Source organism: Ciconia boyciana, chromosome 15 (assembly GCF_034638445.1).
Source record: "Ciconia boyciana chromosome 15, ASM3463844v1, whole genome shotgun sequence".
In the NCBI taxonomy this organism is placed as follows: Eukaryota; Metazoa; Chordata; class Aves; order Ciconiiformes; family Ciconiidae; genus Ciconia; species Ciconia boyciana.
Genome location: NC_132948.1, coordinates 8,417,166 through 8,665,974, shown reverse-complemented (window position 1 = coordinate 8,665,974; position 248,809 = coordinate 8,417,166). Strand labels below are relative to the sequence as shown.

At 42.3% G+C, this 248,809-nt stretch overlaps 11 protein-coding genes across 22 annotated transcripts; 6 read left to right on the top strand and 5 right to left on the bottom strand.

The window, feature by feature from the left end:
* The first annotated feature begins 1,433 nt into the window (after nucleotides 1–1,433).
* On the top strand, nucleotides 1,434–11,635 carry ALDH2 (aldehyde dehydrogenase 2 family member). The gene is made up of 13 exons (XM_072880269.1): nucleotides 1,434–1,619; nucleotides 2,801–2,905; nucleotides 4,296–4,436; nucleotides 4,720–4,799; nucleotides 5,357–5,468; nucleotides 6,354–6,482; nucleotides 6,979–7,092; nucleotides 7,472–7,574; nucleotides 8,304–8,488; nucleotides 8,847–9,011; nucleotides 9,322–9,479; nucleotides 10,246–10,360; nucleotides 11,370–11,635. The coding sequence occupies exons 1-13, from the start codon at nucleotides 1,491–1,493 to the stop codon at nucleotides 11,400–11,402; spliced, it is 1,569 nt and encodes a 522-aa protein (XP_072736370.1). The 5' UTR covers nucleotides 1,434–1,490; the 3' UTR covers nucleotides 11,403–11,635.
* Nucleotides 11,636–12,557: 922 nt separating this feature from the next.
* MAPKAPK5 (MAPK activated protein kinase 5) lies at nucleotides 12,558–36,616 on the top strand. 4 transcript variants are annotated; one of them, XM_072880245.1, is made up of 14 exons: nucleotides 12,558–13,209; nucleotides 17,915–17,988; nucleotides 19,266–19,341; nucleotides 20,553–20,650; nucleotides 22,124–22,232; nucleotides 24,932–25,021; nucleotides 25,644–25,739; nucleotides 26,981–27,061; nucleotides 31,003–31,190; nucleotides 33,507–33,627; nucleotides 34,308–34,438; nucleotides 35,069–35,190; nucleotides 35,550–35,654; nucleotides 36,417–36,616. In XM_072880245.1, the coding sequence occupies exons 1-14, from the start codon at nucleotides 13,174–13,176 to the stop codon at nucleotides 36,509–36,511; spliced, it is 1,422 nt and encodes a 473-aa protein (XP_072736346.1). In that variant the 5' UTR covers nucleotides 12,558–13,173; the 3' UTR covers nucleotides 36,512–36,616. The 4 variants fall into 4 exon arrangements, with proteins under 4 accessions (XP_072736346.1, XP_072736347.1, XP_072736348.1 ...); XM_072880246.1 differs by having other exon boundaries at nucleotides 12,559–13,209; nucleotides 35,069–35,184; XM_072880247.1 differs by lacking the exons at nucleotides 12,558–13,209; nucleotides 19,266–19,341 and having other exon boundaries at nucleotides 17,928–17,988.
* Nucleotides 36,617–41,828: 5,212 nt separating this feature from the next.
* On the top strand, nucleotides 41,829–44,120 carry LOC140660041 (disintegrin and metalloproteinase domain-containing protein 9-like). Its single transcript, XM_072880424.1, has one exon. It carries the CDS (start codon nucleotides 41,829–41,831, stop codon nucleotides 44,118–44,120), a length of 2,292 nt encoding a protein of 763 aa, XP_072736525.1.
* A 1,589-nt stretch (nucleotides 44,121–45,709) lies between these two features.
* LOC140660040 (disintegrin and metalloproteinase domain-containing protein 20-like) lies at nucleotides 45,710–48,466 on the top strand. Its single transcript, XM_072880423.1, has one exon. The coding sequence runs from the start codon at nucleotides 45,710–45,712 to the stop codon at nucleotides 48,464–48,466; it is 2,757 nt and encodes a 918-aa protein (XP_072736524.1).
* Nucleotides 48,467–48,727: 261 nt separating this feature from the next.
* Nucleotides 48,728–62,453, bottom strand: TMEM116 (transmembrane protein 116). Of its 2 annotated transcripts, none has more exons than XM_072880087.1 (11): nucleotides 62,008–62,441; nucleotides 61,648–61,694; nucleotides 61,439–61,502; nucleotides 57,482–57,613; nucleotides 53,381–53,485; nucleotides 51,794–51,843; nucleotides 51,287–51,370; nucleotides 51,065–51,203; nucleotides 50,416–50,560; nucleotides 50,228–50,301; nucleotides 48,728–49,693 (listed from the first exon to the last, which is right to left on the bottom strand). In XM_072880087.1, the coding sequence occupies exons 1-11, from the start codon at nucleotides 62,416–62,418 to the stop codon at nucleotides 49,493–49,495; spliced, it is 1,452 nt and encodes a 483-aa protein (XP_072736188.1). In that variant the 5' UTR covers nucleotides 62,419–62,441; the 3' UTR covers nucleotides 48,728–49,492. The 2 variants fall into 2 exon arrangements, with proteins under 2 accessions (XP_072736188.1, XP_072736189.1); XM_072880088.1 differs by having other exon boundaries at nucleotides 48,729–49,693; nucleotides 62,322–62,453.
* Nucleotides 62,454–63,933: 1,480 nt separating this feature from the next.
* Nucleotides 63,934–68,119, bottom strand: ERP29 (endoplasmic reticulum protein 29). Its single transcript, XM_072880331.1, has 3 exons — nucleotides 67,948–68,119; nucleotides 65,879–66,017; nucleotides 63,934–64,703 (listed from the first exon to the last, which is right to left on the bottom strand). Exons 1-3 carry the CDS (start codon nucleotides 68,065–68,067, stop codon nucleotides 64,201–64,203), a joined length of 762 nt encoding a protein of 253 aa, XP_072736432.1. The 5' UTR covers nucleotides 68,068–68,119; the 3' UTR covers nucleotides 63,934–64,200.
* Nucleotides 68,120–68,969: 850 nt separating this feature from the next.
* On the bottom strand, nucleotides 68,970–101,970 carry NAA25 (N-alpha-acetyltransferase 25, NatB auxiliary subunit). The gene is made up of 24 exons (XM_072880084.1): nucleotides 101,846–101,970; nucleotides 98,331–98,416; nucleotides 97,243–97,381; nucleotides 95,468–95,586; nucleotides 93,436–93,510; nucleotides 92,443–92,550; nucleotides 91,913–91,991; nucleotides 91,269–91,380; nucleotides 90,033–90,122; nucleotides 89,504–89,673; nucleotides 88,614–88,726; nucleotides 85,687–85,894; nucleotides 84,996–85,082; nucleotides 83,768–83,948; nucleotides 83,019–83,118; nucleotides 78,332–78,483; nucleotides 77,901–78,026; nucleotides 77,346–77,589; nucleotides 77,000–77,123; nucleotides 76,575–76,640; nucleotides 75,991–76,088; nucleotides 75,666–75,776; nucleotides 75,091–75,237; nucleotides 68,970–72,296 (listed from the first exon to the last, which is right to left on the bottom strand). The coding sequence occupies exons 1-24, from the start codon at nucleotides 101,901–101,903 to the stop codon at nucleotides 72,174–72,176; spliced, it is 2,916 nt and encodes a 971-aa protein (XP_072736185.1). The 5' UTR covers nucleotides 101,904–101,970; the 3' UTR covers nucleotides 68,970–72,173.
* A 1-nt stretch (nucleotide 101,971) lies between these two features.
* On the top strand, nucleotides 101,972–113,861 carry TRAFD1 (TRAF-type zinc finger domain containing 1). Of its 2 annotated transcripts, XM_072880085.1 has the most exons (11): nucleotides 101,973–102,384; nucleotides 103,792–103,927; nucleotides 104,001–104,054; nucleotides 105,237–105,510; nucleotides 107,136–107,405; nucleotides 108,145–108,218; nucleotides 108,409–108,621; nucleotides 110,508–110,634; nucleotides 110,947–111,253; nucleotides 112,041–112,113; nucleotides 112,381–113,861. In XM_072880085.1, exons 1-11 carry the CDS (start codon nucleotides 102,335–102,337, stop codon nucleotides 112,420–112,422), a joined length of 1,620 nt encoding a protein of 539 aa, XP_072736186.1. In that variant the 5' UTR covers nucleotides 101,973–102,334; the 3' UTR covers nucleotides 112,423–113,861. The 2 variants fall into 2 exon arrangements, with proteins under 2 accessions (XP_072736187.1, XP_072736186.1); XM_072880086.1 differs by lacking the exon at nucleotides 107,136–107,405 and having other exon boundaries at nucleotides 101,972–102,384.
* Nucleotides 113,735–194,085, bottom strand: HECTD4 (HECT domain E3 ubiquitin protein ligase 4). Of its 7 annotated transcripts, XR_012045259.1 has the most exons (78): nucleotides 193,646–194,085; nucleotides 180,618–181,135; nucleotides 177,970–178,059; nucleotides 177,485–177,615; nucleotides 175,097–175,205; nucleotides 174,309–174,447; nucleotides 173,177–173,347; nucleotides 171,677–171,869; nucleotides 170,124–170,285; nucleotides 169,915–170,028; nucleotides 167,833–167,973; nucleotides 167,217–167,449; nucleotides 166,674–166,819; nucleotides 164,497–164,567; nucleotides 163,709–163,814; nucleotides 162,950–163,070; nucleotides 161,907–162,035; nucleotides 160,584–160,708; nucleotides 159,363–159,516; nucleotides 158,962–159,062; nucleotides 157,703–157,901; nucleotides 156,129–156,275; nucleotides 154,823–154,927; nucleotides 153,842–154,005; nucleotides 153,245–153,478; nucleotides 152,804–152,996; nucleotides 152,529–152,633; nucleotides 152,357–152,445; nucleotides 151,599–151,774; nucleotides 150,993–151,128; nucleotides 150,707–150,848; nucleotides 150,430–150,596; nucleotides 149,676–149,822; nucleotides 149,207–149,391; nucleotides 148,477–148,630; nucleotides 147,871–148,151; nucleotides 147,366–147,555; nucleotides 146,147–146,228; nucleotides 145,316–145,518; nucleotides 144,985–145,120; nucleotides 144,108–144,290; nucleotides 143,669–143,839; nucleotides 143,094–143,263; nucleotides 142,544–142,659; nucleotides 141,538–141,641; nucleotides 141,093–141,254; nucleotides 140,809–140,957; nucleotides 140,458–140,537; nucleotides 140,171–140,334; nucleotides 139,395–139,632; nucleotides 138,812–138,948; nucleotides 138,513–138,639; nucleotides 137,762–137,899; nucleotides 137,493–137,629; nucleotides 137,164–137,324; nucleotides 136,414–136,595; nucleotides 134,771–134,976; nucleotides 134,329–134,459; nucleotides 133,892–134,097; nucleotides 132,772–132,951; nucleotides 131,151–132,454; nucleotides 129,229–129,436; nucleotides 128,151–128,374; nucleotides 127,918–128,069; nucleotides 127,604–127,710; nucleotides 126,573–126,696; nucleotides 125,571–125,761; nucleotides 124,807–124,953; nucleotides 123,513–123,632; nucleotides 123,221–123,376; nucleotides 121,168–121,271; nucleotides 120,023–120,244; nucleotides 119,410–119,576; nucleotides 118,733–118,928; nucleotides 117,669–117,891; nucleotides 116,946–117,186; nucleotides 115,722–115,811; nucleotides 113,735–115,243 (listed from the first exon to the last, which is right to left on the bottom strand). XR_012045259.1 is itself a non-coding variant. In XM_072880078.1 (76 exons), exons 1-76 carry the CDS (start codon nucleotides 193,817–193,819, stop codon nucleotides 117,050–117,052), a joined length of 13,287 nt encoding a protein of 4,428 aa, XP_072736179.1. In that variant the 5' UTR covers nucleotides 193,820–194,085; the 3' UTR covers nucleotides 116,866–117,049. The 7 variants fall into 7 exon arrangements, 5 of the variants coding, with proteins under 5 accessions (XP_072736179.1, XP_072736181.1, XP_072736180.1 ...); XR_012045258.1 differs by having other exon boundaries at nucleotides 113,735–115,811; XM_072880078.1 differs by lacking the exons at nucleotides 113,735–115,243; nucleotides 115,722–115,811 and having other exon boundaries at nucleotides 116,866–117,186.
* Nucleotides 194,086–212,183: 18,098 nt separating this feature from the next.
* Nucleotides 212,184–216,835, bottom strand: RPL6 (ribosomal protein L6). The gene is made up of 7 exons (XM_072879651.1): nucleotides 216,396–216,835; nucleotides 215,398–215,649; nucleotides 215,207–215,305; nucleotides 214,589–214,732; nucleotides 213,511–213,559; nucleotides 212,883–213,067; nucleotides 212,184–212,382 (listed from the first exon to the last, which is right to left on the bottom strand). Exons 2-7 carry the CDS (start codon nucleotides 215,647–215,649, stop codon nucleotides 212,230–212,232), a joined length of 882 nt encoding a protein of 293 aa, XP_072735752.1. The 5' UTR covers nucleotides 216,396–216,835; the 3' UTR covers nucleotides 212,184–212,229.
* A 39-nt stretch (nucleotides 216,836–216,874) lies between these two features.
* PTPN11 (protein tyrosine phosphatase non-receptor type 11) lies at nucleotides 216,875–247,812 on the top strand. The gene is made up of 16 exons (XM_072879650.1): nucleotides 216,875–217,080; nucleotides 221,732–221,854; nucleotides 223,015–223,209; nucleotides 224,363–224,555; nucleotides 225,812–225,928; nucleotides 226,453–226,566; nucleotides 231,459–231,555; nucleotides 232,172–232,251; nucleotides 232,378–232,536; nucleotides 235,748–235,879; nucleotides 236,771–236,925; nucleotides 237,586–237,653; nucleotides 238,314–238,465; nucleotides 242,699–242,811; nucleotides 243,038–243,139; nucleotides 244,189–247,812. The coding sequence occupies exons 1-15, from the start codon at nucleotides 217,067–217,069 to the stop codon at nucleotides 243,105–243,107; spliced, it is 1,782 nt and encodes a 593-aa protein (XP_072735751.1). The 5' UTR covers nucleotides 216,875–217,066; the 3' UTR covers nucleotides 243,108–243,139; nucleotides 244,189–247,812.
* The last annotated feature ends 997 nt before the right edge of the window (nucleotides 247,813–248,809 follow it).

Sequence of the window (248,809 nt, the reverse complement as noted above, 5' to 3'; positions counted from 1 at the left end):
CTATGGGTAAAACAGGTCTGTGGCACCTCCCAAAAGTGGTTTAACGCATGCAGGTCTGCAATAGGAGGGAGAACGTGTTGGAACAAGCGGTCCTTATGAGTGCCACCTCCTAAAGGGCTGCCCAGGATCCACAGCCTGGGGCACAAGAGGGGAATCAGTCACCCTTCAGGGGATATGGGCGGCCAAGGACAAGAGAGGCTGAGATCCAGCGCAAGAGGATTTCTTTTCCGCTGATCTAGGAAACACGCAGCCTAATCCAAGTCCTGCTGGATAACCTTGGGCTGTCGCTTTGCCTCTCTGGGCTTCGTGGTTTCTCCCTGCAGAACAGGGCTGATACTCCCCTCCTGAGGGAAATGCCTGGAGACCTGCAGATGCAGGAACTACCACTGTGCTACCACCAAGACTTTCAGCGACTGGGGTCTTCCAGGACAGTGGGTTAAACTGTTTTTGAATTGACATAGTCTACAATTTTTCTGGCTCCTTTAATAAACCAGAGCCATCCACCCCCAGTTACCCTTCACAGACCCCTCGCTAAAGGAGCCAAAGAGGTGCTGTCAGATACAGGGTAATCACCACAGGTTTATTTGGGAGGCTAAAAACTCTTTATATTTTTGTTCTGTGGCTTCCTTAGTGATGGCAATGATAACTTGAGAACATCTCTGTCCCCTGCATGTGAATCTGCACTTAGGCACGCTGAAGTTGCACAAGGCATCTTAAACAAACAAGCGGAAAAGGCCTTTAGCCATTGTTGGGAGCAATTTTATAAAGCCTCTCACTTGCATGCACCAAGTAATGTTTCTGTTGTGAGAGTGCGTTGCTGGCTTTGTTCCACTTCCCCTATAGACAGTAGTTTCTTTTTTTGATTCCTGTGCACATGCTGACGGCAGCAGGCCCAGGCAACCAGGGGTCCACAACTGTTTGCCCCATCACACCACCTTTCCAGCAAAACTAACCAGTGCAACAGAGATGTTTCTGGTTCTCTGCCTTTCTCCTTCTTGTTGCCTGCGCAAAGTTACCTGGGCACGGACAGGGACAGAGACAGGGACGAGGACAGTCAGTGCCGGTGCCGGACGCTGATGCGGCATCCCCGGTGCACCAAACCAAGCCGCGCCAATGTGATCTGAACTGAGCTGGGCTGAACCGACCCGAATGGGGCTGAACTGAGCTATGCCCAGCTGAGCCACGCCAAGCTGATCCAAATGCGACCTAGCTGAGCCGAGCTGCATTGTCCGAACCGAGCTGAACCGAGCCAATTCGATCCGAACCGAGCCGTGCCAAGCCGGTTCGACTCGGGCCGTGCTGCTGCGGCCAGAACCGAGCCGGGCCGCGCCGGACCCAGCCTAGCCGGGCCCACCCGAGCCGCGCCGCGCCGCGCCGAGGCGGGCGGTGCGGAGCGGGGGCGGAGCGGGGGCGGTGCGGGGCCGCCCCGGGGCCGCCCCGGAGGAGCGGGGGCCGCTCCCGCCGCCCGGCCCGGCGCAGAGCAGCGCAGCATGTTGCGGGCGGCGGTGCGCGGCGCCCGGCTCTGCCGCGGCCCGGCCCGGCTCGGTGCGCCGTTCTCGGCCGCCGCCGCCTCCCCCATCCCGGCGCCCAACCCGCGCCCCGACATCGCCTACAACAAGGTAGGGCCGCGTCCCCGCGGCGGGTGGGCGCGTCCCGGCCGCTGCGTGCGGGCAGCCCCGGCTGGCGGCAGCGGCGGCTTCCCCGGGAGCGAGCTGGGCTGGGACGGGGCGGCCTGGGGGGGCCCGGCTCGGCCGCGGCCCGGAGGGGTTGTGCGGTCTGCTGGGGCCGGTGGGGTGCGAGCTCGGTGCGCGGCTGGGAACACCCCGATTTAACGCTGAGCCTTTGGGCCCAGAGCCTCGCGTTGCAGGAAATCTTATTGGAAAAAAGCAACTCTGGGTGCAGCAGCTGGTGTGAGGCACAAGGCGTGTGTCCTGCTAGGATCGGGCTTTACCCCGATCCCCGCAGTTGTTTCAGCTGGCTGCTGCCATCGGTGCAAACAGCGTAAGGAGAAAACCACGCGAGAGGGCATGCGAAGGGAGGGGAAGGTGCCTGGCTTGATGCTGCTGGTTGTCTGCATCGGTTAGACCCTGTGCTCCTTGCTCAGCAGCCCTGAGGAAAACACCGTCCGATCATCCCTGCGAGGTGCTGGTGGAGGGCTAGCGTTCCTCTCCCAGGCCGCCGAGCCACTCCTTCCCAGCGGCCGTGACAAGGCCGTTGGCGGTTGGCTGAGCGATCGGCAAGTTCTCGGCAAGCACCGTGATCTTTGCACTGACATTCTCTTGCCATGGACCTGAAAAAACAAATTTACCCTTACTGAGAAAGAGTTGGTGAAAAGCTGCTGTTGGCAGCTGGTTCGGTTTCAGAACGGTGCCTGAGGAGCCTAAAATCAGCTAATCAGGGAAATGCTGCCAAAAGCTCTAGTACTGTGTACAAAATCAACTGTGTTGTCCGTGCCGGAAGCATTTTCCCACTGTTCAGTCTCCTGAGGCTCTGGGTGTCCCTGCGCAGCTCCAGCCAGGCTTCCAGGTCTTGCAGGGACCTACTGAGACAGGAACCGCTTCCAATTCACGTGCTGTTTACTGAGGTGCGAATTCTTTTTATTAACTTGAGGCTGTGTCTCTAGTTGTGTACTTTTAGGCTAAAATATCTCCTTCATATTGGTGCCGTTTTGGAACCTGCACAAGCTGAGTCCCTTTTAATTAAACAGCCTGCTACCATGCCATCAAACTACTAAAACTCTTACTGATTTCACCTAGGTCTGGCTCTAAGGCTTAACACTGCTTTGCTTTTTTCATTGCAGATTTTCATAAATAATGAATGGCATGATGCAGTCAGTAAGAAAACCTTCCCTACTATCAATCCAGCAACAGGAGAAGTTATCTGCCAGGTTGCTGAGGGTGATAAGGTAAGCATTCTCTTGACGAGATCGGTTTGTTTTCCATGTGAGCAGGTACACAGGGATTGCAGGGGAAGACACTAACTCGTCTCTCCTCTGGGCAGCTCTGCCCAGTGCCGTGTTTGCAGTACTTAGTGTCTGACCTATACAAACACCACGTCGAGTGCTGCTTGTGTTCTTCCTTGACTACTGCTTTCAACAAAACCCCTCTGGCTTTGCCTCTTACCAGTGGCAAGCCGGGACTGGAAAGGGCGGAGAGGAATAGATGAGTTCAGCAGAGCCTGAGTTAGAAGGCTGGGGAGCAGTCATGGGTGGAGGTTGCTGGGGCAGGCAGGGATGAAGGCAGACACCTTTGTGGTCCTGTGGGTGCTGTGCTGCTGGTGTGACCCAGCGTCACGGTGGCAGAGGAGACAAAAGGTGAGGATTCACCTGAACAGCCCCTTTCTGCTGTACACATGCAGTGGGAGACTGTCCCCAGCCCTAGGAAATTAAAAAAAGAAAAAGAGAGGGCGATGGAGGGGAATAGAGTCCTGTAATCGTCCCATGCCTTATGCAGGCCCTCCTAGGAGTCTGTGGCAGAGCTGAGGTGGTGTTTCCCAGCAATTTTGGGTTCTTCCTGCAGTCTGGAAACTTGTCTGTATTCCCCAAGGGAGCAGTGAGTGAGGGAAACCCTTTGTTGTTTGCTTGTCCGTGGTAGACTGGCTTGTCCTGGCGAGAACGTTACAGCAAGCCAGAACAGAGAACCAACTAGAAACAAGTCAATGCCCTGACAGGACAAAATGATGGATTAGAGATATTTGATCAAGGAAAAAACTCCTTTAGACTGTGCTTGCAAAACCAAATCCTGAAAGAGTGTCAAAAGCACACTTCTGGGGCTTTTTCCATGCCTTGTTCTAGGATGCAAATATTAACCCAGCAGGTGACCCTGCGGAAATAACTTGACAATATTTGCACTCCGCATAGCTGCAATAACAGAGTGTAAGCACAGGTGGAGGTGGTGGCTGCGCAGCTGTTGCACCCATCTGTTTTACTGCCACTTCTGCTCCCTCTTCCCCACGGATGCAGATGGGGTGAGAAGGCTGCGGCCGGTCCAGCAGCAGCGCTTGTGCTGAGGCTGTGCTGCTGTGCAGCGCTGCCCAGGTTGATGCTCGTGGGGCAAGTGTCCCAGGGGCTGCAGCCCGTGCGCTCCCCTGCCTGGGACCGATGAGTGTCTTGCAGTGAGGCAGCTGTCAAGGCTGCAAGTTCTTGCCCCCAAAAAGGCTGGTGCTAGCAGCCACTTGTGCCGTCTGGCTGGAGGCTGTTTTCTCCTGGAGACCAGGGAGGCCTTCAGATGTATTTTGAGAGAGTGAGTGGGGGCTGGTTACTCCTTTCTCACCCTCTTGCCTGGACTCCTCTGCAGGCAGATGTGGACAAGGCCGTTAAGGCAGCCAAGGCAGCTTTCCAGCTGGGCTCGCCCTGGAGGAGGATGGATGCTTCTCATCGGGGGAAGTTGCTGAATCGTCTTGCTGACCTGATCGAGAGGGACCGGGCTTACCTGGCGGTGCGTATCACGCTCTGTGGCCGAGCTCTCTGCTGCGATCCCTAACTTTGGGGAGAGGGAGGCAGAAACGGGTAGTTTGTGCCCACTGGGTGTGATGCGGACTTTAGCCACAGCTAAAACTGTGAGAGAGTGCTACAAAGGAGGAGGAAGTAGTTTTGGGAAGCTGAAAGCAAAAAGGCCAACGCGCAGAACTGATCTGAATCGCAAACTGAGAATCGAATCTAAATCTATATGCATGACTTTCCCCACCTTGGTCTTCAGGCAATCTCATTGTCTTTTGTAGGCGCTGGAGACTCTGGATAACGGCAAACCGTACTCCATCTCCTACCTGGTGGATTTGGACATGGTAGTCAAGTGTCTCAGGTACGCATGGAGGCTACAGTGACAGCACAGCAACTCTTCATGCTCCACGCGTGTGCTCAGCTGGCCTCTGGTAGTTGATCCTCTGCTCGTGCAGAGACCAGATGCCTCTGATTCAAGTGTTGTGGGTGTCAGGGCTGGACCTGACCTGTTGGTTTCGTTTGGCCCGTAGCAGGGTGTCAGACACCCTGTTTTCTTCTATTTTTATTTTTTGTTAAGAATGAGGCTGTAATTCCTGTGACTTTCCAAAGGATTTTTGTTGCATATATGTTTCTCTCTTGCTATATGCAGGACTCACAGTAATGGAGGTGATCTGTGTTACAGCACAGGATGACGGACTGTATGTTATGCAAAGTGCTGGCAAAGGCAGGAGAGACAAATGTTTGTATTTACTGTCCATTCTTAAAATCACCTGTTTGGGAAATATTTGTGTTGGTATGTGTTCCATGAAGTGACTGAAGCAGGGAGGAAAGCACATGGCTGGAGGAAGTCTCTCTTATTTTCTGTTGACAGGAGACTTGTTATTTTAACTTCAGTGACGAAAACTTTATTGTTGCTAGATACTTTGCAGGCTGGTCGGATAAATTCCACGGCAAAACCATCCCATTAGACGGAGACTTCTTCTGTTACACAAGACATGAGCCAGTGGGAGTTTGTGGACAGATAATCCCTGTGAGTAAAATGTATCAGAAGTTCCTGCAGTATTTCAATAATTCAGTGTTACCGTGAAGAGTTGTCTTAAAATGCAAGTTATTATCTGTTGCTAACCTCTCTTTCCTCCAGTGGTGAAGTTATGCTTGCACCAGCCAGGAGGGCTGTTACTTTGCTCTGGCAGTACAGAACTACTTGTTGATTTCATGGGCTCTGAGTAAGATTTACTTTGTATCTGCTGAAAAAAACCAAGAGAATTTAAACCCCTTTGTAGTAGTTACCTGGCTCAGAACCACAGCTAAGTTTAAGCTACTACCTAGCATTAAAAACAAAATTCTGTGTGATGAGAAAGTAGAGAACTAGCGTGCAAAATTCAGCTTTATGTACGTGATCTTACTTTTGTAACTGGCAGCAAGTGTAGCAAGGTGGTTTGTGAACAACAAAGCCATATTTATACAATGATCCATGGATAGTTTTACTTCTTTATAGGAGCAGCCAGATTCTGATTGTTGCATACTGTATTTGCATGATTTTCACATTTGCATTTAGCAAGAACTGAATGTAAACGCCTCACCGGTCTGTGCACACTGCTCTGTCATTACAAACAGGCTTGCTTTGAAAATACCTCAAAAGAATGTTTAGTGGCTAAACTGACAGTAAAGATTAATTCCAAAAAAAGTCGGGTTTTTGCAATGGTACTGAGAGACCTCACACTTCAGAGTACAGTTTTCCTGGACAAGCAGAAGGCAGTGCTTGAAAAGGAGCCAAACATTGAAGAGCAGCTAGGGAAGGATCAAAGACTGCTTCCATAGGTGCTGCAGCTGATTTGAATGAAGCTCACTGGTTACTTACTGATTAATTAGAAACTTTCAAGTTCAGACCAGCAGACACCTCCTTGTTTTTCAGTGGAACTTCCCGCTGTTGATGCAAGCATGGAAACTTGGGCCTGCCCTGGCTACTGGGAATGTGGTTGTGATGAAGGTGGCGGAGCAAACCCCCCTGAGTGCTCTCTACGTGGCTAATCTGATCAAAGAGGTGAGCGAACAGGCTGGGTTTCCATCCGCTGCCTCACTATCGCCGCTGAGTGCAGCGTGATACAGCCAGACTGGCGAGCTGCGGTGGGCTTGTGACGGGAATAGAGAAGGGCTGTCTGATCCGAATAAAGGCTGGCTTGTCTTGGATATCTTAGTGTTTGATTTAGCAAAACAACCCCTTGTCCTTATAAATGCGTATGCAGAGGATGTAAATCTTGATTAGGGAAGAACTCTTTAAGGTTCAGTTAAACAACAAACTTCAGGGCGATTAGAAAGCTAACATATAGCTCCAAACTATGCTTAGGATGTGGGGTGGGGAGTTGTCCTGGTTCTTGCGAACCGAACACTAAAACTGAAGACCTGGGAAATTAAAGTGAAGTAGAAGAGTCTCTGTTCTTCGTGGGAGGTCTACTGAAGCATTACTAACAGATGAGGGTAGGTGAAATCCTTGATTTGTAAAAGGAATAATGTTGCTCTCTCCTGCTGTGAACCGGCAGGCTGGATTCCCACCAGGCGTGGTGAACATCATCCCTGGGTACGGGCCCACTGCAGGGGCTGCTATCTCTTCCCACATGGACGTAGATAAAGTGGCCTTCACCGGCTCCACGGAGGTAAGGGAGTACCATAACCTTTAAGCCCTTGGGACAGAGAGAATCTCTCATTGCTGTAATACCTTTCCTGGATAAAATACTGGAGGTGCCTTGCCTTCTACACTTCTTTTTAAAAAACACAGCTGACTTCAGGGTGTGACATTTATTTTTACTTTACATAAGACACTTTTTAGGTCCCTTCTTTAGAATGCTTTCTATTGTTTCCCCTGAGCTGCTTCTTACTAGAGGTGAAACTCTGGGCAGACTTCAGTTGTTCCCTTAAAGCCCTGACAATGAAGGGATTATTATTAAACTGCTGACTGGGATCTAAAACCAGCTGCCCTGCCAGGTGTTGCTGTATATAGGAGTTAATGCCTAAATACCTGTTCTCACTATGCAGGTTGGGCATCTGATCCAGAAGGCTGCAGCAGAGAGTAACCTAAAGAGGGTGACACTGGAGCTTGGAGGAAAGAGTCCAAATATAATCATGTCTGATGCAGACAGTAAGCACTTGCTAGCATAATATTTGATCTGTATCTTTTACATTGGCTTTCTGCAAGCAGAGCTGGAGGGGAAAGGAAACCTCTCCTGTGTTGTCTGAGTCTCCAGCTCTGACACCACCTGGCTGTTCTCACCCAGTGAAATCTCCGTGCCTCCTGCTGTAGTTGCCGTATTTGTGTATCAGCACTTCTTCACTCCCACGTCTTTCTCAGTGCTGTGAAGAAACTCAGTTGTCAACAAATGAGAATTTTTTCAGTATCTTCCTTCAGTCTTCTCAGTCACATTTTTGTTTTCATTTTCTTCCTGTCCTTCTCTTAGTGCGTACCACTCTTTTCTAGTCTTGTGAAGTTCTGGTTCCCTCATCTCTTGCATAGAGACTCATTTTTGGTCTTGATGAGCCAACACACATGCTTTTATATGGCAGCAAGGAAGGAAATGCTTCTAGATCTAAAATAACTTGTCCTCAATACCTGATAATTTCAAATGAGAACTGTAATCTGCCTCAGATTAGATTTTTTTCTCTGGTATGGGGTGCTTTAGTAGACCTTCATACTAATTAAATCTGTACATGACTTCTGCCCTACCAAAGCACAGAAAACGCCTGTCAACTGAGAGGACTTTTTATCACTGACAGTCCAGCAGTCTGCATGATAGTCGTTCCAAAGAAGTCACTTACTGACTCCGGCTGGTTTTGTTTGCTTACTTGTTTTCTCTCCTCTCCCCAATCTTAGTGGACTGGGCTGTGGATCAAGCCCATTTTGCCCTCTTCTTCAACCAAGGGCAGTGCTGCTGTGCTGGATCCCGAACATATGTCCAGGAAGATATATATCATGAGTTTGTGGAGAGGAGTGTTGAGAAGGCCAAGTCCAGGGTGGTTGGAAACCCATTTGACTTTAAAACTGAACAGGGGCCTCAGGTAAGAGTGGGAAATGTCCTGAACTGTTATCTCATTAAATAGTCCCAATCTCGAGTCACTGCGCATCAGTAGATTAGAATGAAAGGCATCCTTTGGTCTCTTGATTAATCTCCTTTGATCTGTGCCCTTTACCTCCTTGCTTGTGCAGGAGGGAGAAGTTAATTAGCCATTCTGATTATTCCAAAACCTCCACTTGACGCTGGCATTTAAAAATTATCATCTCCCTTTGAAGCTGGCTTGGCAGTCTGTTGAAATGAGGAATTGCTAGAGCACAGTCACGTGCACAGCACGTTGTAGTTGAAAGCATTTTTGCCCTCAGTAAAGGTGAAGCTGATCTGTCTGTCCTCATGGCTCTTAGGTAGATGAAGAGCAGTTTAAGAAGATCCTTGGTTACATTAGTACTGGGAAGCGTGAAGGAGCCAAACTGCTGTGTGGTGGCAACGCCGCTGCGGACAGAGGCTATTTCATCCAGCCAACTGTCTTTGGTGATGTGCAGGACAACATGACGATTGCCAGAGAGGAGGTGAGACCTGCAGCACCTTTCTTTCTGTCGGCTTCTCACTTCTTTGTCATTTTGCCCTCTCTGATGCAAGAAAACATGGGTCTACAAGCAGTGGACATTCATGAACTGCAAAACTCAATGCTTCTTAGAAAGTTACCACATTAAACTTCCCTCCAGATTACATCCTGGGCACTTCGTAAATCGGGAAGTGATACATTGAATTTGATGTCCTGTGTGACCTCTAGCATACATACATAACTCCAGCATCAACCACAGCCTTCCCCATGATCAGTTTACACAGATTTTCACGTGCTCGGTTTGGATTTTGCAGATATTTGGGCCGGTCATGCAGATTCTGAAATTCAAAACAATTGAGGAAGTAATTGAGAGAGCAAATGATTCCAAGTATGGCCTAGCAGCAGCAGTCTTTACAAAGGATCTTGACAAAGCAAACTATGTGTCACAGGGCCTGCGAGCTGGAACAGTTTGGTAAGCCTTGACATTTCCTTCTCCCTAAACTGCTGGAAGCTTCCTTGTGTGCTGCCATTTCTCATTAAGCTTGCTCTTTGATAGCCTGTCTCTACTTTGGATCCAATTTTACGTGTACTTCACTGAATGTAGCGTCAGACCTTCAACTGTTGGTAAAATTTAGGTATATTAAGCTTCCATGCTCCTACTGTGAATTAATGAATGGGATGGGGGAAAAGAAAACCCAGTACTGCAGCTGGCAATGACAGCAACGGCTGCAGGGCTCTGAGTGCTGGTAGTGATTAGATCACCAGGCACGTCTGTGCGGTCTTGGCTGCTGCAGTGGATGTTCCTCTGCGTTCTGAGGCTGTGCTGAAGACTATGCCAAAGTCAGTACTTCAACACCAATTTACTGTTCTAGCACAAGAGATTTTGGAGATCCAGTATCTCACTCTGTATTTTTTTTCTTTACTGGTACTGAGTGAACAAGTAGGTGCTTTTGGTATCTGTCGTCTGAAGGAGGTGTGGGTGGCAACCTGGATGCTTGGTCCTGTGATAATGAGAGACGTGAATCGATTTCATGATGTTCCGTTTCCTGATTGATGAGGATAAGGTTCCAGTATTGATTAATTCTGTTGGCTGAGAGAACTGACAAATAGGGAAATCCTGCCTAGAAATTCAGCTGTCCCTCTGTTATAAACAGCTGAGATGCCCATTTACTGCGAAAGGGCTCTTCCATTAAGCAGTTCTGAAACTGCAGGTGCTTAACTCTTAGTTTCTATTTCAGGATAAACTGCTATGATGTGTTTGGTGCACAAGCCCCATTTGGCGGCTACAAAGCTTCTGGGAATGGGCGAGAGCTGGGAGAATATGGTCTGGAAGCATATGTAGAGGTGAAAAATGTGAGTATCCCTGTATCCACAGACTTCCCAACCCTCTGCTGTAGCTCCAAATGGTATTTGTGCCTGTTGGTATAGGCTGGCCTGAGAGTTGCAATTCTTCCGTCTAATGCACGAAACAAAATTGGAGCTGCGCTTCTGAAGTAACTGCAAACACAACCCCACGTAACTGTATTTAAAACATAAAGCTAGCCTTGCTTTATACTGCTGAGGAAAACAAAGATATGTGACCTAAGAGATTACCAATTGCCTGCATCACTTGGCACTGTTGAGCTGTTTCTCACTGTAAAGAATGCAAGTGTCTGGACTTCCCCGTGAGTTATTTTGTGGAGAACAGAAGGAGCATGTGCTGGGGGTGCGTGCCTGTTGGGTAGAAGCTTCTGCAGGTACGAACTGGCAGATGAACACTGGGCACTCATCGCTCAAGAGGGGGAACCTGAGTAGTGACCACCAGTACTTAATGCCACTCATCTTGAGTCGATACGCCCTTGGGTCCACGTGCGAGACCAAAGTTTCTGGTGTTAGGCAATCCCGTCGCCGCAGGCTGAGTAATTTCCTGTAAGACAAGGCAGAAGGGGTGTCACACTGCTTGCAGCTGCAATGTCTAAAGGGTGATGGAGCTCTTGGGCAGAGGTAGTTAGCCCATGGCCCCGGAGTTACAATGCAGCAAAGCGCATACTGATTGAGGGCCTCCAGCTTGCGACTGGCAGGGGGCTGATTTGGTACAGGAGCTCCAGGTGAGAACAAACACGTGTGCCTGCTCCCACCTCTCGAAGAGCAGTGGCATCTCTGGAGAGATGCTGTGACCCAGCCTTCGAGCTTCCCCTTCTCTTCGAGCCTTCCAGATAGGACTCCAGACCAAGGTGATCCCAGTCACTGCCCGCTGACTGGGATACACTGTCCTCTGGTTCTGGTTCTCTTCTGCAGGATGCTGCTGCCTCTTGGCCTTCAGGTGAATATAACTGAACACTGTCTCCAGGAGAATAACTTGTGACTGTTCTTTTTTGTCTAGGTGACAATCAAAATTCCACAGAAAAACTCCTAAAGGACAGCAGCCTCTCCGTGCGTTTGGAAATACCTATGCAGCTTCATGAGATACAAAGCAAGGAAACTTCTTAACACACACAAAACTTAGGTGGAAAATATGTAATATTTAATATGTAATAAGAAACGTTTCTTTAGAAGGTGTGTGAAGGAGCTTTTTTTAATGTTAAAAAACGTTACTGGGCTTTATCTTTTTAAAATACCAAATACAGTCGATTGAGTACTAATGCATTACATGGATGTACTCTTGTTGCATTTGTATCTGATGAATATGCTTTTTTTCAAGAAACCATTTAAATGCGTGTCAAGTCTGCAGTAGGTTTTATAATAATTTTTTGTTGGCTTACGCCACTAGCTCTATACTCCTTGTCCTATACACCTAACGCATACGTCCCTCTTCTGTAAGCAAAGTGAACTGGGACTCGGTTGTGTAACTGAGCCGGAGAGCAATATCTCAGCGTGAATTGCTGAGGTAAAAGTTTGTTCTTGGCCGCTCCCACCTGCTCTCATTGTATCTACTCACAATAAACATGCTTGTCTTAATGAAGTTAACCCTGCCTTTGTTGGAGCAGTTTGTGTCAGTGAGCTAAGCAGGAGCTCACGCGCACGCACAAGTTTGTGTTTTCTTCCACCCGTCAATTACCTCTTGCCTCAAGCAATTTTTAAGGTTTTTGCTGACTTTCTGCACTGCCCGCTTTCCTCATACTGCTTTAACGTTAAAGGAAGCCCTATGTCTGGAAGAGCTGAGCGTACCAGAACAGCAAAGTATCGGGGGGGACACACAGACGGACGAGGGTGATGTGCGCCTCAGTGAGCGCGTTGGAGCTGCGGTGGGAGACGCCTTTATCGTGCGGTTATCAGAGCACGACCGGCGCCGGAGGGCAGGTGTGCTATGAGGGGCAGACGTCCCCTTCACGAGTGGAGGGTACAAGGCGAGGGCTAAGAGGGCTCCCGCTCGCCCGTCCCCTCAGCCGGCAAGAGGCGCCCGTTCCCCCTCAGGGCGGCGAGCGGCCGCTCGCGCTCCGAGATCTCGCGAGGCTTCGCGCCGCCCCGCCCCCTCCCGCGGCTCTCCCGGCGGGGGGCGGGGCCGGAGCGCAGCGCTTCGCCCCGCCCCTGCGGGGTCATTGCCGCCCCCCGTCGGCTGCGTCATTAGGAGGCACCCGGCGACTCGAAGGCCCCGCGGGGGCCTTGATGGCGACGTCGCGCATTTAGGGGTGGCGGTGGCCGCCTGTAAACCGCGCCACCGCCGTGGCGGAGGCTCCGAAAATTCCCCGGTGGGAGCGGGGGGGAGGCGGGCGACGCGGGCCGGCCTCCCGCGCGGGGCACGGCGGGGGCGGGAGCGCCGCGGCGGGGCGCGCCGCCCGGCGGGTGTGCCCGGCTCAGGGTGCCGGCAATGCCTGGCTCCCGGGCGGCGCGGGCGGCGGCGGCGCCTCGGCGGCGGCGTCTCCCGGGCTGAGCGGCGGCTCTGGGCCCGCCCGCGCCCTCCCCGCGGCGCTCCCCCGCCTCCGCGCGGGGTCCCGGCCCCCCTCCCCCCCCCCCCCGGCCGGGGATGAGGCGGTGCGGCGGCGGCACAAAGGCTCCTCCGGGGCTGCCCGTTGCCTAGCGCGGCCCAGCGCCCCCGGGCCGGCCCCGCCGCCGCCCCCGGCCCCCCTCGCTGCCTCCCTCCCTCCCTTCTGCCTCGCCGGCCCTCGGCCCCCGCAGCCCCGCTGTCCCTCGCTGGGGGCGGGCCGGCGGCTCCCGCCCGCCCCAGCCGCCCGTAGCCCCGCGGGAGGATGTCGGAGGATCACGAGATGGACAAGATGATCAAGGTAGGCAGGAGGCAGCGGCGCTCGGGGTCTCCCCGCCACCGGCCCCCGCTCGTCGCCTGCCCTGCGAGGGGAGGTGGGCAGCCCGGGCAGGGCCCTGGGGCCCGGCGGGTCCCAGTCCCCCCTTCTCTTACGGCTGCGGCTCTGCTCCTCCCTGTCCCTCCACCGGGGCCCTGCTGCCCTCGGGCTCGTCACCCGCAGTGCTCCGGTGGGGAGCACCAGACACCGGGTAGGGAAATTGGAGCTGCAGGCAGACGGCTTCCACGGGATCCGGCCTTGGGGGATCGGTGCTGAGACCGCGGGGAGCAGACCCGGGGCTACTCGGGGCGTCCGGGAGCTGGGGTCTCTGCCTCACAGCAGTCCCCGCTGCGGAGGCAATGCTGTCGCCTCAGTCCCTCTCCGAGTTCCTGTTCGGATGCTGTCATGAAAACAAATCTGGCGTGTGGGATGTTTGTGTTTCGAGTGGTGGTAGAGGAGCTGAACAGATTCAGGATTTCTTTTTTTACAGCGAGAATCAGTGTGTGAGCATAGCGCTTGCCGGTGAATCCTTCTGTGACCTGGCTGAGCGGATTTCCTGAAGAAGCTAGGGAAACCCTGTTGAGATAAAGTGACAATAAAACAATGTTTTAAAGACCCTCTGCAGGCTCTTTACCTTGTGCGACGCATTCACTGTCACAGATTCTGGATGCCTTCATAAATGCTTATTAAAAGAGGATGCATGAATTCCTTCAGGATGTAGGTAAAAAGACCCTGTGTATTGGCATTTGCCACCTTTCCTTAGCCCTGCTGTCTGCCATGGTGGGATTTGTCTTTACAAAGCTCGTTGGGGGCAAATATCAATGCAAGAGAAGGAGCAACACAGTCTTGTGTTGTTGAAATCTGGATTGATTTAAAATATGTTGGTCTTGTCTTTTGAGCTAAAAAAAGCCCAGAGTAGAAGGAAGTCTAAGCACTGTGTTCGGACAACCCAGATCGTAATTAAACTACAAGATCAAGTATCAGAATTGTATACTGTCTCTTCCTGCCTCACTGTAAGTCTTGGCACGGTGCAGGTGAAGTAGCTGTCCAGAATGAAAAACCTTCTTTTTGAAAGCAAGTTTTTCTGTGGTATTTCATGTCAAGATAAAGAATCTACATCAGAGCTCTTGGGGGTTCAAAAAAACTGAAGCATTTGTGTAAGTGTAGGGACCATCCTGTATCTGCCTCCTGCCCCTCGCAGTTTGGAGGGGTTCTGACCGAGAACAGGTTCTGGGCAAATCTTGGGTTATAGGCATTGTCTGAATCTAAAATGTAATTTGTACTTTTCTATATTATGCTGACTTCTCTGCTTCTCAAATACTTGGTTATTGTTCAAGTTTGATTGGTTTTCACCTGCGTCTGCAGGTTTAAGGTCTGTGATTCAAGATAGTGATCGCTGTTTAAGGCAAACTAGCCAAAGTTGAAAGGCTGCGCTTTGGAGCAGTGGAGATGGAGTTACGCTGGTTGTTGGCATTTCACCTGTTGAATATGTGGAGTTTGTCCAAGCAGCAGTCTGTGTGCTTTTAATTGACTGTAGTGAGCACGCGTTATTCTTAAATTACCTTATTTCAAACCTTTTCCCATTGGTATTCAGTGGAAACTGAGAAGCGCCTGAGCTTTCCCCTGAGCAGTCCCGGTGCATGCCTAACCCTGTCTGAAAGCAGCTTGCTGGAGATCAAGGTAGGAGAAGTCTCAGCCCTGCCTTTCCAGGCTGTTAGCATCCCAGGCTGCTGACTCTGCATGGGAGGATGCTCGAACCGTTGTTTTAGGTACCCTGTGTTTGCTGAAAGGCAATTGTGCTATTGAGGAGAACTCAACTCTTAAAGTTTGTGTGAAACTTTTTTGTAATTGGACACATTTCAAATTAGTTTGTTCCCTTTGCCCACTGGAAATTAATGTAAGGAGTGATCAGAAATTTAAAGTTCCTTTAACAGTAGGAGCAAAAAGGTTTACTGTGAGAAACTGCACCACTGCAGATTTTTTTTGAAAGTGCTCTCGCCGGCACTCTTCTGCCTCCTCTGTTCCCAGCCGCAGCAGATTAGTTCCAGCTGACCCGTCAGCGTCTACAAGTTCAGTGCTGTGCAGCAGTGCTACTGTAAGGCATTTTATTCTCCACATGTGGAGCTAAGTACAGGATACCCGTACTCTCTGCTGCCTGCATCCACAGTACATTAATCTAAATGAAGAGGCAAGGCATTTAGGCTTACCAGTTGAAATAGATTTTGATGTTTTCAGAGGGCAGTTTTATATCTGTACATTTTAAATATTTCATGCTGTTTGAATGTTATGAACTCGTGTTGATTTGCAGCAACGTAGTCTTGGTGCTAGATTTGGAGTTACTGCTTCTGAACTAGGAGATGTAAGCAATTCTGTACATTGATGGACATCAAAGTCCTCAAATACTGTATTTCATACCATTAGGAAATGGTGAATAGTGTTTCTTGATCGCTAGATTATTCATTTTTACTTCTAAGTTGTAAAGCTACTTTTGAATGAACATTGGAATCCAAATAAAAATGCAGAAAACAAAAATGTTGGCTTTTTAATTAAAACAATGACAAATATGCAGAATATGAAAGAGGAAATTAATTTCTATTTAAAATGGACTTATTGGTAGTTGTGGAACTTGTCCTTCAGGAGTTGAGAACTATCAGATTTTAATCTTGCTTCATTTGATTCATAAATCACAGACTTTTCAATTCCTAATCATCTCCTCTGTTCCACTTATTCAGCTGGAATGAAGTGAGTAGTCTCTGTGCCATCGCCGAAGTGGCACGAGGCAGCAGAAACTCTTTAGTCAAGACTGGGCTTGTACATGGAGACAGTATCTCTTTTTAGCTCACCCTGTGCAGTTGAAAGGGTTAGGTAAGTTTTGGGGCAGGCAGGCCCTTCTTCGGTTTTGGAACAGGAGGAGCAGACTTCAAAGCTCTGTAAAAAATAACGAAGAATTGTTATCCCTTCATCACAATGTTGCTCCAGAGTACTTTGGCATTTGCTTCTCCAGTTCAGTGCTTTGACTTTCTTCAAAACTTAAACACTAAGTGTGATCTTGAAAGCATGTGCTGAGGAGGTACTCCCCAGTTCAGAGAAACCCTTAATGCTCTTCTAAAATTGTGTTTTCATTCCACCTATAATGCCTTCAATTCTCTATGTCTGAATATCAGGAAAATCAAATTAGCTTTTCCCTAATACACTTCTCACAAGTGAGACGTATGTTAGTTGAATTGATAAGAAAGTTTCTTTGTGCTTCTACTTGAAAACAACAAACCGTGTGTGATCTGCTATGCTTTTTTTCCCCTTTCTTTCAAAACCCTTCATAAAACCTCCAGTTAACTTTAACTTTTTCCTCTACACCTTTCATGCTGGTCACTTATGATTTATGTAATACCCACTCCATACTGCATTAAAAGGCAATTTTTCCTTTCATATCTGTCTTTTGCACTCTCTAATCCCTTCAAATCTTGCCTTAAATATCAGCTTTCCTTTCTTGCTTTGTTTTCAATCCATGTGGCTTGAGGCCTGGCTCCAGCCTGGCCATAGTGTTAATCCACGACTGTTGCAGCAGAGGCCAACGATCCCAGGTTAGGGTCTGCCATTTGCAATACCTTAGTTGAGAGCACGAGCGTTCTCAATTTTCTTGTCGTTTGTAGCACGAGTGATTCCTGAAATGCTGCGTGTTTTGAATTGAAGTTAACAGAAGGGGAAAATCTGATCAGAATAAAGTTCCTATGCAAGCGGTGGACTCTTCTATTTGTTTTCCGTGTATTTGGGAAGTATTTTACCGTCTTGCTTAAGCCTCTCTGTCGCTAGCTTTTGTTACCACCTCCTTTTCTTGCAATTTATCAGAAGGCGTGGCTTTTTGAAAGATGATCCTGAACATAGGTAGCAATGTTCATAAAAGAACAAAGGAGGAATTTTATGGCGTGTATGACTTTGACTTGTGTTTGCACGCAATGTTTTCTACCGTTCAGCCCTGCTCTGTTGTTAGATCACCATCTGCGTAGCAGCACATGGCATTAATCAAAATGCTGCGCGCTGAAGCTAGGTTTACATCCCGCCTTGTGACATGTTTAAGCATGATAGCACCCAAGCTGTGTCATAACAAAACCAAACCCTGTTTATATGGATTTGGACAAAAGGATTATAAACATGAGGCTGGTTCATTATCAGACAAGCTAAAACTAGTCATGCAGGGTTTAATTTACAGTATAATGATTCCAAAGGTTTGAAAACCCTAAGAAAGCAGCAAAATCATTTTCCACTGTACCGTATGACCAAAAAGTACATAATGATGCTGTAACTCAGTTGCGACTGTAATTAAGTTGTGATTGATCGTTTATAGGTAGAAAGCTGGATTTAAGAGGTGGGGGGGGAAAGTGCCCTTGATATGCTTTCTGTATTAAAGGCGCAAGATCCCATCTCCTGTTCTCAATAATCCTGTTTCAGAATGCCAGGGTGAGCAGTCTCAGCTGCACAGAAATAATTTTAAACTGTGGTATATTATTATGTGAGTATTTGTATTTATGTTCAATTTTCCGAGGTGAAGCAAAACTTCAAAGTAGGGTCTTTCTCTGCTCAGGTATCTTGCAAATCAGGTCTGCTGAGCTGTTTTTTTTTGAAGGGATGTAGTAATTTATTATTATTATTTTTTTTTACTCTCTTTCCCCTCCCCCTGCTCCTTCTTGCGTAGGAAACCTCCATTTTAGAGGAGTACAACATTAACTGGACTCAGAAGCTGGGAGCTGGGATCAGTGGTCCTGTTAGGTAAGACAATACACCTGCGGATGTGTATGTAATCTCAGCCTGTTTCATTAGCTGCGGAGAAGTGAGTATGTATTTTAATTGTGATGTGATATGTGGAAGACTCTATAAACAAATAAATGTATCTGTACTCCATGCGGGTTGTAGCTGATGTGCGAGCGAGGTGTTGTCTTTTATGGGATAAGTTTCAAGTAAAAATTCTCCTCGGCTCTCTGCCTTGTCCTGTCTCACTGCCATATTCCTGAAGCAAAGCAGGAACAGGAGTCGGTTGTGAAACGGTGGCAGCAGAAAATTCTGCTCAAACACCTTTGTCCTTTTGATACTAGTGTCAGTTTGGTGCAAAGGTCGCTGCTCCCGTCTACGGTATCATCACTTGGGGCATCAGCACTCTGCAGCCGTTAGCTATTTTTACCTGCTATTTTTTCACATCATCATGTGAGGCCAAAGCAGACAGTGCCACGAGGTCTGCATCTCATACCAGACTTGCCCATCGTGAATTTCTAACCCCTGCAGGAACTGAAGGCTTTCTGTAAAGCAAAACATATGTTCCCTTTTCAACAAGAACTCTCCCTTTTGGGAGCGGGAATTTGCACAAGTGCTGGAAAACAAATGTCTGCGCCTCTCTGTTTCTGGGCACTTGACAGGGCGATTGTCTTTGCCACCATTTATCTTCCTGTCCAGGCAATTGGTTTCTCCTCATTCATTTTCTGTTGCTGTGTTGCCTCTGATCTTTATTAAAATATCCCTTTGTTTTTTATTCTTTTAGCTGCCTGTTAATATGTGGGCCCTTCCTTCTGACGCAGTTTAATTGTTAATGTTAAATGGGGGAAAGAGAGAAAAAAACGTGTGCGGCACACTTGGTGGCCTTGCTAAAACAAGGATTTCCATTCAGAAACACTTTATTTATTGCAGACTACACACACCCTCCATTGGAGATATTCAGGCTGCCACTGTGTGGTTTGGGTTTTTTCATCACAAGTATCTCTTCAGGCTGAATGTCTGGAGTGCATTCTGTTTGTCTGCAGTTACCCATTGCTCTGAAGCACTTTTTCTGCACTGCTTTGTGTTAGGTGTTTCTGCATAACGTATTAGGTTGTTGTGGAAGGCTGAAAACTGAGGTTTTCGAGCTGGGACATGGTGGCAGGTGCCCTGTATATTCCAGATTGCGGGCATTCCTGTTAATTCCCATGTGGAGAGCAAACTCATAACTACAGATCAATTGCTTGAAGTGTCTCTTTAACATTCTTGCTGACTGAATAATTTTATTGCTGTAATACCAGAGTCTGCGTGAAAAAATCCTCTCAAGAACGCTTTGCACTGAAAATTCTTCTTGATCGTCCAAAAGCTAGAAATGAGGTATAGTTCCTGTTTATAATGTCTGCCTTCTGACACACTGCAAAGTCTCGCCCTTTTGGTGAATTGTTGCAATGGTTTAAAAAAAAAAAACAACCAAAACAACCAAAACCAACCACGTGTTCTGCAGATCTTGCTATGCAAGATTCCTTGGGTTTGATCCTCTAGCCTTGCTGTGCTCAGTTCCTATAGGGTGAGGTGGTGGGTGAAACAGCGGGTCTTTCTAACTCTGAGTTTGCTGTAGGTGTTAGCTGTATATGTGCAAGTGTAATTTATAGAGCTGCATTTTAAAGCTAGTGTTCTCCCTATGTCCCATGTAATGTAACATGAATAGTTTAGAACTGATTTTGTTTTCATACATCTCGCTCTTGGATGTCACTACTCTAAGAATTGCCAAGAATGCTTCAAGTTGCACTCTAAATGGTATGGGTTTATCTGTGTACGAGAAACTAAATAAGCTCACTGATACTGTTTGTGACTTACTGTGGCTGGCAAGAGCGTGCCAAGGTACCAAGCTGTCAGTCTATTGAAAATGATGGGCAGTTGTTCAAGCTGTCATGAAAGTGAAAGAAGCGTTAATTGTCCTCAAGGTTTAGGCAACTTCCATTTCTTGTTACTGAGCAAATTCTCATTTAAAATTCCCAGGGAAAAATAATCTGTTTACAAAGAACATCAAGCCTTGATTTGATTTAGCAGTCCAGGTAGCTTTAAACTGGGGAAAATTCCTTAGGTTCCTGTTTCAGAAAGTCGGAACAGGAGATGAGGTTTCACGTGTTGTGAGTGCTAGACCTTGAGGCCACAAAAGGAGCCGGATGATGGAATTTCAAGTTTTATTCATGAATTTTCGGTTTCGATTGTGTATCTATTGCTACTTTAAAGCTAGTTCTAGCTTTAAATTTATTTTTAAAAAGCAAAGAAATCAAAGATTGGGCTTTTTATGGAACTTTGCTGGATTTGATTCCATGGTCTGTAACAAATAGGTTGGCAATGTATGTCCTACTCGGTCCAAGTAGTGTAATGGCTGTTGGTCACTCATATAAACGCTTGTAGGCACTTTATTTTTTTGAGTAACTTGAAATTGGGTGTGACTGGTGCTGAGCACAGCTGGCAGCGCATGGGCTCGTGTGTGCCATAGTCTTGGGGGCAGAGGGAGGAGCAGAACTGCTCAAGAACGTGTCACCATGTACAGTAACGTTTCTTCCCTTCTCTTCAAGGTACGTCTGCACATGATGTGTGCAACACATCCAAATATTGTTCAAATTATTGAAGTTTATGCTAACAGTGTGCAGTTCCCACATGAATCCAGCCCAAGGTAAGATTACATAGGGTGATTCATTCCCACAGCTTGCTTTCCATGTTTAGGCCAAGGTATAGTGGAGTTTGCTTTTTCTTAATCACAGCGTGACCAAAAATGAATATTTATAGGGTGTTCCAGATATGATATTTATACTTCAGAATAAGCAACGCTTGCCTTTTTCCCTGTCAACGCCCAGACCTTTGCATATTTAAATGAATTCGTGTCCTTCACTACTGGTTTTGAGTACATCTTCATTTCTTAGGTTTTTCATTGATTCAGTCTGCGATACTTGCATTGTCTGAGAGAGTGTATTAGCTTCTAGCTTCTGTCCTGCTTTGATACTGCTTTAGTAAGTTGAATTGAATTGTAACCTTTGATCCTCCTTCTGCTTTCAAAGCACTGTTAAAGCAGGATTGGAGCTGTGACTTTTGTTGCTACCTAGAATCCTAAGTGAGATCCTTTTACATGATGGTAATGTCTGTGAGCCACTGGGAAACTCAGAGTGCCAGTCTTCATTTAAAAAAAAAAAAAGAGAGAGTTCTTTCTAAAAATACTAGGTTCTGCCCTGTAAACTCTCAATACATTGTCCTGCTTAAAAGGAACACAGCAAAACATGAAGCAGACTTCTATTTTTCATAAATTAATATCACTTGGGATAAAAACATTGTCTTCTAATTGGATATTAGTTGAGAAAAAAATCAGAGCTGGGAGAATTAAAGAGCTGAGACCTGTCTTAGTCTCTGATGTGTCTGATTTTGCTGTGTGGTGAGAAGAACTATAAGTTAGTTTCTTGAGGATCTAGCAGTCCTGATCTCCACACTTCCTATTCGTTGCCCTTCATAATTATGGCAATAAAACTGAATTAAAATAATAAGGTACAATAGAGTGTCCAGACTCAAAAGCATTAAAGATAATTCCTCAACCTTCTGCTTCTAAGTTGCCGTGAACATCTTTAGTGCCTAGGCGGATCGGCATGTCTGCAAGGATGGGTGCAGACAGGTGTATGCTGTGCTCGAAGCCAGCTCCAGCCTGGAAGCTGTTTAGCCTGTTTAATGCAAGACTCTACCTGCTGTGTTATTCTTTGAGGGCAGAGTTATACAGTGATGCGTCTAAATGGCTTCCAGGTCCAAAGTGGCTTGCTGGTGGAAAGCATGGGTGGAGCTTGCATGTATCTGTCTGAATGCATCCATGTAGACATGTCCATGGTGTTTGTTCCAGCTGGATGTGGGAGCCCAACGTGAAGAGCAAACTGTAGATTCGTGGCTGACAATCAGTGAGTCAGATTGTGCTGGGAGCCAGAAAATCCTGCAGCTTATACGCTTAAAGGCAAAATTACAGAACCAAAATAGCTCTAACAACTGTAGGAGAAGCAAGTATATGTCTCTCTTTTGGCCTGCGTCAGTAGATATGAAGTATGCATTATTAGCTTAGCAATTCTGTTATTTTTTGATTATTTTTAATATAACAAAATGAAATGCTTTTGAACAGGGCTCGGCTCCTTATTGTAATGGAGATGATGGAAGGGGGAGAGCTATTTCACAGAATCAGCCAGCACCGGCACTTTACTGAGAAGCAAGCAAGCCAAGTAACAAAGCAGGCAAGTTAACACCCATGTATAAGCAAATCCATGAATGATAATGGCTAAAGTATTTAACAATTTCTTGGGGTGGGGGGGGTGGGAAAAAAGGACGCTAAAATAATCCTCAGTTCTGATCTGATGATCATTGCCTGCTTTGTTATAACCTGACAATGCCAAAGTTTTAATAGAAGCAAAGAATTTGAAGGTGTGGGCTAGTTCTTCTGGGTTGGGACCCTGGTGTCTCTGCTGTCCCTAGCAATGGTTTTCCTAACCTGGTCTACAGAACACTTCACCAGAGAGAGCTCTTTTCTTGCACAATCTTCCTGCTGTATCCCTCGCTGTTGTTCTAAAAGTGTTACCTCCAACAGTCCACAGGCTCTCACCAGACCCTGCGTGGCTCCTGAGCTCCAGTTTGAGAATCTTGGCCATGACACAGACTTGGCGTTTCTCTCACCTCTTGGGCAGGGTAGCAGACAATAATGTACACGTGTCCCGGGCCAGTGGTTTTCAAGCTGGGTTCCGTATTTGGTTTTATGGAAGTCCTGCCTGTCGTGGAAGATAACAACAGGAATGTACCACTATAGTGCATGTTTTCTGTGCTGTTGGTTCTGATGTCATTTTTCCCCTCTCCATTTCTCTACGCAACTCACTCTTGAATGTTGTGTTTTATAGCCTCCACAGTATTTATTACTAGAGGTTTTGGTGTCCATCAGGCTCTTTGTTGCTTAGCAGTGCATCTGGTGTGACTAGCTTATATCCTGCTAGAGTGGACAGGATGATGAAGCAGAAGGGCCTCCATGAGATTCAGCGCAGGGATCCCCAGTGTCAGTTCCTCTCAGTTCCTCTCAGTTCTGGGGTGAACTTGTTCCCTTTCACTTCCAAGCTGTTGGATGACTTGTGGTGCCCAGTCGGAAAGCTTGGACTAATGGGAGGGTTGCAGGAAGGAAGGTATGGCTGTATGTTGTGATAGCCTTTCTAGGGAGCCACAGCAGAGGACCAGCAGCTTGCTGTAAGGAACCACAAGGCAGAAGGATTTTGCTGTCAAAATGGCTGAGCTCTTCTGCATGGGAATTGACACCACAGCATGAAGCAGAGGGCTGGAGTTGCCATCGTTTGCTTCTTGCAGAGGTTATATTGGCATTCCAAACAAAAGATATACGAACTGTAGGTGAGAGGCTATACTGGAGATACTCATCAGTAAATGTCCTGCTCCCGCACCAGTGATCTCTGCAGTGAATAAAGGAAAGAAAACATGAGACAAGATACTACAGCATTTGTTGTAAATTGACATGGCTGTTTATGATTATATCCATATCCTGATCACTTGCTTCCCGCTGAGCTGGGGAGATAATGTTTGGTACTGAGGCAAAAAAGAGGGCCAAATCATTTCATCTTACTTTTCTGTCTTGTGCTTTGACTTGTTTCTAATGAAATGCTAATTGTGCTGTTACCTTTTTGGTTTCATCCAACAAAGAAATTAGGTGGAAGTACAGAATTATTCTTGACAGTTTGTTTTCATGTCCTTTGGGCTGTTTGATTTTGACAGTGCAAGGCAATCTCCAGGATTAACATGTTGGGAAAATCTTTTAAAACTATGCCAAAAGACAAGACTTTGAATTGAATTCTGACTGTGTGTACACTTGGGTTATTCATGTCCCAAGTAACTCTTTGCTTTAATGTTTATACTAATGAGGTTTGAAAGCAATGTTAAAATCTTACTCTTTCATCTAGTGGTTCTTCATCATTGTCTGGAACTTTGGGTCTTAGTTCCTTGTACCCAGTAATAGTTAAAAATTTGTCACAAAGCTACCTCATTTTCTCTGGGAATGTGTTTGTATCTGTTTCTGAGCTAAGTTAACACTGAAGTTCTCTTGTCACAGTAATTTGCAGTCTTCTAAGGACTCGGCACTTCACCCCGGGGTACTGTGTTTGGGTAGGATCCTACAGAAGCCAGTAGGAATACTTGCAAATAAGGGTTGTGTGGCTTTCCCTTACTTTTGTTTCAGTAATGCTGTTTAAGTATTTATGCTTTGGTTTTCTTTAAATTAATTGTGCTTTCAAATGTACAGTCTATAGAGTTTTCGTGACTGGGTTACAGGTTTATAAACCACAGCAGTATAAGAAGCTGTCTTTGAAGGAATCAAGTAATGCATTTCTGTGTAATATCCCATGAAATTAGTAAATTGCAGGCAGTACCGTCAAGAATTAAAGAATAAAACTGCCTGAATGTTGACTCTTAAGTCAGTAACAAATGCAATAAAATACTCACTGAAATATTGAAGCAGGAACTCGCTGTTGACTGTTAAACAGAATGTAATTGCTGGAGAGCGTGCAAGCAAGTGTAGTGACCTTGTAGGCCTAGCACAGCATATAAAAGGACACTGTCATGATCTGTTTCACTTCTGGGAGACTAATAATGCCCCAAGTTAGTCAAACTAAGATAGTTGGGAAGCCCAGTGCAAATTATCTTTTATTTTCTGTTTGCTTTGAGTGAAATGCAAACTGAATAGCTTGGTGGGTTTCATTTCCCGATCGTCGCTTTACCGCACTATTGTGCGGTATGGCCAGGTTTGTCTTAACTCGGAAGTGTACCCAAGTGGAGTGAAGATGTTTGGGTTCTAAGCTATGTTGGCAATGTCCTTTTTAAAGCTAAAATAACTGTCCAGGCTAAAGGAGGAGTTCTGTAATTGTAGTTGATTTATTGTGCCCTTTTTCAGATAGCTTTGGCTTTGCAGCATTGCCACTCACTAAACATTGCACATAGAGACCTCAAGCCTGAGAATCTCCTCTTCAAGGATAACTCTCTGGTAAGATGAAGACTTGGTATTCTTTGTTTACTGCTGAATTCTGTAAAATGGCTCAATGGTGATTTTCATAATAGTTGTAAAATGACATTAATGCAATGTTTTGGTGAAAAAAATTAATGACCTTTTTGGCTGTGTGCTTTTCCATACTCTGATCTGCTTGGAGTACAGGCTGTCCATGCTTCTGCTGTTAAATATGGGTCAGGTTCTCTACCTCAACATAGAATCTTGCTTTGCTGAGGAGATCTGCTCTGCCATGTTTCCTCCCTAGGTGTCATCAGGATGTTCTAACTTGCGTTATAGGTGCTTTGATGTATCCAAGCACTTGCCTGTTTCTTTCTTCTCCTGCTCATAACCACCCTGCATATGCAGTGACCCCCCTACAATATGCTTAGCGCTTTCCAAATCTGAGGGGGGCACTGCTTTTGACCCAGAGCACCCAGGAAAACAAAAATGATTGTTTCAAAGATCAGCTTACGACCTTTTAGCTGCTTTGTGGAATGGTAAGGGTATAAATGCAAAAGAGGAGTACATGTGGCAAAGGTAAGATGACTACAAGGCAAGAAGTATGTGTTAGAAAAGCTGATACAATGAGATTTTGTAATGAAGCCTCTTCTTGTTTTAGGATGCACCTGTTAAATTGTGTGACTTTGGATTTGCCAAAGTAGACCAAGGTGACTTGATGACACCGCAGTTCACTCCATATTACGTAGCACCTCAGGTAACAAATGATTACAGTTCTAGGCTAAAGGGGAATCATGATCTTTATTGCCTGTGCCTCCATAACCACGTCATTTTAAAAGCCTTTGCTGCCCTATTAAGGGCTTCTGGGCACAGGAATCTTGAGTAATTGTATAGTAGCCACCTTTAAAGAAGGAGTGCCACAGTGATCTATTGATTACAGCAGGAGATTGTGAGGCAAATTTCCCAGACTGTGTTCTTAGCACTGACTTATTGCCGATGCCTCCTGACTCTCCCAGGCCTGACTCCCACCAGTGAGACTACTCAAGATTTTGACAATTGGCCGTTAACTGCATTAAAGCAGCTTTTTTGGAAAAGTCCCTGCTTCGCAATCCTTATTCCAGCTCAGGCTCATTCAAGATTACATTAAAAAGGCCTGTGCTGAAACAAAAAGGTTCTGTAAAGGCAATCGCTCAAAAGGAGGGCAGTGCCAGAGGGCACCTGTTCACCTTGGCTTGGCCCCCTTGTCAGTATGCATTAAGACATAATCTATAATTATGGACAGGCTGTTTTTTGTAGTGCTGCTTTCTCCACTCTCTTTTGTGCTTTGTGTTGGAGTTCTGAAGAAAATTAAAAGAAAACTGCAGATAGATATTTAATGGCAGTACTGGGCATGTCGGCAGCCTTCAATGACTAGGAAGAGCAATTGCAGAGATCAGACCATGCAGCCACAGTCAAGTGCCCTGAAAATGCCTCCTCAGCTGGAGCCTGCTGGTGAAGGGTCATGTGCACTACAGACAGGGTTTATAAAACAAGTGAACTACCAAACCCGCAGAAAGCTTTTCCTGAGCATGTTTAAACTGAGATTTTTGTAGAAATGCAGATTTGATCAGCGAGGGACAAATTTGATGTGATTTGTTCATGGGAGAGGCAAAAAGGGACATCTCTGGAGCTAGGGTTACCCTCCAAACACACTTTAGGTTTTAGTTCCAAAGCATGGAGGTGTTAGAGGTTTTGAACAAAAGAGGTGGAACAATTGCTTTAATTCCAGCAAAACTGAAGTTTTCATCCAAAGCAGCAAAATATTTTAGCTGAAATTTTCCCCATGTAGAAAGTTCTGGTCTTTCTTAGGAAGAACAGCTGGAGTTTGGCAGAGTCTTCAGTAGCTGGAATAAGTCCACCGAATGGAAAAGCATCAAACATATTTGGTATAGGCATTGCTGTTTGTGATGCCTGTAGGTGAGATGTATCTTGCATTTTTTTTTCCTCTCATGGCAACAGGTACTGGAGGCACAAAGACGGCATCAGAAAGAAAAATCTGGTATTATCCCCACCTCTCCAACACCTTACACTTATAACAAGGTAAGCTATGAAAGTCCCCAAGTCAATATCTTTAAAGCACAGTGTCTTCCCCACCCCCCTGGTGTATCTGCTGTAGAAGTAGTCTATTGACACATTTTATCACCTAAGGCAATAAACTTTATTGCCCTGAAATTACACACTTATGGCCAGGAGCAATAAAATTGTTCTAATCTCTGTGACAGGAATACATCTAACTAACCAGATACCTCACACTGAGTAAAAAGCAGGATCTACAGGAAACAGTAGGGAAATGTCGTGTTGCTTGCTGCTTTGTGTACATGTGTATTTTCAACTGTAAGGAAGTGTGGTTCCTTTGGCTTTTCTAAAAGGAGTGACCGGGTATACAGTGGTATTTCTCCCCTTAAATGTATTATGTTCAGGCCAGGTTTCATTCAGTTGAACTGGCAAATCAGAAGATAATGATCTGTGCAGGTAGCCGTCTTTCTCAGTTTAGAAGTGATATGCTAAAAGGCACTGCTGGCTCTGCATTCTTTCTGACAGAGCGAATAATGAAATGCACACTTCGTCCAAGCCTAATTAAGGATCCTCTAATTAAAGGAAAAATATACCAATGCTATTAAAGGAGCATGAAACATTAACAAGATTTTGGAGGGAGTAGAATGATTCTGATGGAGTCTGAACAACAAGGGAAGTTCTTTCACCTCCACAAGAGGCTGGTTCAAGGAAAACCTCGTTTCTGCTGTCAGCCAGAGTTTCTGGATGTGCAAAGCACTATTTAGGCTATCTTGTTAAGGCAGCTGTGGGGGTACCTTGCCTGTATTGGGGATCTTGTGCAAAATGGCCAATAGTGTATTGTGTCATCTGTAGCAGTAGCCACGGGCAATAACAACTGCTGCTAGAATCTTGTAAAGTGTTGACAGAAAGTGTCCTGAAAGGTTGTACTCCTTTTTGGTCATTCCAAAACATCTTCCTCCATATTATCACTGTCTCCTGCTGGCTTCAAACACAGCAGTGTTTGAACCACTGAGTGTTTTTCTTTCAGATTGTCAATTTTGATTAAAGTTAGCTGGTTTCTGATTGCAGTGCTAAATATCTACACTGATTCCAGTTTTAAGGATGGTTGTTTAACCCACCACATGCTAGAGGGGGTAGTTTGGTATATATTAGTAAATTTGGTTATATTTTAGTAACCTTCTGTAGAGAGCTAAAGCAAAGACGGGCAGAGATAACTTTCACTGAATTAGTCCACGTGGGCTTCCTAATAATGAATCTGCCTTCTTAGGGTTATGATTATCTGTTCTCCATCCTGGAGAAACAGCTTGATGATAGAAGCCAGACACTTCTTACAAAACGAGTTCTCAGACAAGTGCCAATAGTCTTTTCAATACAGAGTTTCTTCTGCCCTATCTCATGTGAACCCCAGTCACAGGGAAAGTTGTTTTTTATAAATTTTGAAAGTCTCACAAGGCTCAAGAACTCCACTTCTGTGGATTGAACCAGATTTACTCTCCAGTAACAGCCCTCTCCAAGGGATTTCCCTCTCTCTCATTGTAAAAGGGTAGATGCAGTTCCAGAGACACCTAGAAGTGGTTGCTCACTGTTCATGTAGGTAACAGTTTGACAGCTGTTTTGTTCTTTTAATGAACCAAAGAGCCCTGGCCATGGCACCTGAAGCAAAATATGGGCCGTATTCTTGTACAGAATGGAAGAAAGAACCTTGAAAACAGATACCAACTGGAGTTAGCTCACATACTGACAAGGTTCAGCTGGTGTGATCTTCTGGGATTTACAATGTGATACAGTGATTTTGTTTTCATGTTTCATTTAAAGAATTGATTGGTCATGCTGAACTGCTTTCAGCCATGGTGGCACTGACTGGAAAGGCTGCTGAAAGAAGTGGCCTCATCCTTACCTTGCCAAGTGTGACTCACTGCAAAAGCAGCATTTGGCATATGCCTAGTTCCCCAAAATAGGCTGTGATAAACTCCCAGGTACACTGTCCTTCCACAGCAATTCAGAGCCTGAGTGGAAATGCCTGTGATCCACCCTCATGATCAGATCTACCCCACAGATTTAAATTGGAGGAAAAAACACATCTTTGATTCCCTGAGTATTTTTATTAAGCTGTGTGTGTATTGGATCAAATATAAGTGTGTATGTCATGGCTGGAGGGGGTTGACTCTTGAGAAACAGAATCTGAGAACCATATCCACGAAGAATTTAGACACCTGTTTCCTACTTACATGCCTAAAGTCCCATTGATTTCATTAGGAATTATCTCTGGTCAATGGAAAAATGATGACAATTTAGGTACCTATTTAGAAATTTAGACTTCTAGAGCCATCTGAGATTGGCTTAAACAACTTGCTTAAAAGCATACATATGTGGGGTAACTCCTTGAAGTTTCTTTCTTTATCAGCATCCACATGTTTTGTAGAAGACAAAAGCCAAGGGTAGGATTTAATGCTCAGTATGAGCTGATCTAGGTGTATTCCCTCCAGAAGGAAACAGTCTCACCTTTGAGGGCCCCTTCCTGGGTTGGTGTTGATCCAGTCAAAAAACAGTTATTGGAGTCACAGATTCTGTGTTTTCTGAGTTCATCTGTGCAGCTTCATGAATGCTGGTGCTGCCCCGGAGTAGATGGTGGAATATACAGCCTGGGGCAGACAAGGTGGAGCTGAGGTTGCTTCAGTTGGCAGCTGTGCGGACTTCTGTCCGTAAATTGATTGCAGAACCTCCCGGTTCCCCAAATCTGCCCTTGCGTGTCTTTCCACAGTCACCTGAACCTGGCTGGAGTTCAGGCTTCTGCTTATGCTTGGCTGTGTGTTCCTGTCCATCCTTGTGCTGGCATAAACCTTTGGGAGTCCCTTGGAGGACCGATAGGGCTGGAAACCAAGCCAGTAAAAATAAATGATTAGCTGCACAAATGCTAGTGTTGGCACAAAAGAAATACTGGGAATGGATGGCCAGGGTCAGAGCAGATCCTACCAGCCCCAGCCCGCGCCATGCCATAACCAAGTGATAACAGAGCTGTATCCTTAAGTATATGGTCCAACAGAAGCTTGAATTGAAGTCTAGGCTGTTACGGTACTCTCCCTTCTTCCTGAGTAGTGTCTATGTTGCGTGAATGCACAAAGATCTAGATGAGGAGTAGATCTGGCTTTCAGCATCTTTACTGAGCTGGTTTTTGGCTGGATCCACCTCCTGGGATGAACTTCTGTATCACATCAGCAGTAACATGAGTACAAGGGCAGGGGAGGGAGCTCCAGGCTGGGGTGGGAGGACAGGAGGGAGCACAGCCCCATCCCTGGAAGTGTTGAAGGTCAGGTTGGCTGGGGCTTTGAGCAACCTGATCTAGTGAAAGATGTCCCTGTCCATGGCAGGGGGGTTGGACTAGATGATCTTTAAAGGTCCCTTCCAACCCAAGCCGTTCTATGAGTCTATAAGCAGCCGTGAAATACCACTCCTGCCTTTCTGAAGCTGCTTCATCTCTGTGGCTTTCAGGACGTGGTTTTACCATTGCAGACCTCTCTGATTAAGTATCTCTGTTAGCTCATTTGTTTGATGGTGTTTCTTTTTTTAGTCTCACATTCTAAAAAATGACTGTGTTCTGTTTTATGCCCTGATATTGAGAGACTAGGATTCAAGTATCCTGAGAGATGTAATAAATGCGCAGCTTGCTCACGCCTCTGATGCACTGGCTGTTTCCATACAATTGACCATTGCATAGTACAGAGTTACAGGAGTGCTTTCCGTAAACAAGCTACTTTTGGGTACTGGAAGTAGTTTAGCTTGGCAGCATGGAGTTATCTTGTGCTTACAAATTTGCCATATTTATCCATGAAGGGCCTCAGATGGACCTTTAGGAGGAGGCTGGGCTGTGTTTCTGTTTTCTTAGGGAATCACATAGAACTTTTAACATAGCTACACCACTGCTTGCTGCAAATTGCGCCCCAAAGTGATCATTTCCTTGCTTTCAGAGCTGTGACTTGTGGTCCCTGGGTGTCATTATTTACGTGATGCTGTGTGGATACCCTCCGTTTTACTCCAAACACCATAGTCGGACAATTCCAAAGGACATGCGGAAAAAGATCATGACAGGAAGTTTTGAATTTCCAGAGGAAGAGTGGAGCCAGATCTCAGAAATGGCGAAAGACATTGTGCGAAAGTGAGTCAGTTGAGGAAAATGTTGTATTGCTCTGTGCTTATATGAAGAAATTGGAAAATCACTTCAGAGTGCATTATCACAAAGGGCTCATTTTTCCAAAGGCGGGGGGAGTTGTCTGCAGCACATACAGCTGAAACATTTTCTATCATATTCAGCACGAATGAAGTCTGGTAAATATTTTTCTTTCCCTCTCTTTTTTTCCTCCCCAACTGTTGTGTTCAATTTTTGATGTCTCCTGTCTCTGAAGTTGCTAGACTACATTGTGTGTTTAGTCTTTAAGGGGAGCGGGTACACTGCCTTGCTTCAGAACAACATAGACAACCAGCTGCCACATCTGCAAGTGCTCTGTAGGCACGTATCTCCTGTAGTAATGTCTAAACTCCTGTTAAAATCAGGGGGCATCTAGGTGGCGTAATACGAACTGGTAGATCTGTCCCTTAAAACCCTGTGCACATAGTATACAGTCTAAAAGGAGTCGAGAGAGGCATGGAAAGGGAGGTTAAGACCTGTCACAAGGTATCAGACTGAGAGATAAGGTTTTGCATGGATATTTTATTCTAAATGCTGATGCAAACTGTTTTTCATGCAATGCATATCTCAACTGCAAATGTTTCAAAGACTGTGATCCCATGGTCTTGTTTGAAAGCAAGAATGTGGCACTGATAAGGTCTTGACCTCACTTATTTTTTAAAATGTGAGAGAGACTTACTGCCTTTGCTTGTATCACCAGAGGAACTGGAAGGATAAAAGCACCATAAATAGAAAAAAAATCAATCTGTTAAACAATTTTAAACTGTCACTGTCTCCTCTGACATACTGTAAAATCTCCAGGGACTTAACATCGTTTGGAAAGGGTGCCAGGACCTGTTTATAGCAGTGCAGGAGAGCCCACAACCTTTCACCAAATAAACTGCAGATTATGTTGCAGTGAAACTTCTGCTTATACCAAGGTCAACTCTTTATTCTCACTCAGAAGCTCCACAGTCAATAGGCTTCATTGTCTTTTAAAATGGCCGTGAAACTCAGCTCACAGAATGTTGTTACTTAGATTCAGTTCACTTCACTTAATTCTCTCACTAATGTTATCAGGACTCCCTTTCCTGCTTGTCTTTTCCAGCCAGTGGGTCTGAATCTGTGTTTATGGTGCAGGAATACATTTAGACTTTATACAATTCTGGATAAGTTTACATTTTCTTTATGGAGACTGCTATTCATATGGAGTCTTGCTTCTGGAGGTCATATTTTGCATTCAAGCAGCTGCTTCCTTTCAAGCATGTCGAGCTTTATTTCTGACCTTAAGCTTTATGAGCTGGAGTGCTTGATAATAGGTTAGGACTTTGAAAACCTACATAAAAGGAATGCATGTGTCTTGGGTCTTGTATTAAAACTGAACTTACGACCTGTTCAGCAGCATGGCCTTGCAAGTGAAATTTATGAGCTAGCCTGTGGTCCTGCTGACATTTTGTAAAAGTTATTTCCACTTTCTTGGTATATTAAACAATTCTGCTTTGCAGCCAGGAAGCTGATTTAGAGTATTGTCTAAGAAAGTGTGACAAAGTCATTCTGTTTCTAATTTAGACTGTTGGGATAACTTGTCAGCACTCCGTGTGAAATTTTACTTTTTTTTATTAAACAGTTGTGATTATCATGAGAACATGAGTTTATCTGCAAAATCTCTTTCCAGGGTTTTATTCTAGTAAAATTTAATTCCATGGAGTTTTCAGTGATCTCAGAATAAAGTTCCTTCTTACTTTGAGGTGGTATAGCCTGCCAGAGTGTCCATTACTTGAGGCTTTTGCAGGGGGAGAAAAGCTAAGGTTGCACGGTGAAAGCAGTTAATTCAGCAAACAGGTTTCCAACTTTGAAGCTTTGCCTTACTTCACCATGCCCAGGGTCCTTGCTATGAGTATAGACTGTTACGTGGATGAGCTCTAGATGTGCATTTCCAGAGGCTGTTGGTCTGGATCGTTTCCAGTTCATCTGGAAGATAATTTCCCATCTGGGAGGATGTGAATGTAGAGTTCGGTGGTACACAAGTATTACTAAAATGGCTTTCAGCGCCTTTCTTTTACACTGAGTTGCTGAATGTAACTGCATGAGCTGTGATAGCCTTAAAATATCACCGCAGCAAGGGTCAGTGAAGCTGGTAGAAAGTCAGACTGCTTTTGAGTCAGATTAGTGGTTCAGTTGTTAGGAGGAGTTTCTTTTTTTGGCCTCTCTAATGCTTAGAGATTGCTAAGTGCTCTAATCCCAGACAGAGCAGCACATCGTAAATCAACAACGACCTCTTTATGGACTGATTGATTCCTCTCCCAGGCTGCTGAAGGTCAAACCTGAGGAACGGCTGACCATTGAAGGTGTGCTGGACCATCCCTGGCTCAACTCCACCGAGGCACTTGATAACATCCTACCCTCTGCCCAGCTGATGATGGACAAGGTCTAAAAATTCATTTTATTTTGTGAAGAATGTTGCATAGAGGAGCTGGGTAGCTCTTGGGTGGTTTGAGTGTTTTCTTTCACATGGTGTTATGCAGACAAAGAGCTCCCCTTCTGCCTTAATGAGAGCCTGAGATCTTTGTAAGAAAATGGAAATGGTTCCATTTGAAATTTGGGCAAGGAGAAGATGCTCCAAAATTGGCAGTAAAGAGCAGCCATGTGCTAACAAGTAGAGAACAGAGTATGGCAGTAAACATGCCTGAGGACTCTTCTCTAGGTCTTTTCTCTTGCACACACAACCCCCCCCCGCCATGTTTTATACCTGACTACAGCTATGACCTCATTAATTAGCAGCAAATGAATAGCCCTTCTTGCTTCCTTTAAACTCTGCTCAAAGAGGAGTTCAGTCAGCACTCTTAAGCTTGTGACCATGAGAAGCAGAGATGATCCTTTGGTCCTGTTCAGCCCCTGTGAGGTCGGGATATATTGTCCCACAGTCAATGACTGTAGTTCTAATCATGTCTTGCATAATGCAAACCCGACTTCTGTTACACTTCTCTGAAATAAATAGGATTTTGGAGCATCTTTTTTTTTTGGTCCATGGCTAACATTGTCCTTATATTGTTCTTTAATTCACAAAGAACCTAATTAAAACATCAAGTGCAACTCTTTTCATTCCAGGCAATGGTTGCAGGGATACAACAGGCTCATGCAGAACAGCTTGCGAACATGAGAATCCAAGACCTCAAAGTCAGTCTCAAACCCCTTCACTCCGTCAACAACCCAATCCTGCGCAAAAGGAAATTACTGGGGTAACTCTCTCAAGCTGTTTTTGAAAGATCAAAATGTAGGCAGCTGTGATGCCAGGAGAATGACTTTAAGCATGTTACAGGTTCATTCAATTGTAACCATGCTCTTGAATTTCTGATTTGGCTGACACACTCTTCATGCTGAAGTGGGTAGTTGAAGTCAAGTAATACTTGCACAATATGGTGTGTCTTCCAGGATATGCCGGTGAGGGCAGGAAGGAGATTGGATAGTGCTATTATATTGTACAGGTAGCAGAACAGATCTGTTATGAGAAGATGGGTGACATGTTGAGTAAGGTAGGACAAACTGGGAGAAAGAATTCCAATATTTTTTTCTAATCTTGACATTTATTTATTGAAAAAGTCAGGTAATCTCTCTCTTCGAGTTACCTATCTGAAAAATAGGATAATGCATTTTAGGATTGCCCTTACTTGAATTAATTTGAAGGAATATTTATTTTTCTTCATATTTAAAGTGGTCTTATAATGCAGGACATTGTTACAGTTAATGCTAAATCTAGCTCCCAGCTTTCCAGAGAGTGAAAGAGAGCATTATACTGGTGCAGTTATGCAATGAGTAACAGACTCGAGTTGCATTCAAATTTTAATTGTTTCCTCCTTGTTCTTTTGCAGCACTAAGCCAAAGGATGGTGTTTATATCCATGACCCTGAGAATGGAAGTAACGATTCCAACGTGGCTCTGGAAAAGCTCAGAGATGTGATTGCTCAGTGCATTCTACCACAGGCTGGTAAAGGTTGCCACTTTTAAGAAAGTTCCATTCCTAAACATGCAAGACACTGACTTTTTACTGTGCCTCAAGATCAGTCTGTGTCAGTAGTGAGGAAGGATAAACAAAACTCCTGTTGTCCTAGTCGGTCTCAAGAGGAAAGCACTGTCTGTGGACTGTAATTTTGGTGCATGCCTAATATTAGTGTCAATAGTGACATGCAGAGCTGTTAAAATAACTTTCAAACAGGAGTGTCTGCTTTCAAACCGATTTCCTAGTTTGCGTGAGGCGAGGAGGAATAACTGCACGTACTGTTTACTGAAGCTCTGAATGTTGCTGTGAGGCAAAATGACAAGCCTCCTGTTTATCTTTGTTCTCCTAAATAGGAGAGAATGAAGATGAGAAGCTGAATGAAGTGATGCAGGAGGCGTGGAAGTATAACAGAGAGTGTAAGTTGCTGCGAGACACTCTTCAGAGCTTCAGCTGGAATGGTGAGGAACTCTTTTGCTCTTCCATGGAGAAGGGGTGAAAGAGGGGAAGCAGTGACCTTCTTATATGGAAATAAAACAAATTTCTGGAATTTGTGTCAGGCTGATTTAGGTTTTGACACTGGTTCAGCCCATCTGCCAGCATGGGTGCTCTAGAAGTGAGGTTGAAAGTTCTGCTTTAAAATTTCTATTTGAGGTTCAGGTAGAGTTTTCAAAGGTACCAAGTCATGCAGGAACATAACAGCACAGATGGATCATCACTTTAGAAACCGCTTTAGCTGTTTTGAGCTGGTTTCCTTCCAGCTGTTTATTACCCTCTTTCTGCTGGAGGCTGCTGCCCTCATCTGTGTCAGCACAATGTCTCTTCTGCTCAGTTTGTGTAGGAAGCAGAATTAAACTAGGCCAGCTGCCTTGGGAGTGTTCAGATGGCTCCTTGACAAAACAGGGTGTCAGAGGTGTCAGCCCCCAGGAGCAGATGCTGATGAATATAAGGGGACCAGGGGCGTCAGCCAGGTTCACGAGGGCTTGGCCGTGCCTCTTCCCTCATTCTGTTTTTTTGCTTGGTTGGTTTTAATTTAGGTTTTTAGGTGCTCAATGTTTTTTTTCAATTGAACTAGAGATCATAACTCATTTTGGTTCCCTTGCAAATGTTGTCCTACGTTTGTGTGAAGCATTGCTTTGTGTTCAGTCAGTGTATGACTCCAGCTGTGATTCCTTTCCTCCTTGTGCCCAGCACCAGCTGACTACCTGTTCTTCTCTTTTCAGGCAGAGGATTCACAGATAAAGTGGATCGACTAAAATTGGCAGAAATAGTAAAACAAGTTATCGAAGAGCAGACAAACTCCCATGACTCTCAATAGCTGGAGCTTCTTAATCTTATTTTTTTTACCATTTAAGATTTATTCTTTAACTGTAAAAAGTATTTTTATGTAAATTAATAAATCATAATTATTTCATTAAATTTCCATACTGCTTGAAAATGCTGTATAGTTGTAGATACAAAAAAATCATTGGTACTGTAATATTTTTTTAAAACTCAGTTCCTTGAGGTATATATGATCACTTATGTACTGTTAATCATGAGTCCCCCAGATGGGGCAAATTATATTGTTAAAGACCATTCTTTTTCTTAATAACCAGTTGCAGAAGCTGCCTTCCATCTGCTATACATACAGCCAGCTGCAATGACTATGTATGTGAACGAGACAGCCACAGTTTCTCAACACCCTGCTCAGTAAGTACTTGAAGCAAGTGCTGTGAAACACAAACTTCATAGCTACCCTTTGCGCCTAAATTCTGAGTCTTTATGTAGAGGCAACTAAATAGCCTTCTGTTTTGCTAGATGACCCAAGAGCCGCGCTTGGCCTTGCCAAGGGCACCTGAGTCCATATGCTTGCTGTATTTTTCAGTTCTGATCAGTAGCCCTCTTTTTTTCTTCTTCCCCATCTTCCTCAGACCTTCTTTAAGGCTTAGCCCTCTTTCTTTCTTCTTCCCCATCTTCCTCAGACCTTTTAAGGCTGAATTGGCCATTCAGCATAAGACTCCTCTTTTTATCATATTGTTCAACAGCAGAATAGAAGAATGTTCTAGTTACTTACGTACAAGTTATTTTTATTTTCATGGCAGGATCTTCTACAGACAACAGTAAGTGTGGGGTTCCTTTGCTTCGGCCGCAGATCAGCCGTTGTGTGTGTTCCACCCATGTACTCCATTCTTTCCTTTCTAGAAGATCCAAGGTTTCAGACTTGTCCTCTTGTTTGAAAGAGATCATCCTGGCAAGGGTCATAGTGCTGCTGTGTGAATCCACCGGCGATCCCTTCTCTTGTGTCACCCTCTGGAGTCCAAGCTCCCCATCTTTTTGATGCCTTTGAGCTCCTCCTGAGGGAGCAACAGATGCAGGGCTGCTCCTTGACGCACGTCCTTATGCTGCCTGGACCATGAGGCTGCCCAGGGCAGATTCTTACACTAGTCTGGAACATTGGCTCCAAAAGCTGCTTTTTTAATCTTAAACAAACAAACAAATGAATCTGTACATATTTCTAGTTTTCTACCTTCTGACGCTTTTCTTTCTTTTGAGACTGGTCGAAGGCTTTTTATAGAGATATTTTGGTACTAAACCTGTGCAGACATTGAATAAGTTTGGTCTGCAGACTGAAGTGCCAATTCAGGGCTATTAGTAATGACTCTTGAACATTATTGTTATATTTCATAGCTCATTAATTTTGGGTTTACATTTACAAACCTGAGCCATGAATCTCCCAATTTACTCTTACGGCAGTCCAGCCTTGTTCTTTTTTGTCTTTTTTCTATACCAGACTTTCTTGCAACCTTTAGCTTGGATGGCAAACCAGTGTCTGACTCTTTCTATAAAATTTTGTAAACGTTGACTTAGTTTTTCTACATGAAGGAGATACTTCATTTCACATTCTTTGTCAGCACCTTGTCAGCTTTCTTTTAATCTTGTTGACAATTTTCCAATGCCTGATTTATTGCAGAGTAAGAACCACAGTCCCTACTTAACCATCACTTTCTCTGATGGAAACAGGGAGTTTTTGTGTAAGCCAGAATTGTACCTCTGACACTACATGGAATATTTGTGCACTGACATCTATCGATGACAACCGTAGGGAATTAGCAAGAGACAAGAGTATTTGTCATTTCTTGGTAGTATCAGCAAGTTTGCAGGCCCTGTATGCATTTCTGTCCTTGCCCTAAATTCTAGGTCATGTCAACATCCACGCAATCTCTAAATGTAATAGATCATTTCCTTTTTAACTTGAAATACATGTTTTTTTCCTGAGAAATCTCATTGTATTGGAACTTTTAAGTATGGCAAATAGAGAAATAAACAAGGAAATCACCTTTATTTGAATGGGAGCGCAAAAAATTCCCCACAAAAGCACTGCCCTCCGAGGAGGAAAATACTTGGGCAGTTTCTTGGGAGCCAGAACTTGTTAGCAGAAAACCAGATCAGATTGTAGCTACTCTCATGGTCAACACACAGCGCAGTCAGCAGAGGCTACTGCCACGCCACAGCCTGATACGATCCGAGCACCTTGTGCGCGTCTTGGAGGTGTAACACACTGGGACCTGTTTTTTTCTGGCGGGTTTTTTAGTGTTAAAGACAACAGTAGTAAAGCTCGCATGCTGTTGTGTAACGGTCTGTAGGAAATGGCTTCAGCCTGTTTGTGCAGTACCAGTGTGCATTTGGTATAGCGGGGAGCACCTTGGGGGGTGAGAGCAACTGCTGCTCGCCGGCATCGAAGGCAGCTCAGAAATAAGCAGAGAAGGTGGGATCTGACTGTGCGTTAGAGGGTCCCTCTTCTCTTCCTGGTCCCTTAACTTACACAACAGAATAATTTCAAGCTGATAGTGAGGTGGGTACATCTGTGACTGACCGTGAAACCTTTTGGTGTCTGGAGGGAAGTCAAATTTCTAAGGGCTTTTGTGAATAAGGAACTGCTTTTTATGGATTTACTCTAGATTTTATTGTCTGTGATAAGTAAGAATGGCCTGATCTAAAATGGAGGTAGGGAGGGACAGATTAAGAAAATGCAATTTGAAGATTCAAGGTCAAATGGTTTTATTTCTATGAGAAAGTTGATTATTTTACTCTTTAAAAAGTTGTGTTAGATTTCAAAATTAAATACACTTTAATGGATTCATTTATTTTAATATTTTAAAGTAGTATTTTACTTTCTCCTTCCTATGTTTTTTATTTTTCAGTTGACATAAATGCAAGATACCTTGTCTTGATTACGTAAGGTTTTACTTGGTAATAAATCTACTGATCCTTTATAGCAGACTGTGAATATTGTAAATATCTTGAGATGGAAGGGTCATGTGGGATCAAAGACGACATTCTTTGTACAAACACTAAAAGGATATGAGAAAGCTCTGTAGGGTTTTTTTAGAATTTTATTTAAGAGAAAAATCTCTGAAATCATTTGACCTTTCCAAAATTTTATGTATATCTGACTTCTCCTGTGACTTGATTATTTTAAGCTATATATATATTAAAAAGTTAGAAGAACTTGACTAGGCAAAAGAGTTTTTGATTGGAAATAGCAACATGTCAAAGTTTTGCTGTCATTACTTCAGGTTTTTCTTTTGGAAATCTGAGTCTGTCCTCATATGCCATGTTTAACTTCTGTGTATTAAAATGTTTTCATTTCTCCTTTTCAGTGTTATCTGTAATATGTTAGTTTATTTTGGATCAGTATTATATTGTAAATATTACCCATCGGTGTATATAAATGATTTTACTAAACTTAAAAATTACTGGCTGCTTTTGTTTGGTTCCCAAGTCCTCGTAGTGCAGAAGGGAGGAAGGACAGCTGTGGCCTGGAGGGCACAGCAGTGCGCTTCTGCCACCGCGCTTCTCCTGCCACCCCCAGCCCTCTCCCACCATGCTCACTCCTCCGTCCCTCCTGCCTTGCAAATGTGAATAAGCACTTTGCTTTGTATTTTGCAGGAGTGCTGCGAGGCTTTGAGATGAAAGAATGACTGACGGGATAGGCCGGATAAAGCCCTAGAAAATCGTGTGTTCTGCCTGGCAACATAACCTGAAATTGCCTCTTTAAAGCACTGCTTTCCATTAGATGGCAGCAGTTATATGTCCAGAGCTACTGGTTAACCCCCCCAAGGTCTATAGGATTTTTCTTGCAGCTATGACTTTGGGCAACCAGGGAAGGGAGGGATGAGTTGTTCTGTGTTCAGTGACATTTCCCGTGTCAAGTATAACGGCTCCTCCATTCTGCCAAGCGTGTTCTTTGGGGCAGGAACTAGGAACCGGTTTCTTTAGGACAACGATCCTTGCAGGGTGCTGGGCTTTGCTGAAGGTGGCTGAAGTGGGAGCACTGCAGGGGCTTGTTGCTGGATTGGCAACTTGGGAGACGCTGGTAGATGAGAAACGGGTTGGCTTTCCTTCAGGCTGGCAGTGCACTTTGCCAGGGAGCACTGGAGTGCTTCTCCTCGCCTCTTAGGCAGTCAGCCCTTCTGAACACAGACTAGCACCATCAAGTATGGCACTTGTACGCTTCCTGGCTCTAGAAATATTTTTACTATCCTCAAGCATGGTTTGTCTGGCTTGTTGACAGCAACCAGATGCTGTCGACCAGACCCTGGTCACACGAGCATTTCAGAACAAAAGTGGCACAAAAAGAGGTGGTGGGACAGCTGTGAGTGCCCATGTGTACCAGGCCACCTTCTCTGTAAGAGTTAACATCCATCTGCTTGGTACCTTTGGGGAGTTAGCAGTGTGTTGGATAGTGAGCGACTGTCAGAGCGTCTGTAGCATTGGGAAGGGGAGGGAGAGAACAATTTCCAAGTATCCTGGGAGTATTTAAGGCAAACCAGCTGCAAGCGCTCTATAGAAGTGGCACAAGAAAAGACTCACCCCTACTCATAGAAGGATGCTTCTCCTTTTCCAGCAACCAAACTCCCCTCAAATAGTTAAAACAGTCAGTGACGTGCTCAGCTGAGCGCGGAGCCCTGCAGGGATATCTGCCAACAGACACTGAAGGCTCTCACTGCTGCAGCTGAAGGTCCCATTAGCAACCAAATCATTGTTTCGCTGGTAATTTATTGCTTTCCACTTATCAACGCTTAATCCCCTTTTAAACAAATTGCTGTAGCAGTGCTGGCTCCTCATGCTCTCAGCAAACGGGGTCAGCCCAAGTAGGGTGCAGCAGGCTCTCAGTGATGAGATAGGGCATGGTTAAGGCCACGCTGCTCCTGCCTGTGCTGGTGTCGGGGGAGCTGCACCGGTGCCCAGGGTGCGGATCCCATCCTCCCTGTGGAATGTTTGCGTTCAAAGCGGGGCTGGAGAAACGGTCGCTCCTTGGGCCCTTCTGTTCCAGCCCCAAGAGCAGCTCTCCAACAGCTTCCCACCCCGTGCCAGGTCTTTTCTGGCGCTACTTTGCTCCGTGCAGTTGGATGGCAGGCTGGCTGTCCTACCTCCCTGGTGGACAGGTAGCTGAGGAAGAGCTAAGAAAAGGATGAAGGGAGCAGGAGGCTTGAGCCTGGCTGCAGGCTGAGCAGGGAGAAGAGGACAGGCCCCGAGGGACGGTGTCCTGGTGGTGAGAAGGGATCTTTGCTGCTGAGTTAAAGGCAGCTTTTCTGATGTCTCATTGTGTACATTTTCCTCTCTTTCCTCCAGCCTGGGAGGCAGTGATCATGGCTCCAAGCCAGACACAGCCAAGGTGCACCCCGATGGGCAGAGGGGTTCTCCTCCTCAGACTGAGCCTCTCCTTCCTGCTCTGGGGGCTCCTGCTGCCCTGCGCAGGCTGCAGCCCCCAGCTCTCCTGGGGCTACGCAGCCTACGAAATAGTCATTCCAAGGAAACTTGGCCCCAGGGCAGGGAAAGCCAGCCAGGATGAAGTGTCCTATATCATCAGCATTCAGGGGGTAAATTACACTATTCACCTCAGGCAGAAAGACTTCATAATAAAAAAATTCCCCGTATTCACTCGTGACTCCCAAGGGGAAATCATGGTCAAACAGCCCCACATGCCAGCAGATTGCTATTACCACGGCTACGTGGAAGGCATCTCGGACTCCGCGGTGACTCTGACTACCTGCTCTGGGCTCAGAGGACTGCTGCAGATTGGAAACTCAAGCTACAGCATTGAGCCCCTGGCAGCTTCCTCCATAGCTGAGCATCTTCTGTTGCAGAGGGAGGAGGCGGTTCCTGGAACAGTGATGTACAAAATGCCCAACGAAGGTGGACAATTTCCAGGTCCTGGTAAAGCAACAGGGCAGTTCCAGCCCCGGGGGCACACGCGGTATTTGGAGCTCCTTGTTGTGGTAGACAAAGAAGGTTTTGATGCCTTTGGCAGAAATATAACTGATGTGACACTGGAAGTCATTGAAATAATCAATCTGGTGGACGGGCTGTTTTATTCTTTCCACCTTCGTGTTTTGCTAACTGCACTAGAGGTTTGGGTGGAGAAGAACCCTATCAGTGTTACCAAAAACCTAACCGAGGTCCTTCATGATTTTAACCTTTGGCGGAAGCAGCAAAGCCTTACATACGCCGTGTATGACGTGGGGTGTCTATTTGCCTCGATGGACTTCGATCAGGGTACGAGGGCATTGCACAGGGTTGGCAAATCCAACTTCGCCAGTGCATGTGATAGAAAACACGCCTCTGCTGTTGTATCGTTTGCAAAATGGCCTTACATGGACACTGTTGTCCATGTTGCTCGTGTGTTAGGGTATGTCCTTGGCATGGAGCACGATGACAGATACTGCAGATGTGGAAACACCTCTAAATGCATCATGAGCACACATGGCACAGTGAACCATCAATTCAGCAACTGCAGCAAAAAGCACTATTTTGATTTTATAGCATCAGGGCAAGGATTCTGCCTTAATAACGCCCCAGAACCAGTAATGACATTTGCACTGCAGCGCTGCGGGAATGGTGTCCTGGAGGTTGGGGAGGAGTGTGACTGTGGCTCAGAAGCACAGTGTAAATTGGACCTTTGTTGTGACAATACCTGTCAAAAAAAAGAAGGAGCCATTTGCACTTCTGGAGGCTGCTGTAAGAATTGCAAACCTCTTCCAGAAGGAGAAGTGTGTAGGGAGAGTGCCGGTCCGTGTGACCTGCCCGAGTATTGCAACGGGACATCTGAGCATTGCCCAGCAGATGTGGCTAAGCAAGATGGGACTGCGTGCGCTGAGGATGGGTACTGTTATTCAGGCAAATGCCAGTCTCGCACATTACAGTGTATGAACATCTTTGGCAAGGAAGCAAAGCCTGCTCCACTCCCATGTTTCCAGGAGGTGAACATGAAAGGAGATCGGTTTGGCAATTGCTGGGGAGATGGAGCAGATGTCAACTTTCAGAAATGTAAGCTAGAAAATGTCCTCTGCGGGAGGGTGCAGTGTACAAACGTTAGACGTCTACCTCAGCTGGAAGATCACACAAGCATCATTCAAACCCCAGTGGGCGATACCTGGTGTTGGGGCACAGACTACCACTTGGGCGTGGACGTTCTGGATGCTGGAGTCACTAAGGATGGCATGCAGTGCGGTGAGAAGAAGATCTGCGTTAATCGGACCTGTGTCCCTGAGGAGAAGTACTTGACATCCCGCTGTTCTGCCAAGAGAACGTGCAGAGGAAAAGGCGTCTGCAACACTAGAGGAAACTGCCACTGTGACAACGGCTGGGCACCTCCCTACTGCCAATTTATTGGCTTTGGAGGAAGCGTTGACAGTGGGCCTGCACCGGTCACTAAAAAGGGGCTTTTTAGGTTCATCTTCGGGATTACCGTGATAACTGTTGCTGTTCTGGCGCTCGCAGCACTTGTCATTGTGCACGTGAGAAAGCTCAGAGTAACTGAAGCATTAAACAGACTCGTCAGATGCTTTTGGGCTAGAGAACGGGCTCCCGAGGAGGATGTGAAGGACCAGGAGGAAGAAGACGGCTCAAAACCAGCTGAGAGTCAAAACTCCTGTGGGTAGGACTTCACCTGGCAGCAGTGGAAAGCTGGACTCAGTCAGTCACTAGATTCAGACTCCAGCTGTGGTGGACTCATTTAAAATTGATCTAGATGCAAGCATAGAGTTAGAGGACCTAGCTTTTATTCTGTAGAATAGTAAAATGAAATTGTTTCACTTGACCTCACTCTGTAGCAGAAAAAAAGGCATTGACAAAAATTACAGGGGTGCTCCGGTTAATTTAAAATCCGCCTGCTGGTTTACACTGACAGACGCAAGCTGAGCAAGGAGGATCCCGGGGTGGCTGAGGCAGAGTCTTTTTGCAATGCAAAAGCAACAGTCATCTCTCAGCCGGGAGCATGGGGGTCTGCAGCAGCGAGTCCCCCTCTCCACTAATCCCGCAGTCCCCAAAGGACTCCTGCTCTTCCCTCTGAGCAAAGAAACTTCTGGGTCACGGACCCTCCACTACAGCTCAGAGGAAGGGGTGCAAACTGTCCACGCCACTGTATAGGACTCTGTCTCCACACCCTATAGCCACCTCCTCTGGAGCAGGGGTCCCACCTTCGAGTCCGGCCTGGGCGTACCCAAGGACGTCCTCAGCAGCGCTGCAGCCCAGGAACAAACGCGAGCTGCTGAAACCATCAGGCAGTGTTAAGCAGGAGACAGGAGGAGGGACGAAAGGGCTCCGAGGCCTGATTACAGAAGGAAAAGATGTGGAATGTATCTGAAAGGAAATAAGGAAAGAAGAGGGGAAAAAAATTCATTACTGCTCACGTCAGCGGCCTCTGTGAAAAGTAGAAAGCTGGCAGGATCATTTGGGCAGGAGCTCGCAGGAAGGCTTTGAGCAGGTAAAGAAACTGTGGGCAGCATCCGATCCCTATCAGGCTGAGCTGACAAAAAAGCCAGGCTGCTGCGGAGCTGTCAGTGCAAGCTGGGAGCAGCGGGCGCAGGAGCAGCACTGAAGCAGAACAGGGATGGTGGGAAAAAAAAAAAAAAAATTTCATTTCAGCACTTCCTGAAGAAGCAGAGGAACTCTGGGGAGCAGGAGCGCTTCGTGCTAGAAAAGGGAATTTATTCCACTGACACAGGCTATTGCTCACCTCCAGGTAGACCTGGTTAATGATAAATTCAGAGCTGCAGACGTTGCTGCCTGCCGGTGCTCGTATGCAGCTGGTGGTTAGCATGTGTTTGTATGAAATGTGTTTTTCTGTGTATAACAAGCTGTGCCCGACATCTGACAGGCACAGGCCAGGCGTGTGGGGTAACCACGGACTGATGCCCTGGGGATGGTGTTTATAGCAGGGGTCCCCAAAGAAAGTATTGGAACGTCAGTAGTACAGGCATATGGTTTATAAATACCTAAATATGCATATATTGGGGGTGCATGCTCAGAATCTTTTTACTGATAGGGGTGTGTGATTAAGAAAAACGTCTGGAGCCCACTGGTTTGCAGACTGGCAAAGGAGGCGAGGTGGTGGCCAAGGGGCATCAACATTTGTGAAGTTAATTTGCTGGGAGAAGTGATTGTGGTTAATTCTTGAATTCACGATCCACAGGCAGTCTTTTGCTGGGATCCCCGCTGGGGGAGGAGGAGGAGGGGGTGGTGAGGATGCATGGCTCCCCAGATCTCGCTGAGCAGCAAGGGAGCGGCTCTGAAGATCAACCGCAGCTCCCTGGCTGCAACGGCCACCCCACGGTGCCCCTGTGAGGGAAGCACAGCAGGGATGGATGCTCTTCATCCCTGTCACCTCACAGGAGCACTTACGGCCCCCGTGCCACAGCCTCACTCCACCCCGACCTCCTGTCGCAGCCGGCTGGCAGCATGGCGGCTGGGAGAGGCGGCAGCGCTTCCAGAACCTTCTCAAGGGGCACTGAGGGGAACGGCCACCCCTCAGGGCAGCAGGGTGCCACGCACCTTCGTCAGGTCCCGTGCCAGCCCTGAGGGGACAGCTCTGGCACGGCCGCTGCCTGAGCGCCTCAAGGAAGAGAGGGTCAAGATGTCCATGCAAGGGTTGGCAGGACCCTCCCTGAGGCGTCTTACTGCCATTTTGAAGGCATTGGCGATGAAATGGCCTCAGGCACATCATGGCGGCCGGGGAAAAGCACTGCTTCTCAGGCTGGGGGTCTGGGCAGTGTTGGTGGCATCTCTCCTCCGTGGGGCAGGCAGTCATCGTCCACTGCCGGGCTATGCTGTCCATGAGATAGTCCGGCCAAGGAAACTGGCCCCCAGGGCGGGAAAAGGCGTGGGGGAAGAAGTGTCCTATGTCCTCAGAGTGGAGGGAGAGAACCGCGTCGTCCACCTCACACAGAAGAGAGGACTTCTGGTGAAAAACCTGCCGGTCATCACGTACAGCCCCAGGGGGACAAGGGTGGTGGAGCAGCCCCACGTCCCTGAGGAGTGCTTCTACCTGGGCTACGTGGAGGGCAGCCCCAGCTCCCTTGCCACACTGAGCACCTGCTCGGGTCTGAGGGGGCAGCTGGAAATTGGGAACCTGAGCTACGGCATTGAACCTGTGCCAGGGTCCCTCACCTTCCAGCACCTTCTCTATCGGCGAGAGAAGACCCAGAACAAGCCCTTGATGTGTGGATTGACGGATGAGGTGCTCCGAAACCAACCGAGTGGGATGAGAGCTAAAACAGCCTTAGGAAAGCATGACTTGTCTCAGAGACTGAAGCACACCATGTACGTTGAGATATTTGTTGTGGTGGACCACTATCTGTTTTCCTTCCAAGGGAGCAATGAGACCTCCGTGATGCTTCTGGTTACAGATACGATCAATTTATCTGAAACGCATTACTATCCTCTGAAGATTCGCATCTGCCTGATCGGGCTGGAGATCTGGACGCACAGCAACTTCATCAAATACAGCCAGGATATAGAAGAAGTTCTTAAAAATTTTAACGACTGGGGAAACAGGGATCTTTCTCAGAGGATGAAATATGACATTGCACATTTATTTACTTACACAGACTTCGGACTAATCGTTGGGCTGGCGTACGTAGGTAGCATCTGCCACCCCGGTTATCAGTCAGGTGTTGTCTCACATATACGGAGAGATTTCATAACCTTTTCAATTATTTTTACTCATGAGCTGGGTCACAACCTGGGGATGGAGCACGACAAGAAGGAGTGCGTGTGCGGAGAAGCCACCAAGTGCTACATGACGGGAGGCTCGCTCGACGGCGCCAAGGCTTTCAGCAACTGCAGCCGGCAGAACTATTTAGACCTGATCGGCAGAGGGGATGGCGACTGCTTGCGCAACATCCCAGAGCCCCACAGACTCTTCTATTTTAAGCATTGTGGCAACAAGGTGATTGATGAGGGAGAGCAGTGTGACTGTGGGGGGCCGCAGGACTGCCGAGGCAATCCCTGCTGTCACCAAAACTGCAGGCTGAAGCCAGGGGCCGTCTGCTCCATTGGGCAATGCTGTCAGAAATGCCACTTTCGTGCTGCAGGACACAAGTGCAGGTCAGAGGCGGAGGAGTGCGACTTGCCTGAATATTGCAATGGGACTTCCGAGTGGTGCCCGGAGGATTTGCACATGCACGATGGGACGCCTTGCAGCAACGACGGCTACTGCTACCATGGGAAATGCGCAACCTATGACAACCTGTGCCGAAAAGTCTTTGGGAAGGAAGCCCGGGGTGCTCCAGAAAGTTGCTTCAAAAAGCAGAACATAAAAGGGGATCGATTTGGCAACTGTGGCGGCGATGGGACCGAAGTTGCTTTTGTAGGATGTAAACCCCAAAACGCTCTGTGTGGAAGGCTGCAGTGTGTCAATGTGAAGAGGATACCTGTTCTGGGGGGGTCTGAAACTGTCATTCAGACCCCAGGGCCTGAGGACTGGTGCTGGGGCACAGCCTACCATGCCAGCATTGATACACCTGATATCGGAGGAGGGCTTGATGGCACCAGATGTGGGCCAAAAAAGATCTGTATTAACAAGACATGCACAGATGCCATGGTCAGGATGAAATGCAATGGGAAGGTTTTGTGTGGGGGGAAAGGGGTTTGCAACAACCTCGAACACTGCCACTGCGAAGCTGGCTGGGCTCCTCCGGACTGCCAGTTCCGCGGCCTGGGAGGGAGTGTGGACAGCGGCCCTCCACCGCCTCTCATGATGTCCATGGTGGAGGCTGTCCAAAATAAAGTGTTTGGGACGGTAATTGGGATCACAGTTCCCATTGCCCTCGTTCTGATTGCTCTCCTCATGGCTGTAACCAAATACAGAGAGGCAATAGCTGTGTTTTTCAGTACCAGTTTAGCCACAGAGAGAAGTGAGACTCCTGCAGATGAGGAGTGGAGTATGGAAGAAGAAGAAGAAGAAGGAGAAGAAGAAGAAGAAGAAGAAGAAGAAGAAGATGTTTAAAAAAACATGAAAGCAGTGGGAAACCCACCAGTTGAGGTTTGGAAAGGACTGCAGGCCCTGTGGGTATGCCCTTGAAGCTGGACTGCTAGTCCCAGGAGATTTTCCACAAAGTGATTTACACAACATAACTATGTAAACTGTATGAAAGTTAATTACACAAAATTTCAGTGTTTCTTCTTCTTATATGACCTACTATGTAAATAATTTTTGGTTGGACCCAAAAAGTGAAGCTGTTAGAAAATAGTGTAAAAGTTAGAGAGTTGTTTTCAATGCAGCTAAAGACCTGTTTTATTTTCTATAGAACAGTGGCACCTTAGTAAATAATTCACTTGAGCATCTAGAAGAGTATAATAGACAGATTCACGCGAAGTCCTGCTCACCTGGTTCAGGAGAGATGCTCCACCGGGTCGCAGAAGCTTATTTTTCTGACTATTGTAGCTGAGCAGGAGTTGGCATGAAGAACAGAAGGGAAATGTGCAAAAATTCGAGGCACAGAAGTGAGCGCTGACTTTTTTATGCTGCTTTGTAATTTTTCATTCCTTGCAGTTGGCTGTTAGTATGGTACATGTTCTTATTTTAATAGTGAATTGGAAGTCAGAGATTGAAAAATACTCACCTTTGCTTTACTGTTAATTTGTAATGGCAAATATTTAGAGAAGTAAAACATCCTTTGACCACCTACCCTCAAAGGAGCTGTACCAGATCTCTGAGCTGTTACATACAATGTCCTGCATTTCTAGAGATATTTCCATAAGGAGGAAGTCTGTACTAAAGATTTACCATGTTTAAAGAATCCATTTACAATCCATACAAACCTGTAAAATAAATAACTATTTTACTGAAAGTGTCTGTCTCCGGCAGCTCAGGCTCAGGCTCCTGGCTCAGGCTCCTCCAGCACTACAGCTAACTTTGCTGCTGGCAAGACAGTTCGCAGCAGACAGCCCGATACCGGGTCTGGCTGACATTGCTAAAACATGACGAGGTCTCGTTAGGACGCTGCCTGTTCGCCTTTGACGCAGGGATTCATCAGAGCAGGGTGGACATGGACCCCTCTGTGTCCGGCGGGCTGGCGGGGAGCGTGCTGGCGTAGAACTTCTTCTGGGAGCGCAAGAGAGGAGTCTGAGTGTCAACGTCCCGGCAGGCGTTGCGTTTGAGGGAGAGGAAGACGTGCTGTGTCCAGCCGTACACGATGCAGTTCAGAAGCCCCTGGGAAGCTGCTGTCAGAGCCTGGGCGAGACCACAGGGGAGATCAGGGCTCTCTTGTCAGCAACACTGCACAGCACCCCACGGCTCCCTACCAGGCTGTCAAACCTGGCATGTTACGCCAAGCCTCCCACTTCCAGCATGACTTTATCTGCATCCCCATGTGATATAGGAATCTCATGGTTATTTTAATAATCTTTGCTAAATGCTGCCTCAGGCACATCAAGCAGCTGGACAATGTCATGGAGGAATTGCATTTGGAGACTTTCATAGAAAGGAAATAAACTAACTGATTTCTGGGGATAGGACCCTTCTAGTCCTATTTTCTACAGTTTCCATGGTGCTGTGATTTTGGTTACTGAGACCTTTTCAAGCCTGTGAAAAACATAAAACAACTAACAAAGATCTTTGCCAACCAAAAGCATAAATCAATCAGACTTACGATCTTTGTGGCTACAACCATGCTTTGTCTAGCAGAGATTAGAAACAGGCAAACACTCATTTTTCTGTTCAAGCAGAGAAGGCAGAACATAGGAGGTTGCAGAGGAAGACGTTTACCTGTAGAATTAGAAGAGCCATGTAGATTTTGCTGTTTGTTGACACTGTCAGCTTCAGTATTCCAAGGAGGACAGCTGTGAAAAGGGACGGATGAGAGGGTATTGCTTTAACCCCACCTCTTTGGAGTTTCATTGCCAGGCACTATGTCTTAGAAGAATGTTGTGAAAATAACTCAGCTCTCTGCTAACCTGGGGCCCAGCAGCAGAAGAATGCGATGGGGTAAAAAACCACTCGTTGTTCTACCATCTTAATCATGGCCCACTGCTGATCCCCCAGGAATCCTGTGGAGTTTACAAACCTTTTGTACAAACCTCGGGCTTGACTGAGTATAACCTAAAAAAGAACAAGCATACATCATTGTTTGTACTTTGTGCACACGCTCTGATCTGGCTTGTTCATCTAGGACAGGGTACCCCATGGTTTTTTTAGCCAAAACCTCATTTCCATCTATAAAACCTTTTCACACGACCATGTGCTCCCTGGGGGAGAGCAGTTGGTTTGTACGCGACCTTTTCTGAACTGAAGACTCTGAATTGATTTGGGCTCTGGCTGACCCATGCAGTAGGTGATCTCTGCTGCCATGCTCTGAACCTTCTCTACCTCCTAAATCCTTTTTGGGATGGGTTGGCAGCACACAGGATTCCAGATGGATTTATATGGTGGCACAATGATATTTTCTCTCCCCTACCACCCTTTCAGAAAGGAAAGCAGCACCACACAGTTCTTCCCCTGACATTGCCTGGCTGCTGGTACCACCCAAGGAAAAGATGAAAAAGGGCAAATCTCACACTGATCATCTGGGTGCAATGGCTAGCGTGCAAGGACTATGTTTCTTACCAGAATGGCTATGAAGCTGATCAGAAAGGAAATGAGGAAGACCCCAATGCCATAGAAATGCATCACACGGCAAACAGAGCCACTCAGGGTTTGCGGCTCGTTGGTGGGCACGGCTATTTCTGTGTGCATCAAGAGACATCTGTGGGGAGAAAGGGAACAGCCTGAGCTCCCGCTGTGACTCACAAGCAGTGGGGCTGCTTCAGAGAGACGCGTGAAGCTTACCCATGCTTCTGGCTGAAGTTTTGGTAGCAATTACTGCTGTTGCCCAGGCAAAACACAGGCACCATGAGAAGGAAAGGGATGAGGCTAAGAGGAGAAAGGACAACGGCACAGTTATTAGTTATTGTACTGCACTGCTCCCATCCCCAACCAAACACTACTTGGTTCTTCTCCTGTCACTATAACGGACTTAAAAATAATTTTTATCAACACTGCTCTGGAAGAGTATTTTACCAGCTTTACTAACTTCTGCACTTTCATTCATGCAAGCAATACATTGGTAAAGGGAGCACTTTCTGAAAAACTACATATAGTTAATATAGTTATAACTAACTTGGTTAGAGAAAGGCCCTTACATTCAAAACCTCTTACTCTGAGTTTGTTAGGTCACTGCTGTTATTGATGAGCTTTACAGGTTTTAGTAAAACTTGCTTCAAAATAAGTCGGAAGCCGACATCAACACAATACAGTTTACCAAAACCACATCATTGTGCCAGAATTAAATCTTACCTAGACGAGATCGTTGCTATTCGGCCAATGCAACTCACATAATCTACAACCTGCAAAATCCAAAGAGCTTAATTAAATGATCATTTCCGTACAGCCACTGTTTCACAGGAACCAGCTCCCGGGGAGCACTTCAAATGCTGATTAATCCCCAGACCGAGCACAAATGTTAGTTTCCACTTTGCACTGAATCAACACCGCCAAGTTCAGTCTGTGCTGATTTGCGACAGAAACAACCAATGCTTCCACCCGCTTACTGCCTTGTTCTCCTTCAAGACTAGAGGATTTGAGAAGGGAACTTGGAACTGGACAAGGAACAGACACTTGATGAGCTCTCTGGTGTAACTTACTCATTTTTTGTATTGTTCATTCACTTAACCTAGCCCTGTTCCTCAGAAACTTCATGTTCTGATGAAGAAATGCAGGCAATTTGGAGTGTCCTGGTCTCTGCTCACCAGGAAATGTACTTTGGCAGGTTGCATCCACACAGCAGCTACAACAATACAATGTGGGCACAGCTGTAGTAGTGGGGAATTATGGTAGCTGGTACGTTTTGAATGCGAGTCCAGCAAGAAGGAAACCAGTCCCACAAGTGGATCCAAACCCTCTGGACAAGAGCCCTTGAAATATAGACTGATCTGCCCCGCCTGCTGCTCCCGAACCGACAGATGGAATATCTGGGATACAAAGTCTGCTGTGCACACCAAATGTCTGGGAAGAAAAAGGCTATACACGGAAATGGGGCTGATGGGTTCAATGGGAAGAACTGCATAAGGAATCCGTCATCTTGCAGCAACACATCAGGAGCAACACACCAGTTACAGTGATGGTGGTGCCTCACCGTTTAGCCAGGTGTGAGGAATGAAACAACTGCAAGGAGAGATTTTGATCATGCGGTATGTGAAGTGTTTGTTTAGCCTGCAACGCAGAGAGTATTTTTCTGAGTACTATGTCCTTGTTCCTCGGTTCCCAGTGATTACACCGGTTCCCCAAAGGGCTTTTGTAAAGGCCAGTGATGATGAAGTGAGGACTGGCCACTGTTCACAGAGCCAACTGGTCCTTTTATCACTAGCTCACTTCCGTCACACCTCCTATCTCAAACTCTTAAAATACTTACTGACGCTCTCGAACGCTGTATGACACCTGGGAAAGACAGAAATTGTCAGTTCTCAGTTCCAGGCTGTCCAGGCACCCCCTGCTTTCCTGTCCCCTCTGCCGTGCACTGGCAGAAGGCAGTGACAGACACAAACCAGTTACTCAGCTGGTGCAAATCGCTGTTTTTCTAACTGCAGAAGAACTTCACCAATACCCAGTCCTGAGCTTCCTCTGCTCTGAGATTTACACTGACATTGGCCTTTGCCTGCTTTGCTCTTGAAAGCCTAATCTTTCACTGAGATCCTACAGCAGACCTAGCTGTAACACTGCTGACCTCAGTGGACAAGATATGTCAATTCACACAGCCGTGGGGCAGAAGGGCCTTCAAAATCCTTGTGTCGAGATATACGGTTATGTACGCACCTCCTAAACCCCACCACAACCCCACAGTTAGACCTTGGTACCCAACAGTTGTTGCATGTCGGTCCTACTCACCTGGGGGGGCATCCTGTGAAGGTTCTGATTGTACTTCATCTTTAGGTCCATGTACAGATGCCAGGTGTAGTTGACAGTGTACAGAAAAGAGGCCACATAGAATATCTGAGAAATACAAACAGACAGTATTTCAGTCCTATAGTAATAGTTTCTGTAGCACTTTTAGTTCATCGCTGATGAACCCGAAGCCCATGGGCCAGAGGCAGGATGCTGAACAGCGTAGTGGACCGCCAAAGGTGAGGGTCCCTGCACAGCCCCTGTGCTCATGTCTACTGGGTTGCAGTGGGACACCAACTGGGAAAAGCCAGGTAGAGGAGGGGTTCCCACCTTAGACCGCACAAAGGCAGCTTCACTTTGGCCTAAACCAGGGACAGGAGAACTAATGGCAGCAGGCTGTCTTGAAAATACAAATCTTTGTGACTTGGCTCATTTTTTGGCCCAAATCCTGGCAACAAAGGGTTCAAAAGCATTTTTACTCTCTCTGTGCTACATCCAGTAGGAAACACAAGACAGGTGCGGCGCTTAGATTTGCTTCGCACATGATGAGCTCACTACACGGTGAATTCATGGAAACAGAAAACAATAGTATATTTAAAGAGGAAAGTGCGGGCAGAGAATATCTGCACTAAGCCTGAGTTAACATCCCAAGAGCCCTTTTCTCTCCATGGGAAAAAGGGGGAAAGAAAAGATACAGAACACTGTTTCCCACAGAGAGTTAGTCACAGCCCTTGATTCCAGCTTGAGGTGAGACCAAATATCTAAAATTTCCTGTAAAAACCCCCAAATCTTTCTTTCATTTGTTTCTGAATCCATGGTTGCTCCAGGCAGTCAAGTATAAACAGCGCTGCCTAATCATACTATATATATGCGTGTGCTGTGTTTGTTACAGGAAACACATGCTTCAGTGGCAAACGCAAAGAGGAAGGGCTGGACAAATGAATTTTTCTGTGGATTTGCTATCATTTGCCAAAGAGGCCAGGAGCACAGGTTTGCTGCCCTGGTATCATCTACGTCCAGGAAAGCAGTCACTAAATAAACTTGGTCTCCTTCACTGGGGTTGCAAACGCTCTTGGCTGACTCAAGAGGCTGAGTCCAAGGGGCTGCTACATTGCGGCAGGAACATTACAGTGACTTTCCAGCTCATTAGACGAGGTTTAATGAGGGTTTGTTGCCCTTCTTCAATTACTTCCAGGGAAGGTCATCAAAACAGTCCACAAAGATCATTCTCTTGCACTTCAAAATGCCTTAGAGAGGCTCACAAAATGTCAGCACTGCCTTCTTTTTTGGAAGAGGGAACCAAAAGCCATTTGTAAAGCTGCCAGCAGAAAGTAAAGGGAGTTCTGCTCTCCTGAGCCCCAGCTTTGGGGCTGTGGACAGCCCTGCAGCGCTCACCATGAGGGGATAAAGCAGGGGCTGGGAGACACGAGAGTCCCTCATTATAACACTTCTGTGGCTCCCCGTTGTGCTCACCAGCGTGAGCAGAGCCTGCCAGGACGTTATTAGGCCACTGGAACCGAACTGGAAGAATGTGGGGGAATTGTGCAATTATAACCACAATCTCTATTCTGGACTGTATTATTGTAACACAAAGGCAAGGCAGGGAGGAGGAGAGAACAAAGTCAAGGGACAGCAGAAGGGAGCAGTATTTACATTTTAATATCAACCAACAGTCCAGGGCTGAAACAGGGCAAGTCCAAGAAACAAAGCAGTCTCCTCCTTTACAACATGGTATGGATGTTAGGGGAGTTCCATCCGCTGCAACGTCAGCCCTTGGTGATAAAGTGATGGTAAACAGGCTGAATAAGGAAAAATATTGTCCTACCCCTAAGGCAATCCCTTGAGACAACCATATCACATGGACTGTGGTGTGAGTCTCTCCAAGGGCTGCCATCTGCAAACACCGCTGCTGAGCAGTCCTGAGCCTGTCCTCACCCTTGTCATTCAGTGCATTTTACATCTTCTAGGTGTTTGTGTGCAAAGAAGCTGTGTGTGTTTATGAGACACCCAGGAATGCAACCCTTGTGAGACTTCTCCGCTCAGCACGGGCAGAATGGGGCCAGGAGACGTTTACTCATTTCATTTGGTTACAGATCACTTATGCTCTGCAAAAGCTGCTGGTTAAACCTGTTACTGGCTCCTACTTACGCACAAGGTGTTCCCACCACGCAAGGGCATTGCTGGGGTGTTTAGTAAGGAGGTGTCCTGCACCGTGTCACATGCACTATGCAGGCAAGGTTGCTATGGCAAGTGCTCCGTTTGTTTTAATTTCTTCCAGAGCAAACAGCAGTGACAGCTCTTGCCAGAGGCAAGCCGGCTCTGCCACCCTGGCAGTCCTCCTGCTGGGGATGGGCTGCTGGTGGCATGCAGGAGAGAAGCCTGGTGACCCTGTGGCTGAGGTTGGGATGCGGCAGGCACCCTGCACACCCCACCACAGCACCCTGACTGTCCCCCACGGGGCTGAGGTAAAGGCGAGTCCTGTAAGGACTTGCCCAAGGCCAGCTCTGCCTACCCACGCTGCCTTTCCCAGTGTGGAAGTAAAGCTTCCGCCTTGCCCCCATCCTTTGCTGGTGTCCCTGAGAAGCATGGCCACAGGCTGGAAAAGCAAGGGCAGAAAAGAGCCAGAAATGCACGGGAGCATAGCATGCTCCCAGTGTCTCTGCTGAGAAATGACGGCATATTGTCTACATCCAACCTACTTCTCCTCTAGCAGTGCAGCCTGTCTTCTCCAGGCCATAAAAGGATCACACCAGCATTAAGAAACATCCCCCAGGCAAAGCTGCAAGGGAAACAGCTCAGAAACACCCTCAGTCCTGCATTCTCCTTCCACTTTCCAGCTCTGAAAAGCTCTTCTCATTTTCCCCTGTACCATCATCTAAAAAACATCTTTGATATTGTTCTGTGTCATTCCCAAGTGGCCAAGTTACACACACCCCACTGTTTCCTCTCTTGACGTGAACATATTGCGGTGCTTCCACAGCAGCGCAGGGGAGCTAGAGAAACCAGAGATAAGGCAGGAGTGGAACAGCTGCTCTCGCCGTCATGAGTATTACGGTTTTACCCACAAGAACAGCTGTTGAAACAACCCTGGGCTGCAGGCATCCATCCCCAGACACACAACAGCGTGAACACTTCCATACCGCACATGCAGCTACTTCCCTGCCCTCTCCAAGGTACACGGAGAGCCTCTCCAGCTTCAGATGCTGCTGCTCAGCGAGGATGTTTCAGTTCCCATCTGTGGGTACCATCACGCTCCCAGGTTGCTGCCCGAGCCCACACAACACACATCAAGGTTCCGACAGCCACTCACTCTTCCCAGCCACGTTTTTGTGGGTCTTTTAAAAGGAAACCGTTAAGTCCAGAGATCACCGCTTGTGAACCACCGCTCTGGCCCAAGCTTGGCTGTATCCTGCAGAGTTTTTCGAGAGCAGTGATTTGCAAAGCCTAATGCTGAAATGGGAACTCAGTGAGACAAAAGCAAACTGTCAGGAAAACAGTATTTCACTCACTCCACTCCAATTAGTCTCCAGCACACAAAATCCGCTGGAAAGCAGCCGAATCGCTGGGGCACGGGACTGAGCTTGCGCTGACAGAGCAGCCCCTGAGCATCCTTGGGATTGTTTGAGAGGACACGGTCAGGTCAGCAAGGGCAGGGCTGTTTATATGAGTAATGTTGTAAGTCCGAGCTCAAGCAAATCGCAGAATATGTCTGTTCCTGCCCAGGATGGAGGAAGGATGAAGAGGAATAGAAAAGCTGCCATGCGAGAGGCGCAGAGATCATCATCGGCACGGGTCCAACAGGAAATAGATTAAGACCCATCTACTCACTTTACACAAGCGACCCAAACATGACAACCACAAAATACCATGCTCTCTTTGCCTTCCTCATTGCCTCTCACAAACCAGATGTACCTAAAACCAAGCATCCTTATCTCTATTTTACACACAAGGCGAAGAGATCTGATAAGTCCAGTTCACACAGGGAGCCTCTGCCAAAGCCTGTCTAGAAACAGTCCGCCACAGCCACGCTCTGATCACCAGCGAGGCTAATTAAGGCAACGAGTGCAAAGTAACAGCATGAATGCTGATGTCAAGGCTACTCACTTGTCCTGTCGCTTGCAGGTTATAGCAGATGAGATCCTGCTTGGAGGTTGGTGTGCTGTAGAGAAGCACCCCAGTGAGCCAGCACATGCCCAGAAATAGGTCGGAGAGGCTCAGGTAGAAAAGTGGACGAACCTGGGAAATGTGAAATTGGTCAGCAGGTCTGGGTGATGGTCACAACACTCCCACGACCACCTACAGCAACGGTTTTACCCCGTCATCTAAATATGCTTTTGTCCCCCAGCTCTTCTGGTACAGCAGCTCTCCTTGCACACAAAACCCATGCTGATTCTTGCTCTCAGGAGCTGTTTTCAATGTGGATACCCCACTCTAGTCGGCCTTTCTGCCATTAGCAACGCCCCAGGATCCAAGAGCAGCATCAACTCTTACAGAAAATATCTCAAAGGTCTAGAATGTTACAATTTTGCAGAATGGGACAGGTTAGCAGGGAGAAGCAATGTTATTTGTTAAATCAACTGACAGAGAAATCGAACTTTTGGTAAACACAAGCCCTTCTTCAGGTCTGAAATAACTCGCAACAGGCATTTTTCCTATGTGTTTCATGTCATTTCAGTTGGTGACTAAGGCTGAACCTATTTTACATGCCAGATTAATTTTCACTGTGAGAGCCACTAGTCTCTCTGCTGCACACTGCATCTTGCTGGAACAGAGTCGCGTCTCCTCTAATCGCAGTTTCCAGCCCATTTCCAGTTTGTATGCACTGGCCAAAAGGACTGTAAACGCTGTAGGAAAACATTTGTGCAAAATTCTGGCCAACATTTTTGTTGTTAGTGGGAGAGCAGACACTCTGGAAAAGCAGCCTAATTATCTAGATTCTTAATTGTAGTCTTTGGTACTTGATTTTGAGCATCCTGGAGAGAAAATGATGGCATTTTTTTTTTCCCTACAGGAAATTATAATGCTAAACACAGCATGGAAACATTTCAGGAGGCCTTGCTTTTAAGATTTTTTTCATGGAACTGAGCTTTTGGTGAGATTTGCCTCAATATTGTCCTTTAAGTAAATGTTTGCCATCCATCGCATTGTGTGATACTTGTCTTGTTCCCGTGAGCAACGAGAAAGAGCTTAGTAAGACTGATAAGCGGTAAGGTAGATCTGATTGAACCAGATCTGTCCTTATGCCATAGTTTGAGGGAGATCTGCCTGGTGTCTTCCTGGCCCCCCCACTGCCATGCAGCAGCGTGGCAGGTCCTCTGCCTTCTGCAGGAGTTGTCTCCTCAAGCATTATTGTCTCTCCAGTTCCATATTTGTACCATCCAACCCAGCAACACAGTAAATCAAACTGCTGTTGCTAACTAAATATCTGGAGCTAGCTTGTATGTCATTGCATTTACAAATGTCTTTCTTAACCAGGCTTTTCCTTGCTGGTACAGAACTGAAGCCCCGGCAGGCAGTCATAGGCATGACAAGCTGGGGACAGCATCTAGTTTCTGAGCATGGCAGGTTAAAACCAAGCAGCTCCAAAATAAGCAAAGAAGCAACTTTTGCAATCAAACAGGTGACCCCTTTCTCTAGCAACAAGTGTCCTTGGAGCGAGGCACCACTGTTTGGTTGAGGAGCTGTTGTGGCACAGACCTAAATAAAGAAGTAGGTGACACAGTGGTAAGTGCAAAGCAGCATGGCTCTTCCTTGCAAAAGGGAAAAGAAAAAAAACAAATGGTATTTATAAAATAGAGGAAGGGAATGTAAAGACGTAATGATTCAGATGAGCTGCCAGGCTGGAGCATACGTGTTGATTGAGCTCTGACTGGCCATTGCCCAGGCACATCTGCCTGCCCGGGATCTGTTGACATGACAGAGGAAATTCTTTGTTCATTGCTTGCCATCATCTCTTCTGAATGATTTAGCTCAGGCTGAAGAGTTTTATTGACCCCCTAGAGACAGAAAACAAGCTTCAAGAATGCAATATTTGATTTCCTAGGCTGGGGGCAGGAGGGGAAGTGTTTATAACATTGTTCTCCTCCCTGCCTCCAGAGCTGTTTATTTTTAAACATTTTACTCTGGAGCCTCATGACTCAGGGAATAAGCTGTTTGTGGCAAGCTTTGATATAGATCTCTTCCAGCCCCTTTGTTTACAGATTTCCACTTAAGACCAGAAACATGGGGACGAGGCGATGGGGAAGTTACTGAAGATTTTGCCACTTTTGAAACACCAGCAACGGATCTCCCCTGGCAGCAGAACAAGAGCCTGGAAGCCTGATGCAAGCAAGTCACTCCAGCTGGTATCCATCCCTCCTATCCGGATTTGCAGAAATAATCTGAGCAGAAACATCTGGAGTCCCTCAAGCAGGAAGGGTCCATCTCTGACCAGGAGCCATGTGTGGCTCACAAACAGCTAGAGTGCAGCTCCCAAGCCACAGCCACATCATATGACTAATAGCACAACGGCCGAGTAATGCAGACTTCTAGCCATGGAAGTACATGGGCTGAGGCTGCTGAGTCACACCGGGACACCTGCCAAACCCAGCTCCATATCATTCCAGAGCGGAGGACCCCAGGAGAGAACCATGTCTGGAGCGGGAGCCTTTGATATCCACCTCATGCAGCTCAAGCTCAGGCAGATTTTCCATCCCAGCACTAAGGTCAAGTCCCAGCCTTCATTCCTCCCCGGGAGTGCACGGAGATCTCCACAGCTCATTCTCGATGTGCTCAATGGGCAGAGCGTTTCCACGAGGCTGGCTGCCTGGGAGCGAGACTGCCCTGCGTGTTGTAAGGGGTGCAAGTTTGCCCTGCAAACCTGGACTCATGTTCTCCTCCCCACCCTGCTTCATCCAGCGATGACTGCATGCCTTCCTTCTCTGAGGATAACTCACTGCATTCTCCTGGAAGTCCTGTTCTCTGGGCTGCAGATCAAACCCACGATGTACAAAGAACATTGAAGACAAGGGAAGTGCAAATACAGCTTTGTTACAACACAGCTGCCAGCTCTACCGTCCTACTGCTCTTAGCAGTAACCTGTTATCTGCGTGGTCCACAGACCGGGCTGCCAGCCATCTGCAAATCCTGGACAACAAACCCCAGCTTCACACAGATCAGCTCTGAGCACTGCCTCCGGTAAGTCCTGGACAGACAGAGGGACTGCGTGTGGACAGCAAAAGCCCGGCAGGCTTGGGCTGGAGGTCTACGGTGACCGCACATGCGCCAGCCACCTGCTCAGCACGTCTGATATATCCCAGACACACGGGGTTCCCTGCACAGGCGACCTGCATGTGTGATGCACTCCGGACGTGCCAGGCACTGCATTCATGTCAGATCCGCAGTGCACGTGTGGACAGTCCCACCCCGAGGGAAGTTTGCACCCGAGTCCCACTGCTTCAGCATTAGAAATGTTCGTGGCTCCTGTGCGTGGCCAGGGTGAACCTTCCAAAGCCCCACTGCGGAGCCCAGCACAGTAAACTGCTTTTCAGCCTGGGCTCTTTTTGTCTGAACTTTGCAGCATCTTTGAGTTGTATGAGTTTTAGTAGTGCACCTGCCTGGAAAAACTACTCAGAAATCCCCAAAGACGGACACCTGTAAATACATTTCCTACAGGGGCATCTCCAATTTGCACTTCAGCAGCTTCGTACACAGCTCCTCAGCCCTCCAGGCGTTTTGCCCCACAGAGGAGGGGACACTAACAATTCCCTGTTCCCAGGATGTGTCTGAACGGCCGGAGGACTTTCCCAGAGCGGCAGAAAGCGCGGGGCTAAGGAACCTGTTTCTCCCTGCACGGGTGCAGTTCAAGGTTAGTCCCTGCAACTCGTATCACAGACAAAAGGCCAAACTCTTGGCGAGCCCTTTGCCACCCAGCTGTTAAACAAGGTTTAACCACATAAGCCTGAGACCTGCAGTTGCTCCTAGCAGAGTGCCTGACCCACGCGGGTCTTCGCTACACGCGTGACCCATTCGCAAGGTACCGACACCTCGACTTAGGGAGGGAAAAGGAGGCGCAGACCTTACCTCGGGGGAGCGCACTGCATTTTGAAAGACGGCGTAGGCAATAATTGAGCTGGAACCTATAACACTGAGAAAACAAAGCACAAAGGTTGGAACAGGAGCACACCTCCCTCGCTGGGATAAGCGATTTCTCTTTTTCCAGAGAAAATCGTCGTTGCAACAGTAACTCCATCCCGGCATCCCGGGGACGCGGGTTTAGCAGCGCGTTGTACCTGAGCATGGCCATGGTGAACTGTATCCACTGGAGAGCCGAGTAGACCTGAGGAGAAGGACGGGTGCGAGCTCATCACGCCGCGGCCCCACGCACGGCGGGGAGCGCCCCGCAGACACGCGAGCCGCTCCGCGGGCAGGCACAGAGCGGGGAGCCGCGGACGGGGGGTGCCGGGGGCAGGTCGCAGCCCGCAGCCCCCGGAGAGGAGCGGGCAGGGCTGCCGGTGCCGCAGGGCACGGAGCCGGGCAGGGCTGGGGAAGGGCTGGCCGGGGAGGGGATGGGGGCGAAGGGGCGCGCACGGCCCCGGGAGAGGGGACAGCCGCTGCCCCCGGGGGTCCCGGTGCCGGCGGGGCTCGCTCACCTCCTGCCAGCCCCCGTCCAGCCGGGCCGCCTCCGCCGGGAGGGCCATGGGTACCCGCCGCCGCCGCCGCACCGCTCCCGGCGCTGCGGGCACCGCCCGCGCTCCGCCCCGGGGCCACCCCGTGCCCGGCCCGCCCCGCGCCCCGGGCCCGGCCCCCGCCGTCGGGGCCGGCTGCGGAGCAGCGCCCGGTCGTAGAGAGGGGCTGAGGGAGGCCGGAACCCCGGGCGAACAGCGTGGCCGGCGACCCCCGCCTCCGCCGCCGTGCATCCCCACCGGGATGCGGAGCCCGACCCAGCCCTGGCGGGAGAGCTCACCGGGGGCGCCTGGCCCAAACACCGCGAGGTGCTGCATCCCCGGCCACCCCTCCAGGGGCCGACCCGAGGCGACCCTGCTTAGCTTCCCCCCGCACATTAAGTTGTCACAGGACTCCCCATCTCTCCTCCATGGCACCGCCTCTCAGCGACGTCACCAGCGGCTGGGGGCGGGGACCTGCTTTAAGGAGCGCGCGGGACGGCGGCGCTGCCGTGAGGGGGCCGCTGTCTCCTCAGGAGTCAGGCAAGAGACGTCCTCACACAGGCCTCGCAGAGATTGCCCCCAACGCCCGCCCTGCTTGGGGTCCTCCCTCCTCCTCTCCGACGGGGGAGAGGGCGCCGGGCCCGAGGGACGCCCTCCCACCGCTTCGTGTGAACCTCTCATCTCCCGGGCACTCCTTTCGCTTCTAGGTGACATCACCTGGCTGATCAGCTTCTGCCTTCCCCTCTAACTGCAGAAATCAGCAGCAATTTCTCTAGAAAGCAGTTTAAGCAGCAGCTATTAATTGGAACCACTTTTTTTAATTATAGCATTATTAATACATTTTGTCTTGCAGCATTATCTGCTCCTTGTACCCACCCCAGGATTCAAAAGGCAGCAAAGCTCCCACAGAAATCAGTTTTGCTTAGCTTAAAGCGCAGTCTTAAGGTAAAACACTCAGGTGTTTCTCTTTTCAACTCTCTATAACCCTGATCAGGAGTACAGCATCTTCCAGTGGCCACCTGCATTCCCCACAGAGTGAACAGCACATGCAGTATCAAGTTTTGAGACTGACCGGATCCCTGGGCCAGGTATCTCCATTAAAATAACACAGAAGGGGCTTCCAAGGGCACGAATAGTTCTGCTTTCTGTTACAAGACCTGATTTTCAAATACCTAAAACTACCAAATGCTCCTGAAGTTTGACAGTGTCAATTGCTTCTGAAGATGAGGCTGGAGAAAATATTTTGTTCATGTTAATTATGGCTTGAGACTTTCAGATGTCCTTATTGGTCTCACCCCCCTTATTTTGAACCTGGGAAATGAAGCTTGGACAGGAAAATGCGCAGGCATTGCATGTGCTCTTCAGCCATAAGAAAACTCCCCCAAATTTACCTCTGAAAAAACACATTTTTGCACAAACTGGCAAGACTAAGTGTAATAGCACCTCAAGGAGACTCTGCCCTTGCTCAGAGCTCAAATCACTCGCTCTCAGGGTACCACAAAGGACTTCAGGAGAACACTTGCTGAAACGGCCGCTCCAGCCAGAAGATGGGAGGCAAGTTCTGATACGTGGAGAACCTGTCTTGACTGCGCCCGCCAGCATTTGGCTGATACTCAAGCCAAACAGAGACAGGAGCCACTGAAAGAGAAGGCAGAAAAAGGAAACTCCGGGTCTCTTATTCAACAACAGGTAAGGAGAACAAGACTCGGAGAAGGAACCCTATTGGGAAAACAAAAGGTAGGAGGAGGGGTAGATAAAACAGCATGAAACCTAAGGACACTAAGAACAGGGAAAAGTGGGGATGTGAGGGGCACCCAATCTGTACCTTTTACAACATGTAAGATGGAATGTGAGACTGAATTTTGTTATTTGTTTGCCAGGGAACAGCTGTAAAAACCACCAGGAATGTGCTTCAGGCCAATCTAGTGCTTTTTTTTTGGTCTACTTTCACACTGTTATTGAATAGTATTACATAATACTGGTGTCTTGCTTTAAGGTGATTTTTCCAATATTTAGAATACTGTGTTTTTAAGGAATGTCTTCCTCTTGATCTTCTAAACTGAGAATACCAGAAGGAAATCTGCTGCTCTCTTGAAGTCAGCGGGAAGTTTGCTTGCATAAGGAGAACTGGTTAGGACTTGACAGTGTTTCACAGCTTGTACAAAGCTCTCCAACATATTAGAGCTCATCTTTTTCATTACTCTTCTTCAGGAAAGAAGCAAGGATATTGAGGCTTTTCTGGAGCTCCTCCTTTTTTCCATCACTCATTTTGTTCTTCTCAATCAGTTTTGTGATTCGGACAACTTCATTAGCAGCAAACTCTTCTCCCTGCTCCAGCATCTTGCTCATAATTTTCAAGTATTGCTCAGCTGACTTCTTCTCGGTTTCTTTTGTTTTTTCTAAACTCTCTTGCCCCTTTTTCAGGAGGGACTGGCGTTCTGATTTCTCACTGGTGCTCACAAACTTGCTGGCCAGCATGTCGTACTCTTTCAGGCAGCCTGGCATCCCCAGATAGATGCCGTTACTCTTCAGCCAGCGCTGAATAGCCCTGGCCTTGATTTGGCCGCTGTAAGGTAAGGGATTGTCAAAGTCACCATCCTGGAACAAGTAAAAAATAGGGAACTTTTCCTTATCCAGCTTGTACTTTTCTCCCAGCTCAGTGTTCAGTTTATCACCATAATCTGTCAAGAGAAAACGAAACACAGAAAAGCACAGTACGTTAATCAAAAGAAAAAAAATAAATTAGGATTCTCTCCAACAAAAACTGATAAATATTTGTCTCCAAAGTTTCAACACTTCCTAATAACCTCTTTGCAAGGAAAGGCCATACACTGAAACAGAAGCACCCCAGAAAATCACTTCTGCAAGGCAAACCATCATTAGGTTTTCCAAAGAAAAATACAAGACTCTAATGGTGCTTTGCTGTGACTGTGATAGCATAGGACATCGGCGGGACCTCTACGTACAAACCCTGTCCTCCTTATGGGAAATTAATAGCCATTTTTTTCCCTTGTTTTGCTCTATCCATTGATTTTATTTGATTTTACAGTTAAATGGATTTTTTTTTCCCGATCTATGTGCAGAGTGTACACTTACACGTTTTAGTTCTGACAGTGTGCCAAGCTACAAGATGTTTTCTCATCTTACATAAATTGCATTTATTCTTGAGGACAGAAAACATAACTTAAAGAGATTTCAACTATGCTACTTAGCTAAATCCATGTGTGTTTAGAGATGTCAGCGTGGGTGAAACTTCCCAGTTAGACAATTCCTGTAAGCTTAAATTCTTAATTCTACCTACAAAGCAAGAGTGAGTAAGGTGACAGTGATCCATTCTTCACTGCTTTTCTCTTAAAGCCAATTACAAGAACATCAAGTTACACCAGCCATAGTGCAACGACCACTTTCTGTGCTTTACCAGCAGTAAACGGTGCGTTTGCTGCAATGAATTAATCATACCACATTTGCTTTGTACAACCAGGCTTGTGGCTAAAGCATGATTCTTGTAAGGCTTGTTTCCTAGAAATGGACGAAAAGGTTTCTCTCAGCAAAGAAAGCAAGCAAAAAGACAAAAAGTGCTACGAATGAGGAGGGTGGCATCCAGTTTAGCAGCGTGGGCTGACTTGCTTCATGAACCAGCCAAAAGGAGGTAAGCAGCACTCCTACGCTCACCGCGGGAGGCACAGCAGCAGAGCTCAGCAACCAGCCGGAGCAGGTGCTTTGGTCTGACAGGGCCGGGCCCATCTCATTTCTCACTATCAGAATTCCCTCAGAGCCTGTTTCCATCAGAAATTGCAGTGAATTTTATTTCCTCCATGCCAACCCATACTGTGCTAATCTGTCCAGGGTTCCTCACCTGATATTCCTACTTCAGCCACCAGAAGATCTTCACTGGAGCCTGAGCTCTCTGCCAGCTTTTTAAACTCATCTTGTTTCTCACCATATGGATATTGTGTATCGAACTTCACAAGGACAAACTTATGCTTTGGAATTACCTAAAACAAGAAGAAGAAGACAAAAACAAAGACAAAAGTTCAGCATTTTAGGCTTGAGTGATCTATAAGTCACCTAAGGTTGCTTTCGCTTGTTCTTCTTTTCCTGTGCAGTGAGTAGATGCAGAGGGAGAATGGAAATTTTATAATTATGGCCTTTCAAAAATGACTTACTGCAGTGTGGAGGAAAGACTGAGCTTTGGGTATACGTATTCCTGTGCCAGATGATAAAGATGGTAGGTGGTAGGTTTGGGGGATCTGATAATGCCTTTAATTATACATGATTTGCTTATTGTAAATCTGATTAGCATCTTGGAAGGAAGTCAGCTAGACAATTTCCAGTGGGACATTAAGAGGATAGAGGCCAAATTGAATGTCATTCCGAAGGGTCCCAGCATGAGAACTGCAGCTCTTAGCTAAGAGAGGAGGCACGAGGTGGGAGCAGAGATGCTGGAGGTGTTGTACCGGTTCAGTACACAGAGAATTCATGTTTTAATTGATTCCTCTCTGCTTGTGCCGTCGCTTTTGAATTTTGCTCTGCTCGGATGATGCCCTTTCAGATGAGCTTGGAAATGGAATCTGTCACCTGGTTTGGGATTTTTTTTTCTCCCTCCAGGAGAAAACCTTGCAAAATCTTTTTTCTAGCAAACAGGGTCAGATTGCAACACAGGTCCCACCTACAAAGTGCACTGCAAGTGCTGTTCAGGCATGACATAACAGCTGGTTGCAACAGTTAACACAAGGCTTCAGTCCTGGGCCTGCTGATCACTTTACTGTCCTGGTAAGAAGCGAGCATGGCAGGTCTTACAGCTGTGATATTTCTGCTGGCCTTTTACAGTCCCTCTTTCAGCACTCTGCCGATTACTTCAAATTCTTCTTGCTGCAGAAGAGCTGGAAGCTCCTAAGGGTTATAGAGTGCCGTAGTGTTAAAACACCAAAAACGGTTTGTCACAGCAGAAAAATCAAGCCGGGGGCTGGTATGTGGCAAGAAGTATTTGCTCATGCCTGAGCAGTTTGTTTAGGGCAGATACTTTTCCAACAGCTCAGCTGATTGTTGTCTCTTCAGCTCATACTGCTACAGCGCACGCTTTAATCCTGCCATCTGACGATCCCCTTTCGATGGGAGTCTCGCCATCTGCCTCAGGCTGGGCCTGCGACACCTGCCACAGCACTAGTTGCTACTGAAATCCAAATCCTGCCACGCTCTAGGAAGATACCTTCATTTTGAAGTGTTTTAGCGGAGAAAAAAAACTGTGCAAGCCCTCCGTCTGGCAGGAGCCTGTTGCTTTCCCTTTCATGAACGAAAAAGAAGTGAAACCGGTCCAGGCAGAGAGCGCACACGGCCCCGACTCGCTCCCCTGAGCGGTCCTGCCCTGGGTCAGCGGCACGGGCAGAGCAGGAGCCAGCCGACAGCGGCTCTTCTGCTCCCTGACCGGAGGTCGGGAGCGCGGGGAGCCGGCCCGGCGCAGGTCCGAAGAGCCGCGGCGGCAGCCGGACCTCGCCCCGCCGGTGCCGCCGGCCGGGCCGGGCCGAGCCGAGCCGAGCCGAGCCCCCGCGCCCCCGTCCGCAGCGCTGCCCTGGCGGCCCCCGGCGGCACGGCTCCACTTGGACCGCGCCGATTGGCTGTCCGCCGCGGCTGCCGCTCTCCTATTGGCTGTGGCGCGGCGGGCCCGCCGCCTCGGCCATTCTGCGAGCCCCGAGCGCTCCCCCGCGCCGGCGCCGGCGGTGGGGGGGCGGCCCCGCGCCCGCAGCCCGCTCCGCACCCCCGGCGCCCCCGCACCGCCTCCCCGGCCCTCCGAGGCCGTCCGCCTGTTGCTACGGCAGCCGCGACGGTGCACATGGCCGCCGCGCTCCCGGAGCGGCCGCTCGCCCCCCGCCCCCCCGCCTCCGAGCGCTCTGTCGGAGCCGGCAGCGCCCGCCGGGTGGGCCGTACCTTGTAGAAGGTGATGGCGTCGAGGGGCACGGAGCCCTTGGTGTGCAGCGCGCTGCCGCCGGGCAGCGCCAGGCCGAGCAGGCAGAGGAGCAGGGAGCCGGCGGCGGCCGCCGCAGCCATGGCGGAGCGCGGAGGGAGCGGGGCTGCCGGGGCCACGTGACCGCACGGAGAGCCGGCCGCCGCCGGGGGCTCGCCTCGCCCCGCCCCGCCCGCCCCGGGGCCAACCGGGGGACCGGGGCAGCGCTGCAGGGGCCGGACCCAGTCCGCGGCGGGGGCGCGGGCGGGATCCTGGGAGCACGGGCGCTGATCTAACGCCGTCCCGCTTCCCCGCCGCGCGTGGAACGGGCCGGGGAGGCTGCAGGCAGGGCGCACGGGCAGCCCCTTCCCTCGGGGGGCAGCACGCGGCGGGACTGCTGCCAGAAAAATAAATACAGGCGGGCAGCTTCCAGCAGCAAACTCGGAGAAGCTGAAGTCAGGCGAAAGGGCAGAATGCAGGATCCGGCCTCGCAGGACAGCCTGCTGCGCTACGGCCACGCAGAGGTTAGCAGGGAGAGGAGAGAGCAGCTGGCGGTGCGGGTATGTACAGCAGCAGGCCAGGCAGGGTGGCCCCTGCCATAGCATTGCCACAGCCCTCTCAGGCACATGTTTTTGTGCTGCTAGAGGAGATACCTCATGCATTGCCAGCCCTTACTTTCCTTATCACTGAAAGCCAGGATGGAGTACAAGCAAGCAATGCCGAAAGCCTGAACAGTAGATTGACAGATGATCATGTCAAAGAACAGACACATGCAAGCTCCCTCCCCGAAAACAGCGCTCTGGACCCAGTCCACCACTGGAAGGCAATGAGCATTTTCCCCCCCTCTCTTTCCATCCTCCCTCCTTGCAGGTAACTTGGATTTTCTGCTTGCCCTGCACCAGGATAATCTGGCTTCACCAAGGGGCTGACAAAGCTAGACAGTGTAGACAAGCACTTCAATCACTTCCAGACCATCCAGACAGAAAAATGAAAGAGGCAGCAATACTGACTTGTAACGAAAGTGACTTTTATATAAATTATAAACCCATCCAGTTTAAAGCAGATCAGTTGCAGTTGTGTCACTTAAGTCCGTAGAAGGCTGAGGCATATGTATCATCTACAGTCATAAATTAACAATGAATAATCAAGGAAGAGAAAGTTCAAATAAGGCTGCAGATACAACAAAAAAAATCTCCTCCAAGATTACTAGCGGTTAAAATAAAGTCATGATTATCAATGATTGCAAAATATAAATGCAATTTCTGAACAGTTAAAAAGTACAAAAATGATGGGCAACACAAACAGGCATTGTACATTTTGTCCTGTATGTAGACAAAGCAGGGTAGGACTTCTGACCTTTATCTACATCAGACACTGATTTTAAGCAAAGAGAAGAGTTGAGGAAATCTGTAAAAGGATCGTGGCTCATGATCCCAGTAGTATAAAAGCAGTATTTTTTCAGTCTGTAAACAGTAGTCTTGGTAGCTTCTTCTAGGTATGTTTTTCAATTCATCACCAAAAAAAAATCCAGAACAAACAAAAATCCCAAGAGTGGAAAAGGGGGAACAGCAGCAATGGGTTATAGCCTGAATTTATCAGGTCCCTGTGGGACATATTCTGGAGGGGAAATGCTCTTTCGTAAGAAATATATAATATATTTAACTGTACACAATTTATAGGGGGAGAGAAATTCTCCCTCTCCCTCAATCAAGCCCCCAAACAGTACATAGTCATTTTTGTACACTGTTTCCTCCTATAGAGAAACTACAGCTTGTGAAGAGATGGCACCTGGTTTTATAAAACACTGAGTAATCAAAAAATTGTACTTGTTTGACAAACTTATCGTTCACCAGTGGCTGGAACTGGAAACAGGACAGCAGCTAACACTGAGAAGCACTCAGTATTCCCTGTGCTGGCATGGGGATGGTTCGAGTGACCAGCCAACGCTGGACCTGTGCCGTGCCAAATGCTGTGACAGGAAGCGAGTCATGGTTCCATCTATTCTCAGACTTTGCTTCAGATGACACATGCCCCCCCCCCCCCCCCCAGCAATTTCAATTCTGCTTTTAAGAGAACTGATGCAGAAAACCTTTTTTTAAAGCAAGTTCTGCTTTCAGGCACATGGGAGGATTTTAAAAGCTTGGTTATATTAACCTGACACTTCACTTGCATTTTCACCATTGCTTATTGATACGACTGGTTGAATCCAACCTGTTGTAGCAGCAGTGGAAGGAAACTCCAGCATAAATCAGCCCCTGGCCTATCCCCTCTGGATGAGGGTGCTGTGTCAACTTTGCATTAAATGCTGGTGTTTGTGCAAAGCCCTCTCTAGTTAGCACTGCCACAGGGGAGGGAGAGGACGGGAACATCAGCAACGGCAATTTGCCTCCTTGAATGAAAAGGGGCAGTGCAGATTTCTGGCTCAGTGCTTCTCTATGAATTGCATCATCTCAGCAATGGGACTGTTTTCACTTACCCTACACATTTCAGTCATCAGTCTTGCTTTAATTTAAGGAGCACACCCTTCTTTCCAAAAACGTATTTCTATACAACATATAAGAATTCAGTTGTGGGTTGTTTTTTTTTTTTTCCCAGGAAAAGTATTACTATAAAACAGACTTAACACATTTTGGTATTCCTCCAGCCCAGAGCACTTACCAGACATTGCAATTAAACCATCAGGACATCCGTTACAATTTAGACAACCTGCAGACATTCTTGTTTCCCTTTCAGGATGGGGCAAAGCAAAACTAAATCCAGCAAGAGCAGCAATGTGATTTTTTTTTTTTTTTTTTTTTTTTTTACACACGGGATTTATTTTAAAAAAATACTCTCATCAACATTCTAGCATTACTAACAAAACATACTCAGAAGAGATGACAAAGGTTGGATTGTCAGCTCTCTTAAAACTTTAAATATAGACTTCAGATACTAGCTGCTTTAAATCAGAAGATGAGGAATCTGTAGTCTGACCTGTCCCTTGTAGTGCAGGTACATGTAACTTTGCCTACCAATTTTAGGCTGCATTACTCCTTTAAAATGGAGAAAAAAAAAAAACCCAGCAGAAATGCAGATTCAGTGGGAGCAGATGATGCGATTGTACTTTCTAACAGAATGCCTAATGAGCTAGTACTTGAATAATCAAAGATCAACTGCAAAAAGCAAGCATACAGTTACAAAAAGTATTCTCAGCCTCATACCACAGCGGAAGCAAAAGTTACCTCTGCCAACTTAAAACCAAAGCCAATAGGACTTAATTTCTATTAAAATATTTAAGTCTTAAAGTTTCAGTAACCTAAATACACTTTTTGAAAGTCATGATGATTGCTGTTTTACATTAAACTGACATGAAATCAGACTGCAGTGTCAGACTTCACTGCAGCTATTATATACAAGGTCTCTGTTTTTGTCTTTTTTTGCTGAAACACCGATTCCCATCTCTCTCTCTAAAGCTTAACGGCCAAGTTTGCTCCTCATCAGGTTTGCGATTTTTCTGAACGTGAAGACGACCTGTGTGTACACTGACACCACCTCTTCTCTCCAGCAGTTCTCTCCTTAGAGAAACCTGCCTCACCACCAGGCATGGCTTACTCCCACCCTGCGACAGAGGGCCGGGCTCTGCTGGAAGGCTGTATGCAGAGGGTGTTCCTCCAGCGCAGCCTCACCTCTCCCTGCTGGACCAACGCACCAAATTAATTCGGTAGGACCAGGTGGCTTGCGGACAAAATAGGTAGCTCCAAAACAGGCTCATTTCATTGGATGCGACTGAATGCAGGCATCTACAATTTCTGCATTTCTAAGGCAAGGACCATACAAAAATTATAAACACTGTATGGTGATGAAAATACAACTCCTTTGAGATATATGCTTTACACTGGATTTCTATTGCTGCTTCTAAAGACCATCTCCAGTTGTTTCTAGAGATCAAAAGGGAAGAAAGTTAATTTTCTCTGTTGCAATATGCTTATGAACATGTATAAAAAGTGGTCAAGCCCCGATAAGGGTCCCTGCTTCTCATTTATGTACAATAATTTAAATCAGCTCAATACATCTGTAATACCTAAAAAAAATTGTTTTTATGATTTTTTTTTTTTTTAAGTCCTTCATGCATTATGAGGAAGTTCTGGATTAAAGTGATGGTATATTGGATGTTGCTTCTGTCTGGGACTCTGGTGTCACTCCCCTGTGGAGTCTGTCAAGGATGCATTTCTCAAATCTTTAGTTTTTTAATGGTATCAAGTCTCTTTTTCAGCAGCTCTCCAATTTCCTGAACTGAGAGATGGTAACTGCTCTGGACCTTCCCTTGCACAGTCTTTGTAAACTTTTTTTCTTCCTGCAAAATGCAAAAGAGAAATCATTCACTCCACAGCAAGTGTTTAAATCCTCCCGTTAAACTTCCCCTACCATCTCAAACACTGGTAAGAATTTAATGAGGACCACAGTATAAGTTTACAAAGGGAATGTCATCAGCACAGAATAAGCAGCATTTGCTCAGCAGCAGTAATTCCTGCAGATACTGGTATTGCCCAGACAGGGCTGGTAACACATTAACATTCCTTCAAAACTTCTGGAAACATCCTTGTGCAAAATATTTGTGGCTGAAATTGAGAGTGCGTGGAGCATTTTATTTTAGTCAGCATTTATTAAAGCAGAGAATTTCTTATACAGAAAAGTGAAGTCAAATGGCAAACGAATGCCAACCAGCTAATAGACTCTTACACCAAATTCCAAAGCATAGTGAGCCACAGTGCCTGGGACAGACTCAGATGTCACTAATTCAGCAACACTGGTGCCTAGCTTTCCCAAAGGGATTAGATTCCCTTTAATGTGCAGTTTTCTAAAATACCCATGCTAAAAGGGTGGGTATTTTAGGAGGACCACCATCATGCAACATTGTTGGCATTGCTCCTGCAGGTACAGTGAGGTTAGCACTGACCTATCACGAACAATGCTGTATTTCTGTATGCAGAAAGAGCAAATCCTGGTACCCAAAGCAGCAGCCATAACTGCCGTTCTGTCAGGAAGTGACTTGCTATCAGGATGCCTTCTGCAGACACTCATACAGATAACAGCAGAAAAGCCTGCGAGGCACAGCCCGAGTAAACCAATCCGATGTGGGAAAATCTCACATCAGTGGCCAGGTTCAGCTGACACATTGCCAGTATCATTCCATTCACACCAGAATTTTCACTAGTACCTGAACACGAGGACTTTTTCAAAGGCACCTCTTAGCTCTAAACACACAGAGCTGCAAACATAGCTCCAGGTCTGAGTAAAGCTATACAGACTGCGTTTGTCAGGATTTACTGCAACAATGTCAAACAACAAACAGAATAGCAAACATCATGAACAAACACAGGAAAAGCTGCAGACTCCCACAGATGCTTCTACTCAAATCCATGTGAATCTAACAGCTGGGTTTTGCAGATCTGCCTTCTGTAGTAATTTGATGCCTTACATCAAAGGGAAGATGGAGGGATTTGCTGACTCAGCAGGGAGGCAGAAAAATTACAAGGATCAACAATTACCTGAAAACATCTTATCCCTTTAAAGTGAAGATTCTTTGATGATATTAAGAAAATGTACTTTTTTGGTTTTATTCAAATTTGCATTAAATACAGTCTAATTGTAGACTGTATTGTTGCCTTGTTTCTATCAGTTTTTGTAGTATTTTTTTTTTAATATGTATTTGAGATACTTCTACATCAGGCTCATACAGCAACAAGAAAAGGGAAATTTTAAGTAACATGCTATGAAATAAAGACGACAATCTAACTGAAAAAAACACAAGCTGGCTAACAGCAGCCTAGGTGGACAGAAGTGCAATTCTGAAATGCATGTGTGCAGCTTTTAAATCCTACCCCCTCTCCTCAGATCTCCCATCTAGACAAACATGAATGCCGATGCCCTGTAGGCCAGATTTCCCTTTTTAGATAAATATATCGGAGACCTGTTTTTGTCTTAAGTGCTGATTCCCAATCGAACTGGGGGGGGCCTGGGTAACACAGCTTCTGCCTGCACTTTCTCAAATCAGTCTCTCCCACCCTGCTAAACCAATATTGGTGAGGAGACAACTCCCCTCTCAAACCTCTCCTGGAATCTGCAATCCTTCTTTGACAAGGAGCATGACTCGACGCTCCCCCAGCGCCTCTCCCTCCCCAGGGTATCAGAAGATGATGCCTATTCCACCACTTTGCTACGTTGCACCTTTTATCTCCACCTACATTTCAAGAGCACCATAAAGGAAATTCTAATTCTATGCTTACAGTCACCTCTAGGCTTTTTAGCTGGACTCTGACACCATTTTCAGGATCTCAACCACTGTTTTAAACAGATACATTAATATTTGAATTGAATTTGTATTGAACTGTTAGAAGATCCCTTATGCCAGTAATATTAACTTCTCTATCACAAAGTTTAACTTTTATCTGATTGCCATGGCTTAAAAAGCCAAGCTTCCTCATTAGGCCCATGCTCCACGTGTCTAAATTTGTCATGAGGTTTGTCATGTGTAATGCCTATTACTCCCGCCTTTGGTTCTTCCTATATAGTGGGGGGGGGAGTTGCCACTTGTTTTTCTTTAAAGATCAAGTAATTGTTTCCAAGAGAGTGACTAATCAGCAGTAGGTGAATCTCAAATGTTTCCTGGAATAAGTATTTTGGGTCCATTATGGCATGCTAAAATACATATATATAGTAAGTCGTATCACAGACAGCAAAATAATGTTAAAACCTTCAGTTTTTCTTCACTAACATACCACACGAAATGAAAGTATTTTCAAATTCCTGTGTTTAGATCTCATTTTTTGATTACTTTGTGCAGTGAGCTAGAGCAGATCAGATGAGGCAAAGTCACTGTCACTACAAAAAAACCTAACTCACCACTCTAAAACTAAGCTTTCTAGCAGTCTAGTCCCTAACCTCTGGTTAAGAGCAATTAAGTTAATCATAACAGGTGGGGGGGTTTTAGTTTGTTTTCCTTTTTTTTCCTTCCAGTAAAACATTTCGGGGAAAAGAAGCTTTCAACAAAGTTATCCCATAGGCACATACATCCCATAACAACATACAGGTTGTTATCAGTCACACACAAATGTAGAGAGCACACCAATAATAACGCAGGTTCTTACCTGTAAAAGCAGAGTGTCCTTGAGGGACAGCTCTTCAAGTTTTAGTGCAGTCAGAATTATTTCAAGCCCTTTGATGTGATCTATTACATTGGAAGTTAATGTCTGTAGTTCAGTAACATAATCCACAAAATGTGTAAATATAGGTGGCTGTAAAAACAAATACATTTATAAACATATTAATGCCTATTCAAATGACTATTTTATATGACACCTCACTCCGTAATGTTTATCATTCTATTCCCCCCAGTGCTAAGCTATAATCTCCCTACCCAGATAAATACTACCGGCTAACTAGTTTATTGTAGCACATTCAAGGCAGAAAGGCCTGTGATACTCTAAACTGTGTTTCCTATTAAAAAGCTGTCACGTGATATCAGAGATGTAGCACATCACTATTTGATTTTAAATAGAAAAGGAGTTTTAAAAATTAGTACTGAGTAATCTCTAACCTACATCAGCCTTTACAAGGCAAAGTTTATGAAAAACAGTTTATTAACATGTCATCTATCCTGATTGTTCTTTCAGTTAAGTATGCTGTTGGATTGGGGGTGGGGGAAGAAAAGAATATTGTCTACCATAGCTACACTGCTTTCTTTTTTTTTCTTCTTCTTTTTTTGCAGGTTGGATTTAAAAGGTCGGAGGACACCATCACAGTAACTTGAAACCCACAGGGCAATAGAGATCGTCTGGAAAAAAGGTACAAGTATGTTACAAGTTGCATTTACAGGAGACTTCTAAACTCATCCTAGTGTTCCTACTGATAAGACTAGAGTAGTTAGAATATGCAACAAAAAACTCTGCTTTCACGAGTGACTGAGATAGAACTTTCACTGTGTTTTAGTCCCAACATTTCTACCCTAAAGTACTCAAAAATTTCTAGTTTCCAAAGAAAAAAAATACCTCAACAAAGAAGACTAGGTTTTCTAACAGGTTTGGATGAGTTTTCAAGGTGCCATCTCTGACTTCAATCAAATCACCTTTACATTTATTGAACAAGTCTGAAAAGAAAAAAGAAAAGCCTTATTCAGGACATGTAGATCAACCTAAATGAGTATTTTCTGTAATCTCAGTGCAGTGTGCAAAGCTGTCAGAGGACCGACCATTAAGCAACTGATGATAAATTTGGCCAAAGCCTCTCAAGAAGATCCAGCTCTGAAGTTTCCTCTGAACAGTATTTTGTTACAAACAGTATCACCACTCCATTTATTAGCACACCTGGGCCAAGCACCAGGGAGACAACAGTTGCTAAGACTAGGCTGCAAGCTAGCGAAATGATAGGACATAACGACATTCTGTGGTATGCAACAGCTTCATGATCAGACAAGCCAAGGGGAATCTCAGCCTTGTTCTCAAGTATCTTTCAAAGGGGTCTACAGATACATTCACACACTTCCTCATAATTGCAGCACACTTAGCAGCACATCCTCAGAGCACCATGAAGCACTACCTTAGCTACCAGTGTTTATTCTTGAGTTACCATTTACCTGTTAGTCGTTCTACTAAAGACTTGAAACTATTCCCTATCCTCTCCTGGATTTCTGCTGAATCTTCTGAAAGAAAAAAAAGTAGTTATAAACTACAAGTTTGTGTATTTTCTGCTTCCAGAAAGCTAAGAGGCATTTAAATGTCATTTAGTGCTAACAGTCAAAAGCAAATACAACTGCTTTCAAAGAGAATCCAGTATTACATCAATGTACTCTGTACAAAAATGAAGACCCACATAAAACATTAAATTAAGGCGCTGTCTCCCATATAACTTAGTGTCATTCAAAAAATTAACACACAAGTAACAGTTTGGGTCCACATCAGCCAACGCCCAGTAGTTTTCAAACTAAATGGAGACGCATCTCACTCCCTCCCACCACACATCATGACAATCTGGTGAAACCCCTGCCCCTCAAACACTTACCTAAGCCATTGGTATCTAGTTCATAAATATCACTAACAAGATAAAACAAGCTAGTCTGGCATTGACAGCTGCCATTACTGAAGAAGCCAGCCATTCGGGTAGGAGGAGGGCCAAGGACAGGATACTAGGCAAGAAGCAAAGAAAAAGATAAAGGTGTTGCAGCTTTTCCTTATCCAGAACACAGTGTTTGTCTCTGGCACATCTCTCAGTCAGATTCATACACTACAAACTCAGGGCCAGTTAAGTGCATTCTGCAGCCTGCTGGACGTTACAAGATGCATTCAGTTTCTCTGCTTGCATTCACGTTCATTTAATATCTGGGGATAGCTTTTTCCTTAATGGGTACCTGAATTTTTTGTTCTAGAAACTTCTTCCCTGAATCCACTGCCGCTTCCAGCTGCTGAAGCAGGGATCGAATTGTATCAATCTTGGATGAGACGCCGTTCTCTGCAGTATTTTCAGAGTTCTTTGGTTGAATAGTGTGACTAAGAGTTGGGAGTCCGCTTACTAGCCTTAAAGTTAAAGACCGGATTCGCAACCACATGGTTTCTTCCTCCAGTGAGAGTTTCCTATGTTCTTCAGAAATGTCCCTAGAGAAAGGCACCAAATATTTTCAGGCAAATGCTTCAATTTTGCAAAGTAGCGAGCTTCACTCAGGTACAAAAGCCTACCCAAAGTTACCGAATACTGTATGAAGGGGAAGGAGCGGTCAGAAATTCAGAAAACTGTATTAATATGTAAAAAGGCAGCACTGCTAGAAGTGATGAATGATGCTTGTTAAGTTTGCAGTTAGCCAGCCTAGAGAACATTTAAATACGGCAGTTGCCCTGAAAGGATTTTCTTCGCCATGTGTGCTGTAAGGAAAAGGTGTGACTCTACAGTTGAGGCTACTTCTACTCACCTGTCTTTTGGATCCCAGTTAAACAAGACTGTCAGGTCTCTGTTGTCACGCAAATCTTTCCACGGAATGTCATCCTCCTCTGGGCTCAGACTCATGGACTTTATACTTTCTTCTAAACTGGTTGATCTGTACGTAAGAATAAGCAACATTAAATCAAATATTTGATCACTGGAAACAGAAAACACTCACTAACAAGCCACGTTCTCTCCACTGTTCAACTCTTCTGACGCCAGAAATGTTATGCATATGTGGTACCAACAAGGATGCTGAAGGGGAGAGCAAAGCAGAAGCAGAGAGAAGCAGCTCACAGGTTTTTGCCAAAGAGCTGCAAGTGCAACTCACTAAAGTCTCACTTGACCAGTGTTCTGCCTATGCACAAATCTCCAATTTTTTCACGTGCAAGGTGCTGCACTTATCACTGCCATACTTACATATTTGCTTCAAGTAAGAGGTCTAACAACATCCGTTCTGTGCGAACTTGCGCAAAGTGAAGGGAAGAGTTCAGCCTATTTCTAAATGCAATGAATTCTGGGATCTTCTCAAATGCACCATACTTGTAGGCTTGAATGATATATTCTGAGGTCTGGAAGAAAACACACACCATCCCTGTATTAGTTACTTCCATAAATTAGAACAACCAGAGTTTAACAAGGTCACTGACAAGAAATTGCATTTCTGCGGTTTTCATTAACCCAGAGGTACAGAATCTGGCAGATACTCAGTCCCTGGCAGAAGCTTGCACTTTTGCTTGTCCAAGTCACCCCAGCAGTTTTGCTACTTTAATTTGAGGATGCCCGGATGCTTCACCAGGCAGCAGTGTGACTTATTAACCAAACCAACACTAAGAAACATCACGTTGCTGTCACCACTGACACTGAAAAATACATAAAGGAGGGGAGAAATTATTTTGGAAGGTTTGTTGTTTGGTTGGTTTTTTTTTTTTTTTTTTTTTTTTTTTGAGATGCATTTTTCAAATCATTGTTTCACTGTGAGAAGTACGTTCAGGCAAAATAAATATATCCCAGATTTTCTGGAACTGACTTGGATGTGCATCACATATTACCTATCTTCATATTACATAGATTAAAATCACATATTACATAGATTAAAAAAATTACTCACACATTTTTTTATTTCTCTTTATTAGATTTTTGAATACAGCATCACAAGATAGTATCACGCAGTATATACACATTACAATACAATCTAAACACCAAAGGAAACTGTCAGGGTCCATGGGATAGTTTGCTTCCCCTCTGATGAAATGCAGCAATACAAGACACAACGCTAATATTTCACATCAGTCCAAGCAATCTCCAGAAGGAGATTTATATGATGAAGGAGCCCCAAACAAGCACTGTATTTTAATGAAAATTTCTAACGGTAGAGACAGAGTGAACAATTTATGCTCCCAGTCAAGACAGATGGCTGTATTTTTTACATCAGAATTACCCCACAAGTGAGAAATTCTGGCAAATCAAGTATTTTCTTCTCAACAAGATTACGAAATGCACTGAAGATGAGAGGCCCCAAAAAGGCCCCTGGGTAACTGAACTTCATATGGTACTAACAGACTCAACCCGTCAGGAAGGCTCTGAGAGACTAGAACCTAGTACGAACAGATGAAAGCTACCTTTTTTTTTTCCCCTTTAAAATAAGAAATGTCCTCTAGGTAGCTCTGTCTTTTTTTCCTAAGAAATTTGGTTATTTGCACTGTATGAAAAAAATATGCCAAATATTCAACAACATACCCTCTGATAAACAGCCTTGCAGAGTTCATTGTCAGGCTGCGGGATTGCGCTATGGGTGCTAATTCAACTGCATCGACGTGGTTTTTAAATCCCCATAGGATACGTTGGTGTTCTGTTTGCCTGCAGTATCTGGAGAAATTAAAGACGGACGGACACAAGAAAATTAGAGAGATTACTTGTGATTCTGCATATTTAAAGGAGGACTATCTTTAGATAAGGGTAAAGTTGCCATTTTAGTTTCCGCCAAATATAGCAACACTGCCTTCTATTCTCCTCCCTGTCCTTGGCATCCTCTCCCAGAGCAGAAATATTACGTCAGGACTGCACAGCATCCTAGATGGCTGTCACTCATGGGACCCACTCTTAAACAGGATTCACTTCAGGCTGCAAGTTCAGCAAGTCAGAAGGAAAACATTTATCCAAAGCAAACAGTTTGAATCAGTAGCTATATTTTTATGCCAGACCACTTCATTTATATCCCACACTTCCTGTTCTAGGCAGAGTCCCACACACAGCATGCTGCAGGACACGTTCTCTATGCTGTAGCAGACATTCCAGCCATCTTAAACATCAACCTAGAGAGGAGCAGGCAGTATCTGAAATCACATAAAAAGGTAACTTTTAAAGGATAGTCCTCCTTTAACATTGCAGTTAGATGCTGTTATAGGACTCAAATGGGAAGCTGATATCAGGACCCTGAGTATGAAGGGGCAACCCCAGCAGAACCACAGCAGCACAGAAACTGGTAGCAGATTCTGACCTTGTGATAATCGGGACACGTCTTATGGTAAGGAATCATCTCCACTCTTGTCATGACATCATCTTAGGTGAACAGTACCCTGAATTGAGCCTTCACCTCCTGCAATTTGCACCTTATGGTTGGTTTAAAGGACACTTGCTATTTGCAAATTAGTACAGCTTTTGAGGCATTTCCCAACTAAAAGGATCTTAAGGTGATAACCACTGGAAGTGTCCAGAGCACGAGAGACTTGGCTGCTGAGATCAACAATGGCTCATGGTCCTTTGGTTGCAATACTCTGTCCCCAAGACGAGACATGATGCAAGTGGGTTTCAGAGTCACATCCTTATCTTGTAACATGAAGGATTATATAATGCTGATTGTATCGCTTTCACCCGTCTTGCAATTTCAACCTTCTAAGGTGTGGTAGTGAGGCAGGTTGAACCACTCAGGCACTGCCTTTTCAGGATTTCTGCAACACGAGCTGAGTAGCATTTTCGTGGAAACAGCACTTGGAACGTGGCTGTCTTCATCTGCGTACAGATGCTGAGCTACTGGAGACAATCAGCTCTTCTCTGCTGCAAGCACCTTTATCATTCATGCCAAAGAGAATAACCTTCTTCCAAGGTAACCACACCTGAAGTTACTTCAGATTTTTTTCCAGGGAAAGATGATTTCTTGATGCTTTAAAATGCAGTGTTCCCAAGCAGACAAGTGACATTCAATAGTGTTTTCGGTTCACTTTTTCACCTGGCACCCAGCAGCCATGCATTTTATTCAGACAGTTGGTTCCAGGTATGCTTTTCATTAACATCCACTGAGTGACTTTTAAACAACACTGAAGATGTTACTCCTCATCCCCTCCCCACCTCCCCCCCCCAAAAAAAAAAAAAAAGAGAGAGAGAGAGGAAAAAAGCCGCCTCTACCAACAACAGACACGTAAGAGAAAGTTGTCTGGATCCAGGGCTTCACTCCAGCACAAAACATTGCACCCAGGAACCCAAAGACTCTTAGCAAGTAGAATCAGTGCTTAAACAATAAGCAAATGAGGGAAGCAGATGAGAGCAAGCTCCCATCATACAATCTACACGCTCCTCTGTGCATCCCACGCCCTACGGTGAAATTCCTGTGTCAGACATAGGTCACAGTAACTCAGCATCTACCTTCCAGGCACAGGTAAATGGCAACTGGTATCTTGTACACAGGAATAACCTGGGCTGCCAACAGAGCAAGGGTACTCTTCTGAGGGATTATTGTGTGAGCATCTTTACTATTCAGTACAGATAAGTCTTGTGTTTTTATCTGTTTCTGGGATGGTGGGAAAGCAAGTTGTATGACTACACAGCCTTTGGAGCCGACTTAGCCAGTGGCTGACTGGAAGAGTTACAACTGGATTGCATCTTTGTTTCTTACGAAGTAAAGTAAAAATAATTTTCTTCACCTACCTCTCAACAGTGATCAAACTGTAAAATACAGGATATATTCCCACTCCTCAGAATGGGACTGCCTTGCGAGTTTTAGGGAGATGGACTGACATGCATATACTTCCCTGCCAAGATTCCAGACTATTTCTGTTCTTATTTGCCCAATATATTTCCACCAAGACTTCAAGAATGTGTTGTTGCACTGTTCTCCTACCTAACCCATTTTTCATGGATTCCATGGGAATTCTGAAATGGGATTGATATTTTCCCTATGAATGTATCAGAATGCACATCAGAGTGTACTTTCCAAGTAAGATTATTGACAAGTACACTTACTAATCAGCAAGCTACAAGCATGCTAGATGCCTAGGGCATGGCATGCATTTTAGGAAGCACCTGATCTCTTTGGAGGATTTCAGCTACGCTCCCCCCTCCATCTCCTCCATTCCAGTCCCAAGATTCTCATTCAAGACAACTTTCTTTTAATTCACACCACTTTTTGGGCTGGACCGAATAAAGCAGGTAGTTCCCATTAGCACAAGACCAGGTTTTTCCAATTTGATCCACTTCAAAATAATGCAGTGAGTCATGGGCTCTGCCCAGTGAGTCATGGGCTCTGCCTTCAGTGAAGCTGAGACTTCAAGACTCAGTTTTTCCCCTCTGAAATCCTCCCACCTTGTTCCTTGCACTTTCCCTACCTTTTAAAGTGATGTGCATTCCCCACCACCCCTGTGTGCTCAGGACAGCCGTCACTAAAACACACTGCTTCAGTGATTGTCATATGAAGGATTCATGAGTACGCCATCATCATCTTGACCCACCATCCCTAGCTGCTGTATGACTTTCCAAAATGCTAGAAGTTATATGACACCAGGACTTATTGGCCACATGACATGTCAATTAAATTTTTGCGTAGAATTAAAATCCATTCATTTAAAAGTAATCATACTTGGTTTTGAGGAGTATTAAAACTGGCTTTTGTAAATAGAAAGCTAAAGCAAAACTCCATATAACAGTAAGCTACAAATTCTTGTAATGAGAAACACAGGTTGAGCAGCCTTTACTATAAACACAAAGTTGCATGTATTACTCCTCTTTGTTATCAACCACTACATTTCTGTAAGCCCTTACATAGGGCACAGACTTCTGCAAGGCATCTTGACATAACTGCTCTGTTACACGACAGAGATTTCTTTCAACTTACATCTTTCTGGTTGGAGTGGAAAAACCTGAGTGCAAAATTGCAGGATTGGGATGCAGCAGTGTAATGGCCCAGTGACTCTGCATAGCGCGTCAGAAGATATCTGCAACACAACACAGCACAAGTCAAATATCAGCACACAACCCTGGGGAAACCTGAATTTCAAACACAGCTCTGAACAGCAAACTGCAGCACAGTCCAGCTTTAATGAAAAGTCTGGGGATTTAACAGACAGCAATCACAACATTCATATTAAAATCTAAGCTTTTAACAGTAATAGAAGGTATTCTTAATTTTTTAAAAAACAGTACGTGGGGACTTGGAGTTCCTCCATCTACCTTGTTAAGTGTGCAAGAGCTTTACTTAATTATATATCCACAAACACACTAACGAAGGCATGGCCATTTGGTATGTTTGTTTTAACTAGTGCTCCCAAGCTTTGCTGAGCAATGACACAAGCCAGAACCCCAAGCTATGACTGGCATCAAGATACACATTTCACAAATTTTTTTCAGATTCCCTTTAGTTAATACTCCAAAAACCAAAACTGATCAAAATCACACAGGAAAAATACTCCATGAGAAGGGACGTATACTTCAGTAGATGTGTCTTGTGATTCCAAAACACTTTTATACAACATCGTATGAAAACCTGATAATCTGCTAACTTTCAGTAGCAAAGGAAACTGAAGACCTCAGGACTGGTTACTGGAGGGTCACCATCACCAATTATTCTCAGTATATACTACCCACCCGATGGTGTCGTGCTGTATGTGTTTTGCATCAAGGCTGGAATAGAGCTCTGCAACAGGTTCAAATGCACCAAGCCTGCAGTAGATTCGAATGAGCAGCAATTTAAACTGAGCATTAGAAGGACTATGAGATAACCCTTCTTCTAAGAGAGTTAGGCACTGCCACACAGCCATATCTTCACCTGGTGACAGAGACAAAACACAGACAGGCATGATCAGAGAGAGGCACCAAACACTGACAGCACAGGTCACTGGCACTGAAGCTTCCTTCCTCAGGTAACACACCTCTGAAGACGGTCCCATGCATTTAAACATGCAGATGGCATTCATCAGCCACATTGCTGCCCTTAAAACACAACACCCACCCCAGCATTATAGCTGCTTTCTGAGGGAGAGGTGGAAGAATAAATCCTCACAGGGAATATCTAGCTCACATCTGTATAGAGCAAAGCACTTGCACACAGGCACACTGCAGAAGAAGTGACCTTCCCTGATGAATCCTGGACTGTTCAGGATGTCTAGCTTATACATACAGAGCACTCCCAAGCATTATGCAAGAGAGCAGCACAGAGCCAGGAATTCAAGAGCCCACGCTCCACCGGTGACCTGCCAGGAACCTGACAATGGATTTACTCAGGTTAAAGACTAAATCTTCCTTGGGAAAGACAAAGGCATAACTGACAGCTACAGTGAAGGGCAGGAATATAAACAGCCACCACTGGAAACTGACTCTGTAGGATTAGGAGACTAACAGATGTGGAGTACAGGAATACTCCAGACAGGGCAACAGGTCTCAGCAGAAGGTCTAGAAGCAGGGGATACGGAAGACAAAGTATGTCAGGGAGGGAAAGAAATACTCTCAAAACACCTCTGGTATCAGGAGGGAATTGTCAGCAGAACTTGTGCAAAGGAGAGAACACATTACCTACATGGGAAACTTGGAACAAGCTTCTGAAGACAGCCAGCACTGAGCTGCAAGAGACATCAGCAAAACTCTGCCAAGACTTACAGGAATTAAACAGAAAAATTAAATCCCTTTAGAGGTCAGTGAGGTTCATATCAAACACCAACTGAATAGAGGGACTCCTGAAATACCTCATATTGAAAAAAAACCCCAGAAATCTATGGGCCTACAAGCCATGCCAGGTATACAGTGGCCACAGGGACACAGCCTCCCTATCACATTCATTCAGGGTGGTATTAAGCAAGACACAATTTTAGGAACATACCTTCTAGCCACAGATCAAGCAGCAGGTGAACTGCAAGCAGGCAGTAATAATCTGAAAACTGCAGTTCAGTTTTCAAACAAGATTTCCCTAAAAAGAAAAAAAAAGGTTACCCTTGAATTACTAACAGTGCTGTCCGCTGCTTCTCACATTATCAGCATTATCAAATGACACAGCCATCTGGCAGAGATAACCACAGCTTAATTTATAAAATCCAGAGCTGTCTTAAAAACTGAAACAACTGTATATATGCTGCATTTGTTCATCATGAGTGGACTTTGGGCCACTTCATATATTGACGTCTGCTGGAAGAAGAAAAGACTCTCCTACAACTGCAAGATTTACAAATTAATATTCTTGCCCATGTATTTGTCCTATGTACACCAGTGATAAAGCCTGGCTTTGCTTAAAGGCACAGGCAATTTTGCAAAGATACAAATGTACCATCTGAACTACCCAGGAATGCCTCATTTATCTTTAAGATACACAACAGAAAAGAAAAAAAACCTAAAAGGAAACAGGTAATTCAGGTATGCCCAAGGATATAATCATAAAGGAGAAAGCAAAGTATTACCTAGCGGCACGATGGGTGCTATCAGCGTTTGTGCTGTTCGGTCCCCCTGAAAAAGCTCTGAACTTTTGCTCATAAAAAGCTGCAAGTGAACTGCAACATTAGTTTCAAGATTTTTCTCACCAAACTCCAGTCCATGGTGGTATCTTAACATCAACTCCCGGACCACAGTCAGCTTTTGCTTCTTATCCATGGTGTGATAGATACCGAGCAATCTTGAGAGCTGCACCACACACAAGTGCTGTTGCAGGGCTTTGATATCGGCTGGCAGCGCAATTTCATTCTCTGGTGTTGCCGACAGAGGGATTACTTCCAGCAATTGACTGATGAACTGAAAGAGAAACACTGTTGTTAAATTCTGCAGGGCATCCGGGACTGCACGAATGAAAAGCATCATTTCCTCCCTCAAATCAAGCAAAAAAAAAAAAAAAAAGGCAAGGTGGAAATGTCAGTATCAACCCCGACATCACACTGAAATCAGTAGTTAAAGAGCTGGCTTCAATTTTTTGGTTTTTTTTTTTTTTTATTTGAAAGGTGATGAGCAGACAGTTCTGGTTGCACTCAATAGCTTTTAGTAAGTTTCGTCAAACAGATGGAGGAAAAAAAAAATCACAGGCAAGTTTCCAATACATTGACACACAAGGGAGTTCAAGCACCTGTTAACACTCACAGTAATAACATATGCAATTAAAATAATTAGTTACTGAAAGGCTTCACAGTACACTTCCAGAAAATAGTGGTTTTGTACTAGCTATTCTATTTTCTCTCAACTCTGAAGTAATGCACTGTACTCAGTGAGGTCATAATCTTTGATTAATGACTTATTTTTTGAATTAAGTTGTAAGAAAAGCAGCCTCTTAGCATTTACAAATTTAATAGGAGACAGCAGACTTCTCACAACATGCAGTCAGGGCTGGACAGTAGTTTTTTGTTGCCCTAAAATCCAACAGTGTTTACAAACTTAAAGCTGAGTTAAAGCCAATTAATTCAGCTTTACTACATTTGGTGTTAAAGCACAAGAACATCATCAAATGCAGGCCTGAGGAAAAAAGCATGACAGCTAGATAGGACGAACACATAGCACCATGCACACAAATTCCAGTTTTCCCACAGACTTCGATGAAGACCACATTGACAAATCTTTTCAGTTTGAGATTTTTGCCAAGCTGGGCAAGGTCAACCGAATCACTAGGCTGCATACTCCAATTTACGCCTCTAGGAAGTCAAGATTGATGTCATGATAATTATTTCTGGAATATCTCCTGTGTCTAGTGGCCCAGCAAGATTGCCACATTCTCAGCTACTGAACTGTAACACTGTTCAGAACTCTCAAGAAAAAAAGAAAAGCCCCCCCCAGCTGTGTATAGCCTCAGTGTGACCCTGCTACTTTACCTAGGGTACAACAACCTTCAGCATCTTTTGCTGTGAAACAAGAATAAATCTAAGACAATCTAAATATTTTCTTTAAGTAACTTAAACTTTCAGATTTCAAAAACGCATCAGTACTTTAGCACCACTAACCGTCTGCAGCTACATGTCTCCTTGACCGAGTTAAACTGCTGCAGATGCATACTTCAGAGACGAGAGCCATACACTGGAAACACCTTCTAACGTTAGTATGACACAATGATATATGTACTAAATCAGCAGCAGTTTTAAGGCCAGTCAGAAAATTTTAGAGAATTTATTCAAAGTCATGGTTTTACAAACACTGTGGCAAAACCATAGCCAAAACTATTATTTTTAAATACCATTCTCCCTGCTCTGGGTTTAGAATTTGTTTCCTGGAAAGTTAGGATTAAATCTGTTCAGTGCTTCAGGACTTCAGAGTTACCTTGCAATGGTATCACCACTTCCAGAACTACGACTTAAATATACTACTGACCAGGTCTCTTGCCAGTGGAGTAAAACCACATCTTTTAACATAAAATGTCAGCAGCAACCCATACACGCCAGGGCCACCATTCTCCTTATTAGTGAGGTTGTGGGAAGAGCTTGCATTAGAAGTAAAAAAATAAAATTACAGTAAACTAAGAAACCACCACCACCATCTACACTTTGTTTACAAACATATTATCAACAGCCTCTGGCTGATCCAGGATTCTGTCTAGCCCTCCCCAGCTCTGATAATTTTACACAATGGCTTAGAAAAACAATGGGGTGACTGACAGGATTCCCAGCTGCTGAAGTCATTACACGAGCTGCTCATGACTCTGCACAAATAGTCTTTTCAGTTAAAGAGAGCTTGTTTCAGAAAGAGATTCTGGAAAAGTTGCCATAGGTCTCTCGGTCACCCCTCAATCAGTATCAATGTGTCTGTTCTTCAGCACTGCAGCAGAGCCAAGCAAAACATCTATGTGACACCCTACCTGCATCGGATGAGGGAGCAGATTTTTCCCATTAGGCATAGAACTTCAATGGGAAAAACAAGTGATGAGTGGGAAGAGAAAGAGGAGGATGTTTTGGTAAAACAAAAGTTACAGTACATAGCAATGAGAACTGCAAATGAACGAACAGGGTGGTGTTTCTCTTTACTGTTTTCACATTACTCCATTTTGTAAGCTGTGATCTATAAACAAAAGTGATGAGAGATTACTCATTTAAAAATGAGCTAATCAGGTAGCTTCCAATTGAACTACAATTCCCAGGGAGCTTTTCATTACAAGAGACAAGCTTGTATCTTGTAATTTTCATCAGCATTATGAGCTTTTCATTTTCAATATGAGAATTCAACCAAGACCATCTCAAAGCACCCTGACACCTTGAAATCGTAATAAAAAAGCCAAATGAATACTACATCTGGGTCTGAGACTCTGCAGGATCAAACTTAGTTTTTAGTCTCCAGCAAAAATCCTCTGAATTAAATTTCTCAGTGTATTCAGATGTTCATTACATTTTCTGCAGTGCAAAGAGTTTTCTGGATTTCAAACAGAAGGTAAAAATTTGATGTTTCCAGTCTTTTAATATGATCCACAGGTATTTTAAGATAAAGGGACCAGAGTGCAAACAAGTGCTGCAGTTCCTGCCACCACTTCTTTATCTTTCCTTACCTTTGTGTACTGGCTGGATGGGAGGAGATCCACAAATACTTTGAGATCAGTAAAACAGCAGGGTTTGTCCCCAAATTTTTTGAAGTACTGGAACATTAGTTCTTCTGGATCACCTAGGAAAAAGGCCAGTTCATCTTTTTAATATGCTCCATTAAAAGCTGAATCTGTAAAATCAGTATGAGAAATCTTTGTTAATGCTTCCCCCCACCCCCTTGAGATTACATAGCGATTTAGAAAACGGATAGCTGCACTACTGCAGATTTTAACAGAGGCTCAATGTCTTTGGTAACCAAGGACACATTAAAAAAAACCCCAAGAGCTTCATTCAAGCTACTTTGGCAGATAAGAGCTCAGCATAACAGGCACGCATACACAGCCTCCGCTTATCTAACAGTAACTTATTTTTGCACGGAAATACAAAAGGAACTAGTAAGTAGCACAGATTTTGCTCTAATCACATTCTCTCCTTCACCAATTCCCTGTATGTGATTTTTAAACGCAAGTTTTTAAAAAGCAAAACCTGGTACTACTGCCAAAAAACTTAAATGAAAAAGCACCCAGAGATTACAGCACAACAGCAGGGCTTTCTACAAAAGCAGTGCATCAGGAATGCACTTTCCATGACCATGTCAGTGACTGTATGCTCCCAGATCCCATAGGCCCTTTTGAAAGTTTCCATGCTTGCTTTTACAAGCCCTGAAGCAGTCTGGAACTACCTGCCTTTCTTCAAGACTCATCTTCTAATGCTTTCAAAATGCTTTACATACAGACAACAGCACATACATTTTCATTACAGACATGGTATTTAACGCAATGATTTAGCAAAGAGCTTGTTCCAAGTTTGTGTTCTCTCTAAAAGATTAATTTATCATCCAGTTAGTGGCTCTTACCTAGTTTATATTCATCATTACAACCTCTGTATCGCAACCGTCTAATCAGCTCCAGTTTAGCTAAATATGGTCCCCGGAGTGGCCGAGAGCTCTTAGATTCTTCTGTTATCCTCTCTTCTATAAATTTCACAGCTTGCTCTATAGAATAGTGTACCTCTCCTTCCAAAGAGCTGTGCAATTAAAGAGACAAAAGGTTCTTTGATTTTTCTGATTGCGAGGGCATTGATAACACATGCTCAGCATACTCCCAGGATACTCTTAAGAAAATCTGCCATGATGGATTCTCTAACTCAATCACCATGAAAAATATGATCTGGAAGAGTTCTATAGTGTACAAACCACTATTTATACAGCTGTTTCCAATAAACTATTGCCAGCCTCCAAAACAAAGTAGGGAGAACACATCATTTGGGGTCTGATGTCAAGAAGTCACCCAAAGACACAGACAGCACTATACTGAATATATGAATGCAAACAATTTGCTGCAGCACAAAGGAAAAACAAACCCACGGCAAAACTGCTAACTTACTGCTCTTCTTCTGGTGGAGGTGTCCAGGATTCATCAATGAGTTGAAACACTGAATCAAAGTAAGTTATATAAAACTGCCAATCATCTGAGCTGAAACAAAAATCAGGCACAGAAGGAAGTTTAGGGAAAACAGTTGCCAAAACAGTAACTCACTTCTAAAACTGCATTCCTTGCAAAAGGTAATTTAAGAAATAACACATATTCACGTTACAGAAAAAAAAACCCTGTAATAATTTATCCTTGAAAAGGCCTCATCTTAAGAACGCTATCATCCTGAACTTCTTGAAATGTATTAAAGGGAACAATTTCAATAAAGAATTGAGGCAAGCTACAAATTCTCCTCTTAACATTTACATTCCAATCAGAGCTCATGAATATCCCCACAAAATCCTAAGGCAGAAGTTACTCCTGCCTATGTTCAGAGCAATTTAAGAGTATAGAACAGGAGATGCCAAATACAAAGAGGTAAAGCTGAAAATGTCCTTGTATTAGTTCTACACATTGTCAGTGCTGCGTTCAAGTGTCCTGCAAAGCTGATGCTTATTTTCTCCAGTTTTTCCCACTGCAAATATATTTTAAAAAAATATTAAATACCAAGAACAACTTCTCTAGAGAAGAAACATTTTGCTGTCCTCATGGACAGCGGATGCAGATATAACCTTCTAATCTTCAAGTCTCTGTATTTAACTTATACTTAAAGATTAGGGCACAGCTAAATACAAAAAGCAAACAACAAATCTCTCTTGACAGTTCCAAGAGGCAGATTTGATCATACTAGTATGCTCTCTCCTGATGCATCTGTTCAAAGCATTACATGCCTTTCCCAGTATGAAGTCTGGCCAAGTGAGAAACGAAATTCCAGAAAATTAAATGTAAATGCAGTTCTCCTCCTCTCCCACCATGAAAGGTAGAGCTGGACAACCAGCACAGTCTTTAGAAGTAAGGAGGTAAACAAAATTTTATCGCATTAACGTGTCACTAAAGTCAGCCTTTGAAAAGAAGCAACTACAGTCCTGACACCGATTCTCACTGTGACCTTCACCATGTCCCTTTAACATTCCATTCTACTGCCCTTTTCCTCAGGCTTTGGAGCGTAAACGTTTGGAAATGCTTTGAGATCCTCTGACGTTCTTCTATTTTAACCACCATTTACAAAAAACACGAAACAAGGCAATTCACTACCAGCCCAGAATTTTTCTTCAGTTTTTTAGTAGGACTGCAGAAATATCATCTCACTTTTTCAGCAGCAGCCTTCTTGACAGCGCATTGCACTCTGGCCACCTACACAGCTTCTTGTACATTGCCATACACTTGTTCTCGCGGCTTTGGAGCTCACTTGTCAGCTTCTCTAAATTAAAAACAGAAGGGCAAGTTTATTTAATCAATGCATTTCCTTCTCTACTTTCTGCACAAAGCTTCTTATTATAGCCCAGGATACAAAACAGCAAGTGTAAGAGAACAGGAGAGAGGCCCTTGAAGGACAGAAAGGACAGATTTCCTATGGAAACCTTCATATCCCAATTCCTTAAAACTGCAAGCACATTTTAACCACCAGAAAGAGTCCACAAAAATGGAGGATATTAGGAACTTCCTTTTTTTTTTTTTTAAGATGGCAGCTACAAGAAACTACATGCTATCAATTTACTACTGCTAATCATACTGCTGCAAAGTTCATCACTGAATAACACTTAAATACTGTAAACAGGTGGGTAAAACCAGCTTGCATGAGAGCACCTCCAGAGTTTGCATCAATGTTTGAAACTGGCACTAAGAGTCAGGCTTTTTACAGCTTTTTTTTTGTAACTGGTGTAACCAAGTCTGAAGCAAAGGAGAACTGCTGTTCCTCCACACAACTGATATTAACTGACAGAATAAGTTACCTCCTAGTTTTCCTCTCACGACATCTAAGGCTTCCTTATACTTCTCCAAACGTTCCAGAATCATGTAGTACAGCTCGACCTTAAAAGAAAGATTAGGCTGCAATGAAATTTGCTAGTAAAACAATATACAGGTGTGCCAAGAAATAATGTGGCTTGTGTTACTGTCATTAGAAACAGGAGATAGGCAGGCCTGCAAAGCTATCTTTAGTATCCCAGAGGGTGGAACATTCAGGAATTTAGGTCTTTTTTCCAGTCTCAGTCCTGAAGTTTCTCTTGGGGCCGCCCAGGGAGCAAAACCAAGTACTTCAACGGTCAAATCAAATGCCAAAAAATTTCCTTGCCCACACAATTCCAAATCCCTCTCAACTCTCTGCTCTTTATTCTCCTTCTGTCCCACTACATTCACATTTACTTCCAGAACACTGCTGATTATTATCTTGGAAAACGGTTAAAATAATCAACTTCCTTTAACAGTGCATTCTTTGTCTCAATAATGTTCAAATCAAGCTGAAAGTATCTGCAAGTCTTACTTCAGCCTCAGCTTCAATCTTATCCTCTTTCACCATTTTTTCCACCATTCTCTCAGCTAGTGGCAAAAACATCGTCTTTGAGAGGTTTTCATCCTGTGCTGAAATGGACTGAGGAAGAGAAGAATTATTGTAACAGCTCATCAACTTTTTGTGTTGTCCCACCCACTGCTTTTTTCTCATTAGAAAAGGGAGGGGAAAAAACCCAACCAAACCACAGGTGCTTCAATTCCCCCAAAACCACACATTCAGAGCTGCCATCTGTCACGTGCAGAGAGCAACTGCTCTGTTAAAAGGCAGCAATAAAACTAGCAATATACTGAAAAGCTCACTCTTGATTACATTTTCCAGAGACTCACGCATCTAAGCGCACAATATCCATGGCAAATAAAATGTGGCAAGAACACGTTTGTGTTTTCCATGGCACAGTATTTTAGAGAATGTGATTAACGCCTCCGTGCTTATTTTTTGCTTTGGCCAACACTGTCAGGTTGTCCAATTAGTGCCCCAATCTGCTATCTCAACTAACAGCAGCACAGCTGATCTGCTGTCTATTCCTGCAGACATTCTGCAGTCTTAAAGACATGCTTAAGTCCAGAGCTCTCATTTATTTCCTCCTAGAGCCTTTATAACCTAGTTACAGAGAGGAACAGTTCTACCTGGAACTGCAGATATTTGAGGATTTACTCATTAGCTCTCTCACTAAACCAAACTAAACAGACAGTAGGGTACTAGTCCAGGTAAGAGAATAATTCAAGTTGTATAAATGTGGCAAGGCAGACCAGTTAAGCTGCATTATAAAAACACTACAGCATTCACGTTGAACCACATCAATAAAGCTGCTTAAGGAGGGCTCAGTCCTTCTCCCAGCATCACAGAGAAACAGTTCAAATAGACATTTTACTTAAAACATCTCTAATATCTTCACTTGGAACATTTCTATGTTTGCACTATACCTGCAGCAAAAATCAAACTCGTTTGCAACACTGTACACACCTGCATAATCAGGCTCATCACAGACCAAAAATAGTAAGGATTTTTGGGTACAATCTTATAAAGTGCCATTCCAGCCTGAAAAATACAAGACAAAGTTTCATTGTTCCTGGAACGTATCTGTTTATGAGCTCTCATGACAGACAATGCAAGCTAAGCAGCAATGATGGCAGCAGACAACACAGAATTAGCAACTAGATGGAAGGATTTTCATCAACCCGTGAGCCATTCCGTCCTAACACACATTCTGATGTAGAAAATAGAGGGTGAAAATGTTTCGAAGATCAAGTACTTTGTGTAGGTCTGACAAGGAACGGCAATGAGCATGTGCATGTATGATTGCCTAAACAGATGACAGCTTTAATTAGAAGTGGTAACTACATCAGGAAGCAGAAGACTTATTCTTTAGGAGCGAGGGAGATATTTCCAGTGCTGATTTTCACTAGTATGCTCAGTCAGTGCTAAAAGGCACACCAATCCACATGCCTCCCTCATGTAAGCAACTACCCTGCAACACATTTCATACATATACACTCAGATATCCGAAACACGAGGTCACCTATATGTGCAACGCAGTGTTTAAGCAAAGGTTAAGCTGAAAGCTTGGCTGTATCAAGGCAGAGGCAAAGTATTCAAGATTCTCTAGTCTAACACGGATAGAGTTATTCACATATTTCTCTCAGATTTCCAGTGTCTGTATATAATGAAGGACAACACTTTTACCCATACAAAATCTGTAATTAATTTTAAGAAGCTACATATACAGTCTACTACCACAGATGCCAATTTCCTGACTGCAGACTCAGTTTGCATTTTCCAGTACTTTCAGCTGAAATAGCCCAGAACACAGGACGCTGAGGTTTATTTTCACTCTCCAGTCAGTTAGCATCCACGCACTCTTTGCACCTCTAAGTCCTTAGGTCAAATGCACAGGCCAATCTGGAACAACCTATTCTCTGACAATGTCTGGATAACTTAACTAGATAAATGTTTGTATGACATTTTAAACATACAAAAGGTCACATAAATGTTAAATGTCATTATCTGTGCAAGACTGGTATTTTTTTCACTCATGGTTGTAGACAGGAGTACAATTAACATACAGTAATGTCTCAGAAGTTTAGGTTGTCATATCAGGCTTGTAATTTCATGTACATTAATAACTTCGCCCCTATCTGCAGCCTGAGCTCAAACAGCATACAAGTTGGGCTACAATGGAGAATAACACTTCTGTTCAATATATTATTTTAGTTATTTAAACCAAACTTGTACAAAAATTCAAGTCACCTTAACACAGTGGGAACGAGAGGGAGTTTAGGACTCATTTACTTGGCTCTCTGTGCCTTTTTTTTTTTTTTTTTTTTTTTTTTACACAGAAGAGTGAGCACGCATGCTTTGAAAAGAATCTTCCATTTATAGGCATTCTCCAGGCACCTAATTTGGAAGGGATGAAAACAAAACTAACCAGCATGACACTGTTCTGCCAGACGAGAAGTAAGATACGCTTAAAGGAAGCGCTTTCTAGTTTTTCTTCACTGAATTACAACCAATACAAGCCTAGTTATATGTTAGATTCCAGAGGTAAGAGCATGGGCAAGATTACTATTCCCAAAGATAAGAGCAAACTAAGGAGTAAATCAAGTCTGAAAACATGGATCAGAAGATCTTGCTAGATCTTCTTGTACCTATTCCAGAATTCCTTTGTAATACGCTGCCTCACATGTAACGACTGTACTGTTCAAGACAGACTGATAAAACCTCCCAAAATAACCAACATATTCTATCAGACCAGACAGGCATACAAAAGGCACAGTTGTCCTATCCCATATAAGGAGAAGAAAGCATTTGTCTTCAGATAACCCACCCCCTAAATAATGGTCTTTTAAGCCTTTCTGTAAAAATTAACAAAGTATAACTTCTGCATTAACCCAGCTTAGCTTTCTGGAAGATTACTTATAGTATGAAAAGGCATTAACAGTAAGATATACAGAAAAAGACACCTTAAAATGACCAGAACACAAACTGTTGATTGTACCTGTTGCATCTTCTTGTATTCTCCAACCCTGGCATAGGCCATGAAGAGATGAGAGTGATACTCTTCACTGTTGGGAACCTTCTTTACAGCTGCCTCATAAAGCTTAGTTACCAGTTCCGCTAAACCAAAACCAGATGCTTGAGTTAAGACAAATTGGGGAATAATTTTAAAGCATGGCTACCTAAAGACAGCATCAGTGATACTCTGAACAGTAATCTAATTACACTCATCAACCACAGAAAAGGTACTCTCTCCCCCAAGACCCCAAGTACTATAAACATTAGGTAAAGGAGGAAAGTGCTTAAAAAACAAACCAACCTCAAAATAGAGTTAACAGCAACAACTGAACTGCTCAGAAGCACATAAGCCTTTTTCTTAAGAAAGTTTATCTATTTTGGAGCATTAAACTGAATGAAGATTTCTACTCCTGGCAGAATGACTGCTCTACGTGAATTATCTATCAAAACACAGAACATTTTCAGAGCCTAATATCAAATTAGTTACTCTTATTGTAGGTTTACTTATGTTACTTATATCCCGTTATTTCCCAATTGCCTAATTGTACTCTTAACAAGTAAAATACTTCACACTATACTTTTTAATAACAGGTCTATCATCACAAAATACTTACGATATTACAGTATGCAAAACTTTCTTACATTTTCATCCTTCCAGATTTTTTTCCTTATACATGCAATCACATCTCAGTGTAGTATTAGAAAACTAAATGTAATTTGTCTTTCACATAGTTTACATATCTTTGACACACATACATAAAACACCTGATTACAATTTTCTTGCAGGACCAAAAGTGGAAGTGCCTAACACCCACTATTTCCCTTCTGAGTTATAAACCTAAGCTTAATGCTTATGCACGTTGTTTAGAATCACAGAAAGGCTTTTGGCATTTTCAGGGGTTTGTTTATATTGAAGTCACACATACACACAAAATTTTTGTATTATTCAAGAAATGATGTTTTAATTCCGTATACACGTACACACGCATATAGAAAGAAATAAACTAGGAGAGCGTAAGCAATTACTATATTGCAGACTGATACCAAATATCCATTTCTACAGAAGTTGTTTCGCCCCCATTGTCATCGCTCCAGCAAATCAACAGTAAATGTTGCTACCATCACCAAGAACCACAAGAAGCTGCCAGAAACAACAACTCTTTAGAGCTGTAGATAAGCAGTATATAAGGTCTGGCTTCTTTCAGAAAAGCACATGCAATTTTACTACGCCACTCAAACATCCATGATTTAGTATTTTTAAAATACCATATCACAACAAGGAACCATACTGAAAAAGCTAATGCAGTCAAATTGAGAGACCAGGATTTCCCTTCTGCTTGTCACACAGCTTCTTGAGGCCCGAAGCCCTCGACTACGGTCTCACAGCATTAAGCACGCTCCAAACCACAGACCACGTGGTTTGTCATCTCTATCACAAACTGACAACAAATTCCAGTAGCTTTCATTAAAAACAAAAGTGAACTTATGAGTTCTGATCGTGATGGATGATTATTAGCATGCCCTTCATTTAGGAATAATGTTAATGAGAGAAGCCTAAACAAGGTTCTTTGCCTTATGGTGATCACTAGAGCCTTAGAAGCATTTATAACAGGCATCATTTAAATCCTGAGTCTCTTAATAGCATGCCTATACACAAACTTTCAACTTTGCACGCTGCCCATGAAACTGTGGGTCACATACACTTCTGGAAGAACATAGTAATCGTGATTTTTAAGAGAGGCAAAGGAAAAAGCTTACGTCTATGCATTTCCCGGTAAAGAATAGTTAGTGCTTGCAAGGAATTATCATCTGTGGGTTCAAGTGCTGCTACTTCTTGTGCCAGAGCATACGCTTCATCTTGCTTGCCAGTTCTCTGCAAGCCAATTGCCTTTAGAACCTATTGACACAACACAGAGGCAGCTGTTAGAAACACAGTTGGCAGTCACCAATGAAAATCTTCTCATTCCTGGTGAGGAGAGGCTTTGCCCAACCACCTCATTGCTTCTACAGAACTTCAGGTTTTATTAAGCTTCTAATCCGTATGGCTGTAGATGAAAACTTCCAAATGCAAGCTGCATCAAATAGCGTGGCTTTGCATTTCTTAACAAACATCCAGGCCACTCCAAGGCATCAGCTGCCACTCAATTTTCCCTACCTGCAGACTGAAAACTGACCAGTCCTGCCAATTTTCATTTTTTTCTTTCAATAACTGGCCGGAGAGAAGTGATAGAAACGAGATTAAGGTCAATGACACTCGCTTCAGCTTGGGAAGCTTTCAAAATGTGGAAGTGCTATGAACCGTAGAGTAAAACCCACAGGGAAAAGAGAAAAGTAGAAAGATAGTCATACATTCAGAAAACCGAGGAACAGAACTCCTTTGCCTTCAACAGGGGCACAGCATGGAGGGCAGAGAAGAAGCAGCAGAAGAACAAATGCCTCCAAAATCACCTTGTTATGTTTTACTAAGGACTACACCTCCCAAGGAAATGTTTTGGTCCAAACTACTACAGCTAAGTATCCCAATCTAAGGTCTGAGAGAGGCATTTTGAAGGCACAGCCCATGTGCCAAGGTTGCTTGCAGTGGCGCTGACAGGCAGCTAGACAATTAGCTCAGGTGTAACCAATTACACTCTCGTCATTAGGGGCACCTCACCAAGAGGATCTGTACAAGTTTTCAGGCAAACACAGTATTGCATGAATTAGAACAGCCCGAGATGTTCCAGAGGGTTCAGAAAACACCCTAGTCTCTGGAAGATCTCGGACACTGCTCAAAAGGCACAGCTTAACACCCCAAGTCTCAGAGCTACGCTCCCCAAACGAGGTCAGCGCACCGCAATCACACTTACCTTTGCACAGTGAAGATCCTTGTGTTTTTTGAGCAGTTTATCCGCTTGCTGGATTGCCATTTTATTATTGCCATTATCGAGATAATCTGCGTAAGAACAACATATATAGTATTATACCAGAACACAAGACCATCCTGGAAAGCTATCTCTAATTTTACTGTGGAGTATGTGCTGTTAGGCTAGTAGTGCAAACCGCGTTTTCCTTGTACAATTACTACTAAGCCAAACGTTCAGGAAACATGTCATTTTGTAGATGAAGTATTCATCTTGCTGTACTAGTTTTAGTCATTCAAACAAACAAGCTTTTGTAATTACTCCACATAGATCATTACAGCAACAAAAGAGACATATAATAGAGCGGATTCTGCAGCAACAGCTCTTTGCTGGCAATGGAGCTTAGGCTCTCTGCTTCAGTAAAAGTAGAAATTAATTTGGTGTGCCTTTGGGAGACTTTCAATGACTTAACAGGCAGTAGGTTAGAAACTAAGCACTCACAATCTATCAAAGCATTAAGTGAGAAGACCTACTTGTCCACACGATCCATACTTCAGGCAGAGCCAATCTGTTCCTTAACACAGTATCACTATGCTTTCACCAGACTGGTTTTAAAGACAAAAAAGCAAAGCTCCCAGAGGGAGCTTCACTATTTCCTAGGGGGATTGCCCACTATCTAGTAAAGCTTTGGCTGTAGAAACCCCCTGTCTTAAGACCATTTTCTCCTTTTTTCAGCTTGGTATTATAATTTTCAGCTTCACCTACAGTGTATCATCACGTTGTTAGACAATGACAAACAAGCAATTTTAGATTAGAACATGACCTCAAAAAATTAATACTTACTAACCAAAACTTAGCAGAAAAGCTTAGCTGCACCTGACGTGCCAACAGGGAAGGGTCTACTCATGCTGTTCTGGCCTCTCCCCTACCAAACTGCGAACAGACCTAACACCAGTTAATTGAAACTACATTACACATATTTTTCTCGTCAGGACTGTAGTTCTCATAATGAGAGAGAATTCTCTTACTGAGTAGAGAGGTGACCTTTAGTAATTCCTTGGTATATGGTACAAAGTGTGCATCTATACTAATGAGATTTATATTCGGCAGGTTTAACATTTGCTTCCATGGCCAAGTAAGCACTGCAGACGTAAAGTAGAGCTAATTGGACTCCTGAGACCATACAGACAAAACCTGAAACGAGGCAGCCTGCCCACACTAACCAAAACAAAATGTTGCTGAATAAAATATAGTTTGAAACTGTAATACATTGTCTTTACATTGGTCAGATGGCCATTTTAACTTATGAAAACCTGTGCATCACCTTTAACGTTAAAACTTAAACACAGACCTCTCAGTGAAGAGGTTTCTGTGGAACAGAACATCCTGGTGATCTCTTCATACACCAGCAGACACTTCTTGATTTAAGGATCTGAGTTGCATGGTTCACTTACACACAAGTTATCCGCCACCCTGCACTGCCTCTCTTGGATTGTTTAACAACTGTGCTGATAAGATCTCCGCTTTAGGTCTCCTAAAGTAAATCAAATAAACCACAAACCTCTCTAAACTGCAGCAGAATAAAAAGACTGTATTTTGCTAACAACAAGTAAGTTAGTTGGAAGCCAAAATAGCTGGCAACTTCCAAAGGAATTCAAGCTAAAGGAAAATAAACTTAAGCCTACATCAGTCGCAAGTCTGTAGGTGGAGATGTTCAATGCCTCGAAATGCAACGTGTGAACCTTCAGGTGAAGGGAGAACAAACCAAGATGAGAGATAAACATAGCTGTCAAGGAACCCTGACTAACCAAGGCACATGGCGCAAACTGAAAGCACTGTTTTAAGTCAAGAACCAGAACTTCGACCTCACGCTGCACGTCTCCAGTTTATGAGTTTTGTGAAGTTGTGCACTTACCTCTAAGGATATACACTTTATTTCAGGTTCTGTAGCACCAAAGCCTGAATGCAAATCTTACACTGCAGATAATCCTTTCTAGAGCTAGCAGAAAGGTATTTTAAAGCTCTCGTTCTAATAGCTATACTGTCCGAAATGAATGAGTGAAATCCATCTCAACATCATCTGCTTTAATATCAGTTGAATTTACCAACCTTTTTCTTTTAAGAACATTTAAGAAGTTACACAGGTTATAACACAAATAATTGCACATTAATAAAAATGGGAATCACAACATGTACAGAAAACTAAGGAAAAAACTTAAAATTGTTACATAAAGACAAACTGCACAGCTGCGCTCATAATTATACAATAAACTTTAAGACAGCTGTGTGTTTACACTTTTAATAAAACAAAAATATCTTCCTCCATTTCACTGGAACTCATCATGGATGCAAATCTATACCGCACTGTCCTCACTGCCTGAGCAGCAAAGGACGTTCCCAAAGCACGTTCATCCCCAAACGAGGGCAGCTCTCCATGTTTGTAGGGAAAGGGGTTTTTTTAGTGTTGAAAAAGTTGAGAACATTTTCCTAAATCTCTATCCAATCTTCAGTTTTAGGGAAGAAATGACACCGTAGCCTGGGGAAGTGTTTTTCTTTTCTCTTTCTCTATATTTGCATAAAGAGAGGCAAGCTTGTCTACAATCTCTTAAGCAATCCCAACTGCATGGAACACCCTTGAAAATATTTGGTGGCCGCTTGATACAAGAGGTTTCTTAACAAGACCATCTCCTTCTAACGACTTCACTCGTCTCCCAATTAATTTTCATAACACCGTAATTACTCTGTGCCACAACACCTCAACACACAACTTTAAGGTTTCCGTGACTGCTCTTGTTCCTTTTATGAATTAAGCAGCTTCTAACTTCTCCACAGCAGAAAACAAACGCCGACCAAAGTTACCCTGCCTGCGAGAGAGGCACACAAGCCACCACCCCCGCGGGAGAGGTGCCGCCTGCGAGCGGGCTGCGCTCGCCCCTCCGCGCCTCCTCCCGGACGCGGGTGGCGGGTTGCTGAGCGGGGAGACCCCCCTGAGACCCCCCCGGGGCGCTCAGGGGAACGCGCGGCGGGGACGGAGCCCGGGTTCCCTCTCCCCGGCCCGGCCAAACTCCCGCTTCCAGCCCCGGGCGAGAGCCGGGACCGGGCTTCGCCGGCCTCCGCAGCAGCTCCCCGCGCACACAGCGCGGGCTCACCGGGGCAACGGCGCCCGGCGGAGGGGCGCCCGCGGGAGGAAGGACGGGGCGGCGGGAGGCCGAGAGCCTCCCGGGGGCGGGGGGAGCGGCCGGGGCCGGGGCCGCGCTCCCCCTCGCCTCCGGAGCGGGCTGCCCCGGCGCCCGCCCGCCGAGCGGAGCGCGGGGCTCCCCCCGCCGCCGGGGATGGGGCGGGAGAGGCGGAGGGCCCCGCCGGAGGAGCCAGCCAGCGCTTGCCGGGCCGGGCCGCCCGGCGGGCCCCTTCGCGCCGTCCGCAGGCGCCGCCGGGCGGGCCGGGGCAACCCCGCGAGGCCGCGGCGGCGGGGCGGCCCGCCGGGCCGGGGGAGCGGGGGCGGGGGGCCGCGGGGTCCGTACCGTAGATGGGCCGCAGGCGCCGGTCGTTGGGGTCCTGCACATGGCCCCGCGCCGCCATGATGAGAGCGCAGAACGGCAGTGCGCAGCCGCCGGCCGGGCCGGCCCGGGGGCGGGGGTGAAGGGGCCGGTAGGAAGCGCGGGGCGGGGCCGGGCCCGCTGGTGCGTTCCCGCGGAGCCGGCGGAGCGGGCTGGCGTGCGCTTCTGCTCGGGACTGGGTCGATCCCCCCCCGCAACCGGCCCCCCCTGCGGTGCCGAGGGCGGGGGTGTCTCCTCCCTCCCTCTCTCCCTCGCTGCCGCTCCCCTGAGGCGCGGGTGCCCCCAGCCCTCTCCCCCGGCCGAGGGAAGGGAGCAGCCGCCCGCCGGCGGTGCCCCGGGGCCCCGCGCTGAGGGAACGGGGGTGTCGTTTCCCCCCGGTGAGGTGCGGGTGCCCCCAGCCGCTGAGGGGCTGAGGGAAAGGGGGTGCCTCTCCGTCAGCCCCCGGACAAAACCATGGCTATAGCTGCCGTTACCGAGGCGGAAACCCGGCTATGTGGCAACTGGTAAGAAATGAAACTGAATGCTTGGCAGGGGTGCCTCCGCGTTGGGGCCTGTCCTTTGGGCAGGCAAGCTCAGAGATTAAATAAGTAAGCAGTATATAATTCCTTGAAACGCTATGAAGTACTAGAAGGTGCAAATTAGTAACAAACGTGCTATCTTTTTAGAAATGTTTGGGTTTGGGTTTTACCATGTCAAGTATTAATGTCTTATAAAGTAATTTCCCCAACCTTTACTCAAGTTTCTGTCTTAACAGGCAACTAGATAGAAACCAACGTATTCAAGTAGAAATAAAGACTTGATTTTCAGTGAGGTACACATGAAGTACATGATTCCGAGTTTTTCTTTAGCGGCTATGTGGCTCAGAAGCAGAGATGTAAAAATAGAATCAATAGGCACATATTGTTGTGGCAGTTGTTCCTCTTTGATAACAGTTCTCTTTCTTCAGAAGCTCCAGTGTTGGTCGTACATTTACTGATAATGATGTAATCTCAGAACTAGTATCTTGAATACAGGCAATTAAAGAAATTAAATTTTTTTCTTCTCAAAGAGACATCGGAATCCAAACAGTTTCTTGCAACATCAGTCTAGTTTGTTTGCAAGCAGTATGTGTAGTTTAGACACCGCTGTTGGACTTTGTTGCTTTGCCAGGCTGTTGGCTGCTTGGGATCTGGCAAGGGAGAAAACTGAACAGCGGTAGTGTTTTTCCTTTGTGACATGGAAGGCACTAAGCAATAGGTTATAAAGTTAATTTTGGTGTTTTGAAGGCTTATTTCTTGTGTGCAGGGGGGGAATGATGCATCCGTCTAGGAGTGATGCTACCTGCTTGAGGCAGGAATAAGGACTAAGCTCTTAGTGCCTCAGTTCTTTTTGCACCTTTTGTGTTTGTAAGCCTTGCATCCTCCTCAAGAAAGGCAAATGAATATCTTAGAAATGAGGTGAGTTGGGGAATTTTGGCTACAGAGTAATATGGTTACTGCTGTCATTCCCTGAACACGTCTGGCCTAACAGGATCTGTTATTTATTTTTTCCAAGCAGAGTACTGTTCAAGCTCTCATAGCCAAGTTATTTTCAGGAAGAAACTTTTATCTTCTCAGATTAGTTTATTAACTTGAACCTGGTGATAACTTGCTTATGCTGCAAAATTTGTCTTTCACAAAAGGAAATAAATCCACCTTGATTTTATCTTAATGCAGTGTGAAAACTGTGACCTTTGCATGCTATTTACGTTAATATCCCAACTATAAAGGAACATGGCGGCCTGGTTGGGCTTGCCTTTCTCTTTAGTTACTCAGTTCTCTGGCCCATGAATTCTTAGAAAGTGTTCTTAGGATTTTTTTTTTTAATGAAAAACTGCTTGAAATTGTTGTCAGTGTGTTTTTTGAAAAGTAACCTCTGTGACTTTCTCATAGCAAAAAGGATATTCCTGTTGCTAATTTCACCATGCATGAAATCCACTGCAGCAGAAATATTGAAGTATGTCGCTACTGCAGTGAATTAATCCCAAAGTCTGAAATGAAGAACCATATTGAGTCTGAACATGGGCAGGTAAGAAACAAATTTCTCCTCTAAAATTGCTGACTTCTATGGCAATTAATCTAACAAGGTCTGTTTATTATAGGTTACCTGCAAGTGTAGGATGAAGATAGAAAAATGTCACTTGAAGGATCATGAGGTTGGTGGACTTTATATTATTAGACACCTGGAAGATACTGTACAGTATTTCCAAGCACTGTTTCTAGAGCCTTTCTGTCAGGCAAGACCTGGATTCCAACCTGTGATTGATGCATCCTTTTTATTGAACCATGCTCTCTAAATTCACACCCTCTGACAGAATATGGCTGGAAACTGCCTTAAGGTAGTGAAGCCTGCTCAGGCCTTCTTATAAAAGAGGTATCTGTGATAATCGGTGGTTTTGTCCTTATTAGTGATGAATTTGAAAAATGGTACACTATTTCAAAAGTACAGAATATGATTAACTTGATTTTTTTCATTCCTTTAACATTACGCATTTCTGACTCTGCTGCAGTCATTATGTGAGTTTTAATAACTCATTGTGTCCAAATAGACTTTTAAAATAGCTACTAAAATAAACTAAAATGGGACACAGTGGGATTTTCTGAGTTTCTGAATCCAGTTGGCTGTTGTCACAGGCAATCGTGTTACAAATCTCAGTACCTTTCCTTCCTATGGGCTCATTTAAAGGCAGCTCTGGAAGTGCCACACAAGTCTGCTTAACGGTGAGGAAAAAAGGATTTTCTTTGAAGGTATGTCCAGTTCAAATTAGTTCATCCTGCACGTTTGTGTAGTGCTCTTAGTTTTGTTTGTAAAGCAAATGATGATGTATTATTGCAGCATCTGCAATTATAACATGTATTTCATCTGTGTTTAACCCCTTTTGAAGGGCAACTTACCTGTCATTCAGTGCTGGGTAAAGAACATACGCAAGCAGTTCTTGTTGAGTAGTAAGTGTGCCGTAAATCTGTTCCCTGATATAACACACACTAACATGTTTTTAGCAGTATACAATGAAACGTGATTAGTACTGGATGTCAAGACTGTATGTAAAAGCTAACTTCAAAAAGCACCATGTGAATCTGCTGTCCAAGCATTACAGATTTAAAAAGAATGTTCTGAGTATTTGGAGTGCTTCAGCTGGCATGTTTATACACAGGTTATACAACATGTTGTTCTTACGTTTCTCATATAGTATCTTATTCCAGGCTATTCTTTACTGTAGCTTTGGATCTGGCTAAAGAAACAATAGACCACTCAACTCTTAAGCAAACTGAGAACCTCCCTCCACCTGTGCCTCAGTCTCCCATATGCAAAGAATAATCCCTCTTTCTTTTTCCAGGCATCAGCGTGCCCTCTGCGTCCTGCTGTCTGCCAGTACTGTGACATACAGCTCACTTTCAACAAGCTCCAGGACCATGAAATTTACTGCGGAGCTAGGACTGAGAGATGTGGTGGGTGCGGTCGTAACGTCATGGTGAAAGATCTAAAAGACCATCCTCGAGTCTGTGGGCAAGATGTGAAACAAGTAAGAGGAAGCAGAACAGTGCCTCGCTTTCAGGATGAGGATGCAGATTTGCACGCCCTTCGAGACATTAGAAACCGACTAAGATCAGGTAACTATGCTGGGCCTTTGTGGAGAATGCCCAGGGTGCTAGAAAAGCAGATTTATAGCAGCTCTGTAGGAGACAAAACACTTAAGGACATTAGCAGAAGAAACGTTTCAGCAGCACAAAGAAATCAGAAGTGAGGTAAGGTGTAGAGAAGAGTAATAATGGGCTTCTAATTGACATTTGGCAGCTGGTCCAAGTATAAGGTTTTGTAATTGCTTTCTGTGAAAATACTGAATAATGAAAGCTCCAGAGGCAACATGAGTGGGACTGTTTTACTGTGGAATAGAACTGCAAAGGTATAGGCCAGCTAAATAGAGGATTGCTGAGGTACCCAGTGTGAAAGCCCAGTCCACTGCCTGTTCTTTTGTCTCCAAGTATCTAGCTTAAAAATTAAATTGGAGTTGTTTGCTCACTGCAAATTCTGTCCGTTTTTGTTTAGCAGCTGCACTCCTCTTTACTCCAGTTAAGTAGAAGGGTGGGTGGTGTGGTTTAACTCCAGCCGGCAGCCAAGCCCCAAGCCCCACCCAGCCGCTCGCTCACTCCCACCCCCGCTGGGAAGGGGGAGAGAGTCGGAAGGGTAAAAGTGAGAAAACTCGAGGGTTGAGATAAAGACAGTTTAATAGGGAAAGCAAAAGCCACTCACGCAAGCAAAGCAAAACAAGGAGTTCATTCACCACTGCCCATGGGCAGGCGGGTGTTCAGCCATCTCCAGGACAGCAGGGCTCCATCACGCGTAATGGTGACTCGGGAAGACAAACGCCATCACTCCGAACGTCCCCCCTTCCTTCTTCCCCAGCTGTATGTGCTGAGCATGAGGCCATATGGTGTGGGATAGCCCTTTGGGCAGCTGGGGTCAGCTGTCCCAGCCGTGTCCCCTCCCAGCTCCTTGTGCACCCCCAGCCCACTCACTGGTGGGGTGGGGTGAGGAGCAGAAAAGGCCTTGACTCTGTGTAAGCACTGCTCACCAGGAAGGAAAGCATCCCTGGGTTATCAACACTGTTTCCAGCACAAATCCAAAACACAGCCCCATACCAGCTACTGTGAAGAAAATTAACTCTATCCCAGCCAAAACCAGCACAGTAGGTAAGATCTGGATGTGGGTTCACATATGTAGTGCTGCACGTTTCTGCAGTAACATCCCGTAGCTTTCCTACCAGGAAAGATTCCATGGTTTTCTTCTGTATGTGTAAAATTCCCACTGTTGTAATTTCATTACAAGGAATTTGTTTTCCCATCGATATACTGAAGAAACAAAGCGGAAATGTTTCAGCCTTGTAAAAGGGACGAGACTACAGTATATTAATTGGACCTCGTTCACAGTGTAGGTCACAGAAGGTTCCTCAGTGACTTCGTAAAGCTCCCAAGAAGCTTAAGTTGAGGCTTTTGGAGTTAGAGGAATGGCTTTTTCCTTTTTCTCCTTTTTTGCTTACAAACAAAAATAGGATGAGTGTTTTCCTTCTGCCTCCTGAATTTGATACAGGTGTCCTAGGCTTTGAAACGCTGACCTCCATGAGTGTCCACATGTGCACGTGTGAAACCCTCGGGGTTGAGCTAGGCTAATGAACAGAAGGGAACTGCTTGTTGCAGGCTTAATGTTCTCTCAAATTTATGATATTTATCTTTTGAAGAGGATGAACTGGAGCAGCTGGAGAGAAATGAAAACACTCATTCTTCACTTTATGAAGAGTGGAACGCCGATTTAGACTATGCATTGGCTCTTAGCCTTCAAAATGAGAATAATCCTCACAATAATACTGCAGCTGAAATTCCCAGTGACTTCTGGGAAAACTACTACACCAAAGAGTCTGTGCCATCAGCCTGTCTTAATGAAACAGACAAGTCAAATATCTTCTCCTGTGACTCTTTAGTGTCTTTTAGCACGTCAAACCACATAAAAAGTAAGTATAAACACTCTTGTGGTGGGGTTTTTTTCCTTAAAGTTTGAGAGAATGGAGAAGGAAAGAGAGGATTCTTGGACTGGGAATGTCAAAGATTATCTAGGTATTTTAAGACGTCAAAATGAGTGTCTTTGAGACTCCCTCTAAATCATTTTTAGATAATGAATATACAGAGATTAGACTCGCCATGAGTACCATTCTTCCTTCCTTTCTTAAATTTTATCTTCTGCTTCCTCAAAACTTAGCAATGTTAGTGTTTAAAATAGTTTCTTTCAAAGAGGTATTACTAAGCAAGACAGCAAGGGAAGAAGAAATAAAAGCTATAGTGAATCTCTGACCTTGGTATGTGGTGAGAGCTTCATAACAACTGAGTAGGTGAGAACTTCCTTGTTGAAGTAAACATGATAGGAAGGGAGGATCTGGGGGAGACCTGAAGTGCCAGCTTATTTTGAAAGGAGAAATGGTACTAAAGGATTTATTGAAGGCAGTAATAGGCTGTTTTACCAGACAGTTCGATGTATCTTTGACCCCCAAACATTGTTCTCACTCTGGATGACGTGAATTTGCTTATGTGAAATTCAGCCAGTGGGAGTAGAGTAACTATTTCCTTAGCATTTGCTCTGGTTGCTGTCCTGTGGCACAGAACAGGAGCCTGTGGCTTAGGAATTTTGAAGATAAGTCGATCCAACTGCATCAGACTTCTCTATGGTAGAGGATATAACCATTACTTACTTTGCAGATGACGAGATCATCATGTTGCCGTGTGAATTTTGTGAGGAGCTCTACCCTGCCGAAGATCTGATTCTTCATCAGGTTTAGTACTTTCTTGTATCTAGGGGTTTGCAGTAAAGACTTTTTTCTGCTACCGTGACTGAACAAGGGTGCAGTCTTCACTCAGTGATACTGTGAGAACTCTAGCAATTTTGTCTTTGCAAAGCATGGTTTTTGAAGTCCATCTGTGCTCAACAGGAGAGCTAATTTTTCCATGTTGCTTGCATAACAGACAGGTTGTAACCCAGCAAGTGCCTTTGCCTCGTTCAGTAAAAGAAGTTCTTCTCCAAATCCACGAGAAGATGATGGTCTGCGTGCTATTGGGTCCAAAAGCTGTAGGTCTCTCTCTTCATCCCAGCCCCACGCTGTCCAGGCAGAAGGAAACATGATTCCATGTGAATTTTGTGGCATCCAACTAGAAGAGGAGATACTCTTTCATCATCAGGTACTGAACAGAACTTGATCTGTTGTATCGCATCCAGTTGTTCAACAACGATGCCAAGTCCTGTGGCCTCTTGTTGTGGCACACTTCAGGAGTCCAAGTAACTGTCCCTTGCATCAGATCTTCCTAAACAAAGCCTCTTGGGTCCCATCTAAAATGTTGTGGTATGCTGGGGCTCTTACTGAAAAATAACAATTATTTTTGAAAGTCCTTATAACAAAAGCTAAACAAAAAGCCTTGAAATTGCACAATAGAAATGTTTGACTTGTACATAAAAGTTATGCTGAAACCCGGATGTGTGAATCACAGCTAAGGTGGGAGAGGAGCACAAGCGTTATGACCCGTGTAGGTAAGAGAGGAAGTAGACAACATGGACTACAAATCTCGGAGATGGAGGAATGTCTCAGAGGGTAGATGTAAAGAGAGAGAGGAAGGGTAAGAGCGTGAATATATCTGAAGCTCAGCCTGAGAGAGAAGTGGTGGGGTTATGAAGTGATGGGTGCTGCAGAGTGCTGCTAGGGTGTTCTGATTCTTCCATACATTGCTGTCTGATACTTCTAACATGGAAAGAACACCGGGTCTTGGTAGTGCTGAAGCTGTTACTGCTTTTCAAGAGTGCTGGACAGATACCAACCAGACCGCTTGGTGCTTTAGTGCTTCTGTACGCCTAAAGAGCAGATTTGGGGAGTGGTGTGCCCGTGGAAGAGACAGTCGTCAGGAATTTGCTGCTATTATGGAGAAGTTATGAAAATGCTGAACTTGCTCACTTTCTGTTTCACGGCTGAAGGAATTGGGAAGTTAACAGTTCTTACAGTCTGAACTAACACACTAGTGAAGCTGTATTTTGTTTGTCTGTTTTTCTAGGCCTCTCCTCTCCTTGGTGATAGTCAATTCAGTATTAATAGAAATGAGATCTGATAACATTTCATAGCTTATCCTTTGCTAAATAGTAGTGCTTGACACTAAGGAGAAGTCCCATCCACTTCCTATTACAGTTGGCTGTTGGAAAATGTGGGTTTTTTCCCCTCACCCTATGTAACTATTTTGGAAATGCAGAATGCAAAGGCTGCTTTATCTACAAGCTTCTAATATTTTTGTTGACGTTTGTGTACGATAGTCAGGACTTGTTAAGAGCTAGTAACGGGAGCTGAGTAGTTAGTTTGCAAACCTACAATGTAGTTTGTTTGCAAACCACAAAAAGGATGCCCTGTATTTAAAGTTTTGTGTTCCACATGTATTCCTGGTATCTAACAAAGGTAACAAATGTTTTCCTTTCTAGTTCACATTTTTGTTTTGTGTCCTGTGGGTTTCTGTCTTCTTGTTTTGTTGTTCCTTGATGTAATTAACTTGCAGAAAAACATGACTTCGTAACAAGGATAGCCAACAGGGGCGCTTCTGTGGGCAGCTTGACTTGGAAATCACTTTTAACTTGATTTTTGTCCTTGGATTTGGTTTTTATGATGGCACCGATACCAGGTTGATATCAGGAACTTGGTCAAAATTATAGTGACAGTACTTCAGGCTGCTTTCCCCATGCTTGGGACTGGCTTTGCAGGGTTATTTTTAGGTGTGAGAGGCAGAAGGCTGAATAAGAGAGCGTCTGGTTGTTGGCTGGCTGGCAGCGAGGTCCCAAAGACAGGGTGGTTCTGTTCAGCAGGACTGGCTCACACTGCCACTTACAGTTTTGCTTGGGTCCTGTGATAGCTGGTAATTATTCCTAAGCTCTGTGTAAGAGAAAATGTGGGTGTTGGCAAGCAATATCTGCCTCTTCCTAGAAACAATTCCCTGCTAACCTTAATCTTTCTGAGGGGTGATGTTCTGCAGTGTTTTTACAGGAATAAGCCTGAACGAGCTGTCATTTAAACAGTCAAATCTATGTTTTGCTTTAGCACCATTGTGATCTGCGCCCAGCCAGCCCAGCAGCCAGCTTTCCATCTCAGCAGCTGCTGGCTCCTCAAGCCAACGGAGAGAGAAGAGAATCACCAGAGCTGGCTCGGAGACGAATCAGGCATCAAGGTGTGGGCAAAACACAGACTTAGGCACGCTCTTTTCCTTTACATTTGCAGGAACACTGTGCATGTTCCAAGCTGAATAGATGCTGTTACCCTGTTCTGTCTCCAAAATTTAAACATCTTTGGTCCCCTACCATTGGTCTAGCTTTACGCAAGAAAGATTAAATCACTGAAACTCGGTGTCCTCAAAGGTCATGGTTGTGAAGCCCTGTGCTGCTGGAATGGAAATTAGGTCTACTTTTGTTAACTGAATAGTCTCTAATGTCTCACGCTGCATTTACTATTCCTATTAAGCGCTGTATTCTTGTCCTCTCAGGAGATGTTTCTCCTCGGTGCACAGAAGGCTTTGGGCAGCAGAGGCTCAGCTATCCTGCACGAGGGACCAAGTCACTGAATAATATGGCAAACACCAGGAATGCACCGTTGTCCTCTTCAGCAAGAGGCAGCGATGCTCCCAACTCGAGAGGGAGGCCCAGCAAGGTGGCTGGCAGTGAGGGAAGACCGAAGAACAGAGGAACGAGTGAATCGGCAGGTGGGACAATGCCACGTGCGAGACCTACTCAGAACTTTCATTCAGAAGCCTTCACATCCAGCTTCTCGAGAACTTCTCCAGCCCAGCCAAGGTAACACCTTTCTCTTCCTTTTCAAGCAGCCGCGCTGGGCCTGCCCTAAAGCGTGAGGGATCAGCAGCGCCGTATGAGCAAGTTTTGCTCTGCTGAAAGTGGGGGCGCAGCCGTAGTCCTGGCGCATTCTGATCTTCAGATGGCAGCAACCCAACAGCAGCAGCAGCAGCGACAAATCCATTCCAGTCCTCTGCCTCATTTCCCTATGGGGCAAATCTGGATTCCCTCACATTTGCCGGTGGCTGAAAGGCTTTCACTCAGCTTAGTTTTCCTGGTGCTTATCTGAGTTTCAAACAGCAAACTTAGGCTTTTAGATCAAAATAGAATGAACAAAATGGTCACTGGGAGACAACACAGGATAACGCCTTGTTGTCTATCCATTGTAGCGCTCTCATCTTAGCTTTTATCTTTGCTCCTTCAAAACTCAAACATGCATAAACCTAAAATGAAATCCACAGATTGTAGTATGATCCCTTACGGCTCGTCACCTGCTTGCTTTGCTGCTTAATTCAGCTTGCATTACTGCTAGCCTGAATCACCTGTTGGGTTGGTTTTTTTTTTCCTGCAGTGCAGTGTGTATTATAGAAATGCCTAAAGGCAGTTGATGAGGATATGGTTCTTCTGCTACAAAAATAACTGGGTCAGGGTTCAGGAGAAGAATGAAGGGCTTCTTCCTAGACCTTCCAAACTCTCCCTGGTGTGAAGGACCCGTGTTTGTTCAGCAGCAAGAGCACTGAAAGCAGTAGGCTTGCTTCATCTGAAAGCGTCCCCTGTTCTTCTTCTACAGCACCAGCGACGGAGGAGGAAGGAGCCTCGGGATGTCGAGCGGTCCAGTCGGCTTCAGGCGCAGGAACACAAAGGTGAGGCAGCCAGCGCAAAGCAGGGGAGCGGTGCTTCGCTCTGCGGTCGGGCGCAGACTAGATGCCTCCGTTCCAGGGAGGACAGGGCCTGGCTGTTAGCCCAGGTGAGCCATCCAGCTGCCTCTCTTCTGGTGGCTTTGCCAGGATGATGAGCTTGCTTTACAGTCCTTCCTGCGTCAGTGAGGTTTTTAGCGATTGCTTGCTATTAAGTAAAGTACTCTTTGGAAACAGCATTTTTACTTTTTTTTTCCCCCCCCTTCCCTTTAGGCAAAAGCCCAGAGCCCAGCGTCTGGTCATCCAGAGAAGTGATCTGCCACTTATAAAAAATGTCTAGCACTCTACACACTGTTACTACGCACTCTAGTACTTGTTCATCTGAGCGCAAGTAAATCCCTGTATCGCCATGTCATTGAAGACTTTCTATGAATTTAAATTTTTAAAGGCAGTGATCATTTTTTGTGTATATATATATATACATATGTATTTTTAATTTGTGAGAGTATACTACAGGTTTTTACTTCTGTGATCTCTACTAGCAACATCCCAAGACAGCAAATACGCCTCTGCCTTGGGAACCACCTGGGTTACGTTTCTGTAGTGGCTCTTTGCGATGCCCGAGGAAAGAGAATTTTTGACGTACTGATCTTCAAGCGCATGCCCTGCTGCTCGTGTGCTAGTTAGCTATTCTGCAGGCAGCCACAGCAGGTGAAAAACAAAAGCAAGCTGCCAGCCAGGACGATGCCGGGGAAGAGGTGGGCCTGGGAGCTGACCGGGTCCCTGGAGGCCAGGCTCCTCGGCCGGCCGGGGAGCACCCGCCGCTGCCAGGGCGCCTGGTCAGGGGAGTTCAGCCCCCAGTCAGGGACCACAGCGAGGGGTTTGGCTCAGCGCATCCTCTGCAGCAGCAGGAGCCGAAGGGAGGGGTAAGGGGGCAGCGCTGGAGGCCTGGGAGCTGGGCCTGCGCCTGAGCTTCAGGGTGGAGCTCACTGGGCCTGTGGCTCAGCCACGGACATCACAGGTTGTTACCGGCCGTGCCCAGGACAGGGAGAGGGGGATTACGCTTGGCAGGGGAGAAGCTCCGAGCCCAGGGCTGTGTTGTAAAATGCTTTTTAATGCTGTGTTAGTCCATGCTTTTTAAATTCCTTGTAATAAAATTTATCTAACGGTCCCAAACCATTGTGCAGTAAAAATCTATTCCATGAAGTGACATGGGATCGCAAACGCTATTTGAGGGTAAGTTTATTGCCCCACGCCTAGTGACGACCAATTCAGAATCCTGGGCTTCGTTAATTTGTGTTCCAGTGTTGTTACCTGCGTTAGCTCTTTGTTAATTTGCTTTAGGAGAGCTGTTTCAGGCCCTGTGCTTTGGCACAGCGTTAGGGAATCAGTAATGCAAAAGCTGGAGCAGGCAGCTCTTAGATAATGACCGGGGGCAGCAGCCTCATTAACTGGGTACAGCAGATGGCATTAGCAGCGCTAATTAGCCCGGCAGCCTTCTAGGGCAAGGCTGTTGCTGGAGGCCCTGTCTGCTGCCAGCACCGTCCCACAAGCTGCGGCACGGAAGAGTAATGATGGCTGAAGTGATCCTGGTTTTAAAATAAAGACATTTTACGGACACTTCCACCAAACGTAAGCGTTTATTTATACAAGAAAAGCAGAATAAAGGTATTTAAAAACAGGTGGCAACCAACCTTGCGATGGCATTTCTGGGGAAGACTGCTAGGGCAAGATAAGGGAATTAAGCTGGCTCTTCTGGTTTGTGAAGGCTGACAGGACACCTTGTTCAGGAATTGTTCATACGAAAAATAACTACCTATGGAGCTGACAGCGTGGCTGCGTCTGCATTATTCCTCAGGCACGAGAAATACTGCACCTTCTCCGTTCAGAGAAGTATTCGCAATCGTTGTGCTTGCTTTCCCTATTGTACAAAATATTTACATTTCTGTTCCAAGTAAATACAAATTACAGTGTATCAACCCAGAAAAGTGGGATTTGAAAGCAGAGGACCTGCAACTTCACTTCTAGCAGTTCTAATCCTCTGCATCAATGCAGCTTCAGCAGTGGAGGATTCGTTAATTATTTCCAGCCCCAAATAAGGACACGATACGTCTGCAGGGATGTTGAGAATCTCCTTTATGCAAGTGTACACTGTATGGCCAAGAGCACTTAACAGGTTAATGCTGTGTACGGTACCAAGATGGACACACACCAAGCTAGAACTAATACCCAGCTCCAGAGTTTTTCCATTGTTTAGTATAATTTACATTCTGCATGAATATATATTTAAAAAAAAATAATCACAAACCAATCTTTGCGTTGACAAACAAGCCTATTACAGACAATGTCAAGTTCATTTAAAGCACAAGGAAGTAATGATGATTAGAAAAGCTTTAAGTAAAAGGCCATTTGAGCTACAGTCGAACCACTGCAGCACTTCCTTCCTAGTAACGTAAAAAAACAACCAACCCGCCCCCCCACCTCGCGCTCTTGCAGGGCTCATACCATTCTTCAGAAAAAAACCAAAGTCAGCGAAGGTTATTTATTGGTGTGACATTTCTCCTGTATAAGAAGCTTCATTTACACAGCGAGGTGTAAACAGCATTGACTAAGAGTTTGTTATTTGTAATCATAAATAATTAATTGTAATAAATATGTATCAAGTAACTTTACAGCACGCTTTTCAGGGCCAAGATGCAGATATGTTCCACTCCAACGTGCCCTCTGGAAGGAGAAGACAGACACTAGCAGCAGTTTCTTACTCACAGCTGTAATCGTAGCCTTGGGAAACACCAGCATAGCGAGCTCTCGAACCCCTGCGAGTGAGGTATTTGACTGCGCTGCAAGTCCACCCAAAGCATTCAGGGCTTGAAACGGGCGATTTAAACCCAAACCAAACCCACGACAATCGCCAGAAAGAAACCCCAAATGTGTCATTGTCAGCAACAACGGTTCGGCCATGAAATTCGACTGACGTTCTTCACGGTTCCTTGCGGCGCCTGTTTGAGGATGCACGTCCCAGTCGGGAATAAACCGGCTCCAAGCCATGCCTCCTGCTTAGTTTTCCCCTTGGTCTTTGTGAACTCCACGTGTGTTTGCGCTTACTCTGAATGATTTCTCAGCTACATATATGCTTCTACCAGGAAATGGACAAGATTCAAGAGTAAATATTCTTCCTACATGGATCTGTTCCTTTGAAAGGGCAATATGCAATAGAAGGGTAACACAGCTCGCCTAACCACAGGATTTGGAGACTCTGTATGCCAACAACTATCTCTACAACTGTTGCACACACATTTTTCCATTCGCTCACAGAAGAACAAGAATATACACACTCGTTTAGGCTTTTCTCTCTTACTCACATCTTCCAAGTACCACACGCTCGTAATTCCCAATATTCACAATAATATACAATAAATACAGCTTTTTCAATTCCCATTACCACTGACAAGCCAAATTAGCGTATGCTGTCTTCTAAAGAGACATAGAATACCAGCCTTAAAGTACAGTTACACACACACACCCCATCGTAGACCTTTCGCGCGGCTGATGTGCGCGAAGCACATTGGAAGGAAAATAACGAACTTGCAGCTCAGTACTGGCACTTAACTTACAGATAGTACCGAGCCGAGCAGCACAGCAGCGATTTCCGCGTGTTCCCTTCGGTTCCTTAGCGCGTGGGTCATTCGCACTTGTGCCGGGCTCTAAGTGATTAACAAAGCAACACCATACTTTTCAACGCACCCGGTGCAGGGCAACCGCTCGGATACGAGTAAAGGAAGAGACACGTGTTGGTGTGTTGTTTTGAAACCACCCCAGAACATATTTTGCAAGATACAAAAGTTAAACTTAGAGCATTGTTCTCTCTCCATAGTCTGCTATTATCTTTCCTCAGAAAATAGAAGCTTTATCTTCAAACGTGTAACTTTGTGCCTTCCCCCACCTCATCCTCCTTTCGGGTGTCCCATTTCTAGGATAATTTGCTCTTAGATCAAAGATCATTTGTGAGTACAAAAATGAGTTCCCAGTGTTTAACCACACACCAATTATTCTGAAAGCTTGTTTGGAAATAGGATAAAGTCACAGGTTATAAGCTTGAACCGTGGTATCTTACACCATATAGAGAGAGGCCATTTTGTTTCTGCTAAGATTTTAATTACAATAAATTATTTTGTTACTAAGCAAAGCAGACATTCAAGAACATCTAGGGCAAGAACCCAACTGAACTGTGGCCCTCTCGCTGCTCTTCCAATTATAAATCTTCCTAACCAAGAGTGTCTAGCTGAAACCCCAAATTAACTGTGGCAGCTACCCATGTGCTTGCTTATAGTTTAAAAAGTTACAAGAAAATGGTGGAAATGTAACCATGCAGTTCGGCAGCACATCTGCTGCTCTAAAACTCAAGCAAGTGCTAGAAATTCTGCATGATCTCTGCCTGTGACAGAAGAGGTACGGTGCTCTGCTCCTGCAGGTGCCCGGCAGCGATTCCCTCCCCACACCCGATTCATTCCATTTTTGTACTCAAAAATGTTTCAGGGGAGAGCGACCTACAAGCCTTCACCTCCGAGCGCTCCTGAACTCAGAACGCCCTCACTTGTGTTGTGTTTGCCTGGGTAATATCATTCTTAATTACAAAATTAGAAATGTACATGTTTAAAGGTTTTTCAAAATTAAATTATACACAAACTGGTCTTTACTAAACTATCCTACAAATATTCCACAAACAAGGCAGCGAAATAACCAGTCCACCACAAAGTCTACAAATACAAAATGTAAGTCTTCCAGTAATTATTGTAACGGGAACAAAAGTTCAGAAAATAAATTAACCTCCAGCTCACCACACAGTGTTACAGGAGGTATTTTTGTGAATTCAAGGGTTTCCAACGTTAGCAGAGTCATGAAACGATCCGGACAGTCACCTCTCGGCATCCCCTTCTCCCACTCAGCCGCTGAGTGGATCCTCCCGGTAGTGGATGGCGTATCGGAGCTTTTCCAGCATTATATCCAGCGAGGAGTACTGAGGAAGTTTGATCATAAACATGCACGTTTCGACACGGATGTACCGAGCGTCTGGAGAGCCTGCAGGGGAAGGAGCACCAGACGGGGTTTGAACACGCCCTCCACTTCCCACCTTATTCTCCGAAAGCATCCTTCCCCCACGCCCCTTACGAAGAAGTATCAAAATAATAAAACTCCTGCCTGTAACGTCTCTCTTGAACCTTAAATACTGCTGTGCTTCTCAGTCAGTCCTCAGGCCGATATTTTTCTGACAGTCCAATCATTTTAGAAGCGTACGAGACAAATACTATACAAAATCTCTTATTGTCTCTAGAGGGCAATGGTTTAAGTACTTAAAGTTTATTTTAAATTTTATTTTTTTACATGGGTTAAAGCCAAGTTTGCTCTCTTCTTATTTACAGCCATAACTACCTGCCTCTCTTTTGTCATTCTTTGTGCATTAAATACACTTCTAAATTAACATGAAAGGGGAACTGAAAGCTAGAACCATGATGCGAGCAGAACCGGTTTTCTTTGCCTTAGGAGACAGTGGACAACCATACCTGCAGCTCCGTCGGGGGGGGCTATTTTCATGGGGTACGGCGGGACGTGGGCAGTATCAGGGCCGCCGTCTTTGCAAGGACAGGTGAAGGGGATTCGTTCCTGGTTACAGGCAAACTTTATGAACTTGCAGAGCTCCTCCTGAGTGAACATCTCCAACGCGCTCCAGAAAAACTCAATGTGCTGATCGGTTTCCATCAAGCCCACCTGGTACATGGTGTGCGCCTAAGAGGAAAGAAAGCAAGATGTCCACCGCTGCTTTCTTCTCCCTTCATAAATCTTCCCCACTTACACTTTAAGAGGATAGAAGGGGATGGTAACTACACCTCTCTCCCCAAGCTCTCCTGCCTTTTCAAAACCATTAGGAAATCCAGCCATGGTAGAGCCCATCGGCTTCTGTAACAGGCTTGTCTTGGGGTGTCTCCCCTGTAGTGCAGGTAGTGGACATTACTTTTTTGTTTAATATGCAGGACTGGGGCAGTTCAGCGTTGCTGCTGTTTAAGGAAAACTCAAAACAACGCCAACACCCTTGGTTGAGAATATTCTACAACTTCGGACACAAGAGAACAGTTCTTTTTATGGCATAACTCTTACGGTAAGGAAATGAAAGTATTTAGGTTCATTTCATAACGAAATGAAAGTATGAGACAATAACAGTATTGTCTGTTACAGATTAATTTTAGGTTTTCAGAAGTTATTTTTAGGTTTTCAGAAGTTATTTGCCAATCAAAATAGGGGCAATGACTCTTTCAGCCCTTAGCTCAAGTGGCAAACATGAAATAAAGCTCAATAAAATGGAGACAGATTTAAAATTTGATGTTAAAGAGTAAATTCATTATTCCTCTCTGGAACAAGCCTCACTCCTATTATTTCCTGAATCCAGTGAAATCTTTAAAAACTTCCTTGGGGGCAAAGGGGGGTGTCCAAGTACAGGCCAGTGTTCCGTAAGGACCGTCCTGGCTGTATCACAAGCAGAAGGTTCCCCCTTAACACCTTCCACGTGGGAGGGTCCTCTCCTCTGTGTCAGACAGGGAAGTTCTGCCAAAGCAGCTGCAGTTCTTCACACCTTGAGAAACTCCAGGTTAATGTATGGAAGCCCACATGTCCTCAGCTCCATCTCTAGAGGGGTCAGCGTAGTCAGAAGCTGCAGGGGAATGATAGACCCAAGTCCAGCACGCACTGCAGTCATGCACTCTGGAGTCTGCAGCTCACGCATCCTCAAGCTCCGGATGGCTGTTGCATACACATCCTTGTTCTCCCATCTGCAAGGGCAGAGATTCAGGACGAGAAAGGAGAGTGTATAAGAGCCCCCTTGCTCTACCCCAGACCATTACATACAGGAAGGTTTTAGGGGGAGATTCCACTTTTGAATAATCGAGAGTGAGCATTAAGCTATTTGCATTCTAATGCTTCCCAATTTAATTCCACTTTCCTCAGCTTCCTCCTCTTCTCTCATGCTTGCCCATTTCTCACAAGCCTCCTAACCGTGGCTGTTCACGGATGCCAACAAACAGCTGATAAGCACTACTCCTCAGCTGTCTATTTCTTACAGAACAAAAGGCAGTAAGTAGCACTAGTGATTCCAAGTTCCTGCCAACAAATGTAAAGCTTTCCCAGATCGTTCCAGCCTTCAGCTTGTTACAAAAGCATCTCTGGAGAGCCTGGTGCTTGGAAAATTATTCCAGAGATGCTTCTTGCCCATGTAACCCAGTGCAATGTGCTGCCAGGAAGGCTGTTACTTACCCCACTGGAACGTGCCTGCCTCTGGGACAAAGCTCCACTTCTTCCCCTGTCATGGTCAGGTAGGTGAATTTGCAGCATGGCTTGTTAGGACAGTCAGGGCTCTCTGTTGCTAGATGCTGGGAAGCAATTTCTGCACACAGAGCTTCCAGTTCTGTCTCATCATTTATCTGTCATGAAATGCAAGACTAGTATCTGATGACCAGCATGTCGTACCGTGTTATTCTTGTGACTCATTTAAGGTATCCCCACAATGTACGAAGGGCAATCATTCTATCATGTGGAGACATCACAGACAGTGAAAGCCAGTAATTGCTTTGGTGGTAATTTTCTGGTTTAGCACTGCCGAGTTCCAGTAAACATTTCAGAAGCCTTAATTCCACTGTGTCTGGCAGCAGAGGAGGCTGAGCAGCTTTTCCAAGCCATCAGGATGTAAAATCCTGCACCCAAGATGAGTCAAAACACTTCACGACCCTGCTCGCATGAAAAACATCTGCTAGCTGTGAAGCCAACCACTACCATTTAGGGTGGGCAGTAAAGTTAACAGCTACTAGAACAACATGCTTATGGGGGAAACCTTGAAAAACAGGAGGGAAGAGGGAAAAAAAAACCTTACGTTTTCAAATTTTTTGACATAGTTGTAGGTAAGGATGTCAGCTTCCTGGAGATCAACATCAGGATCCAGCGGCTCTCCTACCAGGGTCTTCCAGAAGGAGGGCAGGAGGTCAAGTGGCAGAGGAACATCTGCTCGAATTGCAATACCCAAGAGCTGCCCAAAGAAATGGAACAACTGCTCCTCCGCGTAGGTTATAGGGCTAGGTGTCAAAATATACTTCCCCTTCAGAAAACAAAACAGAACAGAGCACACAAACCAGTGTTTAACAATTGATGCATACCCTGCAGGTCCACAAGTTAACAGGCTTGTGAAAATGCCGATTTGAACACAATGAATACTGTTTAGTTGGCTACAAAAGGATTTGCTCAAGCGTGGCACGGAGTCTGTATATATTATACAGTGATATTATATCACGTTACCTTATAATTTAATGATCAAGCCCCACTTTTACAAGCTCTGTTAATCAGCATTCACAAGACTTTTCCACATTTATGTTATCAGTTTGATTTCTAAGCCTTTCAGTTGTGGGATGTTTCGGAAATACAGTCTGGATAAGCAAAGCCAGGTTTGCTATGTAGCTGGTGTTGTGGGAAATGAGCTGTTTTCCTACCTTGTGATTATTCCCAGGAAGGAACTATACCTCAGCTGCTGTAAATTCTTTGGGCCATAAGCTTTATTTTGTTTCTATAATACATCTACTGCACAAAATAGGAGGACACTAAAGATGCATTAAATAGCATGGATGGAGCGTCTTGCTCTACTAGCAATGCGACTGACTTTCCCGGTGACACTCGTGGAATAACACCAGCAGAATATGCCTTCACTAGTTTGGGATGGACAACCTCTGAATCAGACAAGTGAACCAGATTCACCCTAAGTGAACTTTGACCAGGAGTCTTAATGCTGCTACATTTTGCAGTTTTGACTACTTGACCTGCAATACCCTTTGAAGTGCCACAGGGGATTCATCAACAGTCATTTTCAGTTTTCTTAGGCATGTGAGACCTATCTGGTTAGACGTGCTAACAGGAGCTGTTGATCTGAAGCTTCTCTCTGTATTGCTAACTGAACGTGTTCTGCTCCTGTTCAAGCACATGCTTTCAAAGAGAGAAAAGCAACTTCATTTCTTGCATGAGGTATCACACCTTATTCTTATTGACTGCAGAGCTTGGGCACAACAGGAGAAGGGAGAGCGAGGAGCTCTGTAACTCTTTACAGACTTGCCAAAGGAAGTGACGGAAAGATCCACCTGAAAGAGAGAGAGGTAAAATAATGAAATGCCCTCTGAGGCTTGTTACCACCACTTTTTAATCCAGAATTTGCCGTTCTCCTTGAAATCATGTTTCATGCCTTAGATTACTCGCTTAACCTCTCTGACTGCAGAGACACATGGCTTAAACAATAGCGGGGTAGATGCCGCCATGCCAGCCTACTGTTCACGTGCAAGTCCACATTTAAATGGTTTAATTACATGCAAAAATATTCATTTAATTGCTTCCTGCCGAATTCCTAAGTGCTGCTTTGTCTTCCAGCACTCTACATGTAAGACTGGCACAAACATTTGTTATACCAGTTGGCCTGCAAATGGAATTCATTACTTGATTAGAAGATGAATGGTGCTGTCTTCATAACAACGGGGCATTTCCACAGCTAAAAGCAGTGAGGCAATGCATCAGAAATCATTACAGATGCCGAGCTGTGGACATAACATTTATCTCTTTATAGATACTGTCAGAAACCACTACAGGCCTTAAAAAGAAAAGAATTCCCCTCGAGAGAAGGCATCAAGGAGCCCTCTGTTCCGCTAATAGGTGCACACTTACAAGAATTTTCCTTTACACAATGTGATAGATGACACTAGTAGGTAATACGAGAGGTGCATTTTGGGCTTTTCTTCTCTAACTCCATATAACCCCATGAATCTCCAAAAAGGACCTATTACAATCAGTACACAGACTGCATTAATTTAGATAGCAGCGATCAATGTGCTTCTTTGACACACAGTTGATATTTGTCTTGATACCCTATCAATTATTCAACAGATCTGCAAAGCAAGATTTTCCCAGCTCTTGTTTAAATCAAGTCTCTTCCCGGAGTACATGCAGCCCACGTAGCACCCAAGGGAGCCAGCACCCCCAAAGAAAGTAAATATCCAATGGGGCTGGACAGCATCCACATAAAGAAGATCTTACAAAATGAAACCTCACAAATTAAAATACAGTATCAAGAGAAGAGAAGGCATAATAATCTTGTTTAATAAAGTAAGATTATTGCTTATCACTCTCTGTTGAAAAGCAGTAGTCCTCTGTCATGAGGAGTCTGTCTCCGTACTGGTTAGATGAAGTCAGGGCAGTTAAATGTCTATTCCTTTCTAAGGTTCATTCTTTTAACCAGTCACATGAAAATTATTAAAGTGATTACAAGAAATACTGTACGTCTCCTCACAAAAATGAGCAAGATGCCATTTTAATACTATTTCCTGCAAAAGATTAAGGACAGTTTTTAAAGCAACAAAACCCTTACCATACTCACCATCTCTTCAGCTTGGCAGGGACAAGCTGAAGTTCACACTTCCGATGTCAAGTTGAAAACAATTCTCAAAACCACCTTGCTTGGGCATGACCATTTTTAATTGTTAACACTTGTGTATTCTTTGACACCTACGTTTGATAATGTATCCTATACTAGTATTTAATGGTATCTTAATCTATTGGCTGTACAATCTCACATCGCTTTAACAATAAAAGCGACAGTAGCATTACCCAGCTCATTACTAACACGAAAGTACTTAAAGATTTCTTTTTTTTTTTTTTAAAATCAGCACAGTCTGGGTTTACCATGGCCAAGCATCAAAACAACCTGAAGAGACATTAAGAGACATTCTTACTAAATGCTCTCCCCATGCTTCAAACAACTTATTATTACTTTATTTACTTGCTCTAGTTAGCAAAGTCGCACGCCCAGGCACTCATACTTCCCGCTGTATTAGCTAAATATGAAAATTAACCATCTGGCTTGCTTAATTCTTGGAAGTTTCATTCTCTTCCATCTGCAGGACTACAAACACCACAAAGGTAACACTGGTCCTTAAAGTTAACATGAGCCACACACTGGTGAAAACTTGGATTCTACCCGGAGGAAGCTCTCACGGCTCCACCTGATGTCACCCATGCTGGTGACTCTGTAATCCCAACTTACTTGTTCCATGAACCTCCTCCCCTGTGAACCGAATGTTGAAAGCATACGTAGGGTCTCCACCACTGGCAAGTTTAACACAGAGCTGCGAGGATGGCACGCAGGCTAGCTGTCTTGCTGCCTGACAGAAATAGGAATTTTCTGAAGAACGGATCTCCCCTGTTTAGAAACGAAAGAAAAAAATAAAATCCCCATACTCATTTTGCATTAATAAGCATCTGAGCTTGGTTAAAACAGATCTGACTTGTTGCAATGGATTAAAATGAATTTTTAAGAGGATAAGTGTTTCCCATACCTCCAACTATTTCCAAGGGATCCAGGGTGATTTCTGGGGCTGCATGATCAGCAGTTCTTTGGACAGTGGCGTTCAGCACTCTGTTCATTACAGTTACCTTTGTGTCATAAAAGATTAAGCCTAAATAAAGAAACATATTTCAGTATAGTTAATCTATCCTTTTACAATCTTATTTTCTGAAATTCTCTAATGGACAACAGTAGAGTAATAATTTCATCTTCATTAGGTAGGTAAGATATGGCTAATCCACTCCTTCAGTTTCTATTTTACTTTTTTTTTTTTTTTAAGTATTTGTTACTAATGTTTACTGGAAGAAGCACATTGGGTTAGAACACTGATGAACACAATTCTAATGTTATATAAATAGACCCTAGCAACGCCACCAGAATCTCTGTAAAACAGAAACACTTTGCCAAATAGCTTTCAGAAATCGGAGATGTTTTGACAGTAATGCTAGAGGCAAGAAAACATGATAAAAAATAGGGCTGTCACACTGCACCATAAATACGGGCTCTATAAAGACAAGTCTCTGAACATTCCTCACTTCCCCATACAAGTTTACAAGGGGTTTACAAGTTTTTTTTCTAGCTGGGGCAATATAAGAGCCTACTTACACACATTGACACTTTTGGTGAATTCTGTATCTTCTTCTTCAGAAGAAAACAAGTTTGGGAAATGTAATGACCTAAATCTTGGTTTTGTTTGTTGTCTAATGAAGGCTTGTAAAAACTATTTTAAATGCTGATGCACAATAAGTATTTTCTTGATCTCTCTAATTCTACAACTTCAATGACAATGAGGATGCCAACACATGCTGGGACTTTCACCTGATCTGCTGCTTGTTGACTCACAAAGAATTTTAATTTATGAATACCCCCAAGAAGATAAAGGCACATTTGAAGGCCACCCACAGACAGAAAAGATAGGCCAACTCCCTCCATGGTCAAGAAAGGTGCACCATGTCTACTAACTACTTGCAAGAATAATCCCCCTCGCCTTTAAAAAACAAACCAAGAAAAAAACTCCCACACTGAGAAGTGCCCTTGGGTTAAATGCTGGTTTTTTGGCTGTCACCTCAGACAGATCGTGTGCCAGCTTATCGGGCTGAGAATGAAGCCAATAAACCTTAGTGAGCAGTTTCAGTGTGCTAACAACCTCGCTTTCCCTCTCCCCTCCATGTTCTCCTTTCTGTCACATGTATACACGCATTAAAATCTTCTGCAAAATATACTAAGAAATTCAACGTGGTGCATAGTGCACCCTTTCAGGCAACCATGTTCTCCAAGAAACTGACCTTTGGCCTCTTGCAGTAACGCAGCAATACTATTAGCGTACATCTCAGTCTGCCGAAGCTCCACCAGTGGTAAGAAGAACGTCTCCAACGTTGTATTGAGAGACTGAAGCAGTGCAAACCGTAGGCGTAGACTTTCAACAGGAACATCTAAGGTGGGAAACATCCAGTCAGAGAGATAAAGAGATTCCCTACCTTCAGCAATTTCAGTCCAGGAGCCACACAAGCTTCCTTCTAAAGCAGCCCCTCCTGATCCCCGCACATCAACAAGATGGCTGAAGAGGCAAGAACAGCCGTGATCCATAATGTTCCTTCTTGGATCTCGAGTCTCTGGGTGTCTGAGTCCAGTATCTTTCATCATCACTGAGTCTGCATTATCTGGAGACCCTCTTAAAGGAAGTTAGTGCTTAGAACAGAATTTAGGTGACTAAAGTCTGCCTAGGTCCAGAATTGAAATCCAGCCTTCCTTCCCTGTGCAAGCTAAACTCACCAGGTATCTTCCTGCTCCAGCCTGATCTAGGAGATATGCTCAGAGAGCAAAGAACAGTTGCAGTACATTTCTAACAATGCTGCCAAAGGCACCGCAGTGCCCAAGCACGCCCAAGGAAAGAGAAGACATAGACTCAGTGTTCCCCTCGGCCCACAGAGGCTCCAATCTGCAACCTCCAAAGGCATGTCCCAACCACCTGGGTGACAGCCAGGTCGTTCAGGAGCACTACCCAGCTCTTCCACGGAAGAAAGCCTCTGTCCAAACAATCTATACATACTCAACAGACAGGAAATTCTGGGATCTGCTGCATCAGCTGGATCCAAATAAACTTCATGGGGATGGAGTCGTGCAGGTGTAATTGCAAGGTGACGACAAAGCCTGTTAATATACTGGACAAGGGCTACATCCATTTCCAGTGTCCATTTCCGGGACGCTTTTTGAGCATGTCTTGCATCAATGCAGGCACACCTGAAATGTAAAAGGCGTAAGACCTGTTGAAACGTAAGTGCAATACTGCTCATTAAGAGCATGTTGAGCACAACACCAGGTACCTTGTTCTACTTCTCTCCCCTTTTCCTAAGCAGAGCTGTTTCATTACAAAAATTCCAGTTTGAGAATAAGAACTCATTTATCACCTACCTTGCCTCACTGTTACTAAATAATAAGAAAAAAAAGGAACCACCTATTAAGCTTGCTTACTGCACTATCTTCTCCTTCCCCTATATCTGCTTCAGAGCTATGTGGCAATTAGCTTGTGACTTGACACAGGGAGATAAGGAGGATTCATTTAAGGGACTTTCTTCCTGTACAATATTAACAAGGAAGTAACGGTTCCCTCTTCTACATTACTACTGACCCAGTAACAACACTGCCAGTTTAAACAATTACCCAGTGCACAGAATAGAAAGCTGTTGTGGAAGGAAACCAGAGATAGCCAGATGGACCTATAATTCTCATCAGGCCAATTTATTATACGGTTTGGAAGCTATAAAGGACAGTATGGCATATAATTTTGTTAGCTATGTTGTGTACAAGAAAGTCAGGAACCTGCATTTTCACAGCATAGTGACTCTTTTAAAGCATGTTTTAAGAAAACCAACAATTTTGTCTACAGGCCTTGCAGCCATGGATAGAAATTTGCGTGTTACTAACACGCTGGTTAAAGCTACTTGGAGTAGGAACACTAGGGATCAAGTTTGGGTTTTTTTTTTTTGTTTGTTTTTTTAAAGTGAGCACAATTAATCAGTATCACCTTTACAAAAACATTTGCAAAATTTACCTTTCAAAATGGAGGTCATATCCACAGGACAGAATAGCTCTCCACACACTACGGATATCCTGTTTAGATCGGTCAACCACAAATCTGTGAAATCCATCCAGTGTCAAATATTTCTCCTCAGGAACTGACAGCAAAGATACGACCATCAAATGGTTAATGACTTTCTAGTAAGTCTACACACCACATAGGAAAACGGTTGGTGCATGAGGTGGCTACCTGCTGGCTTTCTCCTGGTTCTACCCATCCCACCATGGCTCATTTCTCGAGTAGTTCTAAACATCATGCTATTCAGGTCCAATCTGGCCTTCAGTAAACAGCACTCATTCTTTCCTCTCAAGGGCACAAATCCCCCAGCTGCCCTCTAGAATAACTCCACCAATGTATCTAATCACGTATTGAGGATCCATACTTGGCTGAAAGCTGAAATTCCCCTCTTCTGAACTAACCTGGCATTTCCTACAGTGAAGAGCAGAGTCCATGCTCACGTCTATTCACTCTTCCACCTGACTAAAGAAATATCAAGCACGACCCTGGAACTAACCCCTGTCACAGCATGGCTGTGCCGTCTCCTCCATGGATAGACTTGTTATGAGGCATCTGAAGCTTCTCTTTCGTCCAATTTTCCTCTTGTAACTTAATAATTTTCCTATACAAGTTGAGAAACACGATTTAAAACCACCTAGTTCAACCCCATAATATGCTAATCCCCCACTGTACAAAAAACGCCTTGAAACTGTACCTCTTAGGAAGCCAGTTCTCTACCCAGTGTATTCACATGGCCTACACACACTGTTGCATGAATTGCATGAGCATTTCATGAGGTTTGCTCTCACTTACGTTGATGAGTCCAGATTTAAAGATATACAAGTAAAAGTAGCACTTCAAATCACTATTTAAAAAAATTAAGTTAGCCTCATTAAAACCAAAGACAAACCAAATCTATCATGACATCATGTAAGCATGCCAATACAAAAAAAATGTATTTCTTTTCTACGATGTAATACTGTAGAAAAATTCTATACAGCTACTACCTTCCTGTTTCTTTGTGGGAGACTTTTCAGCATCCTTCTCTTCAGGTTTGCTCTTCTCAGGAGATTTTGGCTTTACAGTAGGTTTCTTCTCACTTAAGGCTGTTCGGCTAAGGGACAAAGTGAATGTTAGGATGAAAGTTTGCTGTTTTCTGTTCAAGAAACCAAAACATTCCTTGAAGGTCTTTTATAATCTCAAAGTCACATTTCCCTCTTCCAATCCGTACATGGAAATACAGAGGGAGGGGGAATAAAAATCTGGATTCCTAAAGAGCAATCAAATGTTTTGTAACTGTGAAAAGGCTGAAGACACCAACCTGACACTATTGAGCATAGACTTTTCCTTTGTAGGTGGTTTAGTAACTGGGCGCTTGGTGCTCACAACTTTCACTGGATGCTGTTCTTTGCCCGCCTTGTTGTACTTGCTCTTGTCAAATTTTGGCTTGGGCACACCGTATTTCCTTAAAATCTTCCAACATAGAAAGTGAACAATTACCCAATGCTTTCAAGTTACACAAAAAGATGCTGAAAATAGTTTTCAAAGCACTACCTGAGTAAGCTGGTCCTCTAGCACTTTCTTTGGAGGGCGGACATTTGTGAAGAACACATGAAGAAGGTTTCCAGGAGTCTGAGAATTTATTTGCTCTTTACTAAGATAGATATCAGCAACCTTAATGGGTTTCGCTGGAGTTAGGCTCAGCATTTGCTCAGAATGGACACAGCTTTTAAATATTTCTGTGAGGACTTCCCGAGCACCTGGGACCAATTTCTCACCTAATTAAAAAAAAAAAGGCAATATGGTACAAAATACCATGACAACTGCTTAGAATTTGAAACATGAAAAAACATTTTGCATTCAGTTAAGATATTGTATCACACGCCACTTGCTCCAAGAGAGAAAATTACTCAGAAAAATTCTACTAGCAGCCCTGACCTTTCTGCACTCTAATTCCCCCATTTATGATTGAGAACTGAATGCCTTGTCCTGTTTTGGCCACATACTGTAATTATTTGAGTGACTGTAGTGGTAATGAAAAAGTAAGATTATTTATGATGCCAGCATAAAAATTATGTTGTGTAGGTACACACTGACACCTATCAATTGAACCAGTAGTCAAGTGAACTTCCTCCAAGTATTATCCTCCCTTGTTCCTTGATTCAGGATTCTGGCCCATTCCAGGTATATTAGGGTCTATATAGCTTTCACATTGTTAGAGAATATAAATTACTAGCTGTTCTACTTGAACAGTTTCTACTTTAAAATTATGCTGGGTCTAACAGTGGTAAATTATTACAGTGGCTATTTTCTCAAAAGAGTTACTAAACAACACAGTCAGTATTTTTTTTGATTGGTGGGGAGTTTTTTGTGTGTTTGGTTGTTTGGGTTTTTTTTTTACTGTTTCATTAGCTGTGAGGCCTGATAGCAATGTCCAGATTGCAAATAGCTGCTTGCGAATTGATGAGAGGGAAGAAACTTGCTTTGAAATTACTCCCTAGCTCCCCCTTGTTGTCACCCGTCAATTAGTAAGTCATACCAAATTTACACCAGTAAGGAGAATCTGGCCCCTGTATGTCCCAGAAAAATGCACAGTACAAGTGAGGTATTTACCAATATGAAAGCCACATACCTTTTATTGACTTGTCATTGAAATAATCTTCTAGTGCTGGGCTCCCTTGTGTGTCAAATAAACTCTGATTTACAGTAGAAACAGTTAAAATTTCTTCAGTTGACATTTCCATCAGTTCATCTTCACCATCCAGACTTGACAAACCAATGAGATCGCTACTATTAAATAAACTGGCTCGGATTTTCTCTATTTTAGCTCTTGACCTTATCTGTACAAATAATGAAATTAGTTAACAGTAATTCTGACAAAACAAATTAACTTCCATTTATATGAATTTGGGTCTTAAGCTTTCTCCCCTCCCCATGTAGATAATCACTACTGCATCTCTTCTAACATTTTTCTACATGAACAATTTGATACCAGAATTCAGGTTCAGCCTCGAAAACATCCTTTCTAAGAACATCCAGCCACTGAAATCACCACACTGCAAGTTAATCAGGCGCAGCTCCGAAACAGCTATTCCATTTCTTAGTTTGGAGACAGTCCTTAGAAATATCAGATAAGAAGGTGAAAGTTTGAGATAGGTAACCTGTCATTATTTGCAACTCTGCTGTCCTTGCTTCAATTCTCCAATTAGAAAGAAGTATCTAAATTAACACAGGCCTTGAAGTCTCAGCTACACAAATTGGGAACAGGAACAATAACTTCCTTTGATTCTGAGAATAACTGTCATGCATCATTATCAGAGCAGCTACAGACTTGGAGTAGGTTTCAATGTGAATACGCTGACAGCTTTCTGTACACACTTTATGGTTTATTTCAACTCTGGTGTCTTCATGTCAACTAATATCTTAAGAATAGCAACTGAAGATTTTCTATCTGAATAAACTGATTTTCTTCTAAAAGGGAAACTGATACAATCCCAGACTATGGAAAAATGTCTCTCTAAATTCACAAGCTAGCAGAAATGGCTGTGCTTTTGCAAGCTTCTGATGAATCTGCACCATGCAGTTAGCGTAACAACAGAGAGAAAGTGTTCTTGTGCATAGCTGAAAACCTGGAGTGATATGGCATCAATGACAACGACCTACAACGCTTTTAAAAAATAATTTGGAACGAGACATCGACAAAACTTATCATCTCTTCTAAAGTAACTTTGTAGAGGAATCTGTAGATGGTTTAAAATATGTGAAAACGTAGTCATTAAACATTAAATAATTGCTTTGTGGGTCATACCAAAGGGCCACCTATCTCTAAATTAATCTCCAGCAGTGGCCAGTAGTGAATCTTTGAAGAAAGCTACATGAAAGAGGAAGTTAATAGATCTTGTCCTTTACATATTCTCTCAGCCTTCAGAAATCAGTGGTTTAAAGATTTCCTCAGTTGAAGGCTGCATTGACTGCTGTGCTTAATAGCTACCAATTTGCACATCCTCCATGAACTTCATCCCTTATGAATTAATTTATACTCTTGGCTTCTGCAACATCTTGCGGCAATGAGCTCTACAACTTGGAACATACAAGAGTACTTCCTTCTGCTTCAAAACTACTTGATAACTCCACTACTAGGTCCCCTCTGTCCTTTGAGGGACAGTGAACACTTCGAATGATACAGAGAAAGTCAACGGAGAATAAAGTTGTGTTCCTCAGCCATCCTGTTCACAGAGAACTCCTAGTCTCAGTCTTGCGTGCACATAAGCATACATTTATTCTGCACCTATGACCTATGCTGAGCTACACCTTGCTAACAGTACCTTTCACTCTCCATCACTCAAGTTGTGGCCTCAGTCAAGCAGAAGAATCTTTACAGAAGAAAACATACAGCACACTTTTTCCTTAACAGTCAGATCATGGTGTTACACACAAGCCACAAAAAGTACAGTACATTTCAGAGCCAGGGGTTACAAAAAGTTACTAGAATCAGATCTCATTCTTTCAGAAAAATGACCCAGAAGGCACCCTCTCCTGATTGAAGGCTATTACCTCCACTACAGCAAAACCTTTGATTGGCCGTGACAGAAGCGGCTGGTTGTCCAGAGACGTGACTGTGTACATTGATCCAACATCAGACACAGACGCTGTTTCTACATTGTCAAGCGGTTCCCCGAGGCTGCCAAGGCTGCCAAGGCTTCCAGTACTGCAGTGTGAAAGATCCAAACTCTCCTGGCTGGAAACAACATGTGGTTCTAGCAATCCTGGTGGGATGGCCAGTTCCAGTCCAGCTTGAAACTGGTCAACTGAGATATCACTAACAGTCCGAGATATACCCTGCGAGCTGCAGAGGGAAGCCTGGCTTGTAGACGCTGAAGCGCTAACGCTCATGGCAGGTGTGACACTGCTAGAGCTGCTGATATCCAAACTGTCTGCACTACTTGAAACAGTTGGTTTTTCCAGTTCAGTTCTGCATTCTCCACCTTCTGCTTTATCCTTGATTTTTTTGGGATCCTCTTCCTGCAAAGGGATGTAGATCTCATCTTTGAAGACTCCACCATGTGCATTACATGCCTTTCTGATTGCACTTCTGACAGTACTCTCCTCCAAGTGAGTTGGTATTCCAGAAATGACAAGCAAGCGGCTATGAGCTGTGGGACCTACAAGTGCTTGACACGCATCTGCTACAGCATCATTTGTCACACCCAGTCCTTGTGGATCCTTTTTAGTTAGGTGTCTGAGAATTATAAGCAGAGTCAGTGCTCTATGAAACCATAACATATCCTCAGGCTTGCTTCCTCCTATACTGAGGATTGCAGCATCAGTTTCAGCTGCTCTGGATGAAGACCGTTTGCCTGAAGATGATGTCTTTTCCCGCTTCATTTTGACCTTTTTCCTCTTTGACAGCAAGCTTGGACTCTGTGGTGTCTGTCCTGGAGAAGATGAAGATGAGGAGGAAGAGTCACTAAGATTTGGGGCACTTGTTGAAGACATCACATTAGCTGTTACACTCATATTGATAGGTAAGGTTACTTCTGCTACAGCAAGGCAGACTTCCATCAGAGCATGAAAGTATGTTGAAAATCTTCCTTGGTCAGCCACTCCAACACCAGAACCACCACATGCATTTCCAGACACCCAGTTTTGTGTTTCTTCATCATACAACTTGTGAAGTTCTGACTGCAGGGCCATAAGCATAGCTAGACAGGGATTTAGCTGAAGGGCAATAGAAGACGACAATCCTGCTGGATTTTTTTTCTGCTCCAGACTGTGAATTTTGCGAAGCAACTCAGCCAAGAGATGAAATATTAATTCCTTCACACACGCTGCCATGTCAGTTGTCCAGAGAAAGCTCCCTGTGTGTGGAAGGCAAGACATGGGAGTCAGCAGTATTTCACTGTTAGTAGCTTTATAACATGAGTTGCAACAGTAACATTTAAAAAAGCACAAGAAAAGGTCGTTTCAATGGCTGTATGTCGGCAGTAAGAAAGACAGGAAGGCTATTCCAAGAAGTGCACATCAACATAAAATTTCTGGAGTTTGAAGAAAATTTCAATATAATGGAAGAGCTCAGAAATACTTTGTGACTGTCATTTTTCTTTTTTTCCCTAAACTCTCCATCTCAGCCAGCACATTACTGATGCTTATTACTAAGTAAATACTGCATTCTCACCTAAATATTCCACTACTTGCAAGAGAACTGAAGCAGGAATAGTATCCAGTTCGTCTTCTGATTTTCCATCCCCATCTTCCAATTTCCAAGTTAATAGCTGTTCTGTGAATGCCATTGCCAGAGGGAATTCAAGGGGAAGAGAATGCAAGACTAACACAGCTCCAGGAGGAGGAGATACCCCTAAGCAAAAAGGTCAAAGAAAATACTTATCATGACTCTAGGTATTTGTGAAGTAAAAGTAGTAACATATCTTTTAGGATTTTTTTGAGGCTAAATTTATGTTAAGTGAGAATTTTCTCTATTAAGTACCTTGTAATAAACAAATAGGATTGTTTATCTATAAGAAGTTGATATAATCTGTAATTATAAATGTACAGATAACATTTTGTTTACATGACATATGAAATAGAACTATTTTTAGCCTGTACATACCTAAATACATATAGGACTTTCACAAACCCATTTATTTGTAGTATGATGTGTCTGATCAGTATTGAGAAAAACATCAGAGATGCTGTAGTTCAGCAAAAGAACTTAAGAAACGGTGGAAAGTTTTAAGAGCTTACTGTACTCAGTCACCTTCACTGCTCTAAATAAATCACGCTGTCTCTCCCTTAGGCTGGAAGAGTAAAAAGAATATTAATGATGGCTCTTGCTTGAGAAGCTGGGATGACCTACGTATTACTATACTGCATATATATTACTCTGTGTATTAAAGGGACCTATGATCACCTACAAAAGCAAAAAAACCTCCATCTGAAACACAGCATCTCAAACAGCAATAGCACCAACTTGAACACTGCAGAAATATTAAAAAACACTGCTTTGTGAACTCCTGGAACACAAAAAAGAGAAAAAAGCAGCTGATCCTGACAGATTTAACAGAACTAACAAAATCAGAGTCAGATGGCTTCCAATGTTTATAAAACCATGCTTTCTTGGTTAAGAATGATTGCATATTTCTGCTAGGACACATTTCTTAATACCTTGTACAAAAATATTGTCATAACCAGTGGTATGACTGGTGACAATATAGGAAGGTCTTACTGAGGCAATGATAATGTTTGTCTCACTCCTGAGAATACAGTTAAAAAGGTTTTTCAATTTAATTTTTTTTTACCTAGTTTGATGTGGACCTTGTCCGTAGGGGTGATCACTGAAGGGTATTGATTGGTCGTTGGGGGAGGTGTTAGGCCTGTGTTGGTTGGAGAGGCATCTCGAGGATAGCACACCGCTTCAATTAGGTTTAATTGACCATTCCTTTTAACTTTATGCCCAAGCCCGTAGACAAGCACTCGAGCCCAAGGAGCTTTATATAGGGATGAACTAAGAAAAGAGCAAGAACAGTTCGGTTAGACTGTAACTAGCTACTAAAAATCCCAAACCTATCACAGAAAGATGAAACACTCTGCAGTATTTATCCCACCACCCAGAAAATGAGTCTCTAAGAAGAGAAAAATCTAAAAAAAAAAAAACCAAACCAACACCAAAAACGGTTCACAGAGGCTCAGCAGCACATCTTTAATCTTTGTCACTCTTGGTCCCTCAATTACTTACTCTTTGCGGAATCCAGACTGACTTTCCTTACAGGACACAATTACAAATGCAGCCCCAGGAAAAGTAACATCCATATTGACTTTGGATTCTGAAATTGGGAATTCTTCAGCAGGAAACTGTTCTGGTGCCGTCTGTAACATAACATTTCATAATGAAAGCACTCAAGCAGCAGCAGCAAACCACCTCCCTCTTCTTTTTTCAAATAAAACATAGCATTGTAAATAATGACGTAGTGTGAGGCTACTTCATTTTAATATGATCCAGAGTATTGCTATTGCTTGTGTTTTCAGTGTGCCCCCTATGATCAGAATAGGAATACAATCCATACAGAGAAACAATTCAGTGTGAGGGACAGTATTATGGAAGTTAGAATCACACATAAAGCAAGGGCTCCTTAGACAGGAAAACAACACTGCTCATAAAACATTACTAAATATTTTACCTGCAAAAAGGCGCATATCTGTTTAGTGAGGTCTAACAGACTCTCCTCTCCTTGATGCAGCGTCCGAGTAATGGCAACAGTAAGCCACTCTCTGATGGCTTGCGAATTGCCCTGGTAGAAGAGGTCTGTGGCAGCACAGTTCTGGGAATGGATGCAGTGTTGCAGGGACTGGGCCAAAAGAATAGAACTTGAACTGATTGTTCCATCTGTAATAACAAGTAAGATATGACAAATTTGGAGATCACTTCAACATGTTTATGCAGCCTGTGAAACAGACAATGGAAAGAGAAGTTTTAAAACACTTGGAAGATTACAAGCCTCTATTTTCACTTCTGAGCAAGTGCAAAACTCCTCCCAAAGGTCAGCAGTAGAAAGGATCCACCCAAGACTAGACTTGCACCCCTGACATAGTTGGTTGCAGATGGGATGGCCCTCTAAATGCCAGCTGTGTTCTTCACCTGCCTTAAGCCAACCCTTAGGGAGGTCTGCCAGACATACACTGAGCTGTGGGTTCACAGCTGCCTCATTTTGTCCCATGTATGAAGGCAGGCATATTTCAATTTACTGCATAAGTACAATGAGGACAAGTGACCAGAAGTGCTCTCTTTCCCATTCATTCGAGATGAGGTGAAAGTGGCTTTATCTGTTCTCAAGCTTTCCCCACATATGAACAAGACAGCTTTTGGGTGGCCCCGAGTGGGTCGCAAGCCCCGACATCTCATGGCTGTCATTCTGGAGCTAACGGGAGAAGACAAAGAAAAACAAAAGTGCAGTGCAGTGCAAAAAAGGAGTGGGAAATTCACCAAAATGCCAGTTTGGAAACTGTATGTATTAGCAGGACTTGAATTAGACTTATTTTAAAGAGGAAAATCTAAATAAAAGCTTGTAAAATTATTCTCAAAGCCATGCAAAGTAGTGCTGTACTCTGCAAGAGGATCTTTTACAATGCGGCATCTGTTAGAGGTAGCCAAGTTTCAAAGTAATTGGAGGAGGGAACAGGACTCCTTCCAATGGTAAATAATTACTTTAAATTATTAATAGCCTATATTTAGCACTTCCTACTTCCTCCTTATGCTCCAGCCAGGTTACACACATCTCTTTGCATGCAGAATAGCTTTGTCACGATAATTGTCTTTGTTAACACTCACTTGAATTAGCCAAAGATTCTTTTCCATGATTCAGCACATACATTCTCTAACCAGATCTGTGATTCCAGTAGGAAAAGGACAAACCACTTTGTGAAATGAAGAAGAGTTGAATTTTGAAAACTGTGAGACCCAACTGGCATTTAGTTTTACTACCCTGGATTTGAACTATGAAACATTCCCAATTCCTTACAAGTATCCCATATGGATACTCCCCCCACCCCCCAATAAACAGAAGACCACCGATGACAAAGGGACAGAAGCACACTGAATGGAATCTTAGGAGGGACTCTGAACTCTCTTGAACACTTTTAATTAGTTCATTAGCAAGAATTTCAGTTTAGTACCCTATCACTAAGCTCAGAAGTCCACTGAGACATTTTTTCAAATACCATCATTATTAACTAATTAATCAATAAGTGCCAAATTAATTAGATGGTTTTTGTCCCCAGAAAACTATTGTACCAAAAAAGAGCTGTGATAAAAATTAGCGCCTACCAGGAAGAGGTGGTGCAAGAAGTTGGTTGGATAGCAACTGCAGGTGCTCCAGAGTGATATCGCGGATAGCAGGAATATGGAACAGCCGAGTAAACATATGTGGAGATTTGGGGGCAAAAATATTGAGGAGAGCCATGCGGCAGTATAGCTTGGCCAGAGAAGCTTCACTTCGCAAAAGCTCTCTAGAAAACACAAACATCAAAATATAAAATTGCTTCACCACACTTAAAATAAGCCATATCCAGCAACCTGCCCCTGAATCCAAACATATATACCTAATTATTTAAAAGGTTCAAATAGACCCAAATCTTTCTTATTCACTTAAGATAGCACTCAGCCCATCTAATTCTGGTATCAAATTAAGGCACCTGAATTAGAAGCCAACTCTCCACAAAGTCAATCAAGAGTTCTTGAGCTTTTAGATAGCAACTGACTGATGGTACAAGAAACCTAAGCTCCAAGGAAGGTACCTGTTAGACCAGGATGCATAAAAACACTTTCACATGACTACGTAAAATCCTTCCAACAAGACAATTATAACCAATTTCCTTTATCACAAAAAAAAAAAATCAAAACCCCACTACCCATTAAAACATGAATCTCTGTCAGCTTTAATCCAACAACTACAACAAGATTCAGAAGTTTACTACTGCTCAAAATAAGGCTGCAGTTGGTAATTGTACTATAGGAAATGCTATAGATCAAGTCAGATAATACAAATGCCTTCTAACTACATTTCTTGTTTTTTACCTGTGAATTTGGATATTGGTATTGTCCAGGGTAACCAATCCATTTGTTGCAGTCCTCCTGTAACCAGCAGGTGGCCTTTCCAACATGTCAATAGGATACCAGTATCTTACCAGAACTCCTTCACTTCTGAGATATGTCTCTACTTGTACCAGTTCATTTACCTGGAACACCAAACCAACGCTGTCAATAAACACAGTAATGATAATACTTTTTTCCTTCAAAAAGAGCACCAAATCAGCATTCCAAGCAGTTTAGTACACTCAATCAAATTTGCACACAGATGTGTGACGCTGATACATTAAAAGCCCTCCCAATATATCCTCACTTACTGAATCAACATCCAGAACAACACCATGAAGACCAAATGTCTTCAGCATCCCACGAATAGCAAACTTGGGTAAAGCTGTTCCAACAGCACTACTGGTAACGTTGTTACTGTCAGGAGAGCGAGTCACCACTGTGAGACCTGGTCAGAAAGGGACAACACAATTTTTAAGGTACAGCATTTTCCTCAGATTGACAATTTATGCAGTAGATCCCAAGTATCAGAGCCCCTTAGCTTTTATTTGCCCCCCAAGATACTTTTTGCTGACCTTACCTTTTCGTACTTTATCAATTGTAAATTTGTTTGCTTCATCTTTGATATCCTCAATAGTAGGAAGGTAGAGGTCTCTTGGGATGCCACCATTTTCCTCGTAGAGGAATTCTACAGTTTGTCGTGCTATATCAACCATTCCTGGTAGACAGAATGAAGTGCTAGTTATTTTCCCCAGCCACTTGAAGTTATTCATTCTCATTAACATCATAAGCAGATGAGCTATCTAATTACTTAAGTATTCTTTCAGTCAGGCTGATAGATAGGGAGTGGAGCTTTCCCAAGACACACTTCTATGCTTCTCATCAGAGCTCAGAATTCTTGCTCTGCTCTTACTGTGACTTTTCCACAAACAGGTCGTCTTGCCAGAACTGTATTCATTTACAAATCCCCCCCATTAAAGTGTTCCTCAAAAGTTTTGCCTTGATATAGTCATAGACAGAAAATGCATGTAGATAATTTCTCCCTAAACTATTATTCCAAAGTATTTCTGCATCCACAACAAATTCTGCCACTACTTCTAAAGCCATTTTCCCTATTTAACTAGTCCAACTTAAGTAAAAAAGTGTTAAAGAAAAGTCACGACCACAAACCAAATTTCTAAGCACTTGATGAAAACAGCAAGAAAATTTTTTTCTTTAATTTAAATTTTCCAGCCCTGAATACAGTAAAACATAAAAGAAACACAGGTGTTATCTTCACACTTATTGCACATCATATAAAACAATGTGCACGGAAATAAACATAGCCATACCTAACTGTAAAGCTCCTTTAATCTGATCCAACCCAGACTTCCTCTCAGCCTCATTACGGAATCTTCTTCTAATTGTAGGGAAAACTTTAGTTTCCCAAGCTTTAACCAACAGGGCATAGTGATCCTCCTACAAAGACAAAAGTTATTTAGAACACCAAGATGACAGAAAAGTTAACAACAGCTATACTCTCCTTAAGGAAGCAGGGAAAACCCTTGTGTGGCAAAACTTAAAAGTCTGAATTACAAGATCTGTATTTAGACTACGAGTCATAGCAGGCAGAGTTTGCCATGTTCCTCACCCGGGGAATGTCATCATCGTCGTCATCATCACTTTCATCATCTGCAATAGGAGGGGGATGAGGATCAGGGCCCGATGTGATAAAGTTTTCATAGCTTAGTTCCATTTTATAGTGGCAAGATGTATCACTGTCATATTCTGCAAAACACATAGACATAATGAGATCCTAATGCACTGAAGGCATGCAAAAATATTCCATGAAGTTTTTGAGATATATCGCATTCCATGGTCTCCAATCAGTTTGTGGAAGTGTAATGCATTTTTGACATAGCATAACCAATTGGCTGGTTCAATCAACTGTAACATCTTATTGTACTCAAAGCCCTAATAAGATAATTTCTCATTGTAGTTGCATTAATTGAGAATAATTTGTGCATCCATATAAAGGAAGACCAAAGTAAGATTTTTTTTTTTTAATTGCCTTGTCCAAAATCAAATAACCATGTATTTGACAACGCTTGTTGTACTGCTTTACCTAAATAGGCAGTACCTAAGGACTGCAGCCAGGATGTGCTTAAATCCTATTTAATTGATTGTAATTTCTCCTGAAAGAGATTTAAAAAAAATGTTAATCATCACTTTACGTTGTTGAGCCGTAGCAACAGCAGCAATTCTACAAGGAGGTCCATGGGTCCCAGGATCAGAAGCTATGCTGGTGCCAGCATCGTTATCACTATCAGAAGCCATGGCAAAAGGCAAGGCTTCAAAGTTGGCGCTTATTTCTTCAGCTAGGTCAATACATAGATCAGCAGCATTCCTGTGAGCTTGTCCTTCAGCATAGGCAAACTGGCGAGATCCAAAGTTAGCACGGACTTTCGTGTTCTGAAAGAAGGTGCACATAAAAGCATTAAGATGAGCTGTGGATTGTTTTGATCCTTCTCTTTGCTCTTTTTAAAAAACTCAGCCAAAGGGATAAGCTGATCACATCTCCATGCCATATGGTTTTCCCAGCATCGCTAGCTATAAAACTGGATGCAGCAAGGAAGTATTAAGCTTCTAAACACAAACTTTGAACTTGCTTTTTTTTCTAGCTTCAAGATAGAGCATACTTAGCTAGTATACTTTGAAGCAAGGTCACTGCTAGGAAGGAATACTAATAGAAGGGCTACTAGCACAGAATAATGCCATTGCATCAAGTCAGCGGCACATTAGTGTCTCAATGGGCAGAAAAAGTACAAAATAACGACAAAACATTACCTGGGAAGGGTAATGGAATACCTCAACCTAACTCAATAAAGGTAACGACTGTCATTCTACTTTTTTTTATAGATAGGTAAGCAGGCTCAATACTTTATATATATTCTTTCAGAAATATTAAAAACATTATATATCAAGCAAAATATTTCTGTTAAAAACTTGCCTTTTTCTGAATGTGGACAACTGGCCACATTCCACCAGAGACATCTTCTAGATATGGCCCAAGTCGCTGCCCACAATACGTAAAATAAACTCTGCCTTTAGCGGGCTGCCCTGGAGGGGGTGGAGTTCCTTCTGTTCTTTCCCATCCAATTCCTGCTACATCACCTATAGAAAAAGATAATCATCAAAAGAACATGGATTTAATCTGTTTTCTCATCCACTGTTTCCCTTACATTTAGAGGATTTTCTGATTTATCAGATAAGCAAGTTAGCTGTACTTTTACATACCAGGAGAAAGAGTCACATCCAGTCTAACACTCTTCCACTGTAGCAAGCTGGAGCCATTGTAATGCACTGCTCGCCCATTGCTAAGAAGTAACACAAGAAGAAAATTAAAAAGAGCACTGAAACAAATAAGGATTACAACTCGTTACCAGCTGAAGTCTAGGTAGCTGTGATACTGACAAAAGGCAACACAACTCTCCTGATTTTGATAAGGAGATATTCTAGTTCATGATTTTAACGTTTCAATTAAAACGTATGTGTTGCCTACCACAATGTGCTCAAAATACTCCTCCCTAAGGAGCTTACAAATGTACTGAGCAAGACCATGATTTTTGATGTACATCTCCAACGTACTTGTGAAAAAGACAGGTGCCCACTGGGTTTGTCCAAGCACCATCCCGTTTTTCAGCTTCTGTAGCAAATCCGAATGAGACTATTGGTCCAGTGTCATCATCTGTATCTCCATAGGAAACTATTTCTATTTCCCAGTAGAACGATGGTGCCTAGAAATAAAAATAATAAGTTTTTAAAAAATTATTTACAAAACATAGGTAAAATATAACATTTTCTTTCTTTTTCTTTTCACGCACAATTGAATATTAAATGACACAAACTGTTGTATAGTTGTGAGTTCTTACCTGTACTGGAACTGGTGAAGTGGCATAGATAAATGTGCCCCGAGGAAGTCCCCCACCTGCGCTAGGATCAGCCAAAAAGGTCACAGCTGTGAGATGTGATGAAAACATGCATGCTCGCACAGGGGGAAATACTCTTGATGGGCTCCAAGTGATTTCTTTGGGCTACAAACAGGAACAGAGCATTTTATTCTACCAATTACAGTTGCAGTCATCTACTGAAATCCAATGACACATTCTCTCATGAAGTGCACATTTAATACAACACATGCAACTACCACAACTGCAATCTCAACAAATCACATCCCATTACAGAAATTCACATTAAATTAAATGTTTCAGTAAAAATCCAACCAGTTTGGGTCCAACACCACAGGCAGACCCTCTGCACTCAGTGGCTGGCTTCATCTGCAAGGGGCAGAAGGCTCAGCACTGTTTCTGTGCTCACCTGTCTTCTGTCTGCTTGGAGTGGAGGAGGGGGAGGTCGAGCACAGTCACGATACAACATTCGTAACCTTTCACACTGCATTTCTACAACAAGGAGCCTCTCCCCTGTAACAACAAACCAAACGAAGTCATGAGGTTCCAAGCAAATCTAGTTACTTGAGTCCAACAATGCAACCTTAATACCGGTAAATAGAAACAAATATGACATTTGCATTTTAAGAGATCTGATCAAATAGTCACACTTACCTAATCAACAAAATTAAGGACAAAATCTATACAAACAATTGTTTTCCTCTGTTTAATTTATATTTGGTTAGCAAAGACATTGTTAATTAAGATATAAAGTTCATTTTAGTGAGCAAGTTTATGACCCAGCAAAAGCAGGAAGTCAAAAGAATTTATGCCTATTGTAAAAAAATCAGTACGCTCCCTTTTACACTGGGGATCATACTGAAATCCACTTGGTTCCTACCCTAACATCCTTCACTTCAGCCACTTTTTCCTCCAAGGAAAGGCTCTGACATGTTCCTAAAACTTGCCCTTGAACTAAGACTTCTGCTGGGCCCACTGCTTATCCTTAAACAAGAGGGAAGGAAATCAAGAGCTCAAAGATAAGGACTATAAGAAAGCACTGTAAAAAACAGGAAAAAGGTCATAGAAAGAAAACATATAAGTGATAATGTCAAGGAATACAGAGTAGGTTACACTGAAAGCAAGAAAAGTGGAAGGGGTTCAGAAGCAGAGCTAGTCTCAGGACTTGCATCTTCTATGATGCATAGGATGATCATGTGCTGGCCTAAACTTTATGCCTAATGTTTAAAATTATTTGGTTTGATTATTAGCTACTCTTACGTTAACAGCTCTGCGGCTATGACAAGGCATGCTGTACTGTGCTAGCTATCAAACTCTAAGTAGCTGGAGGACAAAACACTGAAGTGATCTTAAAAGCTGTTATGTCTCTGAACTGAACATGACAATGAAGCTGCAAGAACATGTTGAATACCTACCAGGGCTGCACTCCTGCGCTACCAAATTAAGAACTTCTACAGCAGCTGGACACTGTTGAATGAATTCTTCACAGAATGAGCTGTCTTCTAACAGCTGAGCCATCACCAGGCATGCTCTTAATGGAAAAATAATACATTTTAAAGCATTACAAAAGTGTACGCTGAATTCAAAGCTGTCTTTACATGTGTTGAATTCAAGACTATTTTAAAAGACAGCACACCGACTGATCTATTTCTTTGTCTGGTTGCTTAGCTATCCATTGGAACTTCCACAATGACAGCTTTCCCCTGCTTCATAACATTTACTCATATGAAGCATTTGCTCAATGCATTGTCACTGTTACAGGGGGCACTTTATTTTTGGTGCTCATTTTAACAACATCCAGACACTAAACGTTCTTAAGGAAGCAAACAAGAATTTTTGCATTGTCCCCTGCTGTCGTATGTCAATACCCACAGAGGAAGAAAACAAGAACCCATGCAATTTTCTTGAACATTTGTGTACGGTATCAAAACAGACTGAGGTGCTGCGTAAAACCCAACGACTCACCTGGTTCTTATTTCAGCAAGAAGCCGGACCACTGCCATTACTGGAGTTGAGCCATCTCCTGTTGCAGGAAGTGAGGTGTGAATAGATAGACTTCCCTCCTGAGGAAGCAACATGGACTGGACTGCCTGTACTACCTTCTCAGTAATGGACAGTTTATGAAGAGGCAATGCCTGATGGTGGGGGGGCACGGTAAAAAGTTAAATTCAAGTAGTTAGTTTCTAAGAAATGAGGGCGTTTTATTACCTGGAGTTAATTCTCATTTTGTACTATCACAAAACCAGCACCAAATACCAGTCAAAAAAAGAAAAAACAGAAACAAAACCCCAAAAAACCAACACAGTATGCAATGGAACATCTTTAAGCACCAAAAGATGAATATCCATGTTACTTGAATGAGAACTTAAATATAGATATTGTTAAGATATGTTTAAAATAATGAGGCAAACTTTACAAATAATATTTAATCAAAGATGAAAAAGACTTTTTACATGCTGTAGATTAATTGCCAGTATGCTGTGACAAAAATATAAATAATTGATATTATACTTAATATTGGATTCTTAAAACTACCGTACCTCAGATCTTGGAACACAGAGCCTAGATAATGGAATAGTTAATGTGTCTGATGCTTGTGAAGTCTTTCTACTGTCTATACTGGTAGGTGGAAATTTGACTGTTGCTATACCTTCTTGTTCATTAATAGACGCCACAACTCCAATGCTTCCTGCTATTCCTTTACCTAAAACCTACAACCAGAGAAGGCCTGCATAAGATTTAAGGCTTTACAAACACGAAACACTGTTTACCACCACAGACCAACTCAACACACAATTAGAGCTGGGTATTTCAGGAAACAGGAATAACACACAATAGCAGTCTCCACAAGTGTTATTGAAACTGCCTCACAGTCGCAGGCAATCTGCACACTGCTTCGCAAGTATGCCAACACAGCAAAACATCGTCAAAAGCACCAATTCTCATTTAAGATATAAAATGTGAATGGCGCTGAATTACCTGAACTTCAGAACCTATTTTAATCGTCTCCTTAAAGCCACCCAGAGCACAAAGGGCAGCTACTGCCTGCCGAGCAATTCTTTGAAGTTTAGCAAGTTTCCTTCCACTGCTACTCCCATTCTCCAAAATACTCTCTGCATATTTCCCAAGTTGTGGAATGTACATCAGAGCCCGAGACAGAACCTGAAGACAGAAGCAAAAATACCAGAGAATGACTTCAAAGCACAATTCAAACAAAAACCAACACCCCAAGCCTCCAGCCCACACACAGTCTCAGAAGAATTATTTTTGTTCTTGAAGAGAATTATATAACTCAGAATATTCTAAGTTCTCTGAAGTGTGAACACCATCAAAGCTGGCTCCATTCCCTAATAACTTTTAGAATCACAGAGTTACATATATAATCTTAGCAAAAGTCTTCGCTCAAAGACTTAGCCTAAGCAACAGATTAGGTGCTACAGGATTCAGAGGAACATACAAGCAATGTGGTATACTTTCCAGCCAACACTTTAGATGCTCAGAGGTCATGGCAAAGAGGATGGAACAGCAAAGGTAGAATAACTACCCGACAAACGCAAGATAACTCCCTAAACGAACGGCATTATTAATTACTGAAAAGAATGACAGGTGAATTACAGAATGACAACGCATTCTCTAATGCTGGATAATTTTTGATTTATTCATTCCACCCTAAGAGGTCAGATAGATGCCACCTACCAGAAAGGGCTGCTTCTATGCAGTTACACATCCTGGTTTGAAGTGTTAGAAGTAATAAATGGGAAAGGAATAGCTTAGGAAATTCCTAATAATTAAGTTCTCTTAACTACTCAATAGATGCTTGGTGTAGAATTTGATACTTAATCTTCTGTTTGCTTACTTTTTCAGCAGTTGTTGTCCATATCTGAGCTGCATTTGATTCTGGTGCCATCAACAAGCTATGTAGCAAAGCAATCACCTCTGCTGCCATGCTGTTTGCAACATGACCACTAATGAATGGCCTCACAGGATCCGTCCTATACAGAAGAAGAAAGCAATTTGCCCATTGATTTCAAAACAAGAGAAGGAAAAGAAGCTTCAGTTGTCAACAACAATACAGAGCACAAAAAAGGGAATTTTATGAATACCCAGATTATTTTCTAGAGCACTACAAATACTGGTACACAGAAAAGCAGAATCTAGATTCTAACTACAGAAACAGAGTGACCTACCTGGCAAGCTCAGAATTCCTCTCTCTGCAAATAGAGGTTTGTGCAGTCTTCTTTTTGTCCCCAGTGGACAATCCGCTAGTAGTTTCTGGATTGACAGTTTCTATGGGTGGCCCAACACTAACTATTAGACCAGACTGTGCCCACTTAGTTGCCTTTCGAAGAGCTGCAGCAGCTTCTTCTGTAATAACTTCACAGCAGCCACTCTGAAAATAAAATTGCCATGTAAGCCAACTACTAATGTTAGCTCTATTTGGCCACCCTATGTGATGCATTTAACTCTCCTCCCTCTGCATATGTAAAAGTACTGAGAACACATCAAAAACATCCTCCTGTGTAGGTATTAGTCACAGTCATAAGACAAATTCTTTCTGTTCCTTTTTCTCATCTATAAAGAGATCAGAGATCAATGTTCCATTCTTAGCTTAACCATATAGTTTCTCTTCTCTGATCAAAAAGCCACACATGAGTATTTCTGATGCAAATACTCAAGAACGTGTCTGAAAATATATGGGAAAATTTAATTTAAATATGTGGTTTAAAATTTGTACTATCAACGTGCATTAAATGCTTCAGGAAAGATAATATTAAAGGGGCTTAAACATGACCTACAAAGGTTGGAGGAAGCATTAGCTGAAATTATTCTTCATCATTTACCCCTGTATTTACATCAATAACTATATAATACTAACATTGTAAAGTTATCTTTCTGAACAGTTCTGTAAATTAAACAACATTTAACAAAGGGGATTTAACATCAGCAAAAAACAAGAATTCTGACTGGCCACCAATTTTTATGTTGTTGAATAATTCTTTAGTTGTTGCTTTTCTTACTTTTGTCATGTCTCGATCCATTTTCACCACTTTCTCCATATTGGCTCCAGTTCCTAGTCGGAATGGACGACCTTCTGAGCTACTATTAAAGTGAAAACAAAACACATTAGCTTTGTTTTCATTGGTAGAAAAAATAGCTGAACTATACAGCCCAATTTAATATATTATGTGTGTTTTTAAATTATTTGAAAGCAACCCTTGCAACTGAATTGCTCAACAGTAATAGAAATACTTGATAGTTAAGAACATACTCAATTGCACTGTAATTTAAACAAGGAATTTAATACTATTGAATGTAGTTATTTGCATAGCAATTTAACCCTTCCCTCCTCAAAAAGAAGCATCGTGAAATTGGCTTGTACTGAACACAAATGCCCGAGGGCTCTGAGTTAATCTTTCACCTAAGAACCCCCAAGAGCTGTAGCTTTTAGCATCATTTTTAGGGTACGGGTTCAAAACCAACTTGGAGTGGGGGAAGAGGAAACAAGTAGTACAAAATGTAAGAGGTGATGATGTTGGCTGTTTGACATTCAGAGATCTCAAAATCCAGGTGGGTACTAAGAATACTAAAGAAGCTGTAATAGCAAATTATTATCCAGCATATGCATTATTAAAAGCAATGCTTTTAAAGCCATTTTGCTTTGATAGTTCTCTTTGTTAGTCCTACGAAGTCTGTAATACTATAACAAGATACATTCAATTTTTCTGATGGAGCATCATTTAAGTAGCTCATTTTTCATGTGATTGTTTTCAGACAGATTGAGATGTTTTTATGTTCCTTTGCTAGTGGCTTACATGGCTTGTAAGCAAGGCAAAACCAAAACTTCACACTTCACTTCCCCCTCCTCCTTTTATGCATCTCTATACTCTGCCTTGTTTCAGCTTTGCTGCTCTCATCATTGCTAAATAGTCTTCTATAAAACAGACAAGTCCAGCAAGCATTGGGGTTTAGATTCTTTCTGCTGCTGCCTCACCACAAATTCAGTATAGTGGTATGCATTTTTTTCAGGTAACAGTATGCCAAGCATCAGCCCTATAAACCATTTTTTGCATTACCTTATTATTTTGCCAGTAAATACAACAAATTGGGAAGACGTTTTGCTTTCCCATTTACTATTATGTCTAGGATGCATTTTTCTAAAGCTGTAGCACTAAAAAAATAAGAGAAATGGAATTGACGAAATTGGTTGCTAATTCCAATCCTGTGAGTTAAGATTACCTTAGTAATGGCTGAAGGACTTCATGGGATGACTGGTCTTCCCGTTTATGAATAAAAATAGAAAGTTTACCATCTACTGCCTCGCTTTCTTCTCCAGGATCTTTATCACCTTTTATGGAATTTTTAGGGCTGGCTTTTGCCAAAGTAGTATCTGGCTCACAGGCAGTTGGAGAAAGAACCGTCTGGCATCCTTGAAGTAGAAAGGAAAAAACCAAAACAAAGAAAACCACACAACCATGAGCTCCATCAACAAGCTTTCTTGCCCTTGAAACTAATGCTAACACACCTGAGATGCATCTAAAACATCACTGACACACACACCTTAGCCCAAGAACAGTTAAATCAAGAGGCAGATGGGAAGTCACAGAAGTATCTTATCTTTCAACACTGACATATCACATAACTTTTCCTGCTTGAGCTTTCTGTCAATACAAAAGCTTGTTGCACAAACATGACTTGCTTGGCAATTTCTCAAATAAGCATGACACCAAAAAGATGCTGGTACCTGGTACTACATAATCCGCCAGCTTTGCCAAAAGCAGAGAGGCAATCTTGGAGGCTGGGTCACTGGGATCATCCTGTTCACTGTTCAGAGAGGGTACAGAGTAACTCCAAGGAGGCAATTCCACATTTCCACAGTCCTCAACACTCATGAGAGGCAGTGCAGCACGACACAACTGGAGGATTATAAGGACCAACTTTGGAGAAGGACGCTGATCCAAGAGAAGTGACAGAAGCTTGGACACACAGGCTGGCTGACTCAGGATTGCTTTACCTATGTGACTCCTGAAAGGGAAAAAAACAGGTAACTGCCATTTGAAAAAAAAAAAAGTTTGATGATGCTCTTGTAAATAATAAAGTCATTTGTTTTCAAGATGTAATTTAAAAAAATTTCAGCATGCGACAAAACTTATCTGCAACAATTCTTACATAACCTGATAGCACTAATTAAACGCTAACATTAAGTGTCAGTTTACAATCAAGTTTTAGAATGGTTTTGAAAGTTATCTTACCTTCACTATTGTAAAAAAAAAAAACCCAAAAACCCCAAAAGAACCCCCACCTGCTTTCATACATAGGAAAAAATACTCCAGAGACAAAGGCCTAGTACCTTGACAGGTCATTAAGAAGACTGAGAACATCTTGAAGTGCATCATTTCCTGCAGCTTGATTACCACAACACTCCGTAGCTCGTGCGAGGTGGTTGGTAAGAAGGCTGGAGACCTGACGAGCCAGACCAGAGTGAACAGCTTCTGTTGAGCCACCTTTAAGAGTAATGCAAGAATACACAATTGTAATTAACAAAAATGAATGTACACGTCCACAAATTCCTTACACGTAAACTGAAAATAGTAAAAAATATTTTTTGTTTTGCTATAGCAAAACATTTGTATATAAAATGTCTTTAATTAAAAAGAAAACCTGAGACAACATCTGTGTTCCATTAGCCAATAGCCACGTGTCTATAAGTTTATGTATGTTATGGGTGATTCCTAACACAGGAGAAATGCATAGGTGATCACTCAGGGTCTCCTGGTTATATGGTTATGTCTAGGCAGAACCAAGTGGCAGACCTGAAATTACGTGCAACATAAACACTCCCATGAGGAGGAAAAGCTAGAATAAAAAAACCAAACCAAACAAAAAAAACACCAAAACAAAAAAAACCCCAACAAGAGGAAAATCAACTTATTTTTGTATCCACTTGTGTGTTCTAATGAACCCAAACAGGACTGAGGTCATGGTGAGCGAATGCCCTATTTTAATACATTTATGCCACTTCTCAGGCACTAGTGCAATTCTAAAGTGCACAGTAGAAATATAGTTGGCAGTGTTCCTACCTTCTTCTTTCTCCCATTCGACACACCGATTGGCTAGCACCTGGAAGGCAGCCCAAGCCATGGTGGCCACCTTCTGTTTCTTAGTCTGTTTTTCATTTGAACTGGATTCTGTCTGGCTGCTTAAACTGCAAAGCCGGTCCATAAGTTGTACCAGGCCACTACGTACCAAACACTTCTCTTCACTCCTGTATGAGAAGAGAAATCCAGATTTTACTTAAGTAACTTTTCAGTCACTAAGAACAGACAAAATGAAAATCCAGAACTTGTTAAATAAGCAATTAAGCACTTCACTTTGCAGAAAGATGGTTTTGTCTCTCCCTTGTCCTCCCCAGATGAAATTCTGTATTCTGAGAAAATTTAACAGGAAAGGGAGTATATGTATACTATATAATGCTTCTCCTTAAGGCAAAACCTAATAAGCACAGCTGTGGATGCCCTCCTTCCCTTTCTGAGAAAAATACTTTCATACCTTGTGTAAGGTATAGTGCATAGAAGGCCAATGCTGTTTGCACAAGCAATAGGGTAGCGAGCACACAGCGAGACCACAGACGTCATAGTCTCTCCAAAAGCTTCCTGGACTTGTTCCACCATCCCGCCACACGTGAGCTCTTCAATTCTGTTGGTAATTAGATATTTGAAATGGTAGGCTTTCTAGATTAAATAAAATGAACAAACTTCCAAATATAGCTTCAAAAAAATAATAACCAGTACATATTAAGAATTACTCAAGGAAGATTTAGAAGCAAAACTGCAAGTCACTTAATGTTTTAGTATGAAACATATGTAAACAAGATAGTATGGTATTTTTACCTCAGACATGATTGAAGTCTGACTACAAACAAAATGCTTACAAAACTGTCCTGGTTTCAGACAAAAAAATTTATCAAATTTAGATGACAGTACTAGTATCAGCTAAATCTACCACTAATACCTCATTAACATGAGTTTAGAATTAAGTCAGGAGAGCAAGATACCCTATATACATAACTGTGGACACGTCGTCTCAGTTTGAAAGGAAATTTCATCTACTGCCAAATAAAAGCATTTCTTAGAAGTTTCTGCCTTTTTACCCCACAAGGGCCAATAAAAGTGGTTGTCGCAAGCTTTGTTCTGCAAACTTGAGCCCTCATGGCTAGTCACTTCTCATGGTTTTTCTTTGCACAAAGCAATTTATCTTCTACAGAGACTGAAACATTTAATTATTTTCAGAGAAATAAACAAACCTTGGTCCTCCCTGAAGTACCATGGTCACTGGGCCTACAAGATGCGTCACACCACCAACCCGAACAGCTGCCGTCAGCAACTCTCTCATATGCACTAGGGCTTGCTTCCTTGTATTCCCACGACGCCACCTTGTCTGAGCAGCTAGCAGAAAACTGCTGCTGGATACCTACGAGATTTTGTTTGTTTTTGTTAATGAGACACAAGCCAGACACCTCCCTTCTTTGTGAAAGTGTGAATTTGAAAATATAACAATTTAGCACATTTTAAATGACATACCGCTTGGTCAGGATTTGTTCCAATGAAAGCAAACAGTTGCCCCAGTAAGACACTGTATGTGGGTTTATCTCTGCTATCCTCGATAGTCAGTGACTGGAGAAGAGTGAAAGAGCTACTTCTATGGCTGGTAACATGGCGTCGCCTATGAGAATATAGGATAATTACACGTGGAAGCAGTAAATTGATACAATGAAAAAAAAGAGTGCTATGCTTGCAAAGTTTGACAATTTTAACAACATAGGCCACATTATTGTAAAGCAGCTCAGTGAAATAAACCCTTGTATACCTTTGACTTGATCTAGCAAACTCGATATCTTCATTACCAATCATTTCTAAGTCAGATGGTGCTGACATGCTGCGAAGGAAGACAGGCTGGCGGACTGCGTGAGATATCACTTTTGTTTCAGATGCTGATTTACAGGCTGCAATATTATACAATATGAAAGAATGTCACTCCTGGTGTAGGAGGTTATTTACAAACTGTTTTTAAAATCACTGTGGACATTCCAGTGAAAGCTATAACATAGGATGGGGAAAACACAGTCTAAGCAAGAACCTGCCACTCAGTTCTGAGGACTTTCCTGTTTTCAGGTATTGTTTCAAGTTAGTTTTGTTTTGATTAGGTTAAGCATCTCTCTCCCAATAATTCAGAAGACTAAACTTTAAATTCCACATATTATTACTCAGACCTTAATTTACCATCATTATGGCAATCAGAAAACAAGGACTCAACTTCATATACTGTAAAAGAATTTATTTAATTTGAAATAGTAAAAAAAAAAAGGCTTAATTTTAATTTAAGTGAAAGAGGGAAAGTAAGAGAAAAGGAATAAATTATATCTTTAGGGGGAAAAAAAAAAAGTAAGTACAATGCTGGTAATTAGATATATACCTGGAGTCTCTGCAGGGGTACCAGATATACTTCTTGTGATACCAGACTGTGCTGCAATAGTGACATGTAATAACAGCTCTGCTCTGTTCATCAAGCTCTTAACTAATGTTTTTGTTTTTGCTAGGGGATGAGAGGTCTTCTGTATCAGTGAATTCACCTCTTGAAAGAACTTCTCCCTAAGATTATGAAACATAAAAGAAGCAAAAAATCAATTATGTGTTAATGCCTTCTGAAATAAAGTGTTACTGTGAGAAAGGTTATTTTAAAGAAGACATATAGCATCAAACTATTCTATGCCAATAAAGTGGAAAGCAGAAAAAAAAAATAAATAACCAAGTGATTTGTTAGTAAGTACTAGTAGCTGTAGGTGCTAATATTAATATATTTAGCACAAATTTTTCTAAGAATTTCATCAGCTATTGCTAGACAGACAGGAAAATTAAGTTTTAAAGTATTTGCATCCCTGGTTAGAAGTTCATCTGAATGTTCCTGCTGTTTTCTTTCTAAAGCTCTATCAGCCTTTAATGAAATTAGACGTAAAGTGTTTTCAAAACATTTAGTGCCAGCTTCTGTTTTACATCATTAAGTATCACAGGGTGCAATGAAATTCAAGTGCCTACTTCAATAAGTGTTTATGCACGTATGCAACTGTAACCCTGCATACCTACTTTTGGAACTCACAAATTCCACAGCTGCTTAAAGTTGCCTATCTTTTGAGTACCTTGCCTAAATGGTACGCTCCACAGTCAGCTACTAACCTTAATGCCAGGACCACATTCTCAAGATCACTTCCATCAAAAGAAACTTCTTTCATTGAACACAGAAGTTCTAGTTCTTTCATCTTGCTCTAAACAAAGTGAAGGAAAAGGATGAACATGTATTGAGAGAGCAGCGTGAAGCATGAGCACACACAGCAGCCACAATGCTTACCTCATTGAAGTGATAATCATAAAAGAATGGGACATTGTTCTCCAGCTTCCCATGCATGGCGTCATCTACCTCATTCTGCCATTTCTGCTCCAGCTCAGCCACACTCTAATAAAGAGACAAAAAATAACGCTTATTGCAGTTGTTCATCTTAAAGAGTAAAAGAGATCTTAAAAGAAGAAATCTGAGTACATTTTGTATTTCTGTTTCTAAAATGCTGTTAATACACCTTTATTCTCAAAAAAAGCCTTCTAGTTTCTGTGTAATTTTATTTTTACCTGCAGTTGCCTCTCCATGGCATTTAGCTTCTTAAAGGTCTCTCCCATAATTTTACAAAGTAGATCATATTCTTCGGCATGTTCTTCCTGATACTGGAAATTTATCAGGGACTGGAGTGCATCAACCAAATTCAAATGTTTAATCACACATGAAACTACCATCTCCTCCATAACTTCTGGCTGAATCACTTCCCTAGGGTTATAGGTAAAGCCAAACTGATTAAGCAAGAATAACAGACAAACTTTGACAATTCATATTTACAATTCACTAGATGCTGCATTCACAAACAAGTATTTACAGAATATTAAATGCATACCATCATACATGACAGGCATGCCGCATCCTTACCATTGCTTTTTTAGCTCGCTCACTTTGGCATCAAGCATTTAAAAAAAATAAAAGTCAGGTTAGAAAAACAGAGCAAGACAATGGCTACTTACTTTATACTAGGTCTAAATTGAGGCCGAGCACGTCCAGAAATTTCCCTGAGTTTTATCATGATTCCTGGAGGCAGCCTAATCCTAGGCAGATCAAAATAGTGTCCAACGGGAGGCACTAGAACATCAGAAGGATACGTAAATTCTCTGTCTTCATCTATAGTAAGAGGCAATGGAGAAGGACTTGGTGTAAGGGCTGGAGATATTACACCATTAGCTTCCACCTGCCACTGGCACCTGGAAAAATAAATAAAAACAGATGCAAAGGTCTGGTTTTCTTTTTTCCCCCCTAACTCTCCCCTCTCATTCAGAAAGACACATTAGTCAACAACACATTACAAAGACAGACTACATATTAATATGTCAAGTGTGGCTTGTACCAAGCATAGCTCAATCCTTCTCTACTTACTCTAAGGAACACCTCTATTCTAGAGAATATTCCCTTAGTTTTAGGCAACACAGAACTGCTGAACAAACTCTGCAGGAAAAATTATCAAAACATCACCTTAAAACATGAGATTTGAGCACAACTACAAAAATCACTTTCCCTCAGGAAAAAACCCACATGGGAACTCGGATCAAAGATTTTTTTTTTTTTACCTTTGTAATAGTTTAGATCTTAAGAGCTCTTGACAGGTTTCTTCATCTTTGGTAATTTCCGGTCCATTGTATAATATTCGCAGCATAGAACAAGCTAACACAGAAAGGCCAAGTGCCAGGTCAACTAAGAATGGCAAGCCTCCTGACACATCCTCTGAAGACTCCTGTAGTAGGAATAGTGATAAGTTGCACTAATCAACCAACCATTAAGTTCTTCCCCAACATATTTCAAGATAGGAGATTTTATATTTTTATATATAATCTTATATAAAAAATATATAGATATATATCTATCAATCATGTCTCTTATGCAGAGGTATACTGAAAAAATGCTTAACTATTCAAAGCAATATATAAGAACGAGTTAAGACAAGAAACAAAGGATTTAAACATTATTTTCCTGAACCAATAAAGAAAAGAAAAGGTAAAGTTATTTTTGGTTCAGTCATTCTTTGGCCTCCAGATCTGTCATCTCACAGGCCTAGTCCTAGCTTCCTGGTAGTGGGATTCAAGTTTCCTTTTGTTTGATCCCAGCCTCCCTCCCCTCTCTTCTTTATAGGCTGGAATCATTATTCCCTCATTAAATCTCCAATTTCCAGGTTGTTAAAAGATACCCATCTCTCCAAAGAAATCCTACAAGCAGCAAGAGATATTAAAGTGACTTCATCCAAGCCCAGTGCCAATGACAAGAGATAGAGAAGACATATTTGGTAATAACTATCTTCATAAAACCCTAAGCATGCTACAAGACCATACCACAGGGTATCTCTAGCTAAGGAAGCCAAACGTCTAAAACTTAGGTCCTTTACATTGTAAAAAGATGATTTGTCTTAGTGCCAAAATAAGCAAGCTATTACTGTTTTAAATTTCAGATGTTAACTTCCAACTTTGAAGTACATTTCTATTCGATCTGAAGTGCGTAACAGACAGAAGATAAACTGAAGCTGAACCTATCCCATGGAATCTGTCATGTTTGAGTACCTGTGCTCGAACAGTGCAAGCAAAGCCCCACATAGCTTTGTCTGGAGTGTTGTGCTCACGACCACTCCGCATTTCAAAGGAGAAGGTGACTGTATCTCCTTCCACCTTAAAATTTTGATGGGGAGGAGGGGGGAGGGGGGAAAAAAAAAGAAGATAGGTTTAAGAATTGAGGCAAACAAACAGGCTTTTCATAAATGTGGCTTGTTTTTAATGACAGTTATCTAAGTATTATTTTTATCTCCAATTATATACTCTGATTTAAGATTCTTCCCTTTTTCTAAACATATCTTTTAGTGGACAATTTGATTTTAATTTTAATTTTGCTGCTGGCTAACGATAGTAAAATAAAAAACAAACACCACCGTAGTTGTAGAATCAAAAGTAGAATTTATCAGACTGTGTTACTCGGCCTTGATTTTCATCAAAACGCTCTCATTATTTGTCTGCAAGAAACCATGCAATAATCAACAGTTATCTTCCTGAAGGAATACAGACAAGCTCTTCAAGAAGAAGAATGTCAACACATTAATAGAAGAGTTTGCTAAAAGAGCAGCATAAAAATCTATGTCTGAAAAAAAAAAAAATCAATGAAATTTCATTAATTGCGAACAATGGAGTGCTTGTCTGAAATTGCTTCCAAGTTTATTACTTCTTGTTTTTCTTTTTGAAATTATTTTTTGTTACGTGTATAAGCCCAGTTTTAGTGTGGGACAATGTAGCAGCACAAACACATAAGAAAAAAAAAATCATACTGCATACAATCTGAAGGAATGTACTGCAAAATTCTTGAAATACTGAAGTTTCAAGAAGTTTGAGTGATTTTTCTGTCTTAGCTTTACTGCCAAAAGCATCCAATTAAATTTTAAAACCCAACACAAATGGCTGGAAAGTTGCTACATTTACTACTTGTTATATTTGTGGATTACTGTTAAAAAAATGCAGTCATGCCCATGGACCTTAAGAAAAATATGCACAGCCTCAGACTGTGCAAGAATTTCTCCTAGGAAGAAATACTTATGAGAACAGTAGTGCCATTAGAGACTCCAGGACTGAAACATACCAATAATGAATTCCAGTAAGACATAACAAAACAAGATAAGCTCAAAGAGAAGCACCACACATAACATACACTTGAGTTTAAAGTTATTATTCCTCAAGGACATAACAGCCCACTTAAATGATCTCATCATGGATAACCGTACACTTAAAAGCTTGGACTTCATTGCTATAAGGGTTAAAATGGACTTGACATGGTTTCCAAAGGGGATTTTTCTATGTGAAATATTGTTGGATTATAATACTGTACCTTTACTAAGTCTTTCGGCCAACCAGTTCCTAAGACACTACGGCTGCCATATCCCAGTGTATTGCCTCCATACTCAGCAACCTTCCTACTGTTTGTGTTAGGACCAGCATAGATCACCAACTTCAAAACATAAAATACACTGTTAGACTGTAAGAGAAAAACAAGAAAATCTAATAATAATAATAATACTTAGCACTTCCACCGCGCTTTATATTTTCAAAGCGCTTTATCAACATTAACAAATCCTCACAACAGCCCTGTGAGGTGAGTAGGCAAGTATTATTATCCCCATTTTACAGATGGGGAAACTGAGGCAGAGAGGAAATTGAGTGACTTGCCCCTGAGGTCACACAGCAAGTCAGCAGTGGAACTGGGAGCTGAAGTCAGGAGGAATCCTAACTTCCAGTCCTCATGCTGAGCTAACTAGAACATACCACTTCTCTACTAACAAATTGATTGATCCTGCTCGCATCAAAGTTAATACTTTGTCAGTGACTTCAGTGGGAACATGATGAGGCCCAAAGTTTTCTGGAGGAGTTTAACCAGTAATGGGTGACATTAATATTAAAGACTCTTATAAATAACTAATGGGAGTGAGTATCACACACATAGAGGATGTGCTCTATGTCAAAGAATATATGGCAACAATTAGTAAGCAGCACAAGTAGCTCTCTGATCATACAAAGTAAATTAAGTGCTATTAGTCGTGTTCTTGAAACTGAAAATACTTGTTCATATTAATCCATGTAAACAAGCCATATATCATCAGGGGAAAAAAGTAACCTTTCCAGTTCTGCCCAGTTTAAACAAACTGTGCTGATCTACACATTTGAGAAATAAGGAAAGCTGAACAACAGCAAAAATGAGGAGGAAGTCAAACTCTGACAATCTGAGCCATCATGAAATGAACTTAAAAAAAAAAAATTGAAGAGTTGGTATGAATATCTGAGGGGGGCAAAAAAACAAAACAACTCCTTCCGCCCCCAAACCCCACACCTCTGGAGCCAACCAGTTCTCCTATTTCACAACCACCACTACTTCTGACATCTTTTGAGGAAACTTCCTAATTAAAGAGCCTAACTGTTAACGAAAGATCCTCAAAACTGATAGGTTTTAAACATTGAAAGAATCACTGGATATTATGTTCTGAAACAATACACAAGAAGAGTTAAGCATATACTCTTTTTGGATTGTTTCTTCAAGAGTAATAGAAATTAAACATGAACCATTTATCTTCCTGCCTTTTCAGGTCAACGACTCTTTGTACGTTTTCCATCACTTAGCTAAGTCTAGTCTTAAGATGAAACTCAAGAATTCTTTTGAAAAGTTATTCACACTTGTGCTACACAAGAAATAACCTCTCTGCATCCCTGTATTTTACAGCCTTGAAGTAAGTAGACTGTGACATTACAGTGTACACTAATAAGCCCCTATCAATAAAAACCTCCTGCGTTATTCTCATCACTGGAAATCAGGTGCAATGAAAGACAAGGGGCAGAAAAAGATGAAAATGAGAAGTGCTGCTGACAGAAATATATACAAAAGAAAGAATTTCTGAATTGGCCCTTGCTTACCTTATCATAATCATACTGTGAAGAACATCTGTTGTCAAATCTAAGATATAAACAGCGGGCTCCTGGAATATGTACAGTTTCTTTAAATTTATAGTTATCCCTGACAGGATGAACTGTTTCTACAGTCTTCCCAGCAGCCCAGGGAGCAGGGATCTTCAAACCCGTAAGAAACCCTGGTTCTTCTTTCTCTTCCAGCATTCTAAAATAACAGTGAAAAATTAGTCCTAAAATTCAGCACACAGATTTCTACTATGTATTCAGACACCAAACTATAAAGTTCTTAAAATCACCTCTCAGTGTTGATACACAGTGACACAAGGTATTGACTCCTCAGTTTAGGCATGACTGTATTGAGGGAACATGCAGAACTTAAATAGCATGAACTCTGTGCATTAGAAATAACTATGCCAATCCCTAACCTGAGCTTTTCCCTATGCTTTCCAACTTCCAAATTATGGTAAACAACCTAAGTAGCACCATAAAAAAGTAAATGGTACTATATAGAGATTCTATCATACAATTGGTAGCATAAAAAACCTTCCCTCCTGGGACAGCACCCAAAACCGATTATACTGTCATAAACCAATATGCCTAATATTTCACTGAAGCTTATAATTTGGAGGAGGATTGAAAATAAATTCTTCAGAGTTTTCACATGGTATATTAGACATTATCACAAGTTGTTTAATACTACAAATTCTGCAACACTGCAAATAGCTATGATAAGCATTTTTTATTTCATTTAGCTGCATGTTTCTGTTTCTAAGCAGAAGCTGTATAACTTTGAGCTGAGACATAGGATTTAAATGCAGGACTTAAAATCCTTATATTTCTCTATGTCAATGAAACCATTTAATATCTTTCCAATGGCTTTAATACTGTATCTCATGCTGCCAGAGCAATTTACATATTCTCATGATGGTCTTCCTTAGCCTAATTTATTCTAAAAGGAACATTTAGAATTACTTCCTAATGCTTGAGGTGAGGGGAAAAAACAAAACAAATCATACCCTGTGCAAACAACCTCAAGATATTAATCATTTAACTCTATAAGCAAAAAAATATTAGAACTAATTGCCTTTTGTAAAGGTTTATATATCTCTAAGACAGCCTTAGAAACCATTACAGCTTTGCCTTTAAAAAAAAAAAAGAAAGAAAAAAGATAGCTGCTTTAAGATTTATCCCACAGCAATGGTCAAGTGAACGTTACAGCTAAGATATTTTATCCCATGAAAAGACCCAAATGTAAAGAAAATCACCTCTCATCAGGTAACAGCTTCCCTTTCTGTTCTGATGCACCACTGGGGGAACTGTTCAGTTCTGAGAAAATCGGAGACTGAGTTTTAAGCAGCAGTGCAGTCTGTGGCACAAAATACACCATGTTAGAAACATGCAAACAGTAAATCATTTTAAGATCTCACTCTTGAAATATATTAACAATCACACTGTATGTTGTTATTGACAAATCATTACTTAGTAGCTGTTGTACCAAGTCAAATTTCATATTCAGCATTATCAGGTTTTGTAGCTGTTGAGCAATTCTTAAACTATGATCTGTGGATCACTTACTGCAGAAAGTTGACCAAGATCTACAGCATTTCAGAACATGCATGCCACATCTTTTTTCCTTTGTAGACATCTGCTGACACAAAGACCGTACCTGGCTTGTGTAAAGAACCAGCTGCACCAGCTGAGGCATCAAGGCATCAGCCATAGTCAGAGTCTGCAAATTTGGATGCATCAGAGATGTCAGTAGGACGGGAAGCAGATGACCAAGCATAGTAGCCTTCGTAATTTGCTCCAGACCTTTTAACCTGTAAGGAGAGTCAAGGTTCACACAGTAACAACTATTTTCATACAGTATCACTACTATTTTTAGTCATCTGTTTGATCTTATAACAGACTGCATAAGTAGGCAATTCAAAATTCAGCAGAGAACATTTGCATTATATTTAAAAAAAAACACAAAAACTTAGTATCTTGAAAATATTACAAATTCTCCAAATTTTGTCCTAGTCTTTGCTGTCACTTCTTACTAAACAATGATAGACCAGAAGACAGTAAATCAAGAGTTTAATAATTACTTTGAAAATTATAAGCTCCCATGGGCATGGGATGAAAGTCCACATCAAACATAAATGTATTTGTTCAGTATCAGGCTGCTGGCACACGTAGCTCAAAGTACTTTAAAAGAATCTGTATCTATAAAAATGTATTTGAGAATGAAACCCATCTGAAAACACCTCAAAGGAATTGTGTATTGTCAATAAACAAAACTAATCTTGCAGGCACAGAAAAGCCTAGAAACGAAACCTGAAACACAACTGGGAGATGGAGGTGTTTGTTTAACTAGAGAAAAGGTTCACAGCTTTTGTTTACATCCCATTCCCAACATATATTTTTAAGTGGAGGGGAAACAGGGAAGGGCAAGGTGACGCTATCTGATGAAACATGCAGGATATTATAACAACATCCAAGACTTGTCACAGATAAAATATCTAGTCCAGCTACTACAGTTGTAATAGTCAGTAATTTAAAAAAAAAAAAAAATTGCCTTAGCTTATAGGAATATTCCCAGTTGACGAACTACAGATTGTTTCCAGTTATTCTGCTCCTAAATACCATTGTAACTGACTAAAGCCTTACCAATTTGAAGAGTTTCTACAGATTATCAGGCTAGTAGTACTGACATGGAGAGTCAGATTCTAAATTCTCCAAAAGATAAGTGCTAAGCAAATGCTATAGTAAGAAACAGTTCCTATACATTCAAAGCTCAACTATGAAGTTATAAAGAATAAGTAATGCTAACTGTGCTTGTACAATGAGCAACAAAAAGCAACAGTTTACTGTTTTCAAGTTAACACACTCATACTTGTCTTACCTTTGCTCTCTATCAGAAATGTCACTGTTTATTAGTGCTGTAGTGACTTGTTGCAGCATTTCTAAGACTTCATCACATCCTGTCAGAATTTGTGTAGCAAGAGACAAAATGCTGGTCTTTAGCTCCTAGGTACAAAAAGAGTTATAGGATACTGAAATTCTTAGAGAATACAAAAAAAGGACAACAGAACAAAACGATGGATTTCCAAATTAAAATAATGATAATGTGACCTGGCAGGCCTGCAGCAGTAGATTCATCCAAGACTTAAATTTTATTAATGCTAAGCCCCAAAGTGCTGGGAGAAACTAGGTGCATATTTTACAGGATGCACATCCAGTTTCTAGAGGGAAGGAATCCCCAAGTCCAGCACAGGAGAGAGCTGTTAGCCAGCCAAGGTACAGCATTGGTGACAGAATGTCCTAGCAGGTATGAGGATCACTGTAGAGAGAAAAACTGAACAATGAAAACATGGGTGAATAGTGAGACAAGAAAAGTACTACAATATTTAGCATTTACTCAATGAGCCTGGACAAATAACTTTCAGCTGCAGCAGATTACAAGCACACAGTCTCAAAGAGTAGCAGACAAAACCAGCTTAACAAACAATACCAGAAGTTCAGAAGTCAGTACCATTATAGAAGAATTGTTGCTGTTACAAAAACTACTATGACAAGACAGCCTGCATGCTAGGACAAACCTGGCTCCTACGAGTTCAAGACTATTCCAGCAGCAATATGAAATGACACCATTTTAATAAACCTTATACCAACAAAACAACCACTGTCCGCAAACCTTGTCCTCTAACAGTTTCCTTGCCACAAACATTATTCATGCTATTTCAGACAGCAGATGTAGGTGGTTCTACATAAGCTTTGTAAGTTAAAACTGCAAAAAAGCAGAAGCCAGGTAAGGCAAACGAGAAAACCCTTTCCTATTTAAATCTGAAAAATATTTTTTCAAAGACCACCTAAGTGCTTTGGAAAAGAGAAACTGGGGGGGTAATGTGTCCAGAAAAGATTCCTGGCACATGAATTTTCTCACTAGCACATATTAATTAAAATACATTTTAAACCTCCTTATACGTATATTTAGGAAGGGAAGTGTCTGCTCTCACTGACAATACAGAACCCAAACCCTCATACTGAACACAGAACAATTGCAGACTTTAGCTGGAGAACAGGAAGAAACTGTCTGCAGTAATCTAACTATATCAAGAGGAAAAGAACCAACAAAACAGCGTAAGTAGAATGCATTGCAGAAACAAGAGGTGTCACAGGAACACTGACTGTAGAGAGCCATACTAGAATAAAACTTGGTGTTTACCTGTACCTTCAATGTCTCTCCCTGCAAGGAGCTGTCACTGTCATCATTTTCATCAGGTTTAATCAAAATAGTGTTACTGAGGAGGTGGTTCTGTACAGCCATCAGATACCGCAAACACGAAGATGCAGCCTTTAACATAAATAAGTACACTTTACATTATCTAAATCTTTTAATCAACCTTGATTCAGGCAATCCTTGTACTTAGAAATAAAAAGAAGAAAAAAGTTGAGGGAGAGGACAAGCAAAAGCGCAAAATAATTTCCCTTGAACAGAAACTTTTTTTGCTCATCTAACACAAGCGTGTTAATACACATTTAAGAGAAGAAACTGGTTGCAAAACACTGAATTTTGTGAAATAACTTGCAAAGCATATAAAGAAGCAGTACCATTTTATTCAAGTATGTAACATTATAGTAATATTCAAGTACTGTAACATTAATTAATTCTTAATGCCACCATAGAGCTAAATTTAATTCACATTCCTGAAGGTGATGGTTCCATGCTACTACTCCTTTCCCATCCTCCTGCAGCACAGGCCATGACTTCCTGTCCCTTCCCCAGTGTTTGCATGCAAGCTCACCTGCCTTTGCCATCACCCAGATCAGGGAGCCGATCCCGCTGAAAACATCTATGCATACTTTTACCACTAAATAATGTCAACTTTCACTCATTTTTGTCTGTAAATGATAATCCTTTCTGCTTGTATGAATCATTATACACAACTGTAGAAAGAGTTTGGTTTTTAAGTTGTTGTAATGCTTTGAAGATTGAGATACACGAACTTCCTTTAAATGGGAACAGCTACCAGAGCAATTGGAAAATATATCCACATATAAACTTGTTTTAGCATTATGGTACAATTTACTTTGCTGTAAAAAATTGTTTTTCCTTCCCTGCACAGCACAAAAGATATTCTTTTCCTGTATCTGTTAAGACACACAACTATAAAAGTTTCACCTCTATATACTCAGTGAAGATGATGGATTTAAGGAGGAAAAGAAGCCAAAGGCAAATTTACTTTTATCAAAATACATTTTACTTACAGGCACAGTTGAAAGAAGCCTTTGAAAATCATCTTTAGATACAGTTTGGCACTTGGTGATTAAGACACAAGATTCTCGGACAACAATCTTGAGAATGTAGTGCAACAGCTCATCATTTAGTCTTCAAAAAATGCAGGAAAGATGCAAAATGTTAATAGTCTAATTACTGTGCATTTTGTATAGCTCATCTCAAAAGTCTCTGCAAGCTATATCACAAATTAGGTGAAACCAAAACAAGTATCTGTTCAACTTCAGGGATTCAGACACAAAGAAAACCAAGCCTGAAATGTTTAACAACAATCAATGCAACAGATTACCACTGATTTCCTGCACCGCACTGACATAAATCTATGACCTGTAATGACTCCTAAAAGAAGACTCCTTCCAATTTGAACAGCTACTTGAGATTGATGGTTTTACTGCTGAAAAGTCACCTAACATAGTGATATGGAGAGCAATATCATAATTTCGTACTTATGAATTATCATCCACATTTACCATATACATGGTAAGTAGCAGGGAATCTAAACCTAAGTTTGTGTACAGAAGTCTCCAAAGTTTCCCCTAAAACGTCAAACATCTCTCTCCCTTGTACTAATGAAATTCTACCAACTACAGACACAAGGATAGTATTTCAGGTCACACTGCCAGTAAGACAACAAGCAATTTCAGCAGAATTTTATGCAAGTTTACCTAAAGCAAGTAACAGAAACATACATTATAAATGGGAAGGAGGGGGAGCATATTGTTTCATTTTACCTATAATGATCATCATCTTCACTTCCAAATCTGTTGTTCTGAAGCTGTTCAGCTAAATTAGTCAGAATAACGTCACGAAGTTGAGAGAGACCACTATTTCTCTCTCCTAAAATGGAATGAAAAAACTTTTGCAAAACAGCATTTTACAGAATTATTTTGTTTTTATTTCCTCAAATATCTTGCTTAATATATGCTATTTTTCAGAAATTACTATATTTACAGTGTAACACAATTCCCTGTTGATATTACACACTGTTAAAACTCACTCGGCATGTAGCACTGTTTTAAATTCGAAAGACTTTGACACATGAACACGTTCCTATGAAGTAACAAATTACTGTGCATCAGCTGCTTCTAAGTCCAAACTCCCATTTCATGGTGAATGCAAGTAGATTATTACTTTTTCACTAAGGACTAAAATTACCGCTGGTTACTGTGTAATTGCCATGGGTAACACTAACTGCTAACCAGGTGTTCTAAAATACAACCTGGACAAGAAGCGTTATTAATACTGACAAAAGATAACTTTAATCCTTTTCAATTTCAAACAGCTACCTGATTGAGACAAATTTTCCTTTTCTACACCTAACATACACTTGACTATGTAGCCATTTGGAAGGCAGCTTCACAATATGAAGCATTCCGTAATTTCCTAGAATAGGATGGGTTGAAAGCAGACTAGTGCTCAATATTCTGAACTGTTCTCCCTCCACAGGTTGAGAAGTATTTTCACTTTTTCTTTTCAATGAGAAAAAACACACTCTCACATGTCAGTAAGACATTCTCACCTTCAGTTAAGACCAATTTCAATAAATTATTGATTTCTGCTTCTCCAGGATACAGGATATTTAAACCAGAGCTAAAGAAAAAATAAACCATGTATTACTTAACATATTTAAAAGTGAACAAGATAATTTCAACGCACATGTGAAAAACGGTGTCACAGAATCTCAGCTTAGTATCTGACATAACATTTAGAAAGATTATTCAGTAGCTTCTTCCAACTTAAAAAGGCATCCTCCATATTTTAACTTTTATATTAGTCATAAAAAAGCAGCTGCTTTCTCCAGAAATCTCTTGTAATCAACTATATTTTATTGTTTAGGTCCCAAAGCTGCTTCAAGAGCTATTTGCTTCCCTCCGAGAAACTCCACATTAATCACTTGTATATATGACAGCACAATCATTTTTTCAAGAAACAGACAGATGTCAGAAAAAATGGATGAGGGCTTAGAGAACGACTCAACTCTGGTGATGGGGTAAGAGCTGTGGCTTATCTGTGATAAGAACAATGGAAAATGCAAGAGACAGTAATCAAGAAGTCACTACTGTTACAGTTTTATATTTATTAAAGACTGGCTCCTTATAGAAGCCTTAGTTTAAGCTGAGCAGAAGATTCTAGAACTAGCCTTTTGGAAACACCACAGCTATGCATAAATACTCCTTGTGGAGATATTTTTCCCTTATAACTTGTGATGAACTTTGTCCTTTCTACATGAATTACCACATCAAGATAGAAGATCACAATAACTTAAAAGGAGTACTTCATGACTGTCTGAAGTGTAGAAACTATTATGCAGACGTTTTCTTCTTTTCTTTTTCCCTTTTCTTTTTAAACAACACTCTCAAAGAAAACTGGTATGTTTTTCAGCTTCACACTGAGAGCAGAGATTATTGCAGCTTCCCTCCCTCTGGCTCACACTGACCAACTTGTGATACAAACATCAGAAAAAGTTATCATATGCTGCAAGCCAAGTTTGAGGTTTCTGTTGGTATCAGAATCCCCCAATGAGAAAACAGGAGGAAGAAGTTATTACCTAATCCCCACTTCTGATTTTTTTACAAGACATTGGAGGATATAGGGTTAAACAAAGGCAAAATGCAGCAGCTGTCCATACAGTTGACAGGATACACTTTTCCCTGTCAAAAAGCAAGACCCTGAAAAAGCTAGATAATCATACCAAAGATACACTATTCTTCTCCACTCACTCAGAGTTGCATAAAGCCACTCAAATTTGGAATGTCGTGATTCACACAAAAAAAACCCACAGGTTGATCTTCAGAAGATTTTGTTCTCAACCTTTGGAGCACTTCCCACTTGAAAGCAGATTATATTTGTATTTAGGACGTTTGAGACAGCATTCCTTGTCCTTGAGATTTACATTATCTCGTTTTCGTGATACACAATCACACTTTTTGCTCGCTTCCCTGTACTTAGTCATTCTGCTATTTTGACAAGCCGGAGAAAGGAAATTACACAGCATCAGGTTCAAGAGATGCAGTAGCTAATATGATGTGGAGCTAAAGCAACCATCCTGTTTAAGTGTTTGATGACCTGGTGTTCCAGCCTAGAGACATAATGCCCACCCTTCTACCAAAATAGATTCCCATCTCCTAAACATAAACCTGACTTTCTCAAGACAGTCTTACTACCCTGCCCGTGTTTTTCCCTGGGCCTTCAATCTTACAGCATTCCTCAAGTATTATTCATTCTGCTTCCCCTTACATTCCTTTTGTTTAGGAGAATTTCAGTATTGTCACTTGAAGCACCGGTATAACAGCTGACAACATTAGCTTTGACTATTCCAGAACACCAATAAACTATATAAGCTAAATATGGAAGTCATTCTAGCCATCACTGAAATGCAGAAAACTTTGCTTGAATTTAGCAGCTATATTATAACAACATTAAAAAACCTCTAAAGAAAGCAAATAAAAAGCAACAAATGAAAAGAAGCATAGAAAGTAATTACTATCTGTTATTTCACTGTCAGAGACAAACACACGGTATTTCCCTTCTTCCACAGATATAAATCATAATAATTTTATCATACTATGTCAACCTAAATTTTATCATATTAATTTAAAATTAAACTGCTGAATCAATTTTGAATGTTCATCCGTTACAACATTTTCAAATAATCTAAAATCTAAATTAAGTTTAATTTGACAAACAGTTATTTACCTAATAGCTAGGCAAACCTCCTTCTGAATTTCAGAGCAAATCTGATCCCTTGGTGCCATCAGTAACTGCCAAAGTAATAGGCCAGACCTTCTAACAATATCTCTGTTTCTTTCGGTTTGTGGGCTGAAGAAAAATTTAAAAACCACCTAAGAAAAATTAAACACAACAATATTAAAAACTTAAACATTGTTCACAATAACTCTTTTTCTGAAGTCAGTTTCTCAAACTATTTGTCTAGGTCACTAGAAATCCCAGAGTCAGAAACTGACTTTGGATCAAAAAAAGGGAAAAAAAAGAAATAAGGAAGTAACCACTCTGGAATTTATTTCAATCTGTAAAGGCGACAACTACACTTACATTTAAATCAGGACTCTTAAATGGGTGTATAAGATACTGCAAAGCCACTGCTAAGTCAATCTCCATTAAATTGAATGCAATGGAGAAAAAGAAAAACCCTAATAAAATCAAGTGGTTGCCTGTATTCTAAAATAATTTTGTGTGTGTGTGTGTTTATTGTGAAGTACATTTAAGATGCCCTTGTACCTGAAACACAACAAGGATGCAGCGTATTATACAAGTATCTCCATTCACCATGGCTTTTTCCATAATGTCACAAATACTGCTGAGATGATGTGCTTCAATTGGATGTTGCTTGCCCAAAAAATTTGTTATGGGAAGATTGTTGCTGGCTGCAAGCAGGTTGAGTTGGTGGATACACATGGCACCAACATGGTGCAGTAACTGGTTAATAACCTCATTTGTGGTTGTTGCATCCCCTAGAAGAAGAAAAGCAGTTCAAATGCTGTCTACAAACACAGACTATAGCACTAGCATTTGCTTCTAAAATGCCATATATCATCATCATCATTTCTAACTTCAAGACACACGCCTGCATGATAAACAAAAGAATTACCTACATCACTTTTTTAATGTGCTAAAGGTAGCAAGAATCTGGAAACTTCCAAACACGTCTCGCTTTTTGCTTTTTCCTTTCGTAAAGCAAGGATAAAGCATGACCAATACTTATAAACAACTTTTCAAGAATGCACTCAACTTTTAATAGAAAGTTTCAGAAGGTAGTTTCTGTATATTTATTCAATTATATTCATATATTTCACTTCCACTTTGTATAAAATGCTAACTTGTAGGTTTACCTCACCTTTGGGCTCTGTAATGACATGACTCACTCCCAGTCTCTGACAGACACAATGGAATGCCTGGTTCCCGGGATTACACCACTGATCAATATAATCATTAGAGCACGTCCATATCATGTTGTTCATAGTATCATAACAGGCACCTAAGAAAAGGAAAATATCTTGCACATCAAATTTTAGAATGTTTGTTAGAAAACCAGACTAAAGTACTTTTATAGCAGATATAAATCCAAACTATTTGCTTTAAAAGTTCTCTGTTATGTGACAGCAATTTAATAACAATGCATTGGAATGAAAAACATTAAAAGGAGATTTCTTAACAAAGAAATGAAGCAAATGCACATCCGTTTTGATGTTTCAAGTAAAGGTACAACAGCATCTGTTTCAGGTAATTACTCCAGTGCTTGTTTTTTATAAGGATAAGTACATAACATATGTTATTCCTCCACAAACTTATCCCACACTGCCACAGTGCATAAACTAAAAATAGTTGAGTATGGCATCAGATACTAGTAACTTCTAGAAAAAACATAAGGGAAAAAAGTTTCAAATTTATTTTACTACAGCTATTGACAATTAAGCACCTTAGAACTTGTTTTAAAGGCCTTGTGATTAACACATAGCTTTAATAAAACTGACAGTTTGCATGGTGCAACTGTTAAAAAAGTTTTAAAAACTTAAGAGATTCATCTCCTGAAAAGCTTAAAGCCTACAATCACAAGCAGGTCCAAAACACTAAAAGGAAAGGGATGAGTAGATTATAGACACGACTGTTCTATGATAGAGGCATTTACCATATTTTAAAAGTTCAAAAATAACATATTTGTCTACATGTTTCAAATGATTGAGGTACATCTCCAGTAACAGTAGCTAACAGGTTAACATACAACTATACCTATCCATGCATCTTAGCATTTAGAATATTATTTAAAACTATTTATTGCAAACATTTTTAAGAAATACATTCTTTCTTCGGTAACATAAAACCACTGCTTATTAAAATGCTAGCAGTGTTTAAGTAGCATGGACACTGTTAGAAAGATTATTTTATTATACTAAGCAGGTTTAGAAAAAAAAAAAGTCCTGAAGAAAACACTCACAAGGTTTCAGTTAAAGCAATAAGGAAACTAGAAATATATTGTCCTGGTTTCGGCTGGGATAGAGTTAATTTTCTTCCTAGTAGCTGGTATAGTGCAGTGCTTTGGATTTTAGTATGAGAATAATACTGATAACACGCTGATGTTTTGGCTGTCGCTAAGCGGTATTTACATTGGTCAAGGACTTTTTTTCTTCAGCTCCCCATGCTCTGCCAGGTGCCCAAGAAATGGGAGGGGGCACAGCCAGGACAGTTGATCCAAACTGACCAAAGGGCTATTCCATACCATATGATGTCATGCCCAGTATACAAACTGGGGGAGTTGGCTGGGGGGTAGCGATCGCTGCTTGGGGACTGGCTGGGCGTCGGTCGGCGGGTGGTGAGCAGTTGTATAATTTTTTTTTTTTCCCCTTCTTTTTTTCCCCTCCCTTGGGTTTCGTTCCTCTCTCTCTCTCTCTCGTTGTTTTCCTTCTCATTATAATTAATTATTATTATTATTATTATTTTGTTCCAATTATTAAACTGTTCTTATCTCAACCCACAAGTTTTCTTAGTTTTGCTCTTCCGATTCTCTCCCCCATCCCACCGGGGGGGAGTGAGCGAGCAGCTGCGTGGTGCTTAGTTGCCAGCTGGGGCTAAACCACGACATATATACAGCAGCTTTACAGCTAAGACGCATTTTCAAATATAGAGATAAGATACTCAAAACTTTGTAGCACCTTATAGCATAAGCAGGGTATAAAAATCAGACTTCTTGCAAGATTTTTTTCTGCTACAGAAAACACTTTTATTGAGCTTGTGTGCAGCTGAAACTGCAAAAGCAAGATACCAGAAATTCCTTCAGGGAATTCCAAACTTTCAGAAATGTTAAATTTACAAAATTTCACCATAGACATGAAACCCCACCAACTGCAGAGTTGCTTACTGCAAATTAAAATCCAGACAGATTCTTCCCCATATATTCCCAGAAAAGAGATCTACTCCTTACCAAGTCCTGGTACTAGAGCACCACGTCCAAGTGAACTTCCTGCAGCATCAATGAGATCTGCTCGGCTTGTGAACTGCCCATCCGAAATATTGAACACCAAGCTTGAAGCAAGAACTACATAGAAAAAAGTCTCCAATAAATTTCTGAGGAGTTTAGTGAATTTCAGAAAACCAAGGACTTAAGATCTGCCACAAATGTATTCGACTTACTTTTTAAAGATGACAAAGCACTTGTTCCTCCAAAGAGTGAGCGTGTTGCAGAACTGCCTGATCCGCCTGGGGGTGGGACCAACATCACCAAGTACGTTCCACATGTGTATATCGGAGTCTTCCTTAACATTTTCAGTGGCAGCCCACAGCTAGTGTTTGCAGCTGAAATATTAAACAGAAAAATATGACATAAACATGTATTTCTTCATAACATTAAAAGCTCACAATAACAGGCAGGAAACAAGGCAGATGTCTATTTAGGGCTTCATATAAATCAATATGGAAATTCATTTAAGCTACATCTTGTAGCATTTAGAAGTTGCTTTAGGAACTTGTACATATAGGGGTGGCCTCATAATCCCACACATTCAACATCAATCCCCAGAAAGATACAAACAGTTTCATAGGTTATTTAACTAAAGAGAACAACTTTAAAAAAAAAAAAAGAGGACAGAGAGAAAGAGAGAAAAGATGGCAATCTCCAATTTCCAAACCAGAAAATTTGGAGCCTAAAGTTTAAGTATAAACAAAACTGTTTTAAGAATTGTATGGTGATAAACATATTGAAAGCAGTATCTTAGAGCCAAATAATCTTTCAACATAGAGACATCATTTGAGATTCACTACGCATTTACTATTTTAAGTTCTCCTGCTCCACATGAAACGTATACAGTCATAATGATTTAGCTCCTGCCACTGCTGATCAACACTTTTCTGAGCACTGACTAAAGAATTAGCCAAGAATAACCACTTCTTCTTCTTCTTCTGTAGCACTCTAGTTGTTAACTGACAAAACACAGCCTTTAAAATAGCTCTTCAAACTAACTCTTTGCCAATTTCCCTGTAAGCATATCTATTTCCTGTATAATTTATTTTTATGGAAATACCTTTAATTGTTTAAAATTTAAGAAAAAACCTCATGTACGTATGAAGGAAGAAGAGAAGTAATTCAGGATAAACTGAATAAAAACTCATCTTAAGACCAATCTTACAAAGCTCCAGATCATCCTGAAAGCCATCAATGCTGTTCATTCAGGATTCCCTAATTAACTTGGGTAGTTTCAGCAAGCCATAAAAGAACATCCAAACATTTTGCAAGTTACCTCAAAAAAGCAAAATTACCTCCAATTTATAATATTCAACTTGCTTGTGAAACAAGAGTTTCATTTTCTAAACTGCAGTCTATTTTTATATAACAATTAGAAGCGCAGTTGAACTGCCAGCAGAGAAATACAATTATCAGTTTGATCAAATGGGGTATAAACTAGTGCTATAATTGAATACATGGGGAAAAAAAGGGTGCTATGAGTATTCTTCCTGTTTTTCATTCTTAAACTTTTCTCACAATCAATGCTTAATTTAGCAAAGGAACTTGTAATTCAAACATTAAGCAAATACTGCATATAAATTTCAAACACTTATTTTGGAAAAAAAAAAATGCACACATTTCTTTTTACATGTCCTAAGAGGTTAGTAATTACTAGTACTGATACTATATGTGTTAAGAAACAAATAATGAAAAATTACTGAGAGTCAGTAAAACCTCTTCTGACCTGCTTGGTCCTCTTTCAACGTATTGGAGATTGTAGAGCCAGTGAGAGCAGCCAGCGTTGCCGACGGGGAGGCTCTATACCTAGACAGCCTACTCAGAAGCATCTCATTTATACTCTTTGCAGATTCACCCTCTTTTCGCATTAATATAATTCGTTCCTGTAGAGGATTTGCTATACATACGCCATTTTCTACCTATTAAAATGGAGAAAAAAAAAAACAACTTTTAGATATTGAAATCGTAGGACACAGATTACCTTAACTAAACAGTAAAATTGAATAATACAACATATCAGGTAGGGATACAAACTTAAACTCTGCTGTCAGAATTTCTTGCAAAAAAAGTGTTATAAAAGCCAGACAGATGAGTATTTGTTTTGTTTGTGACTTTGTGGTTCAAATGAATAAATTCTATTTGGTCTGTCCTTAAAGACAAAACTGCTTGTCATAATCTCAAGTTTATTTATGGAACTCTACTTAAAAATATTTAACCCTCCTGTATCTTCTTAGTGATGTTTCACTGGCAAGTTTTGTAAAAAGAGGCCTTTAAATCATTTGCCAGCCAAAAAGCATAAGCGATTATTTTCTTAGACCATAATCTTCAGGGGATGTTTTATTAAAGAATGCATCTCTTAATAAAGATAAGATCTGATTTAGATATTATGTATCTTCCGTAAGTTGTACTACTATAGCCTACCAATTCTAGCTCCATCATCCCACTTAGTACAGCTGTTGTACAGCAACTGCTGAGCAGATATACAGACATTGCACCCAAAGTACTCCAAAACTAAATCCTGGTACAATTTCAATTATCAATACTAGAGGTCTAAGAATTGCTGTAAGCTCTGCTATATAAATGAATAAATTTTTAGACCGAGATGCTTCATTGTCAAATTAAACTATACATACACATATATACAAATGCATGCACGTATATGTGTGTATATATATACACACGCACATATATAAACATATACATATATAAACCATTGAGAGAAAAGGGAGTTCAAACTACTGATACATTTCTCCAGACTTAATATTTTGAAATGCATTTGGTTTTACACTAAAACCAATGATTATCATACAACATAAAAAACATTAGGTTATAAAATGCAGTGTAGACAAAACAATTGTAACTTGGGGGACCTGATTGGCTTTTAACACAATGAAGCAGATCCACAGTAAACAATGCTTTAAATCCTAATACACTGAATTACTGTCCCAGCATAAAATTTAATTGCTAATTATAATAAAATACGTTTTATGGTACAAGACAATTCATAACTGCTAGAATATGATAGTTGTATGTCCTCTGAAGATAGAATTGAACAATACACCTTCTGTTCAGTTAAAAGTTATTTCGTAAACACATTACAAACAGCTATTCAGACTACACATATCAATATTCAAACCCAATATGTTGATTTGAAAATGCTGGTATTTAGTTAAGCAGTAGTCACGCTACCAACTTCAGAGTCATAGAAAACACATAATTTTCTTACTATAAGTTCAAAAATATCCATAAAGACAGAGTGGCCTTTTGGTGTTTTTTCATTGAGGCTTGCAGGAGACCAAATCCAGTAGAAATATGTGCCATCTGAAGAAAGATGCACGGTAGTCATAGTACTGCCAACTGGGAAGTGATTTACTGGCATTGGGATTATTTGACATACCTACGAGACAGAGAGCGTCTTAACAATTCTTATTTTGAAGTGTGTTCTTGTAAGTATTAACAGTGTACTTAAAAATAAATAAATTAAGATCACATGCAGTTAGTCCAGAAGAGGCTTATTATTGGACATAATAGTACTATTACATTTATTTGTTACAAAGAGCTATTCTATAACGTTTGCCAAATGGATCTACTGCATACAAAACAGCTTATATATCTACATATTTAACATATTTAAAAATAAAAGGATCATTTCCTCCCTAATGATTGAGAGCATACCCATAGTACCATAAGGAAAATATACAAGCTAAAGAGTTATCTACTTTCTGCAACTTCTCTGAAACATTACTTGAAACTTTGGACAAAGAGGGGAATCCAAACACTCTCAGTTTCAGAAAACACCTGGACTTAAATGTGCATGTCCTTAAAACCATGCATGTCCTTAAAACCATGGCAGGAAAAAACCCAAAGTAAACAAATTATCCATTTTTACAAAGGATGACAGTTGTTTATCTACAAAACACAATTAGATCAGAAACAATACCTGAATTTTGTTACAGTAGAAGAATAATGAGCTACTCAGGAAGATCACATTTGCACTAAGTCAAAGTCCATTTTGCTGCTGTTTGATTGTTTTATGTAACCATACTATATTCTAGCTCTTACAATACTATCATAATATAGTACAGTGTAAGTCTGTATATGCATATACATATATGTGTATATACATGCATATCTATATACACACACAACACCACATGGAAACAGTAATATCTGTAACAACTTACAAGTTCTATCATGCAAAGCTTTCAACGGGGGTTTATAAAAAGGCAGTTTCACAAAGTAAAAAGAAGAAACTTCAAGGACAAAAGTAATCAAAGCTAGAAATGATTGTGATTAATTAAGAACGTTTTCTTACTCTACTCTAACTCTGCAATGAAGATCCTAGCTGTTCCTTTTACCTGAAGGGTATGCTGATCCACAACCTGGAAAAGGGAGTGAGGCTTATTATCAAAAGAGACGGGCCGATGAAGAAGTTTGCTGTTGCCAAAAGCAACCCACCCAGTCTCCAGCTCCTCATTACGGCAGTACACAAAACCTCTGGCAAAAAAGCAGTATATTAAAACTCTTTAAAACTCTGTGCTTTTTTTTTTGTTTTTCTAAGAACAACTCACAACCACATTCTTGAACTTTGACTGAACTTAACTTCAAGTCAGCATAAGGCAGCAATTTCTATTGTAAGACTTAAAGCATAAGAAGCCTCATGGCTTCCAAGCAATAAAGAAACAAGAAAGTACAGTGAGTCACATCTGCACTAATCATTTATATAATGAATGACACAATTAGAAAAACACACTTATAAATTCAGCAACTGTACAACTATAAATAAGAAGGTCACAAAACCAGTGTATAGTATATGCCTCTCAAAGAATAAACAACTTAGTATACATTAAAAAAATAAAATCTAAAATACTAGCTAGTTACTACTATACCTCTTTGCAGGAGGTTGGACTAGATGGCCTCCAGAGGCCCCTTTCAACCTAAATTATTCTACAGTTCTAGAGAAAACATACTCAAGAAGAATTTCAGATGAGAAAACCAAAACATTAAAAGAGCATTTAATGAAAATGTGTAATATGGTCTAGTCTTGTTACACTTAACATCTGAGAGTGGTTTATCGAGACAATAACTTCTTTTTTTTTTTTTTTAAACAGATCTGCAGAATAGCAAATATTCAACTGTCACTTACCGCAAAGTACCATGTAATCCAGATCCTAATTTGCTTATTCCTCTGCCCACTGAATTAGTTGTATAAAGATAGAGCCCATCTGCTGCAAGACAGCGCCCTAAGTCTGCATCTGAATCAGGAAGAAAGAATAGAGCAGAGACCTCCTCTGTGACATACAAAACTGGAAATTCTCCATGGTCATTACAGTTCTGTGGTAGCTACCACAGCAACTGAAACCCAACAGATGCTCATGACAGGTCATTACTGACAGGTCAGAACCATTTTTTTAATACTGAATTTACTATTCGGTGTTCTAAGAGCTACTGTAACATAGTCAAAGTCCATTCTTTTTACAGTAGTTTCTTTACATTTCTTTCAAGCCTTACGGAGGTGCCCATATTACACCTAACTCACTCACATGAATAATAGGACTGTTTAAATCTCCTGCTGTTGCCAAATAAACTTAACAAGAATTAGGTGCTAGTCACTCAGCTTCTCTTTTGAGACAATAAATTACATTAGCACTGTTTTTTCATGATTCAAAGGTACATCATCCATTTCTGAATAATTTCTTTTTCCTGTGTCGTGTTCTCATTTCAGTGTTAAAGACCTGTCTTTGGGTATTATGGCCCAAGCTTCTGTAAAAAAACCAGTAAGTTTGAACTGGCTTTTTCTGCACACTATTCAAAACTGTAGATACAGTAGGAACTAGACTAGCATACTCAACCATGCTTGGGAACACAGGACTATTCAACTGAACTCATTTCAAGTGGAAAATTCCTTTACTTAAATATAAACCAACTTCAGTATTTGATATTAAATGCCTTTAGAATGATGTAAAGGAGCAGAAGACCATTCTCTTCTGCTTTTGCAACAGGTAATGCTGTTCAGAACTCAGAACTGGCAGCAAGATAAAATACAAGCAAGGCTTATGACTATACAAGCCTTTCTGCTCAGGACCACTGGTATAACATACTTTTTGTGGGGAAGGAATAATCTAGTATCCAGCCTTGATCTAATTTCTAGTACAATTCTGTGCTTCTCCTAAAGCTAGTAAGTAGACCCTTCCACCTCTGAACACTGTTAAATTAAGACAAAAATGTATTTCAAACATTGCTTTGTCACTCACAAAATAGTAATTATTAACAATCAAGATGGGACACACAAGGCAAACCCTTGTAACAAGGTTGTCAATAAACCAGTCCAGTCAACCTGTTTAAGTTCACAGAATCTGAACAGTCAGCTAGGGACAAAAGAAAAAAACCAACCAAAAAACAAAACTCTAGTTACTTTCATAGCAAGAAAAGCTCTTCAAAATACAGATGTCAATTAAATTTGCAGATAGCCTCAGCGACAACTCAGATTTGTAAATTCCTATGGTTTGCATTAAACTTAATGAGATGTCATCAAAGCTTGAACTAATATTTCTAAAGCAATGTGAACTCTCATTTAGTGCAAAAATTAGTGCAAAAAACAAAGCAGTAAAAACTAAGAATTAATTCAGGGAAAGAAATACAAGAGAAAGCATAAAAAACCCCATACAAAACAGACTGGACAGAAACAAAAGTAGAATAGGAAAGGGGGGAGGGGGGGAAGCTATAAACTTGTACTTCTAAAAATAAACATGCTCTGCCAATGATAGCTACTGAATACAGTGATACTGCACAGGACAAAAAAAATTACCCTTACTGAAAGACTAATGAGTGGATAATATCCAAACTCAGTTTGACCTCTCTGCAAAATTCCTACTGAAGTCAGGGAGGGTCACTGGATCTACTGCTTTTGATGACTTCCTACAACCTGATTACTAGGCAATTTAAAATAGCATCTGGTCTTCAGCAACCAAAAAGCAACACTCTTCTGAACCCCATTATCTTGTATTTTAAAAAAATTATACACCATACTATCATTAACACACTAGACTTAAGATTTATCCTCTTCATTTTAATATAAAACAGGATAATTTTTTCTATCTGATCCCCAAATCAACTTTTAAAAAAGCAAACAAATCATTTACATATCTAGTTAGATTAACTTAATGATAATAGGTATGACAAGCCAAACAATGTGAACAATTCAGTACTCCTATAAATTAGGTCCATGTTTTCAAAACCTCAGTTTTGAATGTACAGACTAAGACAACAAAGTGCCCAGACAGCTGCTGCCCTCCCCCTCTCATTATATATCAGGCTTCGAGACACTCCTGTGATGCCCAGTTCTCTCTCCAGATGGTCCTAAACCCTTCAGCCTTCAGTTATTCGATATGTATTGTACTTGCTTTTACATTACTTCCAACAGAAAAGGAGAAATCCTTTCCAACTCTAAAGCTTTACATTATTTTTTAAACAATTATCACCACAAAAAGCATCTTGTCCTCCGTTGCTAGTACTGAGCCATGAAATAATTCACCTTTATTTTCACTGCTGGAACTACTGTTGGCATCAGGTGCAGGTAGCATGTCTTCAAAGCCCCAAGACACTATATGCTTTCCTCCAAGCAAACAAGAGGGTGATCCAGGTCCTCCCTCCAAAAGCAACAACCTTTAAGCAGAAAATAAGATGCGTAGAGAACAGTGATAGCAAAACCTAGCTAAATCAAAAGTTAAGACAAAGATATAATTTAAGTAATTATTCTCTGTCAGAGTTCATAAGCCACTTAAAGGAATCATCAATATTTAATTAAAAAATAAAAACACCAAAAAAACAATTAGTAGATCCTTTTAGATTTTACTTTCTAATGTCTTCCTCCTGCAATTGATTAAATTTCGATCTTTCCTAGAGCTTTCAATAACTCTAAACCCTTTTAATCACATTTAAAGACATTTATCTGTAAATGCACTTACACATTTTCAGAGCTGATGTAAAAGTGCTACAATTAGAAAAGTCACTACAAACCTGTATAATACATCAGCCACAGGCAAGGATCCTAGATCAGTCTGTTTCTGTAATAGGTGCACTGTATGAACAAAGGTTTTCAGCGACCCTCTAAAAGGATAAGAAAAACATGAATTAAAGATGTCTATTGAAATGAGACTGAATGCACACAGACAACAGCTTCTATGTAGAATATGATATCCAGTACCATAAAGAGAGAATATCCAAGATATGTTATCAAGCTTCTTCTCTAATTTGCATTTCTTTTCTTCATGGAGGAAGTGAAAAGAGGAAGAGTGGGTAACATAAAGGAAGAATGCTGGCAAACTGCCAGCCTAAACCACACTATCTTTTTGGAAGAGGATGAAGCACCATGCAGGTAGGGAGATCAGCAACCATGGGCTGCGTCATAAACAACATGTACAGTAAAGGCAACCTAGGCACATGATAAAATACCTCAGTCTTGCATCTATTAGAGACAGCTACTTTCAATATTTCTTGTAGCTCATTAATCATATTTAGATCTTCAAATACAATCTGCGGGTCTTCCTGGGGCTGAGCCAAAGTATTAGTAAGAGCTACTGCAGACATAGCTAGAGATGGCTTTTTTGACTAAAATAGAAAAGACCAGACTAATTAATTTATTATCAAGATTCTGATGACTTCTGCTTCCAAACACAAATTTGGAAGCTTCTCCCCTTCTGAAGTGATGCATTTAAATGTCTATAAGGACTAGTTACTTCTGAAAACAAAATTAAACTGAAGTAGAAGTTGTTTCTAGTCTTGCCTAAAAGTGTGTTGCTTTGAAATCTTATTGTGGTATTTACAAACATATGGAGTTTGTAACTCTAATTATAATTCTTGTTCATTCATAAGTTGAATTTTTTTTGGAGAACCTATGAAATCTGTACATCAATATAGTGGAAAACGCCTGATTTTTGCAGAAATAAAGAGATACAGACGTCTTTAAAAATATATATTTTACAGTCTTTAAAAATATATATTTCACAGTTTCTGTTTTAAAGGTCAGGGTATTAGGAAGAAGTAGTTTTCTGAAAGACGCAGTGGCTTTCTTTCCAGGCATAATAGCCTAGCTAAAGACGAGAATCTTGACTGTGTCTTGGGTGTGATAGTAGTCAGTTATGAATTGATTTCTTCAGAAGCATGACTGATCCATTGAAAAGATCCTCTCCACACACTCTGCTGAATATAGCCTTTCGCTTTCTGTCACACATGGTCAGTCTTAGCTCCTTAACCTTCCTCCTCCACACCCCAAACCCCGTTTTCCCCACTGGCATTTTCAGCTGCATGCTTTCAATGATAAACCTCAGCTTGGAGAAAACTGACACTGAATACTTCAAAGTACCTCAATTAATTATTTAAAGCAATATTTACCCTGTTGTTTTATTCTTAGTAACATGAAGCACCCAAAATTGCAACTAGGAATCTCAACGATAGTTTCATTTTGAAGGCTTTTTCTTCATAATGGTACGCAACACAACTTACATATTTAAAGGAAAAATGCAAGGCTTTCATAGGTGAACAAAGCACATCAGGATATTACAACTCTAAGCAATGCAAGACAGATTTGTAAGGAACATATAAGATCAACCTTCAATTCAAAAGCTCTATTTGAAATGTAGCTCTTTTACAAATTCAGTTGCAAAAGAACATCCCATACTTCCTGAAAATTGACATCTGGAAAAAAAAATAAATGAGATCGTGTTTATCACATCTAATTTATCTGAGCTATGTTCAAGTACATTGCCTTTTAGATAAGGCAGTTGTCAGTGCAGAAGAGTTTGCCACATACAGTGGATTTCTCATTGACTTCATTAGAACAAGTACACTAGAAATTAAGTGTTTTTCATTTGAATAAACCTTTTTCTAAAGCAAATCATGACATCTCCCAAGAACTTCAACGTCTTAAATCAGAGTTAAACTTGACAGACAAGGCTGCAATCTGAGAAACACTGAAGCCAAGATTTTCAAAAGGCTACTAGTGACTTTAGACCCACGTTCATACGCCTTTGCAGAAGCTAAGTTTTGTATACTCCTCCCCCTCTCCCCAAGCCCCATCCCCTAAAAAGAGTAAGCTTTTATTAAAAGCTATTATGGCAGCTTCGTCCTCAATCACCTGATGCTGTGCTAAACCCATGCAGGACATGGGATAGTTCAACCTATGCTGGTTGAACTCTTCACTGGCAACAAAATGAAAAGATGCCTCCAAATGTTTCACAGGCAACACTGAAATCTGAAATGAATTGCCCCAAAACTTCGTATGGTAATGCCTTCTACAGCCAAATGAAGGTGCATAAGCTATAGGATTAAAGGGGCAGTACAAAGGGAAAAGTGAGACAACTCTCCTCCACAATAAAAACAATTGGAACCATTCCTAGAACAGATCACGAAGCAGCAATATGCACAAGAGGCATTTCTAACCTAGATCCTTCTGTTTTTACATATGCTAAACACATGCAAAAAATAAATGCTTAGCTTATCAGTTTCACCCTTTCCAAACCAATATTTAAATATTAGAAAGAAAAAGGCTAGTGTAAACCAAAAATTAGTATCAACAGTGTGGTCACATCACTTTTGATTCTTATGTTTAAATATAAACGCTTACTACCAATATCAACCACAACATGTCATTTCAGTAGTTTCCTTACCTTGCACAAGCCAAGGCAACTAGGGCGGCAGCAGCATTTTCTTTTTGCTTGTATGGAATCTGTTGGCCTGAAGCAGAAGTGTCTTCCAGCCAGGAGCACAGCAAAGACTCTATCCCATTAAGACAGTCAGCTGGTTCCTTAGTCAAACTCAAAGGCTGGCAGTCTCGAAGGCAATTCAATAGCACCTCAGCAGTTATGTTACAGAGAGAAGGGTCTGTTCTACTTTGAGACTGAATGAGGGGAAAGACCAACAGAAGCCCCATTCGTGAAGTAAACGGTGCCTGTTCAGGCTGCTGTAACAAGCCTTGACGCTTGAGCAAGGCCAGCGCTTCTTCATCGCCTGAGCTCTCCCGGTCATGCTGCTCCTCCAAGGCTAGCTGGCGCTGGGCATTCCAGAGTCCACGCAAAGCATTTAGTCGGTACTCCAGCAGCCGAGCATAAGCATTGCTCTGGTTTCCACATACAGATCGTAAGCGCTCAGCCAGCTCCGTCGGATTCTTGGTCTCAAATGTTAGTATCTGAAAGAGGGAAAAAAGCTGGTATTTATATAGGTTTTCTTTTTCTTAAGGGGAAAAAAAAGTAACATATGCCTGTAAGTATGATTTCTAGATCAGCTGTCCCCTACAACAGATTGTGGACTTTTTTTTTTAAATCTCTGGGCATGAATAAAGTTACATTGGAGGCCAGAGAGCATGCAGGTGGTATGGAGTCTGTTATTATTGAGTCAGCATTGTCACTGAAGGCTGGGCTCGGGGGTTGCAGACAGAGATTTTTAAACTTTCAATTGTGATGCTAAAACAACAATAGTATAGATTGCAAAGAAAAATACATACGAAATAGTATCTTCGAAAATAAAGACTCGCCTCCCCTGGAGCATTTTTTTTTTTGTAATCAAGGCAATTTTGCGAAAAACTTCAAAAGAACTGAGGGGGTGGAGGATCCCAGGGGCTGAGTTTAGAGCCCTTCTATGGAAACTAATAGGTCAACAGCATTTTGCAATAAGAATGCGTATGTTCTAGTTTTAGAGCTTTTCAAACAAACCAACCAGTTCTCTAAAACGAACCAAGAGTTTTGTTACATGCTCTCCCTCCCCTGTTTTTTTCCCCTCCTCAATTTTATTACATTGCACTTAGCTACACCTTTCAAAATATTTCCAGTTGCTGCCATAGTTTAAAAACCTAAAAGTCTCATCATCATCATTTCAGACAGAAGAAAGAAGCCTTTTTGGCACTTCTAAGTAAAATTGGAAGACAAAGCTGGAACAACAGAAAACAAGTAAACCATGACAGAAAGAAACATATTTATGGGTTAGTACCCAGCCCGGTACTTGAAAGAAGTCAGAATTGTAAGTAATTTACAGCCAATTCTTCTCCCTACAGCATACCACAGTTGAGATCAGCAAAGTCACTTAAGCTACGGCAACCTCAAGGTAAGCAATGAGCCAAACATTTTCTGATACTTCGGATCCAGTGTCCAAAGGGCTTCTGCCTGCATGCCACACTGCCTCATCTCATCTGCCCCCAAGTACACTCTCTTCGGCCCATCTTTATGCTGCAAAGCTGTCCTTTCCTCATTTAATAATAATAAAAAAATAATGAAAAAAAGGAAGGGAAGGGGAATGCAAGAGATTAAGAGCTGCAATGGGTAATTTCATACAGGTTTGGTTGTTGTTGGTTGTTTTTTTTTTTTAATTGTAGGCAGTAGTCATACAGAATATGAAATACATATTTATGTCTAATTGTAGAATTTTGAACAGCTTGATAAAACGCTTCAGGACAAGCCACATCTGCCATTTCTACAAACACCCTTACTAAAGTCAATGAAACAGCTTTTCAGTAGAACATTTATCATTAGAGTCATGAAAAGTTCACTTTAAAGTAATTCACATAATAATTAGACTGGAATAGATGTTAGTATTGAGCTTCTTAAAACTAATGAACCTCTTAATTTCTTCAAAGAGATTAAGAATATTAATCTCTAAACCACATATTATATATTTAAAATAACTATCTCATTAATTTGTGTGTTTTATTGTCTCAAAAATAAGTTTAATTGTTTCCTGTTATAGATGCAATCACTTTCTAAAACAATTTGCTTTTGACTTTCTTGAACTGAACACGTGATGGATCCTCAACTAAGCAATAACAAGCTGCAGAAATGGAGGAAAAAGAGAATTAATGTTTTCATCTTGAGAGTTAAATGCTAAAGAAAATAGGTCTGTAGTCTTTGGCTATGCTAATAACAAAGACACCACAAAAGACAAGTTGTGGCATGCTTAGTTGGCTCTTTCCCTTTTAGATTATACTTCCATGCCGGGGGGGGGGGGGGGGGGGGGGGGGGAAGCTGCCTATAGTCTTCCCATAAACATAGTGGAACCCTGCAATCCATGTCAGATAATATTTCAAAAAGTTGCACCCACCTAAATTGTAAGTATACCACTATGTTAGTTCACAAGCTTTGTACAACCTCACGTGGACTTTGAATCAAATCTGTACCCAGTATGTAATAACAAGCAGAAGGTTTAAATATTCAAACACACGAGAATCGCTTTATTTCAGCCAAATTGCAAACGCAACCAGAGACTGAATTCCAGTTGCAACTGATGAACATTTTTTCAGTTTCCTTCAAGTTACTGATGTTGTGTTTGGTGGGTTCTCATCAATAAAACTGTAACCAATTTGTTGCAGAAAGGTCCACATTTTGGATATAATTTAACCTTGCAAATTTTGTCACTTATTACGGTCCAACTGAAGATACGCTTACAAAAACTAGTCACACTGTGTTACATACTCTGTTCCTCAGGTCCCACAGTCTAGCAGGAAGATGGATTTTTTGTCTTTGATATTGCTCTACATCTCTGAGCCTGTCTTGTATAAATCAAGACAAGAAGTCAGTGTCAAATATTTGCAGATATGCTGATGAAAAGCCTTTCCCTACTGAAGTTTTATTTTCTCACTGATCTCACAGTTTATAATTTGGTTTATAAGCATAGTATGGTCTGTCTGGAACTGTTAAGAGTGTTTTGCTTTGCTCTTTCATAAAGAAAATATGCACTAATTCGGGTTAACAATATATGAAGTATAGATTCAACAGATTTAAAAGACAGTTCCAAAATGGAACTTACAGATTTTTGAAAATAAAGCAATTTACACCATGTAGTTTTCATACACAGCTTATGGAACCAGTGAAAAAACTTAACTATTCAATATCATCTGAAGGTCTACGTAGGCATTTGCACTTCCAGAAAATAACAGGATATTCAGAGAAAAGTGTAAGGTCATCTACTATACCGGAGTCTTCAGAAAATTATGTTAAAGTCTGTTTTCCTCAAAAGACATGTTACTGACTAGAGGCAAGTACTCAGAGCTACCTCCAAAAAGGAGCTTCAAGACCAAAGTTTCACAGCACTGGCTGTGACAAACAACTTGGGAGCTTTCAGGGTTCAGACATGCTCCTAAGATCTTGCCGCACACCCGGGAACCATTCTGGTTCTCACCAGTTAGCAAAGCACACCTCTTTGTAACCCAACGCTAATGACAGGGCTTCACTTGGTCCATACTATATGTACTGCTTCCCTTTGGATAGTCTAAAGACTTCACAAAGGAATCACAGCCCTTGCCAAGGTTTCCTCAGCACACTGACTACAGTTTTCTTGTATCTTCAGGCACAGCTTGTGTCCTGGTTTCGGCTGGGATGGAGTTAATTTTCTTCCTAGTAGCTGGTACAGTGCTGTGTTTTGGATTTAGTATGAGAATAATGTTGATAACACACTGATGGTTTAGTTGTTGCTAGTAGTGCTTACACTCGTCAAGGACTTCTCAGCTTCTCATGCCCTGCCAGCAAGAAGCTGGGAGGGGGCACAGCCAGGACAGCTGACCCAAACTGGCCAGAGAGCTATTCCATACCATATGATGTCATGCTCAGTATAGAAACTGGGGGGAGCTGGCCAGGGGGCAACGACCACTGCTCGGGGACAGGCTGGGCATCGGTCGGCAAGTGGTGAGCAACTGCATTGTGCATCACTTGTTTTGTATATTCTTTTATCATTATTATTATTATTTTCCCTTCCTTTTCTGTCTGTCTTCCTAAACTGTCTTTATCTCAACCCACGAATTTTACTTTTTTTTTTCCTGTTTCTCTCCCCCATCCCACTGCAGGGGGGAGTGAGCGAATGGCTGTGTAGTGTTTAGCTGCCTGCCGGGTTAAACCACAACAGCTTGTTATCTTGAAGCTATTTGAAGTCAAAGCAAGTTAAAATAAAATGCAAGGAAAAAACCCCACCACCTTTATTCACAAATTTTGAAATAGACAATACAGCCACCAGTGTTTATAAAAGACACAGGCGAAGAAAGGAAATAGAAAGTCTATGCTAAAATGACTTGTACTGAGATTGAATCAGAAAGGTCTTCCCCATCCTTTCCCCAGCTGATTTACTGCAGGCCTCCCTGGCACACGGCTGTCAGAGGCTGCCATTCTGAACACCTTCTGCCTGAGGCTGCACCCACTAAAGAGGGTTTCTTCAGGCTATAAAAAAGCTGGCGTACTTTGACAAGTCTCCCTTTTTAAATCCCCCAGCAAAATTTAATCCTTCTCCCCCAAATTAGTTTATTCTCTTCCTGTCCAGAAGATCTGACCATTCTCTTTGTTAAAATAAGCACAGATTCACTTCCCTGCAGATGCACATGTCTGTTACTCAAGCTGTCCTCTCCAATACTTCACTGAACAAACAACTATTCCTCATTCAGCAAGAGGTAAAATTCTCTTTCCCCTGCCTCCTTGATGCCTCAGTATTTACACTTGAGTTTGAGCTCTGATTTAGGACTGGTTTCCAGCATCCTTTTGCTAGTGGTATTGGGGCACCTTGCATCGATGTTTACCTATACAACACTTGGGGAGATCTCAGAAGCAGACAACCAAAAACCAGCACATCACAAGCAAGTCACCTGAACCAGTAAATAATCAATCACTTCACAGCACCAATCATTTCTGACTAACAAGGCTTAAACAGAATCTAAGAGGATGAAAAGCATGTAACAATCACATTGCTTTGCCATAAAACAAGTTACCCAAGTATCTACTTACATCTCAAAAGGCAATCTCTAACAGAAATAGCAGCTTAACAGTAACACCATCAAGCTAAAAACACAAACAAACATATGCTTAAAGGAAGAATACTAAACAAAACCTGAACATACAGATTATATTCAGAACTAGCAAAAGATAACTAACCAAGCTACAAAAATAATGCAGATTAATATACTATGAAAACAAGGACATGAAAAAGTTAAGACGCTCAGTAGCAGTTAAAATAACATAGTCATTTTATAAAGACAAACGTAAAGAGAATTGCGAGAAAATTTAAAGTCTGTCTACCTTACGTACATTTGTAGTGTTAAAATAGCCCATTTTCCGCTTTTAGATAAGGCACATTAACATTTTCCTTCGGAACAATCAATAATATCAACAAAAAAGACCTTTATAATAGAAATGTGAAGTTTTAAAGAATAACTTCTAATGAACAAAAAACATATGCAGTGTCAGTGCAAAAAGTGTAATTCTAATGTAATTTTAAAGTGATTCTAGTATAAATTCTAGTGTAATCAAGACACTAGAATGAGGGGAAGAAATAAAACATCGTTTTTTAAGAAGATCTTTTTCTATACCTGATTTTGTAAGTAGGGTAAACATCACATTGACGCTTTTTGCAAATGAGAAACCAACTCTTCAGTCACTTTGAAATCACAGTTCATACACTGACTGTGATTATTACCTATTTTCCAACTTTGTCTACTTCTAGTTAGCAAAGACTATCTTTGAAAAGTTTTGATTTTTAAAGTCTCACGCTTCACAGCCTGAAGTTACACATAATTAAAAACTGTGTTAGTAAAAAGTTTAATTGTCACTATGTTAATTTTGCAGTATCTTGTCCTTAAATACTACTTCCTTGTTTAATATTTTAAATCCATTTTAATAACTATTTTAATTAGAAAATGGTTGATCCAAAGTCCAATCACTCTAATTGGTCATTGGCATCTTCTTCAACATTGAGAGGCACGAAAGGTATCTAATTTTAGATCATCAGCTACAGGGAGGATGTCATCTTTCCTGCTGTATCCAATTTTTGTCCTGTTTCATCCTACTACATGACTGTAACCAGATACTTCTTCCCATTAAAAAATATTTTTGCCAATACTGCTCCAGAAAGTAGTCACTGGCATTCACTATTATTAGGGTAAAGTGTTTCTCTACCGACAGTAAATACTAGATGTACTACAATTAAGACACGTTAATCTACATGAAGAGTTTCAGACTGAGGTTTTATGACCACATTAAGGAAATTTAAAAGTGAGCTGCCACTAAAAGGCAGCTTTCTCCTCTGGCTAAAATTCCTGCCCTCTCGTCCTCTCCCTGGTGCTGGCAGTAGTGCCTGTGGGGTTTTTTTTGTTTGGAGTTTTTCCTGTTTGTTTGGGGTTGGGGGGGGGGGGGAGGGGGTGTGTGTGGTGGTGTTGTTAAGCTAGATTTTTGGTTTAAACCAGTTCCCTGGCGTGGAACTGCACGTAGAATGGAAAGAAGCAGAATGGAAAAGAAAGAAGAAAATGCATGCCCAATGACAGAGGTGAACAAGGACTTTTTGCAATAGGTCTCCCAATGTAATAGCTTAAATGACAGTCTCGGGCTGAATATGCTGGTTTCATTGATCAGTTTTAGTTCTACTACATAGGGAATTGATGAGCAATGAAGCTGTTCACAAAGGTGTATTTTTTCCTAAAGTTACATATTGCAAGTGAAAGCCTTTAAATCTCAAAGATAGCATTTAATTCTTTCTCCACATAATTAAATTGGCTGAACTTCACATAGAAAGATAACAACTTCTTGAAGATGGCGGTACATTTACCAGTATCAATTAGATCCATAATACCCCCCTGAGTATTAACAAGTATTATTCCCATCTCACAGGAGGAACAAACCATACAGAAAAACAGAAACAACCTCAAAATCATAAGGTATCTTTAACAGCAGCATGAAAAATTTAACTATGTTACTTTCAACACCATGTTACAGCTATAAGGTCATTCCTCTTGTACCAGAGTTAACATATAGGGAACACCACCTGTTTACTTGCTTCTTTTGTCTCTAGAAATACAAATAAAAGAATGTAAAAAAGACTGAATTACAAGATATATAGATTATTCTATAAGAGAAATACCAGAATTGACAGTTTTAAAGGTACCCTAAAATTGAAATACACATCAAAATTTAAACTGCTCCCATAAACAACACTGTATACATACTCCTAGTCTGCCACTTTTTGTTGCTCTGCTGGGTAATAGCATTTCTGCTTACGGCAATTTCTGAAGACACACAGTAGGAAGCTGTCTTAGTGCAAACACTGCCCTGATATCTTTAAAACATTTTTCTAAGCCCTCTATAAGGCTTTTTGTTTGATACGCCTGTGTGTTTGGAAAATATATAAATATGTGCAAACATTTTCATCCTGATGTTTTAGATATTGAAATTTTATAGGTTCTTAGCAGCTGCTGCATACTTTACATTATGCTTTTAGTGTTGCAGTTGAAAACTACAAGTTTCATGATTGTTCTGATTTTTTCTGCTCCAAGAAATTTTAACCGTATCACCTTGTTCAAAGCCTCTACTGATTCATAATCCTGTATATAGCAGCATAGCTTTTTAGCAACTCAGCTAAAGGCATGAACTGTTTTCCCTTGTGAAAGCATTAGAAACCTAATTACTTGCTCAGAAATAAGCACTAGGAAACCTGTATCCTTTACTGCATACACAATATTGTCACAAACAATTTTTTTTGTAACTGTACAAATTTACCAAATAACCTTGATATCTGAGATGAATTACAGAGTACAGGCATGCTGTAAACACACACAAAAAATGCTATAAAAGAAAGTGTTGTTTCTCTACTTGTTCATTTGTTTATTTAAATATTTCTTTGGCCCTTATTTAAGTAGTAGATGAAAATGTCCGTGAAAGGTAAAGAAAAATCTTTGTCATTTGAATTTCTGAGAGTGCAGATCACTGAATTAATCAGCTCCAATTGGTCATAAGAACTATATTTGAGAAACATACTTGCAAAATCATCCTTTATAAGAAGTTTTCTAATATTTCTCTAGCAGGATAACTAAAACATTACTTTAAAAATAAAAAGCCAAGAGGCATGGTAGTCCATATTATAGAAGTTTAATAAATTCAAACAGGTCATTTTATGACAATTGATGATGATAGCAGCAACTCTGCTGGAGATTAAATCACACAATATTGGTGGTTTATACAATTATCTAATGAAAGTGAGCTTAAAAGGAAAGCGATCAAGATTTCAGAGTCCTCTCAAAAGGCAAGTGAGAGACTTACAGTGACGCCTGGAAGAATGCCATCAACTCCTGTGCAAAAGTAACAGCCAAGGCTCACATTTGTAAGGTTATCTTCCTGTGCAGAATTAACTTCAAGAACTAGCTTCATCTGGTGTTACTCTGAAAGCTATAAACACCCTCAAAGAGGAATACTGGAGTATTTGAAGTGGAAGGAGATGCAAAAGGCAGGACTAGGAAAGTTACAAGCCTGACATACATGCCTGGATCAGCAGTTCTCAAGCTAGAGGTTGTAACCTCAAGAGGGGTCATCCACTTAGTAAAACGTCAATTGTTTATGCTGGCATTAGGGATTTTTATCTTGACAGAGGTGAAGCTTGTAAATAGAAGTAAGGTCACAACCAGAAAGATTTGGGAAGCACTGACCTAGATAATTACAGAGAACTACTCTCTCCTTCAGCAACCAGGGAAGAGCGACACAACGTTTCTTCTAGTCCATGAGGAAAATGGGTGAAAGCTTCAAGTTTAGCAGATACCTTCAAGTCTAAATCATTTTGACAGAAAACACAAGTCAGTCACAGGATTGGCACATGCTGTTAAAATAGCACTGGACTTCAGTTGTTTAACTTCTCCCTAGAGGGCTAGACCAGACCATACTGGGGGGAAGAGGAAAGGACACTACCTTTTTTTTTTTTCCACTTACATTTGATTAAAAATACATATCTGCAGTGCAGACCAACAGCTGCCCAGTGGCATCTTGTACTCTGTCCTACGGTAACAGAGCTTGACAAGAGTCAAAACATCAGATGAGGACAGATATATACCTGATCCAGACAGCTATTAAGGTAGGAGCTACACTTCTACCTTCATGTTAAAAATATATTAAAGAAAAAAAATAAATAAAATAAGGTATTTAGAACTTTTCCAGGCTATGCAGGAGAACAGCAAGAACAGATATCCAAACGACTATTATCTCTGTAGGCTGTTACGTAAAACATAGAGTGCTTACAAGTTAAATGGAGTGACACGTAAGGTTGTTCTACTTTATACTGGGACTATATATCGAAGATTTGTCTTTCTTTCCACTTATTTCCCTGTGGAAAAAAATAACTGAGCCTATCACTAGTTAGCTGAAAAATTGCCCATACTGCAAATTTAAAACTAATGAAAATACCAGCCACAAATTTGAAGAATAGAAAGAAGGCCTCCTCAGATGGAAGGATTATAATCGTAACATATGTCAACCAGACTAAACTGCCTAGATACAAGCGAATGCTTTTTTGCCATCAGATGGCTATGTCATAGTCTATGTGAACAAGCCCTATTCAGTAGTGTCCTTCTTATTAAGTTACCAAGGGTTAACACATCACTTTATATTGCTGGCATTCTTATAAGTCTCAGCATGTTGACTCTGGTGTACTGGCAGACTTAAAACTACATGGTGTAAGAGACCTTCACCTTCAGACATATCTCTTGCCCCGCTCCCAGGGGTTGTCGTCTCTGTGAAAGATGTTTGATCGGCAGGATTCTGGAAGTGCTGCAGTTTCCACTGTGGCACGTTAAAGGACAGCCCATCTTCCATTAAGTTGTCCCTCCTGTGCAGGCACTGACATCCAGGGCAGAGAGCGGACAAAATGTCATGGCAACATCTTCAGTTGTTAGTCACATAAGGTTGTCTCCAAGAAGCAGAAGACTTTGCAATTTGAAAGTCATTTCTCTGTATGAAAGGCTTTAAAATAAGGATGCAAAGGCTTGCATAATTGCTAACTAATCTAGGTCTCCTTTGATTAGTAGATTTTATTGAGAAACCCATACCAGGAGCAGCTTTTATATACACATCATTACAAAATTATATCAAATAAAAAAAAAGTGCCTCCTTTCTTTTTGGTAATACATATTCTTTGTAAATACCCTGATAGACAGTCCAAGAAGTTGGCATACATCATTTACATCACATAAAAAACAAAACAAAACCCCCCACACCCTTTAAACCTAAAGATACTCCTAGAACAAGTTACCTTCACATGAAAGAGAATGTTAACACTTCCATAACCTACCATTAAGGAAAAATAAAAATAAAATACATATATATACACACACATATATAAATACATTAAAAATAAGTAAAAGTTGTATGGAAGTCAAAATAACAAAATAAATTTTCATAAGCCTTTCTTGGCATAATACCAGTACCGTAACATTTTTTCCTCTGCTTTTCTTTTTACAAATAGGCAAAACCTTTGAACAGAAGGACAAAGGAAACACATCCAAATACATTGACATTATTCACCAATAAGCTCTTTAAAGAGATATTTAAGCAAAACAGACCAGAATGATACTCCCCCCCCCCCCCCCCCCCAAAATATCCATTTAAGTATACTACATTTTTTAATTAAGCACGCCATATCAGAAATTCAGTCTGGGTTCTGACCACCATTGATGAAGCACAAGAAGTGTATTAAGGAAGTTTACTGATCAAAGCAGCAGCTGCAGCATCTCCTACCCTTGTCCAATAACATATCCCAAGAGATTTCTATTTAGACCATTTTCAGATATATTTATTACATTGCAAGTAGGGGTAGAAACAGTGCAAATGAGCCATTCACTGCATTAGTCAATTGCATGGCCAGACTTCAATAAGATGCATGCACCTATTTCCACAAAATGGCTCCTCAAAGCCATTCCAGTTTACCAAGGTAGCCCTTTATTTAAAAAAACAACATTAAAAAAAAAGGCAGAGAAAAGTTATGCACTAAATAATTTACACTTACACCACTTGAAATTTCACTTTTTTTTAACCACCCCCCCTCAATACCAAAAACTATAAACCATTTTACAAACAAGATCTCAAAAATAAGTCACTTGTGGTCATCAGTTCTTTCAGTGGAAGGAAATAAAATGCTTTAATATTCTGTGACTTAAGACCATAGATCAAAATAAGCACCATAGCAAAAAGTCTTATTTATTTATTTTAAAGTTTCACACTGCAAACATGCACAACAGAAAAAAAATCTCTGGAACAGGAAAAATTTTGTGAATCAGTGGCACTGGATTGCTGAAACATTCATTATAAGAGTGTCATAAAGGACAAGACACAGTAACACTAATTCCAATCCCTATCTCCCCCAAACAATTACAGTTTCACAGACATTCCTAGCACTAACAAAAAATTCTCCGGCACTAAAGTGTTTGTCAGGTGAAGCTGTGTGCCAAGTCTCATGCCAGAACATACTTCTGGCCTAGCTTGCAAGATCTTAAAAATAAGGTTTGGGTTGGGTTCTGGTTTGTTTTTTAAAGGATATCCTCCTTTTTTACGATCTAACATTAATAATGCTGTGGGAGCATGTATTTTTCTAACACAGTTATTAGACTCGATGCTGCTTCTAGAACTATGTAACGGAATCAAAATGTTTTCTTGAATACAAGCTGCACTGAATGCCACAGTGGACTCTGATCACACGGGAGAATCATTCCACATTTATACACATAGAGATAAGTCATCCACCTTAAAAGTCTCTCTTTTCCTGTTCATGTGATATTTGCCAACATCCATTTCATGGGAGCAGCTACCGTTCCCATCCCAATCCCCAGTGTCACATCGCACAGAAAAGAAAATGCATGTTCAGCAAAAAATATCTTTCCTTAGATAAGCCTGTGGAAAGTTTTCATAAACACCATAAAGACTTCATGTCACAAGGCGAACAATGTTGTCGTCAGAACTGCAAGCCTGGCTCATGGGTTCTTCTTAGCAACACCCCAGTTAGCAGCCAAAGCCTCACTAAAGGGTTTTGCGGCCTAAATGCTCGTGACCTAACATAGCACACAGATAAAGCTCCTGCTGAACCATCCCCTCTCAGCTCACACCACTCGGCTTCTCTGACAAAGACCCTGTGTCATTGCAAGCCACATTGCTGGAGAAGAGGGCGGGGTGAAAGAAGAGAAGGGAGGCACACAGGAAAAAAAAATGCAGTCTACAAAATAGATGCAACCTACAATCCGTGACATTCAGTCCTTCACCGTCTCCTCCTAAGATAAAACAGCTGTACCATCTGCCTGCAGCCAAAACCACCAGCAGTTTTGAGAAGGCAAAAAGCTGGAATTTAAAATCTCAGCGCTCTTTAATAATGATCACTGTCAACAGCCTAAATACAACACCCAGACACCCCAGTACCCTAAGCATCTTATTGTAAGGCTGATTAATTACAAACCAACTAAAAGTAACAGCAAAAAGATACAAACGCATAAATAAAAATAAATGAGCCAAAGGCCACCTTGAAATATATAAGCGTGGTTCAAATTTCCTAACCCCACTGATTCAAAACAAGGAGGTAGCACCAATAATTCACCCTCCATCTTCATTAGTGCCTCACCACCCTCCTGCCCAGCTCCACTTTCATCATTATTTGAAATAAATTTGCTTGACTTAAAACAAGTAGACTGCCTCAGTATCAGTTGGCTCCGTACCCCAAATCTTTCACCCTGCATCCGCATCCACCATTCTCCATCCCGGCCCCCCCATCCTCCCCAAGTCATTCTCCCTGGGCCCCCCCCCATAACACCATCCTCCTCGTCTCCTCAGGCCCCCACTGCCACTGTCCTCCCTCTCCCGAGGGCATCCTCCTCCTCACCACCCCCTCGCCCCTACCCCCGTCCCTCCCCTCAGCTCGGGGAGCCGCGGGCCCCGCTCACCTCCAGCTCGGTGTCGCCGGGCTCGGCCACCCCAATGATCTCGCTGGGCAGCTCGGCCAGGTCGGTGACCCGGATCAGCCCGTCGTGCAGGAAGATGGTCTCCTCCTTCACCGACAGCCACTGGGCCGAGTCGGTGGCCGCCGTCGCCGCCGAGGCGCCCGCCGGGGACCCCATGGCGCGGACGGCGGGGGGGCTCCGCAGGGCTGAGGCGAGGCGGGTCCCGCTACCCCCCCATGGCGGGGGCAGGGCGGGGGCAGGGGGGTCCCCAGCGGCCTGGGTGCCGGACAGCCGGAGCGCGGTGGGGAGCAGCGAGGAGCGGCGCGTTGCCACCGCGGCGCCAGCGGACCGGGGACCTCCAGGAGCCGCCGTGCCCGCCCGCAGCCACCACGTCCCGCTCCCTCCTCACACACACAGGTGACAGCGCGACGCCATGTTGGGGGCTGAGGCGGGCCCGGCATGCACCGCGCGAGGAACAATACACCCTCCCCCCCTCCCAGCCCCGCGGGGCCCCGCCCCCCGCCGCGCCCCTCCCCCGCCGTGCCCGCCCCCTTGGCGCCCCTCGGTGCCGCCCCACGGCCTCGAGCGACGCCCCCCCGACACTCCGCCCCCAAGGGCGGCTCCCGCCGCGCCGCGCCGCGCCCCGCTCCGAGCGGCGATCCTTCGGCGCCTCACCTCCACCCGCGCTGGGGCCGCTCCCCTCAGCGCCTCGCCTCCCCTCGCCCCGCACCGAGGGGCGATCCCTCGGCGCCTCACCTCCACCCGCGCTGGGGCCGCTCCGCTCAGCGCCTCGCCCCCCCTCGCCCCGCTCCGAGCGGCGATCCCTCGGCGCCTCACCTCCACCCGCGCTGGGGCCGCTCCCCTCAGCGCCTCGCCCCCCCTCGCCCCGCTCCGAGCGGCGATCCCTCGGCGCCTCACCTCCACCCGCGCTGGGGCCGCTCCGCTCAGCGCCTCGCCCCCCCTCGCCCCGCTCCGAGCGGCGATCCCTCGGCGCCTCACCTCCACCCGCGCTGGGGCCGCTCCCCTCAGCGCCTACCTCCCTTCACGCAAAGGCCCCTTTCCTCAGCCCCTCGCCCGTGAGCTGCTGCCTCAGCGCCTTACCCCGAGGGTTTCTCCCCTGCTGCTCCCCGCGGAGTTTCCCTCTTCTAGCCTCACCTTCTTGGCTAGTCAGGGCCCCTCTGAAACTACCCTTTTTCCTTAAGGACTGATCCCTCTTGGTGCCTCACGTTCCCCACAGGGTAGTTTCTCCCCTCCTGGCACCTCTGGTCACCCCTTTTTTGTCTGCCCCCCTCTCCTTCCAGAATGACCTTCCTTTCTTCTTTCCCCTCCCTTGTCTGCCCCTCCGTCACCTTGAAGGAATCCTGTCAGCTCTCAGGGAGCCTTTTCCCGAAGCACTTGTGAGCAAGCAGGTATGTCCCTGAAAATCCATACCTCCAGATCTATCTATGTAATGAGGATGCCAGAGGCTGTGAAGCAAAAGCTTTGCAGCACTACAGTATGTGTGGAAAAAAGGAGATCCAAAGAAAAATTTACCCTTCTCTCTTTCAGTCTCTCTCTTTTGGGCACCATCGTGTAACCTTCCTCATTTTCCGTCAGTCTAATTTCACACTCAGTTGCCTCAGATCTCCACCCAAGCCTGTTCAGAGAGGCACAAAGTGTCACAGGCAGCTGTACCTGGCTGTTCAGCAAAGTACGTGCTTGTGAGACAAATCATGTTAATGAGAAAGACATGACGATAAATGTTAAATATTTTTAGTGTATAATTACTGTGGGGATTCCCATTGCAAGTGGCTGCTTTTCATGAAACAGTGACTGTGCACAACTGAACAGAGATGGAGTGCTACAGATTTATTTACCTGTTTGATCAGATTAAATTATTTAATATACCAGTGCATTATAACAAATGTGCTGTGGTATTGGAGGAAAAGTGTATACAAACCTGTAGTAAAATGAGATCTACCGCCAATGCTTTATGTCCTATTAAATCTGCTTGGGAAGAAGCATTTTTTCCATGTAATGGACCACCACTCAACTTACGACCCACACAAAGCATCTTCGTATCACTGATTCAGCAGCATGAGTGTTCACACAATTGCGTAGTTTGTCTTTGAGGCCAGCTCAGACAACATAGGGTTCAGGTAAGTTCATACGAGTAGTTGGTTACAGATCTGTGTGATAGCTCAGTACACTACATTTGGTAGTATATCACTGCCATTCATGTATTGGAAAGCAGACGAGTCTCCAGGCTTGGTTTTATTATAGAAATAGACATTATTTTCCTCTGCACTAGAGAGTCTCATTTTTGAACATGGAGAGTATGGGAGAGTTGGTATCAAAGGTTTTTGTGAGGGAAAGGCTGTTCGTGGGCATCTGTTATTTTTGGTCAAGACATGACACAGAGAACAATGGCTGCAGATGGACACATCCATAGATATGAAATCCACCCCGATCCTCCCGCAGGAGCCCTGCTAGTGCTCAGAAGAGAGAGAATGCTGAGATTTGAAGATTTTATGGCAGGTGGGACGTGGCAGCTGAGTTTTGGCAGTTGAGATAAGCTATGCTCACAAGGTCTCCTTGGAGGAATGGGAAGGCTGCTGAGGTTAGATGAGTCACAATATTTCATTGCAAGGTAGTAACTGGTGTTATTGTTTTGTTACCAGAGTAGGAGTTTTACATCGTTTTCATTCATTCCCATGGGACAGGAATAGAGGAAGAGAAATGCAAAGTCTGTACACATTTTAGTGGGAGTAACAGTGAAAAAAATGTCTTTAGATTTTGTAATACTATCATGGTACTAGTTGAATATCTTCCACAAAATCAATACAAATAGCAGAGCTGGGAGTAAAATGGGATGTTCACTTCACAAGCAACACTCATGCCAGGAAGGCTTGTCAACAGAAAGGATTTGCAGTGTTTTCTAGAGGTGGCCGCGTTTTGGATGTGTCTGTTGTTCTCCAAAGGACTGTTTCATAGGCTGGGTAACCCCTAGGCTGAAAATTCTTTGTCTCGAGCTCTCACATGCTCTTTCCAGGGCCTTCTGGACTGCTTTATCCCAGAGGAATATGGTTGCCACAGTAGCTCCCAGATGGAGAATCAGGGTTTGATATAGCTGTCGATTCAATCTACTAATTGCTTTGAAATACAAACCAAGGCCTTGTATTTGAATAAGGATCTGACTCAGAGCTAGAAGAGAGGTATGTGTAACTCCAGATGCGTTCATACCAGGCTAAGCATGGAAAGAGGTGCATGGCTAAATTACATACTGGCCAGAGGCTGTGTTTTGTCATTTGACTGGGGGTTGACGAACAATTTCTCACAGCGAGGATCCTGATACATGTGTGTGTGTGAGGTAACCTGAGCTGCCCCTGAGTGAAAAGCAGGCCACTTAACTGTGAATTGGAGATTGTGCAGACGTTTTAGAAATCCCTTTTAGCCGTATTTGTGTGAAGACATCCCAAGCTGAACACAGGGGATGTTTACCATTTTATAGTTATTTATTTGCTTATTTGGAGTTCTTCTGAATTGTATCGATTTGACAATTCAAAGCTGAAAATCAGTTACTGAATTAATCTAATGCTATAAAACTGAGAAACATGTCCTGTCCTGCCTCAGTGCAGGTAAATAAAATAATTACTAGTAAATGTAAGTTTTACTAAATTATTTTAGGTGCCCGATATTCAGGAATTAACAGTATGTTGTACCATCTATAAGGTTACATAGCATGGAATGCTGACATAGCTTTCTGCAAGAAATTTTCAATATTAAGGCCCTGATCCTGTAATGAATTCACCGAATATAATGCAGTTTGTCTGGCATCTGCTGCAGAAGATGTTGTATAATATAATGAAAAAAATAATATTATTTTTGTTCTGCATGTCACCAGAAAATGTCAGCCACTGTAACTTCAATGTAACATTCAGAGGTGTACTGCAATAACTACAAAGAAGTCTTGTACTACATTATGGGAGATGGTGTGACTTAAAAAACAGACTAGAATAACTTTGTGGCATAAATCATCAAGCTGAAGAAATAAAACCCTTAACTTGTAAATAGGCTTGTACAGAAAAGCAGGCTTTTGCTTTAAGTATTTTTGAGCAGACGTATCAGCTGTCTACAGCTGGGTGTCTGCTGCACTGGCTGTGGTCGTGCCTGCCGCTGGTGGCCGGATTCTGGAATGAGCTTCGTTATGTGCAGGTCCCCAGTCCTGCAGCTGAATGTGCCCCTGTGCTTCTCTATGCATCATGGTTACTGAGATTTAGCAGAAGATGCTCATGGTCTATGGGCAAAAATTAAGTCCTGTGAGCTGAAAATGGAAATTCACTAGTCATGCTTTGAATTGACCATTTGCCTGTTATGTAATGGAGTTTAAAGGAACATTTTCTCACCCTCCAGTTTAATTTTATATTATAAAATTATATTACAGCTATAACATATGGTGGAAATCCTTTTAATCCTAAGGCTTTGCTATACATCTTTCTGTTAATTTAGAAATGGCAGTTTCAGTTTTAATGACCGTTGTGGCACTAAGAAACTTGTGAAACGGAAGAAATAGTTGCTATTTTTATGTGGTCTGCAATAACCAGATTTCCATACCCTGAATCCTGGCTCCTCTGCCTAGTACATGCTATTTAGAGAGCCCGAATGCCATCATTAATAAGGCTACTATGCAAGGAATACTGGCATTTCTTGGCGCACTAACTGTGATTAAAAAATACGGTTTCTTAATTTTTCTCCAAGTAAAACTTAGAAAGGACTGAAGTGGAAAAAAATCAGTATTTGACAGAGGAGAAAGAACAAACTAGACAGTGAAATAAAATAATTTCAAACTTCAGAAATGTATTTTAATTGCAAAGGAAAATATTCACATTTTTCTCATTTTGATATATTAGCAATAATCTCTGAAGAAGGCTCTGACTGATAGCAAGGTAGGCTTGAGGAAGGAAGAACAAATAAAGAGATTTTTATTAAAATGAATAAGGACAATGTTATTATAGGAAACATGAATATGAATCACCTACCTCGCAAACATAGCCTTAGTTAAATTGGACATTAAACAAATGTTAATTATAGAATCATAATAAAAATGCCGGAATGTTTTCTTAGAGGCAATCTAATCAGGTGCTGTGACCCAAGCTGTAACTACACTACTTGCGACACCTACTTGTCCCATCTAGAGTGATGGAGACTCCACCTGCAATCTCTTCTATTGTTGAATTGTCATTACAGTTAGGGAGTTTCCTAATGCTTAATTGAAGTTGTGCTACTGTAATTTAAGCCTTTTCATTTTCTTCAGCTTCTGAAGGCACAGAGAACAGCTGTTGTAGACACAGAGAACAGTTTATTTCCTTCCTCTTACGTGCAGTCTTTTTAATGTTTGAAGGCTGTGTCCCCAACTCCTCTCCATCGTCTCTGCACTAAATAATATCTGTCCTTTCAAACTTTCTCTGTAGGCCATGCACTCTAGAAGTCTGATCATTCTTCTGCTCTTTGGGATTTCCCCCAACTTGCCCACATCTCTCTTGAGCTGCTGGTACTTTAGATGAAGCCTTACCAGTGTGAAATAGTTTGGATAGATTCCTGTGTCTTCTACGCAATACTCCTGTTAAGTGTCTCAGGATCATCTTTGCTTTGTCTGCAGCTGTATGATATTGTTGACTCATAGTGGGCTTGTAAATGAAATAACAATTTATGCTTAAATTCTGTTTGCAGTATTTCACATGCAGAAACAAAGAAAGCTGGCATTTAGCATTACTCTCGGTAATCTCGTGTCTCATTTTCTTACTCAAGAACTTAGCGCAAGTAGCTTTTTATGGAGGGAAGTATTTAAATGCTGCCCATCAGTGAGGAAGAGTGGTTGAGAGCTGAACAGATCCCTTAGTGGTTGTCCTGAATTTCTGAATCTCTAATGTCTCAGAAGACTCATTATTAATATCCAAAAATAGGTAGGTTTTAAATACAGCTGTTCAGTACTGTTTTAAAATTCAACCTCCCTGAAAACTGGTGCAGTAAAACAAGGAAAAAATAAATGAAAAAAAGTCTGCTACAATATTCTGCTCAATATTGTAAAAATAAAAATGTAACAAGCTGGATTTCTATAATTCATACAAATTATTACAAGGTCCACTTTATAAACTGTTTCTCAGGGTTTGTAATGTTCAATTGACAAAATCCCTAATAGCTTGGCTGACATCTGAGGGTTTTAAAATTAGTTCTCGAGAATGAGTTACAAAAATGGTGGTTTTTTGGATCAATGTATGCTGCAAGATCAGCAGCGTTTTCTTCCTCTTGTAGAAGAGAGGAGGACTGCTTGGCAATGCTATTGTAATGCTGAAAGTGGTCAGCATAGAGATGGGGTTGATACTTGGACACAAATCCAAAATAGATCTTTCATCAGAACTAGCCCATATTTTACATAAAGTTTTATTTAAAACTCTTGGAAAGAAAAAGTGTCATAAGCTGGTTTTCTATTAGACTATCAAGAAATAGTTTGAGTTTCTACATCTGTATTTCAAGAATTTTCTATAATTTTCTGAGTAAATGGGTTGAAATACTAATCCTGCAAATCTCTGTGTTTCAGAGCTATTCATTGATAACAAGAAAGAATTCCAGTTACTGACACAGAACATACAGACTTTTGTTTTTTCTTCTAGGAGCATCGCCTTGTTACTCAAAGATGTCCTTTGTTCCAAGGCAGACATCGAAAATGTCAATTTTTTTTTCTATTTTGTGTTAAAAGACCTCAGCTTTAATTTTTGTAAAATCAGTATAAGTTCCACTTGGAGTCACAGCCCTATATCATAATTTTAAATCTCCAATAGTTAAAAAATGAGAACAGATCAGTTAAACATGTTAAAGCCCTCTCATTTTTTAATTATTTTCCTCCTTTACATTAAGTAGCATGAACACTTCATGCTTGTATTTTAAGGGGAATTACAATGTAAAGTCAATTTTAGTACATCATACAGAAAATGAGATGCCTTAACCTCTGGATCACACTGCTGTCCCAGTGCAGGGCCTCTGTGCATGCACAGGCAAACAGGATGTTAACTCCTACGGGAGATGGGTGCGGTGATCTGCCAGGGTTTGTGACTGATTCATTAGACTCCCTGAAATGCTCATTCAGCGCTGATTGAAGCATGTTGTCAAACCTGCCATCAGACTTCCCGGGGGGAGGATGAGGATGTTCACATCACCAAAGCCTGATGGAAACGTGAAGCATAGGGATAGTAGCTGCAGCTGCTACTATCGCGAGGCGGGGAACCATCATACCTTGTACTTGCAGGTGCTAAGGAGGGGAAGAGCTCCCTGTGGCTGCGCCACCACCACTCTGCCGTGGGAAATTGCCCCGCGTTAACTAGCCGGCTGGTTAACTAGCTGGCTAACTTCACAGTGTGGGTGGGGAGGCTAAGTTCATGCTACTTTGTATTGAATGAGAGCTGGAATGAACAAGATCTTTATTTTACAAAACTTATATCCATAGGATAAATGAGTTCTCTCTCCCCATCAGGATGGCCCTACACAGACATTGTTTTAAAGTCGACTGAGAACTGGGCAGAGTTTTACGGAATAGTTATCAAAAATGTGTAATCCCAATCAGAATAAAAAGCTGAAATTCTGGCATTTGCAATGTAACATTTCAGGGGAAAAAGGACATTTCAGGACAATTAACTTAGTTTTATTTTTATTTCAATTTTACTTTTTATTATGTAAGTTTTTAGTTTAATCCACATATGCTGTTTTAATTTATTTTTATTTGATATAATTTCTTCATAATTTTGATGCTGAATAAAGTTAATACTGAAATGAAAACTCAAAATATCTGTTTTAACATTATACTTAATTTTTTTCAAAATGAAGTTTTGTTAAATATGAATCATTCACAGGATGAGTTGATTTCAATTACTGGTACATTTTTCTTAAACTCTCCCATTTCATTAAAACTGGCTTAGGGATGGTCTGCATAGTGTTGCAGAAAAATATTGTTGTGACATCTACAGGAGCTTATATTTTATTTATAATTTATTTATCCTTATTTATATCATTACTGGCAACAGAGGAGATTTTTCAATTATGGTACATACATTCTAGTACCTTTTTACATCCCATTCATCTCATCAGAACCGTAAATAAAAATTCCTGGGAGAAGCTTCCCAGTGCAGCATTTTTCTTTCACTCTCACCTTGGGATGGATGGTCTGCACTGGCACAAAGCCATGAATATGGGGAGGAATGTATGGACTTGTGAAGGTATCTACCCAATCTGAATTTCCATAGACACTGAGACACTAGACAGCTCTGTCACCCTTTTTTTTTTTTCTTTTAACTTTATCATTGTCAACAATGCCTCACTGAACTGAACTGGTAATTGGAAGTAAATAAAAAGTTGGAAGAAAGGACTGGTAGGCCAGTGTACTCAAATCCTTTGTGTGCTAGTGGAAAGATGTATTTCCCATGAACTGTAGAGGTCAGGTCAAGAAACACAGGTATTAACTACTATGGGTATTCTGTAACTTGTATTTCTTACATAAATATCCCATCATATCTGTCTGTCTAGCGTCTAAATATTTGCATCGGTCTTCAGCATTTTTCTGCTACAGTAATAATCAGCCTACCCTAACCAGATTTCAAACTATTCCAATTCAGGAGCTACTCTTTGTAAATAAGGATGCTTTTCCTCTGTGACAAAGCAGAACTAATAAAAAAATTGAAATGAATGCATCTTGGCTTTTTCATTTCTTGTTGATAAAAGTCTTGATTTGTTACAGAAAACATTTTAGGAGTAAAATAAATTATAAGTTTTCATGGCTTTTTAGAATACCAGAAAATCAAACTATCTAAGAAAACTTATAAATATTAGGCTAGTTTAATTTCATTCATATATCTCAGTCTAAAACCATCAAACAGTAAGGTTAGGAATATTTTGTTGTTAAGAGTTTAAGATACATATAATAAATACAGCAAAATGAAATGTATGAAGAGGGTAGAAAGCAGGTATTACTATGACTGGCAAGAATTTGTCTATACTACTTATTTTTTCTTATTATCTATGATTCTGTAGCCACTGTAAGCTTCATTCAAAAACAAAATCTTACTGTGATGTTTTACAGAGACAGAACAGAACTGCTTAAAAGCGAAACATGAAGCACCACCTGGATAGCTGCATTTGGAATTGATCACCGTGTTTCAAGAAGCCCATGGATGGGCTGAGGAAAGTCTTGATGAGAGCAATCAGGCATCTTGAAAACATAGCCTGTGAGGATAGCATGAAAGGATTTGGTATGCTCAATCTAGAGAAGAGAAGGCAGAGAGGAGACATGGTAACCAGTGTGTGAAAGGCTGAAGCAGAGAGAGAAGAAGTAGGCTGCTGTTGACAGGACAAAAAGTCATGGGCTTAAACTGCAGCTGGGGAGATACAGGGCAGACATCAGGAAACATTTCCCATTGGTATGGCGTGTTCAGCAGGAGACAGGATTGCTGGCTGAGGTTGTGGGATCTTTGTTAATGGAGGGCTTTGGCGATGCACTAGGCAAGTATCTGTTGGGCCTGATGGGGACTTAGCTGATCTCATGGTGCAGGATTAGATGGTTTTCATAGTCCGTTTGCTATTTTCTATATTTTGTTCAAAGTAATTTCCATACCCATGGCAGGGAGAAAGCAGAAGGGACCTGTAAGAAGGAAAAAGACAAAAAAAAAGCAGTTTTGGGAATGTCATGTAATAGCTTGTCCAGAGAGAGAAGTAGTGATGGAGGGAATGATGGAGGAATTACTCAAAGATGGCAAGAAGCAGAATTTTGCCAGCTTGCTTCCCTCAGCCGTGTTTTGTATGTGTCATCCAGAATGAAAGGGCTGAGGCAGCTGTTTACTACAAAAGGTGAGAGCTGGTTTTAGAAAATGGTACAGCAATCCTGACAAAAAAATCTATTTGGTCGCCCATGACAAGTTAGCAATATTGGGAATAAAACCCACAACTCATTACATGTTATTCATTCAAAAATGACTTGCCTTTCATGAGCACATCTCTAAGTAAGGATAACTTGCGAGGGTGTTATAAAAGAGGTAACAGTGACTAGAGAGTCTGAAACAACAGGACACCAAAGAAAAGAGTCAAAGCAGGATTTTAAATGCAAATTTTAAATGAGGTGGCTTTTGAACTTCTATTATCTTTGTCTTTTACTTGAAATTCACAAATCAGTTCCAAGATCCTGTGAAGTCTTAATTAGCAGGTTTTCACAGGCATTGCAGCACTAACTACCTTTTTTCCTAAGAAAAGGAAGCCAGGTGAGTGAATCCCTGGCCTGAGAAGTGCTATAGTCTGTACTGATTTTCTCTTCAATAGTGACAGGCATTCAAAACAAACTTAAAACTGAAAGCCACTAACTGAGAACTGAAATCATGCAGTGCAAATTGGAATGCCTTTTCCTCTGGGGAGAACAATTTTGCTCTCTGTGTGGCGTTGTTTTGCAGCTATAAGTGCCCACATCTCCAAAGGTGCTCTTCCCATAGTGCCTACCTCCCCTTCCTTTCTTTCTTGAAGCATTTCTCCTGTTCTTTCCAGTATCTCTTTCCTATAATTTCCAGCCAATAATATACTTTGAAAGGAAAGATAAGAACTATTATACAATAAAGTCACAGTGAGTGAACAGCTTGATGGGATATAGGTATGAAGGAGACAAACAGAAAAGGATATAGATGTCTGCTGTGGTTTTGTTAGTGAAGGGATGTTGCTGATTTCTGTGAGAGGTGCAGTCCTCCTATGCTCACTATGAATCACCTGTTTTCCCCTCTGTTCATTACAGCCAGATGGCATAAACTAGTAAAGATCATATAATTCATAATTCCACAGACTTGTGATGGACTGACCCCCAGGTGAAGCCAGGATGGTTGAAAATCTTTTCATGCTGCTATAGGTAGCGCAGTTTCTTCATTTGTAAGATTGTAGAGTTGAGTTTATGAATGCTGCAGTGGAATGTCAAGTGCTAATAAAATCCTGGTCTTGACAGGTAAAAGTCAGTCTTTTCTGGAACTGTTTTATAAACCCTTGACTTTATGCTTAACAACATAGCAGTGTGTCTTTAAAAAGAACAACATCACAAGTAGCCTACAGATAAACCATGAAGAACAGTTAATTGCCCTTCAACTAAAATAACTCCATGAGCAATCAATCAACAGAAGAACTGAGAGCAGTGCTATCTGTCACTCATCCAAAGCCAACTGACTATTTGGAGAACTATACCAGCATCACTGCCTTCATTAGATTATTGGTTCACAAATAGACAGCATCAGCCCAGCCTTTCCCATGCAATACAGTGACCATGTTATGTGTATTGTGCTCATTCCTCCATTCTTCCAGATTGTTGTCATATGGCTGTTGATTGTGCATGACAAACACATAAAAAAGCCATTTCTTAGGCTTGATTATCCAGTCTCCCCAGGCCTGGTGTGGTGGCCAATTGAATGACATGAAAAGTTGCAGCTTGGGGTGGCAGGATGGGAAGAATGATAGAAATTCTAATAAGTATTCTTACAAATCCCCAGGAGACAGCTGCACTGACTGCCTCACGCTGGAACACCCTTCCCAGGTACTTGTGAAATCAGCTGTTATTTCAAGTAAGCCCAAGCCACAGAATTTATGATGTTATTTGTATTATTTTCAGGTTTTTTTGATGCGAGCTGTTAGCCAGTTTGGAGATTAATGGGTTGCCTGTGTTCGAAGACAGTTACATGATGATGCTAGACATTGCCTTGATTAAGTCCTGTTTATTTACAAAGCATGAAAAAGTCTTATTTCCTAGAGTGTTGGATTAAGTAAACCACAGATTTTTGTGCACAGTGCTTTGACCAAAGCCAGTATTTTGACAAAAAAAAGCACTCTCAAAGTTTTCTCTTGCATCAGCAGTCTCAAAATGCAGTTTTCTTTTTTCTCCCTCTGTGTCCCTAGTATGTGCATGTGCTTGTTTTTTTTCTCTCACACAAACACAAAGCTCCAGATTTCAAATGCCCTTTTTGCACTTTCTGTGTCAGTCTAGAGGGAAGCCATGCAGATAATGTGCAATGTACAGAAGCTTTGCCATGCACCTGTCATTTGAGTAATAGTTGCTGTTGTTTCAGTTCTCTGATTCTAGAGGGGCATTTGTTTATTTTTTGTGCTTATTTTAAGGAACAGTTATGGTTACCCACAGATTTCTATGAAATTCCATGAAACAGATCTTCATTTCAGCTTAGCAGGACATTCACACCAGTAATTTGAATATTGATTTTACCTAAACATCTCCAGTGAAACATTTTGAGGGTGCATCATTCTTTTTAAGGCCTTCATATTTCCTTGTTCTGAAAAATAACCTTCCTCCCTTGTATATCAAGGACATAAGCTTGCTGCCTAGGACTGGTTTTGTACATTTTATCTTTGTATTTTATTTCCTCATGTGAAAACGGGCATTTTGAACAATAGGATACCATGTATAGCACATGGTGATATCTGAAAGCCTTAATTTTAAAAACAATTACATCCTAAGTGCATCTGTCAAGCGAGTGAAAAACCTCTAGATCAAGTAGGACTGCCAAAATAGATGAAGATGTAATTGCTTCTGGTTTAGTCTCCTATTTTCTTCATGAGGTTTAAAGCCTTTCCTAGTGCTACTTGGTGTGGTTCTCTGCATCCCACTGACTTGCTCCAATGGACTGAATAAATCATTTTACCTTTGTGTAGAGTTTCTCGGTGTTATAATGGCAGTTTTTACCTCTGCTGGGTATCATGAGGCCAATGTGCTCAGTGTATGCAAAGTATGAGAAGTTGTTTATTATGATCATTAAAAAAATTCTGCAGGCAAAGTGCTAGGAACTGCTAATTGGGCAAAATGCAGGAAGACAGAATGTCACCAGAGACAAATCTTTTAGCTGTACTGTCCTGTACAAATATAATGGACTAAGTTCTGCAAAAAATGACATTACAACTGATAAATAGGAATATGAAAACATTTATTCCTCATGCCATTTGTGCCAGTCTTCAACACCACACAGTATTTTTATTTTTTAGTATTAAATGTTGATATGATCTCAGTAGTGGAAGATTAGAATAATGGATCAGATCCCCTTCTCAGTGCCATCCAAGCATAGACTTTTTATTCTTTCATGTACTTCAGAGCATTGCCATAAATTTATGTCTGCAGAAGTTTAAAACACTTCTTGAGACCCAATATGAGAAAGTATTACTGCTATTCTGCAGGTATGTGAACACTGACCTCACTGAAATTAAGTTACTTGCTGAGGATCACAAAGAAAATCAATAGAGCTGAGAAAAAAAATTGAATTTCTTTAATCTCAAGTAATATTTTGACTACCATGCTTCCTCTCTCCTTATCATTATTACTACTAATAAGTATTTATGTCTGGTGTAGTGTGAACCATGGTTAGGTCCTAGAAGTTGCTGGCTGTGTGTACAATCTATCATGTAAAGTCATTTCCACTGAGAAAGATAAACTTTGAAATAATGCGGAAAAAAACAGGATAAAATGAGCCAAAAAAAGCAGTCCACTGACAAAAATGGTTTTTGACTCTTCATCTGCGAGAAGGTCAAAACTGGTCTGATCTTAAAAAACCCAACAAACAAACAAACAATGAAAAAGCAAGTAAACAAGTAAGAAATTTCATTGGTGAGCATGTTAAATTCCATGTATAACCATCACAGATGAACTCTCTTGCATGACTCAGTGCAAATGTTGACTACGGCCAGTGGGACTGGCTCGCTTTGTTCAATTAGTGGCTTCCTGAACAATGAGGAAAAAAAATAGCAAGAACTGTTATGAATAAGATCCTTATAAAAATTAATTGCTCTAATTGCTTAAACAATGAGGTGTCAAGTGCCTAGTGCAGCCTGTAATGCAGGAGAACTGGAGAAATCAAATTAACAGGTAAATAGTTCCCCTTTTCCTGCATCCTCACATCCCACACAAGTCACTGGGAACTTCAGATGCTGTCTCCAGCATAGGAATAGAATAGGAAACCAGAATAGGAGCAGGAGTGCTCTTAATACTGTACCCATATGATTATGTCATTTATGTGACCTGCTACTTCAGGACAATAATGATGGAAGAGAGTGTAGTGGAGTTTACATGACTCTCCGATGTAGTTCTAGATCTCTTAGGCTAAGCTGTCCATGTGTCCGTCTTGTAACAGAGTAATAGCTGATAAAATTGGAGGAGCCACTGATATTTGTAGATTGGTATGCTGCTTAATCCCCTGAACAGCACAGGAAAACGGCGTGATCTCTTATCCTAATGGAACTTTAAGAGACCTCAGTAACACAGCCTTCACAGCGAGCCAGGACAGGGCAGAACTCTGCTGTCCAGTTTCAAACTGAGCAGGGTAATTGCTCGCCTGGAGTTTTAAGTGCTGGTTAGAAAATTGTAAAAAGTTTTGATCTTAAAGACCAGTTGATTTTAATAAGGAAAGACCAAGAAGCCCTCTTCACTGAAAGACAAGAAACAAAAGATACTGAGAGAAGAATATACAGAGAATGTGGAACAAATTCCGTTAGTCAAATCCATTTGGATGGGGTTTCTAATGCTTGAATCATTTAAAGTGAGATGGGAATCAGCATTTGGAGAAGAGTGGAAGGAGTTATCTAGCATTTGCTAGAGGAAGGCTGCCTAGGCCAACTCTTCTCTGCAAATGGTTTCTCAGCTAATCTTGCCTACGTTTTCTATGACACTAAAGCAGAGCTTCTTCCAAGTGGTGAAGACAAAGAAACTGTCCCCAAATTCTATTTATTCTTTATTGAGCTTGTGGGGAGATCCAGAATGACTTTTTGCAGAAGTGGGGCTGGGTATACCAGTGGCAACAGTTCTGTGAACTACGAGGAAAGGAAGGGCAGGGATCAGGTGGAAATATGCCAGGGGAAAAAGGTTCAGCTGCCCCTGCATGACAAGGCACATCCTATAGGTATCCTATAGTATAGATGGACTGAGTAGCTGATCGCTGGACATCTGGACATTTGGCATATTTTCCTCAACACCTGGCGAAAATGGTATGTGTGGTAGTCCTGTAAAAGCACTTTCACATTCCAGCCACAGCGTCTTCTCTCAAAGTTAAAACCAAGTGTGTCGCACCTGAACGTTCTCTACAAACCTGGCACTGAAAAGTACTTTGTCTTGCAAATAAGCCTCAGTTTCTCCTAAGGCTCCTAGTCCCAGAAACAAAGCTAGTGTCTGCCTCCCTGAGACTGCTGGCCAACTCAGCAGCTGGGACATAGCCTCTCTGGGCTGCACTGAATCCACCGGGTCATTTCACAGAGGCAGCTAATAGGTAAAAAGAGGTGCTTGTAGATAATAAGGCATTCCATCTTATTACCAATTCCCTGAGAAAGCCAACATCCCTCTATCTTTCCTCTCAAAAGGATGCTTTATTATAATTACATATCACTTTATTAGGCAGCTGAAGCAAAGAGCACATTTGATGCTAATGAAGTGCTGTTGTGGTTGAGTCTGTCACTATTTTTGGACCTGCACATCTCCAGCACTTTTGATCGGGTGACTGAGGCTTTGGATGTCTCTAGCTTCTTCTGTGGGGGATGCTCAGTGAAAAGCAATGACTCAGCTAGCCAGGACTGCAGAACTGTTTACATGCTCAGAATGAGAAAAGCTGCGGGACAGCAAGAACACACACAAAAGCTCTTTATGTGGTCGAAGTATTTTTCAGGTAGTGGACAGTATTATCTAGATTGAAAAATCCTTCTGAATATTCACTTTTTTCTGTGTTGGTCATGTCCTTGTTTTTCCTCTTTTCCATCCCCCACCCCAGAGCATTTCAGAAAAAAGCCAGATTTCACAGAACTCATGGAAAATATTTTAGAGGTTGAGAGAGAGACAAATCACAGCTGTCCACTGGCTGCCTTTCCCTATGAAAGATGGGTGTTTTGCCGTCTCCATTTTCTGCAGCAAAGCCTGAGGAGCTGCTCGGCACCGTGAAGGCAGGATTTGGTGTTAAAATTTGACTTAACAGCTAGCGCCCCCAGAAGCAGGCCTGCTCCCACGCCCCTTTGTGCCAACACCAACATTCATCTGGTCCCACAGTGACTCAGTTCAGGGATTTAAACCAGCGCGAAAATGCTCATTCCTCCCTCTCTCTCTCCACCTTGCAGGGCTGTGTTACTGGTCACCACCTAGTCAGACAAGTGACAGGACTGGGGTGAGGAAGGCAATGGCAGCACGTGAGACCATTTCTCCGTACCAGGACCTATTAAGACAACTGAGCTATATTACCAAATCACTTCCTGACAGCACACTGGAAGACAAAGCCTCCCCTTTCAGTAAACAAGGTTAATGGTTCCAAGCATCATCTCATGTCTTCTGATACACAAATGAGGAATGCATCAGAGTAACCAATAATTACAGAAAATACCATTGTATCAAAATGCCTAGTTATTCTTAGACTAGCCCTATTTTGTTACTACAACTTCCCCGTTCCCGGAGGGGAAGGGTATGACTGAAGCACTAGTACCTCTTAAGTGTTCTCTTAGACTGCAACTGTGTCACTGAATCTGTTTGCAGACTTTGCAATACCACATGCTGCTACAAACTATTTTGATCAAGAGGTCTACTTGCTGTTTTTGGACTTTTCCCATTTAAGTGTTCCCATGTACAATTTTTACTTTAACTGAGCTTTCCAAGCATATTGCGTTAAGATCTTTCTTTGGTAGTATCAGTAAACTTATCTTAGTACTAGCAGTGAGATGCGTGCCACACTTTTGTATCTTTTTAGAGTTGATTTATGTAAACAGGCCAGTCCCGCCACTGCAGTAAAATCTCACATCAACTTAAGAAACCTCTGACTATACCCATTATCCACCAAACCATATACAACAGAAGATGTAATTCATCACAGACATAGTTCCGATGACACGGAAAAATAAAGAACATCTTCCTGGAGCACCACAGGGCAGAGCCTAAAATAGAGCAACCTGAGACCAGCACGCAGCCAGCAGGCCAGGAGTTCTGCATTTGGACAAAGCTCGCTCACTGGCTCCCTCTGCTGAACCACACTAATATTTAATATGTTAATTATCAAAAGGAAGATGGTGGAAGAGTAACCAGTGCTGTAGAGTTCCATACTCTGTACCACCGGCCAGCATCAGCTATAAAGATGACCACAGCCTCTCGGTGCGAGAATCCACTGAGCCAGGTGTTCTGCAGGTATTTTGAGTCTTTTCATTGTCTCTGGAGCACTTGAAGCCCAATTCCGCCTTCCCAATCAATGTGGCTAGTACATGACATGGAGGCTTCCACCTCAGTGAGGGTTGTATTTACTCCCTTTTCTATCCCCTTTTCATGAAGCTCGTATGAATTTGATGGAATCTCTATTCCCCATCAAGTTTGACCCTATTGGCTACTTTCAGCTAAGAATTAATAGGAAAACAGATGGTGCAGTTACATAAGCCTCATTTCCTGCCTGACTCTGGCTAAGAAAGAGCTCAAGCGTGCCAGATTTGTGAATATGTACATCCTCGCTTTTTGTAAGAGCAGAGCTATTACTACCCAAGCATCCTCTTCCAGATATCTGGTAACTGACCTCAACAGAGAAAGATAACAGACAGGACTAACTTTCTCAACTCTCTTTCTGCCAGTTTCTGAGACGGGAAAAATTGTTGAGAGTCCAGAAGCCTCCCAGGATAGAAAAATACTTGCCTTTCCCAGGAACAGCTTCTGCTTTTTAACTCATTTCTGAGCCTACAGAATTAAGAATCATGCTTTTGCTTTTTGATCTAAGCAGATATTCTTCCCGATTAAAAGCGGTACATCCCACATGAATAAAGAACAGGGGAAAAAAAAAAAAAAAAAGGTATTTGGGAAGGGACATACATTCCCAATTTTGCTATGGTTCCAGGGTTGGTTACCCTGCAAAACTCTAGAGTATTCCCGGTGTTTCCACTTCAAAATGCAAGGCATAGCTCCTGAAATGCCTCTAAAAAGTTGCTATATTTGCTGAGGTTTATGTGGTGATTGATGGATCAAAGCTGTTCCTCAGAAATACCATCTCAACAAAACTGTACAGAAGCTTTAAAATGCTAATGAGTTACCTAGCAGTGGTTTGTTGCTAAGACCTGGTTCTTCACAGAAGATGCGTGAAGCACTGGTTTCAGCAGTAAGGGTGCAGAGCAATATGTCAGTGCAGACACTGGGCTGGATGTTTATTCTGGAATGTGCTCTGATGGGTAGCCTATCCAGTATGCAGTTCCTCCTTCCCAAAAGAAAATGTTTGTTCCCCCCCAGCTCATTCATAGTTAAGAAAGCTGAAATTCAAGTGCTAATTCCTTTCTGGTTATACTAAATAGGAGGGACAAATACCCCTGAAACAAAAACAAAACCCAAACAACTCCAACTAACTCCAGCCAAACAAAACCCCCACACCCAAACCCTTATACACTCAAAATTCTACATACAGTCCCTCAGAATTTCATGCCACAAGCAGTTTCCCTATCCTTTAAATAACATGCCTTGCAAGACGTGTGCAACACGTTCTATTATGGACTGCAATGAAGACACCAGAAATCCTTGCTTTTTTCCCTTCAAATTTAATGTGGTGCTTTCAGAACAGTTAGAACACCAATTTGTGAGGATAGACTCCATTTGAGAGACAGAATGTAGAACGCAGGTACCCACGGAGCTGAGGCACCTTCTTGATTCGTGCAAGGATCTGTGAATCCACTGCCTTCTGGTCTGACTTGCGTTGCTCCGTTATCTCGTATTTCTAGAAAGTACAAAGAATAATGTTAAAATCCTGCACAGTGACTTTCTCTTCTACGGAGATGAGAAAATTCAGGGCAAACCCTGAGTTCTGACATTTTCAGGAAATATTTTCTCTGTTTGTTCTAAATACGGGAACGGTGGTAGGAGACCGGAGGTGGCAGAGAGAACTGAAGCCACTGTTTGGCTTACATTGCAGATACCAGAGCCAGCAGCATGCTGTTGGCAGTATCAAAACAGTAAAGGAATTTCTCGGTCAAAAGAGACATTTAACTGGAGTAATCACTGCTGCTGTTCTGCTAAGGTACAAGCAGGAAAGAATCCCCTAATTTAAAAGGGCTTTTTCTCAATATTGCTGTATTAACTCATTTTAATGGCATTACCTCACTTTATTGAGGACCACTTAAAATTCAATTGTCCATTTGTTTCATGGTATTTCCCCCTTTCCAGCCTGGCTTTAAGTAACAACGACATTCAGAAAGAACGAACAATCGTGTTCCTTACTTCTTTTTCAGTGTCAAAGATCTCGCCTTCCTGGTGCTTGGGCTTACGCAGCCTCTTCTTCTTAAAGTATGCATCAGTGAGATGCTTGGGAATTTTCACTCCAGAGATATCAACCTTTGTGGATGTAGCAATAACAAATTTCTGATGGGCCCTACGCAGAGGGACACGATTGATAACCAAGGGTCCTAAAGGCAGAGGAAAGACAGAAGAGAACAAGGTTAGCTTTCCTGGCGACAACCGCTGCTTTTAAGTTGCATTTTTACAGTGTATGAGATTACAATTTTCTTCAGAGATGCCTACAGCTAAAATCTGAACAATCAACAAAGCCATTCCCCACAGCCTCTAGAAAAGCCAAAAAATGCTTCCTCATCTCTTCCAGGTATTGAAGCTTAATTACTTCCCCTCCACCTTCCTGGAAAGCCACAAAACATGATTCCACTTAGTTACGTGAACACATGATGCGCCAAACCATCTGCATGCAGATCTGTAACACTACTGACTCCAGAGACAAACCTGACCTTAAAAAAACCACCAAAACCTACAAAACAAACAAACCCCCCAAAAACGCACCCCGCAAACCCACAAAACAAAGAAACAAATTCATCGCACTTAAGTAAAAGTTTTTTACCTGTAACAAGCAAAAGGCCAGTGGCAAGCTGCTTCAAGAAGACGACGCGCTGAAAAGAGATGAGATGTGATGTTAGTCCTCAGGTCCCAGCACTCTGAAATGCTGCAACCAAACCGGGACCGTGCCTGCCCTCGGCCTGTATTACTGGTACAAGCATCGACACAGCAGCCAGGCATGGGCGCAACTGCGTGACTTGAGAAGGAACCACCGCATGAGCCAAGCTACCAACGCTTCTCAGAGTACGGCTTTGCCAGTTACCACATCCACCACAGATCACGACTCTCCACGTGCTTCACCATTCGAGGATGAGCAAAGCCAATTAGTACGCTTTTTAATCTTTGTCTGTTCTAGAGGATGGTGAGGCAGCCATTCTGTTGCCCAAATTCTTTGTACAAGTTAAAGGCAAGAACTAGATAAAACCCAGAAGGGTACCACAACGTACCACATGGTCAGAGCAATCCCCCAGTTACATTTTATTCTTTCTGGTCATGTTTTCCTTCCCTGAACAGCATTCTTTTAAGTAAAGTGACATCGAAGTCAAAGAATTCAAGATAATAAAGGATGTCAGTCAAGACCTGTTAGTAAACATCACTAAGACCAAGAACACAGCTTAATGTAACAATCAAGCGTTGCCTTGATAGTTAGATTAAGAGTGAAAAGGTAATTCATTGCTTTGCAATAGGTAGTCTAAGACAAAGTTTTGGGCTCATCGCAACTGTAATAGCCAGGCATCAGGTCTGCTGCTCTGCCGTGCAAAGTTAGCCTGACACGAACCTACATGCTTTGCACTGCAGCAAGACTCCCTTCATTTTGTCTAAACAACCGGACTGGCTTGTTTTACTTCCAGCTCTGTGTAGAAGAACATTAGTTTAAAGACTTTTTCCCCTAAAGGCAGGACGAGAGAGAGCATCTAGACAGAATTCACAAAAAAGCAGAGTTGCAGTTGCATCTCATAGCTGAGTAGCGTCCTGTGACATCAGCTGGTAAATTCAGGATGCCTCTGCTCAGTCAGAACGGCTTCAGCACAGAAATGCTGCAAAGCCACTGTGAGAGCCAAGAAGAAGTCATCCCCAATTACCTTCCCTCTGTGACGACCGGTCAGAAGGATCAGAACAGTTCCTGGAGTAATAGAGGCCCGCAGCCTCCTCTTGTGCTGGCAAAAGGGCTTTTTGCCGTGACTCAAAAGCTTGCGAGGAACATCTTCAGTTGGATAGTATCTGGGCTAGAAAAAAGAGGAGCAAAACATTGTACCACCCTGTATTCCATGAGACAGAAAGCTTTCGCTACGGTTTAGATTCTTCCTTTCATAAGAGGTACTATTTCACTAAAGCTGACCTTTCCAAAAGATTTTTTCCTACTGCAACCAGCACTTCAGGAACATGCCGAGTATTTTCTGTACAATTATGCAACAGCAAAAGTTGAGACCAGCTCTGTATTTCTGAGCATGCTTCCAGTTCAACCTGGCAATGCAAATGGCAGAGGAGAACCCTCTTTTGCCCCCTAACCATCCTCTGAATTACCGGCATCTCCCCCGAGACCGACAATCGCTGGGTCCGTATCTCAAGGAGATGACTGCCCACAGTTCAGTGCAGCATGGCACAGGCCGAGGCTGCTACGTCACCCCAGCCAAGAGGCGCATCACCTAGTCAAAACTTAACACGTAACAGCCTTAAAGCGTTCCAGTTCTTTTCCTTACCATTTTGCGGATTTTAACCACACGGCTGCCTCCATTCTTATCTCCACCAACCGGCTTAGTGATGGTTGCGCGTGGCTTTTCTTTCTTTTTCTTTTCTATCTGTAGGTAAAGAAAAGGGAAAACGTACTAAATTTCAAACCAAAGTCACCGTGAAAAACACAATTATTTAAACACAGTATTTATTGCCCTACCTTTGTTTCTGGAGCAGTGTACTTGCGCTTGTACAGTGCTTTTCTGGCATACATGGCTGACCGGGAATATCTCCCGATACCCCTGGCCAGGACAGGGTTACGGCTGGCATGATGCTTCTTAGTCTTCTTCTTCTTCTCACCTACTTCTTTCTGGCTTGCCTTCTGCTCAGGCGGCTTCTTCTCACCCGTCTTTTTCTTGCCGGCCGCCTTCTCGCCTGGCTTTTTCTCACCGGCCGCCTTCTCGCCCGCCATCTGTGGATCCAAATAAAAGAGAAATTATGACTCAGTGCAAGGTGTGCAGAGGAGCGTCTAAGCTGCAGAGACAAAACAAAAGAATCGGAACTGGATCCTTGACATCATTCTAACAGTTGTCAGCCACCTCTTACAGCCGTAGCAAATCAAGACGCTGCGGAGTCAAAAGCCTTTCTACTTGCTGCACGCCCATCCGTCACGCAAAACGCTCCTCCACGCTAATTAGAACAGTTACGAGTTCACCGAACGCACCCAAGCCCCCCTCAGCAGGAAGCCCACGAAAACGCAAACACACGCCGAGGCCATAGCCGCTCTTCTGTCCCCCGGCATGGTCACAGCCACCCTGGGATCGGTGCTGGTCCCGCTGGAGCCGCTGGGCCCTGCCACACCGCGGGGCTACCCCGGCCTTCCCCGGGCTACCGCTCAGCCCTGCGGAGCCCTCCAGCTCCGGCCCCAGCCGAGTCCGGTTCCCGCTTCTCGGCCGGGCCCCGGCGCGCCCCGGGAGGCTCCGGCCCGGCCGTGACGGCCCGGCCCGGCCTCCGCAGCCGGCCACGGCCTAGCCCGTCCGCAGGAGGCCTAACCTCCCGCTCCACCCCCGCCCCCATATCGGCCCCCGGGCCCCATCGCCGTCTCCCCGAGGGCGCCGGGCCAGGCCCGTGAGCCCAGCGCAGCCACCCGAGGGCAGATGGCGGCGGATGCCACCCGCCGGGTCCCGGCCCTGCCCGCCGCCGCTCCGCCATTCTTACCTTCCGGGGAGGGAAAGGGACCTACATCCGGGTACAAGTGGCCTAAAGAGAGCGCGACGTCTGACGTCACGACGCCGGCCGCGGAGCACGCTGGGACTTGTAGTCCGGGCGGGTGCAGCGCGGCCCTGGGCAGTCCCGGGTCACCCAGGGAGGGGACGGCGGGAGGGCCCCGGCCGGGCGGCGGGGGCGAGCACCGGACACCCGCGTTCCGCCTTAGAGGGAGCTGTGTGGTGACCGGCGGCTCCGGGAGCGGGGCTCACGGTCCTGCCGCTGCCTGATCCTCCCTCCAGCTCGGGGCACGGCCGAGGCAGAGATCCGCGCCGACCCCCGCCCAGCCCGGCTTCGCGGGACGAGGCTCCGCAGCTCCCGTGGCAGGTGCCACCGGGGCCCGCCCCCCGCGGCCCTGCAGCCCCCGCCGGGCCGGCCCGCCCGCGCGCTCCCTTTCGAGGCAGGGGCGGGGCGGCGTCGCAGGCCGATGACGCAGCGGGCGGGTGACGCAGGGCGGGCCGCGCCGCGCTCCGTGCGCCTCCGGGGCCTGAGGCGGCCGTTGTTCACGCTCCCCTCAGGGCGCCCGTAGGCCGCGGCCCGCGCCGGGGGGGACTCCCATGTGAGAGGCGGCCGTCGAGGGGGGCGGCCGGGCGCACCGCGACCCGCCAGCGTCACGGGAGAAAATGACATCGCGGAGGTGAGGCGGGAGCGAGCGGCGTCGAGCCCGGCGGGGGAGGGGGGGCGGGCAGGGGGCCGCCTGCCCCCGGGGCGCGCAGAGCCCGGGCCCCTCAGCGCCCGCTCTCGGGGGGCCGCCGGGCCGCGCCGCCTCCCCGCGGCCGGCCTGGCCGGGCAGGGCCTCCCGCGCCCCATGGCTGCGGCGCAGGGGCAGCCCCCACCCCGCTGCCTGCAGCCGCGTCCCAGGCCCTCTCCCCGCCCGTTCCTGGGGCGGGATGTCCCCGCTCCCGCCGTCCTGGGGCTGCGGCCGCCGCCTGGGCTCGAGTCGGGGCCTGGCTCGCTCTGCTCCCTGCGCCTCGCTTTCCCCGGCGAGCGGACCCTTACCTAGCCGGCGCGGCACGGCTGGGGCCCGGCGTGGTTGGGGCCGGTGGGGCGAGGGGGCCGGCTCCGCCGACCCCCGTGCAGGGGCCGGAGCTGCCGCAGTAACGTTGGCTTTCTGGGGGGGTTTCAAGCGAGTCCCCCCCGCGCCCGCATGTGCGTTTGAACCGGAGCTGAGAGACGAATTTTATTCGTGTAGCAACCCACTCAGTTCCCGGTCCAGAACCCGAGGCCAGGGAGGGTCGTGCTGCTCTCGTTAGCCCAGCACTGGGGACGTTACTGAAACTAAAACGTGAGCCAACTTTAAAGCGAGCGTTCATAAGCTGACCTGATCTGGGCTCTCAGCGTATTAGCAGCATTCACTCTAATTTCAAAACCTTGTGGTGTTGCAAAATTAGGATGATAAACAGTTGAATCTGTTTTCTTTGTTGTAGCTTCTCACTGTCCTTAATGTATTTTGACGTTTGTCTTATTTAGCAGTCCTTTTTGGGCTGAGAGGTTAGGGTAAATGTTGGACTTAAGAGGAATTACTGTCGTAAGCATATAAACATCTTTTTTCTTTTTATCTAACATACCTATTCTGCAATTTGATACATCTCTAAGTAATATCTATTGAAGTATAACTTCTTTGGCATTGGGTTGTCCTCTTTCTTGTTCTGCTTAAGATGGTTGAAACTAGATGGGTTGGTTTTCAGTCCATGGCCATTTATAGTTGTATTTGGATTTGGGGTCTTCTGAAGTGTGTGGAAGATCTCAGGTGTGTGTTGGGTCTTCTGAACATCCCTACCCACACGTCAGAACAAGTATACAAGTTACCTTTTAGAAACACTTCCCCATTGTCAGGAGTAATCCTTTTATTCTGCTCAGAAGTTTAAATTGTAACTTGTGAGGGAGACTGAAAGAAGATGAGAAATACTAACTGATGAGCCTATAAATAGGAGTAATTAAACTACCAGTCACTGCCTCTCTGAATGCTACGGTTGTGACAGCTGAGACTGAACTGATTTAATCTCTCCTGCTCTTGAAAAGGTGATTAGAAAAGCCCAATCACAGCATGGAAAAATGTGTATTTTTTTGCTTTCTGTCTTCAATTTGGTAAGAGAGAAATATGCTGGCAATGTATGACTTATAAAACACAAATCCTGCTGATCTTTTCTGGACTATGCTAACAAAAAAAAAGAGACTTGTAGCAAGGCTGTATTTCCTACCATATATTAATTTTCATCAAAAGGTTTCTTGCTCAGCTGATATCACCTTCGTTTTGTAAATGAGACCCCTGCTGTTTCACTGGTTACTTTTCTGCCAACATTTTCATCTTGTTGTAAACTAATAAGGGACTTGGAATGGTATGCTGCTGAACCCCCAAATCAGAACCGCTGTAAGGACTATTCCATGCATAGTGAGGACAGCTAGTTTAATTAGTGTGTGGGTTTATGTGTGCACGTGTTACTTTCTTGATTGTATTTATTGGCTGTGATGTCCTTTGCTTGGGATAGCCTCTGCACCTGCTCCTAATAGAGGTTGAAGAAGGAAAGTAGAAAAAAAAGTCTAAAATGCATTCCATCCCTATAAAAGGAAGTGTAAGAGAAAGTCCTCTATAGGGCTTATGTTACTGGTATCTGTGTCTGCAGTCACCTTTGCGCTCTCCTCCCGTTTTGGAAGGGATGTAGCCACCAAGGTTCAAAAGCACACATGTGATGGCAGTACTTCAAATGAAGTGATCTTGATCACCGGTCCGGAACCATTTAACAGAGATCACTAACACCCCCATTTTTCTATTTGGGGTGGCTGACAAATGCATCTTCCTACTCAAAGCCAAAAATACAAAGATGAGAGAGCAGGAGTACAAGTTACCATTAGAACAAAAGTTACATAAAGTGCAATAAACTCCATCGGTCTCCCAGATGTAGCTTTTCTTTTGCTACACTTACTTTTTGCCATCTTAAGTAGGAGTGTGCATATATGTGGGGGTGAGATTTTTGTTTTTAAACAATCTATCATCTTTTTAACTTGTCCTTTAAGCACAAGTTATTTGTAGCCCCTTCTGTTCATTAAATTATTATTTTTCTGTTATTTTACATCTTTTTAACAACTCGTGTACAGTTACTTCCAGATACATTAGGGTTTAGGGTAAGATAGAGAAGATATTAATTAAAGTTTATGGAATGTCACCGTATAATAAATCTGTAGGGCTGATTCCAATAATTTCTCCTTTGTATGTTTATACATTTTCGGGTATAAACTCAAAAACTTGCCAAGGTGTCTCTTGAATCCTATGTGTATTTAAAACGCTTATAAACGCTTCAAAATGTTGCTGCATTTTGTTTGGTTGTTTTTTTTTTGTTTTCCCCTAATGGAGGTAAAAATTTGGGGATAGAAGTTGGTAAATATGTAGGTTGGTCTGCAGAAGCTGATAATCATATTCTGAAATATATTATTTGATGTTCAGTTCATCCCAAGTGCCAACGTTTGTGTGGTTCCTTTTGTGAGACTGCATCAAAACAGAACTTTTCTTGACCTTTGAGTAGTCATTAGATAAATGTAGCATTATTTATTAATTCATTCCCATTTGTTGTAATAACTTGGAAGTATTTTTTAATTTTTTTTTCATGACCCGTGCTGCATAGGTTTGGTTTTTTTTGTTGCTGTTGTTCTTCAGTTAAGATGTGGTACTATTCACTAGATTTTCTTGGTGCAAGCAGAATATCCTTAACTAGAAAAAAAGCAAGATTAACAAGAAGAATAATTTACTTCTGAAATGGAATTGGTACATAAGTAATCCTGATTCCCAACTGAATGACTTGCTAGACGTTTGGATATTCTAGAATCTCTGAAACTCCAGAATGTTTCCATGAGAATCTGTGCCTGAAGAGAATAGGCTGGATAAGGCCTTGGTAGCAATATTGTCAGTTTTTCAGTATAGAAGGAATTGCTGCAACAATGGAAGTAATAACACTAAATGTAGACATGCACTCACATATTTTGCTCTTTTAGCAATTTAGCATGAAATGCTGGCTGTATGAGGAATGATCAGAAAAGCTATGCAATTTTTTTTAGATATAGCACTCATATCTGTAATGAGATTGGTTGCAGAGTCTTTTGCCTTAATGTTTTGCTTTACTTTGGAGAAACTAAGGACTTTGTGTACAAAGAGGAGTAGCCTGTGTTCTTTCTGCAGATAACGGATGTGCGTTTTCACTTGTGCCCTGCATAGTGTCTGATTTATGGCAACTCTGAAAAATAAAGTGATCTTTTAATTGCCAAATACAAGTCTGACAAAGCCACTAAACCAATTCTTAGTTGCTGTGTTCACATCTCTGTCCCTGGGCTGTGTGGTGCTTTGGTTTGTTTTAAGTTTGTCTTCTAAAACCATGCCTCATTTAAAAACGCCTTTCATCCACAACACACAGATGTAGTTTAGTACTGCAAGAGTGCAATAAAAATCCTTGATTATAGATAAGAGAAAACGCAGATGTGTTAACTGAATGGCTAAGAATAAGTCTCTCTAAAGTTAATGCCATAGGTGGGGACACTGAGCTTCTTAGATATAGACCATATACAGCTCTCCTTTGGCAGGGCACTACATTAGTCATTCAGAAGGCTGTTTGTGGGTGGTGAATATCAATATGAGATTCCTCGGTGTTTGTATTTAAGTGGGATATATTCGGACCAGAGATATTGCCATGGTAGTTAGAAGGCAGAGCGGTGCTCTTGTGTCTGGCAGCGGTCAGCACCGCGTTCTCTTGAGGAAGGTGGAAGAAGACTGGGCAACCGAATAGGTTGTCCAGAAGTGAAGTTCCTTCCTGACCCCTATCAGCTGGTGGTCAGCCTGTGCCCTAAAGCATGAGGTTTTGTTAAATTTTTAACCTTTAAAGTGTTGTCAAGTGTCACTTTGGATGTTCTGTTTTATTTTTAAGTATTTTTCCTCATTGTATTTAAGTTTCTTTGTGTGTCCTGTCTTCCAGGAGTAAGGAAAATGCATGCCTTGTGGTCTCTGTTTATATTGTAGACCTTTCTTTGATATCACTTTAATCCAAGCAGTCTGAATATGTATAGATGTCTCTTTCACTTACAAAGCATCGCTTACCAATGTGTAAAATTGAAATGTAATATGAAATGAACAATTTATACTTTCTGCTAAGGTAGATACTCTATTAATTTAGGAAAAAAATTCAGTATTTCCTGGTTTTGAAGCTTTTAGATTGTTCTGTTTAGTCTTGTAATGTAAGTTAACTCTGAAAACCAGAAGGTCTTCTATTTATTTATTAACACTCTTTATTTTTAACCTTTTATAGATGGTTTCATCCAAATATTACTGGGGTGGAGGCAGAAAACCTACTGTTAACAAGAGGAGTCGATGGCAGTTTTTTGGCACGGCCCAGCAAAAGCAACCCAGGAGACTTTACACTCTCTGTTAGGTAAGTTTAAATATTTTTTTTGTCTTTCTCCCCAAATTGGTAAGAGTCTGCATTTGATGCTGTTCTGTGGGGAAGGAGTTGTAAATTAACTACTTGTAAGAGATGAAAGAACATGTGGGTCACTTTTTAGTCTGTTCACTTTTTTCCTCTTTTTTTTTTTAAACTCCTGTTTTCCATGAAGAGGTTCTCAAATACTTTTGTCCAACTTGGGGAAACTATAGGTTGGAGGGTGGTGAATTCTGATTCTGCAGAGACAGAAAAAGTTAAGGGGAAGCAGAAGTAGATTCGTAATAGCATTACTTTTAGCCCTTTAAAAATCTATTTGATAACCATTTAAAAGTAGCAGAGATAATATGAATTACTGATCAAGCACATGCAAGAAAATGCTATCCAGATTCTCTTCTTACAGGAAAAGTCAGCAAGTTTTTAAGGGCAACTGTGGGGCTATTTCAGCTTCCAAAATAGGCATTTTGTAACACTTGTCCCCTGACACTGTGTGTATAGTGGTAGGGATGGGAAAAGGACGGCAAGAGGAAGTAGATAAAGGGAAAGGGAAAAGTGGGATTGGTGATAAGAATAATGCTGCTTGGATACCTTTGAGATAATGGGCCTTGTTGAGCAGAAGGGGACAGAGACCTGTTCTTCATTTATACCTAGAGACTGTGGGAGCAAATGACTTACATCAGGCAAAGGCAACTGTTTACTGAAGGAGAGATCTTAGCAGTTAGTGTGAAATTCTAGGGAAAGGAGCAAACAAGCTCTGGGCATCTTGAGAATGCTGAATTCTCTCCTTACCCCTCCACCCCTTGTGCTTGTGTGTGCAATTTGTAGAGGTCTGAGGGATTTTTATCGGAGATTGTGAGGCCACAGAGCTTACGCTGGCTTCAAGGATTCCTTTGTTATGGAATTAAGTGTTGGTTTTTTTTCCTATTCTTCCTGACTGTTGGACAGCCACCTCCCCTTCTTGCAAGCCACTGAAATGTGGCTGAAGCACACTTCAGAGGTGCACTAGCTTAGCTATTCTGCAATATTTCAGTTGGAAAGTGATGCAAATGCAAGTATGGATTTCTCTAACACAGACAACAGAACACTAAATATAAAAGTGATTGATTGGAAATCAGCTGACTTGTGTTGGTTTTTTCCCTTGTTTCAAATATTAGACGAACTGGAGCTGTCACTCACATCAAGATCCAGAACACAGGAGACTACTATGACCTCTATGGAGGAGAGAAGTTTGCTACGTTGGCTGAGTTAGTCCAATATTATATGGAACATCATGGACAGCTCAAGGAAAAGAATGGAGATGTTATAGAGTTGAAATATCCGCTGAACTGTGCTGATCCTACATCTGAAAGGTCAGAGAAATAGTGGTGAAAACCTTAGCATCCGTGCACTTCTTAATAAATGCATGTTTTATCCCTATTAGCACTACAGGCAACTTCCATTTGATGAAAGGATGGCCGCTATCTTGTACTAAAAGTGGTGCCACTGATTTCAGTGAGTTTACTTGCAAAGTAGACTAATAAACATGATTAAAGGTAAAACAATCTATGCTGAAGAAAATAGGTTCTGGGGCTTTCTTCCTGGAGTGATACAATACCAAAAAAGAGGGCATAGTTCCCTTTATTTTTACTGGGAGAATGTTTTATTATAGAAGTTCTCCCAAAGCTTTCTGAAGCTGCTACTATTGCAGGGAATTCCCAGGTATATTTCTGGGCATAACTTTATACAAGTTTTCCAGCAGCGGGCCTATGTGTAAGAAAGTGAATGACATGCAAATCCTCAAATTGCTCAAACTCATGTTTTTAGGAGCATGGCTAATCAGGAGAATCTGAGACTTCAGATTTGACATGTACTGAGGAAGTATGTGTATGTCAGAAATAAACCTCTATGGCCAGTGGATATCAGTTTATTCTCAGAAGTGAAAAAACAAGGAAAAATATTAAAACAAGTTCTCTCACTCCTTAGAATGGTTTGTATTTAACAGTAGCGGGGAGGATTATTGCCTTTTTGGCCATGTTTCTTGAAGAAATGAGATTGATATGATTATCCTGTCCAGTTCCTGATGTGATGGAGGGGTAAGGTCTCAAAGATGCTAAGTTCCCACAAGTTTATCAGGAATGTGCATTCTCATGAAGGAAATAAAAGAAGAATAAATGCCTTGACTGCAGAAAAGGTTGCAGTGTAAGCTCGTATTTATTGGACACCAGGGAATCCGTTTGGACTGTTGTAAAGGATCCAAATCAAAGCTTCATTTGAAGCTTGCGTGAAATGCAAATTTCAGTGCTTGCTTTGAAGTATTTCTGTAATCACTCATGTGTATGTACATGTACACTTCCAAGACTTATTTTGTTTTTTCTTTTTATAAACCGAGGCTTTCCATAGATCTGGACATTGTTTTCAGTGTACATAAGTGTTTTACTTTATAATAAATATTTAGAACAAGTGGATTCAGCCATGGCTGGAATGACAAGTAGGGTACCTGTCTATATCTTACTTTATTTAAAGGTGGTTTCATGGGCATCTCTCTGGAAGAGAAGCTGAAAAACTATTAACAGAAAAAGGAAAACATGGAAGCTTTCTTGTGCGTGAGAGTCAAAGCCACCCTGGGGACTTTGTTCTTTCTGTCCGGACAGGAGATGATAAAGGAGAGAGTAATGATGGGAAATCCAAAGTGACACATGTCATGATTCACTGCCAGGTATGATGAAGCACGAGCTTCTTAAACAGGGCTACTTCCATGGGCAGTGGGTTTATTCTAACAGGAGGGCCATCTTGCACTTCACTACAGAGCTGAATACATTTCCCCTTTCCCTGTGGTACTCTATGTGCTATATATCATCTGTTTGATCAAATTGACTAATTTGATAGCATCAAAATTCTATTAGTGTTTTATTGTTTTTGACTGCTTGCCTGACTGCATCATGTCATACTATACTATGCTGTCAAGTACCTTCTAATAGATTTGCTTTTGATTGCATCAGAAGTCTGTCTCAAATCCTCTGCTGATGAAGCCTTTCATGTTCATGAATCTTCTTAAGCAAGTTGCAGTCTCCTGGATAAATTATATAAAAATACGAGTAATTGGACAAATAGACATCCATCCAAGTCTGTCTGTTTCTTCTGTCAGTTTATAAAGTTGCACCTGATAGATGATCAACATTCTGTGAAAATTTTGAGTATTGAATCCAAGGAACACTTTTAGATCTAAAACTTGAATTTAATATAAGGTTCTTCCCTGAAGTATAATTAAATTATAGCCTTTTGATATTTTCATATATGCCCGTGGGCTGCTATTTAAAAAAAAAATGGCAGATTTTGTCATTTTCTTTTTCTTCTGTTATCCTAAAAGACAGTGCAACATCTTAATTGTTTAAAAACAACTAAAATGCAATAACAGAAATAGTTTGGAGATAGAAATCACCTACTGAGACTGTAAAAGCTAAACTACCAGGATTCTTTTTTTCTTTTTTTTTTTTTTTGAGAGAACCTCTTTGATTTGCAGTTAACTACTGATAGCATTTATGATACTGAGGAAAATAACTTTGCATTGCTTCCTTAAAATAGGGATGGTGGCAGTCAATACCAGTCTTTCAGGACCCAGTGATGCTCTTTTAGGAATTTGAATTTATTTCCAAGGCTACCTCCTGGATTCTGATCATGTAGCTCAGGTAGCCTGCTTGAGCTGACTGAACCTCAGTTCAGAAGGAATCTGCTCTCCTGAAAAGGCAGATAAAATGATTTTCAATTAGATGACAAAAAGGATAATGTCCTCCATAGGGTGTGTGTGTTTCTTTTTATTAAGGTTCTACCATCCCTTAGCAGAAGGATTTTATTAGATTCTTCTACATATGTTTTTAAAGAGAATTTCTCATATCTCGAATAGCCTAAAGATGATATTAGAGTAGACTTCATTGTATGAAGTGCATTTATTTTGATGAGCATCTGTCTTTCAAGGATCTAAAATACGATGTTGGTGGAGGGGAGAAATTTGACTCTCTGACAGATCTAGTGGAACATTACAAGAAGAACCCTATGGTAGAAACTTTGGGCACAGTATTGCAACTCAAGCAGGTGAGTGAGCGGAGAAGACCACCACTAAGCTTTGTTACCTTCAGCATATATTCTTGAAGTGCAGGCTTTTCCATGTGTTTTGTGAGACATCGTTTTTTTTATTTCCTAATGCAAAAATGAAGAATTAAACTTCGTGAAACTGGATGATGAAGTCTGTCATTTAAACGAGAACAATTTTTTATGTGCCTGTGAAGGATAGACTCTTGTCTCTCTGATGCCTGCAGAACTTCTCTTGGTTTCATCATGGTCCATAGGGGTTGCAGGACTAGTCCAGAAATGAGACAACTTAATGTATTGAAGAACAACCGTGAGACTTTATCTAAAAGCAATTGTTCCCTGCCCCCTTCCTTTCTACCCTCTCTGCCCTTCATTGTATGAATTGTAAAGTTTTGAAGTCCAAATAGATGCCTGGATCCCAGAATTGCCTATATAAAATATACTTAGCGTAGGGGATTTGTGTTTTAACTGTCTTCTCACAGTTGTCATTTGTTATACCTTTGTTTAATATTTGTGTCTTTTCTTAGCCTCTGAATACTACCCGTATTAATGCTGCAGAGATTGAAAGCAGAGTGCGAGAGCTAAGCAAGCTAGCAGAGACTACAGATAAAGTCAAGCAGGGCTTCTGGGAAGAATTTGAGGTACTTCATTACATTCCAAGCGTTATGGTATTAAATCTCTATGCTACTAAAAAGTTAGGTTTGTTACTTTTCATCTCATCTCCCTCTCCGTTGCTTCAGATCCACGCTCTTGCTCCCATCTCTTGTGTCAGGTACAGCATGGGTTAAAATTTTACTAGTTCCACTCTTGTGTCTGCTAGTAAAATGATTGAAATATTTGCCTTTTTTCCTGATTCTGAGAGCTAATTGTGTTCTTCAATACTATTCATTCAGTACCTAGCACAATCCCTCCTGAATATCTCCTCATCATGAGGGAGCCTTATGTCCAACCATATCTGGCCCACCAGGACAATTAATCAGCTTCATTCCTGTGTTCCTTTTCTTCATGTGGACAGCAAGAGGTCTGTAGGCTGGATTAATGTTTCTGGAGGCAAAGGACTAATTCCTAGCCTACGTTACTCTTGGTGACCCGAGTACTAGTACAGAAGCTATATCTGATGTAGTTGGAATATGTCAGATGTATTGTGCATATGGAGGGGATTGCACCGTGCTTTCTGTTGCATGTCTCAGTGCAGAGAATGTTTTGGCTTGCACTCTGCTGTGTTTGGGAGGTTGGGTACCATTGCTTTACGGAAACTTCAGTGTGATTTCTCAGTCAATATATGCTCTTGCCCTTGAGTTTGTGGCGTTTTGATAGCTGGTTTTGGGGATCTTAAAACTATTGTGAAGCAGTAGCGGTAGCAAGCTATAAGGTGAAGCAACATTGATTATATGTATTCCTTTGACTCCTGGAGATTTATTTTTGTTTTGTTGGGTGTTTCATTTCTGCCTGCAGCCAAAATCCCATTTCCCTCCCAGAAAGTAGCATTGCCTTTCCTTCTGTCTTATCTGCACACCTCTTGCATGTGTAACATAGCTGTGCTGGCCCAGCTCTCCCCTTCTTTGAAGCCCTAATGATTTCAGGGAGCTACTTATATTTGAAAGAAAATACATCTGAAACTCTAAATTTTTCAAGCAGAGCAAATTAAGTATGAGCATTAACCAACACATTCCAAACTACGTGAGTCTAGCCTGGGTCCTAATGCATCTCTGGCAACTGGAGTCACTGAACAGCTGCATGCATGTGATGGTCATGGCCAAAAGCTTTATAAGTGTCTTAAATATAATGGACTGGTTTATACCATACATGCATAAGAAAACCACAGTGGAATCTGGAAGTCCACCAGCAGATGGCAACAGGAAACTGGAAAGTCCTGATCTCTGGCAGAGAGGCTGGTTTTGGCTGTGTAATGCTATTCTAAGAAACTTCTTGAATAGTGACGGATTAGCAAAGCAACTGTTCTTGAAGAAACTTTTTTGATCAGACATATTCATTAGCTGAATGTACTGTCCAATCTGCTCTGAGTCAGGAGGAGAAAAATAAATCTGTGAAAAGCAAAAGACTCTTGCCAAAGAGGTGATACATTTCACTGCGAATGTGGATGGAATACAAGAAGGTGAGGTCATGGCAGTGGGGAAATCATAAAATGAGGATTAAGCTTTCTCCTCTCCCTTCCCCTGTGCCCAGTTTGGGGGGGCAGTCCTTGACCCAGGACTGCTGAACAGTCAGAGTCCCACCTGGAGGGGGAAGCAAGCCAGCAGAGTCTACTCTGGCCATTGCTGCGGACTTGGGACTCTGTTTTACCTGAACAGTAGAGCGGTGGATCCCCTGGGGAGCAGTTCTCATCTGTTGCCTGTGAACTTTGCCTGCAGGTAAACTGGCCTCAACCTTTGAATTGCTCTTCTTGCAGAGTTCAACATGGGAACTTTGATATGGGGCCTGAAGGGTTGGGAAGATTAGCCGCACCTGCTCTAATAGCTAAAACTTGCATATGGGAATGAAGTGCTTTTTGCAAAGACTGATTAGTGGTGTGCTTTATCATATCATGACACAGTCATGTAGGTTGTGCCTGTGATCACTGCATGGTTTAGCCTGAACATACATTTGCAAGTTAGCCAAGCAAAGGGTATCTGTTGGCTTCCCTGGAGACTCTAAGCTTACCTTACTCTTATTCAGAGGGCATAAAAAGGAAAAAGTGTGCCCTGTTGGCTTGCCCTCCTTGTAATTGGTGCTGGCTCACTAGAAGCTATGTGAATTAATGTTTTGGTTTTTCTTCTTTTTCTGGACTGTTGTCCACTCTTCTGCGGTGCGTTTAGGAATGGATTGTTGATTTGACGAAATATGACTGAACTATTACTTGACACTTACGACTTCTTTTCTGACCTCTGGTCTTTGTTGAATAAATTTGTCTTGTAATGGATTTATCAGTCGGTCCTTAGAGGGGAAGTCTTTTGCTGTCTTTTGGCTTGCCTGAAGAAGAGTATTTGCTAGCAAGCCAGAAATGTTACAGAAGAAGTAAATGTAAGAAACGAAAGATTTTACCTGTGAGACATTCCACTTCTCTTTCTCTTTCACTCCTGTTAGTGAGGTCAGCACTAAACCTTATTTTTTTCCACTGTGTCTTTGGAAATGAAGCAACCGCATAGCAGTTATAGTCATGCTTTTTAATTCACCTCAGGTAAGCTATAGCTGTCAGCCTTGGTGGCAGGAGGCAGGGCGGCAAACTCCAGGTTGTCCATGGATCTCTGCCTGTGCTGTTTATGATTTGGCAGTCCAGATGGTAGTTATAAATTACTTGTCTTCAGGCATATTTAAGAATGTACCTCTTGTCCCATGAACCACTAGACAGAAATGTTAAGTCCTTGTAATGTTTTTCCTTCTGAAAAATGGCTGTTTGGTGAGCTTAATGCTTGGATGTTGCAGTGAAATTGAGGACTATGTTTCAGATTTATTGTTGCATTGTGTACATCTCTTAATGGGCTTGTTAGAAGTCGTTGCTGCTCATGGATCTCTCCTCAGGGATGCTCAAAGCAATAATAATTAACTGTATAAAGTGAAGACGTTTGAAGCTATGGTTTCCACACTCTTAATTGTTTCCATTTTTTAACCTGCTAGCAAAGTTTAGCTTTCGGTTCTTTTGCTTAGCATTTCACTTGGCTGAGACTCAAAAGTTAATACTATATAAAGGTGCTCTGTGATAATGGCACTTGAAAGACTCTTGCAGTGTGGCAAGAGGTGAGCTTACTGCAAAGTGCTGTTTCACCCATCACTAGTAGTAGCAAGCAATCCCATATGGGGATATGGTCTTTTGCTTCACAAGCACAAAACTTGGCAGCTTTCCTATATTGCTTTTGTTCTTTGGTTTCCCTGTCTTCAGGATGAGCCTAATTGTCCAGGGTCACTAAGTGAGGTGGTAACAGTAACAGAGATTGAAACAGAAGTGAGGAAATGTGCCTGACATGCCCAAGCTTTAAAGTAAAAGCAATCTCTGCAAGATTATTAAGAGTGGTAATAACAAGGGGAGCAGCTTCCAAAGCGTGAGTATTCCTTTTAGTCAGGCCAGTACTGCTTTTGGGATTAAAACTTGGAACAAAGACATTGAGATTCTGGTCCCTCCAGCTTCATTGCAAGTAGGGGGATTTGCTAATAAGCAACATGGCTGTGAAGTATGGAATTGCTGTTGTCCCTGTCATTAATTGTGAACCAGGCACTGAGAAATTAGCTTCTTGCCAACAGGAGAAATCCCCATGCAGGTTTATTGTTTCTGCACCAGGATGATTTATGGATAACCCTGTTTGTAGTTATCTGATGCACCCCCCTTATCCCCCAACAGGGTAACATGAGAAAGTCTGGGCAAAATTTTGTACTGGTTTAGGGAAATGGCCTTGTGTTGGTATAAGAGAATAATTACAGCAATTAAAGTGCTATGTGGCTGTGGTGGTGGGTTGTGCATTGGCATTTTACCTGTCTCATCCATACCTTTGAAAATACTATAGCATTCCCCTGTGGGCTTTTGTTCTGGGGGAACAGACAAGAATATCTTCCTAATACTCTGCTTCTAACTGCTGAAGGACTTTCACTGTGCTTGATATTTAAATACAGTTGCTTGTGTTGATGTGCTTTGTTGGGTTTTCTGTATGCTCCTTCCTCCTCTTTGGTTGTCTAGAGTTGGTCTGGCTGCAGCTTGCAAGGATCTGGTCTTGTGGTGTTGCTGTAACACAGCCTTTGTAATCTCAGGGACTTGTTCTGGGGGCTTTCCAGCAGTGTTACTACAGACTCGTTGTAGCTGAAGGAGTGGAAGAAGGCTGGTAAGGCCTAGAGGAATCCAGTACAGCTCAGGTAGAGAAGCACTGGATCACAAAGTGCCTTACTCCTTTGCAGGTTGGCAATGTTTTGAATACATTAGTTACTAATCTTTATCGGTACTAAAGCTAATGCCAGTTCAGTGGAAATTTTTTAACTCACCTGTCTGATTCCGCAAAAAGGAGAAATGCAATAGTACTCCTAACTTTTATGCTTGGTGAGAAAGACCTAGTGATAAATATGTTTATTTGAACCTGCTCTGTAGAACGCTGCTTGTGTTATTTTGTTTATTTCGTGTGCCTTTTAAGATGGCCAGATTTCCACAGACAAAATTTTGCTGTGCTCCTTTGTAACCAGTTATGTTTTCCTTGCACAGTATTTTACAGCTAAAAGCTTTAAGGGAGCAACTTGCATCTGCTTGGTCTGAACAGTATCATGAGGACTTGCTGGTTCTAGTTTGTGGTTTAAAGAGGCTTTGAATTAATAGGGGTGTTTACTTATCAGGTGGAAAATAGCTTGCCTTGTTACTCCTGCTCCTGTGTTTCTTATATACCTTGGAAGCAATGCTGTACTAAGTCTGAATGGAGAAATCCAGTACCCCTCTCTTTCTCTGACTGTCTGGCATTATAATCAAGTATTATCATTTTTGTGGGAAAGGATCGCTATAATAATGGTGAAACAGTCCATACTGCTTTTATTAAAACCAGTTATTTGTGCTGTTTTAATTTAGACTTTACAGCAGCAAGAATGCAAACTTCTCTATAGTCGTAAAGAAGGTCAGCGTCAAGAAAACAAAAACAAAAATAGATACAAAAACATTTTACCCTGTAAGTATTGATTTCTTTCATTATAATGTAAGCCTGCTACGTTTCTATGCTTTATTTTCTTAGCTGGTAAATACAGGGTTAATTAATCTCCACTGTGCTTTTTCTTCTCTGTAGTGATAATTTCCCCTCTTATGTTGTCAGTATTAGCCCGTGCAATTTCCAATTTGTGTTCAAACATTTGCACTTTGTAGATACCGATTTCAATTCCCAAATACTGTTTTTATCTTCAGCTTTCATTTAAAAGTGTCACATCCCTAAACTGTTATTGAGCAAACTGGAATGCTTAAATTTAAGAGGATTAATTTGTGGTACAAAACTGCCTGGTGCAAATCCAGTGGCCATTTGCCTTGACTTAGTGCTTGACTGTCCATGTACTCATGAGTTACTAGCGGTCATGAACACTTATTTTGATCTAGCTTGTTATGAATTGGCCACTTGTTTTAAGAGATGGCAAAAGAGGAAAGGTTGAATATTCTAGCTGCTAACTTACTGAGTCCGATAACTTAATAGCTTCTGGTAGCAGTAAGAAATGTATCTGTCTGTGGGATATTTAAAAATAGCTGTGTGTTCACAACAGTAGGATGCAAGTGCTTAACATATATATGTATTCTTCCAGTTGATCATACCAGAGTTGTTCTACATGATGGTGATCCAAATGAACCTGTTTCAGACTATATCAATGCTAATATTATTATGGTAAGTATACTCCTACCTACAGGAATCTTGTTGGCACAGCTCATGCCTACTCTTTAACATACTAGCCTAAATCCAAGTTAGTCTTGTAACCATTTGTCACCCTTTGTTAAATTGTTTTTTCTCTAGCCTGAGTTTGAAACCAAGTGCAACAACTCAAAGCCAAAAAAAAGCTACATTGCTACTCAAGGTTGCCTACAGAATACAGTGAATGATTTTTGGAGGATGGTGTTCCAGGAGAATTCTCGGGTTATTGTTATGACAACAAAAGAAGTTGAAAGAGGAAAGGTAAAAACAAACTCTCAAACTGGCCTTAGGAAAGGTCATGACATTTGAATGCAAGTAAGGACTAAACTGACTTGGTTATATTGATTTATAGGCTGAAATCTGGTGTGCCACCACTGTCTTTGGAGACCTGGAAGGTGCGGAGTGTCCTTTTTTATTGGTGCCTGTGGGAATTGAGGATACACTCCTATCATATCATCAGGCCTCCCTTTTTTTAAGGGTTGACTGATTAGATTCACATTCAGTAGCTAAAATTTATGTATTTTAAAATTATTCAGGGAATGAGGCACTGGAATGTGAGATGTAGCCGAACAGGCATTCTGCATACCTGAAGGGGTAAACTCCTTGTTCCTGTTACAAAAGTATTGCCATTTATTTTAGCTTACCGACCTTGTATAGACTTTACTAGAAAAGCAGAACTGTGGGACTTGATTACTATAAGAATGAATTTAGATGATAGTGCTTCTTATCTAAAAACTACAATATAATGTGAAAGTTATTGCCCCAGATTCACCTCATTCAAGTCACATTTACAAGACTCTACTAGAATGCTGTTTTCTCTTCTGGCTTTACTTTCTATGCTTGAATTTGATAACATTCTTATTACATGCTGAGCTAGTGATTACAACTGAAACTGTATGTGGCTAGGAATCCCTCAACCAGGTGTGATTTAGCACTTTTATTCCTAAAGTCAGGTCCTTTGCCTTTGACTGCCCTGTTCTGTGTGAAGACAGCTGCCTGTTCAGCCTCAGGAATCTGCGAGCTGCTTGTGAACTGCTCTGGCAGTATTTAATGCTCTGAAAGAGGAAATTTTCCTGCAGTGGTGTATCCCAAGAACCTCCATTTTACCTTTAAGTGCAGAGATCTTGTCTTATTCACTGTCTTCTGGCAAATCTAAGGCTATTACTTTGTTTCTGGGTTCTACTGACATATGGCAGGAAAGAATTAGGAAGTAGTTGTATACTGATATTCCAGCAACAGTCACATACTGCTTGCTGTGTATAGTATAGTTTTATCTTTGGAACGTGTAGTTTCCGATCTCTTTTTTGTTTGGTAAACAGTTTCTGTTCTCTCTTTTTTTAAGTTTCTCTACTTTTTCCATGTACCATTGTCCACCTTTTTTCAATAATCTGATGATCTGCTTCTGAATGGAAAGCTGTTATCTTGTTAGATGAGCGTCACTTTTGGAAAAAATTGAATTGAAAGTATAGCTAATGTTTTTCTATGGGTGACTGATAATTGCAGGGGTTCCTTACCACTGCCACAAACAAAAGAGGCTTTGTGTGTATGTACTGAAGACAAACAGCAGTAGATTTTATGGGCTTCTCTTCCTAATCTAGGTATCAAAGCTGCCATTAGTGGTGTTTGTAGAAACCATTAGATTTTGTCTTGTGGAATTTTTTTTTAGGCTTTGTAAACTTCTGCCCATTCATCACCCTTATAAAGGGGCATGATTTGTTTCCTTCCCAAGAATGAACTGAAGGAGGGAGAAACTACCCCTTTCCAGTAACCTTCGTCTTAGATCTTTCTCTTGGAAGAAGAGAAATAAATTATGGGGTTGTTTTGGAAGAGTTGACTTGAATACACTTAATAAACTTTTTTTTTTTAATAACCTACAGGATGGCCTGTGCTTCTCTGCAGTTTCTCCATGATTCTTTCCAAATTGTGCTAAGCCTGTTGTTTGTGCACTGGCTGTATAAAACACTTTAATGTCTGATTACTTAATCAGTGCTACATGCATTGATTTTTTTTTTCTTTTTTTGTTTTCTTGATGCCTATTTCACATCTTCAAGAATTGCAGATAACAGTCCTGATATAAAAGAAAAGCTTTTTTTATCTCAGGCCAAGATGTTTTCAGATCTACAGGAAGGAGAGAAACCTCTACATCAGAGATGACTTCAAGAGCATGTTGCCTAAGGAAGTGAGGAACTATGAAACATCTCAGATTTGCACAGGGTCCTGAATATGCTTTAGAATACACTGTAGAAGCAGCAAATACTTACAAATTAAAATAGTGGTGTTTTGGAGGCAGTCCATTGAGCTGATAATACATGCATCCCCTCTGTCAGACTAAAGCTTGTTTTAGCATTGCGTGTTACTGTTCAGACTTGCTATACCAACTGCTCTTGTGTTCAGAGTTCTGTATTGAAACTGCAAGTTATGTTGGCATACGCTGAGATCTTTTCTTTAGCTTGTACCTTTTTGGAGACGGCAGGGAAAGAAGGGCAAAAGTAACAGAAGAGCATCTTGTTGCCTAAGTAGGCTGGAAAGCATGTGTTCAGTCATCTCTTACTGTATCTTGTGTTGGCAGAAGGAACTTTCTTGTTGCCATGTTTTCTCATAAATATGCAGTAGTAACTGCAAATAGGAAAAGTTTTTCTGTAGTACTCAGTGTTTGGTCTGTGTTTGCTGTTGCTGGAAGCTGCATCTGTATACCCACTATAATTTCTCATCTGATACTGTGTGGACTTGTATTACATTCACAGGCTAACAGGAGTCACTCTTTCCTGAGCTTTTACAGGAACCAAATGAAAGTAGTAATAGGTGAACCTGTTCTTCAGTGGATGGAATATATCCCTGGCCAAAGGTATTCTTGCGAGAGAAGCAGCACACCAAATGCTCTAAATTTCAAAACCTACAGACACAGGAGGCTTCAGTCCCCGGCCATAGGGAGCAATTCTTTGTTGCTTTGGTGATTGAATTAGAGCGCTATGTTAGCCCTTTCTGCTCTAAGTGATGAAAAAGCAAGCACCCAAGTTTCAATTCTGCGAAAAACGGCTTATACCTTTAACTTGTATTTATTTTGCAGGCTGTTGGATTTTGATCGTAGAATAGCCTGTAAGGCTACAGCATTCCACTGGAAATTCTCAGTACTTTGAAACCCGTAGTTGGGTGGAGATACAAGTAACAGTATTTTAATCTCTGGGTTTTGAAACTATCAAGAAAAAGCAGGTACTGAGACGATCGCGAAAGCTGCTAAGAGGAGAGATTGCCTGTACTTGTTTGTCTGAAATCATCTGGTGTTTGTTATGGGGAAGAGAAACTTTCCCCTAAAATGTACTTGACCTTGTCAGCTAGCTGTCGAGTTGGCACTAGTAATTGTCCTCTATGTATTCAGAAATGAAAGCTTCAGAAATGTGTTTAACCAGTTTGTGAACCAGCCTTTCTTACTGATTACTCTTCTTTTTTTTTTTTTTTTTTTTAAATTTTGCAGAGTAAGTGTGTCAAGTACTGGCCTGATGAATATTCCCTAAAGGAGTACGGTGTTATGCGTGTTAGGAATGTTAAGGAGAGTGCAGCACATGATTACACGCTAAGAGAACTTAAGCTTTCTAAAGTTGGGCAAGTAAGTATGTTAGTAACTCTGTCCTTTTAATTTAGGTTGCAGATCACAAAAAAATTTTGCAGAAATAGACTGTTTCTTTGGAATCAATAAAAGCACTAAGAGATTAATAAATTGAGCCCTGTCTCTTTCTTTGAAGCTCCAGGTTTAGTTCCATACATCTTTCTCTTTGTCCTTGGGATAATTGAAGATTCTTACACCTAAGCACTTTTTGGCAGAGGATGCATGGCTGCAGAGCTTTGAGGAAATCTGGAAAGAGGGACGATGCTATTAAGTAATTACACTTAAGTTTAGCTAGGCATTTTCTCCCTTGCATGGAGACCGTCGCACTAGAAGAAAATGGTTGTGTGTGGGTCCAGATTGCAGAAAGAACACTTAAGGGAAGGAATACAAAAGATGAGGAAGGAAATAGTTAACTAGTATGGAAATAGCACTTCCTTGTTAAGGAACAATTTGGATCAGGGTGCAAAACCAATTGTGTAAGAAGCAAATAAGCAGGACGTATTAGACGGGTATGTCCATGGGATGGAAATGAGTGGGAAGAAGTGCATAAGGTAGGTGCCACGAGTGATGAGTATGACAGGTGAAGGTCCCTCGCTGTTGGTCACCCTCAGACAGAACTTTGCCACGGCTTCTGAAGGTGAAGATGGAAATGTTGTTGGAAACAACTGTGTGAGAAAGAGGGAGCTGAGGAAGCAGGTGGTGTGATTGACTCGTCAGGCCAGGAAGAACTCTGGCTTGTTCCCTGCTTCAAGAGAGTTGTGGTGCTGTGGATACTGAGCAGCAGGTTGGATATGCCACCTTCTGATCTGACTCAACTTTGCCACACAAATGTGTTTAGCTGGATTTTGATCTTAAGGATTTTGTTTTCATGTGTTGGCATCTTCTTTCCAGGGGAACACAGAGAGAACAGTCTGGCAATATCACTTCAGAACTTGGCCTGATCATGGAGTCCCAAGTGACCCTGGAGGTGTACTAGACTTTCTAGAGGAGGTGCACCATAAGCAGGAGAGCATTTCTGATGCGGGACCAGTTGTGGTCCACTGCAGGTACGGTGATGCACTATGCCTCTCCTGCTACTACTCTCTACACCTTTGGAGTTCTGTTGGATCCCCCCTTTTTTTTTTTTTAAACATTAAAAGATGACAGCTTCCCCCTGAGAGCTACTCAGACTTTCATCTGTCAAGGTGTTTGTGCTTTACGTTTTGCCAAATGATGTATTCTAGATAGGTGTCAAATGGTTACCTTCTAAGCAGGCTGTCTTTCAGAGTGTGCACGTCTGTATGAATAAGAATTTCTGATGTTGTGTGAGAAGGTGGTGCCAGTCTTGGCCAGATGCGTTTCAGGTTGCAGGATCATGGGAATTCTAGTCTCCCATCCCACCTCCTGTGAGTGCTCTCTCCTCAATCTCAGCTTATAAATGAGATACTTTTTATAAGGCAAGGAAATGTTACATTTGACCTTGTAGGTTTTTTTCTGATTCAAGGATGTTGTTAAATGCTGAGGTACAGAAGTGCTGTTTATGACTTCTGTCTCGTCCATGTTAAGTTGATTAGGTCTCTAGTTACTTTTGGCTGTCTGGCTTGGTTTGACTCTGGCTATAATTTGGAAGTCTAATGTCTCTTAATGTTAGACTCTTACTTGGACTAGTGTTTTGGTGTCTATTCAGAAAGCAAAACAATTAACTTTTTTTCCCCTTCTCTTTACAGTGCTGGGATTGGGCGAACAGGAACTTTCATTGTGATTGATATTCTTATTGACATAATAAGAGAAAAAGGTAGGTTCCCCCCTACTTTTATTTTCCTGTGGGACACTGACAGATACATCACAGGAAAACAACAGGAGTGTTGATAGAATAGAGGATTGTAGTGATGCTACAAAGTAGGCATGCGTGTTTGGCATAGAAAGGACTTGCTCACTCCTCTTGACTTAGCTGGAATCAAAGTGCTGAAACCCTGCTCCAGTTCAGCATAATGAAAACTTTCAGCTGAGGATTAGCCAGGAGTCTGATTATGTTTTTCTTATTATTTTTATTATTTGTTTTTCTTTTAAAATCATTCATAAGTGTGTGGCTGTCAATGTACTCATGCACGCTGAATTTGAGTAACTTGTTTTTGGAAAATGGTGTTATATTTCTGTATAAACTGCCATAAACGCTAACTCAGCATGTATGTTGAGCTAGGTTGCATTTAAAGTAATCTTGGAACAGTGTGAAGTGGTGTAGTTTTCTCCCCCAGGACAACTTTCCACGTTATGCTACAGTTCTACAGATCTATGTATTAGTAGTCAAGGACAAATTCTCTGTGTTAAATGTGAGCAATCTTGCTTCTTGCAAGATTGTTCAACTACGCTGTGTTCTGCTGGAAGATGAAGCCAATCTCTCCTCCAAAGAGAAAGTTTATTTCACTGTTCTTAACATTATGATGATTCTTCCTAGGTGTGGACTGTGATATTGATGTTCCAAAGACCATTCAGATGGTGAGATCACAACGGTCAGGAATGGTTCAGACAGAAGCACAGTACAGATTTATTTACATGGCAGTACAGCACTACATTGAAACGCTACAGCGCAGAATTGAAGAGGAGCAGGTATATTTGTCCTAGAGTATAAAATGTTACATAGGAACATGCTGTCATTGGAACAGGGAGCAGAGTTGCTTGTTTGTTGCCTGTTACTTTTGGAGGCCTGACTGACTGTATAGCTGATGCATCATGAAAAGGCTGGGTCTGTAACCTGTTCAGAGAAGCTAGCCTGTATTTCAATTCATTGTGCTTAAGAATTACTTAAACTATTAGGTGGAATTAGAAAACTGTAAAACAAAAAAGTTGTGTTTGGCCACTTGCAGAGGAAGAAAATCATCAGTCTGAGAGGCTTCTCCATATGACTGCAGCTAGTGCTGCTTTACCTTCTGTGAAAATGCTTGCATGTATGGGATCTTGTCCCCCAGTCCCTGCACCCCAGATCTCAAATTCCCTTAATATTACCTAGTTTTCTGTGCAAGAAGAATAAAAGATAAGGCTCTGGTAATTAATACAGAACTCTGTGCTCTATTGAGCTTTAAAGAGATTTCCAATCTGTTAACTGTACTTCTAAAGTACGATAATTGAATTCAAATGCTAGTAGCTCTAATAGGTATTTTGGAGTCTTAAATTACATGTTTATTAGTAAGAGGTAAGTATATTGGACTGAAAGATTAAAGAATGAGTGTGGTGATCTTGCAGTACAGTGTCCAACAAAAAGCAGTTAGAGGAGTGATTTGGCGTGATAAGGTGAGAAAAGTTTTGGAATATGTGGTGACAACCACAAGACCTTCACCTCACTCTTCCTGTTTAAGTACTTAATTGCACTTAAATTTTACAGTCTTTTACAGAAGTTACCTTGATTTGTAATAAAGAACTGACATTCTACTCACTGTTGCTTTCATACTCTGCCCTAACCTCTGGTCATCTGGGATTTGTATCTTTTTGTTTCAGAATTTCAGTATCTTTCCTTCTGCAGCTGGCTTGCTGCTCAGAAGGAGATAAACCCACACAACTGATCAGGCACATGTGGGGAGCTGCGCAGTTAGCGCAGTGCCAGGTGTGAGATGTAATCCCTGTTTAGAGATGGAGTGTGCCAGCTCGGACTTGGCACTGTTGTGTGGCTTCTGGCTGCTTTGGAGTGTGGCAGAGCTTATTTTATATTTGCCTGCATGATGTAGATGCACTGTTCAGCAGAGAGGATAGAGACTTTATTCCTCTCCCCAGGACAGCTGTTCTGTGCTCTGAGGGTGATTAGACACAAAGTGAAGAACAAGAAATCCCTCAGGTGTACTGTTGGGTTTTTTTTCCTGGCTTTGTTGTCTCACTTTGCCTTAGAGCTGCCTTGTATCTCTGTAATTATGCAAGCCTTGCGTCCTCAGTTTTTTGAATATGGTCTCTTTCTGCTGCTGCCATTGACAAAATAGATCTGTAACTCTCTCTTGACTGTTGTAATCGGTTTCGAATAGTATTTTGTTATTGAGTGGAACAGTGTATTTCTCCTATAGTGATGAGGCTCAGTTAGTTGTGTTTCATCCTCTATTCCATTACTAGCTCAGAATGCACAGGTATAAAAGTTTAAGAAACTGGAAATAGAACATTGCTTTACCTCAGGAGATCTTGACCTATAACTAGGGCTAGTGGCAGCTATAGGAATAAAACAATATAAAACTTTTAAGACAAAAGCAAGGCTATGTGGTGACTATAGGAACTAATGTCCTGAAAAAAAAAATGGTGGATTTGGAGTGCTTCAAAGCATTTTGATAGAGCAGAAAAAAAATTGCTGAGTAGACTAGTATGGAATGCTTGAATTTCACCCCAAAAAGATAGTTTGGGAATAAAACACTGTGTTTTAAGAAACTTTTAACTTCTGGAACCTTCCTCTCTCTATACTTGTTTTAATTGCAGTTGCAAACAGTAAAACCTGAAAGTTGGGAAAAAAAAATGATGAGGTGAATTACGGCACCTGTATAGGAAAGAGTATGGGGTCGTGCTCTCTGCTTTTCAATCTGGATGAGCACAAGCCAGCTCTGATAAGAAATTAGGTCATCACGTTAGCTAGCCTGTTGACATACAGGACTTACAACCAACTGGGCTGAAGAAGTGGATATGTGAATAGCTGCATCTGTTCACATAGATATGCCTATTTTTTGTTTATACTCAGGAAAAATTTCCCTCCTCTGCTAGCATTCTCTCTTGCATTGCAGTGCTGAGAGCCTCAAGGCTTCATAGAGTTAAGTGTTGTGTTAAATATTGCCTGTTGTCTTACAAGTGTAGAAGAAAAGCAAAGTGAATTTGTGTTAGGGTTTGGGGTTTTTTTTTCCCTCCTGTGGAGTGCTGGTTTTGGCTGAGGTAGGGGTAATTTTCTTCATAGTAGCTAGTATGGGGCTGTGTTTTGGATTTGTGCTGGAAATAGCGTTGGTAATATAGAGATGTTTTCGTTCCTGCTGAGCAGTGCTTACACAGAGTCAAGGCCTTTTCTGCTCCTCACCCCACCCCACCAGTGAGTGGGCTGGGGGTACACAAGGAGCTGGGAGGGGACACGGCTGGGACAGCTGACCCCAGCTGCCCAAAGGGCTATCCCACACCATATGGCCTCATGCTCAGCACATACAGCTGGGGAAGAAGGAAGGGGGGACGTTCGGAGTGATGGCGTTTGTCTTCCCGAGTCACCATTACGCGTGATGGAGCCCTGCTGTCCTGGAGATGGCTGAATACCCGCCTGCCCCTGGGCAGTGGGGAATGAATTCCTTGTTTTGCTTTGCTTGTGTGCGTGGCTTTTGCTTTCCCTATTAAACTGTCTTTATCTCAACCCACAAGTTTTCTCACTTTTACTCTTCTGATTCTCTCCCCCATGCCACTGGGGAGGAGTGAGGGAGCAGCTGGGTGGGGGTTAGCTGCTGGCTGGGGTTAAACCATGACATGGAAACGTGTATATCTTTACACCTAGGAAACAAGTAGTTCTTACCACATTTGTATTATTCTGAATTAGAAAGGATAATTACAGTGAATTAAGTGGAAGGAAGAGAAGCCAGATATCTACTTTTTCTTGGCTTGTTTTATCTTTCAGTCAGCTTAAGTAATAGAAGAACTGATGGATTCTTTTTAAATTGCTTTTACTATACAGTTCATCTGTAACTTGAACTGCCATTTGCCACGTAGTTTTGGGGGTGGTGGTGGTGGAAATCAAGCTCTAGTTTTGGACTTCAGAATATTATTGGCAGGTGAGAGGTTTGTACCATAACCCAGAAAGCAGCAGAGTTTGAACCTTTGTTTTATTTAAATCTTATTTTTTAGCTTTAACCTTCCAGGTAATTGATCTGGACTGGTGGTCTATTTGAAAGTGATTTGTCAGGAGTAAGTAGGAGGCTGAGAGGGGAGAAGTTCAGTAAAATAACAGAACAAGTTGAGCAAGTTTTGAGCAAGTCTCAGAAGGCCATCTTGGAAAAACTTCAACCTACATTGCTATACAAAGCGTTCGTAATGGAAACTCAGCAGCCAGATCTCCCCAGAGGCCCTGACAACCTCTGTTGTGAGATTGATTCAGGCCAGTTATTTAGTACTTGTTTGAGCATTAAAAAAAAAAAAAAAGAAAAAACACAAAACCAAAAAAGCCAGTACCCTGTAAAATTTTGAAATGAGGCTTTAATTTATATGTAGGTTTCAGTGTATGCATGTGTTGTGAATGTTTGTCTTAATTTAAGAAAGCCATATCCCCTCTCTTTCCTAGTGTAGCTTTGCTTGCTGGAGCCTTCAGTATCTTTAGATGAATGCCAGCACAATTGGCTGCAGCTTGTAACATATGCTGCAGAATACAAATAACAGCTTGGGTTCTTTTTATATCAAACCTAACGGGCTAAGATGTTATTTTATTAGAGATCTTGCAAACAACGTTGTTACTCGTTTGGCCACATCTCCAAGCTGGAAATAAGGTCAGTGGGAAGCCCACTGGCTGGTACTGTCTATTAAAGAATGAAGTGTGGTTTCTTCTGCCAAGTAAGATGAAGATTGTGTACGAGTGCTGGTTCATAAGGTTGGTACGTTCTGCTGGAGATGGTGGTGGAAAGAGGAATATTGAAAAGTGAGGCTTTTCAAGTCTTGTAACAAATAGCTAAAGCCAACCTTTAGATCCTATCCGTGTTGTGTGTGTTATCTACGGAATTGAGCACTCTTCTGTTCATGGACAAACCTTTCTTCTAAAAACATACATGGTTAGTTATACATGTAATTTCTGCACTACTTCAATGATTGTTTTCTATTAGTAATTCAAAACCTGGCTTTTTTTTGTGTTTTGCCTCACAGAAGAGCAAGAGAAAAGGTCACGAATACACAAACATTAAATATTCTTTATCGGACCAGACAAGTGGGGATCAGAGCCCTCTTCCACCCTGTACCCCAACCCCAACGTGTCCAGAGTAAGTTCTCTTCTGTTGTTAGTGTGTGAGTTTTGAACTGTACTAACTAATCTTCAGGGACCTTGAATGAGAATGAGTTATCACAGAATCTGCCCTGGACTGTTGCCCTGTGCTTTGCTTTTAAAATAAATTGAGCAAAATAAATTGTCACTGAAGTATATTGTGTGTACAAATGTGGCTTTCTCAAACTAGATTCTTCAGACTGTAAATACTTGTTTCATTTCAGAATGAGAGAAGATAGTGCTAGAGTATATGAAAATGTGGGGCTGATGCAACAGCAGAAAAGTTTCAGATGAGAAAATGTACAGAGACTTCCGTGCAAGGGCAGGTATGTATGTTCAGGAGTGAGTGTGCATATCCAGCCTGGAGTTGTGGGGTTTGGAGAAAACGTACACAAAACCGAACTATGAGAAGAACTATAGGAAGGACTCTTTATAATGCCTGAAATGCATGTAATCTGTCCCTCTTAGGGTGTTTAGATTTCAGAAGCTAATTTTGATTGAGTTGCATCTATGATACCCTGTCAAAACAATGTAGAATATTAGCTTGGTAGTTTGGCCTTTGTTCTCATGTCCTGGCTCACCAGTGACATAAGTTGGAAGTCTTTATTATTCAGGAGACTGAAATTCTGCATGCTAGCAGAAGATGAGTAGCAATTACAGTCTGAACTTTCGATGTCTTTTGTAAGTGATCTTTGCTCCTGGTCGATGCTAAGGATTTGTGTGCATCTAAAGAGAGTCAAAGAACACTTAATCTCATGCTCAGCCTCATAAAAGATGCGATGAGTGAGTTTACTGCTGTGCCTGTGTGGTGTGAGCAGTTGGTGTAGTATTGTTGTCATACTAGTAAAAATTAAATCCTTGCTTTTGCTGAGATACAAATTTGTATATTCTCTTTATTATGTTTTAAATATCTGTTATAATTTGGTTCTTGCAATCAGACCACTGAATATATATATAGAGGTTATTAGCTAATAAGTTTATCTGATACTTCGGTTAATGGGCTGTGAATACAGCAAAGGAGTACCTTTGAATTTAAGGTGTCTTTAGTAATGAAATTATTTTTGATTCTAATCTAAAGCCTTTTGTTATCTTTCCCCCTGTGTTTTTAAAGACCTCAGGAATTCTATTTTCCCTTTTCTATTTGGTAACTGTAAGTGTGTTTCATCCATTTAGTCCAGGGATCTTCTCCAAGTCTATACACAATCTTATCCTCTACTGCAAAAGTACCACGCAGTTTATAAGCAAGGTTTGAGACTTTTGGTTGATTTAAAGGTTTTTCTTGAGTCAAAATTTAGCACTTCTGTATAATGTCAGAATAAGAAATAACTGCTGTTTTTTTTCCTAAAAAATTTTTATTTTCTTCTCCCTTTCCCAGAAATGAATATGGTTTTTAAAGAGGTCAAGAAAGAGATGGAAGAAGCTTCACATGAACGGTGAACTCTGAGGGCTTGGTACCTTTTTATTTACGGTTTTAATCCTTCAACAGTAGGCAAAACTTAAGACCATCTAAAGATTGTTTATATCTCTTCTCTCCAATACCTGATTTACAATTGCTCATTTTCCAAATAAAAGGAAATCCTTTCTACAATGTAGACAACTACTTTGTAGAGTCAGTTTTGAATCCCACAAACTGTTGGACTGTCATCCATTTGTTTTTTAAATAGTATTTTTGTTTCACAGTATGGCTATTAGTTGGGGTTTTTTCCTTATTTGAGCAGTTGTGGGATTTTTTTTTTTTGTGGGTGGGGGTGGGGTGGGAGAGCAATGATATGGATAAATCCGTTACACTAATGTAAAATACTGATGGGAACAATACTTGATTGTTTGAAAACAGTGGATCATCAGCGTGAATAGAATCAGCTACATGATAAAATTAGTCCTAATACATTTCAAACTCAGACTGAGTTTCATAGGGGTGAGCAGTTATGGATATGAAGGTGCTTTTTGTGATAACTGATGGCTTTGATTACAACTTAGCTGAGTGGCTGGATGGGCTATTTGAGTAATTATGCAAGGTAGCATTTACATCAAACGAAATTTCTTTTACATGATCTCTACGCAAAATAGAAATTTACTGTATCTCTCAAAAGACACAGTGGCCTAGTGGTTTGTGAGGACACTGTCTGTGTTAATGTGTCTGTGTTCATCTATTAAGCCAGAGATTGAAATTGTAGAGTTAAGGTATTTTTAAAAGTTGCATGATGACACCTTGACAGCATATTAAAAACAGTGAAACAAGTAACCCACTGTGCAGGCTGTTACCTTAGTTTAAGGTAACCCTCTTCCCCTTCTGCTGGGGAGGTGGAAGTTGTTGAGCCTTCTGGTTTTTTAGTAAGGCCTTATGCTAGTGCAAGTGGCTAAATTAAAGTTGTGTGAGGAAAGCAGTGCATGGAAGCTAGCTATCCACTAAAATTGCCTTAGTTGAAAAGGGCAGCATGGGCAGCAAGGCCAGCAGGCTTGTTCTGGTTTGTTTCATCAGGCAGGAGTTTATTACCATTCTACCTGAAGTGCCTTTCAGAGCTGCATTGAATTTGCTTTCCCTGTCGGATTAAAAAATCGCGTCCATCTGAAACCACTTCTGATTTGTCAGTGAGACAAAGTCCTCTTCTAGACACTCTAGAATGAAGAACTGCTGTTAAGCTGCCAGCTAATTGGGTTTCTTCACTTTGTTTGCTGTGTCCAATTATCTGGACCAGAAGCTCCTCTTGAAGCTGTTAGCAGCTGCATGTGTGCTTTAATGGCAGAATTGGTCCCTAGGAGTGGGTACCGGTGGTGTCTTACCAACATCTTTCCCCATGTTTCTGGGGAAGTTCTGTGACTTAAATGGTGTTAAGGAATTATTGCCATTTTCATACAGCAGGTGCAGATGGTGAATGCTGCATTAAATTGCTGTATGCAAGGGTGCAGGGCCAATGGAATTGCATTATTGGCCTTACTAGTGAAATTATGCTAAAGCCTGGAATGTAATTAATGCAGCTTTGTGAAAGGTTAAGTGGGAGATTACATTACCTTTTCCTGAGAGTGCTTTGCAAAATCAAATATTTGAACACTTTGTTTGAACTGAATGAAGGTGCTTCTTTAATGTTAAGCAGAATTTTGTTACTTTGCCTATTGTCCTTTTTGTCTTTTGAGGCTTTGGGTTTTTTTTTTTTTTTGGAACTCCTGTCACCAGCATACCATAATACATGTTTTAATGTCATAGCTTTATATTCTAGTCATAAATACTTGTGCCCTTTCTAGATCTAAAATTTCTAGTCGTGGTAAGAGAGAAATCTATTAATTTGATAGTGAGATACCTATACTACATCGCCTGCTTCCTCTCCTGTCCCTATTTACAGCTTCGTCCTGCTGAACAGGGATCAGTCCTAAGTGTTGGTATTTGTATAGAGCAATTGACAGCAATTAAATATTTGTCTAAAACTTTGTGCAGAGTTAGATGAATTCTACAATTCATATGTTATAGCAAGGTGGAATGCATGTTCAGGTTTGCAGCTATTCTGCACCAAACTGAAAAGTCAGGGGAAAAATCAAGAGAAACAAGAGAAGGATCCTGAATGAATCTGAACTCTGTTATGAACTCAGTTAATGTGATGTGTCTTAAAAGATTGACCTGTATAAGCAGCAATCAGTTACATGGCCAACATAAAGTTGCCTCTTATGACCTCATTTTAGCTCTTTAGAACCTGCCGCTGTAGGATTTTTTTTTTTCTTGGAACCAGGGAATTCTTACTGCAGAATGTGTATTAATCCTGGGAAGCATATGGTGGAAGAATGTCAATGAGGGGGGAACAGCATCTGCAAGATTGTGAATAAATACTCCTCTCTTAACTGGAGTGTTAGGCCCTGCTGAATACCAAAGGGGAGACCTTGCAAAATAAAATGTCTGCCTTTCACGCACCGGCAAGAGAGGGATGATTCTTAAAGCATTTTTAAAAATTATTTTAAACAATGGCTGGGGTTTGTGACATATGAAGCAAGAAAGAGCAATGTCCTTTGGTTCAGGGAAGATAAGTGAATGTGGGTTTCGTGTATTTCTAGTGAGTTTTTAGAGAACAAATTTTAAGCATTGATTTACAAGCTTTTGCTGTATCAATGGAATGGAAAAGGGATGCAGTTCTAAGTATTCTGTTGTAGAAGACTTTATACCACAAGGGAAACTTTAACCCAACTCCTAAGGCACAATAATTTATGCCAGCATGAATTTGCTGCAGACTTCATTTACTGAATGTTTTATAGCATACACTTTAATTTCAGCTAACTGTTGTTAGGACTGATTGGTTCTCCTATTAATCCTGACCAAACTTTATTTTTTCCTCTTAAGATATGTGTTTGAAACACGATTAACTAGGATACGGCTAACAAAGTTATAAAACCTGTTTCCTTTTTTGTTGTAGGGATGGGAAAAATCACAGCTGGTACTAGGATGTGTTGTCAGGTTTTGATTTTTCTACCCGTAACTTCATTATTTCAAATTAATTTTTAATTTCTCCCTTTTAAATAGTGAAACATAATTAATAATTTCAAGCCTGTTTATTTATGACATTATTGTGATTTTTTTTATTACAGTACTAAAGACTAATGAAAAAGGATCCTCTTAGTAGGTGGAGTAGACCTTGCATTTATTTTTTTTCCTGCAATGTATGAAGTATTGTACCAGAGTATTAAATGAAATGTAATATTTTATTGAAAAATCTCTGTCCTTTAAAAGGAATACATTTAGGATGTCATCAATTTGATGTGAATCATGTAAATGTTGATAATGCGCTGTTTATTATACATCTAGTGTTTCAAAAGACTCACTTATTGCCTTTGCCCACATACATTCTGTAGACCATTTACAGTTGTCAAAATGTGACATTAAAATAATAGTTCATGTATAGAAATATTGGTGGTTGTCTATTGTTTTCTGTGCTGGTATTTATGGGTCTTAGTTCAGCTGCTCTGCTAGCTGCGTTGTGATTTTTATTGCTGCAAAGCTATATTATCAGAAATAAAAGCATATCTGTAAACATCAGAACTTCAAAAAAAGGAAAAAAAAAAGAAATTAAAAAAAAAAAAGAAATAAAAATCATTTTCTTAAGACGGTTTGTCAGTTACTCTGTTCTCCAGCTTGCAGTCAGAAAAGATGGTGTTGTATGGGCACTAATCTTCAAGTCTAGATAACAGTGTTTCGGAGTTGTACTGCTGAGCCCCCCGCGGGATGAGATGCTGTTGAAGAGAGCAGCTGTCCTTCCTGAGAGCCAATGGAGCAAAACTCGTATTAAATATGATGTATACGAGCTTTTATCTCTGTGTTCCTACCATCCGCTGCCAGCTGGCTGCTCCGTGGGAAGTTCTCCATGCTGTCCAGGTACTGCCTCTCCAGTTAGCCCTCAATGGCTCTTGTCCTGGGAGTCCTGCGCTTGTGCTCCTGCAATGCTCAGGTGTCCCTGCCACCTTCTGTTTTCCTGTTCCTGCTCCACCTCCAGATAATTGACACTCGTTGTGTCTTTCCTGATTTTTGAACTTGGTGTGGAACTTCCTCAAAACAGGGATGAGGATTAGCTTCTCTTTTTTTGCTGATTATTGGTGTGTAATCAATCACCTTTAACTGGGGGAAAAAAAGGACACTCCTTTTCTTTCTCTGTGTGCGGTGCACTTAGCTGCAACCAGCTCTTCTGGGGTGAGTGAGAAAGACGCTGTTGCTCTCACTCCTGCTGCTCCTTCCTTCCAGATCTTTCATCTCTTGCACCATTTGTCTTTGGGGCTCTGCCGTTTCCTGAGCTCCCTTTATGCCAGCACCATGCAGTGACTCAAAAGAGGGACTGGTGCTTTGAAAAGGAGCTGTATTGCACCCCAGGCTCCTTTCTGCCAGCTGCTGCTACCATACTTCAAAAGCTATCAAAATTTCTGACTCTCTATAGCACTTGGAGCTAGACACTTCCAAAAATGTAATGTCCTACCTGTTCTCTAGGCTGGAGCAGAAGAGCATACATGTGCCCCTAAGTATTGCAAAT

What these genes read in the sequence shown, in the direction of transcription:
- ALDH2 (XM_072880269.1), top strand. Translation starts at nt 1,491, where the DNA reads ATGTTGCGGGCGGCGGTGCGCGGCGCCCGGCTCTGCCGCGGCCCGGCC. An exon ending in ATGGTAGTCAAGTGTCTCAG is followed by an intron (nt 4,800 to 5,356) that starts GTACGCATGGAG and finishes TATTGTTGCTAG; the next exon opens with ATACTTTGCAGGCTGGTCGG. An exon ending in CATATGTAGAGGTGAAAAAT is followed by an intron (nt 10,361 to 11,369) that starts GTGAGTATCCCT and finishes TTTTTTGTCTAG; the next exon opens with GTGACAATCAAAATTCCACA.
- MAPKAPK5 (XM_072880245.1), top strand. Translation starts at nt 13,174, where the DNA reads ATGTCGGAGGATCACGAGATGGACAAGATGATCAAG. An exon ending in CATATTACGTAGCACCTCAG is followed by an intron (nt 25,740 to 26,980) that starts GTAACAAATGAT and finishes TCATGGCAACAG; the next exon opens with GTACTGGAGGCACAAAGACG. An exon ending in CACCTTACACTTATAACAAG is followed by an intron (nt 27,062 to 31,002) that starts GTAAGCTATGAA and finishes CCTTGCTTTCAG; the next exon opens with AGCTGTGACTTGTGGTCCCT.
- LOC140660041 (XM_072880424.1), top strand. Translation starts at nt 41,829, where the DNA reads ATGGCTCCAAGCCAGACACAGCCAAGGTGCACCCCGATGGGCAGAGGG.
- LOC140660040 (XM_072880423.1), top strand. Translation starts at nt 45,710, where the DNA reads ATGGCTCCCCAGATCTCGCTGAGCAGCAAGGGAGCGGCTCTGAAGATC.
- TMEM116 (XM_072880087.1), bottom strand. Translation starts at nt 62,418, where the DNA reads ATGTGCGGGGGGAAGCTAAGCAGGGTCGCCTCGGGTCGGCCCCTGGAG. An exon ending in TTCACCATGGCCATGCTCAG is followed by an intron (nt 61,503 to 61,647) that starts GTACAACGCGCT and finishes TTGTTTTCTCAG; the next exon opens with TGTTATAGGTTCCAGCTCAA. An exon ending in ATGCAGTGCGCTCCCCCGAG is followed by an intron (nt 57,614 to 61,438) that starts GTAAGGTCTGCG and finishes CACATTTCCCAG; the next exon opens with GTTCGTCCACTTTTCTACCT.
- ERP29 (XM_072880331.1), bottom strand. Translation starts at nt 68,067, where the DNA reads ATGGCTGCGGCGGCCGCCGCCGGCTCCCTGCTCCTCTGCCTGCTCGGC. An exon ending in ACGCCATCACCTTCTACAAG is followed by an intron (nt 66,018 to 67,947) that starts GTACGGCCCACC and finishes TTCTTGTTTTAG; the next exon opens with GTAATTCCAAAGCATAAGTT. An exon ending in GGCTGAAGTAGGAATATCAG is followed by an intron (nt 64,704 to 65,878) that starts GTGAGGAACCCT and finishes TTCTCTTGACAG; the next exon opens with ATTATGGTGATAAACTGAAC.
- NAA25 (XM_072880084.1), bottom strand. Translation starts at nt 101,903, where the DNA reads ATGGCGGCGCGGGGCCATGTGCAGGACCCCAACGACCGGCGCCTGCGG. An exon ending in GCTTGATCTGTGGCTAGAAG is followed by an intron (nt 83,949 to 84,995) that starts GTATGTTCCTAA and finishes CTCTGTCACCAG; the next exon opens with GTGAAGATATGGCTGTGTGG. An exon ending in ACTAGATACCAATGGCTTAG is followed by an intron (nt 76,641 to 76,999) that starts GTAAGTGTTTGA and finishes TTTTTCTTTCAG; the next exon opens with AAGATTCAGCAGAAATCCAG.
- TRAFD1 (XM_072880085.1), top strand. Translation starts at nt 102,335, where the DNA reads ATGGCTATAGCTGCCGTTACCGAGGCGGAAACCCGGCTATGTGGCAAC. An exon ending in TTGAGTCTGAACATGGGCAG is followed by an intron (nt 103,928 to 104,000) that starts GTAAGAAACAAA and finishes TGTTTATTATAG; the next exon opens with GTTACCTGCAAGTGTAGGAT. An exon ending in GAGACGAATCAGGCATCAAG is followed by an intron (nt 110,635 to 110,946) that starts GTGTGGGCAAAA and finishes TTGTCCTCTCAG; the next exon opens with GAGATGTTTCTCCTCGGTGC.
- HECTD4 (XM_072880078.1), bottom strand. Translation starts at nt 193,819, where the DNA reads ATGGGGTCCCCGGCGGGCGCCTCGGCGGCGACGGCGGCCACCGACTCG. An exon ending in CTTGCACTGTTCGAGCACAG is followed by an intron (nt 154,006 to 154,822) that starts GTACTCAAACAT and finishes TTCCTACTACAG; the next exon opens with GAGTCTTCAGAGGATGTGTC. An exon ending in GGAGGAGGTTCATGGAACAA is followed by an intron (nt 121,272 to 123,220) that starts GTAAGTTGGGAT and finishes TCTCTCTTTCAG; the next exon opens with GTGGATCTTTCCGTCACTTC.
- RPL6 (XM_072879651.1), bottom strand. Translation starts at nt 215,649, where the DNA reads ATGGCGGGCGAGAAGGCGGCCGGTGAGAAAAAGCCAGGCGAGAAGGCG. An exon ending in CCGGTCGTCACAGAGGGAAG is followed by an intron (nt 213,560 to 214,588) that starts GTAATTGGGGAT and finishes ATCTCTTTTCAG; the next exon opens with CGCGTCGTCTTCTTGAAGCA. An exon ending in TCTTTGACACTGAAAAAGAA is followed by an intron (nt 212,383 to 212,882) that starts GTAAGGAACACG and finishes TGTACTTTCTAG; the next exon opens with AAATACGAGATAACGGAGCA.
- PTPN11 (XM_072879650.1), top strand. An exon ending in GCTGATCCTACATCTGAAAG is followed by an intron (nt 223,210 to 224,362) that starts GTCAGAGAAATA and finishes CTTTATTTAAAG; the next exon opens with GTGGTTTCATGGGCATCTCT. An exon ending in CCAGTTGTGGTCCACTGCAG is followed by an intron (nt 236,926 to 237,585) that starts GTACGGTGATGC and finishes TTCTCTTTACAG; the next exon opens with TGCTGGGATTGGGCGAACAG.